General features: G+C 43.7%; 2 protein-coding genes across 2 annotated transcripts; one reads left to right on the plus strand and one right to left on the minus strand.

The window, feature by feature from the left end:
- The first annotated feature begins 586 nt into the window (after positions 1-586).
- abtb2b (ankyrin repeat and BTB (POZ) domain containing 2b) lies at positions 587-45,278 on the plus strand. Its single transcript, XM_073471243.1, has 17 exons — positions 587-1,562; positions 27,898-28,047; positions 31,534-31,744; positions 37,542-37,694; positions 38,145-38,310; positions 38,454-38,543; positions 38,669-38,770; positions 39,113-39,209; positions 40,049-40,184; positions 40,653-40,930; positions 41,022-41,200; positions 41,316-41,421; positions 42,041-42,143; positions 42,515-42,602; positions 43,247-43,315; positions 43,571-43,684; positions 44,004-45,278. Exons 1-17 carry the CDS (start codon positions 671-673, stop codon positions 44,235-44,237), a joined length of 3,168 nt encoding a protein of 1,055 aa, XP_073327344.1. The 5' UTR covers positions 587-670; the 3' UTR covers positions 44,238-45,278.
- A 2,207-nt stretch (positions 45,279-47,485) lies between these two features.
- On the minus strand, positions 47,486-226,606 carry brsk2a (BR serine/threonine kinase 2a). The gene is made up of 19 exons (XM_073472160.1): positions 226,394-226,606; positions 124,121-124,215; positions 103,444-103,529; positions 99,971-100,111; positions 86,838-86,954; positions 81,231-81,264; positions 81,052-81,120; positions 79,414-79,560; positions 73,879-73,910; positions 71,287-71,451; positions 69,977-70,074; positions 68,617-68,767; positions 62,243-62,303; positions 60,054-60,261; positions 59,648-59,696; positions 58,463-58,586; positions 57,143-57,323; positions 52,268-52,357; positions 47,486-48,764 (listed from the first exon to the last, which is right to left on the minus strand). Exons 1-19 carry the CDS (start codon positions 226,485-226,487, stop codon positions 48,592-48,594), a joined length of 2,115 nt encoding a protein of 704 aa, XP_073328261.1. The 5' UTR covers positions 226,488-226,606; the 3' UTR covers positions 47,486-48,591.
- Between the last annotated feature and the right edge of the window lie 16,221 nt (positions 226,607-242,827).

Consider the following 242,827-nt stretch of genomic DNA (forward strand, 5'->3'; position numbering starts at 1 on the left):
GAGGCAAAACAAACTTTACTTTTTCTTTTCTTTCTCCCAAAACTCATGAAAGATTCGCAGCGGGTTCTGATTGGCTGCCGCAAAAGTCGGCCCCTCTCCTGATTGGTCGCTGGAGCCGCTTCCGTGTTGTCACTCAGCGGCGGGTCCCTCCTCTCACACAGCTGTGCCTGAGTTTCTCCGGCAGCCTGCCTCTGACCGAGCACCGGGACGGGAGGGAGATGAGGTAGACTCCGACTTTTTTCTTTTTCCCAACGAAAACGAAGCAAGTTTGTGTCCGTCGAGCGGCTGCACGGGACGCTTTCTCATAAATGAACTCGTGTTTCAGAGAGCGGGGACACATTTCGTCGAGTTTTTAAGAAGACTGAGGATTTTTACTGGAGGGAAGTTTAAACCCCTGCGCTGCCCGGAGGGGAAAGGTGAGACGGGTGCTGCTTCAAACTTTTCCTGGCTGTCCCCGTTTGAAAACACCAATATAAGGTCGTTTGTCTGATATCTTGTGTCTGCTGGTGCAGTTGTGTTGACTCTGAACTCTTTACGCATTATGTTTGACAAGTGCCCCGCGGTGTAACCAGTTCACCCAGCTCGACGGAGTTTCGACTGCTGATTGACTTCCAGGTAAACCGCTGCCGAGGTTTCCCACAATCCCTCGTAAAGTAGCCGTTTCACGACAATGGCTGGTCTGATAAATGTCCACATGAAGACCCTGGAGGACCTGACGCTGGACTCCGGGTACGGGGCGGGGGACTCCTGCAAGTCCCTCAGCCTGTCCTCCTCCAAGTCCAACTCCCAGGCCTTCATGACGGCCCCTCACCGGGGCAACTGGTGGTACTACTCCGGCTCCATGAACAGCAGGAACAACAGTTGGGACACGGTCAACACCGTCCTGCCTGAAGACCCGGAGGACATCTTCTCCAAGTGCCCACGCTTACCTGAGCTGGAAGAGTTCCCCTGGACCGAAGAGGAGGTGGCCAAGATACTGCGCAAAGTGGCCGAGAGTGGGAGCGTGAAGGCGGGACCCGCACCTGTGTTCTCCCCGGAGGCCGTGCGGCGGCTGTCCGCCCTCCTCCGCAGGGCTCTCATCCGCATCTCCAGAGAGGCGCAGCGGCTCAGCGTCATGCACTGCCGCTGCACGCGCTTCGAGGTGCAGAGCGCCATGAGGCTCGTGCTCAGCTGGGCTCTGGCTGACCACTGCGTCTCCGCCACGGTCAAGGCCATCTCCATGTACAGCATGAGCGCCGGGGAGCTGCTGAGGAAGGGCAAGTCCGCCCGCTGCGGCCTCTCCTTCTCCGTGGGACGCTTCTTCCGCTGGATGGTGGATACGCGCATCTCCGTGCGCATCCACGAGTATGCAGCCATATGCCTGACCGCATGCATGGAGGCTCTGGTGGAGGAGATAGGAGCCCGGGTGCTGATGGCCGAGAGGGGTCATCCGGGGCCTGATGCAGGGTCAGCGTGCGCCCCAGTGAGCGCAGAGGCCCTGGAGGGGGTGGTGAACAATGATGCGGAGCTGTGGGGAGTCCTGCAGCACTATGAGCACCTGATCTGCGGGAAGAACGCCAATGGTAAGAACATCTTTTTACTGTCTTTTCAGTGCTTTATAATAATCAAACTGTCAGCTTGTTCTGTGGGTGAATTGATGTGAATGGCATCTTTCAGAGTGTGATTTGCTGTGTGGTGGTGGATGTCAACATTCAGCCCCAAACTTTCCTTTATTCTGTCACACACTCTCCTCCCAAAGTGCTGCATGGTCACCACTTTCCACTCCCTCACAGGGTGGAAAAGGTGAACTGTGTGCCTGCTGGATACAATAGCAGCTCTTTGTGCGTGAGCATTTGATGGCTGCGCCGCTAATTCGACCTGACAGAATAGGAAAGTAACAGTTCAGAGGCATCTGATACGAACAAAGACAGCATTTTCTCTCTGACAGGGTCGTACGAGGAGAAGTGAGTGCTGGATTCTGTGTGGAGCGGCCAAATTAGATTTTAAAGCCACTTCACTCTCATCAGTCGGTGGCAACTTGAGCCCTCACGCGTCACTCCTCAATCTGCTGCGGTGATTTGGGGTGCGGAGAGCCTCCGGAGCACAGGCAGGAGGCTTGCCTGTTGACACAACTCTGTGTTTACGCTGACTTCACCTCTCATCCTCCCGCTGTGTTGGCTGCACTCCCCTCAAATCCTCCCCTTCTTCCATTTCCTCATCCTGCTCTCCTCCTCCTCTCCTCCTGTTGGACAAATCCCTTTTCACCCACCACCATCCCCACATATATTACATCACTCTGCCTCCTCTCTCGTCCAGCTCCAGCTGTGTCTTGCTCCCTGTCCATTTGTTTTCTCCACCCTCGCATCCCTCCTCAATCAACTCTCTTTCTCTCTCCTCTTCGTCAAACCCTAGTAGACTCACAGGGCTCTTTCCATCGCTGTTCTGGCAGTCCAGCGTTGAGTTGATTCATGAGCTTGTGTTGGGACAATGTAACCAGCCTTTGTTTGTGGCCCACTACCAGCTCCCTGGAGCAGAGCTTTTTTACTGCAGGACAATGGCCTTTTGTTGTGTGATTGTGCAGCTTAGCCCAACGCAGAGGGAGAGAAAACAAATGCTGGGGAAACTGGGCATACGCATCTAAGTACATACACAACAGAGAGACAGAAAATAACTGGAGATGGCCTTTATTACAGGGCTGCATGCTCACTGATTATCCAAGTCAAGATTGAGGAGCACCTCTGTATGCACGTGGAGAAGATGTTAATGCCAACCTCGTAAAGGTCTGAGATCAGTCAGCACATAACACACACCTACATGTACACGCTAATTCCCTGACACCTTACATTTCATATTCTGTGCACCACATTTAAGCCCTGCAGGGGTTAAAAACAATAGTGCATTGCATGGGAATTGCCATATGCTTGCGTTGGACCTATTTCATTGCAAAATAAGTTAAAGAGCAGCTTTTGTCCCAGTATTTAACCAGATGTCTTTTGGTTGGGCCTATTTTGGTGAGTTCAGTCATTGGTTTTGAGAAAGACCAGTGTGTGTGTGTGTGTGTGTGTGTGTGTGTGTGTGTGTGTGTGTGTGTGTGTGTGTGTGTAATAACAACGGACCATTATTCTGACCACCCTAGCTTTTTATAGGCCCAAGACCGGGGCTGTGCAAGCCACACACCCCTCGACCACCTTACCACCTGACACCCCACACCCTAGACTCTTGCTTTCAGCACCCGACCCCCCCCACTCTGCTGCAGAAGTTCCCTCCATCAGCGTACATGAAATTGCAAAGATCCACTTTGTCTCAACCAAGATAATCTCAGAAAAGGGAGTGAAGACTACTGATCATACGGAAGGGCAAAGTCTGATTAATACTCCTCCCTCCCTCTTGATTTCTCTCCGTCTCTCTGCCTCGTTCCCTTTCTCAGGGGCTGGCCCACATCTGGAACTCTTTAAGTCAGAAATGACTTCTACGGCTCCAATAACAATTCTGAAAACTCCCTCCCTCCCTCCTTCCTCTCCTCCTGCCCTCTCTTGCTCACTTTTCTCGCTCTTGGCTCTCTCTTTTTTTCTTCTTTGCCTTCACGTCCACTTCATCTTTATCTGTTTATTTCTTCTGGTCTACAGGGAGTGCATTAGAGGAACCCGGTTGTGATGTGCCAGGATCTTATTCATTACTCATGCACATGCAAGTTCGAGCGTGCACAGACGCACAAACGCATACCCTGAAACCTATTTAGTCTGCTGCTTTGCATGTGTTCAAATGGCTCCACGGCACTGGTTTGAGCTCACTACACAGTGCCGCTATACAGAGGAATCCATTTGTCATTCATTTCTCCACACAAGGAAATAGCGGGAGCGAGCTCTTCCTGGTATAATTTGTGTAGATAGTACTGTGGGGCATTTTAAAGTGCAGAGTAGTAGCTTTACTAATGGACAGTGGAAGTGGCTATGAAATCATTGATCTTTATAACTGGCACACAGATGTCTGGTAAACTCTGGTCCGGCTGGTGGAATGGTTTTCCATGTGCTGTCCCACTTGAGCTTATTTGGGAATGTCCCCAGACTTTTTTAGTGTCTGTTTGTTTTCCAAAGTTAGCTGTTGAAGCGTGGTCGATAGTTATATATATGCAAACGAGTGACTTGACCTTGAGCAAAGGTATTAACTCTCAACAACTCCCATTCACGCTTTTCAGTGGGAGATTGTAGTTGTAAATGGCGGCTCTATGTCTTGTATCAATCTAAAGCAGGGCCTATCTGAAAGAGAACATTCATGCATGAGAGCATGATTTACCTGGATAAATAAACTTTGATTCGGTCCAGCACTAACAAAAAAAGTTCAGTTACCCTGCCCCAGCTCTATAAAGGTAGTAAAAAAAGGCTGTGAGTAATGGGTTTTGGGTGCACTCAGAGAGCAGGGCATATGATTTGCTGCTCAGTATTTCCCTAAATATGTATTTAGCCCAGAAAGAGGCGTGGGAACAGTGGGCAGAAAAAGATGCAGGGAGAGCAGCCCAGCACTGTGGTCACACAGATGGGGAAACCAGCACTCTGAAAATACACTCCCTGCTCCACAAATCTGGAGCAGGATCAAATACAGCTTTTGGAAAACATATCGGGATATTAATATTATGGTGAAATTGATTTAAGCTCATCCTCGTGTGATGTATGTATGCCTGTTCGGCATGCCGCACATTTTGCCCCGGCATTAACAGCAAGCCTGTATTTGGCCTGAATAACTGCACAGATGAATGTTAGGTTGTGAACACTGTCAGCAGGTCAGTGTGTGTGTAGAGTTAAGACCATAAGTCATATAGCTTTAGTGGATAATAAGGGTTAATCCTTCACAAAACACTACAGTTTCTATTTGTGTGTGTGAGCGTGTTATGTGCGGGTGCATGTACCACCTCAGGCTACACACATGCACACACACACACACACACACACACACACACACACACACACACACACACACACACACACACACACACACACACACACACACACACACACACACACACACACACACTGATGGTCCATGTCACTGTTTGCACTGGCTTCTTGTCTGGTCCCAGCTGTAAAAACACTGACCCATTAGAGTGCTGGTGTGCACATGTGTTTCAATGTGCTCATCTGTGGGTGCTCAAATGTACTTGTGTGGGTATAAAGACTATTCTTGGAAAGCCGTGACTAATGCTTTCACAGATATTCACACTGCAAATGAGTTGTCGGACGATTACAAAAGCAGGGACGTTGGTTCAGGAGCCTCCTGTCGATATCATATCCTTTGACGCAGATCATTTAGTTTGTGACATTAATAACCATCAACGTCAGACAACCTTTCTCGACAGATTGTTTACTCCCTGCTGTACTCAATTGTCTCTCTTTGCAGTCGTTATTTTGATTTCAAGCCACACTCCTCCTATTACATTACAGTAGCATGAGTCATGCTTCTCAACACTGTTTACAGTAAAACACTGATAAAGAGGAAGCGAAGAATGATGGGGAATAGGATACTCAAGGGAAAAAAGGGGAATGGACACAAATGGAAATGATGACAGCAAACTTGAAAGCATTTGTGCTTTTGCATCTCGATTTATTCTTTTCTAATTCTTGGAGAGCAGGGATTCGAGGCTTCATCCTATCCAGAGAGAACAGGAGTGTTCAGATTGGAATTGAGCTACTTTGGCCTGTTTAAATTGGAAAATGTGCAGCCAGTGTGTCACATGCGTTACCACAGAGTTCTGGCTGTGGTTTTTCTTCTCGAGGGAGTCTGTCCTGCACGTTGGGGTTGGGGTTGCAGCCGGAGCAGCTAATGAGGGAAGCAGGAAGACTGGGCTGCTAGATGGCTGGAATCTTGGACCAGGCGGCTTAGTGCATCGCCTGGATGCTAGCATGCTGGTTTTGTTGAAAAGGAACCACTTCACTGCCACATGCACCTGTGTTAGAGTCTGGCTTGGTCATCACAAAATTAAATCTGTTGAGGGTCAGAAGTTAAAGGTCAGTGGTAGTTATAGTAGTGCGACCGAGTGTTTCTTAATAGAAACACGTGCATGAAAAGGATACAGTTATGATACAGCTAAGAAAATTGACTAAAATATGCAAAGACTGTTGGTCTGGACAGGTTGTTAGGCTTGTTGGTGTTCATGGAGCCTTGGATAAATTACTTTGCTGTTACCGTGAAGGGCAGAGCTGGCTGAGGAGCCAACTTTGTTTTTAAATGATTGACAGAAAACACTACAGAGTGTCCATAAGCTTCCCTGTATCATATTGACCTTGGTTGCCACAAGTTACCAGAGTCTTTATTTGCGACCGTCTTGCCCACCTAATCAGTAGCTATAGCAACACAAGCCAAAAAGGAATAAAAGCGGAGGGATGGCAACATAACTGATAATGATTCAACATCAGGTTTAATGTGTGAGACTGAGACTGAGGTGCAAGAGAAAAGTTCATCTGGCTTCTTTTTTGTCTAGACCTTCACATGAAGCTGGAGCGGAAATGGTACCAAAATGGATTGTGCAAATTTAAAGTCTTGTTTGCTCAAATGTCCTGAGTACAAGAAAATGGTTGAGTTAATGCACCTGTGACTTACGTAAAGAAAAACAGACATTTTTAGATATTTTCCTTCATGATGCTGAATGCAGACTTTACTGTAATTATGACTTACAGTGCAGAAAAGACCATGTGCATAATAAGCTACTGTTGCATTGAAAAAGGGCAATTGTCTCTTATCGTACACACCCCAGACATAAACCAAGTACAGTCAGACACTGTAAGAAACCTTTCATTGCAGCTACACCACCCTCTCACTCGGTTATTTAACACAGAGATGGTTTGATTAAGTATCACAGCATATGGGTTTGCGAAATAAAAAAGATACAGTACTCCATTCAGTCTTTTGTTGGTTGTTTCTGTGGCGGTGCTGATCCGTTCCGCCTTGCTTTTAAACATTTGTACGGGATCTCACAAAGAAGTAAACTCTTTGAGTCTGTCAAACCACAAACCCCCACTAAAACCATCAGCTTTCCTCCTCCTTTCCCCTGAAAAATCAATGCCAACCATCACAGTTCTAATTGCTAATAGGCATTAGCTGGCATGCATCAGTTTCCCTGCATGTGTGCTCCAGCAAAACTGAAGCCACTTACTGTAGTCAATACAGAACCGTTCTGTGGGTGATTTGGTTGTAATACTTGATTACACACAAACAGATCAGATGGGCAAACAGGGGAGTGTGGAGTGAGGAGAGGGAGTGTGGAGGAAGGGGGGATCGGGCAGTGTGTAGTTTAAGTGGAAACAGATTTGTCTGACCAGGGATTGGATATAATAACCCCTCGCTGTGTTCTCTGGTGAAATCAGTTGGAGTCATACTGACTTGGCTGAATGGAGCCAGGGAGAGATGAAGCTGCAATCCCACATATCCTCTCTGATTGGGATCTATATAGTCTGGTTGGTCAGAGCCAAATCTCTGTCGCTGAGGAAGAGTTTGTGTGTGCAGAATTGCTCCTGTGTACGCATGCATGTGTGCCAAAGGAAGGGCTTCCATCAAGGGAGAAAAAAAAAGGCCACGGCCTCTTTTGGCTGTTTTTGTGAAGTTTTTTTTCTTTCAAGTATAAAGTGTTGTTTTTGTAAACTGGACTGAAAGAGGGAGCTTTTTGTGACGCCGTCAGTGACCTCTTTGTCCAGCGGAGTCAGGGCAGCAGTGTGTGGAGCCTGAACCGGTTCAGATATATTGCACTGGAAAAGCAAACACTCGTCTGCAGAGCCACGGTTGTACACATGTCTCTCTCCTCCAACTTTTTCTTGGCCACGTCTCTCTTTTTCACACTTCTGTGCTTGTAGATGTTCTTTGACATGTGCAATACACTGGTGTACACTCAAGTAGACTTGCACATTTACACATTAATACATCAATCTGTCATAATCCAGAAGTAAGAGCAGTCATTTTGAGTATATGTTACTGTCTTACCATCACTGTTACACATATTGAAAGTCTACAGGTAGGAAAACACCTAAATGCCCCCTGCACATATACAAACACACACATTAAGACCAGCGCCAGGCAGAGAAGATGCTTTTCTTTTTATTGCATGACTACGAAGGTTAGTGTTCAGAGGGTGGAGTAAGCAAACGTTGTATCAGTGGACAGAGACACTCCTGTTCCTGCCTCTTAACTGTTCAGTGCTTTCCAGTTTGACTTTAGAGCCAAAAGACCATAAATACAGATACATCAGTAACTGCAGTACTTCTTATACCTGCGGCTCACACCGTAAAATCAGCACCGACCTAGCAGACCGTCCTCTGCAGGTTGAGCAATAGTTTACAGCTTGCATGATTGTTTGGAAGTTTCTCCAACAGCCCGAACCGCCGGCCAACTTTCCAGAAGTAGAATTTGGAGAGAGTGAGAGAATGAAAGAAGGAAAGAAAGCAAGAGAGAACAAGAATGAGAATGGAAAAGTAACATCAGCTTTTATGACAAACTTGTTGGTGAGTGTGCCAGGCTCAGTAGGCAAGGTGCCCGTCATGACAGGTTAACTGTGTGTGTGTGTGTGTGTGTGTGTGTGTGTGTGTGTGTGTGTGTGTGTGTGTGTGTGTGTGTGTGTGTGTGTGTGTGTGTGTGTGTGTGTGTGTGTGTGTGTGTGTGTGTGTGTGTATGTGTGTGTGTGGTATTTTGCCCTGCAGTCATAAGTAGGCCACCACAGCTTTTGACTTTTCTTGCATGTTTTTGCCTTTGATGCCTTATTGCTGTCTCTCCCATCTCTGTCTCTCTCCTCTGACAGTGATGCTATCTGTGCTTTGAGAGGGTGCGTGTGTGTGTGTTGGCCTGGATTTGTCAGTGGAGTTGATTGAGGCCTGAGTGAGTGAGTGACTTTTAGCACAGACGTCCAATCTCAGAGTGATGACTGGAGACAGGGGGTGTCCAGTCCTGTTTGACTGAGCCCGAGGAGATGCAGCTATCTTTGGGAGTGAAAGCACAAAGAAGAGGAAGAAAGACTTTTGCTCTTGCTCCTTTTTTTTCCAAGTCTTCCAGTGACAGGAATTGATATGGTTTGTTTCAGTATGCGCTCACTACTACTACTATGAATAGGGGTTGATACTCATTCTCTTCCTCTTCCTTCGCCCCCCTCCGTCTCGACTGTCTCGTCTCTCTCCCGTCAGACGCTGGAATGTGTTTTGTTTGTGCGTCGTCGAGCCTGCCGCCTCGTCAGCAACAACACATACATAAACATCAAGGCTTAAGCGGCTTGTTTGAATCCCTTTTCACCCTCATCGTGGGATATGTTGTCGCCCCTCCCCTGAGTTGTGCTGACAGCCAAACCGCAGTCGGTTGAAATCATTTGAAGTCACTCTGATATGAGAGTGTTTCTTTTGTTATGCTCTATCAAACCTGGTCATCAACCCAACCTCCATAACACAACACCAGGCTCCAACTTCCCCCTTGACTCTCTACTTTTTTGCCATTGTTGTTCTATCAACCTCCATTGATTTCAATCTCTGACTCTGGCCCTCAACTGTGAAACTTTTTCCATTCATCTCTCATATTTTCTTGCACCATACACATGTCCTTCTTTCTCTACTTCCCACTTGCTCTATGCAGCAGAACTCAGCCTACATTTACATTTTTATTTTCCAAAACATTTGCTTTTCCATCTCCTGAACACATCACCTGTTGGGTCAAGGTCACGCCAAATAGACACGTGGTGATTAAAAGAAACCACAGCGACTCACACAGCACATTTAGACCAAAACCATGTTACAGTATGGCTTCCTGGAATTCCCTCGTGGTTAGTGGAGGGAAGGGGCACACTTAGCGCTGGGCCATATGGAGAACACATGCGGGCACAGGAAAGCAGACTCTGTCAAGACAGGACACCCTTGACGGCAGCCTTTAGTCTCTTGCTGTCGATAAGATCTGCACAGCACGTCCACCACATGTGGACTTCTTCCTGGATCCAAAATAAACATTTCTGATCCCGGAGGTAACCAAAAGAATATGTGCGTTACTTGGGGAAAAGATGGTAACAAAAACTTTTGTGAAACGGAGGTGTGACTCCCCACTACAGACTGTGATTTACGACTTTGGTGCCTAGATGTACATATAAAGGTTTAGATAATGTTTAGGGAGATGCAATCATAGTGGGAACAGTCATCATCAGGTGGGCCTGTGTTTCTGCTGCAGACTTAAGAGGCTCCTTATTTACACATAATCACCATGTCTGTGTGTTTCCTTTAAATATGCTCAGGAGTGTTTGGGTTTGGAGTCTATGTTGTGTTTGTGTGGCGAGGAAAAAAACTTAGGCCTGCTGCGATAAGAAAACTCTGACCTGCAATCTGTTTGCGTTACTGTGTCTGTACAGGATATGTCTCTCTGGGTTTGTTCCCACTAATTTGGGTCACATTTAACTGTGTGCATGTGTGGGCTCATGGCCACGTGTTGAACTCTGTGTTTTCTATGGGCTCTGTCTATTCAGCTACATCTGATGTGTGTGTCTGTGTTGGCCTCTCCCTCTCCCCGTCTCTGTCTATCTGTGATGTGTCGGCCATCTGTGTGTCCCCGCAGGGTCACAGACAGTTCTGGACATAATACACTCCAGTAATGGTCGCCAAGTTTCCTCTCCTACATTGATAATCTGCCTATTGAGCATTAGATGGGTGGAGGGAGAGGAAAGAAAAGGGGAATATGGTGGTATGTGGTGGAATTTCACACTGATGAAAGGATGCCTTGTTTGAGAGAGTTTGGAGACATGGAACTTCCTTTGGTTCGACTTGATGCTTCTCTTCAAAAGACGGCTCCCCTTATCTTAAACTTATTAGGCAGTGTGCCTCGTGTCTGTCAGTGCACTCTGTGAGATGATGTATCATACTATTGTGTCTCTGTATGTGCAGAGGCTGCAGAGGAAGTCTTTCAGACAGCAGTTAAACAGACCACGGCTTAAACCAGGCGCAGAGCACCCCTCCACGCTTTCCCCCCTTTTCTCCACCTCAAAGAGCAATAACAGCCTTTAGAAAAGGGTCCCAATGCCAACATGTTCATCAGCTCATCAAATCTGATTCTGTTTAACTAACTATGTAAGCCCATTGGGATTATTACACATGTTAGGATTAGACATTTGTTCCACCCGCGTGGCCTGTAGACGCAAGTGTGACTAATTTGGGCTCTATTGAACAAGCATTCTCATTATTATACACATGTTTCACATTAGGTAACAGTCCATACAGTGCACATACTGTATATAAGTTTGTCTGCATGTCAGTGCCCTGGCCTTACGGTGCTTCTGTTAAAAAGGGCTTGTAAAGGCTCGCTCAAAGGCACCCTGGCAGTAGTTAAATGTATAATGTAAGAGCCAGCCAAGCATTTGCTCTGACAGAGGTCAAGTAGGAGGAAGCGGTGGAGCTGCAGAGGTCAACACACCTTTCTGCCATTAAGAGAACCTACCAACAATTCAATGCTTTGTCTTTTCGTTAATAGTCTGCTTTTGGCAGGGAGCTCCTCAACCGGTGAAGGAAGGAGCCTTTCAGCAGTCCAGTCAGGTGCTAAGAAGGGGTGTGTGTCTGCATGATGAGGTTGGAGGGGGCAGATGTGTCAGGAGTTGAAGGCGGGTGAGGGGGAGAGAGTCGGCCTGAGGGTCAGCAAGTCATAAATACTGCAAAACCCAACCAGCTGGCAGGCTGAACCACGGCCAAACTGTGGAGCGTTAGCAGCTTTTACTCATCAAAGTGGTTTCTTGAAAATATTTTGACAAACTTGTGTTCGTTTGTTATGCTTTTCAGCCAAAGGGATTTGTTTGGACATGAGGTCCGCAGACGGGATCCAACCCACAGACAACAATTGAAGTTAGCAGAGACAAGCCCACATGTGAATGCTCAGGCAGGAGATGTGCTGATGCGTCTCTGTGACTCTGATAACATTGTGGCTCTATCTCGGTGTCTATATAGACAATGATAACACACAGACCAGCACTTGTATGCACACACTAAGAAAATCAAGAACCACTTGAGATGGAGACACAGACTGATAAGTAGCAAACAGACAGACAGGAATTTACATTATCAGCATGCGGTAGATGCAGGTGTGACAACCAGTGCTTCTTAACCTCATTAGGATGTCTGTGTGATATCTGCTGTTAGTGGGAGAGAGACAAGAAAGGAAAACAGATCCTCAACATTCATCGTGTCTGGGTGGATGGCTATCATCTCCAGCCCCATGCTGGGACAGGCAAACTTTAGCTGAGGCCCCTCTTCTTGTCATGACCCCGTGGAAACCTCCCAAGAGCGCCATCTCTCTCCTCCTCCTCCATTCTTCACTTCGATCTTCGTTCCACTTTCTCACAGAGACACACACTGTCTCTTTAGTTGCTCCCTGCTTTCAGCGCACGAGTCTTGAAATACCATCATCGTCTCCTGCAGAGGGGATCACGAGGAAAGCAATAACATAGTATTTTGTATGGGTCTGCGTGCTTGAGTGAAAAACAGATGTTTGTTTTTCTCAGCGGATGCATTTGCATATGAATTTGTAACTGCAGACGAAAAGAGAAGACACAGAGGCTCAGGTAACAACAGTTTCACTTGAAACATTAAGGACTCTCACTGTGCTGTTGAGTTAACGACTTGGCCAGCAGACGAGAGGGGAGAAGTGCTATTAATGTGTTTTTAAAACGGTTGAACATGAAGGGATTAAGGTACCAAAAGTAGGTCTGATGTATCTACCTGGCTCAGTGCTGAGAGATGCAGACAGGAGGGAGAGCAAAGTGGAAAAAAGAAAGGCAGACATGACACTGACAAGCACACAGAGAGAAGAAAGTCAGAGCGAGAGATGAACCTGCCTGCTGGTTCTTGGCTGTAGTGCACTCCTGCACTGAAGGCCGTAATTACACTCTGACCGACTCATGTTGGTAGCTAGAGAGTGGTGAGGTCAGCATTTCGCTGGCTAACACAATGAGGTCAAGTGCTATTCATGCCCTGGCTTGTGTATTTCCGCATGCAACTGTCCATCTTACACTCTCCGGCTCTCTGTTCGGGCTATCTTTGTCTTGTATGAGTGTGTGAGCATGTCTGCAGGCTTGGTTTGTGTGTCACCGCAGTCTGAAAATTGAATCAGTGAAGTCTCGTATCTTCCAAACCTTCTCTTTCCTTCTTTCATTTCTCTGTGCGTCCTGCCAGTTTCTCCTCCAGCCGAGGGTCAGCCAGGCTCCAGGTAACCTGCAGTACAGAGACGACGGCTGGGGGAAGCATCATAATATCCACGCTCATTCACCAGAAGGCTGAAGCTCAGTTTTAAATATGCAGGGTAATCTCTGGGTATCAAATTGTTGGGAGGATGGCTGCAGGGCTCTCTCACGCTTTCAGCAGGGGACTTAAGAGGTCCATTTACTTCTTGAAATACCATGACTGTCCTGTTGCAGAATTGCTTCTTTACACAAGCTCTCCCCAGACCCTTCCCATCTTCATCACGGTGTGTGTTATTTTCTTCCCGTGTTTCTCTCAAGAGGCAAAAGGTAAAATATGGCTAATTATCACCCGGCAGTTTTCGCAAGCCCTTCTGAGACTTCACAGGCTGAAACTGGAGAATGGGAGTTGTCTCAGGGTAGGGAAACAATGTGTGTATGTCTGTCCATGTGTGTGTGTGTGTTCCTAGCTTTAAGGCTTTGGGTAGTCTAAACCCCAACCCTGAACATTTGGCAAGGAGTTGAATGAAATATCCCACGAGCCTCTCCTTCTGTCTGTCTGTCTAGCCATTTGCGGTTGTGGGGTTTCCCGAGCGGGCAAAGCAGGGGCTGCTGTTTATGTTAGAATGGGACAGGAAGCAAAGGAACTAAAAGTTAAGCAAGAATTGTGCAAAAACGAGAGATTTTGTAGAACAAAATATCAGGACAAGTTGCAAATGCAGGAGACGGGGGCTTGTCGATGGAGATCGACGAGCCCTGCACACATGCTCGGCCGTCGTCATCACACCCAGACGACCCTACGGTGGGAAAAAGGAGAATGAAAACAGATTTGTCACTCAGCACTCTGTTTGCACAGGAGCCGTGTGAGCATGTGCAAGAATAGTACCCTCTACCCCAATCTGTTGCACACAAACATTCCTGTAAAACACTCACACACCCACTCCTTTAAAGGGTCTCCGCTGGGCAGTCTGGTCTCTCTGGGAAGGGTAGAGGGGTTTGTGTGTTTTAGTGTGTGTGGTCAGGATGTGGCTAGCACCTCTCACTAGTCATGATTTACTAACAATACCCATGGCGGTTAGAGACTGACACTCAGCAGTATTACTAAGTCTGAGTGGGTCGGACGAACAATAATGTGGAAACTTTTTCCCCGAGTCTCCCGTTTCCCCCGATTTTCGTTCACATTGTAACACAGTCTCACTCGCGAAGTGTGTGTCGTTCCTGATTTATCGATTGTTTCCTGCCAAGTTAGGTTTTATTAATTTCTCCAAAGGGCGTAGTTGGTAATATACAATGAGGCCAGTCCAAAATTTATGTGTGTGAGTGTGCCAGGGTGTGAGTTTGTGTGCTGTTTTTTCAGGAAGGAGTTAGAGTCTGTCTGCTATTATTTAGCCATTGTGGCTTGGGAAGCGTTGTGGGAACATCAGTTGAAGTGAACTGACCGGGTCTTCTGCGATACTCAGGAAGAAATGCATTAGCGCACATACATGCACACACACACACACAGACACAGACACACACACACGCTCATGAGAATTTCCCAGCTTCTTAAGCAGTTAAAAGGCAAATGGCCTTTGGCTTTGACATTGCTTGTACTTCTTAAAGTGCTCCGTTTGTTAAAGTGCTCTGGTTTTATAGTTGGAAGAAACATGGAGGAGTTTGAGAAACACAGCAGTCTCTCTTGAGGTGATATCTCCCCTCGTCTGCGATCCTTGTCTTTCTTTTTCCATCTGCTGCTTAGAGGAGATGGCTGCAGTGGGTGGTCCACCGAGACCCCTGGAACAGTAGCTTCTTCAGACCTGCATAACTCGCAGACACGCACACTCATACATAGGCACAAACACTCGTGGGCAGATGCATTAAAACACACCATGCAGATTAAAACCTGTCTGAAGCTGCAGAGATGACCTTATAAAGTATTTCAGTGACACACACAGTGAGTCGAGCTCTCCTGCAGCACCTGCGGAGGCAACAGCTGGGAACACAAACGGCAACAAACACCAGCCCTCGTACCCGTGCGCACACACGTACGCTCACCACCCACAACTTTATTTGTGTTGCCGCCACGCTCGGGCCGAGGAATGTGTGAGCAGGTGCCCCCTGTAGAGAAGAAGCAGCAAACAACCATCACACAGGGTATGTGAGTCGTTTGTGTTGGGGTCGCAACACTGTTGGCTTTGTGTTTTAAAGGACAAGACTACAGTAGAGATGACTCAGGATGATGGGTGATAATGTAGCCATGACTCACCTCTTGATTTTTCTTTTTTTGAGCTGAAGCTGAAGAGTAGAACTTTAATGGATTTACATACGATGTGGCCGGCCTATGTAAGTTAGAGCACAGCGAGGAAGAGGATACACACTCGATCAATGTTTGCACTGGGACAGGAATAAATGGAGCTTCATTACTCATTTTAATATCCCGAACAGGCCAAAAATAAACCAACGTGCCAAGAAAGCACACTCATAATCTGACACATATTCACGGGTTGGCATTTCTGTTTCTGGTCTTTTGTTTCAAGTGTTAATTCCTCCTTTTGTTTCTGATTTCCTTCGCTCATTTTCTTGTTTCATTCATTCTTTTTCTCGTCAGTTATCGCCCTGTCTAGCACCAAAGTGTGCAATCAAGGTCAGAAGCGATCACATAAGCACAGTCATCTTTTCCAAAGGAAGAGGAAGAGTGATTATTTTATCTGTCTGGGCAGAGAGACGACACAGATGGTTCCTTAAGCCTCAGTTGAACATCCTTAACCGGGAGTGTGTGTTTGTGTTGCGGATGGGTTTGTGTTTGTACTGCAGTGGTTAAAGAGCCAACCTCTCATCAAAGGTTCAAAGAGAGATTTACTATTCTCAAAAATAAAAAATAAAATAAGAATAGAGAAAAGTTAGAAAAAGAAACAATACGATCTTTTCTGTCCTAAAATCATTATCTTGCAGCTCCATTTTATATTCATCTTGGGACTGATTCCAGCTTCTTAAATGTGAGTTTCTTCACTCTTCTATGACAGTGAACTGAATATCTTTGGGTTGTGGACAAAGCAAGACATTTGAGGGAGTCATCTTGGGCTTCGGGACACACTGATCAACATTTTCCACCGTTTTCTGACAATGTATAGACCAGACAACCAATCGATTCATGGAGAAAATGGATCAGATAAATCAACAGTGAAAATAATCGTTAGTTGCAGCCCCACTTGTGACGCGTTGGAGAGGTCCCGACCCCCAGGTAAGTGTGACACATGATGACATGGACACAGTGAGGCTTTGTTGAGCTGTAAGTGTGGGCACTTGTTCGATCACGGACACGGAGGAGGATGACATGAGTGTGAGGGTTGCTTTGTGGGTGTGAAGATTCGGGGGTCAAAAGGCGACATAACTGCATAAGAGGATGGTCCTTTTGAGGCACGGACACTCCCTCTCTGTTCAGTGTGTGTGTGAGGGGTGTGTACAGGGTGTGTGTGAGGGTCAGGGGTGAGCTGTAAACCCCCTTCGGGCGTCAGATGGGTCACGCAGCGGGTTGAATGAGGTGACTGGTCTGGTTAAAGGTAGTTTACTGCCTCCTGTATAAGAGGTGGACACTGTGACACGCCCTGCAGGTCTCTGACACACCCAGGTCACAAAAACACTCACATGCAGAATATTTAGAGCTGCTATCTGTGCTCGGCTGTCACGTCGCGGCCACGTGATTTGTGATTTTAATGACACCTCAATGCCTGATGCATTCTATTATTTAATTCTGTGCTAATATATGTGTGTGTGCGTGTCTGTTGTTGGGTGGTCTGCTGATTTACTGCCAGTATGTCGCTCTTACACATGTTCCAAGAGTGGCATTGATTTCTTGACTAATTGCATGAGGTGTTCTGCCCACTCTAACCGTCCGATGTTACGATATACATCCCCCTCCCATCATCCAACTCTCACCCCCCCCCCCTTCTGTCCTTCACAGTGAGGACAGTTGTTAACAATGGCACGCACAACAGCAGAGTCAGGCAGATGTGGATGGACCAGCCCTCCTCGTTACTGCAGACTAAAGAACTATTGGCGTCTTTAACAAAAGCTCTGCCCACTGCTGTAAAATGCTGCCGAGTTGCGACGCCCATGGAAAATGCATACTCATCCTCTCCGTTTATCTTAGCCATGACAGGTTATAATGGGATGGAATGACTTGTGGTGTGTGTGTGTGTGTGTGGGTGGTTGTTCTTTCTTAATGCAGGCTTAACTGAAGTCTGATAGTAGCACGGACGTTAATGCAACAGTGCTCTACAAATATGTCTATAGAAGTAAATGTAGCCTCCTTTGTTTATTGAGCTGACTGTGCAGGTTTTAATCACTTACACTAAGATGTCTGTAGCCAGTAATGGAAGGTAAGTTCATGTATTTACTCAAGTAAGCTCAGTTTGGAGGTACTTGTTCTTTACTTGAGTGCATCGCATACAAGGCTGGGCTAAAGTTGCCCAAGCCATTCTTATTATGGTTGCATAAAGCCTATAGGCATGCATCCACAGGACACAAAGATGGGGCAATCCAAACTTGGTATTGTTGCTGTTGGGTGATGCCTCTGCTGAGTCTTGGAAATGATAAATGATTGATGATTTGCGAGCCAATTATTTCATTATTTCTTTATATAATTTTGATCTTGGCAGTGTCCGTCCTCCGTATTCGGTACATGCTGATGGATAATACCTAAGATCAGGGTGGGGTTGCCCTTTTTTCAGGTTCGAGCAACAGCTCCTCATGACGTCCCTGCATGACTCCTATGATTTTATGTACATTTACTGAAGTATATTTTTCCAGGTATGATGCAAGTATAGGCATCACTTTGCAGACAAACACAAACATACTGTACTGTGCAACAAACTTTTTCCTTCCCTGAGCATCTTTTCCACTCTGCTGTGAAAACTCAGTCGAAAGATTTAGTTCGAGAGAGCGGGAGAAAGAAGGGAAAGAGTGATTGAAAGAGTGAGTGAACCTCCAGTTCTAATCGTAATCCATCCATCCATCCCCCCACAACCCCAGTGTTTTTTCCCCCCGTTTGACTCACTCCGTTCTGCGTCATGATTTCGCTCTCTGCCCAGCCCAACACGGAATGTTAATCAGCAGAAAGCTGCTTTAGATTTACAACGGGGGATTTTGGATCCATTCCTTTGAAACGTCAAACTCCTAAGTCTCTCTATCAAAAACCGCTTTTGGGACTGTGAGAACCATGCTGCAGCAGGAAGAGTTTATATCGCAACATGGGAAGGAATTGGTGTGGGTAATTTGTTTCCTGGAGCTTTTCAAAGTGAGGTACCTGCGACTGTCTGTGGGAAATGCACAGCATGGCACTCTCGAAGTGTGTTAATTAATGTCAGGTCTAATGTGTGAATGCTTAATTTAGTGTGCCAAAGAAGAATTAGGGGCTGGAAATAGAGATCTGAGATCAATCTATTATGTAACTGATGAGTCACAAAATGTGCTTTTTGTGGATGTTATTCAGGCAGAGGTTAAAGTGATAATGAAAACGGTGCCACGTGCTTGTTCGTGCGACACAGATGCAGAAATGTTTTAATGATGAGGCTATTTCAGTCCTGAACTTAAAATCTGTGATAGTGTGAAAGTTAGTCAATGACAAAACTAATGAGCAACCATTTTATAGACACTACAATCTCTCACAGTCGTCACTTATGACCCCTTAGAAGTGTGCGACGGTGTTTGTATCTGCAGAGACCCTGTATTTTCTGATTTTCTCAGTATTTTGCTGTGTTTGCAGAGTTCCTGGGTGTAAGCAGTTCTTGGGAAAGACGAGGTGATTGTTGAGTCTCCCTCGCAGCTCATCAAATACAGACTGTTTGGGTTGGTGGCTAGCCAACCCGAGGCGTCGGAAGCATCTGTAACTTGTTTACAAACAACAGCTGACAAATAATGCATAGTATGACTTTTAATGCATTTTAAGCACATCCCACTTCCTGCACACCTCCAACCCTTCAAACAGGTTTAACTCTTGCTCTGTGTTTGTCATTAATTCACTTCCCCATTTGAGTATTTTAAAAGCCTCGAAATTCTCACTGTTTATAAGTTCAAGGCTGAAACGATTCAATTCCATAAAGGAAAGATTTAACATCTGGCCACCACCAAATAACCAGAGTTCATGTTTATTTGGTGGTAAGTGGCTTTAAACATCCATCACAGCACACACTCGGAAAAAGTCACAAGTGTTTTTTAGGCTTCTGGCTCCCTCAGAAGAGTGAGCGGTCCAAACAGCCAACTGGCCGGTCGAAACTTTTACTGGAGTTTCCTCCCCTTGAAAAGAATATGAACCTCCACCTCACTCTTCATTACTGTGTGCCTTTTTCCTCAATGAGCGTGTTGTCTGCCATCCAAACTGACTGGCCCTCTGTTCTTCGCTCTCTAGTGGGTCCAGCTGAGAGAAAATGAGCTGATCACACAGACAGAATGGGAGCAATTAGTGCAAACACACACTCAGATACACACTTTGTGCCTCTTTGCCCAGCCTGCTGCCCATGCAGTTATTTGTCAGAGGAGTGAATAGAGGGCAGCTTGTTTTTTAAAAAGGGAGGTTAACTGTTTAAATTAAACAGCCAGCCCTTGATCTGTTCCAGCCAATAAGATCCAGTCTTTACTCTGGTCACAGTGAGCTGATAGCGTCACAAAATTACACTGCTATGTATTATTCTCTTGACCGAAGTGCTTGTTATTACCCGCCACTGTTACATTTTGCCCTCCTGAGTTTTTATTTGTCAGACACTTCACCTCCTGGCAGTACTTTAGCTGGTGACATCATCACAAAAAGCAAAAGTGGGTTTTGATTATGAGGGGGTGGGTTTGAGGTTAGATGTTTATACGGCTGTTTTATTACAGTGTGTGTCATATCCGCTGTCCCATGTCGTCGAGAAAAACAAAACCAGCCTCCATGTGTACAGTCTAGTGTATATCCAGCTCCAGTACTGTACAATAAGCCATCAAAACCTATAAAAACTCAACATCTAATAGTGGAGCTATACCGTCCCTTTGCTGTACACTATGTGAAGTGGCGTCACATATGGAAACAGGGAATGTTGAATGAGACGAGATAGCCACAGGCACCACACTTGGCCTGGAATGTAAAATATAAAACATGATTAGAGAGAGAAAGCGGGAGAGGAAAGGAGGGGAGAGGATAAGGGGGGAGAAAGCTGAAGTCATGTTTAGGATTAGGGTTAGTCGTGTAGAGGAGCTTATGGCGATACTTTTCAGGGCTGTGGGAAACCAAAGCCATCTTGAGTCCTACCACTCCTAATTCGTCTCTGTGTGTATGTGCATGTGTTTGTGGGGGGTGGTGGTGGAAGATATGTTATTGTAGACCACATTTACAGCTCGAGAGGAGCATTGTCACACTCAAACACTTAAAATCCAACTAAAGATGAACACTGAGCCAGGCAGCGGCAACACAAGAGCGACAAACTTTGAACAACAACTACCTTAGCTTTTCTGCTAAAGTCTTCTTCCTAAACTCAAAACCCTCCTCCCAGAACACACCTCTTCACCTTAGCTTGTTTAATGAACGAGCAAGGTTCACGTGGGAAAAATGCACTGCTAATTAGCTTGCATTGACATTATTTTTGACTACAGAAAGGATAACTAAATGTGATTTCAGTTGGACTTACATTTAAGTTTGAGCACCTCAGATACTAAATGGTTTACTGATCTTGCTGGTTTTCCATAGATCAGACCAGCAGCTCATGGCTGTAGTAACAAGCTTCCCATCCTTGAGGTTTGCAATGTAATGTTTGCAATGTTTCTGAACACAAGACAGCACACTCCTTTCAAAGATACAGCATACCACGCAGAGATTTAGATCTGATATTTGTGGCTTTGCACGCTGGGATTTCGGGGGAAACTTCTGACAGTGGACAGATCCACAGATCTTACTCTCAGCCTGTGGGCGGGAAGTAAATTTCACACTTTAAAAACTTTATTTTAATTTTTCAAATCTTAGATCAAACCTTCCTTGTGGTTTTTACTTCCTAGAAAACATCTTTACAAGCCAAAAGGCTTAATGCTGGATAACAGCAGCAGTCTGTAAACAGCAGGCAGATCAGGCACGACATGAGATTCCTTCACATCCACCAAATATAGGAACTTTCCTCTCTTTCTATCTTAGCTCATGTCTTGCAGTGATTAATGATGTGTGTGGGTGTTCTGACTCGGTGGCTCAGGGAAGCCCCTTTTTACACAGCTGATAAGGTTACTTCCTCTTTTAGCCCCAGCTGAGCGCCACCTCTGACCCGTGACCCCTCGCAGCCGGGGGTCACCAGAGGTGTCAGGGGGACATCGACCAGACCCCACTTCACTTGTCTACGACGGTCTGTGATTTATCAGGCTCTGACAGGAGTGTGTGGGTGTGATCAGTGACTTGGATGCCTTTTTTAAAAATGGGAAGCATCTCGAGTCGCTCACACGAATATTCCAGTGAAAAGTCAAGTGTACTGTAAGCAGCTTCAGCTTATGAATGCTTCTCTGTCTGCCCTTAAATCCACATCGGTAGTTTGTATTTTGAAAGACACGCTTATATGCTAACTTGTCAAATGACGATTATTTTTAGCCCAAATACTAATAGACCACTTTAAGTTTTCTAAATGGCCCTCTGTCCCTCTTGAATTCTGTTTAGATAAGGAACATGATGAGGGTCCGCCAGAGCAAGCAAACACATGGGTATTTTTAACCCTGTGTGCTCAAACTCTGCAGTTAACCCGAACAAAGCTTCGCCCTCTGGTTCCAATGAAACACACAATAAAGATCTTTCATCAATCTTGCTGTAATTCTCTCATAAATCGTGCCTCTAATGAAAGACCTGTGTGGGACACACAATCTCTAAAAGCAGCGAGAGGAATGTGGAGTGCGTGGGTGAAGTTGGATGTGTGAAAAACAGGTGTTTTGAAGCCTTTAAGTGTGGAAAACAAGAGGCCGGGCCTGTGAGTGAAGGATCACATCTGGCCTATGGATTCCACGGACATGAAATGAAGACCGCGAGCATGTGTGCGTCTTTTGTTGTGTGAAAGACACGGGAGATCAGGCTACCGTGGGGGCGATACACACACCCAATAACAGCTCTGTCAAACACTGTACTTTTGTGTGACCGACCACCCTCCAGCCTCCACACAGGGACTAGCGTGTAGCCTCCTGGCCCAGAGTCAGAGCTCCTTTCTGGGCAGGGTGGAAGTGTCTTTGAAGCCCCCTTTTTCCTTCGACTCTCTGATCCAATTCAGCTGGTAATGAATGACTAGGCTGTTAAAGGAGGCGAGGCAGGTGTTCACTTGTGTGCGAGGGTGAGTGTGTGCGTGCCGTCTTGAGTTTTTCTATCAGCTTACTGAGAGCATACGCAGCAGGAGCGAAGCTGATCATGTCCTTTTGTCTTTCACACTCTCTTTCTACGGTAGACAAAACAAATCGGCACACACAGACACACAATTATTGTCCAAGAATGTGTCTTAATCAGAGCTGAATGCTGTGAGAGAATACGGCAACGCACAAAGAAAATTTCAAGGTCTTCTTGAATAGAAAACTGATTATTTGCCACATGCTAGTTGTTATGTAACCTTGCATAACTGTCATTTTGTACTGTCAAGAATAAAAATGACTAAAGTGACCTTCTGAGTGACATTTTTTAAGAGAAATGAGCAGTAAAATGTGAATTATTAAAATGCTTATAATACTCAGAAGAGCTTGGCAAAAGGAAGTGTTTTCTAAACATATTCAAAATTTGAAACTCAATCCAAAGTCTATTCACAGCGTGCAGTTTTGCCGCTGTCTGAGAATTTAGAGCTGTTTTATCTGGCCCGTCATTGAAGGTGAAACCCAAATACCTCCCAAATATACACCGAAGAAGTAGACATGCGAAGCGATAATGTCCTCCAAAGCCTGAATATTTTCTATCCTAATACTGCTACAAAACATGTGTGCAAAAAAACACAAACTGGAGTCGAGTAGAACAAATTGTGGCATTGGGAGATAACATGAGATATCACAAGAGCAACAGAGATTGAGAGTCGAGGCATGTGGGAAAAGCTGATGTGTTCACTTCTATCAGCTCTGTTCAGACTATTTTTCCTGGCTCAGGTCGCAGTTAAAAAATTCACATGATTTCCTGACAATACATTGACATTTGAATGTTGAAAATGTGCTTTGACAGGAATATAATTAACGTGATATGACTCATAAAAAGCACCTAATTGAGAGTGACGGCCCGGCTGGGCAAAGTTTCAAAAAAACATCAGCGTAGCAAAAAGTATTTCTTGGATTTTTCTGACCTTGTTGCTGCAATATGTCCAACATCATTATGAGTGATGGCTTGGCTGGCCTGGGAGGAGCTGTAATGGTTTTTTAGAGATAGTTTGGATGGGCTGGGGGCCTCCACAGGCTTTGTGGTAAAGTTTCAGCTGTGATTTGTAGCTGGGATTCCCACATGACATTTGCAGGGTCAACCTCAGAAATGGAACCATAAAGGCCGCAAAAGAATGAATGCCTTGTGCCACTTGTCTTCCCCTGCCTCACCCTTTTCACAGTCTCAGATATTCCCGTGTCTCCCCCCCTAGTCTTTACTCCTATCCCTCCTCTGCATGACTCATTCGTCTTCCACCAAAGCTCTCTCTCCTCTCCTCAGCCTTTACTCTCATCCCCTCCTTCTTTGTCTTATCCTCAGCCCTCTCCCAGTGCCAGAGACAAATGATGCATGCAGTTACTGGAGCTGCTGGTGCTCGAGATATTAGTGGTGGTGGTGGGGACAGGCCCTGGTTGGCTTGAGGACCTACATCGGGCCCAAATGACGCAGGCTTGGGTTCAGCGGTGAGGCAAGCAACGGGGTGGGACTGTGGGAACTGCAGAGAGTGTGGTGGTGTGCGAATATTTGCCACAGCTTTGAAAAAATCCAGCAGAATCGATAGAAAGTACAGTATGTTAACATTTCCCAAAGATATCACTTCTGTTCAAGACTTGTCTATTTTAAGCGAGCTAAATATAGGCTGAAGATTATTCTGTGAAAGTAATAGCAAGAAAACTTCAGAATAAATCAAATCGGTGCCTGTTTTTATGTGAGCTGGAAATCCGCCTTCTAATGTTCTCCAAAAATAGTTTCTTATTTTAATACGAGAAGCAGAAGAGGAGAGAGCAGCATGCTGAATGCCCGGCTCATTACACTGGTTTAATTAGTCTTCCAGGTATTATAAGGTGTTTCTTTTAAACTGGTTAATATGTTTTATGCAGATGGGAGGAGACTGAGACTCGGATAAACGTCAATGTGACGCTCTTGGTGAATCACACTACAGGGAGTGGGGATAACTAAGCTAATTTGAACACCATTGCTCACCTCCCGTGGAAACAGTCACACACACACACCTGCCGACACATTCATTTTTTTTTTTTCACGCATCCTCACCCACATTAATGAGACAGAATCTCTCTGAAAGGCTCACACACCTCAGGAGGTATGAGTCTCTCTGACAAGAAGCTGGAGTCGAGCCATTTCTAAGAGAGGTATTCACATTACATGTCAGACAGAAATGCCTACTACTCCGTCATGGAGGCCGCTGTAGTTATGGCGGCCATAAAACATGGTGGCATATACACAGCGAGGCGGTTCAGAAAGAAAGTTTAGACAATAACGTGAGAGAATTTCCTCTACTTTACTGCGAAAACACCAAGACCACGGCCCATTTAGAACAATGGGGAACAAAGAGATTCAATAATGACCTTGCAAAAATGTTACATCTCCAGATGCTCTGCCCATGTTTATGTGTCCTCAAAGTCATTTAGCCTCAAAAGCAAAACCCTCATCATCATAATTACCAAAATACCTGAGTAAGTGATGCATCAAAGAAAGCGCATACGTACTTTATATGCACAGACATGAGTGTGTTTGTGTGTGTGTGCGTGTGAGCGAACAGGGATGTGTTGAAGCTTGTGTACAGTTTTTGGTCGACTGCCGTGCGGGTTCTTTGTAGCAGCGGTGCTCTGCTAGAGGCAGCCGTTTCCATTGTGTGGGAACGGAGAGTCAGCACATATTATACAAGTCAGATGGTGCACAGAAAGTACCAGAGAGCTGGAGAGCTGGAGTTACACTTTTTTGTATGAGACTAGATTCCCCTTTGGCAGCACAACTCTGTTGGAGTGAACATATCTTTAATTCTATCAATGTGTTTTTCATTTAAATCGCATTACTCCAGACTGAAGTGACTTTCTCCTCCTCTGTTTGCTTTTATTTTCACTGTCTTTTATAGAGCAGCTGATGTATAGCCTGTCTGCACTGGATGATGTCTCTATCTAGCACATGTGATTTAATACCTGTCTCGGATTACCTCTCTTTTATTGCGAAATACTACGTGCGCTCGCGTCCACACACACAGTTGTCACACCATGTCGCAAATTTGATAGCCGCTGTTGTGTGCATTACAAAGCAGCATGTTTGTGCAGCTATGTGATATATAGAGCCGTTACTCTGGGACATAACCCCTGCAGGATAAAATGAACAAATCCTGCGAGCCAGTTTCAGTTCTCGCTCATAACAAACTACTCACTGCAATAAAATATCCAGCACACATTTTGCGATAAGGTATATACTTGCTTTGCTTGTTTGCTAACGGTGCTGATATCACAGCTGCGGCGTATATCAGAGCTAAATCTTGACAACAAATATGAACTGTGTGCTATTCACATAATAATAAAATGTTTCCATGTGAGGCAGTGGACAAAGATCCAAAGGCATTAAACAGTTCAGACGCAGCTTGATATAAGATAGAGATTAAAAGGGTAGAAACCATTTTACATCTGTGTCAGTCTGTGTTTTCCGTTATATTTATTTTTTTGAATAAATGGTAAAAATGATTGGGGCAGGTTATAATTACAAAGTTTACTGCTTCAGTGCTCAGATGTCATTTAGGACAGAAAAAGTTAAACTATAAAATATCGTGTCTCAATTAACTACTTATCTTTCTTTGATAATGACGATTGAGGGATCATAACAAAAAACTGTGTTTATGTACATACTCTGTGTATATAAGAATATCAGCCGATATATCTATATCACATTTTTTGTTCTCCCCAATGTTGGTATCGTCTCTGGCCCCAAAAATCCAGTATAGGTCAGGTTTTAATGTTTACTGTAAACACATTAAACCATATCTTGCACAATTTAAAGTGTGGAAAGATGTTTGCCGGCAGGACTAGTAAATATTATGAAAAGGCTTATTGGTTAGCCGCTAGTTTGAAAATATTTTGTACATGCATTCTGCTCAAATTCAATCTCTTCTTGTGTCACGCAGTGCTGAGAAGATGAAACTTCAGACTTTTTGTAACTCACAACAGTGTTTTTTCTTTGTAACATCCCTCTCAGATTCCAACGAGAGGACAGCGCTAGCCGGAAGCACATGGGAATGTCATTTTAGGGATGGTAGCCCATCTTTTCCCTTTTGGGAGAGTTTGAGATGAGGAGGCTTTTTATCCTCAGGCTTTGTAAATAAATCACAAACCAGCACCGATCGTCTTTCCTCTTTCCATTTCTCTTTTCTGTCCCCAGCCATCCCCCACTCATTTCCTCTGGCCTGGCACAGAGCACACCTCTGATTCAGAAGCCAAAATAAAGGTTAACCTTTGGGCAGCGAACCGGGTTCACCCAAATCAACTAGCTGCACAGTAGCTAACAGCACAGTGTGGTTCTTATACAACCACATATTGCTTCAGACAGAATTCTTTATTCTTGCCTTTACTTGTTACAACTTTTACCCGTATTGGCTGGAAAACAACAATCACAAGCAGTTAAAGAACAAGATGACATCTCTGAGTTATGCAAGAATGATGTTATCTGCTCACCGGCAATTAGCCTGACAACCGGCTGTCATGAACAATAAAAGAGCAACCGGGTGTTACATATCATAATTTATCTGTTATCTGATTCTACGAAGGGAGACAAATGACACTTCTTTGGCAGATTGCACATTTTTTATTTCATTGTATTAAAAATAACAGTGTTTTTCCTTCAACATTACACATCCAGTTCGTCAGTGATGGCTGGGTTGGGCTGTCTGGGTCTCCAGAGGGTCCATTTAAAGAGGAAATACCACACGTGTCCGAGATGAACACAAGCCATGATAGTAGATGGAGTAGATTAAAGCTTAAAACTCATTCTTACAACCTTTTTACTGTATGTGTCAGTTTTTACAGCTGCAAACCCTCCTTGATTCTTCATTCTCTGAGTAAAAAAGGTCAGAGCAGAGGTTGTTAGAGTCCAGTGATCCTGGTGGTCTTTGACCCCTTTCAGCACTATGTTGATTGATGACATCCTAAATATCAACCCCATGCCAAACCATATATCTTACTGAGTAGGCATATGTATTGTGTAATGTCAGTGATTTAAAGAGGGATGCAATAGCTGCAGTTACACTGAATTCATAACTTGATCTTAATGTGTCTTGGTGTAACTTCTTGGCCTCAGCCCTTGTCTGATGCTGCATGCCTTTTTGTTCTGTTTGTATTAGCCTGATGTCACTGTGCGCTCTGTTTATTCTCCTGAATGTGTTGAGAGCAAGGCTCACGTTCCCTTGTGTGTTTGTTTGCCCTCAGCGGTGTGTGTTACACGTTACCAGGATTATAAACACTGTGTAAATACCACCAGCGATTGTTGTGGGACTTCTGTAGAAGCACTGTGGATCAGGATTGTAGCAGAAGTTATTTATGGACTCACGAATCTATTATTCTAATCAAGAAATTCTCTTTTTTTTTTTTTTTCTCCGTAGGTGTTTTGTCTCTTCCAGCCCATTTCAGTCCTTACACAGAGAACCAGCAGTCGTCTGTCGACAGCAGGGAGGATGCCTATGCCCAGCTGGAGCTGAGGACGCTGGAGCAGTCACTGCTAGCTACCTGTGTGGGCAGCATCTCCGAACTCAGTGAGTAGCCCAGAATATTGTGCGTGTGGTCCTGGATCTTCTTTATAATGTGCAGATTTCTTTCACATTACGTGATTAATCAATCAAATCCCTCTGAGCTCTTTTAACAACAGTGACGCCACCAAATATTCTTGTTATTACAGACAAGGAAACATTCCCAGAAATGATAAACTAATTGTCATATTTTAATTTTTTTAAATACTTTAACTTATTCTGAACACTTTTTAAACACACCCTGTTATTCGCACATTGTTCCCCGGCTCTGAAAACATTTCTTCTGCCAGGGGGGACTGTTATTTCAGACAGCAAAGTGCCAAACAGCGATAATAGAATTACATTTTTTTTTATATCTTATGATGAGTCGCATCTTGTGTCTTGTTATGCACGTCAGCTAATGCGAACCCTTCTAAAAATAAGCAGTGGATTAGATTATCTTCACATGGGGCTCTAGAGAGTAAAGTGATAATGCCTCTGATTGTATATCGTCTGTCTCTAGACTGTTTTGCCAAGCTGTCTGTGTGAGTCTTTTATTTTTTAGTGACGTGAGTCAACGTGGGGAAACTTTATTCTGTTCACTAAACAGATGTATGAATGCAGCCTGGAAAGCTCATCTCCCCTGGATAACAACAAAGTTACTAAGAAAGAGTGATGTTTCTGTGAGACCTTCGGTCAGAAATTTGTTATGAGATATATATTTTATTTGGTTTGTGGAGACAGCAGTGTCTTTATTGGGTATTTTACAGAAGCGTCACATCCAAAGTTTCAGTCCTATATATAAATTGGGTCAGGTCGGTGTTATATCAAAATGTCTCTCTACCATTCTGAGACTTTATAGAAGGATCTAATCAAGGAAAGTGTCAAAAAGTGACGACCTCCCTGTGACTTTATCTTCAAACCATCAGAGTTTAAGTGATTTGACAGATTTCCATGTCCATGTTTCACACACATGGTGGTAAGAAGAGAGGCACACACACACACACACACACACACACACACACACACAGTCGTACTGTACTCTACTGTACATATGGTTTGTTTAAACTGGAGGCTGTGATGGAGTTGGCAGATGATGGAGAGCTGGAATCAGGTCATTAAAAAAGTGAGAAAAACACAGGAGTAGATGGGGAGCAGAGGGATGGAGGTAGGGGATTAAGTTTAAGGATGGAGTTCATATCGTGGCAAAAGCAAGAGTTGAGATGTGTTGAAGGCTGGTGGGGGGGAATGATGGAAAGGTGGAGAATTGAAGAGTGAGCTTGTCAGGGCAGGCAGAGAGGAGGAGGAGGGATGGAGATTAGTGTTGGTGAGAGCAGGGGATACGTTTCCTTCTCCAAATGAGCTAACACTCTGCCATTTGTTCCACCAGCACAAGGCCACGTTCATACACCGCCGCCGTTAGTGAGGCATTAAGAAAGTGTACACACACTCTCCAACACAGACACACTCTTTCTCTCACTCGCTCACTGGACTCTTTGTGCCACATCTTTCTGGTTGGGGTTGAGCTGGGCTGTTCTGGGCAGGGCTGGCATCCCTCAGACTCATTTACCAGCACAAACACACACACACACACACAGACAGACACTTTCACCGATACGCATACACACAACAAAAACACAGAGGGCTTGGCACTCTGATCTGAACCCAAGAGACCAGGCAGACACAGGAGCATCTGTACTAAGCTGCCCGGTCCTGCTGGATCTCTAGACTGGACTTGGCCAGACACACGCACACACAGCACACATAAACATGATGGATAGTGGATGGCAGGGTACTGGACATTTCAGCTAAATATCCAAAATTTGCTGGAAATATAGTGTAAGCAACAGACACTGGCTTGCTCTGAAAGTTGTCTTCAGACACATTTGAATGTTGCACTTTCAGCTCTGTGGTGGTCTTCACCAGCCATGGGAAACTATGCGTATGTGACCAGTCCAGTTAACGAAGGGGAAATATTAAGGATCAGGATCGGACTAACCCAAATAAAATGAGCTTTTTGCTTAAGCCTGTAAAGCCAATTAACAATCCGGGGTCACACAGAGTCCAGCTAAAAACGTGTTTGTATTGAATTGGCTGACAGTATAGTCAACATCATCCACTTATCTTATTCTCTGAAATATTTCATTATCTTACAACTTTGACCTAAGGGGGAACATTTTGTCAATATGTATTTAAAAAGCATTAATGTCACAGTTTATTAGCTTCCAGGCTTTCACAAGGGCTCCCAATATAAGATGTAATCTAAGACTGAAGCATTTCATATCCCTCTGACCCCTGGAACTTTGCCTCGGGGCACAATATAGGCTGGAAAAGCCAGGGAGAGGCTCTCCATCTTGGGCAGGAATTCCTGGGAGACCTCCTGGAGGGATTGCTGGTGGTGGTTAACACAAAGGAGGCCCTTCAGCTTGAAGTGGGGTCTGTTTTTAGGAGGGCCACTTCAATCTAACCCCCCTCGAAGTACGCCTTATTATAGACACACACATACACACTCACTCTGCTCAACTGCCCAGCCTTGGCCCCCCATCGCAGCCTAATCTGGTTAGAAATTAACCCAGGGGTAATTATGGTTAAATGAGCGTTACACGATCCCAAGTTCAACCTGGATTCCCTCCTCTGGCCCTCCTCCACATCCTTTCCCTGTGACAACTGATATTTTGTCTTCCCACTTTACTCCGGCCTTGAAACCCATGGTCACGCACCAGGATGTTATCTACAAGCTGGACTCCTTACAGAGCTACACCCTCTATCTTATGCACTGTTCTATCAATCCATGTCTGTTTACATTAATAATAAAGTTTCATACTATACTGTATGTACAGTAATCTAAATCGGCCTCTTATCCAGCTGCGCATAGCTCTCCACTTAGCTCACAGTGTGGGTGAATGAATCGTCTGATAAGTTGCATAGTTCTTCTGTCTTTATCTCAGAACAGCCGTGTTCTCACACAAGCGGTCAACATGTTCAGACATTTTTTTGCTTTCACGTAAGCACAGATCCTCAACCTTGCTTTTGTCATGTGACTGACACCCTTCCCCGATACAGAAACAGCTGAACGGTTCATTAGAGCCTGTGATCAACTGTCTGTTAGCCCATTAACTCCTCTGGTGATTAAAGATGGATGGCTATTTAGACTAGCCGTCTGGCTTTGCTCACTGATAATGACGCTGCTAATGGCATATACCACTCGAGACATGGGGGGGGGGAGTAATGAGTAAAGGAAGGTACAGTGTAAGTGGTTTAGGAAAAAGGGGAAATCCAGTTGGATTAGTAGCCCAAAGGGTTTATACGGAGCACTGAGAACTATTGTTATAGTTTTAGTTCTTTAATGTACCACTTGGCATTTCTTCAACACCCACATAACTCTGCAATAATCTTTGACACTTTATTAAAGAACTCAGCAAATGAAATGAACAAGCTTCACACACTTATTAGAACATTTATCTACTGTACCATCTAAATCTGAACTTTTGTCACATTTCCTTTTTTTTCCAGGTGACTTGGTGTCCCGTGCAATGCACCACATGCAGCGCCTGAGCTCAGTGCGCCCAGGACTGAGCCCGGCCCGCCACGCCCGTCCCCAGCAGCCCGTGTCCTGGTCGCCGGACGCCCTCCACACCCTTTACTACTTCCTGCGCTGCCCACAAATGGAGTCCATGGAGAATCCCAACTTAGATCCCCCACGCATGGCACTTAGCAAAGAGAGGTGGGAGTCGAGCATGACCGGACAAGAGCGTTTTAGAAGCTCTCCAAAGTGTATCAGAGCGTAGTGAAATAACAGATCTAATCTTTGTTTCGTCTAAGTTTCGGATCCACCCTGAGAAATTTTAGTTTCATACTATTCTCACTTCTCCTTTCACACATTAAATGCTTTGTTTTGCTTTCTTGATTATATCTGTAATTAGAGAGGATTGGATTTGGTTAATGAGGTTGACAGAGATGGGATTAATGCCAGCAACTCTACACGTACTCAAATACGCAAACAGCCACCCTCAGATTAACAAATAGCTTCTAATCAAGAGAACAGCTATTTTCACAGACCACAGCCGTCCCTAATCCCATTGCCCTCTGGTCATTGAAGTGTGAGTTTTCTGTCAGTGAATTACAGGTGAGCGTGAGACTCCAGGCGTTAATGTTAGTCTGATAGAAGGGTGCAGCGGCCCCTCACAGTGTAAATTAGGTTGGAGACTGGTGGTTTAAGGGGTTTGAAGAGGTGCTAATGGTCTGTAATTCTGTCAGGGTCTCCTCTGATCTTCCTTGGGTTGCCTTTGTAAAACAATTACACTCATGCTTGTCTTTTTTCAGTCCCAAGACAAATTGTTGAACGTATTTAACAGCACATTTATATTTTATTGTAATGTTTTGGTTTAAGCAGTATTATAGCTGATAATTTCGAACATTTTTCTTGGGTTTAAATAAGACTTAGGGAAATTACGGTTCGTGTTGTCGGGTTTCCGCAGAAAGCAAGGAGTAACCCTGAAGTCATGTCTTTTTTCATCCGAACTGATAAAAATGTCGGCTTCCCACTCAGAATTTCTTGATATGAAGCAGTTGAATAAATGTGAAAGATTACGTGCCGTCAGTTATGGTGAGATTGTTAGTTACTTTTTTGTGTGTGGTGTGTGAGGGAAAGAAAAATTGGTTGCAGCCTGTGTGCTGGCCTCAAAGAAAACACTCAGACACGTGTGTGTGTGTGTGTCTGTGTGTGTGTGTGTTTTCCAGGGTAGCTATATGTTAAAACTGTCAGTGACGCATACAAATGGGATGCAGCTCTTGCTAAAGTGTGTGTGTTCTTCAGTATGCTAGGTGTGTAGGTGGGTTGAATGTTTGTGTTTGTTTTCTTTGACTAGTATTTTAACCTCTTAAAAAACCCATGTGTTTTCGATTGTTCGGTTATGATGAGGGCATGACATCTGGGAGAAGATTGTAGTCAGGTGAAAGTTTTTGTGATGAAATCAGCGTCCGTCCCGAACACACTTATATCTACACACACACATGTGTGTATGCAAACGGACCCAGATGGCTCTTATACACTTAACAACGAACAGACACAGTGTAAGTGAGCAAAAGGTGGGCTCCTCATTAGCATCAAAGAGAGCAGATATACACCAGTCTCTCCCCTGTCCTGGCTGTTTCTCCGAAGCCCTCAGATGTTTTTAATGTCGGGTGTATATCAGCCGTGTGCAGGATGAAATGATTTAGCATCCTGTTATACTGTACACTTTGGACCATCTGTGACATTCTGTTTCTTTCTAGACATCTACCGGTTCGCGTACATGCCTCTCTGTGTAGCGCCTGTAAGTGTTAGCATGCCTGACAGACTCAGGTGGTAGGTGGAGTAGAGCCGCGCGAAAAAACCTGGTAGTGATTACAATGTGAGCGCCTGGTAACGATACAGACTTCTCTCCTTCAATGGGCCTCTCAATCTCTCTGGCACACCCTCTATTGAAAGCTTTATAAAAAAAAATCTTTGGTGGAAACCCAAAACCACCAAATCTGTGTGGGCCCACATCATCAGACATTATAGGGAGCCTGGTGAGAGCCTTATTGCAGAATCCCCGAGCATACGAGAGTTTTTGTTATGACCCTCTAAACCTGCTGCTCGGTGGTAGTTGTTACTGATAATCTTGTATTGGAGTATTAGACTGACACCACCTAATTTTTGCTATTTTCACTGCTTTTATTAGTGCTGAAAGTTATTAACCAATCTATTTAATGGAACAATCACTACCTAAACAAACACTTTCAAACACTCTGCTGAACAGACCACCCCAACCCTTCTGCTTACTCGAGCGGATGGAAAGGAGCACTAATGGATAGATGTGTTTCTGTGATAAGAAGTAGGCAGTGGGGCTCACTTCTAACCACAGATAGCTCAGATATGGTTTCATCCCCCCTCATGGAGCCTTTATGAGAGTAATCTGACTCTAGATCAGTGGTTAACCTTGACCCTTTGCAGCACATTAAGGGGTCTGCTTTAAGACCTGATTTGAAGTTCCTTACAACATGAACTCAATCACAGTGGCTTCAGGATATAGGTCATACTGGATGTATGGGCGAAGTGTAGCATGTGTGATGTCGCCTCCTGGGGAGAAAAGCCTTTTAATGTTGGACAGGTTAGAGTTCGAGCACACCTGACCATCATTTGAGCCGACTGTCTTTTTATGACCGGCCAGGTGGCGGTGAGAGAGGCGCCATGAATCAGAGCCAACGTTTATATGTGCATGTGTGGGAGAGTTTGCGTATGTATGTGTGTGTGTGTGTGTGTGTGTGTCTAGATCCCGCTGTTTTCAGAGTGCAGCCTTAGCACGTCAGGTCAACAGGCTAGCCAGAAGAGCTATCTAGTTTCAGCATTAACAGGCGGTTTGGCTTTGATGTTGCACGGACTCTTTGGCGAAGCTGGAGTTTGTGTTTCAGGCTGCGGGGGCATAACCCAGACACAGGGGTCAGATGGTAGTGCTCAGATAGAGGGAGAGCGATGAATTGTGGGATAGGGGCCAGAGCTGTGTGGATGATGGTATAGACATGCTCCATCTGTCTGCAGTCGTGGGCCACTGCCAAAGGTGCGTACACACATGTGGCCTCGGTTGATTTGTGTTGATGGGTATTTTTGTGCATATCCTCCACATACACACACAAACTTGTTCCACATTAAAGGTTAAATACAGCTGAACGTATTTCTTTCACTGAAAGGAAAACCCCACCTTTTACTTTTTTTAGGATTTTTTTAGTCACTAAATCACAGGCTGTAAAATGCTTATAGATTAAGTAAAGGAGAGAAAAAAAAAATCTCTCTGATGGATCAATAAGCGTTAAGTCTTAAAAGCTTGATACGGCTGTTTGGAGCCGCTTCAGTTCTGGATTAGTGCCAGTGTCGTGAGCACGCCTGGAGGCAAGCATGCAGTAAAGTAGCAGGGTGGATGCCTTGTGGGATTCAGGGAGACAGACGCAGACACATGCATGAATGCACACATGAGCAAACACTCCCACGCAGCCCAAATTGTGTTAAGTGAAGCCAATTAAAAGGAGTAAAACATTTACCTTCAGTCCCACTGCCCCTCCTCGCCTCAGAGACACAACTTTCCTGTCACTCTGCACCCACCATCTCCAATCTGCCACCCAACCCCCGTCTTCAGTACGACATACCCCACCTGCCTCCCAGCCACTACCCAAACACTCAAACCCTCCTTATATGCACGGATCAGACCCATTTAACATTCCCCTCCTACTCCTCCAACATCCCATGGGCCTCCTGTCTGCTTGTTAACTGTCACGCCTGGGTGACAGCAGGGTCCCTCCTCCTGACTGATCACTGACTGATAATGCACTGAAGCAACATCTGACAGAATAGCTTGAGGATAAGGGGACTTCAGGGTATCTGCAGGGTATCTTAAGTCTGAAGTAGTCAGAGATTTACATAATCATTTTTTTTGCGAGCCTTGAAGGGACACTTAACCTCAAAATCAAAAATACATATTTTTCATGAGTTGCCAGGTTTTGGTGATATCTGCCATGGAGTTGTCTGCCTTCTCTCGGATATAATGGAACTAAATGGCTCTCCGTGTTTGTAATGCTTAAAAAAATACATTTGAAAAACTCAACAGTGAATGTCTCTTTCCTGGTTACACAGGAAAATCAACAGACTTTGGCTTGTTGTGAGCAGTTTCATGTAGGAGCTATTCTCTTTCTACCAAACTACACCCAACAACCGTATCACCGTGCATCTACTCAAGGATGATTGCTAGCTAACGTTACAGCTCAGCTTCAGAGGACAACATTAATGTTGATAATGTTTACATCCCAGGCTGTCAAGAGCGCAATTTTCTCGTCCTTGAGTAATTATAAAAACAATGTCTGCCACACAGCTCAACTAAGGCAGAAGAGTGTTAGGAATAAAGTATGAGAAAGTGGTTTTATTGCTCAACTGTTCTACTTTACTAACCACAGTTGGATTCAACAACTGTTTTCCTTGAAATCTTTTATACTGTGCAGCTGCTTTCATTAACTATGTTCAAAACATTCCCCCTCTGAAAGCTTCAGATAAAATGGAGATTTTCCACTTTACAATATGCATTATTAACAAGCACTGATGAACGAGGGAGAAGAGTGCTGCTGTACACAAGCTGTTCTATAGGAAACCACAGGTACCTGCGTAAACACACTGAGCAGAATAAATGGCACTGCTTGAGTCCCGGTGCTCATTAACAGTAACTACAATCCCTATAGCATGCGCGCTGCAGAGCTATATGCTTTGTATACTGTTCATGCTTCTGGCCCAATCTGTATTCATGATATGCAATTGAGTGTTTGCATCTCCTCAAAACAAAGGTGAAGCCACTGCTAAGAATAACATCACAGCAGGAGAAAGGCAGCTCCAGATAACACGGCGGCAGCGTTCAAACAATCATTAACGCCCTATGACTGAGGCTCCGTGAGATCAAAAGCTAACAACAATAACACTCACAATAATGTGTCATTGTTCACGGGCACATTGGATGCACATATGGTGAGAGAAAGGCACAGATTAGAAAGGATTAATGCCAGAGAACGAGCCAGACGTGGCGTTGCAGATAGCCATATCACCGGTGCTTTCTAAAAGAGTCTTTGAAGAATAGAAAGAGAGCAATCAACTAATCCAGATGACTTTCAGAACGCCACGTTCACAAAAATCTCTGCAGACCTCAAGTTCTGCTCTCTTTAATTCCTCTACTGATGTTTACTCCGCTGCTTCTCCACGATTAATGTCATTTTCTCCCGTTCCATCAGGCTCGGGTCAGTCTTGTCTACCGTTTCTATTTTAAACCTTTTTCTCGCCTTTTTAAGTTTCACTCAGTTCTCTTCTCCTCGTGTTGTTTTTTTTTTGGATAACATCATAGAAACCTTCCATAACAATGCCACGGTGCTGCACCTTTATTCAGCCCCCCTTAGGTAGTTTATTCTGCTCCAGCTGGTTTAAAAATAGGCTGATTATTCAGAAGCCACTGCAGTATTTTGTTTATCAAACCACAGCGGGATGAAGTCACAGTTCTGCTCTCATCTCTAATCACATCTTACAGACGAGGAGAGATGATGTTTAACTGTAAAACCAAACTGATTAGTCACGTATGTATACATCTGTTATTTGAGCGTGTGAGCTTTGCATGTATGACGGAGGGAGAAACACAGCTGTATGTGGTGTGTAAAGGCTGACAGATATGTGTGATTAGCAGAGGTGAGGTGCTCTGTGTGTGTTAAAATGTGACTCACGGTGCACTGGTCAGGGTGAGGGGAAGTACAGCCAGACAACCACAAGTCATCTGGATGACGACAGTTTATGAGTTCCTCCTCAACATGACTGAATCATGAGTGAAGACATTTCCCACTCAGCTGATTGTCTGAGAAATCCCTGGTTTACCAGAAAAGCAGCTGTGTGCTGCACCTACGTTACAGTAAAATAAAAAATACAAACCTTTACATATAGATGAACAGAAGTGTAATTAATTATCTTTTCTTCTTTTTTACAGGCCATTCCTGTTGCTGCCACCTCTGATGGAGTGGATGAGAGTGGCCATAGTTCATGCTGAGCATCGCAAGAGTCTATTGGTGGACAGTGATGATGTCAGACAGACCGCCAGGCTACTCCTCCCAGGACTGGACTGTGAACCGAGACAGTTGAAGTAAATGAGAGCACACATGCAAAAGAGCAGCGACATTGTTTCTAAACATCTGTAACAAGAGGAAACAGGCGATGCCTCCAGGCAACATCTGATTGTAGTTTCCTTCATCCAGTGTCAAGTCAGCTATATGTGTTCATGAGGTCATTCTAATTAGAAGAAAAGAAACAAAACATAGTTGCTAAGATGGTGTTTCTTCCAGATGTTTCTCTTTTCCCCCATGCACTATAGGCACGTCTGTTTCTTTAGGCTTGCAATTTAATCAGTTCTCACCAACAAATAATTACACACTGAATACGGTAGATTAATGACCGTGCTTTCACTGTAATGTGGCTCATTAACCTCATCATGAGGTGTACAATTAAAGAATGGAAATGTACGGTGTGCATGAAACAAACCTATTGTAGCTCTCTGTGTCTGAAGTGTTTTTCTTTATGTCTCTGTCTCCATCAGGCCTGAATGTTGCTTCAGCTCCTTCAAGCGTCTCGACTCCAAAGCTGCCACAGACAAGTTCCAACTAGATTTGGGTTTTCGGATGCTCAACTGTGGACGCACGGATCTCATTGGCCAGGCCATCGATCTGCTGGGGCCAGATGGGGTCAACAGCATGGACGACCAGGTACTGAACGTCTGTTTCTTTATGTATGACGTGTGTTGAGAGGAATATTGCAGGTACTTCTAATCATAGATCTTTAGTGAGAGTCGCTTCATGTATTTGTTTCTCCTCCTTCATGTGTCCATTGCACTGTGTTTGTCACATAGGGGATGACACCTCTGATGTATGCCTGCGCAGCTGGAGACGAGGCCTTAGTCCAGATGTTGATCGATGCCGGGGCCAACCTTGACGTGGCGGTAAATATACTTAAACACTTTCAACATACAGACAGAGGCTGTAGTGAATGTCTCATTGAGGTGTTTTCTGGAGGGTACGACCTTGATCTCTGTGTGTAACACTGTGCTTTGTCCTGTGCTGCCAGGTGCCACCATGCTCCCCAAAACACCCCTCTGTGCATCCTGATAGTCGCCATTGGGCAGCCCTCACCTTCGCTGTTCTGCACGGACACATCTCCGTAGTGCAGGTAGGAAACGCTTATACACATGAGTAGTAGCTACAGTTAGCAGCAGTTAGCGGTCAATCTAGTGATATGCTGCACCCTATTTGAGTATTAATTTGACAGGTGGCCAATTCTTACACATTACTCCTTTTAATATGACATGCTGCATGGCTGGTGTACTGTTTATTCGAGGGTAATTGTCCTGCTGCATAGGCACAATAGTTTCAGCTTGTCCTGAGCTAACTGTAGATGTGATGTCATACTTTATAACATTGAGTGACAAATGTGAGGTCGGAGGTCAGCCTATAAATAAGTTACAGGATGTCAAACATTGCTGAGTATAACAGATGTGGTGTGTCTCTCCAGCTCCTGTTGGATGCAGGGGCCAACGTGGAGGGGGCCGCGGTCCGCAACGGACAGGAGAGCACGGCAGACACTCCGCTGCAGCTGGCTTCAGCAGCAGGTGGGCAAACACACGTGCACACACATACGCACACACAGTACATCATAAAGCACAGCTGATGCTCAAGTGCCGTCAGTACAGTAGGTCTGTGTTTGGATCTGATTTATGGAAGCTAAATTACTACTTACTACTAAATTATACAGGCAGAAAGTCTGTAAAAGGGTCAAGCAAAGGAAGAGATGAATGAATTAAAGCCGCTGTAACAAATCATCCAAAAACAGCTCTCACAATTCAGTCAGTCACCAGCACAAGAAGTACGCAGGTTTCACAAAAGCAGAGGACTGAGTTATGAATGACACATCGGCCGGAGGAATGAGGAAATGAGAGGGTAAATGAAGGCATAGTGAAAGCAGCCGAGTTCTGCCTGTGGTTGTTTAGAAGCCTCTGGGCAGCATTCCTCTGTGGGATCATCTGAAAGCCGCACATAGCTGTAGTAAAAGAGACGCATGCTCTACATAGCAGCAATGACAGTGTGTAAATAGAGCCTGATATGAATGTGTTTGCTTTGTTTGAAAGTGTGATAAAACTTCATTTATCCCTTTGGAAAAGTTTAATTGCGTCATAAATAAAGTGTATTAAAACAAGAAAGAAAACATCTACAGTATAAGTGCAGTAATGAATTATAAAATAAGCAATAAAAACACTACAAACAATCAAAATGAAACCATAAAAAATGTTAACGGTTGTGGGGTGATGTGTTAACAATACACAAATACTAAGTGGACTGCACCAGTGGGGAAAAAACACAAAGAGAATAGATTACTAAAGTACGGCTGAACTGGTAAAATAATGTTTAGTATCTCTATCTGCGTGTAATTGACTCTTTATGTTCTTCCCAGGCAACTATGAGATGGTGAGTTTACTCCTGGCTCGAGGTGCAGACCCTTTATCAAAGACCCACGATGGAAACGCCCTGACGTCATCCCTGTACGAAGACATGAACTGCTTCAGTCATGCTGCAGCACACGGACACAGGTATGTGTCCATCAGTCTGACCTTAAAACAGCACGTTGTCAACAGTTGCTGACAAACTGCCTGCTTTTGGCCTCTTAACGGCAGAGAAGAAAGTATCGGAAATAACTGTGTCGGCACTCGATCATACTCGACCTGCGTTTGAGGAGAGATTCATCTCTTTTTATGATGTGGTGAAACGGAAAAACCTTGAAAATATAAAAAGGAAATTCAGAATCTATTCAGCATCCATCTGTCTCTGAACGCCAGCCGTTAGTGTAAACCCCTCCACCTGTTCGCTGCGTGTACGTGTGAACACAATGTAGACTCAACACTTCACATTCCACAGTGAGGGTGACAGATTATGTAATCAGAGAGGAGGGTACAGGGTCACCCAAATGGATGTGCGTGGACACGTATTAATGTTGCCATGCTTTCTTTTCTTTTCCCACTTCCTTGTTCTCCCCTTCTTCCTCCCATTTATCTTGTCAGGAACGTGCTGAGAAAGCTACTGACTCAGCCCCAGCAAGTCAAAGAGGATGTCCTGTCTCTGGAGGAGATATTAGCCGAGGGGGTGGAGGGTGAGGAGGCCGGGATCTGCCCTTTCCTCCCTCTGTCCCCCCTCCCCACCCCTTCTTCTGGCCCTGGGGCCCTGCCGGAGGGGGGCATAGCAAGACTCTGCAAGGCCAGGATGAAAGCTCTGCAGGAGGCGAGCTACTACAGCGCCGAACACGGCTACCTGGATGTCACCATGGAGCTGCGAGCTATGGGTACCTATCAGACATCAAGAAGAGGATTTTTGCTACTTTCAAATTGTACTTACTTTGAAAACTAAACAACATTTTTCTTCTTCTGACCTAGGTGTACCCTGGAAACTACACGTGTGGCTGGAATCTCTGCGTTGTGCCCAGCAGCAGTCCAGGGCCGGTGTCACCCTCTCGCTCCTCAGAGAGTTCACCACCATCAGAGAGGAGGACTACTGCGAGGAGCTGGTCACCGTCGGCCTGCCCCTGATGTTCAATATCTTACGGACAACCAAGGTAGCATCAAAACGCAACGCTCAGTGTGTCCGTCTATCTTCCTCTTCGTGTAATCAGCTTGAGTTGAGATGTGTGATATAATGCTCCTCCTCCCTGTTTTCTCACTTTCCTCCAGAATGATGCCATCGTACAGCAGTTGGCAGCTATTTTTAGTCACTGTTTTGGCCCAGCACCTCTTCCAGCCGTCCCTGAGATGAAGGCAACTCTTTCAGCTCAGCTGGGTAAGGACGTGACTCTGACACTGACGTGCATATGAACGCACATACAGTAAATCAGTGTGGACAACTAGCATGGCTTTATTGACTCATCTGGTGGTTATTTTCTGAATTCATCGATACATTTTTTATCTGTAAAATATCAGAAAATAGTAAAGCCTAAGTCGATGTTATTAAATTGCTAGGTAGCGTGTCAGTTTTCCTCACAGCTGAGAACTTGAACTGGGGAATATTTGGCTTTTTGTTCTTAAAAATTGAACTAAATGATTAATCTATTACCAAATTTCAAACAAGGACAAAATTTGAAGTTTCTGAGGCGAGATGTCAAACAGCCGAGGCAGTCCTCTTCTCTGGCTGTATGACTAAGTGCAAATAGGTATTTTTCTATTTAGTGGAACTAAAAGTATTTTCTAGCTTGAGACACTTCTGAGATGCATTCTGATGTCAGGTGTGAGGATCTCGACACAAACACGATACACCTGCATACATGCCGTCTGAACACAGATCCAGCTTCCTGAATACGTGATGTTATAACGGTGGATCAGTGTTCAGACTTCTGGCTTCCTTGTGACAAAAAGGCCGTCCTGTGAATGGAGTTGTAATCTGCTGATGTGTTTTCCTACAGACCCTCATTTCCTGAACAACAAGGAGATGTCAGATGTGACATTTGTGGTGGAGGGGAAACCGTTTTATGGCCACAGAGTCTTGCTGATCACAGCTTCTGACAGGTGAGTGCAGACAAGTTTACACCGGACAAGAAGACACATTCATAACGACTTAGAGACACAGTGGTCATTTAAACAAAAGTATGCACTTTCTTCACTCTTCCCAGTGAAAAAATCTTTTTTTTTTTTTGTGTCGAGCTGAGTGAATTTTTTTTTTTTTTTTCATGTGTCGAGCTGCAAAAGGACAACGTGAAATGCAGAGAATGTTTTCTAGCCTTTATCTCAGACACATACAACTCGTTTTCTGTCATCTCTTGCCAGAAATATGCACTTTCTTCACTCTTCCAAGTGAAAAAATATTTTTTTTTTACCCGTGAAGAAATGTATTTTTCTCTGTCACCTTACCTGTGACTAAAAATTTCTGGTTTTTTTAGATTCAAGTCTCTGCTGGCGTCCCACAGACCAGATGGAAGCCCCAACAAGGAGATTGAGATCAGTGACCTCAAGTACAACATTTTCCAGGTAACAAATCTACTTTACCTTTATTTTTGTACTTCAGTGTGACACTGAATCATACAGAAGTGTATTAGGGCCAGGGATGAGGAAAACAAATGAGAGGAGAAGTTTTTTTTTTCATTATGCACTTCAAGAAAAAAATTGTTGAGAATAAAGTCAAAGTACAATTTCGTGAATAAAGTCAACCCTTCTGGTCCCTCAAATCCAGTTAGGGGAGCGACTGACAACTATGCGAGCTGCCCGAGCATCCGGTCTCTGCCATTACTACATTCTTTCAATTTCAGCTTGCACGAATGCGTCCCCTCTTCCATGCTCGTGTGGTTTTTCCTTCTGAACAGACAAAGTTTTCGGCACAATCTCTGCAAAGTCCTAATTCTGACAAATGCACTGTGTTTATGAGCTAAAAGAGAAATCATGTCTTTGTTTGATGTCGTCTCAAAAGGTCGACTTTAATCTTGAAATGTCAACTTTATTCTCGACATTTCGACTTTTTTCTTGAAGTGCATAATGAAAATAAAAAAAACTTTTTTTTCTCACCCCTGGCCCGAATACTCTTCTGTAGAATCAAGATTGATAGAAAAAAACAAACATAATTTAGTTCAACTACTGTTCTGTCTTGTTCCTAAATGAGACCTTTGACCTCTCTGCAGATAATGATGTCATACCTGTACTGTGGAGGAACAGAGTCGCTGAAAACAAACGTTTCTGACTTGCTGGAGGTGAGAATCACAACAGATACAGACAAGTTATCACATCTCGTCAGCTAGTACTCTCTCTTCCAGATTATTTAATTTCCAAATATGTGGTTTTGTCTACACTGCAGACTTCTCTATCAGCTTTAATGTGTCTCCATGTTTTCACAAAACCGTCCTTGACTGCTGTATCCAAACTTTGGCTCCCTTTCCGTCACTGAATAAAATATGATAAGATTATTTCTTTTGTGTCAATGTCTGCTTGTGTTTTTTCTCCTGCAGTTGTTGTCAGCTGCTAGTCTGTTCCAGCTGGGGGCGCTACAAAGACACTGTGAACTCATCTGCTCTCGCCACATCAACCTGGATAATGCAGTCAGCATCTACAAGACAGCCAAGGTAACGCACAGACTGAGAAGCTTAGATCATACTGTACTGCTCTGTGAAGTCAGCAAATAAGACTGACTAGGTTTATTATATAGCAGAGCTCTTTATGTCAGTCAGGTCACTCAGTGAGAGAGAAAAGGTTTTATGTGAAATGAAGAAAGATCTTGTATGAATAGAAACCATATTTATTCAGTATCCACCCGCACAGAAGACCTTTTACATGATTAATGACCTACATTTTACACTGAAAAGCAATTTCCTTGGCACTTTACATCTTTACTTTCAAGGTTCAAAAACATAAAACCAATAATTTGTCCTCTCTTCTTCTCAGGCGCATGGTTCGGTGGAGCTGAGCTCTTTCTGTGAAGGTTACTTCCTGCAGCAGATGCCTGCTTTACTGGAGAGAGAGGGCTTCAGGAGCCTGTTGCTGGGACCCCCCGGGGCCCGACAAGGGAACACCTCCACTTCTACGCTGGTCCACAGCCGGGGAGACTCGCCTGTGGAGGAGCTGGAGGCCACCCTGGCTCAACGACTGCGCTCTCTCCACGTCACCTCCCGAGTCTGAGGACAACAGGATCGCTGCAGAGGAGAGAAGATGGAAACAAGTGGAAGAATGTGGAAGTTGGAGAGGAAGTTTAATCTTATCGCTGATACAGGATCCGATCTTGAGAAGCTGTCTAAATAGTTTGAGATGTTTTCTAATTAGCATCTGATCCTATCTCTGGTAACAAGCGACTTCCACAGTACTTTGACACTGGGGCAGAGATCAGAGAGTTTTTTTGGCTCTGTGGAAAATTCAGTGTTTCATATTTAGTGCCAAGCACTCCATCTTGACATTATTGCAGTGTACAGCATGTTTATGAAGAAGAAAACTGGACTACGTGATGCTTTTTTTTCTCCTACAAGGCTCGGGAAGCTTTAATGGAGAAGCAACAGATGGATGCAACAGGTGGGAGGTCTGAATTATGAAACACTGCTGCCCTCTAATGGACAAAACTGGCAGAATAAATAATTGCCTTGGAGGATTGGGATCAATGACACACCCTCCTGTTCCTGACTGAAGCTACTAAAGCTACGAAAAGACTGAATCATCTATTAAAGAGTCAAGTGAGGTGGCCATGCTGGACTTTTGGCTTTTCAAACTAATAATGCAGATTGGGAGGAAGGAAGGAGACTCGGTGCCTCCAGCATTGATGTAAGCTTCGGATTTAACAAATGTACTTTTTATGTATGTTTTTATTTTCTATTTTTTAAAAAGAAAAGTATGACCGCAGAAACAAAACACTTACTTCAGAGTGGGATGGACATTTTCTATTTAATGAGAAAAAAAAAGATGTGAGAGTATTTATCGGGGTGTTCCCTTTTTATCGTGTTTGTTTTTTTAATCCAAGCAAATTATTAATATTATTGTTGAAAAGTTGCTTTTGTGTAGCTGTTGTTTTTTTGTTTTTTTTCCAGGTACACTCTTTAACAGTTAATTAAGCTTATGTATACTGAGGTTTAAAAATGCTTCTTAGGCAGGTACAGCAGCAGAATCCAACATGGGATTTTGGAATACATAAAGTCTGTTTTAATGCTGAGTATTTTAATAAACCTGGTAAATGAGCCTCATCGTTTTTACTTGTTCATTTCACAACATCTTATGGCCATCTGTTTGTGTGGGCTTGTACAGACTTACCTGAGATCCAGGAACACTCACTCGCAAATGCACAAAGCTGGAACATGAAAGTCATTACATGTGCAATAAAAAATGAAAAAAAGTCAAAGTTAATGCTGAGAAGGTGAAGTTAAAGGTGCAGTATGTAAGAAAACATCCAAAAATTAACTGAAATTATCAACTGAACGGGAAGAAATGGGTTTGACATTATGTCTATTTATTGTGTTAGCATGCTAACCAGCTAGCCCCTGCCTGGTCAATCTTGTAATACCACTCCAAGCTGCCAGTATGGAATGCTAGCTGCACGGCTAACTAGCTAACGGCAGCTACAGTTAGCATCATTTAGCACTTTGTTTGGCGTTGGCCTGTTCTTACATATTGCACCTTTAAATTAAAACAATTAAACTTGAAGGCAAGATAATTACACATAATCTTAATTTGTATCACTTAATATATTCTATTATTAATAAAACTCAGACCATAAGGCAGTTTTAAATCATAAATGATATTTACTGTAGGTCCAAACTTACCCATTACATGTAGAGGCACAGAGAAGAAGGGAAACAAAGACACCATAACTTAATGAGTTTATTTGTTTCAGCACTGAAGATGCTCACAGTTATTTTATATGGGGATTACATCAGTCAGTTTTTGTTCCTGCTCTGTCAAAAGACCGCTCTGGGCCTCAGAATCACTGGATGTCCTTGGTGCTGCTAGCTTCCCATTGTAGAAAACAGAAAGGGGGGGAGAGGGGGGTGAACAATAGGGTATTGCTTTGTGTTTGTGTACCGATATCCCCTCACTGCGCCTCTTCAACCAAGGTAGAGAGGGCCCAGACCTCCGAGCCTTCCAGAGAGAGGTACAGAGTAAAGGAAGCATTGTTCAAAAAGCTTTTGTGCACAAGACTAGAGGAGGAAGGAAGGAAAAGATAAAGCAGGAGCGAGGGAAGAAGAATAAAAAATATATAGAAGGCCAGAAATAAAAGCAGAGAGGGTTAAAAGTGAGGGGCCAGAGGGCGGGGGGAATAAAAACAATTAAAAGGTAGTTTTGTAGAGAAGGAAATCGATGAAGGCTGAGAGAAGGAGTGAGTTTGGCATGGAACATGAACACTAAAGCCATGCAAAGAAAAGCTCATGTTTGACATGCACACAGCAATACAAGCTAAAAGCATAGAGCAGGAATCCCCAGCATGGTTGAGAAAGACAATCAACCCCCACGGTTTGTCTGTCTATTTACAAAGAGAAGAAGTAGACTGGGATCTGTGGTGTCCTTCTCCTCAGGCCTGGCCTACAAGCACAATAATATGAAACTGACAAATATCAATAGAAGAGCATATTCCCTCTCCAAAAAGAGGCTAAGTCTACATTCTTAAATTACTGGTAAATCATTTTTTTTCCAAGAGCTCCCACAAGTTCTCTCTCCCCTCTTCAAGGAAAAGAGAATTTGCGACTTGTTGATGTTTCACATAATTCTGTTAAATTCAGACCAAAACAAAAAGAAAAAAAAGTTCATTTTTTTTCTTCAAATGTTTGCCCCATTTTTACGAACACACAAGAGGGTAATAAATAACATTCAACGGACCTAACAGCTTTGTTCATATAAATAGCCAAGTTATAATAAATTAGGAACTCAAACAGTGAGATGAACAAACATGAATAAATAAGGACAGATATACAAAAATATCCACAATTGCATTTATCACGTCATGATATTTTTTGTTGTTGTTGTTGTTCCTCTACTCCTACTGCTGGTATGTGAGACTAAGAGAGAGGTATACATGGAGGAAAAAATAAAACCAAAGACAAATTTGCTGCAGAAAACACAAACAGGAACATTTGGATCATTATTAGGTCAATCAAACAGAGTCGGAAATGATCGAGTAACAAAAATACACGGACAGATTTAAAATGACGGCATGTGGGCGGGCGCAGGTTTACCAACCTGACCCTATGGTATCTAAACATAGTGTCACAACTAGACATTTCATTTTTTTTTTTTTTTACATAAGAAATGATATCAGTCTGTACAACAGAATAGATCATTCATTTTTAAATACCCACATACCCTCCCGCGTCCCTCCCCCCAACCCTGTACTATCATATCATCTCCCCCCTTGCCCTGTTCTGCTCTCTCCCCCACTCCCTCTCTGAAATCACAATTCCAGTCCGTTTTGCAGCAATAGAGTTAATTCTAATAAAGTCAGTTAGTATTTTAAACCCAGTTCTTCACAAAGAAAGTACATTAAAAAGCAAAGAAATACAATCCAGCAAGCATCCGCGTCGGCTGTTTGGGCTTTCCACAAAAACTCCTCCTCCTTCTCTCCTCCTCTGAATCAGTCACGTCATCTTGTTTTTTTATTGTTGTTTGTTTGTTCATGTTGATACATCCCAGAGTTTTCTGTGCATACTGGACCTGTGCGTGTATGCATGTGTGTGTTCTGTGTGTGTGTGTGCATTGTCTTTTTGTTCAAATGTTTTCCAATTAATGAGCGCTCCTTGAGCTCGAAACAGAGGAAAAGGGGGTTGTGGTCGGTGAAGGGGTGGAGTGTGTCTTCTTGTTTCATCGAGACGTGTGTGGATTAGTTGTGCACGTGTGTGCGTGTGTGTGTGTGTGTGTTTGTTTCTCAGATAGGGGAATACTAAAGGTATGTTCACCTATTTCTACTGATGGCTGCCAAAGGTGGAGAAAGGGGCTCAGAGGGAGATGAAAGTAGAAGTCTGCATGAAGGGTCTGTTTCCATGGTAACCCCCCACCCTTCTCAGCGCACCTCTAAAAAGCAGTCCTCCGTCAACAAATGTCCGTCTCTCTCGGCACGCTCTGGGGGGGGTGGAGGGGGTCGGTTGGAGGGAGGGCGAGCGGAGCGGAGCAGGAGGAGGGACTTAATAGGTTTTCTGGATAATTCCTGGTATCAGAAACAAGTCAGGTCATCACACAGGTTAGCAGCAAGGGAGCAAAAAAACAGAGCCACAGGTGATTAGATGGTCGGGGCAGAGGATGATGATGGTGGATGAAAGAGGGAGTGGAAGGACAGGAGTGTGTGTGTGTGTGTGTGTGTGTGTTTGTGTGTGTGTGTCTTTGTAAAATATCACTTTGATTCTCTTAATATATTTCTATCTGTATAAAGTCATTTTATACAAAAAAATGTCCATAAATGATTATGTACATCTAGCTATGTACAGAGAGGGTATTCTCTCTGTGTCACTGGTTTATAGTGATACTGGGATGGGCTTTAGCACGGGGCTCGACTACACAGCGTCTCAGTCTAAGACTCCTCCTGTGTCCCCACAGACGCCAGCGACAACTTGGGTCTGTCTCGGCCCGCGGCGGGGCATTTGGTGTCATTGTTTTCTGCCTCGTGCCTCCGGACGTGCATGGGCGAGGGGCAGTGCTTGGTGGGCGTGCCAGAGGGGTAGGGCACCTGTCCGTTCTTCTCGTCTGAAAAAAGTTGTTTTATTACGTCAAAGAAGTTACTCAATGGGCTGCCTAGGTACACAGACGGGAAGAAAAGAGGACAAAAAGAAAAAGGGGGAAAGAGAGAAGAAAGAGAACAAACAAACTAATGAACAATGGGGTTCACAGGATAGAGACGCGACTACAGGTAAGACAGCAAGCAGAGGCGAGGACGAGGGAGGACTGACAAAGACACAGCGAGGATGAGGACTGCCGAGGCAGCCGTGTGTCGGGACTGCATGGTGTGTGAGCTCCCGTAAACCATGCACATGTCACAGCACAACCAAAGGAAACAATACAGGTAGCCATTCAATCTTAAGGCCAGAAATTAAAGCAAACTGGGCATCTTGAACCGCTGCAAAGCGCAGATGATGAAGGCCGTCTGTCGGGTGGGTATTGTACCGAGTGAGGCGATCTAACACAGCAATGTTCAGACTCGAGTCTGCTTGGAACAGACGAGCTTTGATCAACACATTTCTACACTTGAGTTCAGAGTTTCAGCTAACTATCAAACCTGGCCAGAGACTTCAAACACGCAGGGAGGCTGCAGCATCGCTGAGCCAAACTATCTGAAGTAGGAAAAAAGTCCAACTCATGTGTTTACACTACAACAGAATCAAGACTGATGAGCTGCACTTAAAAATACTGTCTTACCACACTTGTACAACCGACAGTGTGCGTGCAAATGATTTTCAGCTAAACACTCTGGGTCTTTCAGCAGGGCCTCGATGGTCCCACAGCAGGTAGGTGGAGTGGTAAGAACACAAACCATGAGCTATGGAGCAAATAAAGAGTCTGTGTTCTTCTTGTACAGCACATCTCGGGGAACTATCAGTCACAAACAGGACTGTTTTGTGAACGCTTGGCAGAAGAGCCATTTGCAGAATAAGACTCCTGCGGGCCGACAAATGAGCAGTGACAACATCAGTAAAAACAGGCAGGGGCGCTGACAAAACAGACACATGCACACAGTGGACTCGAGTGTGTCTGCTTTTTATACAACGCTGTCTGAAAGTGTTACTTCTGTTATGACTGGCTTGTGCTTCGATTCCAAAACTCAGCCCGGCAATATGCACATGCTGCCAAGTGTGTGGAGACCGCCTGTAGTAGAGATGAGGGGAAAAATCCATCTAATCATGAAAGAGTGAATGTGTTTTATTGTTGTGTTTGTTCATGTGTGGACAAAGTGTGACTGTGTGCCACAGTTGATTTCACCTGCTCCATTATCCAGCTAGGAAATAAGTGCAGCACAACTTCCTTATACCTTCCTCATGTGCGAAGAGTTCCAACATCTGAACAATTTCAAAAATGGCATCTGCAATCGCCTATTAAATAAACCAGAGACAGTGAATGGTTCTCCTTGTCAGTCCTGAAGTATGCTCTCTACACTCCTTCTTTTGTTCCACCCCACTATTGTCTTCTCCTTCAGCCTGGCTCCCAGGTATGCTTGCTGTTAATAGTGATTAGGGGACACAATGACCAGGACTTGATGAAACCTTTTGTTTGACACACATTGGTATGCAAAGCCGTTTTCTATTCTTAATTACAGCCACGGGCTTTTCTTTTCAAAGGCCCTGTGGCCAGGTGTGTTAGGAGGTCAAAGGAAAGAGGGAGGCGGAGGAAATTGAATTTAACAATGCACACACTGACCTACTCTTATCAAAGTGGGAGATGCCCTGATAGTTTGAAGACAGGAAATTCATTTAGACCGACCTCGGTCAAAAACACCTGGTAATGATACTAAATGTATCCGCTCTGATAGTGGGTACAGAGGAGAACACCGGACCTCATTACTTATGTTTCGTAATATCTTCTCTCGCTTTGAAGGTCCCATATTATTCTCATTCTCAGGTGGAGACGCCTGAAAAGCGCTATAGAATATGTAAGAATTTCTTGTTGAAAACATTCAAAAATTAACTTAAAGAATGTGAATAAACAGCAGTTTTTGACATTACATATGTATTTATGTTGCAGAAATATCTGCTAGTTAGCATGCTATCACGCTATCCCTGACCCATCCTGGGCCGAAGCTCCTGTCACGCAGTGTAAACAATAATAGTCCCCTGGTGCCTGAGCTCCGAGTCCGAACGCTAACTGCAGCTACAGCTAAGCAGTTACTCTGCTGACATGATTCCTACTACTTGTTTTGAGTATGAATTTCACAGGCGGCCAATTCTTACATATTGCACCTTTAAGCATTTCTCAGGTTATATACACCACTCTAAAAAACAACACACAGCAGTCTTTCAAATCTAATACACTGCAATTTATTCTAATTTCACCCTCCCTACACCCTCAGCCTGTTCATCTAACTCGACAATAATATAAAAGATCAGAAGCACCTTGTTGACTTACTGAAGCACTAGACTGTTAAATATCCCAACAGCTGTGATTTCTTGGCGCCACAGAGCAAAGATACTGCTCAAATTCGTAACGTACGGCAGAGTAACAGAGTGAAGTGCCAAGCTATATGATGGCTGAGTCTCAGTAACCGAGTTGGGAATGAGTTAAAAGGAAAAAGAAAGACACAAACATACAGACACCAAGGTGGATGGAAATGAAACTGACATCCAGAGAAAACAGCACACTTCCTCCTCATGAAAAATGGTGCATTTCAAGGCTGGTGCGGTTTCCCTATCTGACCAGCAGGTGGAGCTGTTGTCAAGAGGATGGCGACTGAGACGCACATACACAGAAGAGTGATTCACAAGGAAGGACATGCTGAGGGGAGGGAGTCGGGTCCCTGTTTCCCTCTTATTTTCATTTCCATCATCCAGAATGTATGTTTGAGCACAGAGGAGGGAGCCGCACTGGGTTAAGCTCAGGCTTATGCATGTCCAGGAACTCGGCATCGACCCTACGGACTGATGAGAAGAGGGAATAACGTCACAAAGTTCACAGGTGAACGAGCTCGGTGGTGATGAAGGCTGCCGTCAGAGGCAACAGAGGGACTGGTGGACTGGAGAAAAACAGGGGGAGGGGGTCCTATTGTACAAGCACCCAGCAAGAGAGAGAGAGAGAGAGCGCTTGTCAGGTGTGGTGTGGCTGTGCAGTGCAGTGATTGTGGGAGCGCGTTGAGGTGCAGTGGTGTTGCCATGGTGACAAGCTCCGACAATCAGTCTTGAGAAGTAACAGAATGCAAATCAGCTTTACCCCTACCAATCTTCACCGCCAGGGCAACTGGGCAACATTTGACCCGCAGTCAGTGACTCGGGAGCAACTCCCCATCCTTTTTTTCGAGGCAGTGAGGCGCGGGCATGCATGGAAGCCGTTTTCCAGAAGCGGAGAAGTGGCTCGGGGATTTCAAGCACGGGGGAAGAGGAGGGGAAGGGTTTAGCTTAGCTTCAGCGGTGAGGGCGGTTTGTCAGGGGGGAGGGGGGTGGGATGGGCGGATGAGGCGGTGGGAAGTAAGGGTGGAGAGGTTTTTTTGAAAAAAAATAAATATATATTTTGAAATATTTATTTGGAAAGGAGGAGTTGTTACTCACCAGACAGCTGCTGGACCCCAGGCTGGTCATGTGTGCTTAACAACTGGCTCTGAATCGTCTCCACTACTCGCTTAAAGCGCCGGCTTGGTCCTGAACACAGGCACAGAAAAAAACCCACAGAGGAAGAGACTTGGCATGAGTGAGAAGAAAATATACGTAGATGTAATAATTAAGAGAGAAAGATGAGGAGAGGAGAAGCACATACACACAAGCTAACGGTATATGTGTGTCTGTGATGATAAAGGCCAGAGAGGAGTGCTACTGTAAGCTCCTGTTGTCTACCCGCTGTGTACAGTACATGGTCAGTGACATGGAAGAACCAGCAGGCTCCAAACAGCCACAATTACAACCCATTCAGTTCAAATGTGCCCCCCCTCACTTGAGTGTGTGTGACTGTCAGTATGTGTGTGAGACAAACAGAGAGCGAATGAGAGCATGCATGTGTTTCTGCAAGACTAAGCATGCACGCATGACTGCATAGTATGTAATCTCGCAGAGGCAGACCTCATCTTCTTCCGCACAGGGAGGTTTGGGAGGAAAATCTTATCAAGCATTCAGGATTGCGAAAACTTTGAAAATCCGTAGGCAGCCGTTCTTTTTGGCAGGGAGTCTGAAAACACCCACCTCTGGAAACAGCATTTCTGGTTCATTTGTTGGCTCGATATAAAAACGTAGTTTAATTTCATTAGTTCGGAGTGTGACGGCATCCCACTCGTCATGTAACGGATGCCTTTCCACACTTTTCTAAGTGCCTCGTGAGCTCGGATTTCCCAAAACCTGTGTGAGCCTGATTAGATGCAAGAGCAGCTCGCTATTCAAGATTGCATAATACTGTGTGTAACTTTGTCCTGTGTGATTTGTCTCACACCATGACAGTCCTGGGTTTGAACTCTGTGTGGACTGAATCAAATCCTTCCTTAATTCAAGGCACCCTGCTTGATTGAAGTATAAAAATAAAACATGTTGCCATGGTGCATCAAGAGTCAACAACGAGTGAACCAACGGGAAGAGAGCAGGTTCCCCAGGGATGAAGTGTGTCACTTCCTTTACGGTCCCCCAGATGTGACCTGCACCACGTTCATTAACACTTTTTAATTTCTAGCAAATTTTTACCAAATTTGAAAATGGTCAAATTTGACCATTTTCAAATGCTCGGGACTGAGTATACCAGTGAATTTTTTTTTCTTGTGGCGTACCGAGAAGAATTTTTTTTTTAAATTCATCTGTCAAAGCGAGTGGAAAAAAAAAATTCATGAGAATTTTTTTTATTCATGTGTCGAGCCAAGTGAAAAAAAAAATCTTTTCACAAGAATTTTTTTGAACTGGGTTTTTTTATGAGATTTTTTTTCTGTGTGTGAAATGCATCACTAAAAAAAAAAAAAACAGTGAAAAAACTTTTTGTCTTGTGGCGACCTGAGAGGAAAAAAAGTTTTTTTTAATGAAAAAATGTTTTTTCTTCATGGGTCGAGCCGAGTGAAAAAAAATATTTTCACAAGATTTTTTTTTTCTGTGTGTGAACCGAGGAAAAAAACATTTTTGAGAAAAAAAAAAATTCTCAATTTTTGTAATTCATGTGTCAAACGAGTGGGGAAATCTTTTATCATGATTTTCAAAAAATCTTTTGACGCGATTTTTTTTGAACTGGGTTTTTTCACAAGATTTTTTTTCTGTGTGTGAAACCCAGCATACTCAGTAAACAAAATCTTCGAAATGGATCACCAGAAAAAACAGTGACAAAAATTTGTTTTCATGCGTGAAACAGTGAAAAAAATCTTTTTTTTCTTGTGTCGAGCCAAGTGAAAAAAAACTTCTTTTTTTTCTGTGTGAAACCCAGCAAACCCAGTAAACAAACACTTAGAAAATTGAGCACCACATTTTTTTCTTGTGGCGAACTGAGAAGAAAAACTTTTTTTTTCTTTTCACAAGAATTTATTTGAATTGGGTTTTTTCATGAGATTTTTTTTTTCTGTGTGTGAAACCCAGTATACCCAGTAAACAAACACTTAGAAATGGATCACCTGAAAAACTAGTGAATTTTTTTTTTCATATGTGAAACTGAATTTGTTTTCTTGTGGCAATGTTCAATGAAAAAAAAATGTTCATGAGAAAATGTTTTTTTCATGAAAAAAATATATTTTCACGAGAATTTTTTTTTCTGTGTGTGAAACCCAGTATACCCAGTAAATGAACACTTGAAAACAGTGAATTTTTTGAATGTGTGGAACAGTGACTTTTTTTTTCTTCTGGCGAACCGAGGAAAAAACATTTTTGAGAATTTTTTTTCTCAAATTTTCATGAGAAATTTTTTTCTCAAATTTTCATGAGAAATGTTTTTCTCAAATTTTCATGAGAAATGTTTTTCTCAAATTTTCATGAGAAATGTTTTTCTCATATTTTCATGAGAAATTTTTTTCTCAAATTTTCATGAGAAAATCTTTTTCAAATCGAGTGAAAAAAATCACGAGAAATGTTCTTTTAATTCATGGGTTGAGCAGAATGAAAAAAAAAAAGAAATATGTTTTTCTGTGTGAAACCCAGTATACCCAGTAAACGAACACTTAAAAAATGGAGCACCAGAAAAACCAGTGAAATTTTTTTCTTGTGGCGTACCGAGAAGAATTTTTTTTTTTCATCTGTCAAGGTGAGTGGAAAAAAATTTTTCATGAGAATTTTTTTTAATTCATGTGTTGAGCCGAGTGAAAACATTTTTTTTTCCTGTGTGTGTGAAACCCAGTATACCTAGTAAACGAATGATTTCAATTTCACGAGAATTTTTTTTTGGAATTCATGTGTCAAACGAGTGGAAAAACCTTTTTTCATGATTTTCAAAAAATCTTTTGACGCAAATTTTTTTGAACTGGGTTTTTTCACAAGATTTTTTTCCTGTGTGAAACCCAGCATACTCAGTAAACAAAATCTTAGAAATGGATCACCAGAAAAAACAGTGACAAAAATTTGTTTTCATGCGTGAAACAGTGAAAAAATCTTTTTTTCTTGTGTCGAGCCAAGTGAAAAAAAACTTATTTTTTTTCGGTGTGAAACCCAGCATACCTAATAAACGAACATTTAGAAAGTTGAGCACCACATTTTTTTTCTTGTGGCGAACTGAGAAGAAAAAGTTTTTTTTTTCTTTTCACAAGAATTTATTTGAATTGGGTTTTTTCATGAGATTTTTTTTTCTTTGTGTGAAACCCAGTATACCCAGTAAACAAACACTTAGAAATGGATCACCTGAAAAACTAGTGAAAATTTTTTTTTCATATATGAAACTGATTTTTTTTTCTTGTGGCAAACCGAGAGGAAAAAAATGTTCATGAGAAAATGTTTTTTTCATGAAAAAAAATATTTTCACAAAAATTTTTTTTTTCTGTGTGTGAAACCCAGTATAACCAGTAAATGAACACTTGAAAACAGTGAATTTTTTGAATGTGTGGAACAGTGACTTTTTTCTTCTTCTGGCGAACCGAGGAAAAAACATTTTTGAGAAAAAACAAAATTCTCAGATTTTCATGAGAATTGTTTTTGAAAAAAAATCACGAGGAATGTTTTTTTTAAGGCGAATGGAACATTTATATCATGAGAAAAAATGTTTTCCCATGTGGTGAGCAGAATAAAACCCAGTATACTTAGTAAACGAACACTTAAAAAATGGAGCAGCAGAAAAAACAGTGAAAAGTTTCTTTTCATGTGTGAAACAGTGAAAAAATGTTTATTGTGGCCAACCGAGAGGAAAAAACATTTTTGAGAAAAAAAAGGTTTTCTCAAATTTTCATGAGACTTTTTTTTTCTCAAATTTTCATGAGACTTTTTTTTTTCTCAAATTTTCATGAGACATTTTTTTTTCTCAAATTTTCATGAGAAAATCTTTTTCAAATCGAGTGAAAAAAATCACGAGAAATGTTTTTTTAATTCATGGGTTGAGCACAATGAAAAAAAAATATTTTCACAAGAAATATGTTTTTCTGTGTGAAACCCAGTTTACCCAGTAAACGAACACTTAAAAAATGGAGCACCAGAAAAAACAGTGAAATTTTTTTTCTTGTGGCGAACCAAGAAGAATTTTTTTTTAATTCATCTGTCAAGGTGAGTGGAAAAAATTTTTTCACAAGAATTTTTTTGAACTGGGTTTTTTCATGAGATTTTTTTTCTGTGTGTGTGAAACACAGTATATCCAGTAAACAAACCCTTAGAAATGCATCACCAAAAAAAAAACAGTGAAAAATCTTTTTGTCTTGTGGCGACCTGAGAGGAAAAAAATATTTTCATGAAAAAATGTTTTTTTCTTCATGGGTCGAGCCGAGTGAAAAAAAATATTTTCACAAGATTTTTTTTTTCTGTGTGTGAACCGAGGAAAAAAACCTTTTTGAGAAAAAAAAAATTCTCAAATTTTCATGAGAATTTTTTTTTCAACCGAGTGAAAAAAAAAATCACGAGAAATGTTTTTTTAATTCATGTGTCGAACCGACTGAAAAAAAAATTCCCGAGAACATCAAAGGATTAAAATGTTATTGGATCTGCCCAGTAATTCTTGTTGAACATTTCATTATTTGTGTGACTGAGTTGGATTTTTATTTACTTATAACACATTTTTTACACGGACGATAGTCTCAATCTCATTCTGAGCGAGAAGTTAAAGTTGAGTTAAGTTAAAGAAGACCTATTGATATTTATACTTTCAGTGCAGAAAATAAAGTGACACACTTCCTGTCTCAGGACCTTACTATCTTCCCATTGGCTCACAGACCTGGGGTCTCCACCCAGTAAGTTGGACCACCTGTATTAGACTGGTGCCCTGTTTAGTGTCCATCATCCCTCTTGCCCAATGCATGCAGGATAAGAAGGCAAAGAAAGAGTAGATGGTTTGTGCGTCCTGACCTGAGAGCAGGGTGAAGGTGACAGAGTAGATGCCGTTCTCCTTGGTGGCGGCTGTGCTCTCCGTGTAGGTGATATCCACCTGGAATTTAACCGGTTTCTGGAAGACTGTGGGGCCCGCTGTGGACTTGTATTCTGCTCGGAAACTGGTCTGAGAGATCACACTGTGGCTCAGGCTGGGGATCTTGGAGAAAATTTAAAAAAAGAAGAAGAAGAGGGGTCAGTGAAGGAAACACGGACAAAGAGGTAGAAAAACTAGGTAGTAAAATGAGGCAAGTAATGGGACTTTACACAGGGAGCACTGATGTTTAATTTTTCCTCCACACCTTGCAAACGACAAGGTGAATAAAGCCTCATTAAAATACCCTCCACATACTAGCGAGCCCCAGTTGAAACTCTGAGGAGATTAATGCCTCGGGGAGTAGCCATGCATGCCAGGGAGACTTAAGCTAATGTAATCTCGAGTCATCCAACAACATTGCACTCTCCCGCCTAAAATGAATTTGTATGCCCGATGAACAGGTGAGCTCGGAAATAGTCACGTCGCGCGCCATAGTGCTGGAGAGGGTTTGACATTCCATTAATGTGAGTGTGCTGAGAGGTATAATTCCACTGATTCAGGTGCCAATCTCCTGTCTGGAATACCAGCAAGCATAACCCAGAGGAGAAAACAGCTACCTACAGGGATGAGGAAACAGATTTGACATTGACCTGCACTGGCAGAGTTTGCATTTACTCAGACTTTGTTAAATCTAACTGGGGTGGGAATAGGCGATGTTCAATTATGTACACTGAATATCAACGACCACTGTTGAATGTTTGATAGAGATTCTGCCGCGTGTGCTGAGAAACCCCCATGTTTTCCACATTCCTGCATGTAATTGTACACCCATACTATTGTAAACACACCACACACACACACACACAGATACGATCTACAGTATTTCTCAATTTCCTCGCGCTACACGTCTAAACACACACACACGCACAAGCTCAATGCACGGCAATGAGGGCAAAGCATCTATATGCTAATGATCAATGCTCTGTGTTGATTTTCCATTGACCTAAAGTGAGTCCGCAGTCAGTGAGAAAATAGAAGCGCTGAACACAAACAGTTTACTGAATTGCTACATAAATCTGAAGCATGTTAGCGAACACTCAGAGAGAGGCTGCCTCGTAGCATAGCCAATCACCGCCGCTGTTAGTAAAGGCAACATCCTGCAACAGACACCTCGATACATAAGTAATACTGCCGCATGAACACAGAGAGAGAAGCTGGAGCACAGGGAGCAGGTGGGAGAAGGGTTTAGGGGAATGAAGTACCGAGAGAAAGGCTTGAACGATGTCTGCCTTGATGGAGCTGAGAGGCTTATCTCTGATGACGATGAAGATCTGCTCCTCTTTTTCCAGGTTGATGAAGTTACCAAACCAGGATTTTTTGGCAAGTCTGTGGAGAAAAAAAAAAAGACAAATGTTTTTCAGTTTTAAGTTTTTGTTGCTTTATCCTGTATATGGACAGTGTTTGTCTTCCTTCCACCCATTTTTGCTTCCTTCCTTCGATCCATCCGTCTGTTTATGTATCTATCCATCTCTTTCTGCAGCTCAGGGGAAATGGAAAAGGAGCAAACGGAAGATACCTCGAGGGCTAAAACTGCCGGGGAGGAATGTTTTCGGACTTTCACCCTCTCTGCAACTTTGTATTTGTAAATGAATGTGTGTGTGAGTTTGAGAGAGAGAGAGAAAGAGAGAGAGAGATAATTGAGCCTCTCTGTGAACAGAACTGCAGGTCCAGAAGGGGCAGAGGTAGATGAATTCACTACTGGCCCTCGGCCCAGGTGTACCTGCACCCACTAATAAGCCATATGGACTCCTGTTTTCTGGCGTATTAATATTTCATTAGATTCCTGAAAATGTTGACGGATTTGCAAACTTCCACAGAAAGAGAAACCCTCCCTATGTCCTCCTTAAATATAAAAAATGTAATGTTTAAAAATGAATTGCAGACTAACATAAATGTTATACATGTAAACACATTGTTTACATGTATGAAGCCGGTGCGACTGTGTATGCCTGTGATGGAGACCAGCCCAGCTAAGAGAAGACCTTTTCCAGCCAACTCTCCAGCAGCTCCTTCCAGCCAGGATGTTCTTCCCAGCCAGATGGAGATGGCCGAGCCAGACAGTCAGCCAACCAAACAGGCATATCTAGGCCAACCTTGAGTTATCAGGCCCCTGGGAGCTCAGCAACATCACACGGGCTACCTTCCTTCCCCGTATAACCAACCCGGCTACCTCCTGCTACGGTGCTGCTGCTTCTCCATCCCAGACCAGACCTGAGGTCATTACAGGGAACTCAGCAGGTGAAAATCAAACATTCATGGATGTAATACTTTTCCAAAACATCATGCTATCAAGAGCGAGCCCGTATGTGCCAATAGCTGAGGGGCTGACAGGTTATGCATAGTTATGATAGTAAGTGGTGACTTCAAAAAGTGCAGCATCTACTCACTCTGGGGAAGACTCTGGTGTGAGGCTGGACATCTCCTCTTGTGTGGGAACTGTGGAAGCAGGGTCAAAGGTCAGACAGAGGTGTAGAGCTCAGAGAAAGATAACAAGTAGATGGTACTAGTGGGTACAGTAAGATGAATTTTCAATTTTCTATGGATTTGTCCATTGTTTTCTTGACTTATTCATTCGTTTTTGGTCTACAAAATGGTGAAAAATGTCAGTGTTTTTATCGCAAAGCTCAAAATGACGTCCTCAAATTCTCGTTTTGTCCAGAATGCAATCAGTTTACTGTCATAGATGAATAAAGAAACCAGAAATTATTCACATTTAAGAGGCTGTAATCAGAGAATCTTGACTACTAATTGAATAATCGATTATCAAAATAGTTTAACAGTTGACAACAGTACCTTGAAGTTTCCTGCGGTGGAAGCGTGGCGAGCCCAGGAAGCTGTTCTTGATAGAGTTGAGGCGCGTCCTCCAAGGCATGCCTCCGATGGACGGGCTGGGTGGCGGCGTTGGGGTCGGGGTCCCGGCCGGGCTGTCCTTGGGTGTGTGCACAGGGGTGCCCTTTGGGGTGGGGAGGGGACTGCCTCGAGGGGAGGGGTGAGGGGTAACCTGTATGAGGGGGATAGATTTGGGCGGGTGGTCAGTGAGAGAAGAAGGCACCGGCGCCACGGGGTGAAAGTGGTGCAGCCGGATGGGCGACAGGGGCACCACTGGGCTGAAGGGCACAGAGAGCTGGGGGTTGGCAGCGAAATGGGTGCGCCGTACCAGGGGGCTGTTTGGGATGGAAGCACCGGGGATGGGGGTTGGGGAAAAGGGGGAGGACGGGGAGCACGGAGAAGTCGGGGTGGGCGGTACGGAGGCAGAGGGTGGCTGTGATGGAAGAGGAATGGAGGACTCTGATTTGACTGCAGATGCTGCATCTGGGGAGAATTCTGGGAGTGGGTTGGATCGTGTGGCGTGGAGGGGCTTGAGGGCGACTTTGGGCTTGGCGGGGAGTGTTTGCGTCTTGCTGAGCGCTTCCGGCAGCGGCTCGCTGTTAGGAGTGAGCGAGTTGGGGGTGGAGATCCGGGGGCCACTGCGACTGGGGACGGGATCAGGGGACGGGCACGGGCTCGCATTAGGGGACTGTGGCAGGTCTGGAGACTGAGGCGGCACACAGAACTTTCGGACAGGCTGGGAGGACAAAGGGAGGACGTGCAGCACACAACACAGCCAAGAGCAGGTGGAGGAGGAGAGGAAAAACAAAGAAAAACACATGGGGGCACAAACACGCAGAAAAACAGTGTGGCAGATCAAACAACCACACAGCCAGAAGCAGAGGAAAGCCAAAGAATATAGAGGCAGGTGAGGTGTGTACATACACGGGAGAGATGGAGGCATTGCAAAAAAAACAGAAAAACAGAAAAGAAACATGCAGTTAGACCATTCAGTGACTCATGTCAAAAGAAAACAAGATAAAATGGAAAACAACAGAAACAGCAAGCAATGCACACAGGCCAAAAAGGCCAAACCAAACATATAAAAAGATGGAGTTTGTTTGAGTAAAACATGCAGGGCTCTGCTAGCAGAGACGAGCGAGCAGACACAGACAGGTGTGAGAGGCATGAGGCCAGCTGTGAGGACAATTTGGCCCGTCTCAATAACAGGAGGAAACACCATTACGGCAACTCTGCTGTAAAATCTCCAGTTTCCACATAGGTGTATCGATCTGTTGCATTTGTAATGGTGCAATGGCAGCCACAATGGCGCACTGATAAACCATTTCCCATGGACGCCTCCTCCTTCTTTTCCAGACACAAATCTGAGAAAACAACCCCTCGCAGAGCCTTCTTGCTGAGAGCACAATCCGGACTCGGGGTAGGTCTGAGAAATCAATTTCCCTTTCAGATCAGCCCTGAAAGAAACCTGTGTGGCGGCGAGGAGCTCGTCTTAGGATCCCGGCTAATCTCGAGCCTTCTCAGGTTAGTCAGCTGGAAAAGTTTACTACAAGCTCCCCCGGCTCTGAGCAAGAAAAGTGGGATTTTCTCAAGCATTCCCTGAGCTGGATTTTCACAGGGCTCAGGCCACGGAAAACAGAGAGAGGGATAATAAGCAGAAAGGATGGAAGAGAGAGAAGAGGCTTTAGGGGAGGCGAAAGTTTGCTGTGCTGTCACATCCGCCCTGTGCAAGTTCATCAGTGTGTTTTACTTGGAGTTAACAGAAAAATCAAACTATGTGGGCGCAGTGATGACTCATGCAGAGTCGGATATGAAGGGCTTGTCATACTGGATCCCTGCTCCCTCGAAAGGTAGATCCAAACTTAAGGAGTGGAACAACAGAGTATATTGCAGACTTATAATAAAACAGCAGAGAGATACTGTGATATTGCTTTCATAGTGGGCAGTGCTCTGTTAAAGGTCAGAAGCCCCACACGATGTAGCCGTAGTGACTGTCTTTACTTACTCTGGCGAACATAAACAGCAATAAGACGACGGCAATAAGACGGGATCAGCAGCAGCAGCAGCAGCAGGTGAACAACTAGATAACTGAGAACGGGGTCAAGAGGTGTGTGTTGCATGTGTGTGGAAGTGCGCAGAGGGTCATGACTTACCCGTGGGCTGCTGAGGGGGCTGGTGGAGAGGCCAGAGGAGGCTCCGCTAATAGACCGCGACCTGTGGCAAGAACACACACAGGGGGCAGAGGTAATAGAGGGATCAGCGTGTGTGCCTGTTACATGTTTCAGTAAACACAGGTGGAGGTGAGAGCTCGGAGGTTAGATGTTGCACACAGTTAGAAAGCACTACAGCGTTATGTTACCGTCATACTAAGCACGGTGGTTGCTATCAAGACCTTTGCAGACACGGCTACTCGCACAAAGAGGGTGAAAGCGTCACAACACTGACATGTAAACAGACACGACGCCCAGCGATTAGTCTCAACCCAATTAAGCTCAAACTTCCAAATACTGTATGTTGATTTCACTGCAGCTTCTCCCGCAAAATCTATAGGCGACTTTCATCTCACATTAGCATTCAAATTAGCTTTTCCGCCCCATCTATAGTTTGCTAATAAACCAGACATGTTGACTTTTAGGCCTTTTTCACCGGATCAGTGGAAAACATCTCGAGGGGGGAAATGAAGTGGGACATTTGGTTGAGCGTCATTTGTCATGTTTTTTTTGTTTTTTTTTTCTTTTTTCCGCCTGCAGATGCCGTCAATAACCCCAATGAGCGGAGCCCTGCTCAGAAATGAACAATCACAGGACAATCTGTCTCCATCAAGCGTGCACGCATACGTGCACACACACTCACACACGACAAACAGAGCCTGTCAACACTCGGAAACACCAGCTGCTCACTGTCACAACACTGCTCCTTTTTGTCATTCAATCTATTAATACCCCCCCCCCCCCCTTCTTCTTCTTCTTCTTCTTCTTCTTCTTCTCACTTCCTCTTTCTCTCTCCATTGATGCATTTGGGGGAAAATGTGGCCTACAGATCGCTACAACTAGTGTTTTTCAGCTCGCTCGGTTTGAGAGGAAAGCCTCATGGACAAATGTGACAGGAGAATGAGGGAGTTGAGGAGCGATGCAGGAATGAGGGAGGGATGGAAGAATGAAGGATGGGAGGCAGGGATGGAGTAATTGAGACTGATGTTCAATCCTGATGCTGGAGCAGTCCCACGGGACCACAGAGGCAGCCATACATGGACACAAAAGTGTGTACACGGTCACAGCTAGTAGCCGTGAAAACAATACCGCCACAATAACAAGCCTTGATTAAGATCTGTACGTATCAATCTTCTGAAGGTAGAAGCGCTTATTTGGTGGCAGCCACCCACCCCTTTTTAAATGTACAGCCACCTAAAGAAAGAACTGATACTACAACAGGAATCTTTCTCATGAGATGCACCAGCACAGTGGAAAATCATCACTAACAGCTACCGTGAGAGAGAGGAAAATATAGAAACTCCCACACTCGAGTTATTTTTGTAATTCTCTCACTGCCCCTTCTGCGAGTGCATTTACCGCACACGCTCATGCACACATGAGTGGGCGACGGTGAGACCACGTTGGCTAGGAGTTCTGGTTTCAGAGAGCAGCTGACCAGACAGTTGCTATCATTTACATTTAAGTCGCGCGGCCCACTGAGACGTGCCCGCGGTCGCTCGCTGCAGCGCCTGAGCGCGCATAGCCAATTGCACTTTATCTAAACACGGCCAAAACACTGCGTCCTCGGGCCATTACGAGCATATTGTTCGAGGCACTCTGCATCTGTTAGTGTTGGACCAGCAGGTCTATAAAGCTACTGTTACAGATGGTTATGCTGTACAGTAATGGGCTGTCAGAGGCTCAACCTCGCTTCAGAGAGACGATGAATTATTGTTGACGACTGTTTTATTTATGGTGAACAGAGAACACAAGTAGGAAACCATTTATCATCTATAACATATATTAACAAAGAAGCGGTGTTACTGAAGCAGAAGGAGAGGAGATGCCAGCTTACTTACTTTAAAGGGTCAGTTCACCCCGATTACACAAAACATGTTCTCTGGTAGGATTTAGAAAGTTTTGGTTTTATTTGTTGAAGTTTTGAGACATCCATGTCTGCCTCCACCACAAAACAGCTGAAGTGAGAGGAATGTCCGTTATGGTTCTCACATTTAAAAAAAAAATTATACCTAGAAACTCAAAAGCAACTGCAGTTTCAAGCAATCTTAGCTAGTTACTCTGGACAACCCACAGAAAACACAGTCAACAGTTAGGGAATACATTATCCTTAATAAGTATGAGTAACCAGGATATTGTCGCTGAAGTCTTTTACTTGTAATAGAGTATTTTTACATTGTGGTTTTGCAACTTTAGTTAAAGGAGACACATTATGCTCATTCTCAGGTTCATAATTGTTTTGGGTTATACTAGAATAGGTTTACATTCTTGAATGCTCAAAAAAACACATGAGTTTTCTCAAACTGTCCTGTCTGAAACACTCTGCTTTAGCTCCTGTATCTTTAAGGCCCCTCCTCCTAAATACCCAGTCTGGTCTGATTGGTCAGCTCACACACGCCTGACCCAGCGCTGCTAACAACAACAGAGCAGCTGTGCTAAATCAATTCCTACATGCCAAACTAGCTGCTCGACATAAATTATGTGAATGTATGACTCTGTGATGTAGTGTAATGACACAAAGTCACTGAATTAAAGTCGGGGCTACTGGTGAGGCGTTTCAGGATCTGTGTTTTCTGTGGGAAAGAGGAGCTTCTATTGGTGCAGACTTTAACCTTAGCTCTTTTACATGCACAAGAACCTTTATAACACACTGACGAAAAGGAATAAACTGAAAAGGATAAGAGGTCAAAGTATTTGATTACTTTGCCCTAAATAGTGAGCACCACAAACAAAACTGCATTCTTCTTCATTCTCGTCTCATAAAGGGTTATATCACCTGGACCAATGAAACCAAAACTATCTGCACTGGTACAAATCACTTGAGGTAGATGAGAAAATACACTTTTCTGGGTGAAGTAACCCATACATGTGTGTGCAATGATGCATGTGTGCGCTATATGTGCATGCCCGCGGCTACCCATTCTTGTCTTTCTATAATCCATTAGCCCTGAAGTTAACACTTCCCATAAGCCTGTTTTGGAAGAGGGCCCGTGTCCTCAGTGTGTGACCACCGGCTGCGTCAGAGACCCATCCAAGGCACCTGTGGGGGGTCTAATGTTAGGCTGTGGGGGATGGAACAAGTACAAGAGGTTCTGTGCTGAGGGCATGGACTGAAATAAAACGAAAAGTGAAGCAAAGTGAAATGGATGGCGCCAGGAGTCAAACGGCGAACGAATAAAACTGCCACAGCCAAAAAACACAATGCAGCTGCTCTGTGAGCGTGATTTAAGTGCAGAAAGTTCAATTTCTCTCTCCCTCTCCTCCTCGTCTATATTGACTTTGTCCTGCCAATGAAGTTCTTCTACGTCGAGTAGATATTCACATAAATCAACACGCTGTTTAAATTCATTTCCTTTCCTGAACCCTGACAACTCCCAGAGGACTCCTCAGCGCATTAATATTCACTGCTCGGCTCCTCAAATCTCTAAATGTACTAAGACCCCTACAGTTTCTGCTGTGGAGATCAGTGTTAAAGGTGCTTTATTTGTGCTCATTTGAGCCTCTTAAATAAATTAGAGTCAATAATTAGCATTGAGAGCTTGACTTATCGAGATTGCTCCGACTAACCCAACACACTTAAACTGCATGAAGCAACTGGAGCAGATCTGTAAAGAGAAAAGAACCTCAATTGATATTCTCTTCTTCACACTGCAGCACTTTTTCCATATTTCATTTACATATCATTAACCTCCCTTCATTTCTCCTGGCATGTTGTTAAGATTTCAAATTAAATCAGTGGGATTTCTCGAGCTTTGAGTTTGGCTTTAAACGTCTTTTTAAGATACGTCTGGGGATATAAAGAATGAAACTGGCGTTCGTTCTCCGTGTGGAGATCATACTATTACTATTACATACTAAATCTATTCAATCATACTAAACAATTAAACAGTCAAATCAACAATCACACGTATGGAAATGCTGCCCGGGCAGTTGATCGGACTGAAACTGCCTGCGCGAGATATCTGAGGCAAAAATGCTGGATAAAGATTGTAGCCATTTTTCCGTTGTGTAATTGTAGATAAAAAACCATTCCTCCCCTCTCTCTTCCTCCATTTATGCCGGTGGAAATGTATCCTGTCAAAACACATGTTTCAAAGTCAGTCCTCGCTACTGACACCCTCTGATCTGAAGTTCTACGAATCTTCTGTGCTGTCGACAAAAGTTTGCTGTCGGGGAAAGATAAGGTTAGGTTCAGAGAAAGTCAGTCAAATCTTTGGACGTTATTCTGCCACGTTATGTGCATCGTCTATATATACACACACACACACACACGAGCACGCACATGATCAAACAAAGCGCGCACAAGGACGTGATAAAAGGCAGAAAAGTTCAAAAACACACACACAAAAAATAAATCTAGATTCACACAGACTTTGTTACTAACATCTTTTCCCCCCACTGACGGGAGAGTTATGAATTGCAGTGGGGGGAAAAAGAGACATATAGCGATAGAGAGATCTGATTTGATTTGGAGGCGGAGGGGATGTGCTATTGGACACCACCCCCACCCCTCCCTCCACCTCCAACCCAGCTGATAGGAAGCCAGACAGAGAAAAAAAACTAGCAGCAGTTTCCACATTAGCATAGCAATTCCATACAAACAGAGGGAGGGGGGCGTTTGGGACTGAAGGTCAGCTGCACACAAGGGACCACAGTAGAAAGAGAGAGAAGATATGAGAGGGAAGGGAGGAGCCCCTGAAAGAGATTTGGGTGGAGGAGGGAGAGGAAGAACAAACACACTGATTTAAAGTAGCACAGAAGAAAGATGCAGCAGAGCTTTTTTTTTTAATGACTGTAGCTGCTGATATATCTAGGATCCAGACACATGCTGCCATCTTATTGAGATTCATATGAATAAACCTAAAGGTCCTGCTTCATCTCAGCGCCCTTTGATTATGATTTACGAACTGGCGTTGACGATGTTTAGGGTAAGTATTTTTAAAGATAAAGTCACCGCAAACTGACCTGTTTCAGGATTCTAGACTCGACTGTAACAGATGAGTCGGAGCGAAGGGCAGGAGAAGACAACTTCTAAACGAACGCAACCTTTAAATAAAGAAGAGATAAGACTCGGTTCGCCTGAGGGGGATGAAGGAGCGGAGCAGAGGCGATGAAACACAAGAAGATCAAACTTAAAAGTGAAATTCGGAGGCACCAGAGGACAGAAAGAATTAAGCACAAGTGTTTAGAGGTGGAAGCTCTTGAAACTGATTTAAAACTTCTGATGCGGCCTCCCAAAGTTGGGAAATACATTTTTTGATATGTTGTTGTTGGCAAAGCGCTACGTTGAGGACGTTTGGATGAATATTCAGGTCTATAACTGCATCTTTGATCCAGCCTATATAACATATGCACTAACTGCTTGTGCATTTATGTCCCATACCTCTGATAGCTTCTCCCAACTCTCTGACAATCTGCCTATCATTAGGAAGATCAGGTTATCACCCACCCCCCCACCCCGCCTCAGATTCAATCTTCCCCGCTGTCACAAATGTCACCGCCTCTGAGCCGAAAATATGTGGTGTGATGATATATTGCTTGTTGAAATAAGATGAGGAAATAGATTTTAAATCAGTCCGCCATGCCTTGTGGGTGTGCGGGTTTCTGGCTCGACTCGAACATTTTTCTAAAATAGAGAAATAATGTTCTGCATCTGGTGAAAGTGGGGCACAGTAGGAGAGAACTGATTATCAATGCGTTCAGATTATGAAAGAAGAGATAATTGAGCTAACGCCGGAACAGGGGGGCTTGTAGATATTAAGGCTTCTGAATTGCAAGAATATTAAGTTAATTAAGAGTCAAACTTCAGGACGTACCATCCTAAAAAACTGTTGACTCTGTTGGACCCAGCTTCTTCCATTTATCGGATGAGTTATAAGCATTTTAAAATAGACTTGTTAAGCCGCTACATGCTGCATATTTGATCACCGTTTAAACAAAAAATGTAGAAAGCACCGCTGCATCTTTCTCCCGCCATGGACGTCCCCATCGCACGGGGTGGGTGAAACATGGAGCAAGAGGAGGTGAAAAGGTCAAGTGAGTACCTTTCTTCTTTGCTGCATTTTGTACTGGCGTCAGGAATATCCAAGCTTTTACTGTACACTGATTTACTACAGTGAGACAGGAGACAAAGCGAGGCAAGAGCGTCAGTCTCTGTTTATGCAGCCTGCTGACACCCAGAGCCAGACTCGCTGTCAGACCTGCTGAAACACTGCTGGGCTGCGAGCTCCTCCACACACCACCAACACAAAGCTATGTCCATCTCTACTGAAATATTGATTTTTTTAAAAACTTTTTCATTTCACCTCCACGCGTACCTCTGTCCGTGCTGTGTCATGTCGATAGCCCTCCTGGCCGGTACAGGTGAGCCTCCGTCTGTGACACTGAGGACCTCCATGGACTTCCTCTCTGGTCTCCTCTTGCCGTGACGGTTCAACATGGGAGAGTCGACCCGCTTCCTCGGAGGATCTGTGCCAAAAAACAAGCGGGACGGATCGATTCAGCACGCACCTGATGACTCCTGCGTGTTAATGCGTGTATTCCTACGCATTGAGAGGTTTTTGGCTTTGCGTGCATGACTGCATGTGTGAGTGTTTGAGTGATGTTCAGCACTGATCGCATTGACATTTTAACTAATAGTGAATAAGTAATGGTTTCCTCCCAGACTTTGAACTAATGGCCACTGTATTGACTGTAGCACATTCACTGAAGAGGGAGTCTATTCATCAAAATGTCGGTATCTCGCAGCACACACACACACACACATACACATTTGCGCATAAATACCCCATCCTGTTGTGGTGCTCTTGTCAGAAAATAATGCTGGCAGAAGTCTAAGTAGAGCATCTCTGTTCCGGCTCAGATTTCTGTGGGTGGAAAATGTGTGCTGGGTTGTGCTGTGCGAACGGGAGAATACCTTTTTGTGATGTGTTAATATGTGATTCGAAGCAGTCGGGGCTGACAGTTTTACAAAAAAAAACAAGAAGATCTCTGGCCTATTGACTCCTTCTATTTCTGCTTCTATATTTCATTGAGAGGATTGTCTATATTCAACAAACAATACAATTTCTCAGCTGGAGAGCCAATCTACGTCTACTGGAGCTGATCCAATTTCTTCCGAGAGAGAAGGAAACACTGCAGACGTTCGGAGCATCCATGAGTTACCTTCTCGCAGTACTTATTCCCGCCTAAATTGGCTTGTTTTGCCTGAAGAGATGTCTACACAACAGCCACAGAGCACTATAGCCCACATATCCTGTGTACCATACTATATAGCTCAATAGGTCGCTCTGTCAGTCCACTGTTTTTGCCCTTGGAGGCTGCAATTTGGCATGGAGGTAGGGCTGGGTGATAAAAGATAGCTATAATGACTTCAAATGTTAATAAATGCTTGACACAATTACTGTAAACCACCCATAGAGCGACCATACACCAGAGCAGAGGGCACTAATGCACCTGAAGCTGAAGAAAAAGGTTATTCCATAGGATTCATAGAGTGGATGCATTGAAGCATCTGGTCTCAATAAGGACATAGACTTCACGTTTTCTGTAATCCATCTCCTCTATGTATGTTTCTATTTTCTCATTCCATGCTTTTATCTTTACATGTTTGTTAAATTGTGTTTTATGATACCACAGTCTACATCTGCATTTGTCTGTTTTTGGCCCGATTCTCACCAATCTCATTGCGAGGCGGAAGGTTCTGGTCCTCCTGACTGGGGTACCTTTCCTTGCGGTCCAGTAACAGGAAGTAGATCATCTTTTCTTGGTTGTCACTGCAGAGTGGAGACAAGCAACCACTAAGACTTCTGGAGAGAAATACAGTAGTTTTAAACACAAAAACATACATGTGTATTTATTAGTGAAGCATTCATAGACACAGGCTGCAAGAGCTCAAAACCAAAGACATTAAACTGCAAAAACCCTCCGTATGATTAATGTCCTTTAATCTTTTTGGTTTCATTGTGAAACAGCGACTAAATAGCTTCCATCATTAAAACAAAAGTTTAGTTTTACAGGTCATTAAGCCGTCATATAATATTCTGCATATATTTCCCCTCCATATCCGGCGTCTGCTGGTGAGTTTATGAAAGTATCAAAACATTACGAGTTCATCCCTTTTCTTTCTCTGAGAATCAGAAAGCCGTAATATCTTTAGCCTCTAGGCCAACACTCTCTATGCAAGAGGCCCAGGGATTGGCCCTCCATAATAAAGACAGATTGGAAAGCAGTAGGAGGCAAAGAGACAAGGACCTGCAACTTCAGCTAAAATGAACCAGGGAGAGGGAGATAGAGACCACAGATTTTTTCCTCCAGTCCAGCACTATTACGGGATGCTCCCAGGAGGAAGGAAGCGAACGGAAGAGATGGGGAGAAGGGGGGGAAAGTGATAGAGTAATGCTCGTTTAGTATTAAATTATGGAGGCTGGTAAAATGTAAAGTAGAGGGAAAGGAGACAGAAAAAGCGAAGCAAAATTAAACTAAAAAAACATCTGTGTGCCCACATTAATAAAGAATAAGTGTTCGAGAGACAGCAGGGTGAGTATCCTCAGCATAAACACAAACACATGTGTAACTCAGACATTAGCGGCAGAACATAAACAATGTGACCCCAGGAGCTTGTTCGTGGTTCAAGCCAGGATCAGTTTGGGGGGAATGAATCCAGCGGCAAGCGGTGTAAGCGCTGTGTGATAACAGTTAAGTGATCTATAGCTTCTGACATCTAAAGTGACAGCCTCGCAGGGTTTCATAAGAGCGGGGGGGAAAAACCAAGGCTGTCTGTGCGCACAGACACCACACAGCCCTGTCCTCCTCAGCCGCTTTCATTTTTTTCGTTTCTCAGCACGCTTTTTTTCCATCGATCCTCTATTTTTCTGTCCTCACTCGCACCTTAACATTCACTGAACAACACCTCCGTTCTTTCTTTCTACTTCTTCTTCATCCCACCACTTTCTCTGTCCAATCCCTCCCTCTCTCCATTAACTCACTCATCTGAGAGCAGATCTTTCAGTAGTTTGTTTTTGTCTCTGAAGCAGCCGAGGGAGTGCATGCTGTCCAGTACATCTGGGTCGATATCGTCGGCAGAGGGCAAGCTGCGGATGGTCACCTTCCTGGGCACAGGCTGCTCCGGCTCTGGTTCGTTCTTCCCCCCTCTGGGAATGGAAAGAAATTACACGACAAATAAGGACACTGTCAGCCATCGACATTAAAATGTTCATATACTGTAGCTTATAGAGGCGTCACTTTGCAGATTTAGAGTACTCTAAACAGAATATGCAGTATGTGAGGTATTTTAGTGTTTGTGTACCTCATTATAACCCTGGTTCACATCTCAAAAACTTTCAAGTCATGCATCTTCCCCAGGTTTACTCATTTTGCATGTAAGCTTCAGAGGGTGAACGGGGGTCAACAAGCTCGCCAAGATGCAGACAGACAACTGAGTCATGCTGTTAAGTTTTGCTCTCCCCCCTCTCTCTCGTCATGGCTTGTTTCCCAAACTTAGTTTCTTCATTATTCCCTTCACTTTCTTTCCAGACACTCTGCTAGTTACGTCATTTTGCTCTGTCTCTCTTTTGTCTGGCTGTATCTTGAGAGTAGTCAAGCAGGACTTTTTTTCTTCTTTCAGATTTAAAATGAAAGGCGACTTTACCCTGACACCATTTTCAGGAGGATTACTGGACGATTCCAGATGTTTGTTTAAAAGAAGAGATTCCTCTTCAGTTGCTACAAATGTGAAAGTAAACACATACTCTGATAGGCGATCCTCCTTGACTTTTCCCCACTAATCTATTTTCTTCTTCTGGTGAAGCCGATGGAGCGCTAACCCCCACAGGCAGCTATTAAAATCACCTCCACTTTCCTATATGCTGTGAACTTGTGAACTGAGTCGGCTGTGATTGTTCACTCTACAATTTGATGGTGGATGTGAGGAAAAAATGAAAAGGAAATGGGACCCTGAGCTAGGTGTAGCTAATCTACCGGAACCTGAGAGTATGTTTATTTTCTGCCCATCCTGGCGGAGACAGTTTGGCCTGGCGCTGTCCTTTAAAGGAGACATATTATGCTCATTTTCAGGTTCATAATTTTACACTTACATCAAAAAACACATCAGTTTTCTCATATTCTGTCTGAAACATTCTGTTTTAGCTCCTGTCTCTTTAAGGCCCCCCTCCCTCTCAAAAACCCAGTCTCCTCTCATTGGTCAGCTCGCACACGCCTGAGCCAGCACCGCTTTAAAAAGACAGAGCATCTATGCTTAATCAATTGTTATGCTCCAAACTATCCGTGAGGCATCAATTATGCAAATGTCACCGAATTAAAGGAGGGACTACTGACGAGGCGTTTAAGGAGCAGTGTTTTCTATGGGAGAAAGGAGCTTCTGTTGGTGCGGACTTTGACCTTTCTAACTTTCAACATACACAAGAACCTCCCATCCCTCCCGTTCATTCATTCATTCATTCATTCATTCAGCCAGACACTTGGCCAGCCGGCCTGCAGGCAGACACGGACAGCCTGGCAACTTCCTCTCTGACAGACCTCACATTGCATTAGTCTTCTCTCTCGTCTCCTCTTGTTTCTTTTTTCAGTCTCCCTGTCTGTTTGCATGATCTTTCAGTACACGACAGAAACCATAACTCAACCCCCTTCCCACGACTCACAACTTCCTGCCATGAATCATCTTTGCTCTTGCAGTGCAAGAACCATAAAATCATTAAAAAACATCCTTAAATTACTTTCTGAACTTTTAAATGGTGATAATGGAAATATCAGCCTTTAAAGACATCAATTAGTGTCTATTATATATATATATATGCTTTTGTTCCCCATTAAAAAATCCATTCACATAAATGAACTCTGACATAATTTACGATGACCTGCACCACAAATCTTCTCAAAAGATTTATGTCAAATTAAAAAGGTGGCCACACACTGTTATGAAAGTTAAATGATGGGAACACTGAGGTTAGGTGGGTTCATCCTTCACCACATCCCTGCTTGTTCGCTCTCCCGTGCTCTCCGTTCAGTTGACCATATGCTGCACATCCTCTTTCATGCACTACCAATTTACCCCCACATCCCCGAGAGTGGAGTCATGCCCTGCTCAAATGTAGTCTCGTGTACAGGGCTGAAACTCAAAGCCATTTATCATGCAGTCGCTCGCCCCTCAGGCCTGCAACCCCCTCTGCAGAATAGGCTATGAGAGGGGGGAGGAGAGGAGAGGAGAGGAGAGGAGAGGAAAGGAAAGGAAAGGAAAGGAAAGGAAAGGAAAGGAAAGGAAAGGAAAGGAAAGGAAAGGAAAGGACACATACATAAGCTGACTTTCTGGTCAGCAGGAGGAAAGGATGATGCTGGTGAGGCAGGATTTGAAAATTAGAAATTTGAAAACAACACTGTGTATCAATTTTTAACGAGATGTCAGGACATTTTCCAGCGGTGTTGGTGTTGACAGAATAATGTACATTTTGGTACAATTCTGACTTTAATACTGATGTTTAAAGTCCTCTTCCTTAGCTTTCACAACATAAAACTGATCAAATGAAACAAAGAAAAATAAAGTTGAAAAGACTGAGAGTACTTACATGTACCATGTGTGCTTCTGGATCTGTTCTAACTGTAAAAAGATGTGAGAGAAGAAACGGCAGGTCAGTACACAATCATTGCATGCATTTGATTTGAATAATTTTATCATCCTTTTGGTGCAAAGGAATTAATCACTGAAGAAAAAGTTGAATGCAATCTTCTGCCTGTGTATAGAAACGTTTGGCGCAGTATGAGCCGAGTTACCGGAGACACAATAGGACAATACGAGCAGATTGAGCGGGTTGAAGTAAATAATGAGGCCTTCAAATATTAATACTGCCAATGGGAAAAACTTATTGAGAAAAACAGAGAGAGGTGCAGCAGGAGTATGAGAGAGTGGTGATACCGCCGAGCTATAAGCAGAGAATATTATCTCCCTCACACACACAGCTGACCCTGCCAAGCCCTCTGGTCTAAAGGGAATCTCCCATTCTCATTCTCTTCCCCATCTCTCTCACTCACTCACACACACTCGCCCTCTCAATACTACTCTTGTCATCACACTTTTAATGTGGCCACTTTGTCAGCAACACTGTCAGCGTGGGTCCTTTGCCAAACAGAACGAGGCAGGAACTGTGAGCAAAAAAGGGCAACAAAGGAAGATGTCTGTTTGAATGACTTCACAGTGTTTCAACTGCCCACAGAGGAAAACAGGATCAATGTCACTGTTGGGACTTTTTAATTTGCTCCTGCTGTTGTTGCGCGACCACAGGAGATACACACAGCAGCTCTAATTATTATCACTTATTCAGAGGTATAGTTCTTGGGTGAGTGCCTACATCGCTGTCTCAATGTTCCCACGTTTCCCAGAGGACTTTCCTCGGTGCTCCAATGCCTTCACGTGAAACTAGTTCAATCACAGAGCTTGCCAGACTGCGGTCACCGACTATAGGTGAGTCGCATCTGCTTCCACAGAGGTCATGGTATTGACAGAGACACCCTGCCTGTCAGATAGAGGCCAGTGGGTGACCTACTCTTTCCCACTTTCATTGAAGGCCTGCAGGCAAGAGACTGATATCACACGCAGGCTTGAAAGTGATGTGGTTTGAAATGCAGTATCACATCAATCAGTCTTTAAATGTGACAGTACCAATTCCAGCTGCTTTCACTCAGGCAGAGGGGGAAAGCTGCTGTAATGCTGGCTTGCTTAGGTGTGTGCACGAGTATGTGCTCATGTACACTATATTTTTTATCTGGTGCTGCATGAAGTAATTTTTGTGCAACTTGTTTTCATACAAATGTTTGCAGGGCTCACGTGTGTTTGCATGTCTCAGTCATATGACTGTTTATTAGAGCAGGGAGGGTCATCAGGGTGGGTGGAGCAATAGAGTACTTAAATAATATCACAATATTTCAGACAATACACAATATATATATCTCAATATGTTGAAATTGCCTCAGAGGTGCTTCATAAGTGCTAGGACTGGGCGACAAAACCAAATATCACAATATTTTGACCAAATAGAACAGAACAGAGTAACTAAATATTTTCACATGACTGTTTTACCACATAAAAAATGACCATGCCATAGAAATTTGTAATTTGGAGAAAAACAGCAAACAACTAGAAAACAAACGACTACTACTACTAAATGCTACTGCTACTGCTACTGCTACTTAATGCTAACTCCAGCATCTTCAAAATTGATTATATGACCCACCAAATGAGATAGTAGTCAGTAGGAAATGTGACGGGGGGTTGCCGTACTCATTTTTAGCAAAATGGCCAAAATATATCCCCATTGTTAACCTACTCTCCACCATCTCCATCCCCTGGTAACAGAGAAAGTGCAGGAGCAGAATCTAGTCTGTCCGCATCATTGATCCTTCACCTGACTGAGGTTTGTACAAGTTTGAATCTGTGGCCAGGACTCTGAAATATCAGCCGTCTCACAGTGCTGCGTATCGATAAAAACACGGCGCTCTCCATGGTGCTGAAGTAGCAGACGGATTTGTAAGTGTGCCTTGTTTCTCTCAATCCTTCTCAAATATTTTCTAACCATACGCTATAAAAACTATCCTCTATACTATATCGTTGCCTATATACTCGTAGAGTAATGTCAACTCCATGATCAAAGTGACAAGGACCAACGTGTCGACGCACAAGTGAGATCGGATCTCAGAGACACACTCCTGCCTCCATAATATTCCTTTAATATGTCTGTGATCGTTCAGTAGCATCTGTGCTGCTGAAAATACACCCCCAGAGGGTTCCTGTTATTGGGTCAGCGCCACTCTTAAAAATTAATACATCTCTGCCTGGTAGTAGCTACTTGTATCTTATCATGTAGAGAGTAGTAACGCCAGATAAAGGTAAGTGGCCTCTCTGCAGCATCTGACACCGGTGAAGTTTACATGATTAACTACAGTTTAATTTCTCAATGAGGTCAGTTTAATTTCTCATTTGTGGAGACAGAATCAGATGCACTTCCTTTATTTTCATTCCAGCAACCTTGATACTTTGCGCTGCCCCCATGAATGCATAATTTGTCTGTGATTACCTGCTCTTTAATATAATAAGCTAGCCAATCCTTCTCATTAGCCCCGGATCATAAGGAGGCAGGACGTTATATGTTTCATTTGAATAGTGAAGATGAGATGATCGTGCTCAGGTGGCTCGCCCCCGTCACCTCCAGGGACCTGGACTACATGGACAGGAAATGAAGAGAAAGGGTTTTTTTTATCGGGCTAAGCCCCTTAAGCCCAGGTACGTGCCCTCCCACTCTGACTCGCTCTGTGTGTGTACTTGTGTTCATGTACAAGCAAAACATAATTAACAGAAGGTGTAAGTAGACATACCAGAACACAGCCAGGAGTTGTGGTCTGATAACGCCAATCGATTTGATTGAACAAACTACTGTCAACATTATTAGGAAAAATAATCCCTTGCAAAAGAAGAGCGTGTTCCCTTATGATGTCATCCCCACCCTCGGTGCACCCGCTCATCCCTGACCGAGCGGTACACCGCTTAACTCCAAGAACGCTCAATCTAAAAGGGCTGTTTGACATTCTGTGAGGTTACAACACATCCCAAGAGCTCTGTTTGGAGTTCAAATGCACGGGAGGGGGGGCGAGAGCGGAGAGGTAGCATATTCTCTCCCAGCAGCTCGGCCTGTGTGTTACGGTTTGTCGAGGACAACGCTGCAGGCTGCTGGACATATCTAGGGGATCTCAGGGTGACCTGTCCTCCTCAGGCAGAGGAGAACAGAAAACTAGTATACATACAGCATACCAAAGAGGTGACGTTCACGAATCAACACTGCTGCTTATCTTAAAAGGGGCCGTGCATTCAGGTTGTCAACCCTCCTGCAAATGAGCATCTTTTTCTTTGTAGCTTTCTGATCTTTTTTTTTTTTTTTACTGGTGGTGTTTTTTGTTTTTCTGTGAGTTTAAGTTATTCTGACAGAAGGCATGAGGAAATGGAGCATCCGCATATCCGCTTCAGGGTGGTGTCATTACATTTGCTTAAAGGCAAGCGCATGAAAACAATTTTGTTTACCACACTGAGAACCTGAAGAAGGTTTGTGCCGACAGTACATGTGTGAAAATGTGGGGTTTTATGTGTGTGTGCACAGACACAGTAACTTCTGAGCATGTCTGCATCTCTGTGTGTCGTCCAAATGCGAATTGCAAGACGAGAACAAAGGGCAGCACCGTCTCTCTGTGAACTGTGTTTCTTTTTCTGAGATCTCTGGCCACTTCCATTATTTACATTTCCCTCTGTCCATCGCGCCCTGTCCCTCTCATCCTGACTCCCTGCCCTTCACATCTCTCTGTTCTCGCGCCCTCCTCCAGCCACTTTGCCAAGGTGATCAGATGCTGTGCAGAAAGGGACTGGCATCGCGATGAGTGCACTAAACAGTGCAGAGGGAGAGCTCACAAACAGCGGTCCTCTCCTGAATTCACATCCTGTACTTGAGGAGGAACTCAAACGGAATCGGGGATGAGGCGAGACAAACGCATTGGGAACACAAGGGAGAAGAGAATAAACAAAAAATAAGACAATGGTTGGCTCGGCAGCATCGAGCTGATATTAGCCACTTCAGTTTGAACGCGTATGCCATCTTGCTCTCTCCTCGGAGCATTAAAAGTTTTCTGTGAATCTGCAAAATAATGATTTCCCTCTCTTAACAAAGAACCGAGGTGTATGGGTTTTTCCCCCTCATGAATGGTATCTCAAACAACATCTATTAATGTGTTTTGCTTGCTTCTACAACATCATTAGTAAACACTACAAGTTGTGGACTGTGAATATAAAATATTAAGCGCGAATATAACTCATGTCTTATTGATTGAGATCGAATGAATTGTGCATAACGAGGTGCAAAGGGTACTTTGTACCTTCATGTAGGGCAGAGACACGGCATGCATAATGCTGAAGAATGGCAACATGTACTGTAGAGGTTCATAAGGCTTGTGTAATATTAATATTTGTGTGCTAACATGGATGTGAGGGCAGTAAATACATACCCTCAGAGATAAATGTATAATTACACACACAGCCACGTGGTAGTCAATCTCATAAAGAAGTCATGGACATTAATAAATAAGATAACACTTTATAATAAACATGGTTAATTTATAGTTAATTAAACCTGAATTAACAGTTATTGCACTGGTAAACAATGAAACACATTTATTAAACACTTGTTTAGTGTAAAGTTGGAACTGATGTTTATAAACCTTAATAAAAGATTCATAAAGCATTTCATTGTTTGTTAACAGTCAAATAAATAATAATAATTAATGTTTAATTAACTATACTTGTATTGAACATTTATTAATGATGGTTATTATAAAGTGTTAACCCTGGCTGCAGGGTTATGGTGCGAATAAGCCAGCTCAAATATTATTATTACTATTAACTGTTGTCACTTTCAACAAAGTTGAAAGCTGAAATTGTCAAAAAACAGACTTTCTCCCTTGAGGGGCCAAAACTGAACATTAATGAGAGAGGGAGAAAATAATTCTGGTAATTCAAAAAATGTCATGACAGGATAATCCTTCTAAGTTCCTTAAATGTTTTCTTTCCTCGCCTCACAGAGCTTCTGGGGTGCTTAATGGACTGACTTCATGAATGAAGTGTCAATCAGCCCATTGTGCTCAGAATATGAAATATAATTAGTAATTGGTGATCATATATATTAAAAGGGCATAAACAGCAGTTCATATTCAGTTATTAAATTTTTCTGGTGAGCCAAATGAAACCGTATGGCGGGCAAGCTTTGGTCCATGGACGATAATCATGATATTTAAAAAAGAAATATTGATATTGCGATTATAATAACCCTCATGATAATGTCATATATGCGATCGAGCACCTCTTATAATCATTCCTGTTTCTTTCCATTCGATAATATCGTTATTGTGAATTCTTCTGGCAACGATTATCGTGTAGTGGAAATCTGATATCATGAAGAATTCACTCAATAAGAACAAAGGCACCAAGCTCAAGACCAAAATCAAAAGTTGACAAAAGTATATAAGCTTAAATCTTAAAGGTGTGAATCATCCAGTCGCTTAATCAAACTGACCGTTAGTCTTTTGGTGGCATCCACTTCGATCATGCCACGGAGAAGGTTCTGACAGTCTGGAGGGATGAAGTGTGGCATGTGAAACACTCCCAACTTCACCTTCTCCAGCAGATTCCTCAGGTTGTCGTCATCGAACGGCAGCGCACCCTGGAGAGGGCGAAAGAAAGAAGCAGATAATGAGCAGAAGAGGGGAAAAGTGGCGAAGTTATCGAAATAAGAAACTAAGTTTGAACACAGAAAATAAGCCTTCACTCGACCGAGGGCTGAAAAGAAAAGAAATAAAGAATTTGAATGACTAACGAGGCTCGCCAGAAGAAACAAAACCACATTTTGAGTCTTAATCCTGCACCACTTAAAGAACAGGCTCGCTTTTCTCAACTTGTTCAACTCTCCAATTAGAGCGTTCTGCCCTGAGCCACAATGCAAAATAAATAATAAACAGCAGTGAAGCTGAAAACAGGGCTTTTCTAATAATTACCCAGCTTTCTCATTTACCTCGTTCATTTAACATTCTCTCATCAGAGTCATTTATCAGAGCGAGCTGACACCTCACAGATGTGGCTGTTTGATGAATGACAACCTCTAGCAGGAGACAAGATGGAGGGGTAGAGGGAAAGGCTGAGAAATTAAGAGAAGTAGAGGGGGAAGAAAAGGAGGGAGGAAGGGAAGGAGGGGAGGTGGGGGTGAAGGCTTGTGTAACAGATGATCTGAGTGCAGCCTAACTGCTGGGGAGTATGCGCGTCTCCCACAATCAGACAAATGGTTATCTCGCAGCCAGACAGCAGGACGAAAAACGGGAGAAAGACAGTATTCATCTGCAGTCAAGCAGTGACGGAGGAAAAACTTTTTGTTTTTGAAGAGAGAGAGAAAACGCGGTCACGGAGGAGACAGTGGTAAAAAAAAAAAACATCAGGTTTTATGCAACACAAGAGTACACGGGAGACTGTCCTTAACACAAGTACACACAGATATGAGACAGAAAAGACACGGAGAGAGGGTGAAAGAGGCAAAAACAAAGACAAATAAACAGAGCCTGTGGCCAAAAGCCGCCCTGTCAGCGTTGGTATTTATTTTGGGCTCTCTTCTTTCAGTTTGGCTGGATGAATTATTCATGGAGCAGGAGTGTGTAGGAACTACAGTACAGCTGTTGATGAAACAAAGCTTCGGGGCTGCACGGCTGGGGAACCACAGACATAATGTAGCTGGAGAATAGACCTGATTATGGATACAGCATTGTGTGTGGATACAGGATAATGAATAAAAAGATGCTTCGATTCTCTGATCTTTCTATTACGCAAGAATATCATGCTTGAGGAGGTTTCGGCAACGTTTTTAGAGCAAAGACCTTCTCGATATTAGGATTTTCTATTTAACTGCCTCAACCCTGATTTTTTATGTTTGGAGTCCCTGAGGCGGCTTCAAGATCATCTCGTTCCACGGAGGTCAACTTTGAGTGCAAAGTTGTGAATGTCGTGTCAGAAGGTGCTCTCGCTTTCTACTTTTGATCCTTTACAGCTGCCACAAAAGGGAAAAGGTAGCCATTTATGGTTACATTGCATAACAGCGGGCTTTAGTGGAGAAAATAAAATGTCCATCAGTCAAGTCACCATTATTAGGAAAGAACAAGCTGACACTCACCACCAAGAGGGCAAAAAGAATGACCCCACAGCTCCAGACGTCTGCTTTCCTCCCGTCATACTTCTCTCCCTGAGGACCAGAGAGTGTTTGTTAGTGGGCGGAGTGTTAGGGTCGGTTAAAATAAGAAGCAGAACTTTGTAAAAAAGAAGCTGGCGATGAATCATTGGAAAATGACTTACCCTGATGACTTCTGGACAGGCGTAGTGTGGAGATCTGTCAGGGAAGAAAAAAGAGTGAATGAATTGAGAAAGAAACAGGAAAGAGAAAAGAAAGGTTTTTTAAGGACTTTCAGAGTCAGAGTTATACAATCATGACACTCCAAACATTCAAAAAGACATAAACAACCAGACGAAAATGTGAAAAACGCTACTTAGGCAGACAATAAATGTCTCCAGCGAGCGTAGATCAAGATGTGCTTTTGGGAGTTTAGACATCCTGAGGGTGTTTGGATGTCCTCCTGCTTGCTCACTCAAGGGCATCCTCTCACAGCAGACAGTGAACAGACCCACTAATCTTTACAGCACCTGGATGGACTGACAGTAAACCCAATGACGAGATTGACACACCAATATCGTATGAAGATTTATGGAGCTAGCTTGCGGTGGCCGCTCCATACGCCAGTGGCTATGGATGAGGAGAGCGACTTGTTATTCTATCCATACACAGCTGCACTTCTGCAGCACTTTGACATTGCCAGATTGGTGAATTCAGTACCTCAGAATACAAAAAAAATGTGGTAATGAAAAGTGCTTAACATCAATCTTAAATCAGAAAACTTTTTAATTACATGACGTCTCTTTGTTTCTCTGATTTTGGCCGGCTCATGTCTACATGTCACTGCACACAGAAAAGCAAATCAGGCACCTGTCTCCCCAAAAACCTCTCTGCCTCCTTCCTCCACTCAGTCTTATCTAACACCAGGGCATTTGGCTCTAATGAGAGACTATCTGAAGTCTGTAAACATGGCGCCCATTAGCTCGCTTGTTGTCTTATGTACTCATGAATATCAGCCCTGACGGGAGCGGCTTCCTCCGGCTGTCAAAAAACTGGCCGATAACAAACGCTGCCACCGTGTCAACGGGGAAGTTCAAACGCGAGCCTATGCAAATAGGGCCTTCCTGATTGCATGTGTCAGAGTGCATTATGCAGATGAGCAAGGAATAAAAAAAAAAAAAAAAAACAAGCAGGAGATTTGCACTAGTTATGCCTCTCGAGTGCCACGACATGCGAGCCACAGCTGGAACCAGCGTGAACATAAACTAATTATTTGCAGGGCTTTAGGTGGCAAACACAGGATGAGGGTAAAGGCTGGAACACAAGCACCTCAGCTTCTTCTTCCTGAGCTGAATACTAATGTGACAATAAAAAAAACAGGCAATCAGTCGGCCATATCATCTACAGTATATGCTTCTAATATCTAATCGGTCTGCTACCATAGCACAGTCATCATATGGCTTATTCTTCCTATATGTTCACATATTTCAGACATATAACCTTGAAACTCTCCATAATTGTTTCATCTCTCCACTGTGGGAGTGAGTCATGTGGCGAGGACCTGTAGATATTCATGACCAGTCTTTCCTGGTGTGTTTCACCTGGATTTAATGACCTAATTTTATTAAAAGGTGTAAATAAAGTTTATTTAAATGCATGCCAGGTAACCACATTAAAATTCTGGCAACATACTGTACATCATGAAATTTATATGATGATAAAAAAAAAATCCCTCGCTGCTCACAACAGAAATTCACATTATATCCTAAGACACTCAAGATAAATAGAAAACGCTGTAAGAGCCACTTCCCTCCGACCAGAATGAAAAATACAGTCTTTTGTAGAACAGTTGCGCCGGGTTGACATGACATTAGTCTTTTCCTACTATTTGCTACTCTATCATCCTAACACAACTAACATCCCATAAATAAAATTTACAGACAGAGCAAAAAAAAAAAGTTGGCTTCGCTCTGAGGACAACAAATAGAAGCATAAAGACAGAAAACGCATTTGGTTAAAGCAGCTACGAAGAACTTTAATTGTGTTGACTGTGGCGCCCCCTGTGCCCAAAAGCAGTAATCATGATAATCAGTATGATCTAGCTAACACGTGCATTCGTTTTGAAAGCGAGTGAAAGACAGACCCAGCATATTGCTAATGCTTTTAGTAGCAATATTCTCAGATGTAATGTCAGGTGTGTTACCAAAGGTGTGTTACTAAAGGCAGCTTCAGTTAGCAGCAGTTAGCGGTTATTTTAGCAACAAGTAAAGGAATCTGTCCATCGGGAAACTCAATCCTGAACGTTCGGAGGCCGGAGGACATCAGAGGGAAAACCAGAAAACAGTATCTCCATTAAATATGATCCAGTTTCACCGATATAGTTTGTATCGTGTGACGACGCGCAAGAGCGACATGCAAGAATAACTATAACAACTATTTAGAAAAAGTCGATCTTCTCGCAAATGCCTTGTTTGCTTATGTAGATCATATAGCTGCATCAGTCTTAAATCCCTACTGTTCCATAATCAGTTAAAACTGCTTTCGGTACATCTATGGACCAAAGATTATATATTACATCAACCAGACTGCTACAGTGCCGAAAGAGAAATGAAAAACATCCAATAAAAGCTGTAAACTGAAAGCCTTATCAGTGTCAGACTGTTTACACAGAGATGTCTGGACCGCAAGTTCAAAAAGGTGTATTTTCTAAGTTTACCACAAGATTACCATGTCCCTTACAGCAAAAAGGTACATTGCGCACAGTTTGCAATGAGAGTATCATGAGCTTTGGAGATATGAGTTCCTATGGAGCCTTGAATGAATCAGCAGTGTGGGCCGGCGAATATATCGGAGACACCGAGAGACGCAGCTCATCTTTATGAAAATTCATCTTTTCCAAACCAAATTTGTGCGTCTCCTCGCTGCACACAGATAATTTCCTTTCATCAATCAAAGCAATAGAACTAAACAAACAGCGAGCACTAATGAACTTGCAGCTGGGCTGATGCAGACAGAGCGAGAGAGAGAGAGAGAGAGTGTGTGCATGCACATTCCTGGATCCATATTTGTACATGCTCGTCAATGCCTCGGCTCATCTATACGTATGCACGTCACCGTGTATTCATGTACGTTGCTCCGACCGAGGCTCCCCCCCCACGCTACCTGGGGTGAGCCTCGTCCTCACTCAGCTCCATTACCCGTGGCAAATGGAATACATTTGTGTCAGACTGCTGCACGGGGAGAGGGGGGCCAGATAAATGCGTTTAATTAAAAACTGTCATATCTACACTTAGAGATGGGACAGTCAGAAGAGCATGAATAATCAATAACCACACGTACAGTGGATTGCACACTCGCACACGCATTAGGCCACGCTGTAGACACACACAAACACAAATGCTGCTCCAGTGAGACACACACACAAACAGATCAGGATGCGGTGATGGAGCTGAGAGTGGAGTGAAAACAGAACTACTTCACTCAGCTGTGTGAGGGAGTGTGGGAGTTTTGTGGTACGTGCGCCTGCGTCTCTGCAAGACAGCTCTGTGTTCCCACCTGCAACAAGTACCTTTAGCACTTCGTAAGTGTACGTGGGGGACTGAGCAGATGCACAGCACCTGGATGGGACAGCACGGAGTGGAGCAGAACACATTCAAGTATGGATACGGTTGATCTAAAGAATAATGTGAGAGCTGTCACATCTCCGTGGCCTCTCTAGGAAAAGGAAACACTTCAGCGTGGTCATCATGGCTGCAGCATGAGTCAATCGAGCACATTTTACTTGCAGATAGCTCCGCGCACTGCACTCAGTCGGCCTGATCTCAACCGATGACTCATGAGAGCTTAGGCACTGTGCTACTGCTGGAAGAATTATGCAACAGTATCAGCTGCGTGCTTGTTTGTGCGCACGCACATGCTTAAATGTGCGTGCATGTGTATTATGGAGAGGGAGGAAGAGATAGACAGACAGACGGAGAGACAACTAGACAAGCAAAGGACAAAGGGTCCAAGAGGTCAGGGATGAACTAAGCCTTGCCAGCGCTGTGTGCGCATGCGTGTTTGCAGAATTGCGTGTATGCGAGTGTGTGTAATTTCAGCTTCGGCTGATTTGGAGGTATAATCTGGACTGAATCAGGTCTGAGCCGGGGACAGATGTCACAGGGCCTTCTCTGTTTCGATCAGCTGCTGCACGCAGTGTCGAGTGTAACCACAGAGCAGAGATTCTCCCCTCGACCCCTTGGGTTGCATCCAAAGGGCACCGGACTTTTTTTAAGCATTTCTGGAGTGATTTAGACTCCTGTCATGTGTCCTCTTCACTGGGGGATATTTTTCTAAATCTGCAGATGTATTAATCCACACAAATTTTGAGACATGCATCATTATGTGACCCCCCTCCGTTATAATATGCTCCAAATCAACTTTATTTCCCACGTATGCCTGGCATTATCTCCGTAGGAAGCCGAATAAATCACAAAATCTGCTCGTCAACTTGTTAACTACACCTAAAAAAACTGATGCTCATTAGCATTTGGTGAGGAAATAAAACAACAACAAAAAAAGTATAGTAAAGTTACAATAGAGAGAAATTTAAGTGAAAAATGAGACCTTCCCCGTCTCTCTCGGCTGCCTGTACAAGCCTGTGGACGATTGGTTTTGTTGTTTGATGCTGCTGGACTGTGGATTTCTTTGTGAAGGACTCAGGTTGAATTTTCCAAGGCAGTCCAAAGGATGTGACTCTAAGCATGTTCTCAAGTGCCTCGGCTCTTACTCCGCTCTGCTAACAGAGACCACAGGTTGACCAGCTTCCAGCACAACACACAAGTGACTCAGAGCTCCTTTAACAAAATATAATACCAACAAACATCCAATAGAGGAGTGTCAGCTCTGGTCTTGTATAGTTCTGATTGTCCAGGAGTCCAGGTGGAGTTATGGCACCAAGCAGTTACATACTTCTGGCTCATTGATACCTAATACAATCAAGTTTTCTTTTCCTTTTACCGCCCAACATTGTTTGTAGTTAACTATACAAAAAAATGGCAAAAAAAGTTATTTAACTGCTTGGACCACTTTGCAAATCTGAATGTATTTGAACTGCCAGCAAGCTACCACAAACTATCACATGTTAACATCTCATTTCCAGAGTTAACTTCAGGTGAGAGTGAAATGAAAGGAGAACAACTTTGTGTGCATCAGTCAAATTTTCCTGTTAACCTCCGCTGTCACTGAGTTTATGAACCCCGTACTTAAAAGTAAACCATCATCAACTGTGCCGCTTCTTTTTATTGACAAATGTGACCCTGTGCACTGTTCACCACACTCCAGGGTTAAATAAAAACACTCCCAGGATATGGATGACCATCCTCGGAAGACTTTGAAAGTGACTTTCCCCGCAGACAAATTCATTACGGTCGTTGTGAGATTGATGGGCCTGGCGTGGTCGTGACTGCCCGGTCATAAAACCCAGCGTCAGATATGAGGAGACGGAGAGCTGTAATGTGTGGCCGTGGCCCTGGCCCCGCTCACAGCCAGATAGCAGACTCTGTGAGAGACACCAACCGTCTCTCTTCAAGAGATCAACACGCTGCGATAAGGGAGGCTTTGAGAACACGGCACCTTGCAGAGGACTTGATAGCTCCACTCATCATTCTCTACCGCTTCTCCACTCTCCTCTCTGTGGCATCCAGGCAGCTCCACGTGCCCTCCGTCTGTGACCTGTTTTCCCTTTATTCTCAGACATTTCCCCAGACATTGAATTAGAAAAGCTGCATCATGATGTTTTCTATACAACTTACCCACAGCTGGTTTCCAGCAGACTGTCTCCAACCTGAAGGGAGGCCATGCCGAAGTCTGCTATCCTGATGTTGTTCTTTTCATCTAACAACAGGTTCTCGGGCTTCAGATCCCTGTGGCTGAAAAATAGTCAGATGAAAACATAAAGCAGTTAATGAAACATGAACGAACACATAAGTCATATACACTGCACAGTCCATCAAACACCTGTGGATTAAGCTTCGATGCACATCCGAGCACTGAGAACAACACACCACCGCAACCTGTTACTCCTCCACCGCCCTCCTCCTCCTCCCTGCAACACCCTCTCTTTGATCGGCCCGTGCTGAAACGACAGGGGCTCACCACCTCAGCGCCGAGCTGGTACAAGGTGTGACAGCCCCCTGCTGTGTCCTTTTTCTCCTTCTTGTTTCCCTTCCTCCTTCGCCCCTCACCCCCTTCCTCTCATCTCCCAGACAGCCACCAGCGAAACCGGCTGAGCAAAGGGCATTGAGGGGAGCCAAGCGCTGAGGAGGTGTTCATTAGCTGCCATTCATTAACCGCTAAACACAGCGAGGGGGATAATATCCAGCGGACATCGTCTCTCTCCCTAAAAGGGGCCGCTGAGATGAAGATCTGTCTCATATCACGTCTGCTCTCGCTGTGTCGGAGGTTAAGAATCTCAATCCTGATGAGTGACTGTTCAAAAGCAGAGTAGCGTTAGCGCTTTATTATGCATTTAACATCTCTTTAACATCTCGGGGTCAAGGGTTGTATTACATCATACTGCGATGTTCTGGTGATATCTACCAAGGCTGGGGATAACACCACAGACATCACACACGTGTGGGAATACCCTGATATCCATCTCCATCCATCTTTCTCTTTACATATGTGTATACTTACCTCCCTCTATGCTTTTTATAGTCAAGGGATGAGCTATGGAGCCACACGGCTGTCAGTATGTCATGAACTAGACTTTCATCTCCTCTTTAAACGAATGATAGAAAGGGGAGAGGAACAATAGCTGGATGCGTCAGCCTTTGAACAGTGCCTCATCACAATGGACGTTTAACCTTAGATGACATCAGCTGCTGTACAACTCGTTTCCTGTCCTGAGGGATTAGCTGTCAGCTGGTTTGTTATCACACTGGCAGTCTCTGTGATCCCTGCTATAATTGAAATAAAATGCAGATAGCATCTAAAACAGCTCTCCCCAGGCTAAAACCTTTGTCAATTCACACAAGCATCATTTGGCAGTGATGTCAGTAGCCCGAGAGTTAGTCTTTTAACTAATACTGTCAAAGCACACGAGGACGGGAACAAACATTTACCCAACTTGCTCGGGGGCCACTAGTGTGTGCCTGTGGTTGCATCTCCCAGGAATGTGTGTGTCCCCCCACCCCCCCTTTATTCCACCAGGCCAATACTGTACGGGAAAGTTCCTCATCAGCATGCCTGATTAGATAACGCTTCAAAAATAAATGTTTCTCCTGGCTAGAAAAATGTTTTAGACAGCTGAAAGTTACAAATCACTTGTGACTGGAGTTTAAACATGACAGGAGGTCAAAATGTAGCTTTGTAGCTACAGGGAGCAGAAGACAGGGCCCGAAGGACGTTAAATAATTTGCTGCGACATCAGCAGCAGCGATGACATCAGTCGCGCTCGTGTTTAAGACGCCGTTCAAACATTGCTCACTATTGACATCATGGGGGACGTAACCTAACAGACCCCAATTGTGGATCTGCAGCCTCAACACAGTCATAAATATCTAAGTACTCTTTGACTGTCAGCCTCGGATGCAAGAAAGCACACTAAATCATTACCTAAATGACCCATAAACACGGCATAAACACTGTGTGATCACAGGGCTATCACATGTAAAACACAAAGAGCCAGGCTTAAAGAGAGCGATCCACGAAAGAAAAGAAGGCAACAGCATATTTATCCAGCGACAGCATCAAGGGGACATATTGCATCCGGATGCTTTATTGGTTGTCAGGACCGTGGGATCCATAATAGGACATTAAACTGCCTCTCTGACACATTAGGCCGCACTTTGCTACTGTAATCTCGCTCACACAGAAGGCCTTGCAGCAGGGATATCTTCCGTGTTGCACTCTATATGTCATACAGGAGGAGATGCTGGTAAATGAATTCAACAGCTGCAATGAGCTTGAATGTAACTGTAGTTTTTTCTTTGCAGAAATGTGGAAGCTGTACAGGCGAAGTCTTGGACGAATGCTCTTTTGCATCTACATGGCATGAATGCATGTTATTTTCGTGCAGGAAACGAAACAATACCAAAGTCAGTGATAACTTAAAAAAAAGAAAACAATTATGGCATGATATTAAAGGGGCACTAATGGTAGTAGTAGTTAGAGAAGAAGTTCGAACTCAGAATTTGATATTAATGAGGTAATAATCCAAACGAGAAGTATTTATTTTTTCCATAACTGAATAAACAAGCTGTTCTCAGAGGAAAATAAGGTCCCCAGAACACTGTTTGTGGCAGGGTCCGCCACATATAAACAAAGTAAAACAGTACGAAACTGTGTTGTTTTGTGGCACTTTGTTTATTCATTCATGAAAACGAAGAGAGTTTGTTTATTTAGTTTGTTTAGGCAGAAATAAATCAGTCAATGAAGATCTTGATCTGTGGTTGAGGCCTCACAGTTCAGCTCTTACAATGCCATTAAGTGTAATTTACAGGGCACGTGTGTGCACCTTCATGCTGTCTGAGCAAGGTTTACACCCCAGTGGGACTGTTAGACACGATTCTTGCAATCTAACACCAAGCTCTTAATTGCCTGTGATCATTTGCACGTACCACGCTGATATGTTATGTTTTTACACAAGGTCGTAATGGCTCTGTCCTCTTGGGGCTCACATCCCCCGTAATATCCCCGACATGTTTATGGTGATGAGCAGGTTTTGTAACTAAATCCTCCAGCCGAGGAAAATATACTTCTCCCATCGTGACACATTTGACATACACCATGTTTTAATATTGCCTCTCGTTAAGCGCAAGATATGTGACACTAATTAGCAAAACCAGAACACTTGAAAGTAACGCTAATGGCTCACATGCATCTTTTTTGGCACATTAACATGCCTGTTTTTGCATTTTAATTTAAGCTATCCCGGTACCATTATTGTTAGCTGGAGTGAGGTTTTTTAGCCACTGCTGTGAGTTGTAATGCACCCATTTAGCCCGTGGCGCACCTCTGTATCATCCTCCTCTTTCTATCTTTCCTTTTTTCTCTCAAACTTTTTTCAGGCTTCTGTTGACCCAATTAGAGAGAGACCAAGCACATTCACTAGAAAATGCTTTGGGCGAATATTCTATCGCATTAGCAAAAAGAGGACATTCTGACTGCTGACTTAGATGTGCTCGGCACAATCGTTCATTAGCCAATGGGGTTAATTGTGTATTAAGAGCAATGAGGGGTGAGAAAGATAAAGTTGTCTTTTTTGTCCGCTTTTTTTGCTGTCTAATGGATTTGGTCTGTTTTTTGCATTTTTTGCTTAAAGCGAGCAATTTTGTGAATGTGTTTTTGGATTTTCTGTAGTTTGTGGCTTTTTCTTTGTCAGAGTAGCCGAGTTAAAAGTTTGATCACAGCATAGATTAAAAAGCAAGGTTAGCTGGGCACAAGTAGGTACATGGTACACAAGTGTGGTCACAGCTGCAGATAAATCAAAGGTTTATATTCATCCTTTTTAGAGAGAATACTCAGAATTACAGGTAAGAGCAGATGCTGTCGTCAACAGCCTTAACATGTCCTTCTCTACACTGTCCTAACCTTATCAGCATAATAATACCATGAAGAAATTACTCATATACTACATCCAATGTCACTGACTATTTAATACATTTGCTTGGCAGCACACACACACATTTATTCAGGAAAGAGTTGGCAGTTCTCAATTTTACAGTTTTCTTCTGGCCATGTCAACCAACATCAGGGCATGGAGGAAAAAGGAAGTCATGTCATTTGCACATTTACAATATATTTATTTACTTCATCTATTTACTCTTTATTTAACAAGACAATTAGGTTGTAATATTTAAAGGCTATCTGGCTGATGCTAATTAGCAGCCCTGTGTCCATTAGAATATCCACCATTGTATGGTGTTGTCTCACACAGTTCCTCCTTGTGACAATGATTAGAAAACTATATTTAGTTGAATCACAAAGGCACAAAAAGGTATCACATTACGTGACTGATGGTCACTAAACAGGTGTCATCTACCAACGTCCATTGCCCATGCTCTGAATGTTGCCTGATTGTGTTATCACAACTGAAAAACAGCACACGACATAGTCTTCAGCAGAGATTTTCTTGTTGAACGGCAGTACAGTACAGTAGCCTGACCAGATCAACCAAACGCTGTTCATGTTTTCTGCGTTTTTATGCATTCTGCAACCTCACTGCTCAATGCTACTAAATCCTACACACTGGTCCTTTAATCGTGCATTGTAAAAGCCAAAGCTTCACACATTATATCAACTTTGGTCGCATTTGATCCCACATGCTTCCCTGGGACAGCTCCAGTACAGTACTCATTGCCTCCTTACACATGGTTCCCTACACATTTCAGTAGTCTCCTCTCATATAATTTGCATTTAAAGTGGATTAGAATTGAGAGGAAGGAGCACAGCCTCTCCAGTGACTGGTTATAAGAGTATTTCTTATGCCATCTGGGGCATCTCTATCTTATTCCTCTTGGGTTTTTGAGCGTCGCTGAGAAAAGTAATGCATTGTTGCATGTAATGCAGCGATGACAAAATGGGATTACAATGATGGCTAGATCTGTAATAAACAAACTATTTGCTTTGTTGTGCCAAATCTGTGTGTGCAACCCAGCGTTTGCTCTTAATCCAGAGGAGTTTTGACTGGGGGAGATAGGATGAGCAGCAGACCTCCAAGGCAGAATAAACAGACATGCTGTCAGAAAAGCATCGGAGTGAGGGAGTGGCATTCATCTTCAGGCATCTGAAACAGCCATGGTGGTGTATTATTCCTCTAAAAGTAGTCCGCTGTGCCAGCTGAAAATTAGAGAGGTAAATACTCTTTATTGTTACTCATACCTGCCATTTTTGTTCTCTTTACTGCCATTTTACCCAATCTTTAACTTCCCGCAGTGAACCAGCCTTTCCCACCTTTTCTCACCACACTTCCCCCGACACCCACCAGCCCATTCCCCTGAAATCAAGCACCATAAACCAACCTGCTATTTCTGTCCTCTCTCCTCCCGCTCCATTTTCCATGCCCATTTTACCCCTTCCCATTTCCATTTTCTAAATTCCATCTCCTCTCAACATCAACGTCCCTCCTCTCACCCAGCTACACCTCGATGCTTTAACTGGCTCTGCAGGAGATGAAAATATCAGAAAAATTTTAAAAGACAACGAGGGAAAGGGAAAAAAAGATTTCCATTCTGTGTTGTTAGCGACCATCAGCCGTAATGATGATAGGCTATAAGTACAGGCTTTCTGCAGGGGAGGCAGCAAAGACTGTCATCTGGTGAAACTCTCCTAAGAACGTCAACAGCCAAAGCCCAAAACAGCTACAAGGGCATGCTGTTGGTCGATGGATGGATGTGACGAGACACAGAAGTTAGACACAAAGTCAGGTGTTCTTTCAAATATAGAACATTTAACCTGAACTCCAGAAAATTAGCCATAGATAAATAAATAATTAAATAAAGTGTGTTTCCTTCTTCAACCCATACTTATATTAGTTGGGTATGGAAAGATAAACAGCTGGTTTTGCTAATTTTTCAGTCTGCAGAAGAACAGGATGCAACAAGATGTCATAATCAAAAGTAAATGTGGTATTTATTCTTGTTTCGGGTATTAATTTGAGTCCACACACACCTGATGATGTACTTAAATACGTCTGGTTGCATTTTACAGTAGTGATTTTTTCTTGTGGATCAAATGTGACAAAAACACTTTGATATGTCAATTATTGAATCTGCGAGTTTAATCAAAAAACAGGAGTTCCCATCTGGTTATTTAATGTACAGAGACAAATACACTCAATCACAATGTTTAACGCTGTTCTAATCTATAACTATATGTGTACTTATCCTACTGTAAAAGAGAGATAAATGTTACTCAAATAAAAAGACCTGTGGCTGCCTTTATTCCCCTCTGTGGAGCAATAAGCAAGTGATGACACAGACAGATGCATGAGGCTCTCGTACCCCCTGGAAGAAAGGAATAAAGCAGCTAATGACAGAGGGAGCGTGGGAGAGAGAGAGAGAGAGAGAGAGAGAGAGGGTGAGGTGGATATGGATGATGTGCATGATCACGCCACTGCGTGGGTTTAATGTCACTTCTGGACCAGGTGTTTGTTCTGCACATGTAGGTTGCGTTAATAATGCGCGTAACCATGTCAGGGATAAGAGGATGTGTGACTGTGACTGTGTGTGTGAGCTCGTATGATGAAGCTATGAGCTTTAGGGACCGGGCTCTGGTCCAAGGTGCTCAAGCAGTCTCTGTATTACTTGGTGCGGTCACTTTATGTGACGGATAATTTTTATCTCTAACCCACACACAGTCACTTCTCGTGGACAATCACGCAGATATAAGGTTGTTAACTGGGTTACAAGGGGAAACAGAGCAGGGGTGAGAAGGTGGACAGAGTGTACCGCAGAACAATTTATGTTCTAAGTGCTGTATCGTAGGCAACTGGACTTGTTTCAGTTTCTTAAAGAGGTTTCACCTCTCATCCAAGAGGAGACCTGAGGAGTTGGCCCTCCTGTGTTTATGGCACTTACATCCTCACTTACATCTGAAGGAGAAAAATCATTCCTCTGAGGACAACAATGTAAATATCTTGGCCAGAGAAGACAGACGGTTTGAAAGAGGAGTAAAAGAATCCATCTACCTCAAACTGGAACGGCCGTCTTTGAACAGAGGAGGTGGCCTGCGACATTTATTATCACCCACCTACAATGCAGTACTGAGTTCCCTCCCCAGACAGCTTAACAACGATTCACACCTGGGCTCACCTCGCCTTAGCAACCCACATGAAGGCCGGTTGGGTCAACGACCCACAAGTGGCCCTAACGACTCTGAAACTCAGAGCTCACACGTATCCTCAACGACTCTGTAAGGACACTCCCACACAGAGCTTAAAAGCCTGCAAACTCTCCTCCAGTTAGTTAGAAGTGAAGAAGCCTCTTGGATGAGAGGTGAAACGTCTTCAAGAAACTGAAACACGTCCACAAGTGAAATATCCAAATTGCACAAGCTGCAATGTTTTGATTAAGGTAAAATGTGACAAAACAGCATTATAATGAAGTACTGTCGTGCTGATGCCAAGATGCCCCTGAATACAAATCTTGTTCTCCAGATGTAGAAAACAAGTTTGTTTGATACATACCCCAACAAATGTCACATCATCACGATTTAAATAGTATTTTCGGTTAAAATGAAAGTTTTGATGCCGAAATAATAATCCCCACCAATAGTGATTCACATTGTAATAGTAATATCTGTCAAAATAATCGAAATATGACATTGACAACATTTCATGCAGCCCTACTGCAGATGGATGCTCGTGCAGACGTAGGTGATGGAAATATCTTCATGTGCAGCGTACGACAAAGTGGTGTGATGTGAGTGGGTGGATAAAAAAAGGCTGAAGAGTGATACAGGGGTGTGTTTACTGTCCACCCCGGCTCACTTGACCTCCTACTCTGGGTAAAGTCTCACTGCGGGTTCAGAAACGCTGAATAAAAAAATCAATACAATAAATCTTTATTGCTCACATGAGAAAAGAAACATTGCACATTAGATTTATCACCGGGAGTCAGAGTGTGAAGTGCTTTCTGGAAAGATCGAGCAAAGTCAAAAGTGTAGATAATGACAAATGGTTTTTAAATTATACTTAATGTTTCTTTCTTAAACTCAACCTCTCAGCATCTGTTAATATGGTTTAAACGCCGGGTAAAAGCACACAAGCAGCCTGTTGAGTGTTCAAGACAAATACACTTTACTCCTCTCAATCAATCTGCGTCTCTGTTGGGTGTTTGCAGTTATGGCAGACTGCCATGCCGACTCCTACGGAGAGTGTACATACTGTGTAGTCGATGTGTATTTTGTTGAATGTCAAAACTGACAAGACGAAGCCAAAGACTGTTGTAGGGATTCCCTCTCAGGTATATGTGAAAGTGAATTATCTGCATTGATATACTACATCTCTGAAGCATCAACTCTGGTATCTCAAGTCTGGAGCTGGAGGAGGGCTGACCCTGACCTTTGACCTCCCCACAGAAGGACGTGAAAGAGAACGTTTCACAAGGATCAATAAAAAGTCATTCATTATATGTGGATTGTGGTCTCGTCTCTGTTCTAACCAGTCTGTCAGTCAGACTGTCTGAGTCATACGTTTGCAGATCTCACACTGGCAGACTTATAACAAGTAATATCCAAACACAATAAATGTCTTAGCGAGGAGGAGAGAGAGGGGAATAAGTTTGACATCCGCATTAACATACAATGAAGATTTCCTCTCACTGCCTCAGCATCATTATAAATATCTCTGACTGATGATTCCTTCCTCATGTCTGTTTTCACCCCACCCTTACTTATCACACCTCATCTCCCTTGTCAGCTCTCCGAGTGTGCCTCACTTTGTCCCTTTTTTACTCTTCCATGTAAAACTCTGCCGAAATCAGAGCATGATCTGAATCAGGCAGAGGAAACACTGAGTCATAAACAGCCCTCTACGTTCTTTCATTCACATCCAGACTTACATCCATCTGGCTCAAGAGAGATATTTGGGGAAAGGACGTGGGTGGAGGGCGGAAGCATGAGGCGATGAGAAGAAGCGAAAAACGGGAGGTGTGCAGAAAAAAAGGAGGGCTTAGGAGCGTGTGTTTACCCCCCTCTGCACGGTGAATCACAGAGAAAAAAGAGGAGCACTTCTAATGGCCTGTGTAGGTCTCCCCGGCGCAGACGAGACACAGAAATGGAAGAAATGATTGCAGAAACGCTTTTTTATTGAGGAGATGCTGGGATCTCATTAGCAGGAATGGAAGGGAGGTGAGAAAGGGCTGCGTCTGTCTGTCTGTTTGCCCCTAATTGAGGTTGGGAAGAGGGCGAGCGGGAGCAGCAGCGCTCCCAAATAATCCTCCTCATGATAAATTTACACGGCATCATTTTCTAAGAGCGTTAGCGAAGGGATTTGAGGGGCTAAGACAGAGAGACAGCCCTGAAAGTAAAACAGGAAGACAGATACACTTGCTAGTGAATCTTACTACAAAAGAGCTGTGATAATCTATGTATGTGCATGCACTTAATGTCAGTCCCAGATGCTTTTCTCCTAATTGGCCTAATCTGTTCTCCTCACAGTCAGTTATTTACACCGACTGATAAAAGACTTCTAACTTTCGCTCCCTTAGGTAGGACGGTTTTGTTCTATTTCCAGTAGTGCGAGAGTTATCGTCTGTTTTTTTTAAATGCTCTCCGAGAATTCAAGACGGAATCCATCGACCACCTGTTTGATGGTTTCAAACAATAAAATCAACTAATGATCCCGAGATAATCAGTAAAATGGAAAGTAATTCTGACACGAGGACGTTGTAGCTCATATTGTGTACGGCGGCCTCATTATTAAATAGCTGCAGCCGTAATGTAATTGCCTTTTTTATGAACTATACCGTGCAAAAACACAAAGCATATCAAATCACATAGATTAAACCGTACCTAATCATTCCATAACAAATCAGTTTAATTCTTTCTTTTTAATTGCCCGTGCATTATGCAAATCTATCTCCCAGGCATTTAGTACTCGACACAAGATTCAAGCGAATATCATACCAGAACTATTTTTCACCCACTTCATCATCAGCAGGAAACTTTCAAGTATACTACATTGTGCCTCTCTCACTCCCTCTCTCTGTCTCTGGTGCTTTAAGACACAATAGCCTTGGCGCAAAAGTTATGATGCAATCACATAAATTATCATCATGAATCGACTGGCGGGCTAGCAGTCATAATGTCACAGTCATGGTCGAGCGAGGGTTTTATGTTGATGTCTTAATGTTTGGGCCTCTGCCTGTGAATATTAGAGTGACGTGAGCAGCAGAGAAACAAGCTAATAATGTGCTGCATAATGAATACTGTTGTTACTGTTCATACCTAACTTTAGCGTATTTACTGTATATATAACCTTGATTATGTACATATATCTTTATATACATTACCATACTGCACTATACTGCACTTTTTGCACAAAGTTTTATTTCATTTAGCATTGAAATGTCTGAAAATTACTGCACCTTTGTCATATATTTTGTTGAGTTGTGGAATTTAGGGCACCTCTCACTAAACTCAGGACTCACTGGAGACCCTGGTTCGTCTTCCTCCTCTACCCTCTCTGTAATGTTACGTTCGTGAAGTAAAGTAGGCTACATTTCCCCTCCAGCTCCAGTCGGCTGTCAAAATTACAGTACATAAACACCCGACAATGGAGGTCACCTCTGTAGATTGCTGCTGCAGTCAGGTTGATAAATGGGAGTGGAGATAAATCCACTTTTTTAATCCTACAAGTTAAAAAGTGATTTCTGAGCTCTCCTCCTGTCTGTGACGACCCAATGTGACTCAGGGTGTTTATTCCTCCAAAAAGGTCTGTCTTTGTACCCGACTCTTTCCTTTTTCTACCAGAGAAACTCTCAAATGTGTCGTAGATCTGACTTGAGAGCCTTGATAAATGTTATACACTCTAAATAAACCACTGGATTGGTTTACATTAGGGTATGGAAGGGGGTGCAGTAAACATAATGACAATATACAGTATAATGCAAATGTGACCACTGTAGCTATAAAAGACACAAGTAGCATTAACGAAATACAAGAACTATAATCATCGGATGAACCACTAATAACACAGAAACACAGTAATGTTTCCTGAAATGTGAAGCAGCTTTTTTAAAGAAATCCTCTCTCTCCATTACTTTTGAATATTTTGGCACCAACTATTTCATCTCAGTTACTGTTTGCCTCATTTCTCGTGCCTTTTTATTTCCACGTCCTCTTTGTATTCTAGTTTTAACTGTTCCTGTGGGTCCTGAACGTCCTTGTACATCGTATTATATTTTCCCGTGACTGATTAGTTGAATGCAGTTCTATTTTTTGTTCCACTCTCCTCTCAGTTTTTTTTTTTAGCCTTGTTTCTACACAGTCGCTGGAGATTCACTTGTGACCAGTTATAAAAATAAATACACTTGAACTCATTCTGCTCTATGGTCCTTGTGCTCTGCTCTGCTCTGCAAGTGCATGTGAACGAACTGCAGAGCAAAGGCAAACACTCTCTGGAGAGGTAAAAAAACCCTCACTCTCTGCTTTAGGATCACAAATTGGATACGTACACAACACGAGTTACACTACATGCTCATACAAATGAGAAACGCACACATTAATGAACGCTGCAAATCAGTCCCCGCTGACATGTTTGACTTGTGAAGTATACATGATTGCCTCTAGTCTCTGAGCTGGTAAATAGTTAAATTACCCCCTGAAGCCAAACACGATGTGTCACATTAATAACTACCTGGAAGCAAATTTCTATAAATGCATGGACTCACCACTGAGCATAGAAAAGCACTGTGTGCTAACAAAAACGTCACTTCTGCTCAGCTCTAAAAATAATACCTGAGCACTTTATGTGGTAGAAGAAGTGGACAATCTATTATTTCAATCTGCCCCAAAGCATCTTTATAATAAACCATTTTCTAGTCGTCTCGAATGTTTCCTGTCAGCTCGTTATGAGAAATATATCTCATACTGTGTATAGAGCCACTTATATTCTTAGAGAGCAGTATGTGTCTGTGTATTCAACTCTATTAGTCATGTGTCAACCACCCTCAGCTGTATAAAGCTAAGAGAGACTTTAGAAAAGAGGAAACATAAACACTTTCATAACGAGCAATATCAAGTTTTCTCAGTTCTGTAATCTCCATATTGAATCACTGGTTTGAAAAGTAAACGGCACTCGGAAGGATATGAATAAACTGATTGAAATTTAGATTGCAGATTCACTTCAGGAAGAATCCGGTTTTCTTTTTTGGTAACTCATTATTTGTTCAATGTTGTATGACAACTTAATAGTTTTTGTTACACTTCCTGGGTCTGGCTTTTCATTCGTAGTTTGATCTTTTTAAATGTATCTGATGGTTATATGCAGATAGTGAATGTGGCTTTTATGGCTTTAACTGGCTTTTCTCAAGTGAGCCCGACAGCATCAGCAAACTCTTGTTTGTTTGTTTGTTTGTTTGTTTGTTTAATTTAGTTTGGCTCTATGTTTGGTATATGTTTATATGCATGTAGATGGATCTCACATACTTTTGTTATGTATCAAATTCATTGAAATGCATGTATTTTATTTTGTATTTCACATAGATCAATGAAAAACCAAACCGTAGTAAAACCATAATATCAATGTAGTAATGTACTGTCTTCTGATCTCATTAAAGGGAGATCTAGGGACCGGCATTGCAAATTAGCTTTAGCTATAAATGCCGTACTGTGTGGCAGTTTATGCTACACACTTGTCCCTATATATTAAATAAATTATTGTCCCTTAATTTATGTCAAAATCATATTAATTTTCCATATGTCATTAAGCAAGGAATGGATTCTATGAATAGCATCAGTGAAGGATACATGAGATTGCTTCATTCTTAGTCTGAGTCACCAGATGTAGACTGTTGGTATTAACCTGTTATTGGGCGCCTATTTCTAAATCCCTGTCATCCCTGTCTCGACGTGAAACAACAACAACCTCCGAGCTTGCAACCTAGGCACTGAAAATGGAAAGTTACCCTAACACTAACCTGGTCGCCAGCGGTACAAAGCTAAACAAGTAGCCGTTAACTTTTCCTTTTGTGGGGATCTGACACCATATCTCCGTTCTTGGTTTAGCGTCGCCCAATACAATTGTGATTGGTTTAAAGAGATGGAAGCAAGCCAGACCTTTCTCCAGCTCTGACGCAGTGCTGTGAAGATAGCTCTGGCCATGCAAGACTGCTTCATCGAGGGGTTTTCACCAGCGCTATCTCCAGCATCCAACCATTCACATCGTAGACATTACTAACACCGACAACACATTTGTTTGAATATACATCATTCCACTTACCATATGGAGTGACTGTGGCAAAAATCCAGAGCAGACATGATCTGTCTGAAGAATTTCCTGGCCTCTTTAGGCGTTAACCTGCCTTTCTTCACCAAGTAGTCGAACAGCTCGCCACCAGACACATGTTCTAGCACAAGGTACCTGAGGGATGGACAGAGAGAAAGAGAGGGGACATCAGTGAAGGAAATACAGATAAAACAAGGAGAAGAACAGCAGCTCCTGCAGACACACAAGAAAAGCAAGATGGCACATTTAGGGACAGGAACAAGAACCTGTGTGCCATCAGAAAAGACCCTGAAGACACAGAGAACGCTCCTGACCTCAGAGCTCTGTCAGAACTGGAGCAATGTGCGGCGGATAGTTCCCTTACTGGCACTATACGCAGACAAACAACCAGCATCATTGATCTGATCTCCCCAAAGTCGTATCATGTCGACTGTTTATTTTTCATTTTGTCGTCTGTAAGCTGTCCCCACAGTCAGAGTGTGAAACATGCCAACAGTGTATTATAATACATGTGAAGGTTTCTGATATATGACAGGCTCTGACCTGCGATGGGAGGCGTCAGAGGGATGATATAGTTGCGTTACACTAGAGAATGATGGAAAAGCTGCGTAAAAGCTTTGACAGATGTGATTTCGGAGCTTGTGGATTCTGCTAAGGTACAGAAGCTTCTGTGACTGAAGTTCATCGCTATAAATATACAGTACTGTTGTATTTTCTTCTTTTACCTTCTCCAAACATGCATACACACATGCGCGCACACACACACACACACACACACACACACACACACACACACACACACACACACACACACACACACACACACACACACACACACACACACACACACACACACACACACACACACACACACAACCTTCCCTGCCATCACTTGTCTTACAGCCACTGTTCAGGTGGCCTTCGAGACAGGGAGAAGATGAATCTCCGCTGACCCAGACCTAAAGCTGAATCTGTGGGCTGAGAGCCAGCGGTGCCCTGCCCCTGCTCTGGACCGGCCTGCTCATATATCCTGTGCTGAAACTCCCTCCATCTTCACTAGGACAAATTGAAACTCAGACAGGCGGTGAAATACTCTGTTTCTTCTCTCTCTCTCTCTCTCTCTCTCCCCCTGCTGTGGATGTGAGCGTCCACATGCAACTCTTCACTTTTATTGATAACACTGTGGTGTTGAAAACTGTACCCGGCCACAAAGCATGGGCTCGCTACACAATCCCTAACTCCTGATGCCAGAACAGCTGGCGGAACTATAATAGCCTTGGACTGTGTAACAAACTATACAAAACACAAGTCAATGAAAACACTGACACAGATACATTTACAAAAACACGGACGTACATTGTTTACTATATAATATAATTGAGATTTAAATGCTATAAATCCACTAAGTCCTGCAGGTTTTACATTTTAAAAAGGGACAATCCTTTTTTTTTTTTTACAGTTTACTTTTCATCTGTAGTACTGTTCCTCTGATTAAAGCTGTTACAATCTTTTCTGTGGATCTGGAGGGTAACTTGCTGCAAAAACAAAAGCTTTACTTAGACAGACTGCAAATGGAGAGCCTTAATTAACAGATTAACAAATGACTAATCCTTTCTTTTCCTCATTAGTACAACATCTTTAAGGGTAACTCCAGCAACTGTACACATCAAAGTGTGTTTACAGGTCAAATAAAGCCTTCGGAGGCTGCAGATGAAGCTGCATGTAATCTGATAAACTGCCTCCAGTGATGTCACTCAGTGGCTGAGTTGAATTGTGGGTAATGTAGGCACCTGGTTTTGAAAAGGATGACATTTGTATGGAATAAGAAAGTTGATATCTTTTCGTTTTGATGTTTTTTTTTAACTGCCCACAATGAGTCTAACACTATTATAGGAGTGCACTGCAGTAGACTGCTTTTTACAATCTGCCACCTACATTACCCACAATGCAACTTAGCCACTCAGTGACATCACTGGAGGCAATTTATCAGACTACATGCAGCTTCCTCTGGAGCTGCAAAAGGCCTTATACTAAAGCTTTTTTTACTTAATGCAGTAGTATTCCCTCAGACCTGTAAATGCACTTTAATGTGTAAAATTGGTGGAGTTACCCTTTAATGGGTCCCTGGAGCACTACTTTAATGAAGAGCTGTATATTCTTCTCTTGCATCGCTTGTAAGATTATATTATTACTGTAATAATAAACATCAATTTATTCGCAGCAATGCACGGATGCAGTAAATATGGGACTCTGTACAGCACTGGCTTCATTGTTTCCAAGTAGCAGCTCATCAGATTAGAAAAGTTTTGTCCTCTAAGTGTTAGTATAAATCATTTTGTTGCCTTTTCAACATTTTTTCAGCAGCCATTTTTCATTCTCAGAAGCATAATTTATATCACGATGTGATCATTCATTCATTTCTCGCAATATAATATATCCATAAATAAAATATTGTTGGTGGTCTGTGTATCAAAATGCCTCCACTTCTCCCTCACCTCTTCTGCACTCACACACCACAACACTTTAAAGCGCTCGTGGTAGGATCAGTGCCAGCAGCATCATAAATCTTAAGAGCTGTTGGACCGCCAGCTCAAAACGTGCCGTACGTCCATCAATTATCGGCTTTTAAAGGGAGATATCTGAGCAAGGATCTAAACAATATTAATTCAGAAATTACATCACTGATGTGAAGCGCTGAGTGTCCTCCAGTCGCTGGTGATGCAAATGTAAAGCAATTTGTCTTCTGTGACGCTACTAGTGACCAACTGTCAAAAGTGATGAAGCAACGGGCACAAAATGTGATTTTAATAATCCAATTATAGGATGAATCACAATATTCTGCTATTCCTATCATCTTAACGGATGACATGTACAGTACTGCATGTCCAATCCCATTTGGCCTGGAAGCTCAAGATGAGAACTAATTGAATTTAGTTGACAAACAGGCCTCTGTGGATCAAGAAGGCTTCTGTAAACTACTGATGGACTTGTCACTCAAGGCTGTAAAACTTAGCTAATAGATTTATGTGTGCGTGGGATGCATGCGTATGTGTTGGCCCACTGCTGCAGACTAATGCGGCTGCCACTCTCCACGCCTAATGTTTCTTAATGCAGCGGTGTTGCCTCTGATAAGCATGTCATGGTGTTTACATTACGGAGACTTCCTCTCCCTATTAGCAGTCCCCTAGCGTGCGCGACCAAATTAAATGCTTCATGCCAATACTAATGGAGCATCCGCCCCTCCAAGGCTATCATTGTTGCCCTGCGATCATAATACACCAATCCAGACTGCTCTGCGGGCCGACAAAATGATCTGTGGGATTTAAAAAGACTGTTCTGGCATCCAAAAGAGCACTTGATCGTAATGATGTCTGCAAGCCCCCAAAGTTTTGACACCAACTTACAGTCATTAATGTGTGCAGCGTGATTTAGTGGATGTTATGTAAATCAAATGGGGTGATACTTACAAGTATTTTTTATTTTCGTAGACGTCATGTAGCTTTAAAACGTGTGGGTGTTCTATGAGCTTCAGAATAGCTATTTCTCGCTCCACCTGTGAGAGAGAGGGATAGATGGGGAAAGAAGGAAGAGGAAAAAAGAGAGATTTGATTAGCGCAACATCAACACAGTTAAGTTCCTTCAAAGCACTCCTGGAGCAGTTGTCCTAATCTGCTCCCTTAAACTGCATCGTTCCCTCCGCCTGCAGCACAAAAACTCAAGTACCAGGCAGACAAACCAACTGACCCCAAAACAGCCTGTGATGAGTTCTTGATGAGGTTACCTGTGAAGGTCACTGTTAGCGAGACAAATCTGAGAGGCAGCAATCTGTACTAACACTTGACACAACCAACATGAGGGCTTAAGAGGAATAAGTAAACCAATGAAAGGAGCTGACTGGCACTTTCCAACTGGCAGAAAAGGGAAAGAGATAAGCCCTGGACCACACTCTGGTTGGCATCCAGGCCAGCAAGCACTGCTATCTCAGGTGGAAAATATGGTTTGCTTCAAAAACTGAAGGCAAACAGGTTGCGTGTGTCTTATCTTGCAAAAACTGTGTCCTTCTCCTCGCTCACAAAACGAAACCCGGCTGCATACTTTGCAATCACATTTCGTAATCCGGTGGTTTGCTTGTTGCTTGAGGTGAACATAAATCAGCTTGGTTGGATAAGAAACATGAAGTAAAGTAACCCGTCAGAGTCAGACATCCTACATTTGAACATTTCTGTCCACTAAGAGTACAGCCTGTGGGGGGAATCAGGGTCAAAATGTCCACTCAGGTACATCCACGTCTCACGAAGGCTTTTTTTTTGTTTCCTGCAGTCAGTCTGAGACAGAGGCTCTATGTTTAAAGACAACACTGTGTCCAGAACAAGCAGACAGCTGAGTCCACAGAAGTTTCTAACTTCTTCTTTTTTTTTTTTTTTTGTGCTTACAGAGCTGCTGAGAGACATGCCATGCAGCGTACTGCGAGACCGGTGAGAGCTGACTTTCACCAAAATCGAGCAGATCAGTTTGGATTTGTGTCAGCATCTCCGGAGGTTGTAGTCAGCATGTACAGCTGCCACTGAAAATCAGCATGGAGTCCACTTCTCCAGAAGCCACCGCTAATCTCCAGCCCCCCCTGTGCTCCTCTCCTGCACCGCTTGCGGTTATCTGCTCAGCCCTCTCCTGCACCTTTCCTCGTCCCTCCTCTCCTCTACCCTGTGTCTCCAGCTTTGACTGACAATGACGGGGATGAAAGGACAGCGTGAGTTAAAGGCTCCTCTGACTCATCTCAATCTCATCAAAGTCAATTTCACTTTGTCACTTGCCTGTGACAGCCTTCACACTGCTTTAATGTCACACTCATCTTAGTTTTATGAACACCAGAGTGGAATAAAGTCAAAACTCTGATCTGCTGGCTAACTATGTTTTTTGTTAAACTCCCACAAAGCTGCCTGCCTGACTGGGCAGAAAATCAGTTCCCTCCCCCTTAATTATCCTCTCACATTGTTTTTCCATTTCTGAACAGCTTCTATTAGTGATAACTGTTAGCTCGGGCAGGTATCGTACCCCATCTTGACACCCTTTTGCTGATTATTTTTCGCCCAAACAGCAGCATCCCTATCTCTGCTCTCTATCAAGTGCAACATGTCGCAAAAGTGGATGATAAAAACCTGCTGAATTAGCTCACATATAGTCACTGAAGGGGGGGGGAATGCAATGCAGTGCAACTGGTGATGGAGCCGCAGCCAAGAAAAAGTCATGGGAGAATATAAAGCTAATAAAGCAAAGGCACACAGCTTGTATAAAAAGGGTAAAGTGGTAAATACGTAATTAGCATTAGCATGGCGTATCAGTGGGAGTAACGGCTAGGCTAATCAGGGCTAATCCAGAGACTAATGAGCGCCATCAGCTGCGCTGCACCGTGCCAGTCTCTCTCACCTGAGGCTAAGGTGTGTTGTTAAGAATGAGCCCGGGGAGGCTAGCTAGCAGCTAGCTGGCAGCGGGGCTCCCTGCAGAGAGACTAATGCTACCCAGGACTCAGGGAGAGATGAGCTGTCGAAAATGCTACAGAGCCAGCAGCTGGCTTCCTAAGCTTCCTTTAAGCGCCTCCTTTTAGTTAATTGAAATAAGAGAAATGAGGCTTAATGTGGAGACTTAACTGTACAACTGCCTGCTTACTGCAAGATTAGCTGTTGATTAACACAATCATGTAAATCTGCGGTGCAACCCTTGCTCTTTCTCACATAATACAGTACAACAGTTTCATTTAATCAGTCAAAAAAGAAATAATCAGAGAACGTTTGCTTCCACCTGCACGTGATTCACGTGCTGTGTTTGGTGAATGGATTATTGCAAAAACAGTATCAATGCAACAACTACATTCACACACTCACAGTGACCAGCTGTTGGCTCAGCCTCCAGCACACACATGCAACACCCTCCATAACTTCATGCTAGAAAAAAAATGCCAGGTGGCCATCCTCTCTCTCTTGGCCTGGCTCCTGTACGTGACTCCACACTCTCTCATTAAGTTTCACATCTGTGAGTGTGGACAGTTCCCTCCATATCAAGGTGGCACTTCATTAAGCCTTTATTAGCAGGCGCTTGGACAACGTTCACCGACACACACAGACACGGACAGATGGACAGGCGGTCAGATGAACACACACCTGCTCTTTTCGTCTTTCTTGTTGTTCTTCCGTTCAAAATACAGACAATTTGCTCACTTTTGCCGGAAACCAAACAGGGTTACAAGGTAGGAAAAAAACTGTTCATCAGGAAGCGGAGATAGAATGAGGGCGCAAGTCTGACACTAATCCAAATTGGCTATTTGACTGGGAGATAATTTGCCTTGTAAAGTTCGGTGGTTATCGTTGTGGAGTGGACATAATTAGCAGAAGATGTCAGAAGAGGAGCCGCTTTGTGAATGGGCTGATTGGCAGTGTTTTGACCCTCAGGGTTTCCCCGTCAATGTCATATCCTGCCACTCTAAATGGATCAAATAAGTTGTTAAGGTGTTATCTCCAACTTCGAAATAGAATTTTAAAAAATGAGGCCCTGCGATGAATGATAAAACATCTTACTAGCAGGCAAACTGCATTTTCTATCCTCAAATTAAAAGCTCGAGCATCAATTTCTTCACCTTGGAATCCAATTTTGATGATGTCGTGTCTGAAAGTATGTCTAATGTGATTTATTACTTGTAATTATGCTGTCATTTTCAGGTGCAGGTGCTACTTTGTAATAGAAAAGTGAAACCTACGCAGGAAAGACTGGCGCTGCATAGACAAATGAGCCAAAGCTGTCACCGGTGCTCATATAGTCATGAGAGTCGGTTTAGCATAGCTCCATCAGCTCACTATTGATTCTTTAAATTACAGCCCTGGATGGCTCAATGGACGAGCAAACAAATGACATGGTGACATCAATAGTGCCATCGCTGTGGCTAAGAGTCCAGTAATAGAGGACAGAGGATCAGAGACAAACCAGGCAACAACAAAGAGCTTAGATTCATGTCACACGTGTCACCGAGCGACCGAACACAGAAACCAGCCAAAAAACTCTCAGAGGGGAAAATATTAGATCACAGGCCCTGTCATCTCTCACTCTCCACTTATTGCATCTCGCCCTCGTTCTCCCGCCTTTCTCTCTTTCTCTCTCATGCACACAGAAGGAAAACACAGACATTTCTGTCACCTCCCCCAGGCGAGCGAGTGAATGGTCCCTTGATACCGAGATCTGAGGATCAAAGTCAACAGGGCGGCCATGTGTGTCAGATAAAAAAAAAAAAAAAAAAAAAAACGGGGGTGGCTATGCTAACGTGGGAGCTACGGTGCATCCGAGGGGCTGCTGTATGGATAGAAAAAACAAGGAAAGAAGGATGCGAGTTGGGACGAAGCGCGGGCCATGTAATTCTCTGCAGTGGAGAAAAGAGAAACATAGAGGCAGACAGGAGAGTAGCAGTGCCAGCTCGTCCCCCCCTTGAGTCTTGCAGCCTCTTTTGTTGCTAATTAACACAACACGGGGAAGGAATAACCTTTTTAGCAGCGCCATGCACCAAACAGCCCACGGAGAGTGAAATGATAACAGATAAGGCGATGAGGCGGCAAAGTGAGGAGCTAGAAGCATGTGACCGTGAGAGGCTTCATCTGACGGACAGTTGACTACGATTGGATTTATTTGTACCATATTGCTCAAAAGCTTTTGATACAGTGAATCATATCATTTTTAGTGTGTAAATTCTTGAAATATGGTTTTATGAGTCACTGTATTTATGGTTAATAAATTATATTTCCAGGCTGAGAGGTTGCCAATCTGACAAGAAAGATGTCCTGTGGAGAAATCTCTTCATACACTTTAACATTCTTCAGCAAATCCTTACGTCTCATAGAAGAACATGGGTGAGTGCTTTTTCTTGGAGTTTTGGGCACAACCATTAATCAACTATCAATATGCTTTTTGGGTGTTTTTTCAACTTTTTCTACACAGATATGGTCGTAAAAGTGGTTTAAAATGAAGTTAAATTGCATGTTTTTGGTAAAAAAAAATTGTAAAATGTTCTTTGAAGAGGACCCCCTGCCAGATATCTAACTTAAGGCTTCCACAAACCGAGAGAAAACGCTGCATTTTCTACATCCTTTCATAATGTTTTCTTCCTTTAAAACCATTTTTGTCAGAACTGCAAACCCATGAAATTCTTGCACCCCATCAGCTTTATTTCGGAAAAAAACACCAACTTCTTGCAAATTATGATGTTACTGTTTTCCAAATGTTGTTTTTATGTAGATGCATTTCAGGGACAGAAATCTTACAGATATGTCTTCATAAATTTACTGACGGAAACCTCAATGTCAGACGAGGAGATCGCAACATCCATTAAGATATAGTATACAGAGTATTATCAGTTTTACTTTTGACAGAGTCATGATCTGTTTTTCTGACATTGTGAATACGATTTTATTGGGTTTCTTTTCTTCATATTACTTTTAAAGAAATATCTCCAACTCAATATAGATTTGCAGGGAGAAAGATGAAGTAAATAAATAGATGAGATGACATATGGGTGACGGAGAGGTAAGGTATGGACGGGGGAATGGCCGGAGAGGAGGGGACATAGGTCCAACTGTCGGTGAGCAGAAGGGGGAGGAGACAGCACAGCTTGTCCACTGGCTCACAGACAAAACCAGTCAGCTTGTCAGCCAATCATACTTGTGACATGTGGACACATTAAAGCATGATGCAAACACACACACACACACACTGTACACATACACACATCACTGATCTCGGCAAGCTACGAGCCACCTCCATCCATCCATATGTCGGTCAGTGAGCCAGTAGGGCAGAAACAGTGTTTTCTGCCAGGAGCAGAGGGTAGCCAAGCTGGTGTGTATGCATGCATGTGTGTGTGTGTGTGTCTTTGTGTAGGTGCTGACACGTGTCTGTAAATGGCAGGGTGTTTAGTGGCTGTATAACACTGAATGTCAGTCTTTGTAACCGGGATGGAAGGACATCAGTTTCAAGGGCAAACACACACACTCACTCTCTCTCTCTCTGTCTCTACTTGTATACACCCTGGTTTCTATCAAAGGAGACCTATTATGCTTCTTTGTTTTGCCTTCAGCGTGGTTAAAGATGTTCTCGTGCATTTAAACGCCTCGTCCGTAGTCCCGCCTTAAATTTTGAGACTTCCTGTCATCACACTATGTCACCATGTCGCACACATGCATAATTTATGCCTATAATTGCGGGAGAAGTGAAGCTATGTGGAAGGTGAAAACACGACAGAGGCGACCGGAGACACAGTGAGCGGCGCTGGTTCAGGGGTGTTTGAGCTGACCAGTCAGAGCAGGCTGGGTTTTTGGGAGGAAGGCCTTGAAGTGACAGGAGCTACAACAGAAAGAGGGGGAATACAGTGCTGCGGCAATGGACAGTATGAGGAAACTGATGCGTTTTTTGAGCATAAAGGCATGTAAACATATTCTAGTAGTGACCCAAAATAAAATTATGAGCATAATATGTGTGCTTTAACAGATATCTGCAAATAAGCGCAGAATCCTCAGGCAGGTAGTGGCCCTCTGTGACATTGATCAGAAGGAACAAAGTCTGTCCCAAGGTGTCTTCATGTGCTCTTCCTTTACTTTGTGTTGCATAGTACGGCCACTACCTTCATCTTGATATTAACATGTGTTCCTGGGAGAACCTGCTTATCCAAAATTCACTTCAGAAATTGATGGCGACAGGCCCGCGGTGATGGATTTAACAGTATTTGCGGAGAGAGCGTGTGTTTGGTAGTTGTGTTATCTCCCACTACTGAGCGACTCCCTCAGAGAGCAAAACAAAATAAAATCATATTTGTTTGATTCCATTCCAGTCAAAGGCGTTGAACTGAGAAAAAAAAGTAATCTGACTCTTATTTTCATCTTTCTCTGTTTATCGCTTTTCTTTCCCCACCCTGCGGACCTCACAAACACACACGAGCATGTGCGCAAACACACGTCACAGCGCGGCAGGTTTTTCTGATAATCACTGTATCAGTCATCCTTTGTGAGAAGGAGGTAAATTCCCCACACGGGGGACTTTGATCAATGCCAGAGACATGTAAATCGATGTGGACATAGTCTCTGCTAGCTCGCTAGTCTTTATCCCTTATCCATCTCCCACCTTTTCAGATCTTACTCGTTACCCCTTTACCATCCAAGAGCATTTCTGACCCTCCTCCGTCTCTCCCTATCCCTCATTTATTCTGTGCTTTCTTTCATTCGATGCCTCTAATCATGTCGGTGATGTATGCCTGCGCTGCTGATGGATCCATCAAGCTGCCACTTAAACCAGTGGCAGGCCACATCATTTCACACTAACAGACATGTCCCTGGATAACCTTGGCCGTAATAGAGTCTAATGGCAGAGGTCCTCCACATCGTGAGGTCAAAGGGTGTAATCATGAGCCTCTTCAAACCTACAGCAAGGGCTGATGGGTGGGATGGAGTGGGACTGGCTAGGTTGAGGGTAAACGTGTTATTTGGGTGCAATATATATGAATGGTCGTGCGTGTCCGTGCGCTGGATGAGCGTTTTATCACTGACAGGCAGGCGAGCGAATCCCTTCGGCAGCCATGTTTTTTGTGTCGGCCGTCTGAAGTGTCTTTTTGTCAACTCGTCCGTTCCGTCACTCACTCCCGACGCCAGAGATGTTTCATACGAGGGGGTTGTTAAGGTGACCTTGGATTGTAGAGATGTGAAATGTGGATTAAACCACAATGAAGTGGTTTTCACTGACTAGAGAGAAAGTGCAGAGCAGAATGTAATGATTAGATCTGAAGGTCATCTATATCAGTTACAAAAGTGGAAGTCTAACAACCGATGGTCGCCTACATTTGCATGTAAGGTATGAAGTGCAGCACAGGAAGATAAAACCAGATCCTCTTTGGATGATAGAGAAATCTGTATTAAATGCCATCTGCTGCCTGATCTTGCAGAAAGTGTCTTTTCCTTGCTGCCAACCTTGAATCAAAATACCTATGATGGAAATTTGGGTGATTAAAATGTTTATTTGAGTGTCGTACTGCGAGACCGAGAGCGGCTGAAGGTGCGGTTATTTTTTAATGCCGTTATCTCGACATCACACGTTAATTATTTAGTTATCCTGAGATAACAAAGCTCATGTTTCTCAAGATAACAGGGAATATATCTTATCTTGAGGAGACAAGCTTTGTTATCGCAAAAAATATGAAATAATCAACCTGTTATCAGGAGAAAACAAAAGGTTGTTTCCTCATATTATCAGCGATGCCATGCCAGCATGCACGGATGATGTCTTGACAACATGAGCAACTGATTTAAGCTGAAAATGTCGGATCAAAGCGACTTTATTACCATTTAAACACACTCCACTGTGGCGGGTTTCTTTCCTCTATGTCAACAACAACAACAACAATCTTTTGGCTGCAGCCTACTGGCCTGTAACACATCTGCTTTAAGTTGATCACTGTATATAATCCTATTTTTCATTCTGCCCTGACTCTGCACTATACAGAATGGATGATTGAATCATTTTCAGCTGCTTACACACTTATTAAATCCATCACAGTTGGAGATTTGCAGTAAAATGAACACTCAAGCCACCTGCTCCTTATACGTGACCCTCCATGGAAACAAGCCCCACATAATAATACTATTCTTACACCTCTCCCTTACAGTTATTAGCAATAACGTAGATACACTCATATCAAATTACAAGGTAAAACATTACAAGGTTCATAAAAAGCTCATATGGTTTGCTGTGAAACTCCCAATCACACACACACACCCACACACAGCAGTCTGTGTACAGTACGTCACGGTTCACTCTTATTAAACTTATGAAGTCATTCTCTCGTGATAAATTATCTCGTAATTGGCCATTTCTCAAGATGTTGAGGTAAATTAACCCATTAACACGAGAAAGCAAGACTTTTTATCATGAGATAACGCGGTAATTAACTCATGATCTCGAGATAATGAAAACTGCGTAGTCTTTCTGTATCAGCAAAAATGTAGAAGACATTTAAGAAAGTGTGATATGCATCGTAAAAACCTTTGTTGAGCATTAATTTATGGAGACATGAAATAATCCTGGCATCTAAAGTGGACACAAAAGTAAAGTTCTGTTACAAGATTATATGCAGTATATTAAGAAAGCACTAAACCAAAAGATGTTCAACTGATTAAAGGACAAGTTCACCCAAAATGTAAAAGTCAGTCGTTATCTACTCAGCCTCATGCCAGAGGAAAGTCCGGTGAGGGTTTCTTAGTCCACTGAAGCAGATGGGGACTTAAATTGAAAAACATAAATTGGCTCCATGCAGCTCGTCCAGCATAATCCAAGTCTCCAGAAGCCCTGAGATGCCAAATTGAATTGAAAAGATGTTATTTAGACCCCTGGACACACAGTTGAGCTCGTCCACCCACTTCAGCAAAAGCGAAGTTAAGTTTTAGCCTTAAAAAAGGGTGTAAATAACGTCTCTTCAAATCAGTTTGGGATCTCGGGGCTTCCAGGCACTTGTATGACAAGCGACGAGGAGACATTTTATGTTTTTCATCACTTGTTTTTTTTACTTTTTAGAGCAAAGGACCATCGAGTTCAGTTGTTTAGGAGAATGCTGCAACGCTGTTTGGATGTGAAGCTCCAGAAACGACACTTCACCTGACTTTCATCAGCATGAGGGTGAATAAATAATGAACTCATCCTTGAATCAGACAAGAACAGTGACCTGACTGTAAAATACAACACTAAAGTATTTGTATAAGTGAGCTACAACACTAAAAGTAAAGTTATGTGAAAACAACCTAAACAAAGAAAGTGAGGGACGAGTAATGAAGACTGTTCAGTGCATTAATTCAGGCGGACAGCAGTGATTAACAAACAGTGATTCACTTACTTACTCATTATCTCCACATATGAATACATGGCCTATTCATTGACACATGAGCCTGGTCAATAGTTAGCCAGGCAGAGGAGTCAATACTGGACTGACAACAGGGTCAGTAGGTAAGCCCAGTCAACTGAAACAACCAGAATTAGCTTTGCAACTTTGCAAATAAGTTCACAATAGCTCTAATCATGTAATCAGGGAGTTCTTTTGGCTTCCGCACCTGTTAATTAGCTCTTAAACTGAGCGTGGGTTACATGAAAAACACACTCATGGGCTCTCATGGTGCTGTATACAAATGCTAATTGAATGGCAAACCAGATGTATAATGCATATATGTATTTACATGTGTTTGTGCTTTGTGGGCATGTACAGTGTGTGAGTGAGTGAGTCAGTGAGAGAGAGCGAGCATGTTCTTGAGAGAGTGTTAGCACAACAGAGTCATTAGCAAACAATCCCCACAGGGATGCAGATGAAGGAGCCGATGAAGTTAAAAGCTTCAGATGTTCCAACACACTGGCCGCGAAAAGCCCGAAATATACATCAGGATCTGTCATTAACACTGCCACGTCTCAGCCGATTTCCCTGTTTATTTGCACCAGAACTAAAAGTGGTAAATTTATGCCCGATTCACAAATTAATGTAGCCTGTGCATAATGTTCGAGCCTCGTGGAAGCTGGTTTCAAAGCACAAAAGAGAAATAAAGGAACGGAGTTACATGGATGTAACTCCAGTTCTGTGAGTACATGCATAGACCTCTGCCATAACCATTACTGCACAACGCAGAACTGTCTTTATATCAAGCAGGATATAAGGAGTTGTATTATCATTCACCCTTCTAGTGGCAGTAAAGTGGCGCTCTACTAGTAAGTTCTCAATTCAAGGTAACTTATGTGATAAACATTCTCCTTCACAGCAACAGAATAACAAACCGTATCACATCACTGATACGTTCTTTAAGAGGTGTTCTCTGGTTTTACATCCCTCCTGTTTTATGTAGACCTACTTATGGGGTTGTTTCACATAAACTTGTACAGTAAGTGCACCTGGCTGTTGCAATGTCATTCGGTAAAATGTTGGTTTTGATAGTTTTGGTAAGCTGCATGATTAAAAACCTCGCGTGTGGCTCACCTGATCTTTTGAAAACGGGATCAGGAGTGAAAAATCCAAATAGCGGAGTGTGTTTTTTGGTAACTTTACTGCTGATGAAGAAAGTCAACAGAGCAGAAACATACTGAAGAGAGAGAAACACTATGGAGGCAAACTTTTAAAGCGATTATAAAAGAGTTGCCCGCTGCCACAGGTACACAGCCGTTTTGTGGGAGACACTGCAGCCATTTTCTGGGCATCATTATCAGGTGTGTGCTCGTATTGAACGCGTCCAGTTTGGGATTGAGAACACTTTCGGTGTGCACACAGCCTGCGCGCTTGTAAGTGGGCAAGTAAGCGGCATTGTTGGCAGCGCTCTTTGTGACATGCTTGTCCGCAAGCTGTGATTCACCCCCACAACCCTGCCCGTCTGATGTGAGACTATTACGGACCAAATCCTGCAGCGAGAGGACAGACAGAACCTTTTTAAGGGGGAGTTGTGGGTTTTGTGTGGAGATTTGTGAGTTTGTCCTCTTTGTTGACTCTGAGCAACTAGACAGTGGTCATGGAGCTGCCATTCACGTTGTCATTTATAGTTAGAGATGCATGCTGACACACACACACACACACACACACACACACACACACACACACACACACACACACATACTGTATGTATGTAGTGGCAGTTGCAGTGACGCAGTGGTATATGAATAGACAAATCACAGCATTGATGTTGCCAGCGAGATGACAGTTGTCACAAACTGTGACACACTTCATTGTCCATCATTTATAGTATTGCAAAGCTCTGCCACAAATACACACACTTGCATACACACACTGACAATGAATAGGACCGTTTCCTCTTTTTTTACAATATACAGCTGAATAAAATCACTCACAAACACTACTGATAGGCAGCATGTTGAGATGGAGGCCACAGGACGTTTGTGTCTTTAAATGGAAGCAGCACGATGTAAAAAGAGATGACAAAGACAGATTTGAAAGTATAAAAAAATGAGGTTTTTATGTCTCTCGAGGGGACATGATGTACCTATTCAATTATCAGTCCCTACTCAAACAAGACGGATAAAAGATGATCACAATACCCAGCGGCAGAGAGGAAATGCGCAAAATACACTTCAGTGGGTCCACAGGTGATATAAAGAGGTAGGAAATCCCAGTGCAAAACAGAGAGATAAACAAAGGCATAGAAACTGAAAACTGAACTTTGAAGGGGAACTTCTGCGGATCTCCTGTGAAAGCATCACTCCACTTAAGGTTAGAAGAATTGGATAAAATGTGCCCCTCCCTAACAAAAGAAAAGAGGAAAAAAAGTCCAAGAAACAAAAGCGACACCAAAGCAACAACAAATGAAAAAGCAAACAGAGCTTTCTCATCTAACTGACAACACAGCGGCTTGTGCCTTTGAAGAGGAGAAACAAATGCCATCGGTTTAGACGTCTGTCTGTCTCCTGTCGCGCTCAATGGGGGATCCCCGCTGCATCTTCTGTTCTGCTATCCTCCATTTCATTACTTCGCCTTGCGCTCCATCTCTGTTTTATCTCGATAAGACATATGAGAGGTAAAATCAGTCAAACAACACCGCGTGTGTTTGATGAGCTTTGTCACCGAAGTGAGAAGCAGCACTAACAGTTTTACACTTCTCTCCAGGATGTGTTAGATCCCAAAACTACCAGGCAGAAACTGTGTAAAACTCAATGTTTGGTGTTTTCAGTCGATGGTGTTTAGCAGGAAACATAATGTGACACAGGTAGAGCTCCGAGCCGACGTTCCCCCGATCCCCAAACATCTTGTGCCCCTGTAGGTAAAATCTATCGCCCATTTCCGTTTCGCCGGAGCTTCATCGACACTCAATAAAGACCGGAGAAAAAAAAGTGGACACATTGATTTGGGAGTGGTGATTGGAAACCAAATTAGGATGCAGAAAGCTGAGTGACCTTCATATTGACTGATAACAGACAAAACGCTTTGTAAGGCCTTATGGGTTCAGGGAAATCTATATTATTATTACGCTTCTTACAGAAAGCAATGAAGGAAGACGGGACAGAGAGGAAAAAACATTGTGACAATAGAAAGAGTGACAGATTGGTCAATACTTTATGATAAGAGGAAAAAACTATCAGTGGAAATGCATCAACTTTCTCATGGCTCTGCTCTGTAATATAGCTTTTAATCAAGAGTCAAAGAGTTATATTTGATCGAGCCCAAACGGAGCAACACAACTATATTTCATGAATTCTTCTTGGAAAAAAAAAACGCAACCCGACATTTGGATGTAAACATCAGCAGGCAGAAACGAGCAAAAGAAGCAGAGAGAGAAATCAGCCAGTTGAGATCAAACTGTGTGCCGAAGCCTTGGCTTCTGGCTCAGCGCCATATAAAGCTGATGGATCAACGCGCAGGGGGCACAACATATGAAACCCATTTATTTCAAGGGGGTGCCTGCGTGGCGTCTGCAGCGGCACAGACGCACACACACAAACATGTATGCACACCACATAAAGTTAAAGCGGTACGTGTGCGCGTTGGAGGCATTTCTATATCCAGCCCACTCGCGGCACAACAGAGACGGGCGAGAACGGCCAATCTATAATCATTAGGAGGGAAGAGTAGAGGTGGCGGAGAAAGAAAGCTACAGTGCTGTCAGGGAGGTGTTGGGATAATAAGATTAGACCTTGTGTGATTCATCTGTGGCCGTGGCGTTCTGCTCCTCACCCGCCCACCACAATCTCTGTCGGTTGGTGTACTCTGCCTTTATTCCTTGATTCTCTCTGCCCTTTTAGTCCTACGGTTTTATTTTTGATGCTGTGCATGTAGAACTCGGACACGCATTGTGTCATATAGTCAACCTACAAGAAACTTTCCCTCATGTTTTGTTATTTGGACTTGAGACACAATATGCAACTAGAGATTACATAAATAATATGATCGCATCGGTCTAAAAGTATTTACCCATGTGCTTTTAAAGTTTTAGACTGCATGACAGTCATTACAAACTGCTCCACTGTGTTTAAAATGGGCTCTAAATGCTCAGAGGTTCATGGTCTTCTCAAAATACTGCTTGATGATTTTAGTATTTTCATATCTGATGGTAAATCCTTTCAGACGGTGCTCTAATACAAGCACTTGGGTTTAGATGACAACTTTTTATTCAACGTACAATTTACCAATCTAGTTAGGAAGCTCAAAGGGGAATATGTCCTTTATTGTAGAAATAAATCTTGCTTTACTTTTAATGCCAAGAGAAAACTTGAGGGAGCTTCTTTCTCGCCTGACTACGGTGACTTATCTTTTTTATTACGGAGCCTTGATTCAGTGTAGCGACGTCACGATTCCCCAAGTCCACAATTCGATTGGACTTTGGATTGAAAGGTAAAGATCAAGAAAAGGTTTTAATGCCGTGTCGTTTACATTTTCACTGAAAAGATAACAGTATTTATTTTACAAAAACAGCTTGACTTCATCCTGGTGACTTATTGCAGTTCAGGGTTAGACAAATTCTAATAATCCTGTGATGCTACCGCGTTGTCAGTTGATCGTCATCCCGCACACAAGATACGTCTCTGGACCTGCAGCCAGGTGTTGTTTTCTTATTCTTCAGACGTGCACTGGACTCAACACGAGTGGAGAAACAAGTACAGAGAGACTGGCCAATATTGCTTTTGATTTAAAATTGATTTAGAAATGAAATCCTGACAACCCTAATTCAGTGCATAATGAAAACTCTACACTTCATTACAGATGCAAAGTCTATTACTCACCATTACATTCTTTATGATTTGGTGAGTCACTGACTGCTCGCAGAAAACAGCACAGGGTGAACTTCCCTTCTCCGTCTCAACTCCGTTACGAGCTAAACTCCTCCAAGCGGTTGCTTTTTAATGTGCCTCAGGTTTTGACAGACCTGTGGAAAACTGCATTTTCATGTATGCATTTTGGGGATGGCATGACATGCAAAAGATCTAAAATGAGAAACGTGTTGATGAATTTAAGAGCAACATACAGAATGTGGTGAAGGAAGCATGTGGTTGCTGAGGCCGCTGTGTTTGAATGGCTGTTATTTTGTTTACCTGTGGATTTATTGTATATGATATACGTTGCATTTAATATTTGTGTATGACGGCTACCTGCAGGGTCTCTCTTGTAAAAATAGATATATGATCTCAATGGACTTCCTGGTCAAATAAAGGTAAAACAGAATAGTTCATGCCATCTTAGGTAACATGGCTGTCTCCTCTGGCTGATGTGCTGCCTTGTTGGCTCTTACACGCAGTGTCCTTAACATGGCCCCTTCAATTGTTTGCTTTAGGGGGGCAATTATATTGCATACTTTTCCATCTCCAAACTCTTTTTTTTTCTCTCTCTCTCACAGTTTCTTCATCTGAAATGCTTTGACATCAAGGACAGAGTCGGCAAACCACAAGTAACCCCGCCACGCTTAAAAAACCCATCAGAAACAGCAAAGTAGTGTAGAGATATCTGCTTCACAAGACGTCCAAAGTGTTCTAACTTCATGTTCACCATCCTTTTCTAACCACACACACACACACACACACACACACACACACACACACACACACACACAACACACACACACATACACACTCCTCCCTCCCCTCCTACAGTATCTCCCCTTCATCCCGCACTTCTTCCCTCCTCTCCCTCTCGTCCTTTCTCTCTCTGGGCTCGGGGACAGTAGAGTGACTTTGAAGTCGTGCTGCTTCAGGAGGAGAGAGAGTCACTCTGGCTAATTAGTCGTCCTTATCCCAACAGCAGCAGCCGCCACCAGCCCACTGGCTCAGAGGGAGAAACAGAGCCGGCATCAACAGCAAACTACCAACTGCTGCATGCTAAAGATACCCTGCTCCCTCTGCTAGATGTTACTGCTAGCGGCTAGCAACAAAATTACTCACCCCGGGACTAAACTGTGGATTAGAGAAGTTGCTCCGCTCAGCATAATGATAGGTAATATGGTATGAAATATGGTACAGTGAATCCTCTGCTCTCGGGGAAAGCGTGTCAGACCGTAGTTGACTGCAGCGGTAAGATTCTACTGAGTGCCAATTTTTTCCACCATGTCATCATCATCAACATGACCATCAGTTGTACAGTAAGCACTTGGTAGAGCTGCAATAACAGGCTTGTGGGTCTCCAATGCACAAGGGATTTACACTACAGTGTGTTCAGGCTAAGAGGATGCAAATAAGGCAAATACCCCAAGGTCATGTTAGGTTGCTTTTAAATAAGCCCTACACGTTAATTAACTGTGTCCGTAGGACTTTGTATTAAGCCTCATCACTTATTGCATTAATTAAATAGTTCCTAATTGAAATAACAGATTTTTGAGACTTAGTTCTTGTTAACTGAGGCAAAGATTGTATATGGTGCCTTGTGGTCGGACAGTGACATCGAGGAATTTGGCATTTTGTGCAATGATAAAATTGGTTTTGTAGAAAAACATATTTATATTTCTTGACGTTAATTACTGAGAAAAATATTTGTTTTCGTAAATACCAACATGCTGGTATTGTATTGACATCTTTTAAAGGTCCATTATGATCATGTGCAAAAAACACATTTTCTAATACGTCCGTTGCTGCAGCACCTCTATTCAGCCCTCTGTCCAAACGTTTCATTTTAGTGCCTGTCTCTTTAAGGCCTGCTCCCAAAAAGCAGTCTGCATTGATTGGTCGGCTCTCACAGGCCTGAGGAAAGCTCCACCTACCAACAGCTCTGCCAGTGTTTTTTTGCAACCACAGCTGTGGGTGTTGTCTGTTGTGACATCACAACCTTATAAGTCTTAAAGTCCTGACGGCTCGTTTAATTACAATAAACAGGAACATTTTAGGAATAGATCTTCTATTGCTCATCCTGACCTTCTTCTGGAGGAAGTGTGCAAAAAACAGAATGTTCCTTACTTATCATTAATCATTATTTAAAATCTAACTTGTCTTTGTGATAGTATGTATGGCAGCGATTTAGCCATACCATATGTTTGAATGTCACATTAATAGTTCAAGAACAAAACACTCACTGCTGACAGGATGTGTGAGTAGAGACGTGGTGTACCTACTAAGGCGTGTGTGTTATCTCGTCTCAGCAGGGTTTCTCACAGCATGTCCATCTCTCTCTCCTGAGCTTTGCTCTGTTTTGCCCTCCCTGCCTCTCTCTCTCTCTCTCTCGACCCGCCGGCAGCGAGAGAGAGAGAGAGAGAGAGAGAGTTCTGGCTGCGTTTCAGAAACATTAACTACTCCCTCGAGATACGCACACGCTCACACATACAGTGTTGGTTCTGGGCTTCTCTTTGTATCGGATCGCCACACTGAGTTCTGTTTGGCCTCAGTGCCAATGACTGCTGACATACTGTCATATGTGCACATACTGTGTATGCTCTTTCTGTCTGTTTCTCATGGTTTGACATGGCAGGCAGACACTTCGCACTGACGGAGACTCTTATTACTATTCAACTAACTCCATTGTTAGGTTTTCTGAACCAAAAAAAAAACACACTGTGGTGCACTTGCTCTTTGAAGTAGTCAAGGCTCATTCCCTGACAACAAACTGACAAGAAGTTCATAGACGAATTCATTATCCGAGACAATTCAATGTCTTTCTGGTTTCGTGGTGTCGTAGCCTGTGGGGCTGTGGACTAAGAAGTTCAACATAAGTTATACATAGTTCAACACACAGGAGGAAGGACCTCTCTGCCAGACACTCTGAGACAATTAATTCAACCCGTCATCTCATCGCCGCAGACCCCTTGACTTCCAAGGCCAGACGGGGGGAAGGACAGACGTAGAGGGATGATGTGCGTCATGGAGGATGTGTCCGTGCACATACATATGAATATGTGTCTGTATGACACATTCCTATGAACTCTTGTGTGCGTGTGTACGGCCTGTATGAGTGTATTGTGTGTGTCGTCAGCAGTGTTGCACACACACACACACACACACACACACACCCACACACACACCTGTCCAGGAGAGTCAGATTCCTCCCTAATGGCACCATGGGGACCCGAGACATTAGCATATTAAAAGGTGACATTTCACAGTCTGAGCCTTGCAGTGGAGTGCAGCCCGATCACTCTGACAGTCTGACAGCCACACAGGCAGGCCGGAGAACACATCACACTGTGGAGTGCAACACAAGGGGAAAACGAGGAAAGTGGCTGGATTTGAGTCAGAAAACACCTGTCCACAGAGTCGGAGAGCCAAAACTAGAGGGGAACTGCACAAATGACCTCACCAATAGTGTGGTCAAGTGGGTCATGACTCTTAGTTTACTGTAAATAGGTGCAAAGTACATTGGCACAGAGGCACCGAATTATAACTGAGGTGTCAAGCAGCTTTATATCAGATGCCAATGAACAAATCGGCACATTAGCACACAGAAATGCCAAAACCGAAACAATGCTGCGTGTTTTCAGTACATCAATGAGATTTACAAACCCTGTGAAATGCTGGATTTTAGCTGTGTTACAGGGGAATGACAAATAACACAAACACACACATAGGATCACACATACACGGTTTTCATATAAGCACACAAAAACACACAAGCACACATGCGGAAATTTGTGCTGGTGAAACTTTAAGGTTAACATTCGCTGGCATCACCAGCATCTCAGACCAAAACAAATGTGTATTGTTTACTCAATAAAGTTGGAAAAAAAACAGAAAAGCAGCATCTGAAGACACACTGCTCACATGACTCATATCAAACTGTAAAATTATGCCAATTAAGTATGAATCAGTATTTGGTTACTGCATTGGTTATTTCAGCTATAATATGAGAAAGCTTGTAACTGGATATTCTTAACCTTAAAGTTGAAAACATTACAAAAAAAAACTAAAATTATCAACAGAATGTAAAGATGCAATGTCAAAGATGTCTATGTATTCTGTTAAAGAGAGATAGATATTTTAATCACTAAGTTAGCATGCTAAACAGCTAGTCCCAGGCCAGAAAAAACCTCTCTCCCAGCAGCCCCAAAACTCCTGTGCTAGTAGTATACATACCAACACACCCCTGATAGTCCGGCTAGCTGCACAGCTAACTGAGTGAACAAGCTCACAGTAACTACAGTCATGGATGTTTAATGAGAACACAGTTAGTAGCACTTAGCAGTTACTCTGGTGATATGCTGCCTCTGTTTGTTGGAGTATTTATTCAAGGTGGCCGATTCAATTTACACATTACAGCCTAAAAAACACTAAATTCACAGAATGAAAAGAAACCCAACCCATCAAATCCATGCATGATACCCTGAGAGACTGTGCAGTATGAGCAAAAAATGTCTAACAACATCCTCTCTCGCAATGTTCAGTATTTTTTGCGTAGTCCTTCTGACAAACCAGCCAAACGTGCAACCAACCAACCAACAAACAAACAGACCAACAAATGGACATGGATGGAAACATAACCTCCTTAGCGGAGGAAAATAATGGTCATTGGTCCTGATTTTTGGCATCCACTACCAAAAGTACAAGACAACAAACTGTCTCTTTCAGTGGAACTTCGTCGTCCTTGGCATCCACATAATTCAATCCCTAACGGCACATGCTTGCACACACAACCACACACACACACCACACACTCACCAGGGGCCGGCAGTTGAGAGAAGTGTGACAATGGCTGAGTTCAGTAATTGGCTCTGAACTGCAGCTTCAGCAAAAGCCTCAGTCCTGTCGGAAACCTGTCAGTGTTTGGCATCTGTTACTATCACTTACCTCTGCAGGACAGCCCAATGTGAAACACCTGGGTCGGGACATTATCCTGCCACCTTCCCCCTCTGCTGTCAACTTGTTACAATAGTTCCAGCGACTACTTTTGTTATAACTAATAATACTTCTGTCAAGTGCTGAGGCAACAGAAATGACCTGTCTTCCCCCTCATGAAAATATTACACTGCCCGTTGAGCCCAATAAGAGACGGAAAGAGAACGACTTCTTCCAGAGCAACAGAGCAATGAATGAGAGAAAAAGTCGGTGAGACACTGACGCAGCGAGAGGCTGATTAATACCGACTGTTTATCAAACAGCAATATCCGAGCACAGAGAGCTTTTCATCTAAAGTCTAATGAAGCTGCTGCAGAAGTGATGCAAAACGGAGGGATTTTCCATTTGCAGATAACCTGTACTGTGAGGTAGCGTTTCCTGTTTTCCGGCTCATAAGCAAACAATTACTGTGGGTGCTCCTTCTCTGCGTGTGTCCTGTGAAAGACAATTTTCAGGTTGTAGCATCTTGATGTCCTCTATCTTCCTGTTTCTCTTCGGTCCCTTTACAACTATTCCATCAACACGAGGGCCAATTTTGCAGCATGCCAATTTTGAGCGGGCACTGAATAGAGCTGCCCAGCAGGATCCCGGGGACATAATAATACAAAAAATCCTTCAAAAAAAAGAGGCTGTGTGGGTAACAGTAAAATTATATATAGACGTGTTTCACCCCGAAGATTGTGAAGTGTTTTGGAGTGAGTATATAGTAATTATAGTTGCAGAAAATCTGCTTTATTGTTGTGTTACCCCAAGGTTTCTTGGAGGCTCAGACTCCTGGCAGGGGAGCCAAACAGCTGACTCCTTCAGTTCAACGTTTGAAAAGGATGAAAATCAGCAGCCTCAAAGCCGCGCTGTCACTAACTCAGTCAGTGATTCCACTCTTCATGAGGCTCATTATGATATAAATCACTCGCATTCAAACATTTTTGCAAGATCAGCCATTGATTTATGTAGAAATTTAAAATCCACTCAAGCACTCCACTCCTTGTAATTTAGATTTTTTTTTTAAATGCTAGCTGGCAGTCAGCCCAGAGTTTGTATTCACAGAGGTGGCACTTTTTCTGGGACGTCACTCTTCAGTCACAGTCCTAGTGATGCTTCAGTCCACCTTGCTGCTGCATATTAAGGTTTTTGGGAGAGTGGGAGCGGAGTGATGCGCAACAAAGATCTTCAGCCAGACTTGAACAGAGCCAATGTGGCTGATAAAAACTAGACAAATAAATAATGCATAGATACTCAGGTACACAATAAATGCCCACTGAAAATGACTTTTTTTCACTAGCCCTTGCCTTCTTCACATACATATACATGGAAAGATAAGAAGGAAAAAAGGACTGAAAGCTGTAAACGTACCTTCATTAGTACTGACTCGCTGAGTTTCTCACGGTTGACAATCTTTATGGCGACTTTCTGGCATGTTACACAGTGGACTCCGAGCTTGACCAACCCTGCAAAAAACAAACAGGAAACACACACTTTATTAGGTCAGATAGGTCAAACACTTCTTTGGCGGCTGCAGTTAGGATTTAAGGGTAACTCCACCAATTTAACAGTAGTATCTAACCTTTTACGGCTCCAGAGGAAGCTGCATGTAATCTGACAAATTTCCATACTAATGTGTAATATTGGTAACCTTTAATAACAAGGCAATACGAGCATTTACATGTGTATCGATATCCTGGTTTTTGAGCCTTATCCTGTTTTTGATTATATCTGGGATATGGTGTTTATATAGAACATGAAAAACCCGGTTAAAAAACCTGGATAAGTTGTTTAGATGCCACATCCCGGGTTTCTACAAACAAGAATGTCAGTGTCCAAAACATGGACAATACTCCAAAAACCATGGTGTGCATGTAAACTCACTCAGTGTGTGTTTTGATGACACAGAGAAAGATACTTTTATGACCAATCTGCACTGACCAGCCTGATGTAAAATGGCTCGTGACCTCATGTACAGCATTGCTGGTAATGACTTCATGAAGTGTAAACAGTTCCTTAAATAAACTGCCCTCCGGGGTTTATTTGAGTCATAAAGGCAGTAAGTGAGTGGGCCATTTGTGTTATTGATTCCTATAATGTACTACACTGCTGTACTGCAGTCGTGTTGCGTTAGCTCAAACGGACAGTAAAAGGTAAACAGAAGCATTACGAAGCCAAAGGTCAGCTGTTGAATGGGACTCGTTATTGACTGGGGCTTAAAAACGACACGGAAGAAGCAACAACAAACTGTAGGATAGTAAATAAGCATGTCGCATTTTAACGACCCAGCAGAAAACGTTACCCTTTACTTCACAGCAAACACACTGAGGCATGGAGGGAGATCTGAGTGTTTGATACCACTCAGTTCTGTTCTGTTGGGATTTACACACAAACCATCTGCAAAGGCATCAGTGTTGAAATCAAACACGACACGTTATAAATCCTGTGATTCACTACAGAACCGCAAAAGCATCTCCCCCTGCTTTGCCACAGTCGATGTCCCCAGGTATCCTTAGTTAAATGATCAGCCACAAACAATGTAGACAACAAGCAGGGACACCCCTCCAGTTACAGTGGAACAAAGTGGTGCGTTTGTGTGTATTTGATACGAGCGGAGCCGTGACGACACCACCAATCCATTTTTTCTGCCAGGCACCGCAGAGCCGCACGCGCATCAGAAAGATGTTTGCATCAGACAGATTGCTTACAAACAAGAAAACAGCTCGTGCGCAAACAAATGTCGGCTCTCTTTTATTGATTTCCCCGATGACCTCGTGGAGCTGCGGGGGTATGGAGACGACAGAAGATGGTTTTTTAACTTTGTAAAGTACAGCGTTTGAGCTCCCTAATGGGCTGGTGCACGGAAACAGAAACATCGAAGTGGAAAAAATTGCGCCGGCTTTGATTTCTTGCCACTCTCTCTTGCTGGCAGAGACGAAGACAGTGGGATTAAATTAATAAGTGTTACTATAATGTGCCTCAGACAGAGACGGTGCAGTCGATATAAGAAACGCGTCGACTGAGAGAAGACATGTCCTGCATCGAACCGGCCAGCTGACATAAACCAGACTTAACGTGGGCTTTTGGCTCGCTCTCCCACTGTCTCTCATACGGTTCAGTTTCTATATAAACCAGCAGAAGAGGGAGAGTCAATGGGCTCTGAGGAGGCGGTAAAACTTCGGCATTCAGAAACAAGTCCTCTGATGCCACAGAAGGATGTCAAGGAGGCGAGAGAGAGGGATGGAGGAGGGGAGGAGAGAGGTAAATAGAACGGAGCATGTGAGCGATGAAGGGAAAGGGACTGAGAATCAGGGATAGCATATTATTCAAAAGACAGACCACAGATAATTAAGCAATAATGGAGAGCAGTGTGTGGGAGTGAGGCTCTGGCTTGGGAGTTGAGGAGCCGCGGGGGCCGAGAGTGGAGACACAGAGGAGAGGAGGCGTGAGAGAGAGACAGAATGATGGAGAGCAAAGACAGAGAGAAACATGGAGGAAGCAAATGCTAAAAAGGGGGAAGATAAAAGATGAAGAAAGATTTAGAAAAGGAGATGAAGCAGTTGAGCAGGAGGGGGAACAACAGACAAACCCATTAGCCCTGTGATGGTAATCGTATGTTAATGGCTGCTATAGAGGAACTCATAAGTCATGATAAACACATTAAAGAGAAAATATCTGCCTGCAAACACGTGGAAAGTTAACCGGATTATTTGCCTCACTATCCATCTTCCTCCGATGCCTGTGTGTTGGTGAGCAGAGGGCACATTAGCGGGAGGGAAATGTGCATGAGAAGACAGCACATTATGATTTTACAGCCACTTTGTGTACAGCTTGAAACGAACTCTTAAAAAGGAAGTTCAGTACATAATACAAAGTGACACAAGGCACAAGGCTCTGTTATACAAAATACATACAGATCGTGACTTCAGCACAAATAACAGAACTGATGTTCGAGGCAAAACATTCAACTTACAAGCGTGAATAACCAAATGTGTCAGCGGCAACAGATACGAGTGCCTCACTGACCCACATTAATGCAAATTGTCATCAATTTGGGGTTTTGTTTAATCACTGGTGTTGAACCAATGGCAAGTAAATGTAGTATGCAGGAGATAAGGACTCGCTCACAGTGAGCACCAATACATATACTGTAACGTGCGTTCCGAGCTCTATAGTCAAACTTGAACGTTTCCTCTGAGTGTGAACAACATTCAAGGCTACCCAGTGCAACTCTTAAACACACAGTATGTAATATATGCCACTAGAGGTCCCTTATCCAAAACAATGAAACAAAAAGATGTATAGCTAAACACAACAATGTACAGCTAAAATTATATATTATAAATTTTGAAGTTTATTGAAAATGTTATGCAACTAAATGAAAAATCAAGAGATCAAGTTATTAAATTAATCCTGCAGCCAACAATAATGTCTGGACCAAACTTCATGATGATCCGACCAGTAGGACACGCACATTTCAAAAGTTGGTGAGATGTTTCAGTTTCTGACAGACGCTGCTATGCTGCTAGCACAGCTAAAGATGGTGGTATTTTATAGAAATTATTTATTTCCAACAAGACCTAAAACAAGCTCGAGCGAGCCATCATGTGCGGGCATTGTGTGCATTCTGTTTGCTTGTACATAATATCAAAGTGTGCATCAGAGACAATCTTTTCTCTCAGCCTAAGAAGAAACTCAGATACTGCTTTCAACTGAGAATAGAGAAAATAAACCCAAAACAATAAATAAAACAAATCGGACAATGAATAAATAAAAAAAAATCTGTGGGCTTTTGGCTTTGGTTTGGCTCAACAAAACAGTATTTTCTTTGTAGCACAGGATGGTAGAGACATGGTAGAGATCTTGGGCGAGCAGCTGCAGCTGCCCAGAAAACCACTCTCTGCATTACTGCACAAAGACTTCACAGAGGCAACTTTCAGCCTTAACACCATCAAAGCCCTTTTATTATTTTCAAACCACCACCAGCAGCTATATATTCTCCAACTGATATCCTAACGGTTTATACTCAATGATTCCTCCCTGCTTCTTTCTCGCCCAAACATACTCTTTCCATCAGGAGACACATGCAGTTAAGGACATTAGATGTTTTCCTCACAATAATTGTATTGTGATTTATAGGTGTAATTTGTCGGGCCAGGATTTGAGGGGAGATTAAAAAACATTGGGGGCAGCATGTCACCGGAGGAACCGTTGCTAGCTGACATTGGCTAATCAGCTCATGACTCAGTCGTGCAGCCAGTGGCCCTAGAGTTTGCCTGGACCAGGACCTCGGGGCACAGGGGGAGTCAACATGAGCAATGGGGCCCAGCTCAACTGGAGTTGGCTGCCTGACGTGAAAGTGTGTGTGTGTGTGGGGGGGGGGGGCTAGCTGGTTAGCATGCTAACTTCAGTAGCTATCCCTGCACCCTGCAACACAGTACAAAGACATCTTTAACTTCACATCAACATATGCCACACTTTGAATGCCTCCTTTAACTTATCTCAATTATGTTGTGATATCAAATTAACCTCTGCCTATCCATGACACCAAATCAACCCTTCTTCCCTCTTATCTAAACTCCTGTAATAAAGGTGATCGCCTGATACTCATCCACCTTCTGCCTGTCTGTGACGATACCCAAGAGGGAAACCTCTCTGCTCTGGGTGAACACGCCGAGCTGAACCTGGAGCGGCGAGGCGTGAAGGGAGGAGTTGTTCGGGAGATATCGTGGAAGACACCGGGGTTTCGTCTGGATCCGGCTGGGCTGTGCAGGTAGGCTGTCTTTGAACAGAGCTTCAAACGTGAGGCTTTGACTGAGACCACAAAGGATCAGAGCCCCGCGGGGGGTGGATACAGAGAAGATTACCATTACAGTTGCCTGTGACTGTGTATGATTTCATGTGTGAGAATATGGATATATTTCATTTAATTTGATCTCTTGTAGTTGCATTGGGCTGAAAATCTGAGACTCTGAGACTTTAAAAGCAACTGATTCAAACATATGTGTTTATGGACCTCCATACCTGTGTGTACAGCTGGTATCTTTGTGTAAGAGTGTTTGTATTCCCCCTCTGGGGAGAAGGACAGCACTGTGTTGTGATTCAGTGTCACATATATGTAATTTATTAACTGGACCAGGGGGACACATGCAGACTAGTATTGTCACACACTGCACACTTACACACCTTTCATTAACACACATATAGACAAAAGCAGCTGAACTGAGTTTGTAACGCCACTGAATCAGCAAGTGCATCGATCTCTCCTCTCCTTCGCCAAATCAATAGCATCAAAAGCTCTCGCCTTCACAACAATGTCGGAATAATGACACCAGCCAGAGACTTATGGGCTTGAGAGGCCACCATCGACTGACCCCAGGCCCCCATCCCGGCTCTGGACTCTTTACTTTCCACGCTGCTCTGTGATTAATGATCTAATGTGGAGGGACCGCCAGAGGAAGACACGGAATGAGAACTTTGGTCCGTGGCTCAGTGAGCAGCAGAGCTGAGTAGTGTTTTGCTGCACTGTGCCAGAAGCTGCTGCATTGCTTCGAAGTCATGGCTCAATCATTTACCCGCTGGCTTTTGACAAATCAGGGATGAATAATAAAGTTTCTGAATAGAGACCTGAGCTTGATTGCGCCCGCCGAGCCGACCATTTAGAACAAGCAGGGTTCGAGAACTGAGGGTCGGAAATAAGCAGTGAATGAAAGAAAAAGAAGAAGGAGGAAAAAGAAGGAAAAAACAACAGGAACCATGGCTGCGTAGTAACTCCTCCTTAATGAAAACAATTAATAAACAACACAGGCACAAAGTTGTGAAAATGTCACTAATCAACAAAGCATATTCTGGCTGCTCGTCTCCTGCTCAGCATCACTGAGCCATGTGCCAGCAGTGATTTGGTAACGAGCTTTTTGTGTCACTTCACTGTCTCTTCATTAGTGGTTTTGCTTCATGATATCACAGCTGCACTTGCAGACATCTGTCCTGAAAACAGCTCTGAGGGTTGTCAAGTTATATTAATTATGGGGAGTATTTGAACTTTTTGAACAAAGCAACTTCCTGCCAAAGATTTAAATGACAAGTACTTTTAGGACTTGGGATTAAAGGTCCAGTGCGAAGGATTTAGAAGAATCTATTTTTCTGAAATTTAATATTATATTCATAATTATGTTTTTTATTAGTGTATATTGACCTGAACAAGAGAAATGTGCTTTAGAATGAGTCTTTTGTATCTTCAAAAAGGAGCGCATCATTTTCCAGCGAGTCCGTCATGTTTCCACCGAAGCCCAGAACGGACAAACTAAGCAATAGACCATATTCACACTCAGGGTGGGAAGCTCAAACGTCATACTGCTGTGTTTTAAGTCTGTAAGTCATGTAAACGTAGGCAATCTGACAAATTGTACTTACAACTTACACTTCACTGCATCTGGATTGATAAGCAACTATAAAAAACAATGGATGGTTTAATCCATGGAGACATCAGACCACATCTCAAGGTAAAACAATAGGTTTGATTTGAACAGCTAAAGTTACAGTTTGACACGATACTATTTTGATGGTGTACGATTAGGAAAGGCATACATTAATTCAGAAATATTAACACACATCTTGGAGACATTCACATCTAGAAGTGAAACAAACAGCGCGTAATCAAATGTGTTGTTTTACCTTGAAAAATATCTGAACTTGCCTCCAAATTTTCAGCTTTTCAGTTGCTGATCAATTGGAGTGCAGTTGGCTGCAACACGCAACATCACCCATAGATGCCACTAAATCCGACACACTGGACCTTTTTATTAATATTTTTTATTATTTTGGATTAATTTGCAACCACATTATAGTCTATGGGAATTGTTGGTGAAAGCCACACTCTATCCCATCCAAGCCACTCTGAAGCCACGCTTCTAAAAACAGACCACCATCAAGTTGAAAGAAGTAAGTCACCCTCTGGTGTACCAAACGATTTTGCAGCGGGAAAGTTAATCAGAAAAGCTCACTATAAAGTGAGAGCTGTGTGTAGCACTTTCTTCAAATCCTTTGACTTGTTATGGGAGTTCCCAGTGGGCCCTTGTTGGCATGTTTGCCTTCCCTTAAAGCTGCCAGGAAAAACCCCCCACCCCCAGTGAGAGAAACCTCGTCTCCCACTGTGTAAACTTGTGAGAGCTCTTCATGTTCGTGCGTCCAAAGCATGCCGATCAGTGGTCGATTTATCAACGGACGGCGCTGGGACATCCAGGGAGGAGCAGGTAGGAGAGGGGCCAAGGACCCCGGATGTGCGCTTGATTTCACCTGCCATTGATCTGAGATACAGAGAGAGAATGAAGGCGAGCTGCAGAAAGGGGACAGGAACACTCTGCTTGAGCCTTGGAGAGGCTCTTTATGATCTAACCAAACACATCCACAAAACCACACACATACACAAGTCCTCTGCTTTATCCTCCTCACAGCACTGGCATCCATGCAGTTAAGGATCATTACTGGATAGCTTAATTTCCATCTGGAAGCAACTACTAGAAGAAGAGAGAGAGAAGGATGAAAAAGAGATGTCTCCACTTGCACACCTCTCTCACTTTCAAACTTGATCTTTCAGAAGCCCTAAGCCAATGCTGGCAGATGGTAGTAGCTTATGCTGGCTTAGCTTTCTCTCCCTGAGGCGTTGGCTCTGAGAAGCTCGTTGCCCTTAGGCACAGATCTGTGAGCTGCTTCCCACTTCTGCTCTCTAACCCTGAACGCTGTACGTGGGGGCTACAGCTCTGCTCTGGGATCAGTATTTGAAAGGAAACACAATGTGATAGTGGGGCTTATTGCTCCTGCTTCTTGTGGCTATGCGGAAAGCCCCTGCAGCAGGGCGTGGGAATCCCTTCCACCAGGGCAAACGGCAGGAGTTGAAGACCTATCGTCTGTGCTGTGCACATAAGCATACGTCTTTTTTTTTTTTTAAAGTGACATTACTACAGTAAATACAGACTTTCTGTAATGTCAAACATATATGTGGGTGTAGAAATACATGTTTTCCCTGCAGCTAGACAGCATTTTCTTAGTTACAGTTTCTATGTGCTGATGACAAAGTGCTAAACACAGTTACGACCTTCAAATAGTACGTGAGCAATTATAGATAAGACATTGTAGTGAACCCCTCCCACACAATCTTTGCTTTCTGCCAACCATCATACAAAATTTGGGATGTTGATATGTGGATCCTTGCCAAAATATCTCAGCTTTTGTCGACTATTTCTATTTCCGAACACTTTTCTGCTTTTTCTCCCTTCCGTTTTCCCATCTAGTTACCCTCCATACTTCTTTTTTTTCTCCTATGTTTGCGCCCAATTTCTGCCCTCATTCCTTCTCTACCCATCAGCGCTTTCTGACTCATTCGCATCTATTCATCCTCTCAACTATCCAGAAGAAAGAAAGAGAGGGAATACACCAGCAGAAAGCTGTTGAGTCATACAGTGCAGGAGGGAGACGGCATGTCGAAGATCAAACAATGCTCACTCGCTACTCGGTGAATGCGCTCTGTCTGTCTCTCTCCTCCTTCTTCATTCACTAAAGCTCTGCATCTCCTCCGTTCCTCCACCTCCTCTTTTCGCTCTTTTTTTTTTTTTTTGCATTTTCAGTCAGCCGTGACGTTAGTCTACCCAGCCTGAATTCCCCCTGCAACCCTCTAAAACCCTTCCAGCCAAAGCAACGGCAACAACATCAGTAACAACAGAGGCCCAGACCAACAGAACAGCTTCAAAAGCAGGAAGAGCAGTTTAGCCCTGGAGTGCTGGAGCGAGGAGGGAGGCAACACTGACGCATGCATACAGAAAACTGTTTATTTGGCCTGAAATAAGACATTTGCTCAAAAGCTCCCTCATAAGTTAACTCCCTACTCAAATAATAATGGTACTGTGCTGACAACAGATATCAGAGTTATTTCTTCTTTCAAGGGCCCCCTGGAGATAGTTAGGATAGGATACCTTAGTCAAAAGCATTTGAATTTCTCATTTCATTAATTTCCTTCTTTTATTCAAATGTGGGGAGACCAATTATATCAATAATCATTTATATAAGAAATCATTATCAGCGGAAGCAGACATGTTATGTGTACCCAAATACAAAACACCAAGGCGGGCAGGTAGAAAAACAAAAAGTGAGCTTTAATAAAGCAATCTGTAATCCAAAGAACAAAATGTGCAGGAAACAATAAAACAGATGAAGCAGGCAGGGGAAAATCCAGGAACTAATGAAGTACAAAAACTTACTGGGAACACAACTAGGTACAGAACATAACAAGCACAAGAGACGCAGAGGAACCAACAAAGAGTGAGGAAAAACACAGGAGCTGATTAAGTCACGAAACACAGCTGTACACAGAGAAAGGCTGGGGAAAAAGACAATAACAGGAAATGGAAGGTAAAACAATGGGTTGTAGGATATTGGCTGATCAATCAGCTGTGGGCTTTTTCCTGTTCCAAACTCCCGTTTTTACACCAGCCTTTAAAAATCCACCATCGGTCGACCTCTGTTTTCTGTTAAGTGATGGAGCGTTCACTACATTATCATTTCTGAATAACATAGCTTTACAGTTTTAGCTCTGGTTCAGCTAGAAACAATTTCCCCCCCATCAGAATGTTCAATCTTTGCATAAAACAGTTGAACGCCAATCTACTTACAGCGGCACCGATGTGTGACCGGTTGCACAGGTCGTTCTCAGCATTTCAACCTGTTATTTCTAAAATATCTAATATACTAGAATCGAGTCTGTCACCATTTACTTTTGATTATAATGTAACATTCTCATAAATCCAACTAGCTATACTGTGAACCAACACACAGCATATTCTTTATAGCATCTGCTCCCTGTGTGAGTTTGTTTTTGGTTATTTGGGTTATAGGGGGAGGGGATACATGTATGTGAGAAGTGTGAGAAGCCAATTCAAAATACATGACTGCATTTACATAATACAGCCCCACCAACACAAACAGACTGAAATGTGGCGTAGGGCGATAAAGTTTCTGAGTGGCTCCATTTCTCACCTTCTGAAACAAGAATGGGAACGACTGAGAGCATCGCCCCAAAGGCAGCGATTACACTTAGTCATCTTACGAGCTCTGTGATTGGCAGATCTTAGAGAATCCCCGCCCATTTCAGCATCAGCCTCATCAGTATGTAAATGTATGCACAAACACCTCAGCAGCTCATAACCTGCACGGTGGAAGATGCACTCTCTGCTGCCTGTGAGGCAAACAAATCTCACTGCCAGAGGTAACTAACGTGTGATTGCACAGCAGACAATATCTCCAAAAGTTTAGGCTCATATGTTTGATTGATTGAAAAGTTCCTGGATGACTTGCTCGAACATATGGCACATACGGTATACCAAATATTATCATGTTTGCCATTTATCCACACTACGGAAGCCATCTTCCATTTGAGTATGCTAGATTTTGTGGATTAAACATGCAAATAAAAAAAATAAATAAATAAAAAAAGTCAGGGAGAAGTTTTTGGGCAGCGATTTTGTCTATTGTGAGGAGACACTCTCCCCATTAAGCTGATCAGAGCCGGCAATATCTCTGCTCTTCTGAGTGTCTCTGCCGAGATGTCACGGCGGATTCAAAATATTCCACTCGAAATTCTGGCCTGATGTGACTGGAGTTCAGGCCGCAGAGCCGAGCGAGAGTGACACTGTCAGAGGAATGTTCTGCCCGAATCCCAAACGGGAACATCAGAGCAAACATGAATGAAGCCAAGGCGGGCAGATATGGGAGAGATGAGAGGAGTGATGCACGGAACACTTTTTTTTTTAAAAAGAAAGTTGCGACAATGAGAGATGGAAGAAAAACTGATGAAGGATAGATAAATAGAGAGATGCTGGGAGAGACGTAGTCAAAATACGGAGAGAAAGTGGGGCCTAGGAGGGCGGGGCGCGGAGACTCAGATCTATTTTTAATGCCTCTGACTGGGAATCAGCAAAAGGAATGTATAATTACAGCCTCATGAATAATGCAAGCAGGCTTCTTTTAATTAGACACACCAGGCCCCGATGCAGCAACTGCAGCAGACGGGACAAACACGTGCACTCGTACGCACACACACATGCACTATACAGTACATACAAACGGATGGGACGTCCACACAAAATGATGTTACCGGCGTGCACATGTGTGTCGCTTTCGAAAACATATGTGTGTGCATGCTAAACATGTGCTCGCACGCTTCTCCGGGGAGACGGGAGTCAAATAAAGAGGGCGAAATGATGAGCTAAGGATTGGTGCCTCGGTGATGACTCTCTGATAGGCTTCACAGTGAGAGGAGCCCCTAGACACCACTCAAAGAGCTGCACACTGTCTGCCTGTCATGTGTTAGATAACCCCCAATATAAGAGTATGAATTATTAAACATCTGACTGGATAATATTACAAAACCTCGCTGTAACCGTAGAAAGACACGCTGGCAGCGGCGGTGCGCTCTTGCTGGATTTCTCACACACACGCACGCTCAAATACGTGCACGCCGGCGCAAAAAAAACGCAAATTCTGGCGTACAAGTCGTGCAGAGAGGCCAATCGAGTGGGCTGGAAAAGAGATTGGAAGAGGAAATCTGGTTCTAAGAAGCAATTAATCAAACCTTCCCTCATCTATAATTCAGCTTGAGTTAATTCATTAATTAACTATGTTTGGGTTGTCCATGCAACATCTTCATTATCAAACGTGGATCAAGCCGGAACAGACTTCTACGAGATGGGTACTCATCAAGCCTTCTTAATAACTAGCTTTCTGAATGGAGATTGAAATGGATGGTCGAAGCTCAACCAGGAAAAGCTCAACTAAAAAACTCTCCTCACATCAAGAGTCGGCAGGAAGCTGGATCCAAGTTGGACCGACACATCAAGACGGCAGCAGGATGTTACTTCGTTGTTATCTGGCAACGCGACTTCTCCCATCTTCAGAGCCTTAATTTGTAAGCTAATTTGTGGCTGGCAAAGACAGGCTTGAGTATGGGAGAGGATATTGGATGTAATTCGATGTCTCACTCCATCTTCGTTTGTTGATTGGAGTTTAATTGGCAATGAGGGTGCTGCGTTCCCACTTTAGGGCCGGCAGGGGAGATGACAGCTTGAGCGCATGGACTGAAAATGAGGCTCGCTGTGATGTTTTAGCAGGGAACGGCGAGGAGCGCCCACTCTGAGGTTTCAAACTTCACACAGCTGAAGGAAAACACACACAAGAAATGGACAAACAACAAACTGAGGCATCTGTATTTTCTTTTATGACTTATGTTTCTGAAAAAAGAAAAAAAAACAACTTCAACCTGGAAGTGGCTTTACACAACTTTTTGACATTCAGCCCTGTCATAAATAAGAGAAAAAAGAAAATAACAGCAGGAAGTCGAGCACAAACCCCACTATTATGGTCAATATGCACAAGGTTGTTCCTTTACGTACCAACAGTGTGTGGATTTAGGGCATCTATAGGGGGAGAGTCTGTGTGTGTTCGAGGTAGGGAACCACCCCCCAGTGCGTGACATTGAGACACACATACACACAGACACTTTCGAAAAAACACTGGCAATTGGCTTCCTCTCCCAGCTTTTCTTCCTCCCACCTACGTCTTTGGACAGCCTTTTATTCTCGACTAGCGTAGAACAAACGCAGCGCGGGAGAAAGGTCAAAGTGTCAAAGCTTCACCATTAGTGTACGGTTCAATCGGAAACAATGGAGACAAGATGTGTGCATCTGTGTGTGTGCGAGAGAACCGGAGTGTAGTACAGCACAGGAAGCTTCCACCGTCCCATATTACTACACACAAGAAGAGTGAAGTCTAATATCTCATGCAGAAAATACAGCACGGGCTGCTCCTGCCCAGCTGTTGATTGTTATTGTGTTTAATCTCCTGAGTTAATTCAGTCGTTTCTCACTTTATAATTAACATGATTGAAAACACCAAAGAGATCGAGGCGTTTTGATTTCTTCAGGGCTTGGGAGGTTAAGATCACAGGCACACTTGGCAAGTAGATCCAATCACTGGGGACAAGACACTGACTAATGCTCAGTGGGTGAAATGTCACTGTGTCATCACGAGTACATCTAATGTACAGTATATACAGTCTTACCAAAGCTCTCTTGTGTTTATTACGTTTATTATTACCCATTTTCAGAGACACCACCGGTCCAAGTGCTGAGCTGAGTGAACATGACTCATCTGATTTTGGAACATTTTCCTGTTTTTTACTATTTTTAGCATCTATGCATAATCCATGTTGAATGCACATTTTGCAGAGCACGATAACACATAGTCATACACGCTCATTTGCATATTATCTTAAAGGGACATGACTCTTTTTTTTTTTTTGCTCAGAGCTGATTTCCCGCCCAGATACTCTCATGCTTATCATACTTTTATGCTTTAATGCTGCCGGCTGTGCAAGCAATAGTGGATTTTTTTTTTTTCATTGATATTTCACCTGCAATTCCTCTATCTACTATTGCCTCTTCTAGTCAAGCATGGCTTCACTCAGCTGGAGCAACTCACTATGCTTCCACTAGCAAACCTTTGGCAAGCCCCTTTTAACATTTAATAAGTAGTGCAGACTTGAGGGGATTTGGGTTTCACTCATGTAAATGTCATCTCAACATGTAAAAAATGTAAATTTAAGCTTTCTGTAAAACAATTTTGACATGTAAAATTATATTTTCACATTTAGAAATTACAATTTGACTAGTCAAAACTGATCTTCCTTTCTTTAATTCAATTATAGATATCTACAATTAAATTTCCACATGTTAAAAAAAGGATTGTGACTATAGCAAGCTTTTGTAACGTCGGCCTGACTAGCAGCAATTTAGTTTTCACTGGTGTAAATGACATTTTGAGGTGTCAAATGTTAAAAGGAGACTTGTTATGGTTTTTCGCTTTTTTCCTCTCCTTCAGTGTTTCACATAAGTTCATGTGTATGTAAAGATTTTGAAAGTTAAAAAGGTCAAAGTCTGCATCAACAGAGGCTCCTCTCTCCCACAGAAAATACCGCTCCTGAAACGCCTCATCAGTAGTCCCGGCTTAAATTCCGTGACTTTGTGACATCACATTACGCCACCATGACATCACATTTGCATAATGTACTCAGCTGCTTTTTTGGCACAATCTTTTTTGCACAGCTGCTCTGATGTTGCTAGCTGTGCTGGTTCAGGCGTGTGTGAGCTGACCAATCAGAGGGGACTGGGTGTTCGGCAGGAGGGGTCTTAAAGAGACAGGAGCTAAGAAAGAGCGCTTCAGAGGGGGAATACAGTGATTCAGCACTGGCCAGTATGAGAAAACTGATGCGTTTTTTGATCGACAAAGCATGTAAAACAATTCTAGCAGTAATCCCAAAATAAATGTATGAACTTGAAAATTTGCATAATATGTCTAATATGTTAATTTAAGACATTTTACAAATATATTATCACATGTAGAAATTACATTTTGACAAGTCAAAACTGACTTAGACATCTCTAATTTTCAAAGTCGCACAACAGATGTTTATATCTACACTTGCCAAAGCAAACCTTGCTTGTTCATGGCATAACAAGCTAATACATTGGGAGGGGCTACGGAAGAAGACGTGATGGAGGCGGAGGAAGACTCCTGTGCAGCAGAAAGCAATACATGCCGATTTGAGGGAGGTGTCATGTTGGTAGGATGCGTTGTTAATTACCCCTGCAGCCATTGGTGGAGCTGTTGACATCTCTCTCCAGGAGTGGGATAATTTGAGCGACTCTTCTGGCTAAATCAATGCTTCAGCGGCAGCTAGCTCATTACCTAAACCACCGCTGCATCTCAATGAGGCAACATGGGAATTTCTATTAGCCACCGAAAGCCAGATCTCTCTCTCTCTCTCCGTCTCTCCCTCTCTCCGTCTCTTCCTTCCCCCCTCTAGCTCAAGTCCCTCTATCATTTTCACTTTGTCCCCTATTCCTTCTCCTCAGTCAATCAGTCACTCTTCCTTCCCACTCAGTCTCCCCTTGTTTTTGTTGTTGCCCGATACGTCGCTCTCTATTCTGCAAGCCCCCCACCCCCATTTCTCCCAGGGGGACATAAGGAGGGATGGCTCCGCTGTTGCATCATGCACTCCTACCATAACAACGACGGCTTGTGTGTGTGTGTCTGAGTTTGTTTGTTTGTGTGTGTCTGCCCATATAAAGTGTAAGAACATATCCAACTCCAAAAGACAAGGGAGAAAAAGGGAAAGTCTTTCTAAGGCAAAAAAAAGCTGGCCACGTCTGAACACTCAGTTTGTCTGTAATTATCAGTGATCTGTGTGTTTACATGTGTGTGTGTGTGTGTGTGTGTGTGTGCACATGTGTGCTCCAGTGAGTAACATCCCACTGCTGAATGGAAATGAAAGCGGTTCTGGAGAAAAGCCAAGGCCCAGATTGCCTGCTATCTCAGAGACAGGACTCACGTCACAGGGGTTGGAACATTGCCTTGTACAAAAAAGTGCAGATGCACACAAACTGGACACACACACACACACACACACACACACACACACACACACACAAAGTAGAACACCAAGGGCACTTCACCCAGAGTCCATTTCACCTGGCTTTTTTTAACGGAACAAAGACTGTCTAACAAAGAAGCCAAGGGAAAACTCTGCCTGAATAGCAAAGAGCAAAAAGAGATGAAGTGGGAAAAAAAAGTCTAAGAAGTATGTTGACTGAAGAACGAACAGCAAAATTTAATAATTCAATAACAGTAAATTGAAAGACAGAGGGAGAGAGAGACAAAGAAGAGAGAAAGAGACGGAGTCAGAAGCCCAGGTCTTTACGTATTATTACACCACCAGGGAAACTGAGAGAGCAGAGAGACATCTGTTCAACACCACTTCAGGGGGCTTTTACTCTGATGTCAGCCTGTCACCACATACAGGACCGCAGGAGTAGATACATGCTGAGAGCCTGAGTACACACACACACCCACCCTATAGCACACGCCATCTCTCCTCCCTCCCTTCACTCCATCTCTCTCATGTTTTGAGTGGAACTATTGTATTCAAGGATGCTATCGTCATTGGATCAACACCCATGACCTGTACAATATGACACGCCCACTTCAGTTTGCACTTTAGGTCAAGGAAAACTTTCTTGGTTCCAGCTTGGAAGAAACACTTCACTTATTTAAATGCTCAGAACGGTTCAAAATAATGTACGCAAACAGGAACAGAACCGGTTCCATGTTGGTGCAAAAGGGGGAATTTATAATGTATTCTATCATCAGAGAAAAATAATCAACAATACATTCAATACCTGATCGATTGTTTAGTTCATTCATGCAAAACAATTGCTGGTTCCGGGCTCAAATGTGAGAGTATTTAGCTTCTCCCCGTTTCAAGGTACAATTAATAGAATATCTTTGGGTTTGGACCGTTGTTCAGCCAAAAGCATAAAGAAATTAAGACGTTACCCTTTCTGACATTTTACAAAACCACAGATATAATCATCAAATGAATCAATAACAGGAATGATTCTTTGATCCCAGGTTAATCCAGCAGCTAGACATGATCACACGTGGGATTTAACTCAGTGTTAAGCACTCTCTCATATTACATAAAGGCTCATATTATATAAACCTGTGTGGGGCATCTCACCCCTGACATTAACCCATTCACTGAATCAGCGTGGAAATCCCATGTTGTGTAGTCACGAATCCGGGGGAAGTAAGATAAGTCGCCATTATTTCGTTCTCCCACAACATCCACGTTTGTATGTAAGCTATCTGAAGAATTTTCGACTCCTACCTTCACTTTCTATGTATCAGTCCCTTTGACTGAACTTGAAATACACATGAAAGACTGCTGGACACTTAACATCGATTCCCCGGGTGTGCAGAGGACAAAGATATTTCCCGGAAGTAGATCAAGAATATTATAACTATTATCATAATGAGTATTGATTAATTAGTACTATCATTGTAGTAATTTGGACCCTCTATGAGTCACCTAAAGTTGCCATTTTGTTGCTCATCACCGGGTGATCAATTAAATAATCTTGAATTCCCATAAACAAATGCAACTCTTGACTGATTATGCGAGCTAGCTAGCACAATAGCATTAGCAAACCGCACAGTACTTATTTGAAATATTGCTGATGGTCAAGTTTATTTCCCCTTTAGTGTTGTGACCAGTGTCTAATATATAAACATCTAAGCTATGTTAAGTTTGCAGAATGCACAACTTGGATTTGTCAATAGAACAAAACCAGATTCAGTGTCTCCATTAGCTGCTTGGCGTTTTTCAAAATGTCATCGGCCATGACGTGACACCTGACTGCGGCCCTCTTAGCTGGCTACAGCAGCTTTGAACTTTTAGAGACCTCTGGTGTTGTCTTGTTTATCTCGAAGGCCATCAGCGGGGGAAAATACTGCAGTCATTAAAATGATAATGATACAGTCAGAGCGTCTGAAGACGTATTGATCAGCCACAGCACCGCCCCCATCTGTCGCACACACACACACACACACACACACCGAGGTCTGATGAGCAGGACTGTGTGTGTGTGTGTGTGTGTGTGTGTGTGTGTGTGTGTGTGATTGCCTGTTATACATATAACGCCTGTGTGTATTGTCAATAATACAAGAGCTCTTTACAGCTGGACACAAGGATGCAAGTATCGCTCAAACACACGGTCGATTTGTATCATTAAGTGATCCAATCACACACACGCAGACAGTATCAACGCCCAGTGTCAGTGCAGACAGAGCTGAAACATTAGTCATGTTTGCAGGGCTGATGATGGCTTTTATATATCATGGTAATGCTCATGAAGCTGTCAGAGGAGCCTTGCAGACATGGGAGGTATCCCTGACATGCTTATTACATGTTGTACATCACTGAACAGGGATGTGTGTCCCGGCATAACCGCAATGAATGAGTCCGTCACGATGGCATGATGCATGTTGCAGGTCTGTGATAGATGGCGCGTGAGGCAGTTTGGACATCTTACATCACTCGATGATCAAAGACAGAAGTGCGGATTTGACCGAACACCTTTCAAAACACCTCTGCCCTTATCCTTCAACGGCAAGGGGTCGACCTTTGTAAGTTTTCCGCTGGGCGATCGGGAAACACCGAAGCTCAAATAAACCAATTTCTGCATTCCTGTGCTCGTCCTTCACGGGCCCATCTCATTCTGAAGAGACGCACTCTTTGTGAATGTCTGAGCAGCAACTGCCAATCAAGATGTCAGGAAGGGCTGATGGACAACCCTCTCAGCCACTGATGACAGATGGAGAGGTTGGAGAGGGGCGGGTTGGGTTCATGTCAAGGGCTCTGCAAAGCAAGGGGTTGCTATGGCGTTGCTATGGAGACAAGATAGCGGGAGAAGTGGTTTATGATGGACACTGATGGGTGGTCCACACCAGAGGTTAAAGTGAAGGGAGGGAAGCGCGTGTGTGTGTGTGTGCGCGCACGTGTGTGTGTGCTAAAGAATGCTCTTGTGAATTAGCATATATGCAAAGATGACACATCAGTTTTATCCTCCATGTGCGGCCTCTGCACTGCTGCAATAATGAGAAATACACACAGAGCTTAACATTCAATCGCTGTGCAGAGTTCAGGTCAAACACACACACACACACAGACACACACACACACACAAACCCAAGGCCCACTCTGCCTGGAGCTGATGACGCAAATAGCCTGATAACTCTGACTCGGTGCAGCGCTCAAGTGCAGACAGAGAGGCACAGGAAGTAAAGCGGGATGGAGAGAGGAGAGACGAACGATTGAGAGGGGGGATTACAGTCCGAGGAGTTGTAGATGCGTCTCTAAGTGGGATGCAAACTGTCCTACAAGCATATACTTAGACGCACATGGTAGCCCGGGCCATCGGGGAAGGGTGAGATTACCACTAATCTGCATGAGCATCCTCTGTGACCCTATAACATGATGGCTCGCCTAGTCTGAGAGGGACAGACAAGAGAAGGTACAGGAGAGGAAGACAGTGGTGGTGTGGAGGAGATGGGGTGTTGGGTCCCAGTACCAGCTCCAGCCAGTTGGGGGCTCCCTTTCACCTGCACTTTTGCCTCAATCCCCCATCCGGTCTATATTCTCTGCCTTGTTTTCATTCACACTCTCCCTCCTGAGTCTCCACACATCTCTGCCAGGAGAATCCTTTACATCTGCCCCATAACTTTGTTTATATTTGATGCATTTCAACTCTCTCTCTCTCTCTGTTTGTGATTCTGTTTTTTTCTCTGCCCTTCTTTCCTATTGCTTTCAATCTCACCCCCATTCTGTCTTTCGTTCTTTATGATGGTGTCCCTTTTTTTTTTTTTTGCAGTCACTGCAATCCTGTCCAGCCACTGTGATTTTACTGCAGAGACACAGAGAAAAAAAGGAATAGCCAACCAAACAAGACAGGAAGATGGAGAAGGGATAATCAGAAAGGAAGAGGAAGAGAGAATATGGGATATGCTTTCCCTGGATGTAAAGATAAACAATGTGCTGGAAAAATAATAAATAAACAACACACATGTGCTTCAGAGAGCGACTGATCCGTGGAGTCACGGGGATGCTGACACTCATGAGAAGACGGCGCTATTGTTGCTAGGAGAGGAGCGAGGCGGGAGGAGGGGGGAAGACGAGGGGAGAAGAGGAGGACGAGGATGAAAAATAAGGGGGTGAGAAGATGAAGGCTTGAAGGAGAGACAGTTGGATGGAGAGAGAAAAGGGGGGGATGGAGGTGAGGAGGAAATGTGGCACATGGATGGCGTGCTCCTGTCGATTAGAGGACATAGTGGAAACGCCACCACCTCCCCACCTCCCCACCCCCCACCGTCTGTAATGTCAGTGATTTCACATACCATCACCTCACTGCAGAGCCCCGCTCCACTCCATCACACACACACACACACACACACACACGCACACACGCACACACGCACACACGCACACACGCACACACACACACACACACACACACACACACACACACACACACAATGACGGCTATAGCCTTAGCCAATGAAGAGGAACGATGGGAGAGCAGAATGACACAGAAGAAGAGAGCAGGGAAACAAATCTGATTGGAGCAGCTGAGTGAGATGCGGGAAAAGACACATACAGTAGCACACGTTGCTGTATTGATATTTACCCACACCTCACAGCTTTGTCTATCAATACACCATCTAAGTACTGTGTCGACCACACTAGACGTCCTATTGGAAGCCCAATGACAGGTTGATGAACAGCACCCTCATCGTTATAGAAGCCAAGACAATGCATGAAAAACTGAACAGTCAGTTCAAGAAATTTTATGGCGCTCAATTTCCCCTCGCAGGGTCTTTAAAACAAAGTGTTACCTGATTAGAGTGGAAGATGTAGTGGATGTTTCAGAGTTCATTACTAATGCAATGTGTCAGTATTTCATTTCCGTCCTGTGAGCTAGAGTAGACTGTCTAACAGCAGGTAAACACCACTTTAAGATCAGTTCATCAGTTTAGGTACGTCACACGCTACAGATACGTCTTGGTTTTGCCGGTGTGTGTGTGAAAACTGGCATGAGTGTGGAAACAGGCTTCCCCTGGGGCGTAGCGGGTTCAGATCCAGAGCTCTCGAGGGGGCTGAAGAAACCCAAGAGCCATCCCCCTACGTAAGCACTAGCTGATCTACCGTAGCCCTCACTATAGCTGCCACCACATCGTGTCATATCCACCAGACTGTAGAAGCTGCAGAAGCAACCACATATTCACCGACCTCAGGGTTGTAGCGTTCATCCCTGAAACAACTGTGGCCACTGTCACACGCCTCACTGTGCAGTGCAAAACCTTTCCTGTCCTCCACAAAGAAGAGTGATATAAAGCCAGCCATATATCTAAAAAGGAACTACTTAGCAGAAATAAAATGATCTGAGCTCAGTTTGTAGTGTCAGCCATGACATCTTTGCAAATCATTTCCTTTAAATAAATAAGTCTGATAATTGTGTCCTTTCCATCTCAATTATTTCAAGTCAGACTCTGCTTTTGTAAGCCGCATGTTGGTTCTCTGACATGTCTGCTAATGCTTTCTTTCTGCCTCCGTCCTTGGGAAGGAAAACAAGCCTAAGTCACCTTCAAGGCGATATATAGTTATATGTAGTTATATGCATTTTTGAACTGTGGGACTTGCCCTACAAATAGCCTATAAAAATGTAAACATATGGGTTTAACAACAGAAAAAGTCCAGAGAGCAGTTGCTGAAGGGGACACTGCTGTATTAATGTATATAGAAAAAAATGCTGATGACTACTATTATACTATACTGAATAATTCAAGGTTGTAACAAACATGTTAAAAGACGAAGCTTCTAAATACCAATACTGTGGCTGCACTGATGCACAGGATTCAACTGCAAGGTAATGGAGGAAAAACAAAAGTGCCGTCTGGTTATATATATATATTTGTAAATGTGTTTTATTCTATTGAGTGGTAGAAGTAAATAAAAAGCTTTTGTTTTAAGTTAACTTTATGCAATGTAGCTAATGACAGGTCAGCCACCACCATCCACCAACCAGTTAGTACCTGCGCTTCTGGTGTGGAGGTGCAGGTTAGTAGAGTGGAGCAAACCATTGTGAGGCATATGAAGGGGGGGATCCAGTCTAAAAACTTAAAACCACACTGTTTTGCATTAAATTAGCTTTCAATGCATATTGTTACATTATTTAAAATCATATGTTTACAATGATAGGCTATTGAAGGGGACAACTCACTGTTTTTCCCAGGAAGTGGGCCTCTGGACCCCCCTGTCCACCGTGATTTCCACATATGGGCTTTAAATTGCATTTTAAACTCATGTTCGCTCTAGTAATCTGCTCTTCCCTGTATCAACAGCTCTGTCTCTGTTTGTTTATAGGCCCATCAAAAAGTTGCATAGTGCACCTTTAACTCCATCACCCAACATTTGGTACAACATCTGTTCAGAAGCAACTTTTCAATAACTGGTGACTCATCAGCAGCTGTCTGTTTCTTACCTGATAGACGTGTAAAAAGGAGGATGAGGTGGTGTGAGTCCATCCAGCGAGGAGAGGCAGGAAAGAGAGAAAAGAGAAACAAGGTTAGCGATCTTAAACTACAAGAAAAGCAGAACAGAACATTTTGTTATCCTCACATTTATGACCAAGCAGATCCCCAACAAATCACTGATGACAACAAAGTGATTAAGAAGGCAGACACGTCAGCGTTAAAAAGTGAATAAACCGGGTTTAGGGTGGATTTACACTGTACTACATCCCTGCCAATCACTGGACTTTGCACTCAGCAGTTAAAGCCCTTATCCCTCCTCAATGTGTTATTCACTCTCTCTCTCTCTGATTCCAGCTCTGACAGTCCCCCATCCCCTACAAAGCACCCCTCCTCTAAACACACACACACACACACACACACACACACACACACACACACACACACACACACACACACACACACACACACACACACACACACACACACACTCCAACTGACTTCCAAAATAAAACCCGGCTGTTTACCGAGCCAGAGAATCCCGAACGGAATCACATTTTGCCTTTCAAAGGCTGTTTGAAGTTCCCGCACAGATGTTGCTGTCTTCCTCTTTTTTTTTTTTTTTTTATTTCATGTAAGAGATTTTTCCCCTTGCTCTTTTCCCCCACCTCGCTCGGCACAGTGTGACACTCTTTCACTTTTCCCCTCAACCTTCCCCCCCCATCCCTCCATCTCTGTCCCCATGATCACAGGGAGAAAGTTTTTAAGCGGCAGAGAAGCATCTTTTTGAAAAGTTGTTGGGGTTAGTCTCAGCAGAGAGGAGAGGAAAATAGATCAGATGTTGGACCTGAAAGGCAGATGTTTAGTCAGCACGCTAACCTTTGTATGAGTGTGAGTGTGCATCCACACACACACACAGACGACCAGAATATATTACCATCCGCTCACACAATCAAACCAAATCCTTTACAGTATTACAGACAGGTGGAAATAAATACACCCCCCTCCAGACAAGAATGACTTTGCACAAATCATAAACACGCCTCCAGTATGACTCTTCCCTTCACTTCACTGTGTGTTTTTACTCTGAGAGGGATCAACCTCGGGAACCTTCTATATGTGGAGAATCACATGCTTAAAAATACCTTCATGGATCCTCGTTTCTCACTCTATGAATCCTGAGTGTTTTTAAAAGAATAATGCCACATCATTACCACTTGTGTGTCATTTGTGTAGTTTTATCCGTCAGTTGAGATCCTTTTTACTCATCAAAGTGATCGATGAGATCTGAGAATGCGGCAACACTGATGCAATGAAGTTAAAAGACAAAGACCAGGTCCCCCCACACCACCACATCGGATTAGGGGGGCTGCGATCTGAAACCAACATCCGACATTTATACTCATTTCACCCTGATTGACAAGCTGTGTGCATACGGTGAGAGCAGCCTCGGTTTGAACATTACACTCTTTCTATTTTCATTCGTTACAAAACCATCTGGGCCACTATTCGTTAACAACCGTGTGCATTCTCTGGCATACTTCTCTAAAAATTACAGATAAGACATTAAGAAGTAAGTCAGTTAAAGTTTATTCATATATCTGCAAAACAAGCAGCAGAGTAAGACGACGAGCAGGAGCAGCACTTTCAAGACTAGGGGGTCCTAAAGTTATTCACAGTTACAAAAACATGATAATGGTGTCACACAAAGAGCGTAGAAGTCTGACCCAAATGCAAGAGATGGCAAAGCAGGCGGATCAACAGCAGAACTTTTATTCTAAATAAACCTCAGGAACAGGTAAACAGAACCACGACTCGTCAGAGACTGACATGACAACTAACAACAAATACAAACTAAACTTATGAGGGGGTGAGGTGCAGGCAGAGAAGCACAGACGAGGGGAACGAGGTGAAGAAACAGGAGAACAGGAAGGGAGCTGATAGGCTGGGGAAAACGCTCAGCTAACAAGGCTGATGCAGGGCAGTTGTGGAGGGAAAGGCAGGCTGGGGAGAAGCACAGGAACACACAAGGGAAACAGAGAAAAGAAGAAACCACAAAAACCCAAAAAAGATAAGGAGACAGAAATGACTGGACCATTGCATCAAATCAAGAAAGCATCAATACACTGGCATTGTGTGAGTTTTTAATGAGTTTGGTGACCTGACCCCAAGAGGAAGACAACTGAGGAGCCAGGAGAGCAAGAAATCGATCGACACAACTCTTGAGCTTTGACTGAGGAACAACCAGACACATGAAAAGTACAGACCTACATTGTGTGGAACGAGCAGCTCACTGATATCTGGTGAAGCCTTAAAAGTCATGAGAAGAAATTTGAATCCTGGATTTGATGGAAACAGATATAGAATAGAACTGTGCAGAATTTCTAGCTAATTTTAATGGTACCACAACTTGTGTAATAAGCTGGCAGAATCCTTTAAGGTGGAGGCCATGTCCACTTTAAACAACAATCTTAAATGCTTTGGCGTTCCCTTCCCTTTCCTATAAAACCCTGTTTCGCGTGAGGAGTTCTGGCTTTAAAAGCCGGACTGCAGGGCAGTGAAAGCAACTGTGTCAGGAGGTTTACAACCCAAACAACTGTCGGCCTCTCGAGCTGTCACGCTGCGGACCGTGGTACAACGTCAGTCCACTCATAGGTTAACAGTGCGGTGTCACGCCGTTAAATTCAATTGTTTTTTTTATGACCGCTCCTATCTGTCCCCAAGGGCAGGCTGGAGAGGGGCTGCGAGAGATATCAGAGGAGAAACAGAAGGCGGGCGAGTAAGACGTGTAGTGAAGGAAAGTGAAGGAGGGGAATGTGGAAGGAAGATGATTACCGAAAGGATGAAGCAGAGGAGAAAAAGAGAGGCAGAAAATAAAAAACCTTCCCAGCAGAGAGAAAAGAGAATCATTCACCCCCCCGCCGACAGGAACGATGTGTGTTATGATTCTGACAGAGTAAAATGAGGCCAGCTTTGATTATGCCTCTCTCCTCTATTAAAATGGAGCTCTGCATCACACACATATAATATTCTGTGGAGCAATGCAGGAACGTGGGCCGCTGTACAGCGCGGAGAAGAACAAAGGCTGGTGGTTGAAAGCTTCCTACAGGAGCTAATTGCAATATTAGTGGTCCTAGCCAGGGGAAGGAGAGGAGAACAACACCACTACTAATTAAAAGAAGAGAGGCGTTCTGTGATTGAACAGCGGGAGGGAGAAAGAAGAAGAAAGAGAGAGAACAGGAGCGAAAGAAAAACAGAAGATGGTGAAAGAAATGGTACTGAAAAGACACACAGAGGGACACAGTGGAGCGGTGGCTGGAATGTTAACAGTGTCATGTACTGCATGTGAGTGAGTGTGTGTGTGTGTGCATACATGTGTGTGTGTTCGTGTCAGAGTATAATCTAAACGAGTCTTGTATCTTTAGAGATTAATCCGACCCTGGCTTCAGACGTCACACTCTAATCCATCTGTGTGAAACAAGCAGCACTCCGCAACCAAACACTAGCTTTGGATCTGATGATACAGTACATACAGTCAGATCAGATGTGGGGATATTATGGGATATAATCCATAGGCAGCAGTGATTTACAGTGACGTTAAACAGTGTGGGTTTGTTGCTTTTCCCATCTCATCGGGAGCGACATCCTTGTGTTTTCTATACGTTTTCTGAGATTTTTCCACCAAAAGAGTTGCTTGTTCTACCTTCCTAAATTTGTCTGCCAATCTGGACACATGCTAAATCCAGAATACAGGCCTATCTGGGAACCAATCTGAAGACAGCAATCGTTAAAGTGATCAGAAAGTCCTTGTAACGAGTCATCAAATGTGTTGTAATGTTAGCTGAAGGGAAGGTACTGGTTTCTCCTTTGAACCCAGCCAATATTTGTTGACATCTCAGCAACCATGAGAAAGTATGCCGAATTAGCCGTTAGCAGTTCCTGTTTGCAGTGTATCCGTGGATATACAGAGAACTATCACTGAACTGCTTTGGTACTGAAGAAAACTTAAAAATCTGATGATTCACAGGCAAGTTCTGCAGCATCTTCTTTTCTGTGATTCATGAGCAGTTTTCTGGACGTTTATATGCAATAAACATCAGAGAGGATGATATCCTGACAATATCTTTCAGTGTAAATCACCTGAATGATATCAGAATGTGTTTCATGCCAGTGTGTTCAGACTTGACTGAGTTGGGACTCCAAGGAGCAGTATGATCTTTGACTTTAATTCACCTCACGCAGCAGGTTAATCAAAATCACTCATGGGAGGCTTTTGGCTTTTGTCCATTTACAGACCATATCCTTTCATTTCCTCATGGTTAATGGAAAATTAGGAGAGCAGTCAATATATAGTTCCCCTCCTCCCCCTGCAATCTTAATTAAATCCAACTTGGGTTTTAAATGTATTTGTTTAATGTTTATTTGTGTAGGGACAAGTACGTAGCATAGACCTGTGAACTTGTTTGGATCAGAATGGGTCAACACACGCCAGCAGACCCTCCATCAGAACCCCTCCTTCCTTCCTTGGTTGGCTGAACATGTCGGTGACCGGGCGTCTTTATTAGTGATGGGAAAGAAATACAGAAAGCATGCATGTGTAAGAGGGGGTGTGTTTATGGAGAGATGTGACATTTTTTACTTGGCATGAATGTAATTCTTCGTAATTAACCTGTTACAGCTATCTCATACGAATGGTTCCCACAAGGTTTGACTGCGTATTCCAGCAGAAATGGGTCATACACGTGTTTGTTGTATGAAAAGGGAATTAGCAAGATGTTGCACCACCACTAAACTCCTGAACAACTCTACATTACCTGTACTGGAGACACGAACACCATCCTTTCCAAAATATATTCCCACTTTTGCTGTTTTGATGATGGTGAGACAATTCAAAATCTATACAGAGCGTTTTCTTTAAGCAGGACGTTTTTAAAGCATCTGATTTCATCTTTGTTCTTTACTTCTGTCATATTGCAGCGCTGCTCTGAAGACACATGGTTGGCAGCTGTGGTAATATTTTCTAATTGTTTTGGGGGCCCTTATACGACCGCTGAGAACGCTCAACTTCTGTTTTCGATTATTCCTGACAGCAGGACTTGAAGCTTTGACGTCAGAAATGCTTTTCTTTTCTTTGCAAAACAATTTTGTGAATGAACCCTTCCACTACAAACAGAGCGGAATGGTTTGCCTTACATTGCAATTTGCAGGCTTTGATTATGCTAATGATTTATTATACCGAACAGGCATCTGATTATGAACAGGTGGCATTTATCAGAGTGCAGCAAACAATTTACGCCTAGTTTGTGAGAAAAACACAATTCTCCAGAAACATAACATGAAGGAGGGAGGTCAGAGAGCTGTGTGTGCATGTGTGTGTGCGAGGCAGTGAAAGTCTCGTGTCAGCTTTGAATAGAAAGAATAGAAAATGGCTCTAATTCTCTGTTTCCCCTCTCTACGCTCTCTCGTTTTCTTTCTCTCTGCGGTGAAACTACCCATGAGACTGTAATGAAGCTTTTCACTCACAGGAACTGAAAGTGTTGCGTGATCGGACTCTGAAAGCGTCGCCGCCTCTCTCGTCCCACTTTCCTGTGTCCGTTTTCCTCTTCCTCCTCCCCCCGGTCTCCCCCTCTCTCTTCTTGTCCTTGCTTCCTCTCTCCTCCAATCACCTTCAATCACCTCGTGGCCTCCCTCGCTCCGACCATCTGATCACCCCCTCTGCCTCTGAGCCATGTTGCGTGCCGTGGCCTATACTATCATGAGGAGAGGTCAGCGGCTGGCACTCGTCCAGTCCATACAATCAGACATGCTGTTCACACTGACCTGACCAGACCTTCTCACGTGTACCAGATGGTGTAGGATTACTGTATACTGTATACAGTACTACACCTATAATGTGTACGCACAGAAACACTGTAGAGAAGGAACACCATCTGATCTATTGTGTCACTGTTGTCTGAATTATTTGTCAGTATTGTTTGTTGTCACTTAGAAACTTTGCTCTAAAAATATGCAAATAAGTAAGATACAAATAAAAAACATTGAATATTATTTGAGCATTGTTGATTTTATCAGTTATGATAATGTTGGTTACTACTAGGAGCTACTGGGCTTTTGGCCGAAAGTGAGAAAAACAATGTAAATATCAAACTGCATTTCAAATATCGCTTTCAGTACGAGAGTAAATGTGTAAGAGGGCCATCGTGTGCGTGTGTGTGTGTGTGTGTGTGTGTGTGTGTGTGTGTGTGTGTGTTTGTTTGTGTGTCCAGCTCTACTGGTATGCCACCTGAGACGAAGCACCTGATCTGAATCACAAACATCTGATTGGTTGAGAGTAGGGCATCAGGTGCATCCCACTGAACTGCGGAGAACACCACAGGGACCTGGGATTCCCTGCTCTGCCAAACACCCACACACACACGCAAACACACATGCGCAAACACACACACACGCAAACACACAGATACACAAGCGACTTTAGGGGGAGAAGCAGGAGCTGGGTAGAAATCAATCCCCGGCAAAAACACCTGCAGAAACAGCAACACACTCCCACTCAGCTCGTGTCCCCTCTGCATCTGTACCACTGGGTAGTATGCGCACACACACACACACACACACACAGAACATGCTGTAGACACACACACACACTCCACAGACGAGGCTACAACCCTTCCTTTGTTTCCTTTGAGAAAAACAGCTTCAGCACACACATTAGTAATCGATTTGTTGATAGACAGAAAATGAACAGACAATAATTCCATCATTGATCTCTTGTTTAAAATGCCGACATCTGCTGATTTCAACTTTGCACTTGTCCCCTTGAGGAAAATTTCTCTTTTTCCTTTTAATGAAAATGGGTTTTTGACCGTAAGCCCGACAAAACAAGCACATTTATGACACTTTAAGGAACTCACTTAATCAATTAATCAAGAATTCATTCAGAACAACAATCATTACAGTAGTTGCAGCTCTAAGCAGCTTCTTAGCTACTAAGACGTCATCTTACACTGACCTCCTTCAACTCCACTTTCATTTATTCAGCTATTATCGACTGTTACTTGCATACAAAGGAGTCATCATCATATGGAGACAATGCACGGACCATACAAAGTGAAACCCACAACAATCCCTTCTCACTGATCATATTTCTATTACCTCACAAACTACTTCTGCCGTGTGGGACAATATTTTTTATCCTTTATTCGTCTGATTTGACCTCATTTCTTCAATCTCACCATACTGACCTTGTATAGCTTAGTATTATGTGTCCTCTCTCTCTAACTCCCTTCATCTCTACCTCAGGTTCTCCTCAACTCCCTTCTTGCATCCATCTCTCATATAAGTTTTCCTTTACAGAAAAGAGAAAAGTGTGCACGATCATGTTTCACAGATAACGTGATCGCCACATTTTTCAAACACACTAGATTCCCCAAACTCAGGCGCCGTATAATGCTCCCCGCTAAGATTCTGGGTTACAGCTTGATGGCCCTAACGCTGAATTGATTTGTACAGGCGACATTATCCTCACTGTTTGTTCTGTGTACACTTCACGCTCGACGCTTTCTTCTCCGAGATGAGTTTCTCTTGTTTTTCCGTGAGCCGAGACGAGTTTCTCTCAAACGCGATTAGAGGGGGCTGACACCCAGATAACCCCGCCGAGGCAAATCTTTGGAAATAAATCTTGCTTTTGTGACGAGCAGAAAATGCCAGTCTCCATTGAACTTCAACTATACCTAATGCAATAGGGATTTTCTGCGAGTCGGTATGAAGTGGCTTGATCAGACATGCTCACATCACACAGCGAGAGAAGATTTTTTTGACTTCAGTGCAGAATATCTCAACCTAGGCAGAAGAAGAAGGGCATTTCACGATATAAAACAAATCAGTGGATACACAGAAGTGGCTGCTGTTTCCTTATTTTGCTCCGTTTTCGGTGAAAGAAATGTTTGCACTACATACGAACACTTTATTCTAGTGATGTATCGCACTGAAGATTAAGGGATGGATGATTTTATTGATGGCACGCTAAAAGAGGCACCACAGACAAGTTCTGCTTTGACTCTTTGTCTACAAGTTTTTGCCAGCTACTTCACCCACTACCGGGAGCATCTATACTGTAATCTGGATTTACATCACAATGGCACAACGCCTGTGCTTGAGTCACACAGCCTTGCAGCTCTCCAAGCTAAAATTAGGCTGCTATTTTCCCCAGTCGTACAGTAGCTGTGTGCGAATCTGACTGTGTGTGAGTGAGTGTGTGTGTGTGTGTGTATGCGTGACGGGGTCCATTAGGAGTCTAAGTGCTGGGCTAATTGGCAGTAATGAGTTCTTGTGCTGGGGGGGTTGGGTGCTGATGGGGGCTATAGGGCTCATGTTTGGCAGCTTCTCCAAAGACCACTCCACTAAAGGGGCTTCATTAACACTACTTTCACTGTCCCATAGAAAGAGAGGTGTGTATGCATGTGTGTGTGTGAATTTGAGGGTGCGCAGCTGCTGCACACTACCTATCCACCATGTTTGCACTTTTTCTCTCCACACCAACTTTCCTGCTCCTTGCGACAGACGATGACAAGAACCACACGAGGGTTCGGAGTGACAGCGCAGGCAGCCCCGGAGCTCAGCGCACCTTTTCACACACACATTTTACACACTCGAACACGGAAGGCACCGAGCCAACCCCATTTCCAGTCAATCCCCTCTAATTGACGGAGGCATTCATTTGTTTTTCAGGAGAAGTATCCAGCATTTTAGGCAAATGAGCAGGTAAGCGAGAAATGGAATTTTCAAGTCTTTTCAATGAATAATAAAAATGGAAAGTGATATCTTTTCAGTTATGGTACAAAAAGCTGAGGCAAGGGCGAGAGAGAGGGAGAGGGAGAGAGGTGACAACGGTGTATATTTAACATTATTTCCAAATGAATGTTTGTGTTTAATGCAGTACGTCTCTTGGGGCTCGGTGCACGACGGGCTTGTGTGTTGCAAAAGGGCCACAGAAGCAGTGACTCGCACTAATGTAAATTACACCTACCGACTCTGTGCCGCCGCGTCCTTCAATCCACACGCATACCGGATAACTCATGCTTTGTCAAGCTGGAAAATTTCCCATTAATTCCACACAAACACGCACAATCCATGAAGGCTTTTTCCTCCAGTAAGCATTATATTCATTACGTTTCGTTTGGCGGTGCCCCCCCTCCTCTTCCGCCGTCCACCCACCCCCCTCTCTAATCGATTGAATTGTGAATACGAAGAACAGTGCTTTCTAATTTGACTTGAGTAAGTGGGTGACAAATAGTCCAGCCGGAAATCAATGAGGGGAATTATGTATACACGGAGGGGAGGGAAGAGAGTCCGATGCAAATGACTGTATACACTGACAAGGCACGAAAGCATACACACTCTAAGCCATGCAAACACAATGCAAACCAAATCAGTATCTCGACAAATCCTCTATTTAATCATGTGTACTCTGCGTGAGTACAATCTAATAACGCCGAGAACACAACCATGTCCCTATATACATTATTGATGCAATGTATAATCTTGTACTGTGTCACCTAGCTTCGCAACCTGCTGTAAAAAAAAACTGCAACAAAAGTGAAACACAGACAAGACTGTAATTACATTTCTACTAGAGTCGTTGATTAAATCACTGCAGGAAACCAAATACTGTGTCACTTTAATCTCACCAGTGTTATTCCAACGCCTGTGAATAAAGGTGAGAAGACAGATCTGATCCTAAAAGAGGATCCAGACGATCCCGGAGTTACTCAGTGTCGTTTATCTTCTCCTACTTCTCTCTCTAATTCCTGCAATCACTCACGTAACACTCTGATGATGTTTTGCCATTAGGCCTGCATAATTAGACACAGGTAACTCTACACTATATTTCCAGATAATTAATAGTCTTGCAAATTTAGTGATATTGAGGTGAATGACACGTTTTCGGTTGCTTTGAGTGTACTGATGTTGTATATCTGGAGGTTTCTCTTTATGTGTGACCAATCACAACCTTCACGCCATGCATGTTCCTCGGTGGCCGTGAGATAGAGTAAAATCATTCTCCTCAGTCAGAGTGTGAACATGCATAAGTAGAGATACATCATACAACAGAGACAGGTATGAATTTGGTGCAGGTCCCTGTGTAAATGTTTGACGATATCAAGACTGTAACGACAGCAGGAAGAGATATAGTATCACTCCTTATATTTTTAAGGCTCAATATGAATGAAAGAATTGGCCACCATGTTGAATTCAAACAAACAGGGGACAGCATATCACTAGAGTAACCGCTAAATGCTGCTAACTGTAGCTGCGGTTAGCTAGTGAGCTCAATTAATTGTGCAGCTAGCTGATGTATTGGCTGACTCTGGACTGGGAGCTCTGGTCACCGGGTACAATGTAGCTGGGGGCTAGCTGGTTAGCATGCTAACTTCAGTGGATATCCCAGCAACACAACACATAGACGTCCCTGAGACAATGCCAAAACTCTTATTTATTCCCATTCTGTTGATAATTTGAGTTAATTTTTGAATGTTTAAACTAAAATTCTGAAAAAGCAGTTCAGAATGATATTTTTTCATAATCATAGTCTACTCAGTCAAAAATAGAAGTAAAAATCAGATATGATATGAAATATAGAGAAGTTTTGTAATTCAAACTAAAACAATGATAACAGAAATAAAAAGGGCCAACCAGTGACGCACAAAAGTATTACACCTGTACCATTCCCATCTCTACTTTGCATATCCGACTCCACACAGAGAAATTCAACCTAAATTGAGCCGTCTCATTGACTCCCTCCATCGAGGATGTGGTGAGCCAGGGTGTCCATTTGGCACTGTGCACCCTCCAGTGTGATGGGGCCGGTGCTGAGGGTTATATGGCTGTTTTCCAGGGGAGAAAAGTGGCCACAGGAAAGCGGGAATCAGAGGGAAGTAGTCCAACACCGTCCGACACAGAGCAGAGAAAACCTGCTGGAATTCATTAGAGCGAGTTACTCGCGGGAGAGTCAAACACACATGGTTGCACACAAACCCACACAGACCTAGAAATGCATGAAAACACAGGGTGTTCCTGGCAGAGGAGTGGAAAAAATTAATGGATACCGGTGCACAAATACACACAAACTGGCAGAGATAGATATTGCAATTTGAGTATGTGTGTCTGTGTGTCTGTGTGTGTTTGTGTGTCCATCCCACTTCTCATAAACCAGTGTGATCCCCACAGGGGGGACTAATCAGCTCATCATTCTTAGATTGCCACCAACAACCTCAACACACACGGAGGCAGTCCTGCCCCCAGCTAATAGACATATAGACCTCTCTTTGCTGGTATTAACCCTCAGCTTGGGGAATTGCACTTAGAGTAAACACTTACACACACACACACACACATTGCCCACACACACCTCTTTGAAGACAGAGCAGGGCTCATGTTGCCGACAGAGTGCTCTGGAGGAGGGAGATGGAGGGAGAAGATGGAAGGAGCTGCAGCTGAGCTGAAAAAAGGTTTTTCTCTTAGCCCCCGTGGTGAAATTCAACTATAATCCACCTGTACAATGGCCAGAGAGAAAGAAAAAACTCGTCCTTTTCTTTAATGAAAAATTCTACAAACGGTTTCTTGAAGGAATCGAATGCTGCAGCAGAAAGTGAAAATCAATATCAAAGGGGACATTTACATTGAAATAGCAATCATCTTTGTAATTCTCCCTTTTGTTTTCTTTTGGTTTAATCAATATTTGTGTTCATGTACGGAAAAATAAATTGGCCACTTGAGTTCTGAGGGCTGAATGTTTTAGCTGAGCTTTCACATCTAAACTGTCTTTGATTTCACTGTAGTGTCGACAGAAATAAACCATGACCAGACAGGAGTAGATGCGTCTGCCTTCATTCATCGCTTATTTCACCGCCTGTGACCCAAATCGAAACACACCCACGATGTTGCATGACGCTCATCCAGCTCCAAAGTTTTGGAAAGCTTTGAGGAGCTCAGCAGACCCAGAGAGCTTCGGTGGACTGGTCATATTTGTTTGTTTTCGCATGTATGTACGTGGGATGCAGCTGCTTTCAAGTTTTCAAGTTTACAGTACGTCTCTGTCTTGTCTGCCTTGGTGATGTTTTATTGTGTTTTTTAATTTATGTAGCTTAACCATGCTTGTTGCAGACTCAGCTGTGTCCATGGCCATTTCTGAATTATGTCCTCTTTTGTGGTTATTTAAGTAAGGCTACATTGAGGGAGGCAGTGTGTTGTATGAAAAGGTCAAAAACTGTAGCGATACTGCAGCAGGCTGACATAAACTCACTGGACCACGATGAAGGCCACAAGTCTGGTCAAGTTGCTACAAGTGTTTTTGACATTTTCAGCCGTTTTCCCTTCTCCATGCACCTTGGAAGTTGGTAAACTCAGCCCGATCACCAGAATACATTTTAGTATGTTTCTGCAAAACCACGGATAAGTTCACACAACTTTACGTCTGTTTAGTTTGAATCTTTATATTTCACAACACTGTGCCTACACCACTTGTTTAGGGGAAGGAAAGCATCATGTTCACCACGATCAGAGACGAAGATCCCTTGAAAAATAGCCGGTTTTGGTCACCACAGAAACCTCAAACTGCGGTCGGCTGTTCGGCGGCCCTGTTGGCTGTATGACGCCACCTCCGCCCTGTCCATCTGCATGTGAAAGTCAGCTGATGAGCACTGAATGTTAACGTGATATGCCACGTTTGCTACAAATGTCCACCTTGGAGATATCTGTGTTTACAGTGTGTTATTTGCCAACATTATATCCTGTCAACTGGGCTGGTAAAGTTGAAGTCAACTTAAATTATTGAATATTTTTAGCTCTCTGGGAACATAAACAGTAAACAGTTCAATGCACCCCTTGAACTGACCTACTTTTTCCTTTTATCTGAGAACATTTTATGCAATTTATTTCACTTTAAGTCTTGCATACCATTTTCCAGTAACCTGGTTCTTATGAAAAACTGGCTACATGGTAAAAAATACTAACAGCAGCATCTTTTGTTATAAAGATACAAATACCTTTTTTCGATTCTTTCCAAGGATAAAAAAAATCCATAACAGAAACTCAAACATTTTTCTTCCCTTTGCAAAGCTCCACTGTTCATCTTTAACCACATCGCTGTCACCGCTGCCACCAAAAAGCTATTGATTTTTCAATTGACTGTGCCGTCAAACAATACAGTAACACTAATTCTATAGAGCTGCTGACACGAAGCAGAGAGCAGAGCAGAAAAAGACCTTATGTTTTTTACACGGCTGTGATGTTGAGAAAACAGGTGTATGCTTCCAGAGAAAACACTGCACCTGCAGTACATACAGCGAGTGTGTGTGTGTGTGTGTACATGTGTTGAATATATGCACAAAACTCCATGAATCCTTCAACTTGCTCGACTAGTTTTTACATCCTTAATTAAATGCATTTTTCATCATGAGGATCTTAAAGAACATGGAGCATCAAGCAGACGATGATGATGGGAAAACTCATTACTTGCCGTGTGATCACATGCTGCAGTACTGACACCTTGGTGACAAATTACAGATTCATTTCTTCTCATAGTGTTTTTGCTGTAAGTTAAATCTAAAGTGATGACTGAAACAGTAAAAACCGGTGACACTAATGATCTGCGGTGTGTGTACGTAACCCCCCTGCAGCAAGTCTGCAACTCCATCACTGTGGAGTTCTGCTGAATCTCTCAAAAACCTACACTTCAACCATCATATTTATTTTATTCCCATCTTTTTCTCACTCCCTCTGCTTCTTTTTTTCTCTTTTCAACAAACATCATGCAGTGAACCGTGCTTGTTGTGCCCGAGTCTACAGCAGCTGAGCATCTGAGCTTTACCCTCCCAGGACGACAGAGGAGTGTTCCAAGGCAGCAACACAAAGAACCAGTCAGAACAGGACAGGCTAGCTGGTTCGCAGCTTGCAGGGAGCCACATTTCCAACAGAATTGGTCTAAAGGCGACAATAATGAGCACCATTCAACTCCCATTGCCAGGGGATGTGAGCAGAGAGGCTGGAAGGGGTCAGAATATTACGGGAGGAGAGGGATGGAAAGTAGAGAGTGGAGAGTGGGGTCATAATGAGAATGAGAGAGCGTGGAAGAGCGCTGTTGGGTTCGTAGCCCAATTTGGTTTTGAAAATGATGGTTTATTTCCCTGCTCAGCTGTTGAACACACTTTAAAAAGCCTTTCGGGAGCCCTGACCAGAGTTTAGGCTTCCGCTGAGCCCTCCTGCCCGGGCTTAAAACATTCTGGCCAGCCGTTGCCGGCAGTCCACGGAGGCTGGGGCTCAACTAGTCCGAGGCAAAATGGAAAGCAGACAGAGCAGGGAAACAGGACTATCATGCTCGTACACACAGATACACGTGCACACACACAGAAATCTGACAATGCACTAAAACTCAAGCTAGGTCAAGCAACAGACCAGAGCTCAAACTCAGAGCAAACTCTCAGCTCCTAAAACGCATCCACACTGTCAGAGCAAAAAGCCAGGTCAGCCAGTAAGAGGACCAGCTCTCCGCGCACCACGTAGTGGAAGCTGGGGGTCAACGGGTTTACCTAGCAGGGGGTTGGAGAGGCAAAGTGAGGAGAGGAGAGGAGAGGAGAGGAGAGGAGAGGAGAGGAGAGGAGAGGAGAGGAGAGGAGAGGAGAGGAGAGGAGAGGAGAGGAGAGGAGAGGAGAGGAGAGGAGAGATTGAAACGATTTACACGACATGCCAGAGCAGCTTTTAAAAAAAAAATATCCTTCAAAGAGAATGGTAAAATGTGAAGACTGGAGGATATTTAGAGGCCAATTTAACTTGGTGCACATATTCTGCATGTATGCGATGGGCCTAAGTGGTGTAAGAGAAGAGGAAGCAAAAGAGCTCAACTAATGGGGTACCGAGAGACTCAAAAAGAGAGAGAAGGAAGGGAAGGAGAGAGAACATGTAGAGGAGGGAGGGGGGAAATTTCCCTCCATCAATAATTAAATGATGGAAGGAAATCTCGCACAATAAGTAATGCAGATAAAATTTGCTCGTCCCAGACCACAGTGAGCTTAATTAATTAGTCCGATCTTGTTTTTCCTGTTCTTTTGTTGCGTAATGTGGCTGCTATAATATTATCCAAATATAGTCGAGTTCATGGCCCGCGGAAGAAACATAAACAGCAGCAGAGCATCACGAACAAATGTGACAAAATGAGGAAGACTAATTCAGAAAGCATCTCCTGCGCTGCTGTGACAACAAACACAACGCCCCGGACATCGTCGCCCGACTTTGTGACACACCACGTTTGCTTTTGTTGCTTCTCCTGCTCTCCCACTTGTCGCTGAAGCAAAACAGAATGAAAAAGGACACACAATCTCATACAAATAGACCACTGAGATATATAATTTGCTCTTGCGCTCCGCTGTTCACGTTCCCAAACTGCTGCAGCACCTCACCCGTGACTGCAGAGACAAATAAAAAGGAGAGAGGGGGTAGAAGCAGGACTGGGAGCTGATAAAAATCACACCTACAAATGAGATCTCGCAAGAGAAGAAGGTTTTTCAGCAACCTTTAAAGCCTGAACCCTTTTGCTAAAAATATAACAACTATTTCTGCACAGGGAGATAAATAACTAACCCGTCTAACTCTTCTCCTACTCCAACCCCATGTGGTGCAACATGTGCCAGTCAAGTGGGGGAAACGGGGTCAAGCATCCTCCTTTCACAATACCTCGGAAATATTTTTAGGAGAGCTACGAAGAAGCAGAGAGTACAACAATCAGATGATAAAGAGCACATGAAAGTAATGCTAATAATTTCTAAATTTTAAATCTCAAAGCTGCAACGAATCAGCAGCTATTTTAAACTCGACTCGGGGAAGAAACAAAGATATATTTTTTTGCATGTGGGAGTAAGACGATTGAATCACATCCTTAACCCTCAGGGTGGGTGAAGGGAGAAGATTCACCTTGATGTTGGGGCGGTTAAACTGGCAATAGACACGTGTTTTTTTAGCTTTCAGTTATCATTATGAAGTAACTGTTGATTGCAGAATGTCATTTATATAAAATCATCCTCATCAGCATTTGGATTGGTTCCCTAAACTTTGTTTTCACCATGTTGATTTGTCTGCCACCGGGCATGAAATCTCCCGGTCAAGTGAGACTGGCAGCCTCGCACCAATTTTATGTGCTTTCACATCTCTATTATAGACTAAATGAGTGCATAAGCTAATGTTTGGTCTTGTGTTGTTGTTAGTTGTTGCTACTATGAGGAAAATGGAAAGTTATCTGGCTGTCTTTGCAGCATTAATCACCACTCAGAGGGGAAAGTTTCCACTTGAAGTCGAGACAGTTGAGTCTTTGGAGGCGTTTCAGTCCACTGTGGCTCCTGGAGACAAAGTTTTTGCATGTTGTGATGCATCTCCATGGATGTGCAAGCGCCTACACCTGCACACACATCATCATGTGTGCGGCATGCAGCTAACTTAGAGCACAAACGAACGAAAAACAACGTATTTATCTTTCTGTATGTGTAGCACAGAGCAACAGAGGGCAGATGACAAAGTCCCTTGTCAGAGCCTTTGCAGTGTTCGAGGGCCGCTTAATGCAGTCACTGGCAGCCGTTGTGGAGGAGCACTCCATCTCTCCACGTCCCTCTCTCTACCCCTTCGTTCCTCCATCCCTCTTTCCCGCCATCATTATCTTTGCCACCAGATAGTAATGATGCAGGAAAAACTATGGAGTGGTCCCCACGTCTCACACCCACTACCAGAGAGAAAGAGATGTTGAGGGAGGACGTTGAGGAGAGAAAATCACCATACAGAGAGGAAAGGGAGCGGCTGTTAGTGCTGAGTGCTGGGAGTGAGGGAGCGGGACGGACGGGTGAGGAGAAGGAGATGGAGAGGGTGAGAGAGGAATAAATGGAAAGGAGAGAGAGAGAGATGACAGTCGTTATGGGACTGATGTGTAATAAACTGCATGAAGGAGCCTTCAGGGAAGCATTATTTTTGAGCTCAACACACACCACCTCCAAGAAGAGCAGACACACACACATTAGACACAACACACACGCACGACTGTGAACTCTGCGTGACTCATAACCTTATTCATATTTATGAGGAGTCAAACACTAGCAGACGGCACTGATAAACATAAGTTTGGTGAAGTCTTCCATCGTGTCAGTCTGGTTTGATTAATGATATCTGTGCCGCAGACAGTTAGGGGGGCGCCTGCAGGTGAAATGCAGAAATGCGATGTGGGTTCTCCGTTTTTTACACGTCTAGAACTGTTAGTCACGAAGGTTATGCAGCATAATCTGAGCTGATGTGCCTCAAATGTTTAACGTCTAACTTCTCTTTTTTATTTAAAACATTTAGCAGGTGGGACTCACTGGGTGTAAGAGACTTTTCCACAGGAAGCCATCCTCATCATTTAAAGGCGTCTCTGGCAGCTCGACCTTGATTATAGCACCGTCAGAACATTAGATATAAAATACTGAGTGACCAGACGTTTGGAGGGCGAGTGTTTAAATATTCAAGCATTCAGTGACTCAGTGACTCTTTAAAAATCAGTACAGATGAGGTCAGTCGAGGGAGGGATATTAACTTTCTGAGGAAAGTGAAAGTGTTCTGTCTTCAAAGTCTCAGAAACTTTTTTATAGTTGATTAAGAATTCTTGCACTTAATCAACAGACTTCAGCAACAGATCAAACTTTTGGGAATATATGCTTATTGACTTTTTATTGAGTGTTAGATAGGAAACATGTGAATGTGTGAATTTTGAAATTTTGGGAAGTAGTTTCCGCCATTATGTCCTCATGTATGCATGTTCTCAAAAATCAGTTATTGGCGCCCACTTACTTTTCTCATTTCACTGTTTGGTTATTTGAGCATATGTTGCGAACAAGAAGTGCGAAGGCGTAAAGCATCAGCCATAGTCAGCCTGTAGGAAGGAGAAGAGAAACACACCAAGCCGACGTCAAAGAACTCACAGTGATAAAGACAGACAGTTGCGTCGCCTCATGTCACCTCTTGGTTAAAAAGCTGCACTTGAATGCACCGCAATGACTACAACTAACAGCCAATTAGCTCGTACGTTCTCCGCCTGCATGAGATCAAATAACCCTCCATACCACCAGGTGGCAGTAGTCTGTATTTGTCACTCAAAAAGAGAAAGTCAGGTCTAAGAAAAATGAATTGGTGAAATCATGGAAACTAGTGATTTCTCTCACTGACAGACTCCACCACCGGTTCAACACGCTCAGTTGGCTGAAACAGCACCAACAAGGCCAGACTACTGTCAATGTTGTGGGACAAGCCACAAAAAAACAGAGCCACAAATGCTACCCGACATCGGCTAATGGAGGAGCGTCCGCCTGGTGTGTCGGGGCCACACACACACACACACACACACACATACACACGACACATCAAGTGTACAGTGAGGAAAACTTCAGGCTCAGCTCAGCAGATCATGCGTCAGACTGAAATCCATTAGTCTTCCCTCTGACAAAAAAGCAAGTGGAGAGGTGAAAGAGCATGACCATAACAGCTCTGTGGGGAAGCAGCGTAACACCGAGGCTGACGGTGCGCTAGACCACTCCCGACATGCTCTACCAGAGGTCAGAGGAGCACATGATGTGAACCGATTTAAACGTAATTGATCAACAGCCCTAAATCTTCATTTTATCACACGTGGAGTTGTGACTCCATCTCTTCCATCAAGGTAAACTAGTTGTTTGTTTCTATCATCGTTTCTTTCATCATCACTCTCTTCGTCTTAATCCAAACGTCTTCTCATCCAACTACCTCTCTTCCTTCTACTTATTTTTCTCTCTCGTTCTCTTTCCCCGTGGACCCTCCATTAAATATCTGCGGGGCATCTGAGCGGTAGAAGAAAAAAAAAATCAATGGCTTTAGACGTTCCCTTTAAACACCAGTGATTTTCAGATCCACTTAAGTGCAGGAGTTTTGGAAGAAGATTTCATTGATGATTTAGGCACAGTGTGAATCAACTCATGAATAAAAGCGAGGGAGGCAAAGGCGCGGATGGTGGAATGAGGCTCCTGCGGCAGCTGTGGGACGTACAAACACTTCACGGGGAGATAAATGAGGATGGAGGGAGAGGCGACAAGAAGACAGCAAAGACAGATACTGTACTGGAGGAAAATCACAAAAGAGGAGGTTGGATTTTTGGAAGGCAGAAAGCTCCTCGCTCCTGTCACTACCCCTTCTCTTCTCCCACTTTCCTCACTCTTCTCCTCCTCCCAGCCTATTTTTCGGAGATTACCGCACAATGCATCTGCCAGTGGAGACAGCAGCAACACGTTGCTATGACCCAAATACAGCAGTGTGGTGTGATGATTGGCTAAGCGAAGGAGCAAGGGGGTGGGGGGGTGTAGTGTAGTGCAGCACATCCACAGCGGCACATCAGCAGAAGCACCTTTAAAATTCAAACATTTATATAAGCTAGAAATGGACCCATTCCTCTTTTTATCCAATTATCTCTCCCTATCGCTCTCCTGCCACTCATCTTTCTCTTGATTTCTCCTTCATCCCATCTTTCCCTCTCCGAGCCTTCTCCCATTTTTCCTCCTCCTACGTCTCTGCGTTGGGTTCGTGCAGAAAGATGGGGGACTAAGTGTAAGATTGGCGAAAAGAGAGAGATATAAAGCATGAAAGAAAAGGACGGAGGGAGAGAGGAGCAAAGCAAAGTCATCCATTCTTAATCAAAGCTGTGGCGTGCAATTCTGTGGTACTGCATGACAATCCAGCAGAAGCCAACACACTTGCACCCTCATTTACCACTCCAAATTCCCCCGCAACTTGGGATCCTTGCCGTCTCTCATCATACACACCATCCCCGCTTCCATCATCACCTCATTAGACAGCGAGCTGACTCTCTCATCTCCACTTTGCTGTAGTGGTATTTAAGCTTCGGATGAGCCAAGTCCTCTGGGGGATTGATGTCCATAAATGTCAAACTTTTCAAAGAAGGAGCAGCTTCCTCAGCCACTGTTTCTCTAGAGTGACTATACATACTGAACTCGTGTGGACGCTATGACATTTGTGTGCGTATATATATATATATATAAAGATATATATATATATATACATATCATTCCTTTACATGCCTTGCTCTTGTCTAGCTCTAGTGAGCCTGGATTTTGGCCTCCCTTAAAGGGTAACTCCACCAGTTTTACACATTAAAGTGTGTTTACAGGTCTTAGGGAGTACTACTGCATATGTGAAATAAGCTGCATGCAATCTGATAAATTGCCTCCACTGATGTCACTCAGTAGCTAAGTTGCATTGTGGGTAATGTAATGTAGGCACCAGATTTTGAAATGCAGTCCACAATAATCAAAACCGATACAGCAGAACCAGAGATATCAAGTTTTTTGTTCTTCCTTTTCTAAACCCGGTGCCTACATTACCCACAATGCAACTTAGCCACTCTATGCTGCTTCCTCTGGAGCCACAAACGGCTTTATACTACTTTTTCCACATATGCAGTAGTACTCCCCAAGATCTGTAGATGCACTTTAATGGGTAAAATTGGTGTAGTTACCCTTTAAAGTTGAGAAAGCGCCACTTCCTCAATCAATTAAGGTGTTTTTCAACTAAATGTTTTGCCTCATTGTCTGAGGATGTTGGAGACGTTTACACCATAAATAACAAATTAGTGCAGAGACGGGCAGTTGAATAATGAATTCACATCTGCAATGCATATATGGAAAAAATATATTGATGTATGAATTCATTTAAATAGATACGATGAACACTGAATGCAGCCAGAGGCAGCAGGCTTGTTCAGCTTCTCCAGTGTCACACACTATCATTTGCACCGGGGTCTAAACATTTTAAAAAAGGGAACTCCAGCAATTTAGTGCAGCACTTACACAAAGTTGGGATGCTTGAAAGAGACACATTAATAAAGAAGCAGAGATGGAGATATTCTGACTTGAAGTCACTCGTACACGTAAAGCTTCAATAATGCTGCCAAAAAGCAACTCAACAGCATCTTTCATGAGACTTCCATCGCTCTTTAAAATTTGTGATGCAGGTTTTTTGGGTAAAACTGACCTTTAGCCAGAGTGAGATGACCCCGGTGATCTTTAGACAGCTCCTTCTAGAGCTGCATACAAAATGTTTTCACGTCTAAGTACTCCACGTGATGAGTAAAACTGAACTTCATGTGCAAAATTGGTGGAACAGCCCTTTACAAGTCCATTGATGTGTAAAGAGTCATGCATATTACATCTCTTGCAGCAACAACAGGGTCTTGTTTGGAATAAATTGAAGTGCTACAAAAAGACTGGGCCAAAGAGAAAGACATCAACAGAGCACAGTAAGTCTCAGTTTATCGTTTAACTATAATGACCTTAAGGAATTGTATGATTTAAAAAAGGCCAATTCAAAACTCTATCATCCCTTTGTGCTCACTCAAGTCTATCCTTTTGTGTTCTCAGGAATCACTCTCCTTGGATTCCCCACCAGGTCATCCCCCTTTGTCTGTCAAATCTCTGCTGAGTGCATATTATCATGTAGATGTAAGCAGCCTCCGCGACAGTCAGCCTGCTGGTGTCTTCTGGGATACAGTGACAGGCCCACGCTTCTCCCCCCATGTCGCCTCACAGGGGGTAGAAAACAACACCAGTGGAGAGGCAGACAAGTGGCACTCTGTGCACCCCCTCATGGGATGAGAAGACATTTCAAGCAGGACACATATGTGAATATATATTGTGTCATTTTTTCAATGCTGCATGACTGAGATCTCAGTATGTACTTACTCACAATTACTCACAGATTTACAGATCAGCAGATAAACACAATCAAACAGGTGAAAACGACTGCGTTTGGCAGGAAAAACACACATACACAGACGCCGTAGGTATAAGCTGCAGCCTGAGGTGACGCCACAGGTTAAATCCCTCCCGCGTAATCTGAGGTCCACAAGTTGCCACAATGAGGCTGCGGGGACCACACACACACACACACACACACATACACACACACACACACACACACACACTAACACACACACACTATTAATAGAGCTCTGTTTCCGTGGATCCCTCCCTCTCTCCATCCTTCATTTTCTTCCCACCTGCAGACCATTTCTTCTCACGTGCTCTTAAAGCTTTCCTACCTCTGAGCAATCAAATGACAAACACGTTCTAAGTACTGCAATGTGATCACAAGGACACCTTGTTTTCTCCCCCCCCTCGCTCTCTCCACACTTTCTCTTTCCCAGGGGAAGCAAATGAGGCCAAATTTTTCTCTTTTCTCTTATGTGACTTAATCAGAGCGATGACGCTGGTAGCTGCTTATAGAGCGGGAGGAAATTCTTAACAAAGAGCACCCTCTTGCACAACGCGTCCTCCTTCATATTCCCATTCATTCTGCTGCCTAACAATATGTTTTGGTGCTGTCATGTCTGAGCGAGCCAGGGAATGTGCATACAAATGTGAATAAGAATGAGTTCCAAATCTACAAGCGGAGCGCATCTGCAGATTATCGACTGTCTGGTTTTACCGGCACCTTATCGTAGCCTCACATTATAGATCACAACGCAACAAATCTCACACTCACACAGCTGCTGCTCCCAACAGCTACTGTGTGAAGGCTAGCACAATACCAATATAACAACTTCGTCGTATCTTTCCAGTCCCTGACACAATGTAGCATTGACACATCCCTCTGAGGACAGGACGAAGCTATTGTTTTATACATATTCAGGGGTGAGAGACAGTTGTATGGTGACCTCAGTCGGGTCATGACCCTTCTATGCATCAAACGTCATGGTGGAGTACTGCAGTCGCTTTTCACATTAAGGAAGCTGGAAGCAGTGAACCTGTGACATGACTGATTGTTGCAAAGTTTTCGATCAATCATCTGTTAAACAACAAAATCAAAGAATTGTTTCAGCGCTTCAGCACTTAAAGGGTAACTGCACAAATTTTACACATTACCATGACCCTGTTGGACTCAGTATGGACAGTTTAAAAACAGTCAAACAAACTTTACAGTCTAACATTGGTGGAGCAGCCCTTTAAAGACTTAACGGGGGCATTTTTTAGTTTAATATTTACAATGTTAATGAGGTAATAATACAAACTCAGAAATATTCATTTTGTCCATAACTGAATAAACAAGCTGTTCTCAGGGGAAAATAAGGTCCCCAGAACACTGTTTGAAGCTAGAAAGGTGGCAGGGTCCGCCACATATAAACAAAGTAAAACAGTATGAAACTGTGTTGTCTTTCAAGGTCTATTTTCATGACTGAATAAACAAACTAAGAGAGTTTGTAAAGGCATACAAAAATCAGTCAAGGAAGATCTTTTCTCTTTTGATTAAAACTTCTTTCCCAAAACTACAAAGTGCACATTAAAGTTGGGGTTTGCATCCAGAAACCAAAGTCAACAGTGGGAACATGAGAACTGGCACAAAGTGATGTGACAGTACAAATGTACAATCATAAACAGCACAACGTACACTATTGTGAGATTCTAGCACCACAACAAGTCTTACCAAAAGATCACCTTCATTTTATTTACCTACCAAAACATATAAAAGTATCCGAAAAGTAAAAATAGAAATATACAAACCAATACTTTCTATGTGAACACTGACGTTCTGATCTGTTTCACAGCAGCGCTCCGTGTGAGATCTCATTCATTTACTATTCAGCCTCCTATACACTTGCTGATCAATGTATCGATCAGTCCAACCACTGGACGTCCACCTGACCGTGCATTCATCCCTCATCGCTGCAAACATTTAGCATGGGTGGTCACACACCATCTCAGCAGCATGAAAGCGCAGCCACTTGGCTCAAACTTACATCAGTAGCTAGAAGGAGTGCCTCAGGCGCACAACACTCAGCTACTTCTCATTCACCAACACCGCCCTGCTCCTATGTGTGAATGTGCATCTCCCTCTATTTGTGGGCCACCTAAGTGCTCCTGCGCAACTGTGCATGTCCGTGCTTGTCTTTGTGTGTGTGCACGTGCAGACATGTGTGCAGGCACGAGAGTATACTTCTGTTGTGCAGCTCTGCCCGGAGCGTGATGTGAAGCAGGAACGATGGGCCAAGATTTGTGAACACCTGAGAGGAGAATCAGTATGGACACGGATAGTTCAGGTCACAAAGGGATCTAGAGATACAGGAGTGGTTGTGTGTGGGTGTGTGTGCAGTCAGTGTCGGGCTTAACCTGGTGCCTGACATATAAAAAAGGCAGCTGCTGCACTGAGGAACAGAGAAGTGGTCAGTGTGAAGAGGGAGGAAACAAACAGGTAAACAAAAAGAAGACTGGCAGGAAAGGAGTGAAGACAAGGCAGAACAAAGTGGAGGAATAAACAGGCAGAAGTGGACAAGTTGACAAAACAGCAGAAAGAGGAAGAAAAAAGAAAACAGACACAAATTGGATGTGAAAGGCCCTCTAAAACATGGCCAATTCTTTCCTCTTTGGTCTGTATTTTGGAGAAAATAAAGCTCACTTTTTTTTCCTTGAGCACGGCGAGACCAAATCAATAGCGCTCCCAGTGCACAGCTATTATTTTTCAAAGTCTCCTGCAAGGAGAGAAAAAGAAGGAGGGAGGAGGTGTGCGTCTTCCCCTGAGTTGCGTCTTCTGCAGCGCAGGGGAAGACGCACGCTGGATTGGTAAAAATGAGTTTAGCAGGTAAGAGGAGGCTCTGATTGAGGTCGTCTTCACAGGTAAGATCAAACAAACGTATCTGTAAATCAAGCCAATCTCTGACCTTAAAAGCCAATACAAAGATAAAGCATTCAGCAAAAGCCGAATATCATCATGGCTGATTCCAGTAGTATTCACGGTATGTTTGTATTGATGTCTCGGCCGTCCTGTATTTTTAGGGTGGATGTTTGAAGTCTTTCTCTCTTATGAAGCATAACCTATAGAGCTGCTTTGAACCCTCCGTCTGTTTGATGTGACTTGCACCTCAAGCCTCGAGGCTTCTTTGTTCGGAGTCAGAGGCTTTTAACCGTATTACCGCCCTCTCTTTAAAACACACTGATGCACACGCAGAAAGAGACAGTGACACTAGTAAACATATATATATATTTAAAAAAACAAACAATCCCATTCTTTCCACTCTCTCTCTCCACCTTCTCTGTCTGGGCAGCACCACAGCTAGATCACAACCTGACAGATGGATCACATCTTCTACGCCTTAGCAACCAAAACCTACGAATCAGCTGGGTCACAGCCCGCGCCTTAGCAACTGTCCCCTCCATATCTGAGGGAGATGAGGGAAGCCTCGTGAAGCCCCGGCGGTCCACAGAAGCGTGACGGCCGGCGCTGCCCGAGAAAGAATGATGATTTCTCTCTCTCACACACCTTCTCCTCCCTCTCTGTGAAGTCTCTCTCTCCCTCCTCGTCTACATCAAATGCACATTCACGCAACATTAAGAATAAAGCAGAGGCACATTCAAATGAAGAGTGGCAGCGGCTCAGATGTTGACTGAGTGCTCAGCAAATTCTTTTGACGACTCTGAACTCCGTTTAAAAAGATCTGCTCGGAGCAGCGAGTGTATTTGGAAGTTGTTTTTTCTTCTTCTTTAAATCTGCTGCCCCTCTCTCAGCAACACGTTGACTCTTTAGCGGGAGATGTAAGGAAACAGAGCGACGAACTCCGTGAAATTTGTTCACAGAGTTTGCAGGCTTCCACTTAACCGCTGTTTATCTTATGCTCAGAGTAAGTCAGCGCTGAGATGAGAAGGGGAGCGGTTATGTAACACCAGCCAAAGATGAGCTCCGCCAATGAACATTCTGATAGGAGACTTCTGCTTAGTAACATAATCATACCGAGCACAGAGAGGAGACAGGGGAGCGAGGCAGAGAGAGAAAGAGGTGAGGAATGCTAACAGGTAGACTGAGAGAAAGGATGATATACTGTAAAAAAAAAAAAAAAACTGGACAAGATGGGACAATGTGCTGAGAGAGAGGAGCTGTATTTCAGCCTGCTGTACGGTATGTTTTTTTATGAGCCTGTGGACAAAATCCTTTGTTTGATGCCGGCATGTGATCTTCAGATTGGAGAGGCAGGATGGCATCGACACCCACCTCTGCACCCACCTGCAGCTACATGCCGTCGGTCTCCTGGGCAACAGGCTGGGAAGAACGGCGCTGAGGTGTCGGGGTGAAACCCAGCAACGCCGATTCTTCAGCGTCTATGCAAATAAAAGCAGTATTTGTGCATGGAGAGTGCTCTCAGAAAATTCAATATTTCATAAGAATACTCGAGTGTAAATACAGCCAATGGAAAACACTTCAGAGTGCTTGAGTCAGAATTGCATATAAACCATGAAAGAAGGGGGAAATGCTGGACAGAGCATCACATGGACGCATCAGATAGGAAGAAATATGTGCACTTTTTAACCTTGGGATACATTATGAATCTTCTCAGGCAGGCAAAGCTGGAGTTTATCAATCAGGCTCTGGATGAAACTGACTAATCAACTCCTGGACAGCAATCCAAGGGGATTCTGACATTCTGGAAAATGCAAGTTATTTGCTTTCTCACCCAGGGTGATGAGAAGATTGAGTCCACTCTCATATTTGTCTGAAAAATATGGCGCTACAGCCAGCAGCCAGTTAGCTTAGCAAAAGACTGGAAACAGCTCCTGTAGCCTGGCTTTGTCTAAAGTTAACACCACCTACCAGCACCTCTACAGCCGCTCATTAACACATTATATCTTGTGCATTTTATTCATATGAACACAGAAGTGCAAATGACCCTCTTGCAACTTCAAATTGTCGCATTTAAGTGCAATTAGGTGTGTTAACTTCATTGTAGATTCTGTGTTATGAAAGGTGTATTCTGTTTCAGAGGAGAACAGCATTAAAACAAATTTTGCTCACCATCACTAACCCATAACCTTAATAGCCAAATGTCCAAACAAATGACAGCAGGCTATTAAGGCTACTTGATTTATCTTGCCAAGGACATAAAGAGGGTTTTTTTACAGAAACAAAATAAAAAGGCCACACTTGAATACACTTTATAGCCTGCTGGTTCAGTGTGTGTTCGAGGTGAGCAAGTATACTGGAAGGAAAATGCCATTAACAAGTATACTGAAACATTAAAAGGAATAATTCCACAGCCCTATGTTCACTTAGTGTATCATTTCAAGCTGTGCATAATATTCCTGTAAGAACCTTACAAGGACTTAGACAGTATTTGTCAGGCTTTAGCAGCTTCACAGCGACATTATCATATTTAAACTTCTTCTGTCTCATTTCTAATGTTTTAAATCCACATTAGTTCTCAGTTACACAGTACTGTGTTTATACCCTCTACATCCAAGTGTATAGTTTCTTTATGTATCATTATCATTAAGTACTACCCAATCTGTTGCATCCATATCCATTATATACTGCTTTAAATACACTCACTAATGTACTATTGGGCTTCTTTTAGTTTTTATCGCCTGGTTAGTGTGTGCATCCTGTTCACAGGCTCTCCAAATAACAGGGAAGAGATGCCTTTGCCAGTTGTCAAATGTATTTATAACACACCCACATCCTCATGACCATTATCACAGTAACATACATTTTTTCTTATCATCAGAGTGAACGATATCACAGGGTGTTACTGGCTGATTGTGGCACTTCTATGAGCTTATGGGCCATAGTGAGAAGCTTCTCAGTAGAGATGGATGGATGGATGGATGGATGGATGGATGGATGGATGGATGGATAACGTTGGTCAGCTCTGACATCTTTAACTGAGCTATCAGAAAAAGATGTGACACTTGACTTCAACAAATCAGCATGGGGCTTATATTCAAGTCAATGAAGCGTCTTTTGATGATCATCGCTTTTAAATGTTGGTGTTTTCACGCTGCATTCACATTTACTTTGCTCTGAAATAGCTTTCCCGTTAACGATATTCCATTTGGGAGCGGCGCGGCGCAGAAGAAGAACATTTGAACCGAATATTACTGCGCTGAACGTTCCCGTTCTCCATTATATACTGCAGTGACTGACATTTCTCCCTCGCGCTGACCGAATCCCTCACCCACTACTGCTCCATTTGCGAACAAGTGGTAAAAAATCCCTTGTGCTGCCCTGTCTTCACCCCTTCCATTTCCATGCCCTCATCTCTCTGTCCTTTCCTCTTTCTCCTTATCACCTCGGCTCTCATCTATGACAGGACACAGGAGAACAGCTTCCAGGTCCTGATCTGTATCTCTGACGCTCTCCCGCTCGCTCTTGCTACCTCTTTTCCTCCCCTCCTCATGACTCCCCCACTCTCTTCCTCCCCCCTATCTGTGCTCTGGTCTGTGCTCTGCGGCTCTTCGTCCATATCAGAACAGAAACACACCCTGATTCCTATCTCTGCTCTCCCTGTAGAATACGCAACGTGTCCGGCGAACAATATTCACTCTGCCTCCTTCTTTCTCTCCATGTCCCTGTGATGGAAGTCTAAGTGTGCATATATATTCCCTGTGATTTCAGCCTCTCGTCCCTATGGGGGAGACAATGTAAACCCCTGCATTATCAGTGAAGAGGCACTCCGTGAGGCAGAGACAGATAACACCTAATAGTAGTGACACGCACATTCAAGCAACACACATACATCTTCAGCAACGAATGTATCTCCTCGAGCAGGCCCATCCATATTCATCCGAACATTACAGGCGATACGATACGAGCCGATATGTGGAAGGTACTCAGAGGCATGTGTGGATGGCTCCCTTTTTAAAAAACTGTCAATTGAAAGTCATCTCACTTTTAAAGCCTCTTATGTTGCAGAGTGCATGGGAATTTTAATGGATATGGAAATTTATTTAAAAAAAAAAAAAAAAAAAATGTTGTTTGTGCTTGAGGCTGTGTGTATAAGTGCTCCATTTCTCCACCTTCCCTGTTCTTTACTCTCATGTGAGTCCCCTGTGTGACTCACATGCAAACACAAGTACCAAACACACACACACACACACACACACACACACACACACACACACACACACACACACAGGTGCTCTTGTCTGGATGCTGCGGTCCTGTGCTCCGCATCGCTGGCTAGTTGCCAGGGTGACACCCCATCGCAGGGTTAGGAAACAAACAGCCCATAATATAATTGGAAAACTGTACAACATGACAACACTGCGTGACCTGTCCTGTTACCCTGGAGACCTCCATCCATCCCATCGCAGTCAGCTGCACACGCCTCCTCCTCTTTGAAAGGATGGAGGCTTGTGATTGGTGGCTGAAGTGCTGCTACCTGCTGCTGCTGCTGCTGCTGCTGCTCGCAGCGATAAAACAAAGTTAAGATATGAAAACGAATGAATGAAAATTAATTCTATTTCTGGTTTCGACCTGATGCTTTCATTAGAAGAAGAAATAATATTTCTAAACGCAACTTCTGCTGATTAAAAAAAAAGTCTTAATTGCTCTAAAAGCTGAATTGCACAAGCTGGAATTCCTGCAAGCCAAATTTATTTCAAGAAACACTGACTTGCTGTAAAAGTGTGAATTAGAAAATCCACATTAAAAAAAAAAAAAAAAAAGGTTGAGGCAGAAATGTCTCCTGGTGGCTGTGTCCTAGCTTAACGCCGAAGCATGACTGCAAGACTGTTGAGTGACTGAGAGAGCTTATGTGTGTGACTGTGTGTGTGACTGTGTGTGTGTTTAGGCCTATGTATGAGTGGTACGCGGTGAAACTCCGAGGCGCTTGCAGCCGTAGCTAGCTCACACTTGCAAAGGGGTTTAATCTCCAGGCCTAATAAGGATCAATGTAAATGCAGAGTGATACTGTTCTTTCCAATGACAGGACCTGCCACTGAGCTGAGAGGATCACCCGACACTCCTCCCACTCAAACCAACATTCACACTCTCCAAGCTGCACAGTCCAACAGCTCTGTGTGTCTATGTGTGTGTGTGTGTGTGTGTGTGTGTGTGTGTGCAAAGTCAGCCAATACAGATGAAGTATAGGTTGCTTATGCAACAGCAAACACATTAAGATTCTCAACAGCCCTCATATCAGATTGTCTGCGTCAGTGTCATGTTTTTATACACCTACACATGAAGCAGGGAGGAAAGCCGACACTGAATGCTAATGCGGGCCAGAAAAACAATACTAATAATATCAGATTAGATCTCTGCTGTGAAAAGGTAGGCAAGATATTAAGACCACACGCTATAAACGGCGGGCAGATCGTATCAGAAGGCAAATATGACAGATTATCGTTACAGCTCAACAGTCCGTCGAGTCTCATGTAAAGAGTTGATCCAGACGAAATGCACAAGCTCGTTTGTGAGCTACATGTAGGTGTTTGTGTGTGTGTGTGTGTGTGCGCTCGGGAGCAGCAGAATATGAAAAGGGCTCCTGCAGTCTTGCATGACAGACAGTCACACACAAGGTGTGCTGTGATTCATGTTCAGCGAGTGCTGGGTATTTTGAGCGTCAGGCAAAGACTTAACATGGTGCTTAATCCTAGATATTGATGCATCTTCTGAAACTTGATCTTTTTTTAACATATCAAACTTTTTCTATGTGGAAAATGATCTAAATTCAGGGAAGCAGGGTGTTATACTTACAGGGCTCATTGTGCATAGTTACAAATTTTTAAAGTCGAGAACTTAAAGGAGACATATTAGGGACCACTGACGAGGCATTTCAGGAGCAGTGTTTTAGGTTGGAGAGAGGAGCTTCTGTTCAGACTTTTTAACTGTCAAGATCTTTTATACACACAAGAACATATAAAACAACGAGAAAATAAAGTATAATATATCTCTTTTAATGTATTTCTTTTCTATTTTTGGATTCTTGTAATCACAGGACTTGTCAGAAGAAGATCCCTCTGCACAGGTACCAGGTACAGTGCGTCTCTGCACTTGTTTTATGTCTGAAGAAGGGCCTGAAACGTCACATGTGGAGATAATAAATGTGCAAGGGAGCATTATCTAATGTGTGGACTCTATTTTTGGATTTTTGACTTCACCTATTGTTGTTGGATGGGTGCACTGCTATAAACTTTTTTTTGCAAGTAAGGTGTTGGTATCATTGGTAGCTGCCCTGACAAGAAAAACATTTCAAAAAATACCTGCTTCAGGTGTAGCATTTGCTAGCAAACAACAAAATCACCAGACACACACACACACAAAAATATGTGGGACCAGTTTTCCATCATCTCTCAAAGGGAGCAGCATAAAGCGACTTGTGAGCAAAAACAATTTGTAACACAAAAGGAGCACGTAAAAGTCTTTACAGAGTTTTGCCAGCTGGATTAATTTATTTTTTGGCTGCCTCGGAGGGCAGAGGAACAAGCTGAAAACACAACATTGACATATCATTACTTAAAAAGTTGGTCTTTTGAAAGAGTGTTGAGTGAAGAGCTGGCAAACAGTCGCCAATTTACATATTCAACATACAGAGAAACATTAATTTGGAGTGTTGTTCATATTTGTTACGCTTCAATATGCTCCCCAGCTAGTTACTAACTTTGTCTCATTGCTGTTTGGTGCTCAGATAGTAGCAAACAATGGTCTGCTGCAGAGTCGGATTATAATTCTGTGTCACTAAAAGTCTCACCTTTTACATTACAAAGTTGTTGTTATTGCACAAACGTTAAAATATGATCTATCCATCGAGCACCATGACTTCAGGAGTTTAAAGCAATCAATGACAGAATGTGTTAGATGATTTTTATTGCAGTCAGCGGTGAATTTTCAAACTTTTCCAGCTTGTTTCAGCACACATTAGCACTACACTGGAGTGAGGTAAATTCAGAATTAAGCACTTCTGCAGCGTGGTATAAACAGGTGCTAACTTTACACCAGGCACTTGGTAAATGTGCTCTCAGCCAGACTCTGTCCCAATCCATTAAGCCAAGCGCCACTTCAGCTTAACTGCCCTCGGAAGGACCTGGCCTCAATAATGTATACAGCCATACAAGTCTCTATTACTCACAATTAATAATACATGGACTGCCTGCCCTGCTATCCCCATCTCACTATTCTTTCATTCTCCCCATCTCTGCCTGTTAACAGTGATGGGCTGCGCCATCTGGCTCTGAAGAGAGGCCGGGGGCTGGAAGAAGGTGGAGGAGGAGATGAGGGGGGGCGGTAAAGTTCACCGAAAGTGTGGAGTTATACACACAACTTTTTTTAGAAAGAAAAAAAAAACAAAACATTCGAAAGTTCCTCGGAGACAAGACGCTGCAGTGACCTTTTCGTGATATCAATAGCAGACACTGTTCATTTCCTTACAAATGAGCACATGGGAGAAATTAAATTTGGACATGTAGCTATTCAGGGACTGTGGGCGTATTAACTGCGTGTGGATGAATGTGTATCTAAACTGCACTAACTGTTGAGAAGGTCAGCCTTCACATTCTATCAGCTTTAGTCTTGCTGCTGCCCATTGCTGCGAGAGACTCGCTGTGCTATAATGAAATTATCCAGTCCTACGTTCCTCTCTCCTGCTTCACCATTACTGAATCTCCTTCGGTACATCTGTCCCTCCCTCTGTAACTGTGTTGGTCTGCGTCCCAGTGCCATATGGTGTATGGGCAGCAGCACCGCGAGCCTGTCAAGCTAACAAGTAGTAGTCCCTTATGGCAAGTAGTACAGAGTCTTCAGTGTGAACTGTGACAAACATGGAAGTCCCCTGAGATTAAACAAGACAACAAAAAGCAAAAAGGTGCCAAAAAAGATCCAAAACACCGAGGTGGTGCCTTCAAATGACTTGTTTTGTCTAATCAACAGCTTAAAGTGATACACAAGAGAGAAAAGAGGGATTAACCATTCTATGTTTTGCATTCTTGCCTTTATTTGGATGGTTTCTAATGTAGTTTCTGTTTCTGGTCATACATGTTCTCACTCTAAACTAGTCAAATATGGCAACTGTAAGCTTCAAACTATGACACTATACTTACCCTTCTAGTGTCAGTTTTGCACGTGCAAGGCTCCGCTGTCAAGCTGGCAATAATGAATACAACTTAAAAATAAGTCAAAAGTCAAATAACACTCAACACTTTTGGTTGAAGGTTTAATATGTCAGAATAAGCCACTTGTCAAATTCAGACTCAAAGCAAATAAGCAGCAGCATATCAGCAGAGTAACCACTAACTGCCTCTAGTTAGCTCAATTAGCCGGGCAGCTAACAGTCTGGACTGGGAGCTCAGGGACCAGATGTGTGTTGATGTTCACAGCGCTAGTACGGGAGCTTTAGACCGGGACAGGCTAGCTGGTTAGTTGATTTTATAAATGTTTTTAACTAAATTATTATGTATTGTCCCTTTAAAGACTCCTAGGTGGAAGTCTTATGTTTGACCCCTCCTGGTGTAGACACTATTTGCTCTTTTAGTTGTACGGCTCAAGACATTATGCTGCAGGGCACCTACAGCGTCGTAGTTTGAAGCATTGGGCCACTGGGTAAAAGAAAACAGGTTCAATCTTAATTTTTCAGCAGCAAGTTGTGGTTAAAATGATCTGTGATCTGTGTGGATAATCAATATTACAATAAGGGGACATGTCAACATGTCTTAATCATGCCTAAGGATGGTTTTCCCTCGGCGTAAGACGAGAGGTTAGAAGGGTTCAGGTTAAGGATGTGACAAATTAGCTGTGACGCAGGAAGGAAGTCAGGGAGAGGCTAGTTAGTGAGTGAACGAGTGAAGATAGATCTATCAGCGTCTCGTAGGATTGTGTGGGACAAATAAAAAAACTAGCAGCTGAGGGACGGAGGCCGAGTAGAGAAGCAGATAAAGGGCTGCCTGAAGTGTCGGGTGGAGGAGGAGAGTACAGTAAAGGCCTGAGCACTGATATTCTGTCAGAGATGGAGTGTGATTAACAGCAGCTGAAAAAAGGCTGTCCGCTCAGGGCCCTGACATCACTCACTCTACTTCTAACACACACACACTGATGCAGTCACTCAAGCAGCACTCTGGGAAATGAAGCAGCTGATTCTCAGAACAGGGTGACCTTCTCCCACCATGCACTGCTCTCCGGTAGCGAGAACCCAGACCTTGTGGTCGCTTTGATGACGGCGACTGTTGTTTCCTTTTTTTAATGTCGTCGTTACTTCGACTCTTTCAAAGTGAATGTAAATGCGCTCACTTTAATAATTGATCGCGTATTTTCTATGCTCAACAGAATGCAGCTGCATATCCGCTTTAATATAGATCAAATAGAGCTTCAAGTGTGTGCAAGCAACTTATCTCCAGCGAAAGGAGAAAAGGAAGTCTTCTCTAGAGCTGAAATCGTACTCTGTGTGTCTGTGTGTGTGTTGATGTGAGGAAGCAGCAACAGAGAGAAAAAAGAAAAAAGATGTAAGGTCGAGGCTAACTGGACAGTCAGAAATGCCAGTGTCTACCCTCTACAGCGTAACCCTGACAGCTGTAAAGAAGATACAAGCGGACATCTAATAATGCAAATACCAAAGGTTCACTGGCCTTTACAGCCTTAGGGCACGCTGTCTGTTACCGCTCGCCTTTACACAGGGGGGCACGCACAGTAGAAAACATGCTGAGGATACTGCATATGCTGCACACAGACGTCCTACTGATATCTTCTTTCTGTGTCATACTTTTCTGTCCCGCAGCTACCTACAACAAACCATATCTCACCATGACTTCATCTCTCCCATTTGCCGTTTTTCCTGTTTCTCCCCACCTGCACTAATGGATAAGAGGAGACAAATTACAGCCCTGAGGTGAGTGTGTGTGCGTGACAGAGAGTCTGCGCGCACATTACAAGTGTTCATGTGTCGACGCTTGCGTGACCATGAGGAAGAAGGCTCGGAAGTGTAAGTGTCAGGGGGAGCGTTAGTCTGTGTGAGCGGCTTTACCAGTTCGAACATGTGTAACGACATGTGTGACAAAGTCCTTCTAGGCTCTGTTGTGTGTGTGCGTGTGTGTCTGTGTACAGATGTGCACTGTGTGAAAGCGCAGACAGCTGTGCTAGGTGTGAGAGGAGGCGGTGAAAGAAGCTGTTACTCCCCTATAGCATGCTGTGGTGCACCCCTGCTAGTTCTCATTCTCACCTCATCCCCTTTATCTCACGTGCTTTTTCTTATTATTTTCTAGTTTCACTCACTGCAGTCATTTATTATTCAAACATAGGAGTCAATACGCTTAGTTTTTTTCTTAAATCTGACATTTTATCAGTATTTTGAATTAAAACAGGTGAAAAGTTGAATCAAATAAGTAAATTACAAGAATAATCAGCAGCTCGTTTGTGTTTTCTCCCCATTTTTCACCTCACTTTCGTTGTGTTTTGACCTGCGCTCGTTGCAGGTGACCTTGTTTCCTGTGAACTATAATGATCAGTGTGATCCTGGCAACTAAAAAAGCACGAAACCAGTCCAAACAGGTGTGTTTACTTTAATAACAAGATCAGGGGTCTACAGTCGTGCCAATGGCTCCGCGAGGCCATACTTAGGCACAACGGTGCTAAATGCTAACATCAGCATGAAAACACGCTCACAACGATGTTAACATGTTGATTTCTAGCGGGTATAATGTTTATCATGTTCACCAGCTTCCCGTAGCAGATCAGCATGCTAATATTTGCTGTAAAGCACAAAACACAACATACAGCCGAGTCAGAATTTAACCTTTATAGGATCAGAGTCATAGGATCACCAACATTATTATGTATTAATACTATGTAATGCAATCCATCCAATATGTCACTTAAAACTTCAAATGTCAACCTCATAATGGCTCCATCCATGTGTTAATGGCAAAGTGAACTATTGAACATATATGAAAAAAACAGCTATTTTGAAACTATTCATTTTGGCTTTTTAAGCTATATTTATTTCTTGTAAGACTAGTTTTTGTAGGAGGGGATGTATATGTAATTAGCGCAAAAAAATCTACAGTGTTTTCTTCCTTTTCATGCAAGTTTGATGTTTTAAGAGCGACTTTTAAAAGCAATCTGATGAGGATGACGACGTTTCTTGCGTCTGTATCTACACACTCCCAACCAACCTGTCAGTAGGAAACCGTCCAACCCACAACCTGACTTAAAGACACTTTTTTTGAGGCCTCCAGCTGATCCTTCAGCTCAGCACACAGGCTCAGTGGGGGAAAAGGGAAAACAAAGACAAAGAGAAAACGGCTGTGTACATATATATATATATATGTGTGTGTGTGTGCGTTTGTGTGTGCTCTGCATGTTTGTGAAGGGGGTGTCCTGTGGAGAACTCCAGACACAACAGGCTTTTCCCCGCAGGACTCTGTCTTAGCGTGACAGCCTGATTAACATCACACCCACACCTTCTCACACACACACACATGCACCGATCCACAAGTCATCACACATCGGGAGTCACATCTTGGGGGAACATTATCACAGGCGCGCACACACGCGCGTATGCTCACGACTCGCACGGCGAATCATTCAAGCTTATCTCCCACCTGTTTAGCATTTTTCAGATACGTGCCTGTGTGCATGCAACATCGTATCAGTATCAAGCAAACACAAAGAAGACATTTACTCACTAATGTATGCCTTCAAAGAGACACGCGGCAGTTAATGCGCAAACTATCAACACTGTTGGCGCCTCGATAATTAGCTGCATCTCCATCTGACCGTGCAGGGGCCATAATAGAGTAAATGTAAATATCATTCCCTTGCTTCAATCCTATCAATGCAACCATCAAAGCTCTGCTGGCATTTAGGCAAATCCCTCAGTCTAAGCCCCAGAGAAGGGGGTCACACCCCGCTCCCCTCCCTGTCTCCAGCCTCAGACCAGCCCCCTCTACAGAGCTCACGACAGAGATACAGCTTGACATTTCGCCACGAATTATGAAGAAGGAGGAAGCGGGAAGAGGAAAAAAAATAGCGGGGATTAAGCAGCAACTGGCGGAGAGAGTTAGAGATGTGAGGAGAGGGAAGAAATGGATCAATACACGAGGTCTAATAAAGGGAGGATTTATTGGCACCTTGCAATAATGTGAAGCGACTTCAATACAGCTCAGGAATTGTCTTGGAGGCAGAGGGAGAGCTCACGCTTCCTTCAGCACCACGGAGAGCTCCCGGTGTTTCGGCTTATGCAAAAACAGCACCAGGACAGCTCCTTTAAGTCTCCATGCGTGACCTTTCACCCGCTTTCAAGATAGCGCTTTCCCCTCGTTCCCTGCTGCCGTCAACCTCTAGCCTCGAGTCTTCGCCTGTTAATTTCATATCTGTTACAGCTTCTGACCTCCCACACCCTGCTTACAGGCGAGGAAAAACAGATTCAGGCCAGAAAAACGCACATTTCAGTCACATTCCTCCTTTAACATCTCTCCCATCTAACATTTGGAGAGCTGCAACGATTCATCGACTAATCGGCAACTATTAAATGAATCGGCAACTATTTTAAGAATCGATTAATCAGGATTCTCTGATTTCAGCTTCTTAAATGTGAAACATTTCTGGTTTCTTTACTCCTTGAATGACAATTCAAAACCAGACATTTAAAGACGTCATCTTGGGCTTTGGGAAACACTGACTGACATTTTTACAGACCAAACAACTAATCTCTTAGAAAGTAATCGACAATAATGTAAATAATCAGTAGTCGCAGCCCTCACCATCTGTATATGAAACTACTACAGGATGAAAAACAAACTATATAAATAGAAGCAGAAACTATAGAATCCCATAAGAACAGAAGCGAGCAGGCACACAGACGGAAAAAACACAAAGCAAAACACGCTCGGTAAATAAGCTGCTGTCAGCAAAAGTTCTGAAGCTGCTGTCAGCATAGTAGGAATCACTAGGATTCATCTGAGAGGCTCCACACACACACACACACACACACACACACACACAGAGGAGAAAGGCAAACATTTTTAAAAATCATTCAACACCTTCCTGACGATTGTGTGAAAACAGATCTACACTTTTTATTTGTGACATAATGAAAACTCCTGATCTCACACACACACACACAATTTATACAAAGGGATCCCAGGGCTGACAGACGACTTTTACCCCTCTCTCCTTCATCACCTCAGCCTCTGTTGCTCTCCTTCTCTTCCCAGCCTGACAGGATCTGCAGGATACCCCCTCTTTCCACAATCCACAATCACTTACCTCCTCCCCTCACCTTCTCCCTCCCCTTCCTGCCCTTCCTCTCTCCTCCTCTTCACTCCCCTGCTCTCACAGCCCCCCCCCCCCTCTGCTCCCTCCATCTCTCTCTGTCAGCTCATTAAGCTTGACTTATCTCACAGTGCAAAGCGGAAATTAAATCCTGGGCCCTGAACCCCCCTCCACCTCCTTTTACCCCCTCGTATTCTTTGTACCCATGTAACCAGGTCGACGGAGGTAAATTCAGCTTTATTTCCATGTGTAGCATTGTTGCTGTGTTTGTTCTTAAAATGGGAATCATGATGCCTGGCTGCTTATTTTTTTTGGGGGGGGGGAGGTTTTGGTGCAGAGTAGTTGCAGTTAAATGGCAGAACACGGGTATTGTTGCATTTATTACTCTGGGAAAAGAAGTCACGGCCAATTAGCCGTCAGATTATTAATAGTTTTGGAAGCAGCAGTCTCTCTGTTTGCCTCCTCTCTCGTCGTACATCCTCCCGTCTTCTGTTTTTTTACAGTTTAGCTCTAGCTCTTTAGCTTGTCCAGCTCTCGACTCCTGCTTTAAAACTCAGAAGGGCAGTAAAAGTTAATGTATGCTATAGAAAAAGTAATCAGAGTACTCTTAAGCAGTAACACCATGCTGCACAGGGAATCACGGTAGATTAAGGAACTGTATTTGGCAGCATTAACATGAAATCGTCCCATAAGCTCTGCTAATTCAACTTCACTGGAGGAGAGAGGAGAGAGGAGGTCCCCCCCCCCCCCCCCAAACAAGACACTCAGGGAACCACACACACTCCTGCACACCATCAAAAATCCACTAATGTAAGCCTGGCTCCATCCTGTGTCCTCCAGCTCATTCATATCTGACAAGCTTAAGGTGTAGTTAAGCATTTAGCCTCGCTCTGTCCTGGCACTCTGCTCGACAGTGACGCATACTGCAGAACGCCGCTGATTCGTCAGCAGCCAATAGGATTAGCAACGCGGACTGTTGCATTGTGGGTATTCTCACGCCTGGGAGGTATGGCTCACTCTGTAAAGGCAGACGCTGGTTGTTTAGATGTGATTCAGCAACAAAAGAACGGGTAAACCAGCGAGGACGGAACAGAAGACGACGGGAATGGACTGTGCGACCTGAATCTGCTAATCCATTCATAGTCGTAGATGGCGCCCGCAATGAAAGGAAAACATTTTGCATGACGTCAGCGCCCACACCACACGTCTAATCTATTGTGTGGCTCTAGGCTGAATCCAAGTGTACATCTAAAGAAGAGACACCAAGCCAACAAGGGATACACAGCCGGGAAAAATATTAAACATGAAAGCAGAGAATACATGACACAGATACAAATACTGTAACTCACAGAGTTCAGTTGTTTTTATGTACCATATATTCACAGATTCATGTAACTGTAGCTTATAGTAAACCATGTTTAGAAGGCATGGAGGCGAGCACAAAGTCATTATCAATATTAGCTCCACTGGGTCCCCCATCAGTAATCACAGTCACTTGGTACATTAACAGTTAAAAGTACCAGTAACACTTAAAGCTATGTAGAAATTGGCATTTTGTGCGACTTTTCCCAAAATGAAACCTGAATCTTGGTTCAAGTTGCAGAAAAATCAATGATCATCTTTCATTATTTTTGTGCAAAACTCTATTTTTTTGATTCAACAAAAGAGGTTGAAGTGTAGTCTAAACACAAGCCATCATACAGGACCTTCATTGATATAAATGTGATATATTTTAAATGTATTTTGGGGGCATTTTAGGCATTTATTAAACAACACTGATTCCAAAAAAAGTCTGGATGCTGACAAAGACAATATATTTCATGTTTTACCTCATCGACTTCATTGATATTTTTGTGTTTTTGTTTGTTTTTTGTTGATATAAGCTATTAAATGCTCCAAATAAATAAATAAATAAATAAATAACACTTGTTTGGAACAGTTCAACAGGTTCATTGGTAACAGGTGATAGTATCATGATTAAATATGAAAGTCGCCTCACAAGCAAGGTATGAAGGATTTTGGTAAGTGTTCAGGCTTGTTGCCCGGCCTCTACATTCAATACAATGTTTTTTACAAAATCTGTTAGGATTGATCACGGGGCAAACACTAGCACGATGTGGTGTCTGTTGGTTTATCAATTTAGTGTATTATATTCATTCAACGCTGGTCCCCTGACACTCTACTGCTGGATTTAACTGGCAGGCAGCAACGCTGTCAGAAGAAACACACTCCCAGCTCGTCCTGAGATCCAACAGCCTGCAGAGCTCTGGGAAAGCGAAGATGCGGAGAGGAGACACACCTGGCCTGCAGTGAACAAGGAGCACCCACTGCGGACCACACGCAGCACCCAGGCAGACGCCTCCACGCATACAAAGTCTCGCATGCGAAGATACACAGTCATAAAAGAACATACTACAACGGAGATACAATATTGACTCTCCATCTGACAAAATACATGCGCTCAGATGGATGTGTACATACCAGCAAAGACACACAGACACACATCATCATGCCATCCTCACTAGACACACAGATGAACAAACAAACAAAGACAAACAAATAAACAAACAGCAGATTCACATAATGGCTGCCACAGAAAACGGCAGGCCATACTCTTCCTCTCTCTCTCTGGGGAAAGCAGAAATAGACAGAGTGAAGGATTTAGAGAGAGAGAGTGAAAGAGAGTGAGTGGGTGAGTGCCAACACTCAACAGCAAGCAAAAAAACCCCCAAAACATCAGAACATGTCTGAGTGGATTATAACTATACCACGTCACAGGGGAATGGAGAGGCAGGAAGGAAAGAAGGAGGGAAGGAGCATGGGGGGAGAGAAAGAGGGGGAGGAACAGTGAAGAGGAATGAGAGGATGGCGGGTGAGGCTGCGCTGTCACACCGTTCAAACGTTTATCACTTTGAATAAATACCTGCACATGGGAACGTACAGTACACAAACATACACTGATAAAGACTCAAACTATTCATTCTGTCACTCTGTGTGTGACAGCCCCTCCCTGCGCGCACACACACACACACACACACACACCGCAGCAATACTAATCTCCCTCTCTGAGTTATATCCCATCCCATCCCCTCTCCACCCCCAACCCCCCTCCCCCCCCACTCTCTATCCCATCCAATGGCCCCCATTTCAAAACTCTGCCTCTGCAGAGGGCGCCTTCAAAGCCCAGTAATCTGTCTGGGGAAGCAGCAATGAGTGAGAGAGGAGGGGGAGTACAGCTCTGGATTAGATCCCCTCTCTTTTTCTCTCCCCCCCCACCCCACCCCACCCAAAAGTAAAAACCCCTTTTCATTTTCTGCCTTCGCCTCCACATTTTACTACAGGATGTGATGCGACTCATCCTGCAGCGAGCTAACCTCCCAGCACGACTGACAGCACGAAACATTTATGTACGAAAATTTGCATTTACAGTCATCAACGACAAATGATGACAAGATCAAATGTCTCCGTAACAGGATTTTCTTTATCTCTTTAACTGAAGGTGCAACATATAAGAATTGCACACTCCAAACAAATAGGGCGCAGCATATTACCAGAGAAACTGCCGCTAGCTGTAGCCGCCGGTAGCTAGCTACGTCAGTTAACCGTGCAGCCAGTGGTCCGGACAGCCACCAATCCAGACTGGGAGGTCGGACTGGTACTACAAGACAAGATGGGCTGGAGCAAGCTGGTTAGCATGCTAACAGCAGTAGATTACAGCTGCAAGACTGTTAGCTTAGCTTAGCCTGGCAAGACTGGAAAGTACTTCGGGCAGCTAGACAAAGCTAAACAAATGAGATATAACATGTTAATTAGTGCGCTTGATCCATGTAACCTTCAACGCTCAGGCCAAGAAAAATCTTCAATTTTATTCAAGGTGACGGTGCATTTCATTTGGTCACCTGTCGCTCTAACTTCCAATGGAGTCAGAGAGTGAGGAAGGAAGTCAGCAAACAAGACATGACGTGAGTTAAACTTTTGAACAATTTACAATGTCCATGAACATTTGGAGTCACCTTGATACATTTTCATCAGCAATGGTGGTTTTTTAACAATGACAACTCCCATGATCGCTACGTAAATCTTTTCTTTTGGTTTTGATGATGAGACCTTGCACGGGATTTACATACTGCCCCATCTCTCTTAGTTGCCTCTACAAGCCTGCGGACAATTTTTTTTTAAGTTGCTTAATGCCGCTGGACTGTGGACTTCTTTGTAAAGGACTTGGGTTGGATTTTCCACGACAGTCCAAAGAATGTGACTTTATGTAATCTCTTGAGTGCAACGTCTCAGTGGCGGTTTAGAAAAATGGCTCCCAGCACAACACAGAAGTTGGAAACATTTTCCATTATGTAAACTGATACTAAAAAAATACTTTTATTAGTATTGTGCCTTTGCTTCGGCCATATCTCCCAGCCCTATTTCCATTCTGATATATTTAGGACCTCTCCTGTGCTTGACGCTAAACATTAATATGAAACCTGCTGTTACACCCCGCCGGAGCCCCGATGAATGAAAAGATGCCTAAGCTCATGAAACGAGATCATAGAGTGATTATGAAATGTCTAAGTCCCAGAAACAAGCGTCTTAAATAGCCCCTCACAGGCAATCACAGCAGCAGTATTATGGAGTAGAGGTGTAGCTTAAAAGATTACACTTGGAAGCCCTTTAAATTAGTTTCCCTTATTGTGAACATGGGACCAAAGGTGGTGCACAAAGACAGAATTAGAGCTCAAAAAAGTTCACGCCCAGGGGGAATTGCAAAAGTACCTTAAATAGACCAATGACTGCCGACTACGAAAAGGGAGCATGAATGAGATTAAAGCATGATGTGTGGTCAGGAGAGATATCTGTCTCTCTCAAGAAGTCAACAGGCAGAAAAGAGGATATGATGAAGAGGGGCGACGGTTGGGGGACGGAGGAGGTTGAGTCTCTCCAGGAAATTAAACTCATATTTTAGACGATTCCTCAACACATACATACACACATTTATATCCAGTGCAATGCATGGGTATTGTCAGAATATCTATAAAACTGTTAACAATGACGCTCAAGTTATGCAGAATTGACCAAAATCAGCCTTTTGTCTGCAGAGCGTGTTGAGTTATACACGACTAAATGCAGCAAAGACGGAGTGGGATCTGGCCTGAGGGGTTTGGCGAGGGGGTGGACACAGAATTTAACAAACGCTCAGTCTCTCCTTTCAGTCATAGACCTGAGCTGACCTCTCCTCCAAATCAGCTCCTTCACTGTAAATATTCTGTTTTCTTATTCTTCATTTTGCTGTGAGCCTCTCACAGAACATTCATTTATTCATACAGCCCAATTCTTTAAATCTTTATACAAAATAAATGCAGTATTGTATGTTTTGAGTTTCTACTATAAAGCCTCCCGAAGAGATTGACAGTTTATATCTCAATAATTGCTCTTACTACCAAATAAGACTTACTACAAAGACGACACAACAGCAGCACTTAAACTCGACACTGCCTGCCCAGGAAAACAGCTAATAAGCTCCTCTATTACTTGTCCACAACATTATCTGTCACTCCTATTTTAATAAAATCAAGGTCAAAGAATAATTCAGGCTCTAAAAAGCACAACATTTATCTGTGACTACACCTGCTTTTCAGCTCCAACAATCTACATTGTGTGAAAATGAACATAAAACTTCAAAACCAGGCAGGTGAGCGTGCCTTCTCCTCTTTTTTTACACTTTGATTGGATATGACATATGATTGCACAACGCAAAGGATTATATGGCATAATAAACATTTTAGGAATCTGCTCTAATGATCCTAAATCAGCCAAATATTTAATATGTTTGGTTTTTTCAACAATTCAAAGGCTTTTTCCTTGTCTGGAGCAGCAGTAGTGCAGCTGACACGTTAACAAAGTCTCTGATAGCTAGATCTATACACAACATGTAATCCAGTTTTGACTTTTGTAGTCATTCCCCTGATTTTGTCCTAATCTTCCAACCTTCCTCTACCTCTTCCCTCCTGCTCCTCGCCTTTGTTCCTGCACCTTTTATTCGTGTCCTTCCCGTCCTCGATCTTACTCTTCCTCCTCTCTTCCTCTGTATAACCCACTGAGGATTAAGGCGTTGTAATGTGCTGTGCTGGAGGCATCGTTTTGAACACATACTTGGATAAATCCCACCTCAGCGGTAGAACCATGACGGGAGCTGAGTAGCTTAAATCTCTGGGGACACGGGCGCATACAATAAACATTTTGGGGTGTACGCCTAGTCAGGAGCACGCACAGCACAAAAACACACCACATAAGTGGACAGTGGATGCATTTGAAGCGGTGTAGCGTGGAAAAGAAACAAATGGCCTGGGGGGGAGATAAGTAGAAAAGTTGTTAAGGAAATGTCTGCGATCATTAGCGCAGGCATGGCAGGAAAACTCTTCGTCTTCTACCCCAGTGAGGCCCATCACTTTACACCTATAACAATAGCTGCTTATATGGAAGCCTGCGAGAAAGACATACATAAAAAAGTGTACAAAATGCACTCCAATAGACAAATAGTAGACACAGAAAAGCCTCATAGGAGAGACGTGTTTGGAGGAAAATAATGTCTACCCGCTAACAATATGTGCTGATCTTAGGGGAGGGGTGCATCTGGGTGTAGCTGTCAAGCGAAAAGCCCCTCGCTGTGTGCTTTGCATACGCAAGCAGGTGGTCCTCCGCGCACGTCAATATATCCTGTCTAATTGAATTGAATGGGATAAGAAATGCTGCCGCTCTCCATCCATCTCCCATCTATCTCTGCTCTCCCAGCTCCCCTCAAATAAACTGCAAAAACACACACAAACACAATGCATGTGCGCACCTTCATATCCACTTATAAACACAAAACTGCAAGCGTGCACATCTACGCTCGCCTGTGCACATTTACTGTACACTCAAGCACATCCAGACACACACACACACACACACACACACACACACACACACACACACACAAACACACACACTGCCCTCCAGACCTGTCATTCTGAGGTAATTACCTGGCCTCACTAACTGACAGGGTTACGGCAGCTATAGACCCCAGGCACTGGGAGTCGTTAACCCTATATTTGCCAGAAACAGACAGACACACACACACACACAAAGTCCAGGAAGGCACAATAAATATGAATGTGTCGGTCAGGCTCACTGCCCCTGCCCATTTTTAATTTCTTTCTTTCCTCCCCAGGGTGAGTCCTAATACGGCTGCACACAGCTAATAAAGAAAAAGAGGATTGGAGGAGGTAAAACACGAGCGCATCCTCCACTATCACTGACCTCAATGCTCTGCCTCACACCTATTTGTGCAAAATGAACGATTTCAATGATATTTGAGGTACTGCATTCAGTCTTTGGTGTTGGTATGCTATACGTGGAATGGGACAACAATCAATACACATAAAGAACTTTAAACACAAAAGCCTGCATGTAGCCGTGTATATACGCTTACAATAGCCTGTATGGGCGGTGGGGGGGGGGTGTAAAATGTATGTCCTAAACCAGTCAGCACTTCCCATTATACACAGGATAAATGGGGACAAACAGAGAGGAGGATGGGAGGACCGTGACCTTGAGAATGACTGGGACAGCACAGTGTGTGTGGTGCAATGTGACAATTACACTCTATAGTACAACATTGGCCTACTTTCTGCCTGTGAATAAGAGAGCAAATTATTTAAAAGATGTTCATGTCCAAGAAAAATATTATGATTATGAAAACATTTTAGGTCACAGTATAACAGTGTTCTTCAGTCCTGTCTCTCGCTGCTCCCTGTCCTGCATGTTTTAGATGTTTACCTGCTCCAACAGACCTGATTCACATGATCAGCTCGTCATCAAGCTCCGCTGAAGCCTGATCACGACTTATTCATTTGAATCAGATGTGGTGGTGCAGGTAAACATCCAAAACATGTAGGACAGGGAGCCCCAGGACCAGGCAGTGTTTCCCACACACATATATACCTGGGCGGTCTGCACAGGTATATTAACGGCCGCCCCTGTATATGTGCAGTACAAGTAGGTCATGTACGAGATTTATTTATGGAAGAGCCTGAAATGACGACTGTGGACTATTTTCCTCTTAAATTTGTCTCTTACATTTTTGTTTGTACCATCCCAACTTCTAAAACAGCACTTATTATAATTTTAATGTAATCTTTTCCGCGACACACACGGAACAGAATAAATAACTGAAAGCAAACAGCCATATCAAAGAATTAGGATGCGAGCAAACTCTGATTAGACACACTCGAAACAAGCAATTTGTCAGCCTATTTGAATACGTCCCAATCAGTGCACACCTGGGCTGTTTAACTTTGACACATTTTGACAGCAAATCTGGTGGTAGGCTCCCCCAATACCCTGTGATCCATCATTTAAGGTTCTATTATTTTACCCAGGGAGGCAGATTAAGGGTACTTAATTTGCCATATTTCATCCTAAAACATCTCCGTCAACGAGAGCTTCCCAAGCTGGCGTTACATGGACGAGCTGCAGAAAACATTTAGCTATTAGGGAGAACACGGAGGGCAGGAGGAAAGAAAGGCACAGAGGCTCTGTGCTCCTCTCGCTTCCCCCTTTTCCCCATCGCGGTGTAAATTAGCGGGTTAATGGCTAACACATCTACAAGCTGAGAGAGAGAGAGAGAGACTGACAGACAGAGAGGGGGAGAGAGAGAGAAAAGTGGAGAGGAGGGGGTTGTAATGGGCTAAAATGAATGAACGTTGATCAAGGTTTGTGAACAGGGAATGTTCAGCTGTGGATGAAATGGGAAACATATCAGCACTAATTAACGCTCCACAATAATACTGCTTTCATATAATGTACACACACACACACACATACGCAAACAAACACAATCACAGATTCCCTGTGCAGCATTCAGCTGCATATTAACCATGTCAAACGCACATGAACTCTTTGTTGCACCCTCAGCTAAGAATATTTTGCTGATGCCCCTCCATGTTCCAGCTGTGTGATGTGCAGCTGTCAGCGCAGCTAAGAATCAAACGGCGAAGTGGTTAAAACTGTGTTAGCAGGCCACAGACAATATCTGGAAGAGAGCTGCTAGATCACAATAAATACAGCCCGAGAGATGTATGCATCAAAGCAGCTACTCTGCTGCACGGTAATTATTTAAAAATAAAATGAAAAACCCTCTCCGTGTCTGCCTTTTGTAAACACACACATTCAAGCATGAACCCAAACTCCTTCCAGGCCACTGTAACCCCTTCAACACACACAGGCGCACACAAAATATTAAGCAGGGAGTAGTAGAGTAATGGGAGAACACTTATCAGATCTCAAATTAAGCTGTGAAGCAATTTGGGAGAGGTGCAAAAACATCTAACCTCTAATTTAAAGGAATTAGCGAGTCAAGCTAGTCGTCTACCCTGAGCTAAAAACGAGCATGTGCATGAAAACTGCAGAATTATAGTTAACAAATTCTTTCTTGTCCCCGTAGGCAGATCCTGTTTCCCCCCCGCCCCCCATTTGTATTACATACATTAAGAAATGACATCCTTTATTCAATTTGAAGATCTTAAATACATTTGGTCCAATTTGCTTTCGTTCGCAGCGGGAGGGGAGAAAGCGTGTGAATCTCAAAAAAAAAAAAAAAAAATCAACTTCTCCCAGAATAATAAGCTGCGATTTCCTACATTAAGGTGGAAATAGATTTTGGCTCGCACCCTGGGACATGGTAATTGTATCATTCATGTCTCCTGCTCAAAATTGCATGAGGTCCATCTGCACACAAAAAAGAATAAGACACCTCTCTCCGTGCCACCTGTGCTCCGCGCTCACACCCCCGCCTGCCACGACACAAGTTCATCGTAAGTCCAATCTATATGCACAACAGAAATGCCACCGACAGAATAAACAAACCCAACGCTGTTATTTTCATTATAAAGAAGATTCTGCTCTGTTGGACAGATGGAGGTCAGCCCTGAGCTTGTCTCGTCTCTCGTGCTCTTCGTGTTTTTTCAGGCCTCCGTTATGACCTCGACGTCGACGCTTCCCCCGTCTTTCCTTTGAGGAAGCGGCCCTAGAAGCTTCGACGCCCTGCCACAACCTGACAGGCTGAACATCATCAATGCCCATGGCTCTATTCAGAGGCTTTCTCTACGCTTATCAGTGGTGTCAGCTCCTGCCTGCTTGCAGATGACATCAGTCTGACCCTGTCAGGAACAGCCACTCTCTAAAGGGTTAAGAGTGTTGAAACAGGCCCTTCAAGGGTGCTGCGGGACTTCTCATCCAAGGAATCAATGGATTCTGACAGCTTCTCACTTTGCTGCTGAATAAACCACACCATATTGAGTTAGCAAACAGGTTAACGCAAGCAGACGTGTCTCGTTACAGGCGATGTATGGCCCGTCACTGAAATGCTTGCTTTTTTGCTCTGCACAGGTATGAACGTGGTGAAAAATGCACAATGCATTTACTAAGAGACACAAAGCTTACATCAAATATTCCCACTTTCAAGTCCACGAAAATACTTCAGAGACGGAGAAGCTGAGGCTGACAGTTTGGATGAACCTCTCCAGCAGCTCAACAAGTACTTTACTTAGCTCTCCCTGGTATTTTCCCGCCCGTTCCTCGCCTCATTTCAATAACTTCAAAGTGCACAGCCTTTTCTTCTGCCGCCTCCCTGGCTCTGCTCTAGCCTCCGGTTCCAGGTAAGACGGGCAGAAATTAAAAACGGAGAGAAGGTCTTTTTGCCTCTTAAGTAATGATCAAAGAAGTGCTTCATCCTCATAAGGATTGGGCTGTGCTGCTTCTGGAACCTCTGTTCAAACCGGAGTCATTTCCCACTTGAAGGCCTGTTTAGTCGAACACTGAGCACAACTCCTGCTCTTCTCTGACATAATTGTGCCTGTAATGTATATGCTGCCGGGGGTAAAACACGTCCCGGTGGATTTTTCTATTTCTGTCAATTCTCTTCGAGAGCCATTTGAAACCCACTTTGCGGGGAAACAACATGAAAAGATAGCAACAAGGCAATTCATTTGGGAGGAAAGATAGAAAGAGAGAACGGCAGCCTCTAGATTAGGCCCCCGGTGACCATCCAGTATTTGTGACAAGTTGTCCTTCTCCATCCTTCATCCCGGACTGTCAGAGACTACGCTGTTCGCACCCGATGCATCATGATCCGGAAACAAGGTATGTGTGACTGCGACAGCTGCGGCGGCAGCAGCTGCGGGTGATCATCACACCTTCAATTCCTGAGTGCCACTGACATGTTTATGACCACACACATACAGTAAGACGCACACACATACTGTATATACTACACGTATAAAAAAACACATATGCTGTACGTAAACCTGTGCACCCACACACACACACACACACACACACTCTGTAAAATAAACACACACACACACACTCACACAGCACAGGCACGCTTTTTTTTTATCCAGGCTTTATACCACTCCACACTTCTGATGCTCACAGGCCCAGCTGGGAGAGGCAGATAAGACCGGTTTGGGGTACAGAGGGTTAGGGAGCTACTAAGGGACACGGCGCAGCTTTTTCAGGAATATTTCTATTGATTTTTCGGCATAGCCAAAGCAGAAATAGCTATGTCTTACTCTAAAAATGTTTCACTTTCTACTCAGCAACAGAGTTAGAGAATAAAAGATTGGAAAGAGAGACTGTAAAACCCATCAAGCCAGGAGACTTAAAGTAAAGCTACCTTCCTCTTCCTACTTTGGTTCTCTTACAGACTAAAAGTTCAACCACAGTTCTAAGAGGGCTTTCCCCTTCCTGCTCAATGCTCACACTACTGTCTGTCCAACCAAGCCAAAGCCAGCCCATACCAAGAATAGCGCCTCTAGAGAGCTGGCGAGAATAGACACAATTATTAGCCTCCAAGTTTCCTTAACCGAAGGATGCACAGGTCATGAACCCTTTCCCGTTCCTTTTCATCACTTTGGTTTATACCTCCATCGAGGCGTGAATAAAAAGGGATGTTCTCCTCCATGTGAACAGCTAATGAAGTGAGGGAGTTGTTAAAGGTATGCAGGGTTGAGATAATAACAGCAAAATCAAAGAGAGGGTGTCATGAGGAGGAGAGAGCGAGACAGGAAGGAGAGGCACTGGAGGGAGACTGGAATGGAGACTGACATCAAACAGATTGGACAATAATCCACAAATGGATGTAGTGGAAGCTTTTTCAATATCTTTGCTCGAGCAGAAAACACAACTTCTAGTGACACCCACGAAATGATTCGCTTGCAAAATGGAATCAAAGGAGCATCTTGTGCTTGCGAGAAAGGGAAAGAGATGAAAGATTCGACCCCAGCGCGCACAAAATGCAGTGAAGTCCGATGTTTGGACACGCACATCAGACATACGACGGCTGTTCTGCAGTGCAAGCGGTGGCGTGTAGCAGCTCATGTTGCAAATTTTAAAGCTCAATCACTTTAATAACAGAGGATGTGGAGAGAAAGAGGGAGACAGCCTTGGCTGACTACATAGAAATCAAGGCTAAAAAGTTACTCAATTCACCGAGCTTTGCTTAAGTTCTTAGGTCAGACCCGACTGCATGAATCTATGCACTGACTGTAAAAGAGGATGAAGTTGAGAAATGATTTCACGGCGTTTCATAAGGATTGACCTGCGGCTACAACGCAAAGGGGCCTGGAGCAAGTGTGTGTGTGTGTGTGTGTGTGTGATAGAGAGAGCAATAGGGAAAGAATGAGAACAGTTTTTTTTTTGCAGCCTCAGGCTTCTTCTGCATCTCTCCCAGGCATGGAAAGACACGGGGAAAAAAAGGGGGGAAAATGTGAAGACAGCAAGGAGAAAGAGCGAGTTAAACCCAAATGCGATGATGAAACAGGAACAAATCTGTTCACGTGTGTGCATATGAGTGTGTGTGAGAGCACGGAGTGAAGAATATGCTAAATCTGTAGGCGCTAATTACTCTAAGGGTTGGACTAGGACTGTTTTAGGCTGTGGCAAAATACAAAGCATTTCTAATAGACGAAATTGGGAATATTTTTTGGTTTCTGGGCTCATAATCAGTGGCGCCTCTGATTAAATTGTTGGCTGCCCTACTCAAGAGTGTTCCCCCTCCCTTCATGAGTTGCATATGCGGGATAAATCATAATGAAAATAAAAAATGCACAGCCAGCCACTCACTTTGGAGGCCAGCCCAAGATTTTCAGTGGCCCCCCATATGAAACATTTCTAGGGGCGCCTCTGCTTATAATCCAGCTGTTGATATTTTGGCAGCATAACAAACTGCCAAACATATTCGTCTTTCCCCCAAATGCAACGTTACAGTCTGATCTGCGACACTGCCTGTCTGGCTCTTCATCCCTCCACATGTGAGAAGAAGAAAGTAAGAGCCACGAGGATAAACTTCTGCTATGTGTGCCGCTCTGATTTATGTCGTCCTGTAAAAACGCCAGCCCGCTTTAGTGGTCCTCTTTCACCACCGTCCTCCACCTCACGCCCTCCCCATCTTCCACTAAGCTGGGAAAAAATGGGAGGAAAGTGGGGGAATAGGTTGGAGAGGCTGGCGGTAATGTGTGTGTGTGTGTGTGTGCGTAACAGTGAGAGAGAAGTGTTGGAGAGGGGGAGAGCGTATGATGTTCCAGCTGCAGCAATAAGCCTGTTCAAGGACACTGTGTCTTTTACACACACTCTCACACACACACACATGCACGTGAACATCCACCGTCTCAGATCTACCTCCCAGGGAAATTAATCACTGTTGCAAATAATATAAGTTAAATACATTTGTAAATACCCCAGGGACTCAATGAGAATATTAGCGATGGTGGAATTTATAATTGATCAAACAGCAGAGCCCCGGAGTCTCTGATCTATATGACCTTTATCAAGGTTTATCACACCAGACATTTATAATCCAGAATCAAGAAAGACTGCCAAGAATCGGGATACAGATTTCTACGGGAGGCTGATGAGGATGCAGGCAGAGCAAAGTGAATCAAAGCAGCCCCGGAGACAACGAGTACGCCGGTGTGATAACGGCACAGATATATGCATCGAGCAACACGCAGGGGTCGCAGGTCACCGGGTGATAAATCACATAAAAACCGCCTATGAATTTTTCAGGGCTGATTCCAATTGGCTGTGAAATGAAATGATGGCTTCATTTATTGTCAGTGACGCCGAGTGTTTAAGGATCTGAGATTACATTCAACAATGTCAGGAGCACCGTCGGGCTATTGTGTGTCTGTCATGTGTTGAGCCTGCGTGATGTGGCAACACGAGGGGCGCCTTTGTGAGTGTGAGTGTGTGTGTGTGTGTGTGTGTGTGTGTGTGTGTGAGTGAGTGAAAGAGAGAGAGAGAGCATTGCATGGGGTGCACACACAGCATAAACAATGGGTTTGGGTAACCTGGATTAATGCATCATTTGGACACGAGGGCACAGCCGGAGAGCAGGCCAGATTAACCAGGACAATAGAGGAGGGGGGGGGTGTGTGACAGGAAAAGAGGGAGCTAAAGGGAGAGAAACAAAGAGAGGGAGCTAGAGGGATCAAGAGGAAAAAGAGGTAGAAGTGGGAGAAACGGACGAGGGGACGGAGGCAAGGACGAAGGGAAATAAAAAAAGGTGCGGCGCAGATACAGAAAAGGAGCATCCGAAAAGAGGAGGCTCTCCTCCAGCCAGAAGCATATGGAAAAGTCACGCTGAGAGACACAGACGGATGAGAGAGGCGACAAAGAGACAGGAGGGAAAGAAATAGAGGGAGCAAAAGGCCAAATGAGGGAAAGAGATGAGAAGAAGAGGGTACATGTACCAGAGAAATTGGCAGATTGACAGAAAGACTGAGAGTGAAGACGGCTGAGAGGAAGAAAAAAACACTTTGACCTTGGACTGTAGGACTGTGTGATTCCACACACACACACAAACACGCACACACACACACAAACAGCAACAGAAACGCACACAAGGACGCAGTCAAACGCACTATTTCTAAATGCCTGCTAATATGTTTGGATAGATAAGTGTTTCATTAATGTTATTGTGGTTGTCGTGCAGCCAGCTGGTTGACTGTGTGCTTTGTCTGCTCCAATAAAAAGCCAAGTGAGCGCGAGTGTGTGTGTGTGTGCATGTGTGCGCGTATGTGTGTGTGTGTGTGTTACAGAGGTGTTTTTTCTGTGCTTTCTTAAGCCTGCGCTCAATCAAAACAGGAAAACACATTTCGCCAAAATAAACACACATCCACACCAGACAAGGAGTTCACCTTCCAGTTCATTTAAACTGCGAGAGAACACAAAGCAGGCTGGGCGCAGGGAAGCCCACACACACACACACACACACACACATACACACACACACACACACACAAACACTCACAAAACCAGTGAATTCACTAGCTGCCCCTTTTTTTCCCCCCATCACCGTCACAAAACTGCACACTTGCAAATGCAGCATTTCTCAGGGTCAATAGATCCATTATCATTTAAATCTTGCAGCCGTAGCCTAATTCAAAAAGTCACATTAACACACACACATGCACGCAAACACAATTATACACACACTCACAAAACAAATAAACATTTGTATGCTGGACTCTCATCAAGTTTGGCACACACACACAAACACACAGAAACTGTTCTTTTGTCGCGCTGCACGACTGATGTTCCCAAGGCTTCGGCTCCCTCAAGGCCAACTCACACAGTCAATCCCCCCCCTCCGTTCTCCACCGCCGCATCACAGCCGCCCCTCTGAAGTGACAAGTCCACGCACCCCCTCCCTCACCCCTCTTCTGCTTTAATGGGGCTTCAAGAGCACAGTAGCACAAAAGACTCGCACATACATGCACACATTTCCTCAAAAAATCTCAAAGCCCCCACGCCAGCAGACTGGCCAGCGACTGACCTCCCATCACACACTCGCTTCACCACCCTGCTCGCGTCGCCAGTCATTAACCACCTGCCTGGCCATCACCCATGGCAACACCACACGCCGCCCCCCCACCCCCCCCCCCCCCCCCACCCCCACCGTCCAATCACTCTTCTCAACACGTCACTGTCCTCTCATCGGAACATCCCCGTCCCTCCTGTCAGCTCATCGGCATCCTCTTCCATCACCCATCATCTCTCAGGTCTGTCGCTGAGAGGTGGACACCGTCATCCGTCGCCTGATTCAGTATGTATATATATGTATGTATGTATCTGCCTGTACTGTGACAGCGGTTCTCAAAATGGGGACAAAAACTCCCAGAGGACCCAGAGTGGGTTCCAAGGCTTTCCCAGCGGCAAAATGAGGAATTTAATGTACTAGAAATAATGCTAATCTGAGTTAAATCAGCTTTACCTACAAACAGATGGTAAAGCGATACCCTTTGGGAAATATGAATCCTGACTGCACCTGAAGCTGGACTGATCGTCGGTTTGGTTTCAGGTTTTCAAACTGAATAAACTGCTGCTCCTCAGAAAATCCCCAAAAATGGGTGAATCCTGGTCCTTAAACATGTTGTCATCTACACCATCAACACCACTGGTTTGTGTTCAGTTTGTACAGGCTCACAGATTCTCACTGGCAGTAAAAAAAATGAGCTTGTAAAAGTTATCCTGGCTTTGGAAGATAACCAACAATTAAAAACACATTTTCAAGCCTTAAAAAACAGCACCTGTAGCTGTAATATGTTTCTATCTGTGAGGTTTGTGGAGTGAAAGCTTTGCGAAGTACTAATGAGGAGCATCTGTCAGTGTTTCTGTGCCTTTTGAGTGAGAATAGGTAAGTGTGTGTACACCACATACTGAGCAGTGCTCCTCCTTCAGTTCCTCAAACCCCTCAAACCTCAAGTCTTCAGTGACCCCCTCTCAGCAGCAGCAGACACTAAGTGGTAAAACTGGGCTTCTGCAAGCGTAGATGCTATTTTTGGTTCATGTATGTGCTGAGTGAAGGTGACAATAGATCAGAGGGTGTGGTTGATTCGTAAATATGCTCTTATCCATTCACGTCGCTGGTCTCGTTCTCTAAATGTTGCAGAGAGGCACAATGTGAACACGCAGCAGCGTAAACCTGCAGCTCGAGGCAGTGGTGTCTTTTAGTTAATTACACAACAGTGTAACGATAGAAACAAATAATTAAAAATAGTTTGGTGAAGCAGCTTTTTATAATTGCATCAATCCAACGCTATTTCAGTCATAATTCTGTATTTCCCATTTCAAATGATCACAACATCTGAATATTTTTGTACGCTCCACCCTGCTACAGTCGACCTCTGTATTTTAATCAAGCCCGACTTCTCTCTTGCTCTTTGACTGAGTCCAAAAGCTAGCCCTCCAACCTTTATGGCCTTTCTGAACTGCCAACTCTACACACACACACACACACACACACACACACACACACACACACACACACACACACACACACACACACACACACACACACACGCACACACACACACACACACACGCACACACACACACGCAGACACACATCTCGCTGACTGACACTTCCACTCAGCCCATACTAGCGGGAAATCCTAGAGCAGTGTTTAAACGCTTGGTCAAGCCCTGTCTGAGTGTGTTGCTACGGGCTTGACAGGAATCAACTTCACTGGGAGCTCTGCAGCTCTGTAGTGCACACATAAACACACACACACACACACACACACACACACACACACACACACACACACACACACACACACACACCAACACACATACAGTACATCCCCCGACCCCCCTCCGCCAGCGCTGGCAGCCGTGATCTAGGCCAAGAAAACAAATCCGCGACGAGAGGATTCGCCCCAACCAAACTGCAGCCTAATGATGAGAAAACCTCATCAGTTTGATTCATTGACTGTATAAAGGAAGTGGATGTAGCCTTGGAGTGCCATAAGCCTGCATTCTTTCCAGCAATGGACTCACGACTCCACTGGTTGCAAAAAGAAGTCTGATGGTGCGTAAGCTTATGAGAAAATGATCCTACTTTCTAACTTGAATTATAACCTCATTAAACCGTTTCCTGGTTCTGTTTCAAGTCAAATTTACGGCACAGTAGGGTGTGCTTGAGGACGTGGCTAACTTGCGATTGACAAGTTGCTACGGCGGCAACATAATCAGGGTTTTCAGGGTCAGTCGGTTCTCCCCAGCTCCACTGTCTCGAGCAAACACTGTCACCTCGGGCTCCAAAAAACCCAAAATGCCAAACTCAAAGCTTCAACAGCGGGTGACATTAGGTTTGTCACGTCCACTTCTTTTATACATTTAAGGTGCGGTGTTAATCAGTAGCTACCAGACACAATAAAGAAAGTCACTGGTTTTGGAGGATTTCTATATGGTTGAGATGTTGGATCATTTGCGAGGGGATTTTATACTATATAAGCCTCAAGTGCAGATCCAGAACACACTGTTGTGAGTTTACAGGTTGGAGCCGTGACCTGAAATGATCTACTGTCCTAAGTTTTATTCAGCCTGTCTTAGCCTTCTGATGCACCTCACTGATCCCAACTGCCTGAGGCTATACCGTGCATGCCTGTCTGTCTGTCTGTCTGTTTACGTGTGTGTGTGTGTGTGTGTGTGCATTCATCTAAGCATTACAGCTGCACGTGTGTATTGCGAATGCATGCATATGTCGATCCCCAGGTGTGCTTGTACAACCGCTGGAGTGTGTGTGCGCGCATGAGCATGTCAGTTTGAGGAGCACCCAGGGACCACTCAGGGAGAAGCGCCCGGGGCCACGCGCATTCAAGACCCAGCCTAAAGAGGCGCAGAGCTCGGTTTGCACGACCGTCGGGTCCCCATGCTGAGCAGCATCCGCCCTTAAGAAGCCCTGGTTAACTCGCACACAGGTCAGGTACAGCACAAAGAGCATGTTGATCAAAGCATTTAACTCCAGCTGAACCTGGCTCATGCAGAGTGATGTTTTAAACATAAATCTGTCTTCCTGAGGGAGGGGCGGCAGCAGGGGCGCTGGAGGAGCATCTCGATGTGTCTTAACCCTTTGTGTGGTTTAACCTTTAGTTCTCTCATTTATTCTACCAGAAAATCTAAGAATAAATCCTGGATGGGTGAAATAGTGCTAAATTTTAGGCAGATGTTCTTGCAAGTATTGGCACTAACACATGGTTGGGATGTCAGTCAAAAATCTTTTTGTTGTTTTTTTTACATATTTCAAGCAAAACAAAGAATGAAAGAGGCTCATTCCTCTCACATTAAAGGAATAGTTTGAAATTTGGGGAAACGTTAACTTGCTCGTTTTATATGAAGACTGGTATCAGTCTCATGCCTGGAGGCTTAATATGAAGCACAGTCCTTTAGATGCTACAAGCCAGAAACAAAGATCAATACAATTTACAAACATTTTCCTCCAGCATTTTCTTTTATTAAAGGAGACCTATTATGCTTTTTAGATTGTTTTTCCTTTCATTCAGTGTGCTGTATAGGTTCCTGTGCATGCAAAAGGTCTTGAAAGTTAAACAGCTAATGGGATTTTTGCCTATATTCAAGGTAGAAGTGAAGCTAACTGGAAGCTGAAATAACGACAGAGACATGATGAGCAGTGCTGGCTCAGGTGTCTGAGAGCTGACCAATCACAGCAGACTAGCTATTTGGGATTGGGGAGGCATTACAGAGAAATGGGCTGAAACAGGAGCATATAAACCTATTCTAGTTGTAATTAAATGAGCTAAATATGTCTGCTTGAACACACTGCTGCTTTCCTCTGCATGCCATACATACTGTTAATTTAAAAGAAACATAGCATTTGTGGGTGGTTGCTCTACCTGCTTCTGACCTTTAACTTTGTTATCTGACTTGTACACAGTGATGGGTCTGGTCACATGAGAGAGAGAGCATGACTGGCCTTTACCTCACCCCAGTCTCTGTGTATGTATCACATAGCTCACTGGCTCTCTTACACCGATAGACCCCCTGTAAACACACCCGGGAAGACACACACAGGTCTGTGACATATTAATGAGTTATCACGGTTGACAGAAAGCGAGGGGGGAGAGATGGAGCAAAGAGGAAGACGAGGGGAGAGAGAGAGGAAGTGTGGTAGGGAGGAAGGGTGAAGCAGCGCTGCCTCTTTATAAAGGCAAATGTGCCCCCGTCCCTATTGTCTGCCAGGCTGACATGCAGCCATGGGGGGCCGAACGAGAGTGGGGGGGGCGCTCTGTCATCTCAGGGATGCACCAGTAGCAGTGGAGGTGGAAGAAAAATAGAAATCCAGAAGCAGAGGTTGAAAGAGGTGAGGTGAGAGTGTGTGTCTTTGTGTCTACATGCTCTGGCAGTAAGTGATTCAGAGAGTGATGACGGTAATGACAGCTCTCGCAAAAAAAAATGAACGCATGCTAGATTATTATTATCACAACGTCTGCGAGGGAGTTTGTGTGCGCACATACGTGTGTCCGTCAGAGTGTGTCACCAAAAATTTCAGGCTGCCCTCACTCACCTCACCGCCTGAGGTTGCGCGCTATACCTCCCTCCTTCGCTCACCACAGTGAGTAATGGGACCTCCAGTCGTCCCAGCGTTGGTCCTGAGCCTGAATGTGTGTGTGCGTGTGCAGATATGTACGTATAAATAAGAGATGAACTGAAAAACCATAGCAGTCAAGAGTCAGACGGAGTGAGAGAAACAGTGGTTGCTGAATACTTTGTTTCCCGGGAGAATCATCTCACTGAGACAAGCCAGAGATTGTGAGCTAACCTTACAGTAACCTTTGCTGCATTAATGGGCGAACAGTGTGCCATCAGTCAGCCCTTTGTTCTATAAAACACCAGAGATGACCACTTCTTCAATCTGGCCCGTCTGATTTATCACTTCAGAGGGTTATCTTTATCACCCAAACCGTTTTTTTAGTCCATATTCTTAAACACCACGGTTGTTAAGGAAAACTGCTGGGCGATAAACCGTGTAAAAAAAATATGTAAAACTTTCACACAGAGCTTGTTCTTATAAAGCACTCCACATAAACACTACACTCCCCAATGAGCTATCAAAGGCCTGCTAGTAGTGAATAAAAAAATCAATAGAAAGCTTCTAACTTCTGGGTCACATTCAAAGACTACTTCCTGGTTTCTTCTGACAGTAATTCTGTCTAAGCCTTCTTTATCCCCCCATATCTTGTATTTTTTTCCCCCTTGGGATCCTTCACTGTGTCACAGCGTGGTTGAATTTCCATTCGCACCTCTTGCCGCTACACTACAGATTAAAATGCTACACTTCAGTCTACAAAAAGAAGCCTCCCTATGTGAAATCCGAGCTCGAGCGCAACAAACGTAAAACAAACTTCTAAAGCACGTTATTATTTCAAATGTGACACGAAGGTAGTAGTACACATGCCTATGACGGAGAAGAAATGATGAGTAAGTGATGATTTCTTTGTGAAAATGGAAGATTCAGGCAATGACTCCGATCATGACGCACGTCTGAGTCTATAACTGCTTGCGTTCCTATGTGTTGTGTGTGTCTGGATGAATATTCAACTGAATGTGGTGTCATCCCGACCCAGAGGGATTGGTTAGATCACCCCGCTGTCTATCTGTCTGTTCCTGTAAGGTGTAATGGAAACCGGTGAATCATTATGGGTAATTAGTTTCCTGTGTTGTCTACATGCTCACCCTTAAGGGGGCAGTGGCAGGGGACTGAGGAGGGAAGGTGCCACCTAGCCGGATGCTAATAATGAGGCATACATGGGACGGCGGGGTGACAGCAAGACAAAGACTCTCACCAAGACTGACGGACACCTTTCTAAATGAATCACCGTTTCAAATATAGACGGGCTGAATCGGAGAGAAGACGTGAAGGTGATGCACGGCAAATGACCACCGAGGCTGAGGCTGACAAATTATTTCCTCTGAAGAGAAAACGTCTCTCAAAAGCAGCTGTCTGCACTGACAAGTAGTGATTTATTAAAGAAGACATGCTATGACATCTGATGACTGTCAAATTGTTGCTTTTTTGTTCTCAAAAGGCTTTCACGTCTCCAAAATTCAACAGTAGAAAAAAAAATACTGATAAAAACACATTCTGCATATGCATCCAGCATAAAACTGCTAAATCTAGCTACGTTATGCATTATATAAAAAATAAACCCATTCCACATTCAGGGTGGACAATATGGGAGTACAATTTTACAGCAAGAAATACACTTATTCTATTTTTCTACTGTGCTATTTATGTCCTGGCTGGAAGCAGAGTCTCTGCTAGTTGCCTGCCAACTGTTCCCAGCCAAGAAACAGTCCAGCACAGCACATAACACCTGTAAAGCAACAAATTGTCATTTTTACACTTTTGATTTTTGGATTAAAACAAACCAGATTTAAAGAGGGAGCTTTAGAGGTGGACTGCATTATCTTTGGACTGAGTCAGTGTAGGTGTTAATGCTGAGCTGTAGCCTTTGAATTTAAAAGACAGATATGTGAGTGGTGTTAATCTCCTGATCTAACGCTCTGCCAGGAGGCGAAGGAGGAAGGTGCTAGCCTCATGATATTCAACTTAACAATTTTCTCATCAATTAACAACTAATTTAAAGCAACTACACAGAACTTTCTTTTGTCGATTTTGGCGACATTCATTGCTTATGATAAAGATCTTGATCTGGCTAGTGAAAGAACTTATTTTAAAGCTATTTTCCTTTTTTTTTTAAAAAAAAACACAGCTGTTTAATAACCGTAATATGACAAAATAAAAATTAATTTATAGCCTTACCATACCACCAATCTACAAAGCAGCTTCTTTCCTCATGCTGACATCCCTCAATTCATCCTCCACCATGAAAAATTGCTTTTAATGTTATGACTAATCAAACCTGGATAAGTCGTAATCAGGTGACAGGCAGTGAGAATAACTATTAGAAAAGAGCCAATCTTCTGTCAGTCTCGTTTGCTTATATCATATAAAGGGATACGTATTAAACTGCTCCAGAACCAGTACAACCTGGTGTATTCATTTAAAACATATGATGTGCCTCTGTTCCTCTGTCTCAGAGCAGCACAAAGACCAGCCCCAGTTAATGGGTTTCTTGCCCTACAACCGCCCCATATTGTACAATACACACTCTCTCAATGTCAGCTTGTCAGTGAGTACTCTGAGGGCCTGACTCCATCTGACTCCCCAGCACTCACAGGTCCTGCCACCGCATGACACGCACTCACACACACACACACACACACACACACACACATATATTCACAAGCCTCTGGCCGCCTCACTCCCTTTCTCGCTCTTTCGACGGCCTCTGACATAGATTGCCACGGTGACATCAGTCAGCCCCGTTGGCATGGTGACCCTCCCATCACCTAGTCAGGTCACCTTGGCTCGCCCCAGCACCCTACTGGGAGTGTTTTGTGTGAGTGTGTGTGTTTAGTGTGTATGCATGTGTGTTTGTGTGTGTGAGAATGCTTATCTGGCACTTCTCCAAGCGTCCTGGCACCGTGCCATCGCCCTCCCACTGCTTGACGGTCCGTCTGTCTCTTTTCTCCAGTTTTTCCCTCCTCATCCTCTTTTTTTAATCATCCCAACATTTAGTTTTAATAAAACTCTGATTTGTTTAATGAAAATCCTACACTGGAGAAAGAAAATGTAAAATCCAACATAGCAAAATGTTTGAAAGCGTACAAGTTTATGTGTGTTTCTGTGCTGTGTTTGAATGTGGATCGGTTCTCGGTAAGGTTACATAACAATACAAAGGGCGGCCATCTGCTTCACCCCGGCCCTTGTGTCAGCAGCGAGGCCCTAATCCACTATATTGTTTGTGTGTTTATGTGCATGCACGTGGGGTGCGCGTGTGGGTGTGCGCACACGTGTGCGTGCCTAATCTGCCTGCGTTTTCATAGCACTCGAGTGGGCAAGTTGGTAATCTCGCAGGGCCAGGCCCGAATGAGATTTAATCCTCGTAGATAAACTCCCTCTCTTTTTCTCTCGTGGGTTATCTATCCATCTATCCTTCTCTTTTCCTCTAGACTCATGTTAGTCCATGTATTTCCTCCTGCTTACTTTCCCGAAGTAAAAAAGTCATATTTTCCTCAGATCAATGGTCTAAAACTTTCAATCTTCATTCAGACTGGAACCATTTCTATGTACCAGGGGTTTATGCACCAAGGCAGTGGCCATTTTTTTTGCTCTTTTCTGGCGATTTATCGCTAAATCAAAACAATAACTGACTCATTAACTGATCATGACAGTAAATCGGCAGTTGCGGCCCTTAGAGGCTGATTTTTCTCTGCATTTCTGCGAGATATCCACCAGTCCCTCATGGCCCTTTGATGACATAATATTCCCCTTCAATTAGAGGCAGTCCCCTTGTGTAATGTGGCCTGGGGTTTTCAAAGGCCCGGTGAAAATTTACAGTGGATGAGTAAGTGAGGAGCAGCATCAAAGCCGGGCGCAACAGGCTCACCGATCTCTCCTCTAGAGATCTTTCTATCATTGTCTCTGATCACAGCCGTTGGGGAGGAAAAAGATGAACCCTGTTGCCATTTTTGGCATGAAATGATGGGAATACTTAGAAAATTTAGAGAGAGGCTGAAGAAGGGACAGTGACAGATTGTTAAAAAGCTTCTATGCTATAACCTGTGGAGCCATCTGCCCATATGGATATTCAGTATGTTAGTTACCATGGAGACCATACGCATGTGATTATAAAAAGGTATCCACCCATGAGGTCAACTTGATAGTGAAGCAAACAGGTGCAGTAATACACACAAAGGGTATATAAATAACTGGCACTCCCACTCTCCCACCAGCAGCAGCGCCTACAAAAATCAAATCAGAAACAGCATCTTCTTCTTCTCGCACTCAAGTATGAATCTATATTAATGTGCATGTGTGTTTTGAGTATGTGTGTGTGTGTGTTCGTCTAGGTGGGTGTGGTTGTGGGAAGGAGACTGCATACAAGCAGAGGGGGGCCCGACTTCAGCAGCACGGTCTTGATTGCAAGCACTCGCTGTGAGATGCTGACATGCTGTCTGAACTCACCGGGTGTGCCGGCGCATGTGGCGTGCTTGCATGTGCGCTCGGTGCGTGTGTGCGTGTGTGTTTCCAGCATCAGTGAAGTTGGTTTGTGACAGATAATTTCTCCAGAGCACAAATGTATTTTCCTTATTGATTAACCCATGAGCCAAGCTACAGGCAGCATTTGTGCATTACAGTGAGAGACCAGTCAGAGCGTGCACACACACAAAGTGACAGCATCATATACATGCACAGCCCACCAGTGAAGACATCGGTTTGGGCAACACCATGTGTGGCATTTCTGAGGTAGATTGGTTTGCATGATAAGCATGGCTACATACACTTAACAACAACAACAACACACACACACACACACACACACACCTCCTCTCACTCTGTATATTACAATCTATAGGATAAAAAGGCACAGGGTCACTAATAAAAGCCTAATATTGCCTCTGAGAGAAAGGAAAGCGGGGGAGTAGGCAGGCAGGTGGCGTTTTATGCTTACTGAACACACATTATGTGCATCCAGGCCTTTATGTTTCAATATTAGGCGACGCTGCAGAATGCAGAAATTTAAAAGGGATTGCGGGAGATAACAATACGGATGAAAGGGAAGAGATGCATTTACAGCTTTATCGATCGTGTGCGAAAGGCGGGATTAAGAGCCAAAGACAAGAGAGAGGGGAGCGAAATAATCTTTCAAACGTTCTCAAACCACGAGAAATAAAGACTCAAAGTCGGGGCAGAGGGGACAGCAAGGACACAAGAATAATAAAGATGTTTTTTGAAAGAGAGAGGGGTTGGGGCGAAGAGATGAAGATACTGTAGGTAAAGGAAGCAGGGGGAGGAAGGGGTCACTCTTGTACTCCATTTCATTAACTTCACAGCGATAAGTGAGGATATCGTCGAGAGCAGAGCCAGAGAGGGAGACATGTTCACCGGTGATCCCATTAGGCTGAGAAAGGGTAATACAGAGAGAGAGATGGAGGAAGAGAGAGAAATATCTGGGCTGAAAGGCACAGGGAAAGTGGTGAGGGGAAGGAAGAGGTTGGACAGGCATAAAAAAAAAAAAGGAAGCGAGGATGAAAATGAGGGAGGGGTGAGACGGGGGCCGAGGAAGATGCTGATGGAAAAAGAAAAAGCGAGTGCAGCAGGAAAAAAGCACCTTTGAAAAAGAATGAGGTTGGTGAAAGCCATTAAAAAGACCTCGGCTCTTAGTTGCATGCGCCGGGGTGAAGATGGGGATTTAACTCGTATATCACTACGGGCCCGGGGAATTTGGGGAACCCCCATTAAAGCAAAGGCGACCAGTGATTTTAATGTGATGGGGATCATTTGCGAGTTTTGATTGGAAATATGCGAGCAGTCAGGCAATTTAAAAGCTATTACATGTCCAAATAAAATAATATCTCGTAGGCTAATGTGGCTTGGCTTAATCAACTTGTTTTTTACTAACTGGCTGAACTAATATGAACGCAGACCATTATTTGTGTTATTATAATTGGACTGATCACTCATCCAAGTGATTAACATTTGAAAGAACTTAGAAGTTAAATATTGCCTTTGTCAAATAAAGCAAACACGAGATTTTTTCTCTGCTGTCACGGACGAGCCGGTTATCATCGTGTGCTGCTAGAGACTATTTTTGAGGTTTATAAAATCTAATAACAGCTATATGAGAAAACGTGTATATTATGAGAGAAATATATAAAAGGAAACACGGATGTGTCAAATAATGAGAGCTGAATAGCCAATAGAGGCTTTAAGGCACATTTAAATTTGCCCTGCGATGCACTATGCAGCTAAATGAGGCGATCCATCACCTAATGCTTTTGCTAATAGCTGCATATTTGACTTTTTTAAATAACTAGCTGTGCAAGTTTCACAATGAATAAGAGCTATCCTTTGGGAGTGAGTGCCACTGTACCACAGAATACATTCTTTCAAATAAACTCGCTAAAGCCCTCCGAAATCGAACACATGCAAAGAAAAGCGCCTCTTTCAACTGAAGAAGTTAATAAAAACTGTGTGAAAGTCAACAAAGGGAGAGAAATTAAGTCGCTCATCCATGCAGCCAAGGTGTTGCAGTATTCTCTCTACCTACAAGCAGATTCAAGGAGAGAGAAGAGGACAGAAGAGAGGTGGGTCCGACTGTAGGTCCGGTTATTATGGCATCCATTTCACATGAGAGGTGACCACTGGTTTCACCTCTACTCTGACCCCATCACCTCTAGTCCTCAGAGATTAATCACACACAGACACAGACTAACACATGTGCCTGTACGCATTCGCAGATATGTGAATAACGTGCAGTATGTCCATGTCTATGTCATACTGTCTCTGCACCAGCGTGTTCTGCATGTGTGTTGAGCTCATGTGAGGGTAGATTAGAAAAACAGCTTCATCCAGTTGATCAGATCCTTAGCACTGAATAATCTGGCCCTAATTAACCAAACATCTGCATGCCTGTACACATCTGTGCATGGAAGGGGGCTTTGCAGGTGCATGTACTGTGAGTTGGGTATGAATTTGTCAAAGGGCTGTAAAGTGGCTGTGGGTAGTGATTTCCAAGCTAATACAAACCCTCTGTTACAATACTCAAAGTACATTTAAAACACATTCAAACAACATTAAAAAAAACAAGCTGCCTAGAAGCTGTTTTTTAAAATGAGTACCATTCGTTTGTTGTAGCCATTAAACTGTGAAAGCGCCCAAAGGGAGACCAGTAATCACTTCATGTCGGACTGCTTATATACGACCAGATAGATGGAGGAGCCTTCGCCCGCTCTCCACCAACCACTCTTAGCCTCTCCGTGAGAAATCAGAGACCGCCCATGTGTGTCAGGCGCATGTAAAGCCAGGGGTCACATCAAGCAGAGAGCCTCCGTGTGAACCAGAAGAGGCCTGATGTGGGTCCTGGGACTCGCTTAATGAATCACTCCGTAGTCTGGACACACATCCCAGGGCCCCAGGAGAGGGCCTCGCTGAGCTCTCTGTCATCTTTATGCCCTCAAACATGGGACTTCTCATACGTGACACAGAAGCCGCGACAGTATAATTCACAGGGAACAAGAGCACTTCATTAAAGAGCTCCTCGAAGGGGACAAGGGCAGGAGGGTGGGTCTGTTTCCTAAAGTCAAACAAGACGGAGGGGGTATATTAACAACCTCTCCCGGACAAGTGGGAGACTTTAAGACATGAGGAATCCGGCGGTTTTCTCAAAGTTCAGCTCTCTTTTCAGTGAGTTAGTTTGATATACAGTCGATAATACATGTTTTAGAAAACGAGGCAACAGGTATTTGTGTTTGTGACCTATTTATAGTGTGTTTGGAGCCGAGGAAAATGTGCGTTTTAATTAAATGGTCTGCTTGATTTAGTGCTGTGTTCAGGGAGAGACAGACAGGGAAAGAAAGAAAGTGGGCGAGCAGGAATGAAATAAAAAGAGGGGAGGCCCAGAGTAAGGCTAACACACACCGAGCCAAGAAAGCACATCTCCTTCCGGGCTTAATGAGCCTGATCCAGCCTGGACTCATCGTCAGCTGGGACGGTAAATTCTGGAATAACAAATCATTACGCCGACTCAAATCACGTCCGTCTGCAGGTGCACGTTAATGTATTCCTGCGTCTGTCTGTCTCCTGTCTCGCTGTATTTGTCAGTGCTAAGAGAGAGATCAAAAACTGCTGATACACACTCAAGGATAGAGAATACAAAGCTGGGGAAGCACACACACACACACGCAGCACACACACTGAACTCCTCCAGGTAAAGGTTTGAATATTTCATAGAGTCTCATTAAGGAGTGAATATAAGAGGTTGAAGTATAATGACACTGGCGAAGACAGGAGTAATAAATTCAGGTCTCATGCAAGCCTAATCAGCCCAAGTCGTACAGACCCAATCACAAGCTTAAGGGCATTAAAAAACGTGTTGCAACAACAACAAACGTTCCCCATTTCCGGCTCGGAAGACAATGCATCTCTTCAGTCGACTACACTTTTAAAAAAGGTCTTTATTTTCCCTTGTAAAAAACAAACAAATTTTTCCCATTAGGGGGAATGGAGTCGCGGGCTACACTTATCTGAAGGCTTTATTTAGAAATCACCTTATCTGAGACCAAGGAATATAGAAGAGAAATTGATGCAAACATGAAAACAACAATGGGCTACTACTATAATGGTACAATAATTTCGGTGCCTCAGTGGGGCTAACCAAGACCGCTAGAGAGCTACGCACATACTCATAGAAGTGGAGTTACATCCAGTAACTACCGGGGCCTTAACATCACAATGGTATGATAGAGAATTTAAGTTGTTGATGATTGTCAGCCATAGGCCAAACACTTACTGTATATCTCACATATAATAAACTCTTCGCTTAATTTCTGCAAACATTTTTCAATCTCCTTCTGTGACCATGACATTGCATCATTACTGCTTCATGCTGCAGAACATACTGAAAGGACTGCACTGTAAAAAATCATGGCGCGCACAACACCACAAGACTTAAAAACTATAATGAGGGATGATAAAATGCACATGAAAAATTACACACACCTTTTACTCTGATCACCGTCCAATTACTGCCGTCATCTTCCCCCTGTGGTTTGGCTACATGAAGTATGATGATGACAGTCTGCTCAAATCAGTCCTGTACAAGCAATTACCAGCTCTGGCCCATAAAGCCAACACAGGATACGCTTCTTCCATTAGACATACTGTGATAGGCTGTGTTCACATTAAATTAGCCCCATTTACACACATACTCACAAATGGTTATGTGTGTGATTTGCTATTTTTAATGCTCCGAATGTTTTTCTTTTTTCTGTCCATAACACTGGGAAAGATGCGAGACAGAGGAACAGAAGGGGGGAGGAGAGAGGGGGCAATATCATAACATATCTCATAACAATGCGTGCGCTATAAAAGGCTGATCATAGCTGTGATATTAAAAACATGAAGCGCTGCAGTCATGGCCACTTTAATATATTAAATGAACATCTAATAAACTGTGTGTGATTGCATTTTTTGTGTCCATGCTTGCTTGTGTATGTGTGCGAATCTATGAAACTGAACGAGTGTGGCTGCGTGTTGTGCCCTTGCATGTCCGCTGACTGGCAGGTATATACTGTGAGGGGGAGTATATGTAAAGATTTAATTGAATTCCTTCTGCAACTGCGCAGGGCCCACAACACTCTCAGGCTTATCCGGCCCTGAATTGCTGCCAGTGAGATATAATCATCCTGCATGAAATGAGCCCTACCTGAGCAGAATAGCAGTACGAGGCCTGGAGGCTGCAGGGGAATACCTCCATTAGGCACGAGGCGAGGGAAACGAGGGAGCGGGAGGAAGAGGGGTCAAAGAAGAAGGGGGTGACAAGATGAGCGTGAAAGGAGAGATAATGGTTACAGAAATAGAAAAGAGGGAGTAGGTTGTGTTGTGTTTATTAAGGTAACTGCAGGAGATCAGATGTATAGAAAGAGCTGAAATATCAGGTTATTTCATGACATATGGAGCCAATATGTTATTTGAAAAAGCAGTGATGGGGCGCCATGGTAGCTCAGTTGGTAGTTGCTGTGTCCTCACCACATCTACGTGCGCCCCATGTACAGAGGCTGTGTCCTCCCTGCAGCAGCCCAGGGTTCAAATCAGAACTGGGGTCCCTTTGCTGCATGTTTATCACCACCCCCACCCTCATCTCATGTCCTGTCAACTCTCTCAGCTGTCCTGTCCAATTAAACCATGACAAAGCCTCAAAAAATAATGATAAAACAAAGCACAGAGGTGGGGTACCATCCACAACTCACAAGTCCAAAAAAGTCTCAGTTCTGTTTGTTTGAGTGATGTTTTCGAGAGGCACCATGACCATATTTTGCCTTGAGAGAAGCACTCAGCCAAAGCAGAAGTAGCTAATTTTTTCTTTTTATCATTACAGCTCTATTCTACAATAAAACCCAGAGGAAGCTGCTGCTGAACTGCATGTCCAACAAAGCAAAGAGGTGGAGAGTGCATCACACAAAGAGACAAATAGCTGTCATAATGATCATAACATGAGTCATGCGGTGCCACACGCAGGTCTGCATATGTAGTCGGTTTTTCTGAAAAACCCACTTGTGTACGCGGGGGTACCGACACATACAAATGGACTCAGACACCGTTGGCTCACGTTCATGCTCTCATTATACAAGCCATAAAACATCCAAGCAGCGCTGAGGACAGCAGCTGACCGGACATTATAACAACTTATTCGAGCAGCCACACTCATGCCCTCAGCATGTGAAATAGCACATGAAAATGTGTCTCAGTGTTGCTATGGCTACTGACTCTTCACATCAAAGCAGCGAGACCTCCAGTCTATAAAAACTCATACATGTACAAGTCAATACATCAGCTGCGTTGGTACAGATTTCTATATACTGACCGGCAGTATGAAATTCTTTACAGGTGCCTGCACTCACAGGTAAACTCCTGTGAGGTGAGACAGAGGACAGGATTGAAGAGTAGAGGAACAAGCTACCTAAATGTCCTGAAGGCATGTGGATGTGTGTGTGTGTGTTTGTGTGTATGTGTGTGTTTGTGTGTGTTTCCTAAGGCTCCATGCTGTGAGCACTTCTTCCTGCTGGGGCTGCATTTTCTCCAGTGATGACGTCAGAGCTCTGCTGCATTCAGAGGGAGAGCTGGGATTCCTGAAGAAACCATCACTCGTCTGCTGCACAGAAAAATTCCTGTACGAGTGTGTGTGTGTGTGTGTGTGTGTGTGTTCATGCCTGGATTTGAATGATAATAGACACACTGACCCTGAGAGGTGCTTTACTGCTGTGACTCTTTTTCTCACTCAGAAACTGTCTCCTTTTGTGAGGCCTCCCCCCTCCTCTCCGTCTCTCTCATGTTCATCCGTGTCCCATGAGTTATGGCTCTCAGACGCTGTTATATATCGGCAGAGAGCACGTAAAACAGGAGCACGCGGTACACACTAAAACACTAGCACTCAGGCAAGTACACACACACACACACACACACATACACACACACTGCAGCGCAAAACACAGCAGCAACGTCAGCAGTCACCTCAGAAATAAGCAGCTTTTAGTGACGGCTAAAAAAAAAAAAAAAAAAAAGTCAACCATCTGGGATAAAGAGATGAAACCTTCGCCTACTCCATCACTCTTTCCCTTAATCACTCCATCAACTGTTCCATTAGTCAGGAAAGAGTGCAGAAAGAGAGCGAAACATAAGAAAAGACAGAAAAAGGTTAAGAAATATGCTTCTGACTCCTGATAAAGATATGTTTTGCAGTTGCAGAGTGCACTCACTGGGTTTGTAAAAAAGCCATTTGACTGATGGATTATTCCTTCTGTGCAAAGGCCTTCATTACAGCTTCTGACCTCACAGCAGTATGGAATTGGATTTACTGACTCAGATTTTTGGCCCATTGAAGGGAAGGGCAAACGTATTATCATCATTCATTACAAAATAAATGTGAGTTCCAGACTGTAGGGCCTGTTTTATCAACCGAGTAACGACAGAAGAACTGATGTATAATTTCTGCTCGGGTCACATTAGAGCATATAGGACTTTGGAGTACAGCACCTGATCTTTCCATGTTTATAGAGTCACAGTGAGTTCACTGCAGCCTCCCTTTAAAAAGACACCACAACACAGGGAGAGGGCTGATGCTTGTTTGTGAGCCATCAGCCAATGGAAATAGGGCAAAATCCAAATGGGAGAGCGTGCTGGCTGTATTAAAAGATTTATGCTGAAATACTTTCACAAACCAGTACAGCACTACAAGGCCAGAGATTTGGTGGAAAGTAGCACAAGCTGAAGCTACAATTCAGGCCAGATGGGTGGGGGAAAAACACAAAGAGTCATGCTAGGCTCACCGCTTCAAGTATGACATCTCCCTGTGATCTGATTTCATCCTAATACATAGTCATGACAGAGGATTTGGCCTGGCAGCCGGCTCAAAGCGCTGACCCATTCTCTGATGAAGTGGCAATACAGGAAAAGCAAAACAGAAAGAAACAGTTTGTCTTGGCGGGACCACTGATGCAGGAACACCTGTGATCCAGGTGGTTTTTCTGTAAACTGGCAACAACACTCCCCCAGCATCATCAGAATCGAAAACCGAAGCTGCCCTCCTTCCCCTCTCAGTGGATAAGAGACTCCTTGATGTTCCCAGCTGAGATAAAATAAGTCGAGCTGGCGAAACATAGTGCTAATTCTCTTTTAGTCTGGCCAAGTGTCAGAAGCCGGTGCCACAGAGACAAGCAAGCGAGTGCAGGTTTCTGGTTTGTGACCAGTCATGCTCATCTAACCTAATCTCATTGAGGGCTGCCTGCTTCACTTCACATGCCAAGCCACATCTCAGGTGTTTCAGGCATGGGCGACATTGGGCTTCGTAGCCTAAAGTGCTGACAACAGAGCGAGTGGCAGTGGAAACTCTGAATGCATCACAATTACCATGCACCTGCCATCTGGGATGCGTCGCACACAGTAAATGAGCGCACATTTTCATTCATTCCTGTACTTTTTTCTTGGAAAACAGTCCAAAGGGAGTTTCCAGCGGGTCCGTGGAAGAACAGTAAACCGTTTCATGTAATTTAAGTTGTTCGTTCACTGTATTCACACTGGAAATGCAGTAATACTTCAGTAAGTAAAAACTTTGCAAGCAAATTCATATTTTCTAAATGGCAACACATCCCAAGTGAAATCAAGTGCACTTAATTTACATAGCATTTATTTAGTACTAAAGCAGTAAAAATACAGCTTTAGTGCCATTTTCTTTAAGCAGCATTTTATCCCTCTTAGTGCATAAATAATCAATTAACACATGAACAAATACATCACTTAAATGTTGAATCAAAATCATCAAAAAATGCAATCCTGCAACAAAAAGTGTTTTAAAAAGACAAATCTTGCAGAAAATATCAGCCAATGTCACCATAATTAAAAAGAATTAGTACTTAATACTTTTTTGGAAGCTTAAGAATCATTTAAATAGTGTGAAATAAATCTCTATCCACCACGTTGTAAAATGTATCGTTTACTTTTATGTCCTGTAAGGCAGGCCGATGACAAATGCTGCCATGTGAACTGTACAAGTGTGCTGCAGCACTTAGAGAACTGTACCAAAGTCAAGGTCACTGGCCCACCCATCTATTTGATAATGGATAAGGTACAGCAGGGCAGACAGCAACGGGGGGATGAGCACAGAGCTTCCCCCCTGATCTGAGGACAGCCTGCCAAGGCTAGCTGAGCTGACGGCAACTAAAGCCGAGGCTCCCCACATGTGCTAATCTCCCAGATTTAAATGGGAACACAGCACACAGCGCAGAGCACAGAGCAGGGCAAGCCTGTCTGATCCATGACCGTATGTCTGAGCACACGCACCAGCACACAGCCTGCGCGGGCCTGCGCACACATACACATGCAGCACACATGTGAAAACACAGTCATTCATACATTCACATTCTGATTTTCACTGTCGAATGTCAAGACAAGGCAGATGAAGACTCACTCGCACGCACGGAAAACATTGCAGGAGGTTTACTTCATTGTGCAGCCACTTAAAGAGCAAACTAGGGAGAAAAATAAGTCGAGCTGGGAACCAAACACTCAAGTACTGGCTGATTTATGACAGAACTACAGAGTACAGCTTCACATTAAATCAGTCGGTGCCTACAGTGAGTCAGGGCAGTGGTGAGCCGCAGGTGGCCACAAGCGTGGTTAACACTTTTCAAAACTCGATGCTGACGTCATTCACAAAGCTGAAAAAGGGTGACACCTAAGAAAGCACCAGTCGAACACATATTATATCCACAGCTGAAGAGTGCACCACGTTTGATAGCCTGAATCCCCCGCAGCAGCCGCAGCTAATGTTAGCACAGCTGCAGCTAATGTGTGTTCAAATTATTGAACAACGAAACTTTATGTGAGGCATCGGCGACTTCATCGACATAAGGCAATTAATTAATAAGTCGGGTAGGTTGTTGTTGGAGATAACTGGGCTTTTTTCATAGTCATGGTTGACATTAGCTTATCATTATTACTGTTGTTAGCCACTCAGTCACATCTGAAATTCATTCATCAATTCAAAGTTTTTTACAGTATTTGAGATATTTTAGTGTGTCCAAACCTTGGTATGAAACCAATAGTACGTACTATTTATGAGTACATATTACAATGCGAGCACTGCACTAGTGATGACAACAATTACAGCACACAAGGTCGGTGTTACACCGTATTTGTTGACCAATCATAGATCTATGACCTGCAGGTCACTCACTGAAGTAAAAGTATCAATACCAAAATGTAAAAATACTTCATTACAAGTAAACAATCCTGCATTTAGGTATGTAAGTATTATTGGTACTGGTCAAATGTGAAAGAGAGAGAGAGAGAGAGAGAGAGAGAGAGAGAGAGAGAGAGAGAGAGAGAGAGAGAGAGAGAGAGAGAGAGGGGCAGCATTCCCCTTTCATTCTTCATGGGGGCAGACTGGAAACCAGCAAGAAGCAGGGAAACCATGACAACCAGACAACCAACCTTGGCAACCAACCCAGCGTTCTCACAGTCAGAGCCAGACAGGCGGCTCAGCAAGGGTTAATCTGAGCTGGGTGAGGGAGAAGAGAGGGAGAAACAGGCTGATTAAGCCCACCGCTGCGTGCACAGACGTTTAATATACTGTTTGTCTTAAATGTCCCGTGTTGACAAAGACCGACAGGAGCGGCTGCTGACTGAGTGACCGGCTGACTGGCAGCGGAAAAAAAAAAAAAGACTCGCGCTGGCACGGGGACGCCCAGAAGCAAAACAACATGCATGTTTTATTGAAGTGTGAAGTCGTATATATAAACGTAACAACTTGGAGCAGAGCGGAAAAGTGAAACGTGACACGTGTGACTGTTTGCTTTCTCTCTGCTGCGACTGAACGACCAGCGCAATGAAATTCGAAATAGCGTGAGGCGATAACACATTACACGGGGACCTTTAGCGATAGCGAGAAAAAGATAGACGGAGTGGAAAAAGGTTGCGTTAGCATGAGCATGGATGTGTGTCTTGGTATAAGTGAGGGGAAAATGGAACCCAGAACCATGTCGTCCTAACCTGATTCTCCACGCCGTGTGACATGGCAAGAGAAACACCGACGGTGGCAGTTAGAATGAAAACCCAAATAGGATGCGATGGGGCCTGTCCAAAAACACACACACATAAATACACACAGTCGTTCATCGCCCACAGAGGCTGCTCCGGCAGTCCTTCACTTATTCAATGACCTCCCATCTAAAGATTGAGCCCTTTTTCTCCTCTGGGGGTCAGCGATAGAGAGATGAAAATCAGGGAGGAGGGGAGAGTAATGAAGAGAGTGATCAATACTTTGCCTTAATTAATAACCTCCACTGCAGTCCGAACGTTCAAGACCGCTTCATGCTCTCTCAGTTCAAGGTTTTTTTTTTCATCTCTCTCCTTCTACTCCTCCTCCTCTCCTTTGCCTTCATGCTTCCCCCACCTCCCACCCCAGTTCTCCACCTCTTTCCTCATCATTAATCTCTGAAAATCGTTGGCTACATACATTCCTCCCAATCGATGCAATTCCACCGAGGTCTTGTCTGATTTACCACATGGCTGGAGCCCTGTATGAATCTCGACTGGCCAGGGGAAGAAGAGGGACACAGAGGGGGAGAGAGAGAGAGTGAGTGAGTGAGTGAGGCGGATGAGAGGAGAGAGGAGAGGAGCACTAAATGACAGAGACCATCATCATTATGTAACCTCAGTCAAAGTCACAGACGGTTAAAAGAGTCCTGGTTCGGTTTACCTGAGGCATTGTTTGTGTGTGTGTGTGTGTGTGTGTGTGTGTGAATGGATTGTCCTCAGTCAGGTCAGGAAATGGCCGTAACTGCACACATTAATACACATCAGAAGGTAAATAATGACAAAATGCCCAAACAGCAATATATCATAGTACTTCCTCTTCAGGTTGAAATTGGGGTTAGGGTTATTGGTGCCAAATAATGATATTTTCATTAAAACATTTAGTGCCTTTAAACTGATTCCTCTGCCAATTTGACTATTTAATAACTCCTCGCGGTGCTGCTTATCAAATAAATGAGGGTAAAGTGATTGGATGTTAACTCACTTGTGATTGAAGAAACTCAGGAGGGGGAAATGGAAGACGGTGTGAAGTCACACATATTGACAAGATTTCGGTGAGGCATTGTTGTAGTGGTACCCCTTCTTTAAAAAGGTCCAATTTGTAATAATTCCCAACTTGTCGAATACCGATGCTCTGGGTCGGTACTCTAACCCAAAGCTTCAGTATTTGACGACCTGGGAATGAGACTCGACAATCAATTATCCTTCTCCAGAATCGCCTTCCCTACCTTTCAGGGTTCTTGGATACATGGAAGTTTGTTTATCATCATTTTTGATCAGTTTATCAAATAAAGCAGGGCCGTCTTTGGTTGTTTGATACGATGCACTCCCCTACAAGATCACCCCGATCGCTCTATAAGGATCAATTCTGTCAGTTTGTATCGTGATTACGTGACTGTACCGTATCATGAGTTACTCTGATTCCCACCCCTATTCACAAACCTCACAAATAGACCACATATGTATCAGCTGGGGCACAAGCATTCCCACCATTTAGGATACATTTCAGGGCTGAGGGAGCAGGGCTTCGGCTTTAGCCAGACAGTCAAACAGCTGAGGCCATGCAGGCTTGGCTTCCTGCTCCACAGCTCTGATCCAGCTTGCTAACACAGGGTGCTATCCAGCTGGGAGAGCAACACAGCCCAGCCATTGGGTCAGGGCTTCTCTGACTTGAATCTCTGAGCAGGCCCACTGAAACATGGGTATATCATCCACAGCCTTTCATTTATTTCCCTCACTCGCCAATTTTAGGTCAAAGCTGCCAGCCTTTTCTGGGTAATCTTGTGAACACAGGGGAGGTAGACACCTGTGTTTGAGCTCAACACCGGTATCAAGATTATTTCAATGGCACAGAGGCTACAGGTCACAGAGAGTTTGAGCACCTGCATCGCTCGCAAGCAGCACACACGTATATGCACACACAGATCCATTCAGTTTCTGTGGATTTGCCAAGTGGTTTTTCATTGACAGCATCGACTGAGCATTCCCTCCTCACTTGTCATCATCAGGAATATCATGTGCTGTGAAACAGTATGGATCTCCTCCACCAGGACAGGAAATCTTTGGGAGTGCCCATTGATCTGAGTCAACCACCCCCAGCTCACCAGCCATCAGTCAACGTCGAATTAACGGTTTTACGTTACCGAGCAATGTACCAGACTCCCAGAGCGGTCGGGTTAAATTGTGCATGTGTGTGAATGTGTAAATAAATGAACAGAAAAGACAAACGAGAGCTTTTTTCTTTCATTCTCCCGCGAACAGACACAACCAAACACTGCAACAGCGAAACTCACAGTGAGCGTTACAAACCGGCCAGCCCTTCGCTGACATGGAGACAACAAAAACAGCTGGATGCTGGCTTAAATGTCTCGCAAGCCCGCTGAACCCAGAGCAAGAACTCTGCAGCAAACAGACAGAAACAGAGAGAACTAAACCGAGAAAGAGAGAGCAAGACACAACATCACAGGCAGCTTTTTGTCAGATGAACAGTCAATATGAAAGCCCCTGAAGCACAGATGATTTCACTCCCTAAATGTCAATCAAAGAATCAAGGAGCCTACACATCAACCTCCAACTCTTAGCCTGTCAATATCCAAGTCTGGCAAGAAAAAACAAAACAAAAAAAAAAGAAAAACTGGGACTTACGCTGGATTAACAGGCAGTGTTTTCCAGACAATAGGCCTCTATTCCACTAATCAACAGCCTTCAGGAACAAAGTAAAGGCAAAGCAAGGCAGTGTTTTCCGACGCATTAGGGGAACAGAGCGCCGATTCAGACCGTCTTAAGTCATTGCGTGGCAAAAACACAAATCTTCAGCTTTGTCAAACAAAGCTTTAAGATTCTGAAATACAACAAGGCTGTTACTCCAAAAACCCTGCTGTGATGGAGACATTTGCACGGAGTTCTAAATGTTACCTCAGTTGCCAAGACGCCGTTGCATCGTGACATCGATTAAAGGCTTGTGAGGCTAATGTAGAGCATTACACAACCTAACAGACGACACACTGGGCTAAAAAACAGCGTTTGATAGAAAAAAAAGGGAGTTTGATTGGCAATTTCTCAGTGCAACAGTGCAAGAGTAACGAAAGAATCTGCTCAGACTCACGTGGAAACCCTATACAGTACTGGACCGCTACGAAACCATCATCTCGCAGGCACAATGACCCGGCCAAGTTCCGCCAGTCAAGCACAATAACTCTGTCTTTGGCTTGGAAATGGCCTCCATGCTTCTGTGGCTTCGGCCCAAATCAGTAGGCAGCCATGCAGACACTCAATATCTATAGATCCCATCAGGCCCCAATGCACACCTGACAAAGAGGGACTCATACAGAGATCTACCAAGAGAGAGAGAGCAATGAAAGTGAAGGGAAACAAGTGCAGAGAGATATATGACGCATATCATAGACTGAAAGACAGGTCTGACCACATACTTTCTTGAGAAAGAAATTTCAAAAGATGCTTCCTGCTGAATTTCTACAGTAACGTAGACATGCTAAGTTGCTAAGCTAGAGTGTGCCAGCTACTCATGCTACTTCTGAGGTATGGCTGAACAACTTGAAGCTCCAATTTGTAAGATAGTTGATTGAGGAGTGTAATTCCCAACTCAAATACGCTACAGGTTGACTGGCCCGACCTAAAAAACCCAAAGCATCACAATTTGAGGACCTGGGAGACCCAAAGCGAACGACACTCAACAATCAACCATCTTACAAATTGGACCTGTAATCAAAATACTATTGATAAAAGGTGAAATGCGTCACAACATACGGTTATAAATGAAGCTTTGTGGGGCTTAAATGTCCCAGCATTCAAATCATAGTCTCAAGATGTGATGAAAGATGCTTGTTGGGTAAACAACTCAGCAAAAATCACATCATCATCATCATTTTTAGATTGTTTTTAGTGAAAATGTAATGCAAAGATGACCATTCACACAAGAATCACGAGTCACATCGCAATCACAACATTTATCTGTTCAAATAATGTTAATATGATTTTTTTCAATGTATATATTCAGCTCTACTTTGGGCCACGTGAGTGCGTGAGTGAGAGCCACGGAGACTTTGGCTGTGAAAGGGGATTAGATCAGGAAGCCAAACCAGAACCACTGTGGTGGCCATGTGTGTGTGTGTGTGTGTGTGTGTGTGTGTGTGTTTGTCAGGACAAGACCTAATCACTTAATGAACACGGAGCAGCACCACTCCTCTGAGCAGGACAGCCAGATCAACCAGAGGGCTTCCGCTTTCTCCCCTCTAATAATACCAGCCAACCACGGCCTGGGAAAGCTCACGCGGGATTTAGCCCACTGGACGGTCCCAGCTGCCACTCACCATCGAGCCCGGCCCATTGGGCGCTCACGGTTGCCAAGCCAACCCCTTTCCGTGGGGCCTGGGAAAGAGATCTGACAGATTAACGAATGGTTAATGGGCGAATGGGATATTATGCACTGTCATTAATCTAAAATAGGTTTGGCATGAACTACCTAAACAGACGCCAGTAACCAAATGATTTTCTAACACCGAACACACACACACACACACACACACACACACACACATAATGCCGGGCCCTGTTAGTGCTGCACATCTGAAACATGAAAATGTAATTGGAAACACCAGGCCCAAAGCATTCAAAATGAATACATATCATTTAATTAGAAAATCCTCTCTAAGTGAAAAAATCATTGAAATTCTCCAAATTAAAAAGTCATGCGACGGCCAAGTCGCTCGACACAAGACATGATCCACGCCGGGCTGTAGCTGACTGCGCCTCCATGGGTCCGACATCCGAGGCCAGCGAGAAAAAATGCATCCAAATCTGGCTCGAGACTCACGTAAATACAATCCCGAGCCCTGGGTGATCTCAGAGACACCGTATCATTAAACATAGACCAACAGAGCCAGCTCTACACCACCGTAAACAGCCATTAGACACTCCTGAGAGCGATCTAACATTCAGTCTGGCTGTGAGTGAGAGATCCTCCTGTAAACACAAACGATTAAACATGAGTAGCAGAGGAAAAGGGAGACCAGCCAAGGTGCGTTTGTTATTAATCCTTTATCAAAGTACCAACTGGAGCATCGCCGGAAACATTCATTCCCCACTGGTGGATCATACTACAGTCATCACGCTGCAGATCTCGCGTCTTGTAAACTGACTTAAAAATCTGAGGAGGGCCATCAGTGTGCGAGGGCTCACATGCACCTGACACCACGGGAGGGCAAGGAGACAAACTCCACATCAATGAACGACGGGGGACTCGCCAGGTGAGTGAGCAGGAGAATATTTCAAGGAAAGCATACTGTCTGAGAGAACTCACAAACATTTACACACACACACACGGCTGCTCAGCATGACCAGCTGGACCGGGGTTGGGGAAGTAACGCCTATTGTAGCCGTTTTAGACAACAGATGGGAGGAAAATCTCTCAGCGGAGACGAGAGGCGAGGAGGGGAAAAGTCTTTGACTCCCTCTCTTTAAAGGGTGGTGAGCCTCCAGTGCATGCTGCATCACTCCTGCCATCTCTGCCTACACTGGGCTGTGCCTGCCTGCCTGCCTCTCCTTTCACATGGCTCCACCGGCTGCATGTGGTTGACCACCGCCGTGGATCCTGCTGCTGCTGCTGCTGCACAGTCAACAGGGCTCAACGGTGCAGGCATCACCCAACATGGCATGACACACGAGAGAATGATGACCACTAATTGTACATGTGCATGCAACTTTAACAAACTGCAGTGTCATTGCTGTCTGTGCTGAGATGAAGCATGTGCTCATTATTCAGGAAGCCCAGTTACATCCCCCACCCTCCCCTCCCTCCTCCACCTTGGAGTGTATGAATATAAGCACAGTGTGGCTCATGGATGTGATCTGTCAAGGTGGGACCCTTCTCTCTCTCTACTCCACATCGGAAAGGAAAACCCACGTATTGCAGTCAGAGCCTATAGGAGTGAACGCCTCCCTCTCCAGCCTGCCTTGCCTTGCCTTTGCCTGCCTGCGGACTAAGAATAGATCAATGTATCAGGCAAATCGGGATTAACGGCGCTGTGCTCCAATCACAGGACACAACACACACAAACAGGCCAGCCAGGACACACAAAAGTTCATTTTCACAGCTCATGTTCACTGTCACCGTCTTTGGCGTTGGACGCTTTTTCCACGCTGCTCTCTCTCTCTCTCTCTCTCTCCTCTCTCTCTCCACACACACCCAGTCCAACGCCAACGCACAAGCAGCGCAAACCCAATGTAAAGCACCATCACCTAAATCCCTCCACCACCTCCTCCTCCTCCTCCTCCTCCTCCTCCTCGTCCCCACACTGTGTGAACAACGATCATGTCAGCTCGGTTAAAATAACAAGCCCTCCAAAAAATTGCCCACAAGGCTTTGGCAGGTGTTTGCAACTAAAGCGGGTTAGTTATGTATCACCTGCAGACAAAACCCCCCCAAAAAAGCCGGCCGGATCCCAACTCGCTCTGCGGAGCGCACCCCCAGAAAATAAATAGTGCAATTAAAAAAAGGTGGGGGACGCAGCGAAGCAAAAGCTGTCCCAACTAACCTGTCTGTCCTTTCCCGAGCGTCTTCTCCAAGCGGTAAGGTCCCACGTAATTGGCATGTTGGGCACCGCTGTTGTCTTTACCGGACGATGACATGTCGAATCTGTGTGGAAATTAAGACACTTTACAATAAAAGCGCAGATAATTAAACACTCCTCTGCTGGAGGTCCAAGCCGCCGCTGCTGTCTTCTTCTGTTACTCCACAGCCTCCTCTTCTTCTTCTTCTTCTTCTTCTTCGTCCTCTCTCCGGTCTCTCTCTCTCTCTGGTTCCCTACCTCACTCGCTGTTTGAGGAGGTGAGGTTTCTCTCTTTCTCTCCTCTTTTTCTCTCCTATCGCTGCAGACGAGCCGCAAGTGCCTTGAATATCATTGTCGGCGGAGGCGCTGCGCTGCCGCTGTGCGTCTGTGGGAGGTGCTGCGGAGCCGTCAGAGGATGATTGACAGGCGGGCGCGGCCAATCAGAGAGCCGGATTGCCCCTGGATGATCCCACCCCGTTTTCTTGTTGCTGGAGCATCTTTGGGGGTTTTTTTCCAGAAAAAAGTTGTGCACATAAAGTCATGTTACTGTAAACATGACATATACTGGAGTATGTATTTAATTATTGGATCTACCAGGAAAACAAACAAACAAACAGAAAACAATTAAGACCTTTTTGAAAATGCAAATTATTTTTAAATTCAATATTATGAAATGTAATTGTAGTCAAATTAAATAAATAAATATGGAATAAATCCTGAAATAAATAAACTGAAATATAAAGACATAAACAAGTCAACTCTTTTTTATTTCATTCACATATCTATTCATCTAATACTAACTAAAAGTTTTAGTTTTAAAAAGTTGAAACCTTAAAGTTATCAAGAGATATCCCCCATTGAAATATGTGTAATTGAACTGTGGCTCGTGTGTTTTTCACTTCAATAACTTTGTCTAAAATTCTTAAAAATGCATCTGCTCCTTCTCCCCCATTATAAAATCCAGCATCTGTGAATTTGTGAAGTATTTGTCATTTTTAAAAGTCTAACAGGTGGACGCAAGATTCCTTGAACTTTGCATTTTGGACCACGATTGGCTCCCAAACTAGTCGTCACAAAATCACTGCAGACGTTCACGTTTTAAACTCAGATTAAAACGTTCCCTCTTTGTGAAAACAGCCGTCTTAACTCACACATGCGTCATTCTGCACAGCGGAGGTCAAACACTGAGAGAAGTAACAATAAGCAAAACACATTTCGATTTCTTCTTTTTGCTGCTGTTTCTTTTTTATCTTTCCTTTTTTTAATCCTGTTTCACTCATGGATGAGTCTGTTTCGATGTGTCTGGTTTTGCTACAAGTCAAATTTCCCATGTTGGCGAAATGAACCTGGAGTGAATATTTGTTTATGTAGCCTGTCACATTCAAATCCCATGAAGTCCAGTGCAACCAGTTCTCCTTTCTTTTCTTTTCCTTTTGGCCATTTAAACTTTATTTGTGAATACACATCATGTATTATGTATTGCATTACAAAATAAAATAATGAAGCCCATAAAGCTAGGTTTTGGCATGAGGTCTCTGCACTGTAGAGGTGCAAATGTTAAATTAATTAAATTACATAAGTCCGGTCCAGTTGCTTATCAGGCTTTGGGGAGTTGATGCTAAACCACCATTACTCCAAACACAATCTCTCACCAGAGGCTGTTACACATTAAATATCTACACTGTATTTTTCTGGTGTGCTTTTTATTATTGCAGCAAAGAATTGTACAACAGCGTAGGAGAGTTTCTCATCTCTGTCCCCTCGTCTTTCTTTTTATGTGTGCTCGTCTTTCTTGTGTGTGTGTCTGTATGTGTGTGTGTGTGTGTGTGTACAGCAGGGGGAGAGTGTGCTGGCCCCTTTGATTCATTTCACACCCCACTGGTCTGAGACCTGTGACTGTGGCTCTGGCCTCTGTCTGTTCCCTCACACCCTGAGAGAGTACAGGTGTCAGGGGACACATGCAGGAGGAGCACACACAGATATTCATGCACACACACACACAAACACACAGTGTCACCTCTAAATATTCTTGAGCAGGACACACGGGCGAGGGGGCTGCTGAAATATTAAGCAGAAAGAGTTACATCAACACTACAGTGTAGGCTAATTGAAAGTCGAAGATTTCCAGGCTTAATATTCCTCATATAGAGACTCTACTGAATTATCGTCATTGCATTTCAGTGATTTATTGGATAGGAAATGATGTTGCTGTAGTGCATTATCTAATTTCCATCCGTCTTCCCTTCTGCACTCAAGACAAAACACAATATTGCTTAAACATTACACAACCGGGCTGCATTGTAAATTTAAACAGCCAGCCTTAAGGCCAGGGAGGAAATAAAATTCAATTTAAGGTATAGATTCTGTTAGTCCAAGAGAAGTATATTTACATCTAGAAACGTCTGACTCGATATACAAGCGAAGCAGGAGAGGGAGTGCAGTGCAGCGCTTTTCCTGCCTCCTCACTTCTCATTCATGAAGCTAAGTTTCCAAACTACACATGCCCCAGTTTGGTGCCTTTGAGGTCTGTGTTGAGCATGTGTGCTGTTTCCCCCTGATGCCCTTCATCACGCAGGGAGCCAGGTTCGTGTGTGTGTGTGGGGGGGGTGTGACCCAGAGTGTCACCCACGTGACCGCGCGGTGCCAGGTGGACCGGGCATGTGATGTCAGCGCCAGGTGCCAGGTGGGCACCATCTCAATAATGCATCATGCCCAGTGCTGGCACTGGCAGGCACACCACTTTGAAGTGTTCCAGAAACATCTGTAGCTTGAGTTTTTAATCACCTTGCCTGTACCTCCCTGCTTCCCATCAATCCTTCTTCCTCCGCTCCTTCACAGCCTACATCCCTCTCTCCCTCTTCCCTGCAAAGCAATTAATGAGAAGTCTTCTTAGTTTGTGTTTGAGCTTGTGTGTCGTGTGCGCTCGCCAGCCCGTGTTTATGTGCATATTTACACGTGTTAACCCGCAGAGCCACCACGCTGCAAAATTCAATCAACAGGATAAACAGAATTCAAAACAGCTCCTTGTCTTCTGGATGTTTGGGGAATATTCGGCAAGGCAAAAAATTATCAAAGAGTCCTGATAGATAACATGAATTTACCATCGGCCGAATCGCAATCGCCTGCAACTGCTGCAGGCTCCAATGCACCACAGGATGTGCATACTAATAACCCCCTTCCCCAAACAACTGATCAGACTCAACAATGCTGTAATGAAAGGCATGGATCATGCAATATTGTTTACAGTGCAAGACCTCTTTGATAGAAATTATTATCAAGTATCATATATATTCTATACAAAAATCTGTTTGCTACAGAGAGATGGTGCTGGAAGATGAGGTGTGCCAGTGAGGAGAGAGGAAGAGGGGGGAGAGGCTCACCGAAAAGTGGAACATATTTGATGTGTGGCAAGAGTCCAATAACCTCCGGACGTGAGCGGGAGCCCAGACTGCATAATAGCTCCTCCATACTAGCATATAATGAAATGCTTCGTAGCAGAATTTGACCAATTCAACGGGGGGCTGTAAACACATTACAGTACACTAAATGTGCAAGCGCACACACACACAAATTCACAAAATGGTTGTATTACAATGCTTCCGCCCAGGAACAACCGCTTCACACACAAACACATACAGTACATGTGAACTCACAGCCCTTCAGGGTTGTACAAACTGTTTACTGCCAGCTAGCCGCGCGCTGGAAGCTGTTGGCCGTTACCGGATTGGCCGGCGTGGCGTGCTTGATTAATTAACGTGTCATCCGCATACAGAGGAGACTATTAGTGTTCATCTGCAAACATTTAGAAAGCTGGAGAGGGGAGAGATGAATGAAAGGGCAACGAAGGTCGATTTCGGGGATGAGCGGACAAATATACAAGTACATGTTGGCTTTTTGAGAGCAACACAGAGTAATGAAAGGAAAGAGGCGTAACACCATGAGAGAGGGAAAGTGACCGCAGAGGAAAGAAAGTGAAAGACTCTGTTCAGAGTTTGCTCAGGTGATGCTGTTTCTCATGATACAGATAGCTACCCTCCCTCTGCAGACACAAAGGAGTGGGAGAGGTCAAGAAGGGCACACCCAAGAGGAAACAATAGGACAGGTTACTCTTTCTATAGTCCCGCATAGATCTTTGTCAGAGCCACATGACAGACAGCGAAGCTCTCGTTTCCATCCTTCACATGCAGGTTTGTGTGCATATGTAAGTGTGAGTCAATGCATGTTTTGTCTAAATGTAGTACGAGGTGCATCGTAAAGAGAAAAGGGTAACCAAACCTATGTAGTCTCAACAAAGACGCGTCTTTAAGGTTCCATGTGCAGAGCAGGAATGTGTCTTCAAGTCACATGTACGGAAATATACAATCTCATAATAATCGAGACAATGGAGGACACTTGTGCACGTCTCCGTGTCTGCATGAGGACTTTGAAGTGTGGGACACTTGAGTCCTGGACACTTCTGTATGCTAATGAGTGGGCTGACACACACACACACGTGCACACACACTCACACATACAATATGTTCCACCACGAAGCATGTTCATGTACTGTGATCAATCAGTGGTCGGCTGGTGTTTGTTTCAAATGTCACTACAGTATGCTGGCTGTACACTAACATGCCTATGAGTGAGGCTGTGAAGGGAATACTCACCGAGGGAATAAGCCTCTCCCACTCACACACACACACACACACACACTCACACACACACACACACACACACACAGGGACACAGCTGCAGCTCCACTGCCCCCTGCTGGTTACACGAATGCACTTCTTCCACCCCATCCTCTATCTCCCCCTGTGTTTATTCCCCTCACTTTTACCCCTTCCCCTCTCCCAAAACCTCAATTACGTGGACATCCATAATGCTTTAATCACATGGTATGGAAACACTGACTGTTCCTCCGCAATTATAACAATACACACTTCCCATCCAAGATCCCAGCACAGCAACTCTGTCTTGGAAATTTCTCACATCGCACACTGTCTCGCTCATCTCACCTCTCCTCGCTGACATCATGGAATCACAACCACAGTCATCTGACCCAGTTTACTTCTGCTTCTTCTCTGTGGTGCTGCAGCTCACTCAACAGCAAAATGTGCTCTTGGATACAAGTGGATTCCTCTTGTCCTATTGTGAGTCTCAAGATAGAGAATTGGATGCCCAGCACCGCACAGCGAAGATCCACTTCAACGAGCCTTAAAAAAAAATAATTTTAAGGAGGTGGAGAGCTGTGATTAAAGTAGTTAGTTTTTTAAGGAATACATCAAAAGCAGCTGTTAGTTTGTATCCACCGTCGCATGCATGTACAGTAGATACCTGAACAGACGCACACACAAAGCGAGCGTTTCCTCTTTAATCATAGCTTTTTGGCATTGCAAAGAACATAATTGCAGTATAAGAAGCAAACTGTTAGTAATCATGTAGAGGGTTTGGCTGCGGCGTTGGATAATTAGGTTTGGCTGTGTGCGCCTCACTAATCACAGGGACATTTAATGGCAGCGTGGGGTGAAGGGACTAAAACAACTACATTTAGTTTTAATAAATTCACTGATCACTCATTCAGCATGCACAATCCCTGTTGTCTCTCTGGCTCATTACCGGTTTGAGTTTAGACACGTATGGAGAATGAGAATACCCTTCATGCTTTGCTGTGATCGCTCCAGGATTCATTAGAATATATCAGCAGCATCCTTTGATGTGCATTTGTAACTTGTATTTCACACCAGAGATGCAATTGAAGTTGTTACTGTCCCCATTTAAACTGCAGGCAACATTCATTTACTTATCTGTTTAGCTAAAAGGTATTTATTCCTTTAAACGTTCCCATTTAATCCCTGTGAATCCCCAAACTGACTCTCCATCATTCCTCCTTTACACCCTGTGGACCTTATTCACACGGCGGCCATTTTCCTCTGACATCACACTCAGGGTGGGAAGCCCGAATTTTGGGATGATGTCATGCTGTTGCTTCCAAATTGTTTAGCAAATGAAAAGATGATGGATAGTGAAAATCTGGAATTACATATCTGATAACACATTAGCTAACGTTAGCATTCAACCACTTCCTAGCTAACGTTACTGTTTGGCATCCAGTGATAAAGGTATCCAAGATGTGTGTTGATATTTTTTAAGAATAAATTTACACGTTTTTCTTCGTATTTTCTTCGTATAATATCGAATGGTAATGTTAGTTAGGAATTGGTTGAATGCTAACGTTAGCTGCCGTCTTAAAGATGCTAATGAGTCGCCAAATATGTTGTTTTACCTTGAAATACTGCTCGGTGGCCCTCCAGATTTTCAGTCCATTGACTTTGTGACAGTGAAATGATAACTACGTTCATAGTATCTGTAACCTGTAACACAGCAGTGCCACATTTGAGCTTTCCGCCCTCAGCGTGATGTCAAAGAAAAATGGCCGCCATGTGAATATGGTCAGTTGCATATATTTGTTGATTCCTGACCTGACAAACGAAAACAGCCATTTTTAAAAAGCACTGACTATTTGTCGATACCCTTTTAGCCACTATTAACAGCAGTTGTATGTGTGGCTGGTAATATGTGACCTTTCCCTGTTGTACCCTTGAAAATGACTCTCTCTCTCACACACACACACACACACATACACACACACTAAAGCAAGCTTTCCTCTCTACCCAATTCAAAATCTGCTTCTGGCAATGTCATTCACTTTAGCTTTTCGAACCTCCCTATGCGTGCTGCCAGCTACATGATCTAATGGAAAGAAAAACATGTGGCACATCTTGTATCGTGCACATCGTAGTGCATGAAGCCAGATATTTTTTCTGCACTCCTCAAGCCAGAATGCTAACTTTTTTATCATCTTCCTTGTATTAACTCCACAAATCTCTGTCCCATTTACTTGGCAGTTACATGCTAAAGAAACAGAGCAGCGTATAGAAGTCAGCATAAGATGTAAACTCAGAAATGGATCTCTTCGCATCACTTTAACGTGGGTGGTGGAGGAGTTACGTCAGACAACATGAAAGGCCTCATTTGCAGATATCCAAGGTAATGTTCCTCCGGGACATTAAACCTGTCTTGTAGTTGCTGAAAGGATCATAAAGGCGAGATACTTTCTAAGGGGAGCGAGGAGATGAAGGCTGATTATGAGAGCCTCCAATGCTGCTCAGGGCTGTTCAGTATCTTGCCCAAGGACACTTCGACATGCAGCCGGGGGATCTGGGGATCGAGCCGCCAACCTTCCCATTAGTGGACGACCCTCCTCTACCTCCTGAGCCACAACCAATGTATACAGCCTGGTTTCAGTCTAAAGCATTCCACTGAAACAGCTCTCCTCAGAGCAACCAATGACATAATGATGTCCTCTGATGTGGGTGAATGCACTGACTTGGTGCTGCTGGATCTTAGTGCAGCTTTTGATACCGCTGATCACAGCATCCTGACAATGAAAGACCGGCTGGGTGTTTCTCGCAGTGTCCTGGACCGGTTCTTTTGCCGTCTTTAGATAACGCCTTTCCACCAATGTGAACCAAGTGCTAGTTCGGGACTGGTGCTCGTGCTGGTTCAGAGTTGCTTTTCAGATATGAGTTATGTCATCACGTGACTGTATATGTCTCCGACTCCCCAGCATCACTAGGAACAACTATGGCTTTGCATCCCTACATCGGCATCCAAACCGGTCCAACACATTTGTGCCGCTCATTGTGATTGCTATTGATGCCAATTATGCTCAAGAAGAAAGGCAATTACCTACCACATTTTGATTCTTTTGAACACTGAATGTAAGCTTATAATATTCACCTTTGTAAGCCATAGCCTTCAGCTAGCTATCTATTAATCCATAGTGAAAATCTTTTCTTTATTCGTCTGTGGATAAGTCAAACTACATGCTACACTAGCTCTGGTTATTAAAAATGGCAGTCATAAGGTTGTAGTTGGTCCTTGGTCACGATAAACCCGATAAAATTCAACGCAAACGTTCAGTTTTAACTTATCTGTAAGGTACTTAGCTAACAGTTATCCTGGCGATTGGGTTGGCCAAGGTCTCATCACCTTTCTGTTGCAGCAGCAGTAAAAGTGATGGGAGGAGAGAAGATTTACATGCCCTCCCCTACCCCGCCTCGCCTCATCCACAGTTGTTTCTATGTTCTATCTTCACTGGCTTTAATAGCCTGCAGGTCAGGCTGCAGAGTTCAAGCAGCCCGCAGCTCTACAGAGAGCACTAAAACGCCATTAATCATCAGATAAACAGAGGTACCCTTTTATCAAATGACTGATGGCTTCTGGATGTCTGCTATTGTGCTGGCGAACGGAACAAAATGAGGATTTGTAGACGCCCTGACAGTCAGAGAGCAGAACATCATTTAAACACCTTTGTGTGCCGGAGAATATAGTAGAAACCTTTACTGTATTTATGTCTTCACAACATGTGAGGTATCCCATTTAGAGTCCACAAAGGAGCAGCTTGAATTACAAGAAGGTACAAATCTAAACTAAATGAGTTCGCTTGGCATCAGTTAAAGTAACTGTATAGTAGTTGTCACAGGAGTAGCACGATGATAGCATAAAATTGCCTTTGCATGGAAATCAGACTACTCTCTCTTTGAAAGGTCCTCAAGCACCTGACAAAAGCAATGTTGTTGCTCCTTCAGGTGACGTGGTAAACAAGCTCCACTCTCGATAATAACCATTTGTACAGCGACTTTTATTGAGCAGTTCAAATTGAAAACTGCAAACAGCAATACAGCATCGTCTCGTTTGAACCACAGCTTCAAAGTCATACTGTAGGAACTTGCAGTGGCTTTTTGTCTTTGTCTCCGTGGGGAGGGATGGAGGGAGGCTGAGGGTGGAGGATGGAGGTGGTGGGGCGAGCGCGGAGAGAGATGGATGGAGAATTGGAAGGAGGCGACAGACGTGGGCGATGCAGGGGTGGCTGAGGCTGTCGGGGACGAGCGACGGTGGCAGATGCATTACCAGCGACATCTCCATCCCCGCTGACGCCGGACTCTCGCTCTGTCACACACACACACGCACACTTGCACAAACACATGCGTCTGAGTTGATTGAAGCCAGCGGTTTGGCCCCACACCAGGCACAGGGGGTAATGACTGTCACCCTTTTTTTCCCCATCAGCCCCCTGCCTTAATCAGCACACACACATAGCCACACGTGTGCACACAGATACATATACACATGTGCTATTTTCTCCCCCTGCTCTCTGAAATGTCAGGCTGGCAGGGGGTTGTGTGGGGTTCCTCCGGAGAGCAATAAAAGCTGATTGGAGTTAAAACAGTTGGTCAGGCCTCCCCGCCCCAGCATCTGTTGGATTACAGTCAGCCAACCTGTCATCTGTGAAATGAAGGCTAGTATGGGAGGAGAGGGGAAAGGCCACAGGAGGGGACGGGACAGACAGACAGGAGGAGACAGAGACGGATGCACGAGACAGGGAGTGGCAACGCAGATCGGTTTAGTAGAGGTTATTGTGTGAATTAGGAGGACGTGCTGTGAAAAAAATGGTTCATTTGAGAGCATTTAGCTGAAGAAAACAACAAGCGGAGGCAGACCAGATCAGAGATGGGTGAGGGGTCGGGAGCAAGGGAAGGACGGACACACCTGACCTTTAGATGAATCATTTCATCTCTCCGTCCTCATGTATCACTGCCTCTGAGCACCGGGGGCCGAGGAGCAATCCCTTTGACCCCCACCCATTCCCCTCACCTTTACCTCACCATCTCATCCCTCGCTCTCTCCGTCACCCACTGCTGATCCCACCCACCTCCCGCCTCCACCTGCTATGTCCCCCCCCGAGGGAATCATTTTCACTCTAACAACTTCAATTAACCTTACCCCTTCATGCACGCAAACACACACACACACACACACGCACTGCGGGTAGAGCATGCCTGCACAGCCACATCCCCCCCCTCCCATATCAATCACAGGTGTTAAGGTCACTGGACTGGGAGACAGAAGCCTCCCCGGCGACATGCAAAAGAATGTGAGGCTACCTGCCGCAGTGTACAACACAGTGTATACACCGTCCTTAAACAAACAACAGGGACACTGTCATAAATCCTCCTGAAATAATTAGAGCTGGGACAGCCAAAGGAAGTGTATTTAATTTCATGCTCGAAGAAATGGTAAATGTCTGCCTCAGTTTCTGGTCCAGGATTTAACTTTTTGGAGGTCACAGGCTGAGTCACCTCAAGGTTGCCGGGGAGGAGACATACATGTTCAATGACACTCAGGCAAAAAAAAAAGGAAGATCTGACAGCGTCTGGGAGTTTCTCGGTGCCAATTTCCAGAATTACACCGTGTGCCTTTTGACACTGAAATTGCAAGAATTAATCGAGCTCTGCCGCGCTGTTCTCACGCCAACATGAAATAAGCAGAGTATAATTAGAGGTCCACTTTGATACGACAGTTGGATCATTGTTTCTGAAGCCAGTTGGGGGGGGGACTAATCTGATGCACAGTTTGGCAGGTCCTCTGGTATAAAGCAAATCTGGAATCGAAAGATTGGTGGGCTTCCCAGTTGCACAGCAGTAAACAGCTTCCAGGGTCTTTGGTATACCATTAAAGAGTAGCCCCTGCTTTTGTGTTTCTATGTCCGTGCAAGCCTGTACGCGCGTGCACATGCCTGCGCGCATGTGTACTTGCATGCGTGTGAATGCGTGTTTGTGTGCAAAAACCAGAGGGGTTGGGGGGGAGGTTAAATCCACACAGCTGTTCTTGAAATCAGACTTGGCTGGTGTGTGGATGCCTGCAGGCAGGAAACTCATATCTACCCTTCCACTCGTTTTCATCATCATTTAGCTGCTCTATAACAATGCCAGGCTGCAGTTTAGGCAGCAAAGTCCAAAAAACTAACGAGAGCCAACATTGTTAAGTGCTTTAATGTGCTGTAATGAAGGGAGAAGGGGTGTCTTCAACCATACTGGTACACTCGGAGAGTAATGACACAGCATATTGGATCAAAACCTCCATTTATTCAGCTGGTTTTGCTGCACTCATGCTCACACTTTAAATCATAACTTTGAGACTACGCAGATGAGAACACAGCCTGCCTGATCATGGCTTCAATTAGCACCTGATAAGAACCTGGGGACTAGGACTGATTTCACATCTGATTATAATAATATGCCCTATGATGGGATTAGGACTGCAGGCACAAAACAAAGTACACTCAATTAAATATACTTGTATAACACACGTAAATGTATGCGCAGACACACGACCTTTAATTCTGTACTAAAACACTCCCAATCACTCTACAACTGCTACATCCTTCCCCGCACCCAGCAGAGCTCTCCCTGGGCTTATCAGTGCATAATTGCTGTTGATTGGTGTATTATTGCTCTGGTTAATCTGCCCGTGGGTGGCTAATAAAGGAGCTCCATCAGGGATGTTATCAATCGTAGACAGAAGGTGTGCATGGAGCGAAACTGGAAGCCAGGAAAAAAGGAAGGAGGGGGGGGGGAGAGATATGAAGGAAAGGAAGGTGAGAAGTGACTGTGGGATGAAAGGGAAAGAGGTATAAGAGTGTTTGATTCATGTTGAAAGACAGAGAAGGACATATTAGCAAGGGGGGAAGAAAGCAGAAACCCGACAGGGCTGTGGGTTTAACGCGTCTGTGGCTCAGGATGTGTCCATTCGAGGTAAGGTAAGGTAACATCAGTGGGCTGGATGTTGTTCTGACAGAGTTGTGAGAGTGATCTCGCTCCCCGGAGAATCCTTTTTATGATTGATGTGGCCTTGTTCCTCAGCCTCAGTTCTATTTCTAAACAGAGGCTTGAGGAGGAGGAGGCTGTGGGGAGGTGATTAGATTTCTCTCTATTACGCGGCAGGCTGAGACAGGTGGGATATCACCCACAGCAGACACACCTCGGTCCCAATGCCCTGTGCAATAACAGCGTGTTGGCAACTGACCCTGTGGTGTGAGAGGGCCAGCTAACATGACAAACTAGTGGTTTCTTTATTCCACTGGGGGGCGAAGCGGTGATTGAATTGGCACACGCTCCAGAGACCATTGAAAGAGGTGCTGGAGGATGGAGACAAAGACGATTGTTTCAGCGGGAAGGACAAGAAGAAGTTTTTCGGAAAAAGTTTGGAGCGCATCGCCGCAGGCAAACTGAGGACATTAAACAACAGGAGATGAAGTATGATTTCACACACATCTAATGAAACTTCATCGGTCTCCAGCAGCGCTTTACACTGCCACAGTCACACACACACATACACACTGCAGCACCTAAACACATTTTAGGGAAGTCTTCATTATTTTTCAAGTCAGGGCCCATGTGATAGATGTTGTTCAAACCGGAGAGCTGGGACTGCCATTTAAGGACGAGTGGCCTGGGGATCTGAGTGGATAATTCTGCTGCCTTTGATTCAATACAAACATAAAGGATAGATTTCTCAGTAAAACTTCAAAGTAAGTCGATTTTCTTCAGCTCTGATTCACTCAGAAAACCTGAAGGACTCCTGGGATAGCCAGCAACCACCGCTGTGGACCGGGGGGTCAGGAGGTGAAGGCCTGATTCTTACTTGTATATATAGATATATATATACTGCAGACATTAAAGTTTAAAACATGATCAATATTCTATGACTTAAAAAAAACAACCTTCCATTTAAATTGATCATATAATCATGAATTACTAACTTTTTTTGAGGGTGCTGGGTTTAGCTGAATGTACGTATGTGGCGTGGGGTGAGACATTCACTCTACAGCAGGCTGATAACCTTCACTATCAGGTAACGCTTCATGTAATCGAAGTAGAAACTAGAGCTCAAGTAAAATAATTTGCATTCAAGACCATGTGGCAATGTTATCAAGAGCCTTCAGGTTGTTCAACTGCCTTTATGATAGCGCCCACTGCTGGTGAGATGCACGAAGTGAGCCAGTGGTTGATGACTATTAGAGGTATAGACAAAGTGGCTGGAGCTGGTGAGCATTTTAGTAAAACTATAAAGAAGACAGCAACACAGTAAAAGAAGAAGAAGAATGGAGGATACAAAAGATGTAATGTGTGACATTTCTGCTTTAAAAATGTCTAAACCTTTGTTGTATATTTTGTGTTGTTGTGTACCCAGGGAAATCCATAATTTTAGGTAACAGTGGATTTCCTTTGGGTGCCTGTGGCTTCAGGGAGAGAGTCACGAGTGAGGAAGAAAGTCAGCAAATGTGACTAAAAATAACTTGAATAAAGGTTTCCTTGTCTGTGAACATAGACTTTCATCAGCAGTGGTGTTTGTTTAACAATAAGGACAGCGACTCCCATGATCCCACGCTTTCTATGTTCTTCGTTTTGTGTTTTGTTTTGATTGATGGATTCCTAGCTGCAGAAATTACATACCTTGCGTTTAAAAACTAGGAAAAGAATTACCTTGAAAATGGGAAGTAAATATAACTAATAGTTCTATGTTTTGTTTACTTTTATACCTACTTGTTAATTTGTTTAAAAGTTAGTTGTATGTAGCTGATTTTGTGAAGTTAAATCAACCGAAAAATGGCACTTGAAATTAAATTTTGGGCTTATATTTTGTCTGAGGTCTTCTACAGTAACCTTGTTTCGATCCATTTTGCCAAAAACCCACAGCTGCACAGACTGGAGTTAATATTTGGCATCTTTGGCTCTGTGCTTGTCACTCCTTCAGGATACATCAAACTCAGCACAGCAGGGATTAGGCAGCGGCAGCAAGTGTCAGGGCAGCAGTTTACAGCATAGCTTTCAGGTGATGGTGCCGGAGCAGGTGTGAAAGAGAAAAAGAGTTGTTGGTGTGCTGATCCCTTTAGCACACTACCTGCCGCAGGTATACTGATACTGTGAGTGAGTGAGTGAGTGAGTGAGGTGTGTGTGAGAGCAGTAATGGACTCAAGCTGACTGTCTGAGCTGCCTCACAAAGGCTCAGCACTGTAATGTAAAACTAGTTTATTATAATCTTAGTCGATCCATCTGTATCATAAAGACTTGCAGCAGTTCAGGAAGGCAAGAGGGTTCTTGTATTTTCATGTGGTCTGTACATCATCAGGTCATTTACATTAAGTCTTTACTGTATTTCACCTTATTTTTCTATCAGTTTTGTATTTTATTTCTTTGTTAGATCAAAGATTATCAGTATAATGCTCCAATAGGAGGCAGTTCAGGCCACCAGCACTAAACCTGGCCATGCTCTGATACAAACCCACCCCGACAGGCCAACCTCACCTAACAGCTCATCAGATGGACGATATTAGATTTGCTTAACGTGGCTAAAACACTACACAGGTTGTGTGAAAGGAGACAACATCACAGGATGTGAAATGATCACATCATAATAAAACAGAGATGGACGCCTGAGGGCTCGTAGCTAATAACATCATGATTGCAGACATCTTTGCTATTTTTGTACATCAGAAGAGCAGGCAGAGAACAACGAGCGGTGAATGACGAGTGTTAGCTTACTAGAAAATGTAATGCAGACATTGTTTTTGTGTTTATTAGTTTATACTTTTTTATTTTTAGATTAGCAATAGGAAACATAGTCCTATCATTGAATGGATTGGCACACTGATGATTAATAATAGCACAGGCGGGTGTTTTATGTATGGGAATAATATACATAATCTAGAAGACCTGGGTATAAACATCCATGTCACTAAAACCTTGGCCAGCCGAAGTGTCCTTGAGCTTAAAACAGGAAAACACAAGTGATGTTGTTCCATAGCTGCAATCGGGCGTGTGTGAACAAAACAATGAGATAAAATGTTGTTATTTATAATAACACCTGTTTAAAAACCAAATATTTCAAAACAGAAGACGGAACAGGAATGTAAGTGGGAGTTATCTGTTATGACTTGTTTTCAATTAAGTGCAAAATAAATAATTTTGTACCTGTTTCAGAGCCACATCTGAAGGCGAGGGCTGGTTCCCTTTTGACTGTGTGCATCTATTTGCATGATGAAAGTGCTAATCTGCTTGAATTTCCTTCTCAAACAATTCAACAATCAAAAGCATCAGTAGTAAACACAAAGCCAGTGTTTCACGTTTGATTTTGATTATTACAGCAGACTGGAATGTAATGCGATTTCACACTTACCACCTGTCGCCAAAATGGCTTCTGGTAGGAGTTTATCTTTATGACTCAGCCGGCGACAGCCAGGGCCGGAGGCATCCTGTTCTCAGGTTGTCCGTCCGTACGTCCGTAGGTCCAGGCCGTTCTTGTGAACGCGATATCTCAAAAAACGCTTCAAAGATTTTTCTTCAAACTTTGCACAAACGTCCACTCTGACTCCTCAAGGATGAACTGATTAGATTTTGGTGGTCCAAGGTCAAAGGTCACTGCAACCTCATGTCTCGTGAATGCCTGGTACATGGGTCAACTCGAACTCAAGGATGAACTGATTCAATTTTGGAGGTCAAAGGTCAAGGTCCCTGTGACGTTGTGTATTGTGAAGGCAGGATCTCAGGAGCATCTTGAGGGAGTTTCTTCAAATTTGGCACAAATGTCAACTTCGAGTCAAAGGTCAAAGCTCAAGCTCAAAGCGAGGACAATATTTCAACAATGCATTGAGGGATTTCTGTCAAATTTAGCACAAACCTACACTTGGACTCAAGGGTGAACTGATTAGATTTTGTAGGTCAAATTCATATAATTTTGTACCATATTGTAGCTTCTTGGGAGCTTTACCTTCTTTAAAGCGGAGGCGTTTAACCACCACGCGGTAGTTCTAGTTTAAAATATCATGAATATTCACTTATCAGAAAGCTGATTCAACTATTGTGGACTGGCTTTAACTTTTTGTCTTTTTTGTTGCTTTTTTTTCATTTATAGCAATTTATGAATTCAGTACTTGATGTCCCTCAGACACAAAGAGTCCCATCTGTAAGGAGTTTTTTTGTTGCTCAATAACCCAGTAGGAACATTTTCACATAACTTTACGCAACAAAAAGTAGCCTACAGCATATCTGGAACCTGATAGTCTGACTGCATGAGTTTTTGTTCCCAGGAACGACCAAACCCAGAACAATAAAACAAACTGAAATGCTATGTTGTAACTAATACGCAACTCCTATGTCTTTTGTCGGTCGAGTCCGCTCTGCCGGAATAAGGAAATTCCTCAGAAAGGTTACACAAAGGCCTTGTTACAACATTAAGGGTTAAGCAATAGGATAGGATGTATGTTGTAATGACTTAAACCAGACAGGAGGTGGCAGTAAAATGCTGTTGCTCTGGCAGAGTGATGTCATAACAAACCTGCTATCATCCCAAATACCCCCTACTCCCTCACATTATATACTCCCTGGAGCTAAAACATAGGGTGTATGGTTAATGTTTACAAACCAAGTCAAATTTGTATTTATACAGCCCAGAATCTCAATTACACTGCCTCACTGGGCAGTGAATGACATCCTCTGCACTATGTACTTCATAAAACAGGGATCTACTAAG

The sequence above is a fragment of the Pagrus major genome, chromosome 8, assembly GCF_040436345.1.
Source record: "Pagrus major chromosome 8, Pma_NU_1.0".
Taxonomy (NCBI): domain Eukaryota; kingdom Metazoa; phylum Chordata; class Actinopteri; order Spariformes; family Sparidae; genus Pagrus; species Pagrus major.

Excerpts from the sequence above, each read along its gene's own strand:
- brsk2a (XM_073472160.1), bottom strand. The coding sequence starts at position 226,487 with ATGTCATCGTCCGGTAAAGACAACAGCGGTGCCCAACATGCCAATTAC. Across the intron at positions 81,121-81,230 it reads CCTGTCCAGAAGTCATCAGG|GGAGAGAAGTATGACGGGAG; the intron begins GTAAGTCATTTT and ends TCTGGTCCTCAG. Across the intron at positions 58,587-59,647 it reads ACACCAGAGTCTTCCCCAGA|ACTTGCCAAAAAATCCTGGT; the intron begins GTGAGTAGATGC and ends TTTTCTCCACAG.
- abtb2b (XM_073471243.1), top strand. The coding sequence starts at position 671 with ATGGCTGGTCTGATAAATGTCCACATGAAGACCCTGGAGGACCTGACG. Across the intron at positions 1,563-27,897 it reads CTGCGGGAAGAACGCCAATG|GTGTTTTGTCTCTTCCAGCC; the intron begins GTAAGAACATCT and ends TTTTCTCCGTAG. Across the intron at positions 39,210-40,048 it reads GCAGCTGGCTTCAGCAGCAG|GCAACTATGAGATGGTGAGT; the intron begins GTGGGCAAACAC and ends TGTTCTTCCCAG.